Below are 254,476 nucleotides of genomic sequence, written 5' to 3' on the forward strand. Positions count from 1 at the left end.
AATTAGCAACACAAAAGCCTTAGTGAAATCTGGTGTCTTGAAGTGAGGAACATGGATCCTATAAGTCTATGCTAAAATTTACTCTTGAGCAATATTTGAAGCCAATCACCTAATCACTCTGTCTCTCAGCTTACTTCTCCAAATGACAGATTTGGATATTCCACTAGCTCTGATACACTAGTAGGCTCTCTGGATTCAAAGCACTAGGTAGTCATGTTGTTATAATAGCAAAAATACAGAAACCTGTTCAATTTTCTCATGAGATATGATTGCTAATTTGCTGATTGATGCCTTTGGAAATACATGCCTGAGCACCGTTAGCATGAAGCTCCCCTCCCTCATAATATATTGGCTAAGCACTGAAAACAGTGTGATAATCAGCTTCCTCAGTTTTTTAAGGAACTTGGACACAAGAAATAGAGAGGAATCCTTACAGTTATGCTACCATTGCAAGTCTGCCATTTAGATAATTGGCTTTGCCAGAAACTGCACTGAATGTTTTGTGAAAACAAACAGCAGGGAATCCAGAACAGTTCACAGGAAACAGAGTAACCAGGGCACTTAAAACCTTGTAGTGGCCCTCGTTAACTGGATGACGCAACTGCAGAAATCAACTGAAGACACTTATAAAGGGCATCAGATATGACAGAAAGGGAGCAATATTACTCTATATGGGACAGCCAGCACTTCAGAGATGACTGTCCAGCCAAGACAGCCACAGCCTCCTACCTGCAAGGATCTCCAAATGCAAAAATGCATGAAGGCTTGACTGGAAAAGTGACTGGTTTAAGAAGGGATAGTTTTAGCAAAAAGCTATCACAGTTGTCAGTCAATGCTTGCAGAGACCTGCACTCAGTGATCAGGGACAGCTCTCTGGGTGAAGCAGTTGCTGCATCAAGAAAGGTAGCAGTGGGAGGCTGCAGCCATGCAGCCCTCTCTGGACCTGTGCTGTGGAGATGGCCAGGCTGGGTTTCTGACATTCTGGGAAACCTAAACCTTGCTTAAATTAACAAAACAGCTACCCAAATTAGCTAGTACACAGAGCTGAGTCAACCTTACTCACTCAGTTTGTGTTTCAGTTAAATCCTTTTTCTTAAGGACTTGGCTAAAATGTAGAAATACTGCGCTTTCAGCTGTGACTCACTTTCTCCTACTGTATTTCTTTGCTATTTGTGCTACAGAACTTACCTGTTTGTGCAACATTCTATAACAGAATAGTCTTTAATGTCAGTAAAACATTTTTAAAAATACATAGAAAGGAAGATGGGGAAAAACATAAACCTTTGCTATATATAACAAACTGGAGATGCCAAGTAGTCATGAGGCAGACACTTTTTCCTCTCCACTGAACCCCTCTAACACAGGCTTCATTCTTCTACTTTTTAAATTTTATTTCAAATTTCAAGACATGAGACAGCAAAATCTAAGAAAGCCATAGATAAGGGAAATTGGACCCACATAAGATAAGGTTTCAGGATATTCAGCTCTTTTTATCTCACAGTAGGGAGTGTTTTTGTTTAGACTTTAAAACTCCTTTAGACCATAGTTAGGGAAATCTTAAAATGAGCTAAAGACACTTTACAAAAGGTTTTCAGTCTCAGAGAAAAGAAGTGCTTAGTATTTTTATAATTTCTCCTAGCAAAAAGATCCTCACCCAAGGCAGGAGAAACACTGAGAAGTACATACTGCCTGAGTAACACTCCTTAAAGCATTGTGCTTCCTGGAAGGCAAGAAATCCAGCTTGAGTGTAATGGTCTTGGTGAATAAAAGCCCAAAGCTCCTATTCACTTCAATGGAGTCAGAATTTCCCACAGGAGGCATCTCACCTTAATGCTTGTTTTTTACTCCTACCTCCAAAGCACCAACATTACAGTCCTTTCTGGTGTCTCCACCTTTGCAGGTTTAGGCCAAATAGTTTATAACTGGTCATATCTGTTCATAAACAGCTGATCAAATTGACAACACACCTTTTCTGTGTCATCTGTCCTCAAGGAAGTCATAGGTATTCCTGGCAAATGTGTGCATTTTGGGGTCTGTCTTATCAACCCACTTATCATCCACCCACTTTATACTTCCTACAAAATCAGCAGGAAAACTCAGAATGAAAACCATGCAGCAGAAAACATCATGTCTTGCAGTTCCCCTGAGCTGTGGGAAAAGATCCTTCTGAAGGTGATTTCTGGTTTACATGGCATAGACCTTTGAAGTACACTCAATCTGGAATCAATTCAGGAATTTACAGATATGGGTTATCAGACCTTGTTTATTCACAATGATGAGAGGAGTTTAATTAATACCACACATATTGGTCAATTCTTTGCTTTTAAACCTTACCTTTTGCCCATCAGCCAATCAATATGTATTTTAATCTTCTTCCCTTTTCAGACATGGTTTTAACATCTCACAGAACAGAGTAGCAGACTTTACAATCATTAATTGCTATTAACAGCTCTTTCATTTTCTGAACATCAGCAGTTTCTATAAAATCCACTTTCATTCATGTGTTATATTACCCATTCTTATTCACCACTTGTAGAAGTATTCTTCTTCAAAAATGCAGAGGTTCTATTAACCAGGATTGCAAAATAGTTCTTTTCCACAATTTACTTTATATTCTCAGATTTTCTTATTTATTTCTTATTTACGATTTACTTTATATGAAAATACAGTAAAAACTGAACTTCAGTTGTAGATACAATTCCATATATATCTACAAAACCTAAAATATGGATGAGGGAAATATAGTAATTTTCCCTGATACAAATACAATTAAGACGTTCATTTTGAGATTTAGTCTAACATTTTAACCTGAGTAGTTCTAGGAGACAATTAAGCCCATGAAAATTAAAACGTTTAAAGCTCTGTCAGTCATACCTACTAAAAAGCAGACATATTTTTGCTGATCTTTGGTCACATGCAGCACACAGTAGCAGTTGATATGGCTTCATATTTGTTTCCCTCTGTTAATCAACAAAATCCATAGCTACAGCCACTTTCACTGGCCTCTCATTTTAATTTTTTTCATGCAACTGAACTCAAACAGAACAGAAATGGGCCACAGGTGGGAGCAGAGTCAAGTGCCCCAGGAAGAGAATGGTAACTGCTGTCCAGTTGTGCAGTGATGGACTTAGAAAAGCCAAAACTCATCTGGAGTTGAATCTGGCAAGGGATGTGAAGGACAACAGGAAAGTATTCTACAACCATAAGAAAAGCAAAAGGAAAATGTGATCCCAGTGCTGAACGGAGCAGGGGAACTGGTGGCAGTTGACATAGAGAACGATGAGGTACTTGATACCTTCTTCGTCTCAGTCCTTGCCAATAAAATCTGCTGTTAGGAATTCTAGGCCACTGAGACCAGAGAGATTTGAAGCAAGGAAGACAGACTTAGTGAAGATGTACAGCACATAAGCACCTTATAGATAAGCTCAAAAGTGCTGAGGGAGCTCTGATGTCACTGTGAGGCCACTTTCAGTTGTCTTTGAATGGTCATGATGACCAGTCAAACAAGAGATTCCCAAGGACTGAAACAAAGAAATGCCACTACAAGGACAGAAAAAAAAATAAAAATAAAAAAATTTGAGAAAAGGTCCTTTAGCATCACCTCAGTCTCTAGGACAGCAATCTTCTCCTAGAAACTATTTCCAGGCCTTCTAGAATATGGCAACTAGCTTAGGACTACAGTCCAGATTTCAGTCTAAAGTCAACCCAAGTAGCTGTACATACCTCACATTCATGTCCTTAAGCTTCATATCTTCCTGAAGTCCTCAGAGTTTTCTATAGAAATTATAGTATCTAAATTGGATATGCATTAGACTGGTTTAATGGAAAAGATGACTAGTGCTTGTTCAAAGAAATAAGTTTGCATTTGACTAGCTCACATGGTGAACTGTAACTGCTCTGTGAACTTTCTAAGAGGTTCTTGTAGACTCAGACAGAGGTAGAAACCATTTCAGTTATTAAAAGAAACCAAGTCTTTTTGTGCAGCAGCAGAAAAGAGGAAACTCCTCCCTTTCGAATTATAAATCTTTATAGTGCAATTCTTTATGGCTAGGAAGAGAACTTCAGACACTTTTCAAATAACCCCAGCTGTTTAATCTGTACCCTTTTGGAAGTCAAGCTGTGTGTGTACGTGAGACAGGAACATTTTTGCTGAAATAGGAAGAATGATATGGTTCTCCTCAACCCACTGTAAAACTACCTGATTCTTACAGTGGAAGAAATGTACATTTCCTTTGCAGAGAATGGCATTATATGGCTTGTGAATCTTCATCCTTTTGTAATCTAGTTAGAACCTGTGATCACAGGGAAACACAGCAGGCAAATGGATACTACATCCATTAACAAAGATATTAAGTTTTACCTAAGTAGAAAAGCAACAGGGTCTAAGTTTAGCTTACAGAAAAATAAACCTGAGCCGTTCATACAAGATCCTCCTTATTACTTCCTTTCAAATTTACTATTAATCCAGAGTTAGTTCAATCAGGCTGTCTTCTGCTAGGTTTTAAGAAATTTTTTTGAAATTCTAGCAAATCAAATATCTCAATAGATACTGGATAGGTATCTACTAGACAGTAGATAACCAACATTCCTTGGTTTCTCTACCATTTCCTGTGCAGTGCTTAGCCACTCATAGAGTGACAAAAGTGCAACACAAACAAGTATTCCACAAATACTTAATGAAAATTTTTGATGTAGTTACAGTTGAAAAGGTGTTTCACACTGGAGGAAATTCGCATTTTCAATAAATTAAGATGCATTCACACGCTGCAGTGATGCCTTAAGTTTTAGCTTTCGTATTTCCCAGGTACATACACATGTACATGTAATACTTCACAGCTTAGTTGGACAAAACAATCCTTTCCCAGTCCTTTCCAACCAAGGACACCGTTGCAGCTTCCAGCTCAAGAAGTATAAACAACAGCAAATTGAGGAGAGCAACCTGTGAGGATGGGACTTCATAACCTGAAGCTATAACTGGACAATTAACCCAAATAGGTAAATGCACCAGAACTTACAAAAGTGTGAAAACTCGTGACCAGTCTTACATTTTTATCTTGCATCCATCTTGGGTAGTCTCAGCCAGGCTCTTGTACTGCCCAAGGTCTCCTTTGAAGGCTTTTAATAAACACCTATTATTCCTTTAAATCCATCCAGCCTCTGTTCCAGATTGCCTCTTTAGGCATCAGCAGGACATGAATACAGTAGACATAACAATGAACAGCTGTTGCAGATCAATAGCAATAGATAGATTTTTCATCTGAGAATGAAAACATTTTTTATGGTACTGGAGTAAAATTGGTAGAAATTTATTCTTAATGAGAATTTACAGTCAGACTCCTGGACAAAGGGATTCCATCTCAAAGGGTAAACCGGGAGGGTTTTTGTTTGTTTCTTTTTTGTTGGATTGTTGTCATTGTTGTTTGGGTTTTTTTGTTTATTGGTTTGTTTTGGTTTTACATGTTGCAGTTGATATGAAAGATACAGTTTTTTTCTCTTTTTCTTATAGAGACACACAGCAGCATTTGGTGTCCAAATCCTAATTTATTGATAAAATCACAGAAGCCTCTTCTTTAGAAATAATCAGACCCTGAACAAGCTTACAGATGTCCTCTGAACCTAATCAGAGATCCATCGGTTTTCTTTACTTTCTGATCCTTCACAATTAAAACTGCTTCTAGATATTCTCTCCTGTTATAAACAATTTTCCTAAATTACAGTGTCCATTAGGAAAATATTAAGATAATTCTTCTAATTGGTCAGTTTTACATACCTTCTTCTTGGAGCTTTTTGGCCAAAGCTCTGCTTTGGTAGTTAACCTATGATTATATTTGGCTCGTTCCTTTAAAAGGGGGTTTATTTACAATGCCAAACAATAAATTCATCACACTTTACTGCTAATTTTTGAGTTTCCCTTTTTTTCTTGATAACAATTTAACACATTATTGCTTGATTGAGGCTCAAGAGTTCACTAAGCAACAGCTGGTTCTATCTGACTGCTACAAGTGCTTCTGGGAAAAATTAGCTAAGGGCAAAGGCACACAATATGTGCACATACACTACAAACTGCTAAAAAATACATTAAGTAAAACATAGCATTAACATGTCAAAAAAGCCAACACCCAACTCAAATGTTCATATACAAATGCACAGCATGGATAATTAAGACTTTGAACATCAGGAAGTTTCCACAAGTCTCTTTATGGTTTTACACCTCTGTATTGTTCAGCATAGTTGTGAGTTTCTGAAAGCTAGAAAGATCTACTTTTTGCCCTTGAGACAGTGGTAGAGAGAATAAAGTCCCCACAGGTCAGTACTCTATAGGTCTTGCCTGCTGAACTATACAGCTCTTTGTAGTATACAACAGACTTAGTGCAGATCTTGGAAGAAGACATAGATCTGCAAATGTCACCAGTCATTCTGATGTGAAGCAGTTTATCTGCTTCCAGACACTTTCATAATACCTTAGACATGAGGAGAAAACGAAATATATTTAGCTAGCCTTAAATGAGCTTAAATGCTGCTACTAAAAAGCTGACTATTATGACTTTCCACAAAATCACTCTCTGTGATTGTTTGTATCACACAAGATTCAAAGACTTTGTTATTCCCTTAGGAGGCCAAGTGTGATGTACCAATGCCACCTAATAAGATAGTGTAAGGACCAGGAAGTTCCCCAAATGCATCAGAAGTTTCACACAATCTAGGTCCATTTGCAGTTGCAAGCTTCAACCAGGCTGGCTGATATCAACTTGGAAAATTACAATGGCTTGAAAAAAACATTTTAAAAGTCATATGTCATTTGCAAACTCATTTCCAAGGCAGAATTCTAATGACTTCCAGAAACCACCCTGCAGCCATGAGAAAAATCCTGTAAAGCTCAGAGTCCAAAAGTGTAACAAAATCCTACAGGACTAGACAAACAGCATGCAGACTTCTTCAGCCAAAATGAAGTATAAAGTAGGTGTCCATATGACAGCTGTTACTTTAGAATTCCATCATGCAAAAGCACAACACCAAATATATCCTACCCAGTGCACATACAAGTTCTTGGAAACTCAGTAGTGTTTGTTCCTTCCTGTATTCCTCTTCAAAATCTTTTGAGTCCACAATTTGCATTATTTTTTACATCTCAGTTGTGCAGGCAGCATCTATTCCCACTTGGGGGTTTTAAGCTGGCAAGAAGAGTTAACACAAAGAAATATTTAGAGAAATAACATGAACTTATTTTTTCCAAACTTAGACGAAGTCAAGATGAATAGCCATTGGTGTTTTCTAAGGCCAGATTACAAAAGCTGTCGGAGGTACTTCTATAACAAAACTCGAGTTTGTACTTTTCAAGGTGCAGTTACTAACTTGTGTGACACACACCCAACAGAAAAAAAAACTTCAGATTAATTTATTTGTCTAAATACTCAATAATTAAGTCTCACCAGTTCTCTCAAGAGGCACTCTGAAAACATGCAACAGAAGCAAGCCTAGTTCATGTTTCCTGTTAGTGTATAATGGATGTTGTCACCATTTGGACAGTACAGGATTCCTATGCCAGCAGAGGATGACTATTCTGTCTTGCACACTGGATTTTCCATAGCAGTATTATATGTCAGTGTATACTTTGCTGAAGAGAACTTTCTGTCAACAATCAGTGTTTCACTGGCATTAATGTGCAGTAAAAGACAACGAAGCATGACTCAATTAAACCGCCAAATACTGCATTTAAATAACATTAACCCCTGACATTTTAAAAGAACAGTGCAGGATTTTAGCTGCATGATTCTTGTTAAGGTCAGTGCTTTAATATATACAGCTTCCCACCCCAAATGTCTGACATAAATTTGTTTCAGTAAGCCAATTGAGAATGAAGCCTGAAACCAGGATTTATCTGCTACTGCAAACATTACAATCAGGACTTCTCCCATGCTATTGTTTGTGGGAACTAATTTTATTAACCTTCACATGGTGTTAAGGTAGGAAAGAATTCAATATTTAATTCACAATTCTCTTGCTTTTGTTTTGATAATTACCACGTGGACTGAGGTTTACAAATTATTTTCAAAAGCTTTTTAGTCAGCAAAAACCTCAAATGCTATATATGAATGTCACAGGATGGAGTGTAGCTTTGGGTTCCTCCCCATACGTGCCAGTAGAATCACATACATTAGAAGGACCTTGTGTATGAAGTTCTGATGGCAAGTCCACACACCATACACTGAAAGATACTAAAACTCTCACCTGATTCATACAAAAGTTGCCCCATTTATTTTGCTATGCATGTATGCCAGATTTTTAGGAGCATTTTTCCTGTAACATGTAGAAGGTACATGCCTTTCATATGTACTGCTCAAAAGTAGAGCATTTATGATGCTTCTTTCCACAACTTTTAGGACCAATCCATTAGTGTGGACTAAACTACTCAGATATCTACAGGTCAGCAGTTAGTGGGGCTGCTATGTGGGTTAGCTGTAATCACACAAAAAGTAATCTATTTTAACATAATTAGCATTGCTTTTATTTTTGAACAATTTCCCTGTTACCATCATGCAGTGGAAGATTTAAAAATTTGTTTACCAAGAAAAAGAAAGGACATTTATACAATAATGGTGACAATACTTGTGCTTAAAATCTAATCTTTAAATCTAACATTTTCTATTTTTTAATTACTGACTTTCATGGAATTAGTTGAAACTAAGTCCAACCACTTATGAAGCTTTAATTGGGCACAGTAGAGCCATGAGAAGGCAATCTGGTATTCAGTAATAATTATTAGTACTATTAGCTTATAAAGAGACAGGAAGCATGGTACATAAAGAACTGAAGAAAAATTATTCAGTGGATCTCCCTACCTCCTGCTGAGCATTCCTTGGAAACAATTTAGTTTTCAGACACTTCCTCATAATTTGCTTTATCCTTGTTCAATTTTATTCATCAGTCACTGGACACCAGAAATAGCAAAGATTCAGTTTCATATGCATTGCTGAATGGCTGGCTTGTAAAGCACTGAACTGCAATACATGAAATTATATAAATTGCCCAAAATTCCTACATGATGCTCCCTGTGACAGCGATGAGATCCATGTTAGCATGATAAAAAGCATGTCACCTTCCATCTCCCATTGAAGGACAATTTACAGATAGCTAATTGAAAGTCACATCTAAATCTGTAAAATTGAAGTCATAGTAGAATCAGAGTACCTGTAAGAAAATGTAATTTTTCCAGTTTAAACTTTGTACATGAAGATGTTTAAATAATTTATGCAAAAATCACTGTAGGTTCCACTGGTTTAGCTGAATACTCAGCAAAGAGGAAAGAAGACACTTAAACACTTTCTGAGTAAATACTGAGGTACATTTTTGGGCCATATGGAGAGTATGATGCAAAATGATTGTCCACAAATAATCAGATTACAAAGACCAAAGTGAAGTCAAGTTACTAAATCTAGTAATTTCATACTGGGAAAGATTAAAAGAAAGGAAAGGATGTCCTAATAGATTTCTTTGTTAGTTTGGATTTCAAGGCCAAGCAACAACAGAATGGAGAGAGAAATGCTGAGTAAGCTTGGTGTTCCATCACCAGCAGTAGGAGAGGTGCTTTTCACATATAGATTTCATCCAAACTCTGAAGCTGCCAGGGGCTTTTTGGGGTTTAGTCACTGGAGAATAATCAAAGAACTACAAAAAACATCAGGAGAAAAATGCTACTAAAGCAATTTTGTATATCAGAAGAGATTTTAAATATTTTTTAGGAGCTTAGTTATAGCACATGCAAATTTATCTAAAATTTAAAGTATTGGAAAACTTTTCAAGTACAGAATGACAGCAGAATGATCAGATTCTCTTGTAAGTGATCAAATGATCAGTCTGACCTAATTGACAAAGAGGTTATATAAAATATTGCCTTTCACTTAATCCAGGGCTTTAGCAGTGTATGGAAACCTTTTACAAAATAAAATGTCCCACTTGTTGAGTAAGGAATTATGGACTAGATACATGGACAGTAAGTCAGCTGTGAAACTGCCTGAACTGGTAAGCTCAAAGGATGGTGATCAATGGCACGAAGTCCACCTGCAGGCCAGTCACTGGTGGTATATCCCAGGGGTCAATACAGGGACCAATACAGACTCATAATATTGTTAATGGCCTGGATGATGGGATCCAGTGCAAAATCCGCAAATTTGCAGATACTAAGCTGGGAGACGTGATTGACAGATCAAAAGGATTTGCTGCCATCCAGAGAGACTGTCTTGACAGACTGGAGAAGGGCTGATAGGACCTTGATGAAATTCAAGGAAAGAGAAGAAAGGCTCCTCTGCCTGGGGAGAATTACCTCTGGCACCAGGACAGGATGGAGACCCAACACCAAGTGTCGGGGGAGAAGTTTGGCAGAAGAGTACCTGCAGGTTCTTTGTCTTCCTGTTTATCATGAGGCAGAAATGTACCCCAGCAGCAAAACAGGCCAACAGCCCCTTTGGGCTGCATCAGGAAGACAGCTGCCAGCAAGTCAAGGGAGGCAATCTTTCCCCTCTGTCCAGCATTGGTGACTCTGTATCTGGAGTAATGGCTCCAGTCCAGAGCTCCCTAGTACATGAGAGATATAGGAGCAAGTCCAGTGAAGGACCAAAAAGATAACTAATAAAATGACTAATAATCTCATATCATTATGAGCATAATCTTATAAGAGAAGAGGGTGAGAGAGCAGTAATTTTTTTAGCTTGTAGAAGAGAAGGCTCAGGGAGATCTTACCAAATCGTGTAAATACCTGTAAAGAAAAGAATATGGAGCCACACTATCTTCTGTGTGCTGCCTAGTGACAGGACAAAAAGCAATGCTCAGCAACCTGTTGTAGCTGACTGTATTCTAAGCAGCTGCAATAGATGATCTTCAGCTCCTTTGGTAAAAACTTGGTAAAGGCATTCAACATCTTTTACAATGGAGGATACTCCCATAAATGTCTACCCAACTTGACAGGCATTGAATTCTACTGAATCTGTAAACAGTGGTGGGATGGGAGCCAAAAAAACCCATCTGTACTACCAGTCTAGCAAGAGTTGCTTAAAGTATGTGGAGTGATAATACAGTCAGTGCAAAAATCAAAATCTTATATACATACATGTGACACAGGCACAAACACAACTTGTAGTAACAGCTATAAAACCTGCTGCAGTGAATAATGTATTACACAGTCTCTTTTCAGAGATGGGTTGCTTGATGGGTAAATAAATTAATATTAATTTTGAGACTGACCAGAAAGCAAATAATTTGTTGCACCACATTCAAAAACTATGGAGACTATTTTAACCCCACTGAATATGGTCTTCCTTCTAAGGAAACTAGCTGTTCTCCTGGTGGAGTGCTGAGATGAAGCTGAGATTATACAAGTGGAACTAGTTCTCTTCAAATTCCAGGCCCTAAAAATGAAAATCTTCAAAAGTAAGGATCAAGGTCTCAAGCTCTTTAATTTTCAAAGCAAGGCAGAGCAGATGGTATGAAACATGATTCTCTTTTGAGAGCTACTGTTACTGTACGTCTTGCCACATTCTGCACAAGCAAGACTTTTATTGTGTCCCCAAAAGATAGGGAAAAACATGCTTTGGTAAGCTACAAACTACATTTGTAAACTACTAAAAGGGGATCTTCTACATATTTGGAATGTATCTCAAATTTCCTTTTATCAAATGCAAGGAATAGCAACTCAGGAGTATAACACGAAAAATAATCCAATTTACTACTCTCAGCTTCTTTACAATGTAAGAAAGAGGAGATTTTGTTTACAAATGGGACATCTGGCAGCCAAATAAAAGATATTTCAAAATCCTTTCTAAGTGGATAGCTTTAAGAAAAATAGTATGTAATTCTGTAATTCACAGTTAGTCAGTATTTAAATAGAGTGAATGAGGTAGATGTTCTCCTTCAATGAAAACTTACAACCCAGTTCTTATGAGAAAAGATAGCTTGTTAGGTCATTCATATTAACTAAAGTCAGTTTGCCACTGTCATGGTCCCTGTGAAATCACATAAACCCATGCTTGGAGCTGTAACTGGAGGAGATACTCCTACTCTCAGTAAGATACGGATTTCAGAAAGAAATATTTTTTCTGTCTCTACATGCATAATACCACATAGACTGGCAATAATGGAAAAGGGACAAGTAATCTGCAAATCTTCCATCCGTTTGAGACCACATAGCAAAAAATAGGCACTTTCTTTCTCAACCTATAGAGTACAAGGAAAATATACTTTAAAAAGCGTTTAAATGCATCTATACACAGTAGAGAGGAAAATGATCAGTGAGATATATTCATTCATTTCATTCTTCTTATTAATATAATAGATCTTTGACATTCAATTTGGAAAAGCAGAATACAGTACTTTTGATGCCTTTAAGAACAGTCACTGTCATGAAAGAGTGGAGCCAGGACACTTGGAGGAAAATGAAAACTTCTTTCTTCGGTATTCAAAACTGAATACATAAAGAAAAGGAATGCCCTTCCTCTGTCAGCTGACTCTTACATGTAAGAGCTCTTCCGGATTTATTGTTTGGCATTTCATGGCTCTGTGTTATTATACACACATACAAGCACATAAAGGCTGTAAGCAATGGACTGCATAATAGAGAATACATGAAAATTCAAAACTACCTTAAAGGTCTTCCATTGAAAATTTAAAGGCATATTAGGAGTGGCTTGGTTTTGTTCAGCCTGGAGAACAGAAGACTGAGGGAAGACCTCACTGCAGTTTACAACTTCCTCAAGAGGGAAAGCGGAGGGGAAGGCACTGATGTCCTTCTCTGGTCACTTAACTGGTCACTTCTCTGTAGTGACCAGTTATAGAACACAAGAGAATGGCTTAAAGTTATGTCAGAGGAGGTTTAGGTTGGATATCAAGGAAAGGATTTTCACTCTGAGGGTGGTTGGGCACTGAAACAGGCTCCCTTGGGAAGCAGTCACAGCACCAGCTTAAGAGAGTTCAAGAAGTATTTGGACAGTGCTCTCAGGCACATGGTGTGATTCATGGGATTTTCCTGTGCAGGGCTAAGATTTGGACTTGATGATCATTGTGAGTCTCTTCCAACTCAGGATATTCTAGGATTCTAGAGTACCTGAAAACAAGGGTGGTTGGAAGATTTGTTCATTTTAAGTGCTACATCATTTATGCAAATACTCTTTTCCATCCAAAATGGAATTTCATTTATGAAGCTTTAAAATCAAATCCTACATTTGACATATTAGAAGAAATTACAAATTCCATAATGCATAATATTATTTTTCGAATGTAGCACTGGCCCATACTGAGAAACAATCTATTATATAGATTTTGCATTCAATTGTTTTGTCAAAAACTACACAGCACATCAAAAGTTAATAGCACTAGGGAGTTCTGTGATTAATATGAAAACAAATGGTATATTAAAAAATTTCTTTTGTTCTTCATTCACAATGATGAAAATGCTAGGATTTAACCTTTAAGGGTTAAAGAGTTTAATCAATGTCAATGTCTGATCTTCTGAAGGCGATAAAGAACAGTCTGTCTAGCGATACCCAACAGAACATCACTTTGTCAAGCCACAAAGCACCCAAAAGCTTGTCAAGTAAGTTACCAGAAACCTCTTTGTGGTTAGAACTCAGCTCCTTCCTGCTTGACCTATTATTTGATATTTGACCACTTGGTTGCAAGACACTTGCTCTTTCCAGCTGAAATGTCACTGGGGCATCTTGTCAGCTCCCCGACATCTCGGCCTGACATACAATTTTACTTTTGTGTGCTACAAGGCAGAAAATGCAGGGCAATGGCCTTGCTTTAAATTCTGTCAGCATCAAAGATGGGCGTCACTCTTGGGTCCTACCAACAACAACAAAAAAGGAGTCTATTTGAAGGTCAAAACAGCCATTACTTTTTAGTCTTTCAGTTTAAACTAAATACATTACCTGCAACGCTGGTTTGGGAACTGTCCTTATAAAGTATATAAACATATCATCAGAAATCCTCCCTCCACAATTGTTCTTCTTTCTTATGAAATGCAGACTTGATAAAAGGGTGAGTTTTCAGTGCCTGCAGGGACCAGATTCAGTGGTTAACTTAACTTGTTCAAATAGGCAAGTGGTATCATGTAGCTTTACAAGGAGCAACCTGACCTTCTCACATTGACCAGCAGTGACATTATTGTGCAGGAAGAGAAGCAGTCACATCATTTCTGTTTTGCACAACCTGCTTAAAGTTTGCAACTAAATGCTTGTCTTCAGTTGAGCTGACAAGAGAAAAGAGGGGGCTCAGTGAACCATGGCAGGGCTGCCATGAAATGACAGGAATCATTGGCATACATTTCAAATAGCTCTCTCAATCCTATTAAAGTATTGCAGTCCTGCTTTAAAATAGACAAGTATGAAACAACTTTGATAGATAGAGACTAAAATGGCTTATTGATTTTTTTTTTTAAGACTGAAGAAAATTACCCAAAATGTGTCATTCTTTAACATTTAAAAATATACTACATAAAAAATGAATAACTGCAATAAATAAAAGTTTAAAGAAATAACTGCTTCAGTATGCAAAACTGACAAGTGCAGAAATGTGAACATACAAATGCACATTTTCATAAAACCATAAAATTAATGTAAAAAAATACAAATATTGAACTACAATTCAAAGATAACAAAAAAATTACACTTTAATTGCATCATTTTACATTAATATAATTTTTTCCTTCTTGAAGATACTAAGAATTTGAAAATCCATTTTCCATTGTTCTTCTGGGATTGGATGTGACATCCAGGTTGAAGAAACAGATTGAAGACAGAGAACTGTCTCTGTTTTGCATAACACTGTAGGATGTGTCAGGTTCAGCTTGCAATGCCAAAAAGTCTGAGATAGAACTCTGGTCAGGCTGAATTTCTAGCTTGGAGCCACGCTGATGTTTGAATTACCTCTTGTTTCCTGGAACGATAAATAAGGAGTAAAAAAAGCAAAAAGAGAATCTACATTTACTGTTAAACTCCTTTCACAAAGGTATGTATATGAAGTATTTGCAAGTGCTTGCTTCTTCTTTTAAACACTTACTTTGATACTTGAGAACCAACAGTCATATTTAATTAGAAGAAACAAAGGATATTTTTTCGGTTATTCTGCCCATGGAAGTATTAGAAAAAAATAATCTTCTGTATTTGAAGTGCTACAATACTTACAGAGAACTTTTACCCCCTCTTCATTACCAGATTTCTTTTTTATCAAATAAACCAACTTTTTCCACAGTCTCCCTGTCACTGTTACTAAGAAATATATGCCATGCTAACCATGGAACGTATTTGCTAATTTTTAAATATACTTTATCATCACTTAAATCAAACACTTAATACTCTTCAAATGCTAGCCTGTAAGAAAATGGCCAGAAAATATATACTGAATGTACGTTGATGGGAACATGATTCATATTTCAATGAGTTTCAACATTCAGTCAAACAGATTTAAAGGTTAGACTAGTTAAAATTCAACATTAAAGAATTTCCAGCACCAAAACATCAGGCATCATAGTTTGAAAGATAATGGATAATATCAGTATATCAGTACTAATAATTCTCTAAAAAATGGCGAAGAAAGACATTCTGTATTCCCCTTAACAAATAAAAGAAAACTCAATGCCATGTTGCTCTTCTGCCCTTTACCAATACACTACATGGTGTGAAAATAACAAAAATTTCATCAGGTCTTGTAATACGTGAAAGCATCACATCCAAAGCATAATTATGGAATAGAAATTAACACACTGAATGACCATTATAGTATCTTTAGGGCTCAGAACACTCTCTCTTTGTGAGAGTGTAAATTTTAAGAAAGAGTATAAATGCATATATAAACATACACACATTGAGGCATAACCCGTATATACAGACACACAAACTCATATGTATCAGGAGAGAGGTGAAGGGTGTGTGCATATTCATATTTCAACAAATCCAGTCTCAATTATATGTATAAAGACACATTCATGAAAGATTCCCCTTTCCTCTGTTATCACTGCTGAAGAAAAATCAATTGTTGCCTCTAAGACCTACTTCAACAGTTCCCTTTGATATGGACTCTTTTGATTTCCTGATTCACCACAAGCTATATTGCAGCCACTGTAAACTACTAGGTTATGTTAGATCTTCATTAAGAACCCATACAGTATCAAATTTAGATGACTGTTTCAAGTACGTACTTAAAATGAGGTAGTGCCCTGAGTTTTTCTAAATTATAGGTCTGATGAGGATCAGATAACCAGCAGGACTTGCACGGAAGATTTGTAACACTCTAGTTTTTCAGTCCTTCTGGGCTCAACTCTCTACCAAATGAGAACCACTAAAAAGCCAATGCACAAATGTGATCTCAGTGCACCAGCAGATCTGAAATGAGATCTCAGTGAAGGCTAATACATCAATTAACAGCCTGTTCTTTGTATGCTTAGTACACAAAATTGTCTCTAAAATAAGAAACATTCATTAAAACCATTACAACAGTAATACACAAACAACTTGTGATGTTCTAAAAAACTTCCATGTGTAAAAAAATTAAATCAATAAGCTGCAAGCTACAAAAGTGTTTCACTCTGGATAACAAATATTCAGGAAAATTTAAACATATAGGTTTGTACTGCTTTCAACAGCTCAATTAATCAGCATACCACAATGAATGAAAAATCTCATCCTATGATTGCACTCACATATTACTCTTTTCCAAGTTGTAGTGAGGGTTTTTTTAGAAAAAATATGGCATCAAAATCCCAGTAAAGAGATAAGAAATCAGATTTCCTTTGAGAGTTGCAAAAAAATGTACGAAACTTAATGATTGGCAGCAAGTCAATAGACTATGTTACAGTAAAAGCTTCACTGTTGGGGGGGGAGGGGAGCTCTGGTTTACTTATCTAGAGCCTGTGCTGTAGTTCTTACACAGAAGACTACTCACTGAACAGAAGGGAAATCAGATTTAATAGCAATGTGATTGATGTAAAAAATATTTTTTGGCTCTTACTCCTAAGAACTGTTTTGATCCACTATCTTTATATACCCTCACGATGAATAAAAAAATAGTAGCCTATAGGTTGGAAGAAAAAATACTCAGAACTGTTATAATATTCATTTTCTGAACACATACCTTTACAGAGAAATTTCAAAGGCAGTTATAATTTCCCCAACAGACCTCTTTCATCATTATTGTATTTAGACACCTTTCTAAAACATGTTTTAAAATAGCAAACTCAAATGACTGTGCCAAAGCTGGATGGTGATAATCCATCATATAAATATGCATGTAGGTAATTTTTAAAAGAGGAATTATTTATCTGAAATAAAGTGTCTGTTCACGTAAATCTTCAGCACAGCACTTTTATTTACCCTGTAAGCCATACATGACTCCATCTGAACTGTTACACTTCACCAGGACACATACGTCTAGCAAAAATATGCTTTCAAAATATTCATGAAACATAGTAATTGGTCATATCCTGTGCACAGTTTTCAAAGTTTGATCATTTAGGTTTACAAAATATGTTTTCTCAAAAACAAAATATGAAAAGTTAATCTATATTATGGAATAATTGTTTTCTAAACCTTAGTTAAGCTATTTTTATTAGATGTGGAAAAGATTTCTAAACCAGCTCTTCTCTATGGTTGCTCTGTGACTAACCTAGAGTAAAATTTAGGATCTAGTTTGAAGGTTGTCTCATGATATATGAGCTGGTTTACCACAGTTAAAACTCATTTATAGTGGGTTGCTTTATTATGATAATATTGTGATGGAGTATTTTCATACCATCATTACTACACCCTTATGTTTTTATCACAATGTCAGTCTACTCAAAAGCATCATGTTGTGATCATTTTGCTTTTGTATATCCATATTTGTGAAAAAATGTGCACAGCTGAAGACTTGAAGACTATGCATGTCTTACGACATTGGTGCAGATAATTACATAAGGAAATAAACTGTTACAAGTATACTGTGTGTCTTCATTTGTAGTAGAAAAATCTATAGCTGAAGCTGCAAATTAGTCAGAACGGTTTCAGCCTTCAAAAATCTACACAAAGGCAATTTTACTGGACAATTTTCACAGCTTTTCAATTTCCCTCAGCTCTGTGTGTTACTACTACAACTTCTTTCACTTCTCAGGTTTCCCGCCATTAATTTTTGTCACTTAAAACTGCTTTCAAATACTCAATTTCAAAATACAGTAGCCCAAACTTCTGTTTCCTTCTGACATGTAACATGCTACCTTATTAAAAAAAAATATTATTAGAAAATCAGAAAAATAAATAGTGATAATACTTTTGTGCATTAAGGCTTCTATGCACACAATAACAACTGGCTTCAACTGAGGTAAAAATGCCATGAAATTGCTTAGAATCAAAAGAGACCAAGTAAGATAAAGGGCATGAAGTTTAATTCTGAATACAAGTTATGACAGTTCCCTACCTTTGTGATAATGTAGGTGTAAGAACAAGTGCAGTGTTACATCTCAATGTAAATGAAACAAAATTGTTGAATTACATGACCAAAATGGGATCTGTAATTTTCCAGAATACAGGACACTTAGGTGTGTGAGCATGCCTGTCAGTAAATAGAAATGCAGAGGGAGGAGTAAGCTGTAGTTTCTTCAGAATTCTAGTGACCCCTAAAATCCCTGGAAAGGTAGTAGCACAGTTTCTCAAGAGTAGGAAGAATTTTAAGTTAAGCACAGATGCAGAGAATGGTGGGGGAAAAGTGAGAAACAGTCAATATATTTCTCCACAATTGATTTCTGATACTCACTTCTCTCAGCCCAACTTCAGAACATGCAAATACACAGTAATACCAGTAGACAGCAAATCAAATGGCCAATAATATTCTCTTCAGCTTCTCCCACCTATGCTATCTTTCAGTTTATATCCTTTCACTGCTGCAATATCAATTCCAGTAAGTGTTAAAAAAATCCCAGTGTCTTCAATAACCATTTTGCAATACTTATGTGGAAACCCTATTTCCCTATAGAGAAAGATGTACACTGTCAGATGATTCTCAACCTCCTACTCAGACTCAGACTACTACTGGCCTTTTGCCAGAAAATGCCAAGGGACTTCCAGTATGCTGGTTTTTGTTAGGTTTTGTTGTTGTTGTTGTCGTTGGTTTGTTGGTTTTTTCTGCTAAAAGTAGCTCCAAGAGCAATTTCTTACTCTCAGTGAAATAATCAAATAAAATGCTACAAAATGGTATTTGAAATGTAAACTATGACTTCTGCATGGATGCCAGTGCAGTACAGTGCTAGTTACAAACTTTTTTAAAGCAGGAATTATATGACCAAAACTGGAAAGTTTGCTTCCTGTGTCAATGATGCAATTCTGTATGCTGAGGCAGTAGGACTAAATTGGTGCTCTGACAAAATATAAGAAAACGGTAACACTCTGTATAAATTTTAATTGTCAGCACTCCTGCCTGGATTGTGCAAACAATTTGCTATCAGAGAATAATTCAATGGGCTGCCAATTCATTCCATATTAAGTCAGAAAGGTAGACACACACAACACACTTTGGGTGTTGCTAGCCAACAATACTAATGGCTTTTTTCATTATCAAGAATTCCCTCTTCCACTTTCAGGAGTTTTTAAACAAATATGTGGCTGTAATTTTGGGAAATCACAATTTTTTCTTACTTTCCTAATGCTCTTGCATTTAATTCATTCCGTGAAATCACACTCTGGAGGCTCAATTAAAAGCAATTAAGAGAAAGATTTCATTATATATTGTATTTGCTTTCCTAAAAGAAAATCCTGTTTCATTCAAACGCACTTAAACCTGGTATGTTTAAAGAACACACAGGACTGGATGGATTATCACACCTGATGAACACTTCATCTTCAATGTTTTGTTGGCTTAAAAACAAGTTACTTGGTTCTGCATTGCTAATTTTGCTGCTTTCTAAAAGTTTTGGCCAAATTCCACACACTGTCTATGCCATAACACTTTGTTTCAGATGCTCTATTGGAATACACAGGGAAGTTTCCCTTTTCTAGGTCAAATTCTCTGCAGTGCACTGTTAATACCAAAATATTACACAAATAAAGCCTTGCTCTGTTTTTTATGGTGAAATGATTGGTCTGTTTTGATTTCAATCCAAGTTTCCAAATTCTTTAGTACTTAGTCCTTTTAGAACCTTTAGTACTTTAGGTCTTAGTACTTTTTGCCCATGATACCTACCACTGTCTTTCCACTTTCTCAAGAATGGAAGCAACTTCTGTTTATTTATTTATTTATTTATTTAGACTGGGTGACCAACCCAAATGACTATTGCTTTACTTTGTGCTGCACACTGCAAACAACATTGAAAGGTACAGTACACTTCCTATTATGGCACTACTCTATGTTTCACAGCAGTGTGTAAGATCATCTCTGCATGTAACTGATGCCTCTCCTGCTCCAAAGAAGGCTTTCCTGCTATGTGACTTTTCCCCCAGCTTCTCATTGCCTTAAATCAGTATGTCATTCATGGTTCCCCCTGGCTCTTGGTTTCTTTCTAGCAAGAAGGGGAGAAGAAGACAACAATCAGAAACTAAAAGACTCACAACACGATGTTAAGACACTACCAGCTCACAAAGTAGACCCCCCACTACTTAGCTTTTTCTTCTGGGAAAACAGTCCCTTTTCCACTCTTTAAAGTGTCATACTTCATATTCTCATGAGATATGTATTCAGCCATCATCCGAATTCCTATCCAGAGGACTGGCTGATGTAAGCCTTCAAAGTTTCATCTGAGTAGCATGTATACTGCTGCTCTAGCAGAAAAAGGAAAGAAGTATATTTACATACATTTTGCCAAACATTAGCATCTTCTGTCCAATCATTTGAATGCAGAAGTGTTAGGAGAAAACAGCTTAGAGTACAAGGGTTGACACATACAGTGTGAAATCTTAAGGTGCTTGAATGCAATGAGGGAGAAAGTGAGACAGAACCACGTTTCATCTCCCTAACTGTGCTACAGTCCACATGAACTTTGTGACAGGTCTCTGTCTCTCAGCCACACTTCACTAGCTTCTGCTGACATTCAGCTGTCAGACAGCAACCCTTTACCATGCCCCTAACATGCTCTACAGCTTCACCCAATTAACTCGCTTTCACTTGACATTGCAGCAAAAAGCTTCATAATAGGTGGTCAAGGTGCACAGTGTCTGCTTGCCCTCTAACTGCTCACGCACAGCAAAATGCTACCTTCCTTTTTGTCTGTTTGCGACGAACCGGCACAACTACAATTTAGGCATTCTGCTACAAAATGGAACAAGGACAGTGGACCTTTGCCAGCAGTGCATTTATTTATCTCTTATCAAAAACTATACCAGAGCTAATAATGAGAGCAATTTTGGCAAAAAGAGTAATTACACTAATTTGGTAAAATACTTCACTTTATACTTAATATACTGTAACACCAATTTAGTTTCAAGGGGAAAGAGGAGAAAATGTAATTTATTTGCAATATTAGCACTTAAAGACATAGAGAAGGAATGTCTGCAAACAATGAAAGTGTCTTTATGACTCAGCTTTCTTGCATTAAAAAATCTTTAGATATTCAGAAGATTTTTCTTATGTATTTCTGCCAAATACACAATACTTTTTAGGAATATTTTTAGAAATATGGATCTATGTAGCTAATAATCAAATGATCTATTAAAAATATGGAAATCAACATTTTAGGATTCACTTCATAGCTTATAGAAAAACAAGACCAACACATTCACTGTTGCTTTGCTGACAGATGCCATGAGAATACTTCAGTTTGCTCACTAGATCTCTCAAGTATATTTCTATATAAAAATATGGAGTAGGTCAGAAAAGTTCCTTAAAAAATCAATATGTATGTAATAAGTACTGATGATGCCCAAGTACTCTTTGCTGAAGAGGGTGGAAGAGTATGGATTGAGCACTGATGTCTGGACAGTGAAATTATGAAAGCCATAGTGCCATTATGGCATATATACCACAATTCTAACATGACAGGTCTAAAAAAACTATCCACTATCCCTTTAAGATTCTTGCTAAACTACAGCAAGCTCATATAGGTTATGTAATTTATTTCCTTTACAAGCATATCTGCATAGAAAAGTCCCTTGTAGTTCTCTAAAAATCTCTGAAAGGGCATTTTTTCCACACAAGAAATTTTATTTTCACGAAGCGAAGCAGACATCAAGACTGTAGAAAATAGAAGCTCGAGAGAAGTCCTAAACATGAAGTAAGGAAAACAAGAAAGGAAATACATTGATTAAGATGTAAAGCAGACTCCTCTTATGACAGAAGTTATAGGAAGAACATAGAAACAACTTGTCTTTATGAAAGGTGGTGAACGGCAGCAAATCATAAGGAATTGTAACTCACCTCTGGAAGTGGCTGCTAATGCAGAAGTGGATAGTTTTGCAGGAATGAAAAAATTATAATGAACACCTCACTCAGATTCCATGTAGGAAAATGGCATTACTCAGAATTAAAATGAAGTGTCAGGGACATGCATGGACTCATAGTGAATAATATTACTGTAGATGTTGTAAGTGAACAAATGTTATTTTGGTTCACTAGATACTGAGATTATAATCTGGTGTTGTTCGTAATCCTGAAATGACAACGAAAATGCTGATGTCCTGATCTGACATAGCCTTTACTATCCACTGTCAAGGAGTGGATCAAAATTCACTCATTGGAGACAAATGGAACTAGGACCATAAATTGGATACTGGATACAGACATGGTTTATGCAACCTATCTGCACCTATTTGAAAAACAGACTGATTGGAATCTCATATACAAAATACAAACACTTGGATTTTGAGTCAGAACACCTGACAGTTGCATTAGCCTACAGGCTAATCTGAATGTCAGTTAACCTAAATAACTGTATTAAACTGAGTAGTCTCTTTAAAGAAAGATCCTCTAGTGACAGAGCAAAGAACGACTAATTTATACTACATGTTTAGAAGTGAACCAGTGTTACTGCCAATTTAATTTTCTCAAAATGAAGGTTTATTATTAAAATCATCAAGGCATTAGGAGAACAAAGGGTTCCATCCTTTTAGCACTGGCCAATGCATGTAGATTTTCTGGATAGCCTACTACGGAAGTGTAGGCTTCTACCTTCTAGCCAAAATCCTGAAAAGGGCTTCATCCCATTCCACCATAAATCAGATTAGAGAAAGATTAACCAGAAAGAGGTATATTTAACTCCTTGTAGGTTTAGTATAGTTTTCTAAGTTTCGTTTGCTTACTCAAGACAAGTTGTTTAATGTTCATTGATTGCCATTAAAACTTAGCTGAAGCAACTTCAGGAGGGAATTACTCCTTCTCCAGTAGATTACATGCGATATCTGAAACAGAGTTCTAAAGGGCAATTTTTTAACAGTAATGGTAAGTCAGGGAGAACAGTTGGTTTTCTAGCAGTATTGCTTATGAAGTATCAGCTGATATCTGAATAGCCAAGGAAAAGTATTTCAGGCTCTTTCAGTTGATGGCTAATACATAGGTCTTCTGTAAATTCAAGATCCAAATTACATTAACTGGGCAAGGAGTCAAGCTTATCAATTATAAACAACTTGAGTGTGGGTGAGCTGGATTTACTGTCTCTGTTGGTTTTGGCCAAATCTATATATATAATTATATTTCAGACTGAAATTAAATAAAAAACATCTAATAATTACTTGAACAGAACTTTTAATACTTACTAGATTCCTGAGCATAGCCTTCAAGAATTCTTCTTAGCTGAGATACTAGATAATCTCTTTCTATGAGGTTGAATATGCAGTTCAAGTGAGTTCACTAAGCAAACAGAACCAATATTTCCTCCATACCAATCATATTTTATGTGAATAAAAACTTAAAATATGCTAATGAAATTTCAACCTTTCATATATATTTAAGCCAAATGTGTGTTCTGAAAGCAAAGTTAAAAAAAACCCCAAAAAACAAAAGAAACCTCAAACAAACAAAAACAGATACCACCACCCTATACAACAAACAAGCAAATAAAAACCACCCAAAACCCAGAAACCACCAACACATTCAACACTCCAAATTTCATCAGGTATGTAAAACTTTTAAAAGTCATGAAGAACATGGAAGAAGATTTAGGAAAGTGTTTTTCAGCTTTTTGGTTTGTAAAACCAGAAAGGTGTAATACAAGTTTAAAAAATTACGTTTTCTAAAACAACCCAACTCCAAAACAGGGATGTTTCAGTAATTTGTGCCTTGTACATTGCAGAATTATACCTTAAATTTCTTTACTTAGAGCTCCCATTGAGATTGAAGTCCTCTAAAACATCTCATATTTAAAGCACAGTAAACTTCAGCAAGTTATTAAATTAAACTCAAGATACTTAAAATAGGATGTTTTGACATATACAAATTAAAATTAAACTGCATGACTTGATGTGTCAGGGAACTTTGCAAAGCCCTAGTTAAGTTACAATGTTTAATGCACAGATTCCCAAAAGAATGCAATGGATTTAATAGACCTTGTGAAAAGGAACTTGATGTCACACAGGCTTTGAAAGACTAACAGGCCCCTGACCATAAACATATAAGCATCATACAAGATGATCCTTTTGTGATCAAAGGAGACCCTCAGTACCAAAAAAAAGCTGAAAAATTAGTGAATCGTTTCATTATTGTGGTTCTGGCCTTCAGAAACTACATGTCAAATCATCTGTGTCACCTAGATAGAATAAAAGTCTTTCAAATTACTGGTGAAGATACAAATTTAAGAGAGGCAAGTATTGCAATGTCACCTTTGTGACAACAATTACTGAGTCAGCTATCAGTTTATAGGCCAATTTCAGTTGAGACCCAGATCCAAAGGAGTGGTGTCAGAAATCAGTGTGGCTTTAAGAGCTCTATGGTGCCACTCCAAAAATAGGAATTCCTGTAGGAATTCAAGGAGCTACACCATCTGAAAAGGATGAAATAATGTCACTGTTTTCCTAATATCATCACATGTATCAGGGAAACTGCTGGTGATTAATCAAACTATCTGTGACCATATTTTTAGAAAATTTTATTACTCGCTGTTCATTTAAAAGGTATCCTCCTTTCCACCCAAATTCTTGTATAATAGGGAAGTGAAACTGCACTTTAAGATGCACATTTCTTTCTAAATCCCTTTCCTGAACTGAATTGATAAATAAACTTACGGAAACAAATGCCATTTGAATAATCAAGATCATTATCATAATAATATCTTTTTAGCTGACAATAAAGCTCTACCCTATGGAGTGCTCATTTCCTATTTTAAAAATTTGTTCAGTGATTAGTTTATTCAACAGGTCAAGGTTCTGGACAGAGTTCAATCTCTGGACAAAATAGGTCCTCACTATAATCAATTAGAAAAACTGTGCCTTTTCTACATGATATGGGTTTCACAGAACTAAATGAAATTTTTTTTTATACAACTTAGAAACAATAAATAAATAAATATAAACCTGATGGGTAAAAATTAAACAGTGTGTCTTAAATATGTAAGACCCAATAAAAAGGAAGACAAAGATGTAACTTCCTGTCTGTATTCCCTTAAATCATGCCAACATTACAGGAATAAAATTACGTGTTAAGAACAATATTATGCTTTGTCCATTAACTGAATTTTCTGTCTTTCTATCTCTGTCAGTCATACTCTCCAATATATTTCAGAGATTTGGTTTTTCTTCATTTCTCATATTAACTTTTATGCTTAAAGTAAAAAATGCAAGCCAATAGAAGTAGGCAAATATATTTATTTTTACAAAACATAGGCTACTCTATTGCAAATGTCACAATGTCACAGGAGTGCAAAGGTTTTTTTCGCAGTTGAAAAAGATGGGAACTTGCACTATTATGGAAGGCAAGGGGAAAGAGCATTAACAAGCCAGCAGGAAAACAATCTGATTTCATAAGTTCTAGAAAGGCACAAAATAGACTGTTGTAGTGTGCAGCTACTCTTTTTTACCACACTCACTATCTCACTTTGGCCTGAAGAGGATCCACCCTCCCCTGTGTGGACTAGTGAGGTTAGTTCTGACAGTAAAAATCTGCTGGGGGACCTAGGATAGAGACAATATTCAACCTTATACCCCATGACCTTCCCCCCAGTCTGTGCACCAGAAGCAGAAACTAAAAGGAGACAGAGCATCAGAGACAGTTGTCTCCTGTGGAGGGAAGGTTGACTGCTATCTGGCACCGAATGATCTACTGGTGGGGCCATGACTGCCTCTCTGCCATCCAGAGGGAAACACAAACCTCTTAACATGAGATTTTCCTTTACAAAAGCTAAAATGTGTGTGTGTGTGCATATATGTGTATTTTTTTGTTAAATTATTATTCTTCTTAGTGAATGCATGTAATATTAGTCATGCTACATTAAAAGTGCATGCTGCACATACCTGTGTTTCTGAGGCTAGCTGAGAAAGAGACAGGCTCCTGGCAACACTGCCCTAGGTCATACTCTAATCTTCTTTTTCCCCTGCGATCTAAGCTGTGAGCTAGTAGTATAAAGTAAACAAGAACAGCAAAAAGACAAAAACTGTCTTTCTATTATCTATTATCCCGATCAAGTGAACTGCAACCCACAGGGTGCATCTATACATCTTGCACTCTTTATCAGAGTTAATATCTGAAGATCAGCACTGAATTTTCTCCTTATAAACAGTGCTTTACATACTCAGCTTGAAACATAAAACCAAACAGGTGTGAAAACAAAAAAATAATTATTCACAACAGTATAACTTGTAGGATCTAAATTTAAAATGTCAAAAAAAACCCCAGGAAGATGACAGACTGGATTGCATGGATTCACTCACCATTTAAGCATCTATGCTAGACTCATTCAGGCACAGCTATGCTTTAATCCCCTCCAAAAATTTCTCAGCAAATTCAGAGTTTCAGAACAAACAGACATTCCCTTTATGTTTAACCCACAGTTTAGCAGGGAATAATAGAAGCTTCCTGGCTCTCTTTCTTGAAATAACTTCTTCAAAAGGGGGGAGGAAGCACCTTCTGGCCTGAGTAAAAGTCCTTGAGCCTGGAAAGAAGTGAATTTGTCTGCCTTTGTAGAGAATATTCCTTTTCTTCTATAAAGACAGTAAAATTGTATCCTTGGCTCTGTTCTTTTGTAAAAACTTTTTCCCAAGGTTAAATGTCCTGGTCTATAATATCCAGTTCTCGAAATAACAGCCTGTCTAGCACTCCCAATACTTTCATTTCTACTGCAGCATTAACAATATATGTAATAATATATGAATGCTTCTTTCAATTTGATGTCCTGGAAATATTCCTATGATAGGTGTGGGAAGAAGGCAAAAGAAACAGCAGTGTGTAGCCAACAGCAAGCAAATGTATGTGGCTGATGAATAAAACTCATTTTGCATTACCAATGAAATACATTTCAAAAGACTAGTGCAAAGGTGTCTAATAAGGAAAAAGCCATCACATGGTTGTCTCCTGACTTACATCTGCCCTTCACAGCAACTGGGGCATTTCTGAAACCTTCTTTTTCAGGAAACGCCACCTAGTATTTGCAAAGAAAACAGAAGATTAGCTCATTCCAGTATTTCTCCTTTGTAAACTAACAAAATAAAATGTAGGCATCCACTGCCTTGCTCTCCACTAATCTGCTGCAGGCAGAGAATGAATGCATGATGATTTTTTACAGGACAAACTTGAATCTGCACTTTAGACTTGCTTCCTTACTCAAATCATTAGTTTCTCGAAATCCATTTCCAATTAGTTGCTCCTGAAGGTACAATTGTTGCACTGGTCTGCATTTAGGGTAAGAGATGAATACAGCTTTAGCTTCCAAGTGTCTTGTTTTCAGTCCTGGGAACTGAGGATCCTTGTTTGTGAGCTGGTAGTTCCAGTACCTCACTAGAAACACATTTCTAATGCCATAGAAATGCAAACCATGAAGAAAAAAAGGGAAAGGAGATTACCTTCCTGAAAACACGACCCTCCTCTTTTTTCTGACTTAGCCAATGACTTGAAAGATTTGTTTTGTGCCTAACAGCGGAACAAACCTGCGGTCATTTAGGAACTTCATGGTTTCCATTAAACCACACAGCATGGACACTTGGAATTTCATAGCAACAGTGAAGTGAGAATGTAAATCTTACTTTTCCAAAGTACTGACCTCTGCTGAGAGTTAACACCCACACACATTCTCGCACATTCCTTAGCCAATTCATGTCATTAAGGAGAGCTGAAGAACAGACCAACAACAAAAAAACAAAACAAAACGAAGCAAAACAAAAAAAAATCCCACAAAACCCAAACAAACTCCACTTAAGCCTCTTTCTTAAGCACTTGAAAGTAAAATGCTACAAGTGGAAATGTAATGTTTAAATGCAGCACTCCTTCTGTCCATTTACACTGTTTACAGCATTAACCCTGCAACTGAAAAACTGAATTATTGGAAACCACCCAATTATCCAAACATTTACCTCTCTGCAGGTGTAAATACATGGGCCTAATAAGCCTTCCCACTGTGAAAGCAGTTACTTAAATTATATTAAAATATTAAAAACTATTTAATGAGCTTTTTTCCCCTAAAGTAAATTGAGTGTGTGCCTTAACCTGCTTCAGGCAAAGGAAGTTTCAAACATATTGGTTTTGAAACTAGCCATTATTTCCCATGTTGCAAAAATGGCAATTTTATTTCCCAACAGCAAATGAAACTGTCAGGAAAATTTAGATGCAATAAAATTGGGTGGCTAAACCAACATGCTGGATTTGGAATAAAACTGAATTAAAGGAATTAAAATTAAGCATTATGTCAGTCAAACTTTAGAAAAAACTATTTGAAATGGGGGAGGGGGATATGTTGGGGTACGGGGTTTTTGCAAAAGTTAGGTTTTGGACTTGGTGGGGTCCACCCATAACTACCCATTTTATGTCCATCAACTGTGTCACATTTGAAATTTGCGCAATGAAAAATATTTTGCATAAAATGTGTTGCTTCTGGCAACATTTCTGCCTAAATAAAAAGTTGTCAGGCAGTGTGTGACTTTAGTGGTACAGAGTTTTAAAATGGTGGCTTCAGTCCAAGGCTAGCTAATAACGGCTGACATGCACTGGAATCTTGAGGCCTAAATCAACATTGTTTTCACAGCTGTAATTAAGCCACCTAATCAGAAGCACATTTTGACGGGACAGTTTCTGGAAGCCAGACATTACAATTTCTTATGCCTGGAGCGCAGTGGCTCATGAGAGGTCCTCATTTAATTTCAGGTTTAAAAAAAAAAAAAAAGGCTGTAAAATGAAAAGAGTATAAAAAAAAGCAGTGTATGGCTGTTGAAATGAAGCAGGCCTATGTGTTCATGCCTTGACCAACCCTGCATCCCACCCTCCTTTGGCCCTCTGCCGAGTCCCCAGCTCTCAAGTGGCAGCTACACACAGTGAGATTAAGGGCTTCTGCCAAAGTCAACAGATGAGCTGGTCTGAACTGGCTCTCTGTGTGTTCTGATTGTAAATTGTGCTGGTGATGATTAGAGAACTCTAACACAGGATGTCAACTCTTAAAGCTGTCCAGAGAAAATATTTTTTCTTTTTTTTTTAGTTCAGGAAATTTTTTTAAACTTCTTTTGTGGCTTGGTACATAGTGTTGTGTCTATAACTTTCAGATGACTCAAACATGAATTCACACAAATCAAGCAACTATATTATTAAAAAAATACACTGTTACTTGCTCTCATTGGCACACTTCCCTCATTTAGGAATGTTTATATAGCAGTGCTGCTGCAGAATGCAACTCTCTGATTAGTACAATACAGCACTCTTGTGTTTCTTACACCTGCCAAATGGAAGACAGCCCCAAAATTCAGACTATCAACTATGTTTGTTGTATAATCATCAGTCTGAGATGTTGTCCTACCTGCTTCAACAGTATACTGTCTTGCTTTTTTCTTGAGCACAGCTACATTGGTAACTTTAACATAAACTTTCAACCCCAGAGGCCACTGTAAAACTATCAATATGAAGGCACCAGTCACTGGGGTCTGATTACATTTGGTTCTGCACTTTAATTACATATGGATTCTATTAACTGAAACTTTTGCCTTATAGGCAACATTTTAATCAAATTACTATAATTTTCAAATATGTTACAACAGTCTGACAAGTTTAAAGTTCACATACCTAAAATATTGAGTATAAAAAAAAATTTTGCATAGAAAAGGAAGCATTCTTAACAAAATAGCAAATGTTGTTGAAATGTTACCCTAAGTTGCAGAATGTGATTTATAATACAGGTTGTTGTTGTTGTTGTTGTTGTTGTTAGTAGTAGTAGTAGTAGAATTAGTATTACTCTAAACTCTGACATTTATATAGTTTGGTTACAACTATTATTTGTGTAAGCAATATCTCATGACCAAGTGATCATTTGCATTAGGATATGTGCATTCCTTGGCTACGCAGTAGCAAGTGATGCTCAATTTCTTAAAGACAGGAAAGAAATTCAAATATTTCAGTAAAAACGTAATTTCAGGGAGATATTACTGCTTGGTGGATTCAGTCTTACAGAGAGACATTAAACTTAGTAAATCTTTATTAATAGAGTTTCTATTTTCACTTGTCTGTTATTTCCACATTTTCACGTCTACTACTATCTCAATCCTTGGGAAATTTTCCTTGTGGGCCTGTCAGATTTTTCTTTATTTACTATCACTTCAGGAACATTCACATGTTCCACAGCAACTATATGATTACTGAGGTCCATATTTACTGAATTCTATCTTGTCACTAGAGGACATGAAGTATAGAGTGAGAAACTTAAGAGAAAGGTACAAGAGAAAAACACTCTCAGAACATCTGCGTCTTGTTTCGGGAAACCAAACCTTATTTTCACAAACAGTCATTGAAAAAGTTCTCAGAAGACTTTCCCTTGGGAACAAATCAGCCCCGAGAGCCTGAAATTCTCTCAGGTTCAGAAAATCATGTCCACACTGCCTAAGACTATTTCCAGGAAAACACATCAAGACAGAGAGTAACAATAAAAATAGCAAGTCTAATTACTTTGTGCAAGGCAACTTAAGAACTAGTATTCCAAATTTTCACAAAGGAAATTCAAATGTGCGTAAGACTACATGAGGTAGTGAAAAAGCCAAGCAGAGTCTGTTGGGTTTGCACAGCCTGGTTTTTGGTAGCAGGGGGGCCATGCAGGTGAATTATGTGAGAAGCTGCTGAAGCTTCCACCATGTCTGGCAGAGCCAATCTTTGATGGCTCTGAAGGTGGACATGCTGCTGACCAAAACTGGGCCAATGAGTGAGGCTGGTAATGCCTCTGTGGTAATGTACTTAAGAAGAAAATCAAAACAGAGTGGGATGCAGTTTTTTTCCTAGCCTAGAGAAGAGGAGGAGGTGAGAAGATGTGAGGGAAAACAACATGGAGACACCAAGGTTAGTGGAGAAGGAGGGGAGGAGATGTTCCAGGTGCCAGAGGCACAATTCCTATGCAGGCCATGCTGAGACCATGGTGAAGCAGCTGTGCCCTGCAGCCCTTTGGGGTCCTTGGGGATGCAGAGATCCACCCACAGCCCATGGGGGAGGTGCCCATGCCAGAGTGGGTGGAGGCCTGGAGGAGGCTGTGATCCAGTGGGAGACCCATGGAGAAAGAGGGCCCTGCTGCCAGGGTGGAGCAGCCTGTCCTTGGAGGGCTGCACCCCATGGAAGAGCAACCCACACCACAGCAGTTCTGGGAGGACTGTGTGTCTGTGGGAGGGACTCACATTGCAGCAGGTTTGATGGGTCTGATGCTCGTGAGATTGGAGCCACGTTGGAGAAGTTAATGGAGAACCTTCTCCCGTGGGAGGGACCCCACGGCCTCACAGGGGAAGGACTTCTCTCCCTGAGCAGTGGAAGATGTTGGGTGACAAACTGAACAAAACCCCCATGCCCTGTCTCCCTGTGCTGTCAGTGGGAATAAGGAAGGGGTAGGAGGAAGAAAATGTGTTTTTAAGGGCTTATTTTACTTGTCATTATCGTCTTGTGACTCTGTCAATAATAAATTCATGTTTTACCTTTAAGTTGAGCCTGTTCTGCCCTGGAAGTGTTTTCTCACAGTCTTTATCTCTATTCATGAAGCCTTCATTAAGTTTTTCTCTCCTCTGCTCAGCTGTGGTAGGGGAGGGTGAATGAGTGACTTTCATGAGTGCGTGGCATTGGGCCAGTGTCAAACCAAAACACAGAGTTTTCTTTCAAGAGTTACCTGCTTCTTGCAACACCTGGGAAGAATTCCTTCAGTTATATCAGAGATATGGCTCTGGCCCATGAAAGACACTCTCTGACACTTAATATGACACCAATAAAAGCCTTTCCCTTATGCAGCAAGAGAACAAGCAAATAGGTAGGATTTTTTCTTTCTAGTTCCATCTTCATAATCTAAATTTAGGACAATGCATCCCTGTTAGATGCAGGTCTTTGCCATAGAACACAGATTTAACTGGTGACAAGGAAACAAAGTATATGGGGGAAAAGACATGTAAAACCACTACCCTGATCAGCCTGGTTAAGTAGGAAAAAAAATGTCAGGGAAACAGTTAACTAATTGATTTAAATATTTCTTTTCTCTCTACCCCCTGTGAATGGGGCTCTTGTAGTTCTTGAGAACTGAGAACTACTCCTTTGAGTAGGGAGAAAAGTGTACATCTTGCTTAATGCAGTTTTTCAACTCAGAAGTATGAGACCATATGTCAATCACTAGGATCCCATGAACAAACACCTAATTTTCATTAAATATATGTTCATTGAAACATCATTCTACTTGCTTCTCTCCCCTCAACAAAACCCATAATTTCTGTATTTTGAATACTTTAAGTGATATCACGACATCTCCAGACAAAGGACAGACACAGACACAATTGTGGAGAAAAAGATATTACACAAAGTCACATAAACCAATGGGTGACTTGACTTCACCTCAGCTAGGAGAAGCATCAAAAGACAACAATTGTTTTCACACTTAGCGAATTCTGTTACATTTACAAACCTTTTTACTTCACCCCCCTCATCCATCCGAGACTCACTTTCTCCCCTTTTCAAATTAAATTGTCCTTTTGGGTTCCCCAATTTCCATTTCAACAGTACACACAAAGCTCTTCTGTCTTCATAATATTTAGAAATTACTGTATTTTCCTCTTCATTTTTTATTCACCTTTGATTCTGAGGTGAAAACAGAAAAAGGATTATCACCAGATCAGTGCACATACAGGTTCACAGAAGCACCTGACAAGAAGCACTTGTCATAACAAACAAAAGTGGCTTTTTTTGTTTGCCAGAACTGATACCAGATTATTTTACATTCTTAAACTTCTGACAGCAGTACTGACATTGTGTATAAAATCTTACGGCTAGAAGCTACAAGACGACTTTCTGAAAATATTTTATAATTAACTGAATTCTGTTCACTGTTCATCCTGTGTGTCCAGTTACACTGGAAAACAGTGTCACTGCATCCACACCCTGCAACACCGCACTTGCAGCAAAAACCCCTTGGACACCATGGGTTCACATACTTGCCATGTGACTAAATATGATGACACATTGCCCTGCAGCACCCACAAAGACACTGCTTATGACCATAGTACTGCACAATAGAGCACTTCTAAGCTCTCAGTTCAAGGTCTACTTATTACTGCAACTCTGAACAAATGAGCAAGTATAACAATAAACTAATGTATCTGAAGAAGAATAAAAATTAATAAAAGCAGCAGAATTTGGGACAGTCCAGTTCATCATGTTTGTATTACCGGATGTTGCTGAACAAGAAATAGGCAGCAAGGATTATTACAAAATGTTGATAGTTTCCTAATAGAAGTAAAAAAATAATATTACATTTTATAACTGTAGGAGAAATTTAAGAAGCAGTTGGTAAAGAATAAAAAAAAATAAAGAAGTTAAAAAAACCCCAAACCAGCCAACCAGGAACTCTCCCAACCTCTCAACTCTCACAACAGAAAAGAGGTAAGGAATAGAGAACAATAGGAAGGGGGGTGGAGGGGAAAGTGGGGGGAGCAGAAAGAAGGAAAGAAGAAGAAATTAAGACAGGTAGAAAACCTAAGTTGGTTTTCAGACATACTGAATTTTAAAGAGTTGCAAGAATTAAAAATGCGAAGGATCATTCTCTCCACAGAGTAAGAATCATCAGAGACAAGTATGACAGATAGATAGCTGGGCATTAATGAAGACTACAGAGACATTCTGCCACTGACTTCACTTCTCCCCACATAATTCTCTTCTCTATAAGCAGTGTTTCCAGTGTTCAGCTCATCTCTGTCCATCATAATCATATCCCTTCCTGCTCCTCTCTGTTGGCATTAGCATGACCATGTATAGCAATCTCAGAATCTAAACTCTATTGACTAGAAGGATAGTGCTTGGACTAGAAGTAGACTGGAGGATGGAGATGTCAATTCAGAATCTGAGATAAAAGATGAGGAGTTAGAATCACCAATTTTGCCTCATGGCATCAGTTTTGTTTTTACAATTATTAGCGAAACCCAAAGAAGCAAAAGAGAGAAGTGGGGTGAATAGAAAGAAAGGTTACATAGTTATGAACTTACAGTAGGAACAGGTCAATTAAGAAAGCAATACCATCTAAACATGGAAAAATACCACTACTGATGAATGGCTGAAATTTGCATGCAATGGGATGTTCGCAGAGCAGGATCGTTAAGAAACTAGCATAAAAGACATCAAGAACAGCCACAACACAGTGAGATAAAACCCAATTATATAAGATAAGAGTCCACACATGATACACAACTGGGAGACTTCAAAAATGTATTTCAGCATTGAGCAGTAGTTTTTGTTCAGGAAGCACAAATGTAAGTCATATGAAGGCCTCCAACTGATGTAGTACAGTGCCATTTTTATCACCTCCATGTAAAGTTTTGTCTGCAATGGCTATAAAATTGAAGACAGTGAATTAAAACTAACAAAGCTTGTCTAATTTCAGAACCAAATTGATTTTTATTCATTTAAAATAAGCAAAAAAAAAAACTGTTTTATTTTTTTTTTCCTAGAGAAAGCAATTTAGTCCAGAACTACTTTCTCAAAATCAAACCAGAACAGTAGCAACTAGAATGTTAAAATCTAAATAATGCTGCAAAGCTTGATACCTGAAGTTATTAAAATTCATGCTTAATACAACTTTTACACATATTAGGGAAAAAAATTAAAGAAAACCCAAGTACTACAAAATATATCTTAATCATTTTTTCATGGCAACTTGAGACTCTCATTCTGAATGTTTTCACGTTTACATTAAAATTTTAAAACACTTGATATTAATGCTTAGACCTAGGTTCAAATTAAACTGCATCTAAAGGAAGAACTACTGTTCTCCCCAAAGGGCTAAGAGACCCCTCCACAATGCAAACAGTATCATCTTTACATTGACACTGCACTCAGATACAAACTACTTTAAAAACACAGCATTTAATCACAAACATTGGAGGGCTGATTTTCACTGTAACGTATCAGGCCACTACATAGCCCTTAACAGACAGGACTAGCACAATCTTTGCTAAAAGCTCTCTCAATCCAAATGAAAGGAAACCTTTCTGCAAGTTTGGCAGACTTCCCAATCTTTAGTAAATATGTGGTCATCTTGATTTAAATAACAAAAACAATCATAACAGGCAAAGAAGCAGTCCAATTACATCGGGCACAGGCTCAACAGGACACACGTAAACCTAGCAGAAGACATCAAAAGAGTCTGGTTGGAGGAGGAAAAAAGCAATTTCAGTGAAATAATTTCATTTCTTAGAAAGGTTGTGTAATCACAAATAGAACAAAGTTTTCATTCAACAATTGTCATCTCAAGATGTTACAACTCAAATTCAACACTGATTAATATAGTTTATATTCACACTAATTTCCCATTGTGCTGTTAGAAGCAGAAGAAATCAATGTAATTCTGTTGGAAACAACCAAAGCCAAAGCCACAGTAACAGCCTTTGAATATATGCTTACTTGTGTGTTTATGTCATTTGCATTGTGATAGCTCTCTTCTTACAGATCTTCTGTTTCAAAAAGAAAGACAAACAGTACTCATTTTCTTTATGGTCATTTACTACACAAGACAAAAGAAAAGACAGCAGGAAGGGAAGAAGAACAACACCAACAGCAACCACCACCACCAATAAAACAAACTCCCAAGCTTTCTCTTTTATCCTCTGTGGAAAAGTAAGAAGAGACGGAAGAGAAATACCCTGCGCCTGTATGCAAGTTGCACATTCTACAAAGTCTCATTCTAGAGATACTTGGCTACATATTTATCAGAGTTTATGTGTCTGGCCTCTTGCCTGTGTGACACAAATAAATCTGCATTTAGTAATTCCCCTAGAGAGAGATCTCAAATCTGAAGACTCACCTTGTTACCCTTAAACAAATCCAAGTACCTTTGTGGGCAACAATATTTTTAGATCAGAAATTATTCCTGAAATTGAATTTTAACCTTGTAAGTTTAGTGAGAAATATTATTCATAACCACAATTGTCTAAAAATAATTCAGATCTCCTAAGAAACACTTTGTTTATGTGAAACTTAAAACATTCTGGTTTAACATACAACATCTCTAGATGTATAATTCTTCAGGTCTGAAGTTCAACTATTATTGTACTTGTAAAATGAAAAAAATCACAATGTATACTTTTCCAGCAGCAATGAACAGGTCCTTTTAGAAAATATGGTAGTAAAAACTAAACCCTGTCTTAACTTTTATCATTCCTTTTCTCTTCAGAAGAAGTTTCTGTTGATACTGTTTTTATTGCTCCATTATATTTATAGATAAATCTTGTATTTCCCTACAGAAACTATACGGCATGAAGGGAGATGCTGGGTAAGAAACCACATTCAAATGACAAAAATTATTTGAAAAGCAGACTTACCATCTGTAAGGTCACTTTCATGAAGACTAGCTGTATGGAACTTGGACTTTAGGGATGCAATGTGAAGCTGAAGAGATTCTGTTTCTCTCACTAATACTTCAACTCTGGAAACTGCAAGTTGGTAGACTTCCATGAAACTTTGAATCACAGGCTTTAAAAAGTAAAGTAAATCATCAGTGCCAGACAAGCTATACTTAAAATGCCAAGTAGCATACATCATTACAAAAGATCTAATTTTTATTCATTGGAAAAATCAAATAGAAGTTGTAAACCAGGCACTTAGTTTGTAAGTCAAGACTTAACCAAAGGTCTAACATAAGATTTTGTACTTCTTCAAAAATCTGAAATACTGATAGCATCGAGGAAAAGCAAATGACTGTGCACCCCAATTACAAAGTGAGCTGTTTACAAGCATGTAGTACTGCATTTAACAGCTGACACTTATTTAACTACAAAACTCAGTGCACATTCAGTTTATGTTTATAAAGAATCACTACACAATTTTAGGTGAATTTCCGTACTTTCAAGATGAGTCCTCCCACTTCATGATAAGAAAACTAATTTGTCAGAAACAAAAGAAATATGGTAAAGCTACAGATCTCTGGCAGTAAATAATCAGACTACAATATAGGTGGAAAATATAATTGTTTTCATGTATATAAGAATGCATGTAAGAATGTCCCAGTTGTGCAGTATCAATCAGACTGACAATAAAATTAGCAGCACAAGAGAACAAATGATTTGATATTAGTGGTAACTTCATATATATCCTAAACAGTCTAACATCTTTAAGATTATTGGTCTTCTTTACAATGGGTTAATGACATTTTATAAGTTACAGTTTTCCCATTTGAAACAAGCTGTAGCAAGTTGCAACCGTAAGAATATATTACAGATAATATGAAATTGGCATTCTGAATATGTCTGTAGAAGACCTATGAACTTAGTACCACAAACAGGCATTCACTAAGATTTTAACAGTTTTCCTTTCTTTGTCTTCAAATGCACTGCTACTTTTCAGAATAAAGGTAACATCACTGAAATCAATCAGGTTATTTTATTGTGAAGTACAGAAAACTGCCATGGCAAGCCAACACCAACATATTGTTTCTTATCAGAAAAAATATCCAAAATGTTTTAAATACTATGGTGCTAACCCAAATAGTATATTCACATAGCTCTGCAAGCCTGCCACTGTCAGGTCTAATCCTACTTTTAAATTTTTTTTTATTTCACATTCAACACAACTAAAATGCTGCATCTATTCAGAAACAATACCAATCAGGAACGGGAATATATCTCATACTCCACATAATACTGCCTGAGAGTCTTCAAATGGCAACAGCCCACATGTTAAAATTGAGACATATTGAAATAGGACTACTACCTGGGCCTGTGACCCATAAACAAGGATTATACAATTAAATAAAAAGCTGTGTCTCAAATCTCACAGAAAAAAATCCTCATGTGTTCATTTAACTTCACATGATATTTAAAGGTTTCACCAAACTAGAATTTAAAGAGACATTTCCTTAACTTCTTCCTTTTACCTCTGCTACTACAAAACTAGTGAAGACACTAGATCTACAGCTTTATCCTACACCTCCACAGGCACTCTTAAGTCCATGCAGTTATCTGAAAGAGAGTTTTCTAATTCCTTGCTGACTTACTCAGATATTTAATTTGTTCTCTCATTTAATGAATTTGAAAACTTTAAATCTAGGAGAAATTCATTTTCACACACAGCAATTTTTTAATAATAATTTAGATTTCTTTTTAGTCCAGAAGAAAGTAGTTCTGAATGTGAAAGGTGATATTTATGCACCCACACGTACACATTCCGTCTAGTAAATCCCAACTCTCTAGCAAAGAGTAACAGTTAGTTCAGGTCTCACTTGCTCAGGAACAGGTTAGGACAAACATTATTTTTGGGTCTTCCAGGGAGTGGCATGAGCATGAAGAATACTTATTCTAAATTACATCTGAGGAAAGGCAAATATATTGGGTTTTGAGATGTGCCACTGGAAGGCACAAATGATTTTAAGAAACTTTTGTCAGTCAGAGATTGAATGATGCATCTGTTTTCAACAATACAAAATTTCCACTTACTGGAAAGCCTGATACTTAATGAAACTACATAGAACCTGGCCACTTGCAAGTTATAATATCTGTCATCTAATTATTAAATGCATCAGTAAAGAAGTTCAGAACGTCAGTTTAGATCCCTGTTTGAACATTACAGATACAAATATATCTCCAGCTCTGGAAACTGTTCTGTGATCAAGAAAACCAGTTGACAGAATTTCCCAGAATGCAAATCTAGCTCTGCAGAAATTTTCACTCCAGCTTTCTTTTGTTTTAAAGCACACATAGCAGGAAGTTGTATATATAGTTTTTAAGTATATATAACAAAAAAATGTTTCAGCAACACTCATGATTATTTTTTATAACATAAAATTTGGCATTTATACACATCTGTATGGCAAGCACTTCTCGTTTTGAACGTGCTGGTAATAGTGTGACAATAAAACTGTGAGCAGACCATAAAACAATAAAAATTTGTATTCAGTTACACACAAAGTGTTTCAAGAATGCTCACCAGAAAATCACTTATGTTCAGAAAGGCAAGATGTAGTGATCCCCAAATCTTACAGGAATAAATATTACTGCAACTCATTTTGAAAGTCTAAAACATTTTTAGACAGATGAGTGTTGTAGGAAAGTTAGTGGGGAGCAGACTTAATCAAGGAGGTCACAGAAACAGTGGAGTTGAAGAATACTGATTTTAAACATTACTGGCTCTAGGTGTTCCTCCCTGCTTTTTCAAGGGGCTTGGACCAAAGGACCATCAGAGGTCCCTTCCAACCTCAACCAAATTCAGTGGTTATAAATTCATCCTGGGGATGGAACACAATGCAGTCGTTGAAATTTACCTAGGACTCTCAATTTTAAGAGCATAAATTGTAATTGCTCCTCATTATTCAAAAACAAAAAGAAGAAACAATCAGATGCTGAACTTTTTTTTAGAGCAATCTCTTTCTTTTCACTCCACACAATGCTTTAATGTATAGAGGATGTCACTATTATTTATGACATCAACATCCTACAACACATACTACTGATATGGTAGAAGCAAATGGTAGGAGTGCTTTTAATCCAAAAGCATCTGTGAGGAGACCCCTGTTCCAGCACTAAGACAAGACACAAGAAGCTTCATGAAAACTTCAGATGCATGAATTCCCAGATAACTTGCTACAAGTCACAAGATAAAACTATATTCAAACAGTTGGCTTGTAAAAAGGATGCTTTTAGGCTGAAGTTGTTGGACTAGGAAGAAAATGTGCAAGAGTACCGCAATTCTGTTTTCAAATAGAACTTTCAATGTACAGATTATTTTAAGCCTAAATATTTCTAACAATCTCTTTTTATTACAGCTTTTGACAATTTAAAACAGTATCCTTATCTAGAAATTCCCTAAGAGCACTTTAACAGTCTTTGAGTGCAAAATCAAAATATTTTAAATATCATGGTGTTACTCATGTCGTAAGAGAACTAGGCATTTTGAACTTTAGATCTTTATTCAATTATAAAAATGGCCTCTGACGATTTGGAGTGGAAGAAGGCTTTTATGACCTGTATGCATAAAAGTATTGGCTTTGGCTACAGGTCGGTGAAGATGAGAAACCAAAGTTGAGAGTAAAAATGAAATTAATTAAATTCATGTTGTTTATAAACCAAAAATTGTGAACATCAGTGCAAAAGAGCAACATTTAAGCCTTGCTTTCTTTCTCCATATTAATCTTTAAAAGCACTGAGAACACTTAAGCTTAGGACAGTTCTCCAGGGAACATGTAAACCCATTTTTGAATAACCAATCATTATCTAGTTCAGTACATAATTTATATAACCAGTAATTTTCAGGTGGATAGTGCTATACATGCTGTTAAACTGCATTTGCATGTATTTATTCCTGTAAATCTACAAGACTGAAAGACTTCAATCTGCTGGAGTACTTTAAATAAAGTGCAAAATGGCTAAAACTGACAAATTACATAACAATCAAGAAAGTGGAAACACAAAAAGAAAATCAATCTTTTAAAAAAATTAATTTATGAAATTCAAAGGTTATTCAAACCTCAGTGCTCATTGAAGTTATAGTAGAAACATACAAGAAATACACATATCAGCAATGCAAATTAGCAGAAAACCTCCCAACGAAGTGTTAATGCATTTATCATACATTATAAAAAAGGCCTTTTAAACTCCCACTTTAAACACTATACATATTGTCTCCTTTGTTCTTAGTGTTTGGCCATTGAGAACACAGTTTAAAAAAATTATTTGGATTATGAGTTACAAACTGTAGTGAATGAAAATTTCCATATGAAGTTTTACACTATTCTAAAGTTACAAATAAAATACCAAATTATTAAAAAACAGTTTGTTTATGTTTGTATCAATGCTATTACATTATCTCAGGACTTACTTGCCCTGCTGCTATCATAGGACTGCATTTCATGTTTGGAAGGAACAAACCTAAAGGAAGGAGACCTCATGGTGAAATGATGCTTAATAAAAGGTGCCAAAAAGACTAACAGCCTGACAACATAAGCATTGACTTTGTAACATCCGATGAAGCAGTCAGAGTAAGAACACCATCTACTTTATACAACATACTTTAAAAACCAAAGATGTACAGAAAAGTTGAAACTCATGTTTGACTGCTCGGTTCTTCCTTCAGGAATTCTTCAGCTAAACACAGTGCTAGCATGTAGCAAATTACCCCAGGACTACAATACAAAAAGATAAAAAAGAGCAAGAGAAGGAATAATGAATGAACTTCAGAAGAATGCAAGATTTAACACTGGCAAACTAAATTAGCAAACTGCTTACATGAGAATCTGAAAAGACTGAGAATTTCATTTATGGTACAGAGTTTGGCTGAAGTGGAATTCAGGCAAGAGCAGCTGGTGTGAAAGCAAAAGTCCATGGAATGAAGTTCCATATGCCTGTCATTACTGCCTTGCTTTCAACAGACATAAATAAGACTCATTAAAATGAGTCCAGAAAACAAAACATACATCAATTACTTTTTGTTTTCATAAACAAGATTTCAGGATAATTATTGTATCTTTAAAGAGCTATATTTGGAGAAGTAATTATTACAGTGATTTTCCCCCATACATCTTAGAACACTTGAAAACCCATCCTGGCTGCCTTGACCCACAGTCCAAAATGTCTAGTGGCATCAGTGAAGGATATAAATACAGCAGCTTCCCTGGCATGGGGGAAAAAACCTCAAGGGAAACAGTATTCAGCAAAATTGCACTTTTGCAGCTGTTTGGCACTTCTTTAATGATCTATTCTCCTTGTATCTCATTTCAACACTAAACTTTTTGTTCAGTTCCATTCAAGCATGGCATGCACAATTTAAAGGTGCCAAAAAGCAGGTCAGTTTTGTTACAACTTTTTTTTTCCCCCAACGAAAGCTGACTCGGTGCCACACACGGGGCCTAACTCTATCCCCTTCGCTTCAATAACAATTACTTTACCCTGTAGGTCTCAGCAGATAGCCCAAGGGAATGAAGCTCTAAATAAAAGGCTAGATTCTCTGCAAGAGGTAATGACATGACTTCCTACAAGAAAATTGAAAAGGGAGCATTGAAATTGACAGCGATGGAAAAGAAAGTGCTTCTTCTGGAAACCACAGTGGATGGGCGTAACAATTGCCATGAAAATTATTACAAAGTGTAAGACTTTTAGAAATTACCTCAATCTTTTAGAAACTGATAAATTAGGACAAATGTGTTTAGTTGGTATGACTAGGCAGAAAGCATCCTGAGAATTTTATAGCAAACGAGCTAGCTACCTGCAGCCGTGACTATTTAGAAATAACTCTGGACTATGCAACAAAATTGTCAATTAACAAAATTAAGTAAATACAGTTTTTTATAGTCCAGTGATGTTTATATACAAAGAAAGACCATTCTCACTGTCTATTGCACAAAGCCAAGCACAGTTGAATGCAAAACGTAAAGGAGAAACAATTCCTGTCCCAAAGAATGTGTAGCTTAAGCTAAAAATGGGGAAAATGTTACCAATGCATTGTATTCTTCCCATCCTCTTACATAGTCTTGATTCAAAGTAAATATTTAAGTTTGTGAGGAAGGGTTAGAATTTTTAAGTGGTTTTAGTGAGAAAGAAATGGAAATGTAAATAAGTTTCAGGCTGGTACCCTGTCTTCTTTCCAGTGTGTATCAGGGTTTTTTTTTCAGAGTATATTCTAGACAGTGATGAAAGAGAGCAGGATAGTCCCTGACACTGCTATAAAGACTACATTTAAGTGAGTTTGATGTGAAAATCTACCAAATGCAAGCATAATGCATTACCACAGATGAGAAGAACCAGACAGCAGCAGTCTTACTACAAAACATGATAGCATTCCATTACACATTCAGTCTTGAGGAGAAAGAAGAGACTAAAAATTATCATCAAAATTCAGTAGAAAAAGACAAGTGAAATACAAGTTGTCTGAATCTTGATGATATTGCCTTTGGTCTATTGAAGTGACATCTGGAACCAGGAAAAACGTATAACTGTTGAAGTATGGAATTCTGTTTTCCACAACCAAATATCTATTAGTAAAACAAATTTTAAAAAGCAGTATTTCTCATTTCCTCATTCCTTAAAATGACATACTATTCCTTATATCTAATATATGGATATCTTATATAAACAAAACAATTTTTATAGATCAATGTTACCTAAACACTAAGTCTGAATTGCCTAAAATCTATTGATTTACTATAGGTGAATGTGTAGGAGAACGATTTAAGGAGGGGAGATAAGCAGATATTAATCTATCAGATTACTAACTAGAAAAATCTAAAGTAGCTTCACATGGCTTGTGAGATAAATGTGAGATCTGAAAATCTCTTCTCTTTGAAATGCTGTCCACAAACTGCCCAACATAAGTAACTAATTTAACTATTTGCCAACATAGTAACTTACTGAAAATCAGAATATTATTTTTCATTGATTTAAAAAGTGCTCACTTAACTAAGACCAGTTTACATTACTTTTAGGAAAGAAATATGCTTTACTTGTGAAAAAAATACTGACTTAGTTTTAACCACTGTAGAAAAAGTCTGTCGCTGACTCCAAGAGAAAAATAATGATCACCCCACAAAATCTGGGCTCAGTATAGACATTTCCTTAAATATTTTGACTAGAGCTTGAAGTGGTATAGATTTTTCTCTTCCAGCCACAAGAAGCAGCTTTTTAATTGCATATTAAAACATTTTCAAACTGAAGTAAATATTTTTCATATGGATAGAAGGAGGAAATGTCCACTTTTTATTTTCCACGCAAAAAAGGGAGCATACTCTATGCTCTAGTTGCCATTTACTAGGAGAGATGAAGGTCTCTTCTGGCAGGTTTAGTTAATATGACAAATGCAATTGTGTGGCTCACGCATTAATACTCACTACTGAAACCTAATCCTGGTATCAGATTTTAGGTGAATACTTAAGTCTAAAGAGCCTAGGGGCTAGAAAATTGTGCAAAGTTTTGTGAAACACCTGCTTAATTTCTTCTGTTTTTCTTAAGAATGCTCATGGTAGCAATTCAATTCAATTCAACATAAGTATTTAATCTTACATAAAGAAATATTTTGTTGTTTTTCAAAGAAATTCTGAAGTATACCTGCTTGGTTGGATCACAAATTAATTTTTTCACTTTGGCTTCCAATTAATTACAGAAATTCATGATGCCAGTACAGGAAAAAGCAATAGTCAATTTCTCTAGAGAATGTAATTATCAAGAAAAGTTGAACTGCATTCCTCAAATTCATTGCTACACCCTTAATCTAATGTTAACTGTCACAAATAGGATGGACAGGTGTCTTCCCTTCATTCTGCCTAAACTCAGATGTTAATAAAATAACTAATTTATTCTACAAATTCTTAAACAACATTAAAAAAACCCCAACAACATGCAAATGATTAGATTTTTAATCAGACTTGCATTTATGCTATGAAAATGTTTTATTAGAAATTTCAGTGACAACAGCTTTTGTTCCAAAATATGAGGAGGAAATTTAAAGAACACAGTACACCCAATACCAAATCTCACAATGACCACATACATTAGCATCCCCCTTTCCAAACTAAATGTCTGACGGAAGTGGCATCGTCACTGAGCTTGACAATTTGCTATCCTTAAAGATTACTATAATATTAATATTTTTTTCACAGAGTTTGCTTTTAACCACCATAATCTGAGGAAGAACAAATAAAAAGATTCCTATCATCTCTGAATATTTAGTTCTACAAAAATGGATTTACAGCTGAAGAAAACTCTTGGTGGGAAAAAGCGATTGTGTTTGTCTTTTTGGCATTTGTCATATGAGATATTAGCTCAGATCAGAAAGGTATAAACACCAAACAACACAAGCTAAAAACTGGTGGATGAGTAAGACTCCCCTGTACTGAAGTCTGGCCTCTTCTGTGCAAGAGGTCAAGAAGCTAAGTGAGAGAGCTGTTCACTTGGAACAAAAGGTTGAAAAAGTTGTGTAATGCATCTGGTCCAGGTAGCTGGACAGGCAAGCTAGAGATTGAGATGCAATGTGAGCTCTGGGTGGGAGCCTGAGGCAAGAGGCTGTGAAGTGCCAAACTTCAGGATAACTAGGGGCATGAATATGGGTGACAGCAGCCAGGTGAATGGACACTGATAGACACATCAGGAGCTGGGAATTGCCTACCTTTTGGATCATAACTGAAAGGCCTAAATTAAGTTAGTCCATCCTAACTTAAAAAGAGAAAAGAGAGTAATATTTTTCAAACTACTTTTCATGTTAATTCATTACTATTTCTGTTATCCATTTTTCAGAGTTGGACCACAACTTGCAGTTAGGTAATTTTTGAGTAATTGTGCCTATGAATGTTGGTAACATAGAAATCATTTCAATAGCTTACAAACTCTAGAAACTACAGATGATTTCTACTGTTTTCACCTTCAATAGCTTACAAACTTTAGAAAGTATGGATGCTTTCTACTGTTTTCACCTTCTTGTAGTTCAGAAACAAGGAAAGCAACCTGAAAAGAAACTTCAGCTGGCATGTCCAAGAATGAAAGGTGATTATGACAGTCAGTGCCAAAATATGACTATATAAAGAAAGGTAAACTGGATATACTCATTAACATTTTAATAATAAATTAAAGAGTAGAAGCCATTTCCAAAAAAAACCTAAAAACAGTTTTTCAGAAAGCTCGTAGTTAAACTGCAGAAGACCTTTCCAGAAGCCATGTGAAAATGCTTACCTTTACATGGGTTCAAAGAACATAAGAAAATAAATGGGTGTTGAACATAAAAAATATTATTTTTTCTTCAGAAGATCTGTCAATTTAAATGGTGAAGGCTGGGAAAAATTCTGGAGACATTTTAGCATTGTTTCTTTTTCCCTGCCCAGTCTGTTTTTAAGCAGGAACAAACAGTTTACTGCTATTCTATGTGCCCTCTAGGCATTAGATGCTTATTCAGTCCCACAGTCTATTTCTCAAAGGAGTAAAATTTGCAGCAAGTCTCATGTGGAATAAGGCAGAAAAAATCAAGCATCTAGGATAGTGACCTTCACCAAGGTACAGGCAAACATAACATTTTGACATGTAGGAGAATCTCTGCTCAAAACCCAGTCCTGTGGTCTATGCAAGCATGTGTAAAAACTTAAGAATTTAAACTTCAACTTGTGATTTTTCACTTGTACAATATTAACCAAAAAACAAAAATATTTGAGATTGGAAAACTGCATGGAGAGAAAGTCTGGCACTATACACGGTGGCAATGGCAGGAGGCTTTGCTCTCTAATCTCTCCTTTTAGTTTTTGTCAATTAAGATGAGGCAGAAAGAGGGGGATACCACTAGGTGCTGGTACTGGAAAAGAACAATCTGCCTCTTAACAGAGAGAAATCAGAACTAAAATACAGTCTTCAGGCATTAAATGTACATTGTAAGTTTCCCCACACAGGTGGAAGAGATTATTCTTCCCTCCTGATCTTTAGTTTAGAACTGATCTTTTATCAAAAAAGATCCTGATGTTGCGAGGAAGCTCAAGTTCTATCAAAGTTCCAGGAGGATAAACAAATTTTTGTCATTCCATGGATATTATCTTCTTAAAAGCCACAGATCCAATCCTTTGCAGGTATACTTGCTAACATGCATGCTACGTACCCTTATTATTCAGGTTTATAGAATAGTTCCACATTCATCTTATTTCCATTAGTTAGAGCACTCTCCAGCTGTCTTCATTCTCTCCTCACCCCCTAATTTCTTACCATCTTTTTGCATTTAACAGGGGGAGATCAAAAATGAGAGAAGAGACCATAATGAACAATTGAATACTGCAATGGACAAGTATTGAGTGCCCTACTTAAAGCATATTAGTTCTGGGACACCTATAGCAAAGATTTTATGAATCCCAAGAATCTGTGCTTTGCACAGTCCAATATAATGTTGGAATCTGTGATCCTAGGATACTAGCAGCACATGTCACTAGACAAGCAATCAATTCAGTAAATGAAAAATCAAGACAACAGCTTCAAAACAGCTTACTATGATTCCTGTAAAATAACAATGTAAAAAAAAGAATTTGCAGGTAATAACATATGTGGATTTATAACCCAAAATTAATACAACCCTTTCCACCAAAAAAATTAAAAAAATAAAAATAATTGACAAAAGCCACTAACAACAAAACATCACCAAAAAATACCCCCAACAAAACCCCCAGCCAAAATTAATTAGCAACCAGTTGTTAGAATCTGGTAAAACAAAACAGTCTAACATTTAATCCTTTCAAAACTTTTCCTCTTCAGACTTCAGCAGTATAGCATTTGGGATGCTATCCCAGTCTACTTCTTCAATAAGTGTGGAAAAAAGAGAACAGCCTGTTTTTTATGCCTAGTTTTATATTCTGAAAGGTTTACTGTATTTTACTTAATCCTTAAGTTGCATATTCATTGCTATATTTTTGTCTAACTGCTGTCACTTGTATTGTCAAGCAGAAGGGCAAATCAGGGTCAATTTATATAAGCAGAATGAATCTGAAAAATCTTCATCAGTCTTTATTTCAAGGCATTATGCAAAGTAAACTTGACATTAAGAGAGCCGTAACTGACAGCAGATGATATCAATCAGCAAATCACTAAGCCATAATAAACTCACTCAAGTTGTAGATAACCCTTCTTCTTCTCCCAGGTCTTTAACTACAAGGCCCACCAAAATGCAGTATCTGGGAAGAAATATCTCCCACAATTCCATTACAAAAATCTTGTACTAATATGGTGCAATATTTGATATTTTTTTCTTACTCTGTAAGCAATTAATAAGGGTAACAAGGAGACATGTTTTATAAGAATGGACTACTAAGCAGTTAAGCAAAAAAAAATACCAAACAGAAGTTTCAGCATTTGAAGGAAGTTTTTTTTTTAATATAAGAAAATAGTCTGATTCTGTTTCTGCTTCTTAAACATTTGTGTAATAAAGTCTATTGCCTCATTAACTTCTATTGCTTAGGCTCACTTGCTCAGCATTTTTTTAGTTTTTGAAATTAAAAGAACCAGTACAAAAAATGTAAGACTCCAGACAATTCCAATCTTTCATGGTTTTCATGAATTTAATTTGTAACTCACACAATTACCAACAATTAAACATCTATGTTTCTTAATGGACTTGTCTGCGTAACAATGGCACACACTGCACACTCTCTAAAAAAATAGTCCCAAATTTACACAGCTGCTGTCTGTGAAAACTATTCCTGAAGATGCTGTGCACAGATAAACCCATGTAGTTCTGAAAGACATGATTTCTGAATTAAAAATAGCTGCCTAACAAGGTGCTGTGAGAACTATATCTGATATCTTCTGTGATTAAATGATGCTTTATTTTTCAATTACAGCTATTAGGAGTCTGCTCTTGACTGAGGCTTTGGATACATATTGAAATCACCATGACTCTAAAGTAATTTTTCTCATGGAAGGATAGTGAGTAGCAAACAGGAAAGATGCAGCAACCTGGTAGGCAGGTGGAAAAAAAAAAATCCCATGATTACAAGCAGAAGCAAAACTAAGTAAATAAACTTAGTGAATTAAGATAATATTTTACACAGTTCTTAAAGAACACTCTTGCATATTAGCACAGATAACTCCTAAGACATCACCCAAATGCAATAGATATAAATATATGAAAAAGTCTAAGGACAGATAGTTACATGACTGCTTGATAGGGCCAAAAACGAAAACTCCATTAAGAAAGGTTACTGAAAGGTTAAATGATTATATACTAACCTTGGCATTCAAGATAATCCAGATCATCAACATCTTAGCTGAAAAATTTTTATAAAACTGATACTGCTTACGAAAGGGGCCGGACAAGAGTCAGTAGTGTCACAGGGACAAAGAGAGCTTCAGTAATTGCTTAAGCGGTGATTACAGATACTGACTTTGATATTAATGGTCCATAAGGCCAAGACTTAGCATGGCTGGAGTGCAAACAGTGTCCCAGTTAACTACAACACCCTCTGAGAAGGTTCTTCATGTAATCTGTCCTAATTTAGTAGAATGAATAAAGCAAGTTGAGAAATAAAAAAGTGCAAGGGTTGCTGAAAAAGAGAGGGAAAGAGGCTAAAGATAAGGAGCAGAGAAATGAGGAAAGGAGAGAAGGCCTGTAGGGGATAGGGAAGAAAATACTGCTAACAAATGCTGTGAAGAGGCAAGGAAGCTGAGCAGTTAAGTGGTGGAAAGGAGAAGCAGTGTGAAATTCAAATTTGAGAAGGCAAATTTTCAACATCACTAGCATTTAAGAGATGTCTCATTTTTTAAAGTTTTAAATAGTATTATCCTAATATACATTAATCTTATGTTTTAAAGCAATTATATTGAATTACGCTAAAATACTTCTAAATATTTAGAAGCATGGTACAACGTATCTGGAGACATGACTCCAGATACCAGCTGAACACTTCCAAGAAGATTAAATTGGAGTTCTCCACTTTACATCTCTTCAATCTGGTTATTAAGACTTTACTTAGTTGTCAATCATTGCTTAAATCCTACACCAACTTTATATTTTTTAGATTAAAGTTCACAAAAGGTCAAGTATGCAAGAGGTGTTGCCCCTCTCTAATGCTTTTGAGACATTTACTTATTTACATGTATTTCAACTCAAAATGCAAGTGTAAAGTATCAGCAGTGTAATAAAGAATCACATTTCTCTTTAAACAGTGTATTTCAGACAGGCTTGTGGTCAGTCCAGAAGCACTACATTTTGACACTAAGTAAGAAAGCAGTCCTTTTGGAGAGCTACAGAAGAAATTAGTCCTTTTGGAGGTGGGAGGACAACCCAGCTGCTGTTGATGGCACCTGCTGAACTCCTGGATAATGAAGACCCAGTTTTACCTGACAAGAAACAGCAATCTGATTCCAAAGGAGGCAGCATTCTGGCCTCTATAATGCAATTGATAGCTCCTTCTCTGGTGAAACAGTGTAAGTAAAAATAAAACACTGCAAGAGTGTACATGATGCGTCTTTATATCTCCCTAAAAAACATTTCTTCTTTCTGAAATATTAAGAGAAAATTTATTTTTTTTTCTTTTATGAGCCATGTTTATAAAAGAAAAAACTTTAAAACACAAGTACAAGATTTAAAATTCTAGTAATACAGTTTTTAAGCAGCTGCTCTATGATTAATTCATCTCATTAAGTCCTCTTACCAGAACTGATTTATGTTTGAAAGACAAGCCCTATGCAGAGGATAAGATCTAATGACAGAATTATAATGTTACCTTTGAAATCCCTTGCTTCCTAAATTTGGTAAGAACTTTTTTATTGACAAGTGAACACAGAAATGAGAAAGTGTTTATTATTTTGAGAAAAATTATCAGCAGAATTATGCATATCTTTCACCATGTACCCTATCAAGCATAAATCTAAGATTAATAAACAAGTGAAAATAAATATAAATTAGGAAGCTCCTAAAACTACATTTATGTTTGTCCAATTAATTAGAAAAAGTGGACCTACAGCACAATTAGATAATGCATGACTAAATCATGCATGAATGCAAAAATGGTATGAATCTACTTCTTCGTAAATTTATGATTATATGCTAACACTGAAGATATGTCACTACTTGACTGTATTACTACTCAAACTTTAAGTCTTCATTTTATTACTGCACTTTTCATTTTAAATTTTCTCAAAACACCTAATAGGAACTGCAAAGAAGTACATATAAATCCCATGTGGACTTCCTAAACCTGCATGAAACAAATGCTGAAGATAGAGGGAGCAAGCTGGGCCAGGTGGAAGGGAAAGGCAGAGGGACAGAAAGCCTGATTCAGAGCAAGCAAGATAAGAGTAGCAAACAGGCACAGGAAGCAGGAGAAGGAGAGCCAGGCAGAGTAGCAGGCAGAGACTGAAGGAAAGCTCAGGAGTAGGTAGGGCAGAGAGAGCAGGCACGCAGGGAGAGGGAAAGCAAGGGCAATAGAGTGGGTACACGTGGTGCGTGTGCGCACAGCAGGAAGTGCACAGACAGGAGGGCACGTGTGCAGAGATGGACGGGCAGTAGACCATGAGAGCATGTGAGAGTGACAAAAACAAGGGAGGCAAGACTCAGTGAAAACTTACCATCTCAAACCCACCCAAAGGAGAGAATCACAAATCATTATTGTTGGAAAAGGCCTCCAAGACCATAAACCCTTGACCAAACACCACCACACCAACAAACTATAGCACTAAGTGCTACATCCAGCTGTTCCTTAAACGCTTCCAAGGATGATGACTCTACCATATTCCTGGTAAATCCATTTCAATGCTTTAGCACCTTCCTGATGCCCAACATGAAACTCCCCAGGCACAGTTTGAGCCTATGTCCTCTTGTCCTGTTGCCAGATGTCTGGAAGAAGAGACTTACTGATACCTGACTACAGCCTCCTTTCAGGTATCTGTAGAGAGCAATGAGATGCTATTGGAGGTTAGGATTTTTTGAGTTTTTTCTTTCTCTCAGGAAATTTTCTCCTATATGTTGCCTAAGAGATAGTAACGATGATACTTGGGAGACAGAGGATGTGGCTGGGAGGAGGAGGAGGGAGAAGGGTGCAGTTTGCTGCTGTCTCTTGGCTGAGGGGCTTTCTCTTGGCAAGAGCCGAGAAGCTGTGATTTTGGCTGGGGGTGAGGGGCTGGGCCCGTGCCCCGCTCTCTCTCCCGGGATCCGAGGGGACAGGAGTGGTTCTGGTGCCGGACTGTCAACTGAGGCCAGAGGATTCGCCTTACCATGGGTGAGCGTCTGCTCGCAAGAGCAGCTGTTGAACTGGGACCTTTCCAACACCCCACCTCACCGGGAATGGGACCCTGACCCCCGATCCCCCTGGAGGGAGACCGTCCCGGCTGCTTGCGGCAGCTGCCTGCGGCAGCCCGCCCGCCTCTGCCCAGCCCCGCTGTTTTCTGCCGCTGCTTTGGGGGTTTTGTTACATTTTAACCCGACACCCCGTGCCCGCTCGAGCTCCCGCGGCTCCTGGCACGGCTGGGGAGTCCTTGCTACCCTCCGTTGGCCACCCGGGTGTGGCCGCCTCCGCTGCTCCGGCCGGCTGCTCCGAGGCTGTGCCGCAGACCTTCCCGCCCTGCCGAGCGGCTCTGGGCCCTGCCGTCCCTGGCTGTGCGAAGGGACCCTGCCCACGGCCGTCCCTGGCTGTGCGAAGGGACCCTGCCCACGGCCGTCCGTGGCTGTGCGAAGGGACCCTGCCCACGGCCGCCCCTGGCTGTGCGAAGGGACCCTGCCCACGGCCGCCCCTGGCTGTGCGAAGGGACCCTGCCCACGGCCGCCCCTGGCTGTGCGAAGGGACCCTGCCCACGGCCGCCCCTGGCTGTGCGAAGGGACCCTGCCCACGGCCGTCCCTGGCTGTGCGAAGGGACCCTGCCCACGGCCGTCCCTGGCTGTGCGAAGGGACCCTGCCCACCGCCGTCCCTGGCTGTGCGAAGGGACCCTGCCCATGGCCGCCCCGGCCCGCCCGGCGGGAGCAGCAGCGCCCCTGCCGGCCGGGCCCGGAGCTGCAGTGAGGGGAGAGCGCCCGCGGCCCGGAGGCTGGGCCTGGCCTTGTGCTCGGCTTGGGCCAGCGCCACAGCTGTTGTTGCTTGTTTGTCTTGTTACACAGATATAGTAATAAAAAAATGTTATTCCTTTCCCCATAACTTTGCCTGAAAGCCCCGTAATTTCGAAGTCGTAATAATTTGGAGGGAAGTGGAACATTTTCCATTCCAAGGGAGGTTTCTGCCTTCCTTGGCAGACACCTAACCTTTAAACCAGGACAGCCTTCTTTTCCCCAAGCTAAACAACACCGGCTCCTTTAGCCACTCCTCACAGGACTTGTGCTCCAGAGCCTTCCTCAGCTCTGCTGCCTTTCTGTGGACATACTCCAGCCCCTCAATCTCCATTCAGTAGTGAGTGAGAGAGGGGCCCAGGATCGGACATGGCACTGGAGGCCTGGCCTCCATCAGTGCCGAGCACAGAGGGACAATCCCTGTCCTGGCCTTGCTGGCCACACCACTGCTGGTACAGGCCAGGATGCCATTCGCCTTCTTGGCCACCTGGGCACAGCTGGCTCATGTGAAGCCACTGTCAACCAGCACCCCCAGATCCTTTTCTGGTTCCTTTTCTGTGTTCAACTAATATCTGGAGTCATGTCTTCAGATAGCTTGGATCATGCCGATAAATATTTAGAAGTAATTTTATCATAAATCAAGTTTATTCCTTTAAAACATAACATATGTGTCTGAGGTACCTAAATTTTCAGGAAGAAGTTTCATACCAGTTTCTACCCTTTTATGTCTACCTCTCCAAACAGAAGAAACCTAAACTGATAATATACCAATGCTTAATTACTTATACATAAACATTTACATCTCATCAGATTTATTTATTTATTTATTTATTTATGGGCTTTATGAATTGTCTTTAGGTAAGAAGGCTCGGCATTAGTATCAATTACATATTTGATGTAAAAGTACTTGAGACAATTCAGAACTAGTTGAGTTGTCTTGAGACACTTAGAACTAGTGAATGCCCACTTTTTGTGCACTATAAAACTATTTCAGAAGAGAGTGTTAATGTTATTAAGTAACCTTATCCTCATTCTAAAGGTGTAACACAGCCGAACTCAGTATTTTATAAAGACCTGATGACCTTTACTAGTTAATTTAAATAGTCATCTGCCAGGCAAGACTACTAGAATTGGCAATACCATGTCATTTTAGCTGCCTTTACAACCCTGTATCCTGCATTCATATAAGGCTTCATATATGATTCCACTTTTTGTCTCCAATAGGAACATCATGGCATGGCCCGAATAGCACACCTTCAACGCTGTGTTCATTGCATTCCAGGGGTTTGAAAACAAGTACTATATAGTATATAGTATATAGTACTGAAGTACTATAATTTTTCACTTTCAGACTTAAGTAACTAGCAGCACAATTTTGTGACATAACATTCTTCACAGCAATTAAACATCAGGTTAGATTTTTTCAAGGCTATAGCTACCATATTTTAATCTTAGAGATTATTACGCCTTTTTCATTATTTATGCAACTGAAGTGACATTTTCGAACTACTATAGCAATTCTGCTGCAGTTCTAAGAATTTAACAAATGCCTACAAAATTAAGTAATACTTTCACTACTTGCATGGGGCTTTAGAAGATGCTTAGTGCAAGGATATGCTTGTTGAGTAACTTAACATTTCAACCTATAACATAACTTTGCAATTTAGGAGCCATTTCATAAAGTACAGGTTTTGGAGAAGATACACAGAATGGTGTGTCCAAATATTTAATTTCATTACCTAGAGGTCGAAACTAGAGGGTACAATTCTTTAAAAGATGCACACTACTTCCATATGATGAGGAAGTGCTACACTCAGACCAATTTTATAATAATTACTGGTCTCAGCCCCTACTACAAACTGCATGCATGAATAATAAAAATAGAACAGTGTCATCTTCTGTCAGTACTCAACAGTTCTGATAGCCAGTGCTTCATCCCTATCACACTGTCTAATTTAAGAGCTTAATTTTTCATGCAACTTTTAAAAATATACCATCAAATACCAATGAATTTAGACTTGGGAAAAAACTGCCAGTGTCCAAAACTTGCAGATAATAAGGTCTTTAACTGAGTCGTACTTATCACAGACTAACTATAGCAGTTCTAGAGAACATGCAGGCAAACAATCCCACTGACTTTAAAGAGAAGTGTCCGTAAAGTGATTACTCACAGTTTCCTCATTCAAGATTACAGGATTGCTCTTAATGTAGTTTTGCATGAAATTAACATCAATTAGCTGACTCCCAGCTATAAAAGGAACATTTTATAAGAAAATCTCTACAATGTGCTTAGAAAGTTATCAAAAAGCACTGTGTAACTAGAGATAGATAGAGTAATTAGAGATAGGGAGAGGAAGAGGGAGAGAAGGGGAAGGAAGAGAAACGACAGGGAAAAGCAGAATGGGAAGGAGGAAAGAACTTCAGTGATACAAACTGAACCACTGGAGCTGTTTGTGGACACAGAGAGTAACCAAGTGTAACTGAAGCTGGTAAACAAAAAGTAGGTTTACACCACTGCACTACCAGTGCAGCACATACCTTACTGTGGATTAGCTATAGTGCAAGTAAGTACTCTGTACAAATGTGAAATGTAACTTTTTATACTACTGTTTCTGTTCTTAGATGGAATAGGTTGGCTTGGAAATGCTTCTGCAATCACTGGAATCTTTTCAAAAAAGAATGGAAGCTGGGATGAAACGAAGAAGCAGAAGCAGGTATCACCAAACAGGCTCCCAAATTAGAAGTACTAGTATTTAAAAGCTGGTGATTTCTATGACAGCTTCTTAGAAAAAAGATGCACCTGTGGAGCTTTTCGTGCAGCTTTAAGAGTGATCATCACTGTATGGGGAAGCATTTGCAACATACCCTCTGCCAGAGACATACAGCTGTGCTTACTACAGTGCACAGGAATCTCACAGTTACCATAATTACTACTTTATTATGGAAACATATTAATAAACACATAATTTAAATATTTTTGATATTGAAAGACATGCATGTAAAAGGATAACAGTGAGAAATTTCCAGTTTGGAATCTGCCTTTCTTGAATGCTTGGTTTTGTGATGCTGTTCCTGCAATTGTATCCTGTGTGTAGAACTGAAAATCTACAATAAATTAAAAAAGGTTGCTACAGAAAAGTATACCTTTCATATCAGGCAATATTAGGCAATTTATATTAGGCAAATATTAGGCAATATTTGTGTTTCCTAATATCCTTGCACTTCACTTGACTACCTTTACTCTCTCTCTGATTCAGACAGAAGAGCACAGTGAAAGAAGTATGTACTCACTCTGCCTTTTTTTCTCTCATTGGGAAAATTAAATATTCTGCTTTTAACAAGAATGTATTCTGCACAGCTACAAAGACTCAGGCATAGTTTGTATAGAAGAAGACATAAATTTAGAAATAATAAGGAGGCATTGCACAGAATCCATTTTCAGAGCTGAAGATGTGTACATTTTCAGTTGTTTTCTCATCTTTTCCCCGGTTTCCTCCTAATATAACTAGTATTTTGAAACATGTAAGTATTTAAACCTACATAAACAAAATAGCTCCTATACTAAAATATTCCAAACAGCAGTTCCTTTTAAATTATGAGTGCTAAAGATTATTTTTAATTGTAAAACTGAAATATGAAAAAATATGATACTGATCAAGTAGCAGCATAAAAATCTTGTCTTTCTTTACACCCCATTTTAAATTTCTATTTGTCTTGCTTAAATTAAGCAGAGGAAAGGGGGGCAGGATAGAGTAATATTAATTTTCAAATATAGAATTAGTGGTTTTCTATGTAAGTTTCTTGTAAGTTATTTAATATTATAGTTTTAATTAATACCTAATTAAAAGTTTGCATCATCTCTGAAATACCACATCCAACAGTATATATGAAAATTATTTCTCTTTCAACTGTTGACTACAATAGTTTTGAAGCATTTTCTTCTTCACGCATTCAGAGCAGTCTAGCTTCTTGTTCTCAGTTGCAAAAAATGAAAACAAGAAACAGGATTATTTTAGACTCTAACCTGAAATGCTGCAGCCTCTGGCCTGCCCTTCAGCCCTTCCTCTGAAAAGGTCTCCAGGTGCAGTTTGGGTAGCTCCAGGGTGAAGTCATTCGTGGCTGCTGCAGTACACAGCAGCAAGGCCTGATCTCTGACCTAAAGGGAAGAAAACAGCATCAATGGTAATTCCCCTTCAGACACATTAACTGGGATGAACTGGGTCCCCTTGAGCCCACTGAGTGGACTTGCATTGATCGCTGGACCTGAAATCCATGAATAAATTTAGGACTAATTGATTTTTCGTTGCAAATAAATCTCTAATTCAGAGTGCTGGGAGAGAATGTTAAGAAGAAAAAGCATCTTCCCCTGGTCTGAAATGAGAAGAAAAAGACACTAAGGGCTCTGTAGCCCAGCTGGCATATACATTTCACAGATCTGTCGCCTGTAAAAACCTCATAAGAAAAGAAACAGTAATTGTACTTCCAACTGAAACAAACATGAGCTGTGAAATTAAAAAGTTCATGTGATCACATCAGTGAGAAGCTGGCATGTGAGTTCTGTCTACTCTGGTATAAGCCCTCCAGAATAAGGTTCATTTAGAAACAACTCAGTCAAAATTCAGAATAAATGAAAAATCCACAAATAAAGCAAAATTAACTAACCTGTAGCTTTCCAATAAGGGGGGGGGGGGGGGGGGGGGGGGGGGGAGGGGTAAGAACGGGAGGAAGAAAGAAATGCTTGCTTTTTGCGGACTCGGTGTAAGACTTAACGCACTGAGTGGTATTAACGGACTTGAGCGCGGTTTCCAGGGAGGGGGCAGGCCCGGGTTTGCACAAAGCGTGTCCGGCGGTGTCCGGGCCGTGTCCGGGCCGTGTCCGGCGGTGTCCGGGCCGTGTCCGGCGGTGTCCGGGCCGTGTCGGGCAGCCGCACGCGCTCAGCCCGAGCCGCCCCGCGACCCGCGCGCCGTTGGTGTCGCAGTGCCACCTGCCGGCCGCGCGCGGCAGCGCCGCCCGCGCTTTTGTCCTCGGGCACGGCGCGGCACAGCGGGAAGGCCGGAGCGCTCCGGGAAGCGCAGCGCTGCCCTGCCTATCGCAACGTGTCGTGCCTCCGTCTGCCGGCACGGACAGACAGCCCGTGGGACGTTCTTAACGCGCACCTTTCCACAGCCACACCGCCGCCTATGTTGCTGCACCGCACCGTGCCGCGCACCCATATTTCATTCTATTTAATACAAAATTTACAATGTCTGCCTCCAGGAGATCCCAGTAGTCAGATTATATTCTAATACAGATGGATAGACACACATACAAATATATATTAGTACAAACGAATAGATTAAATCCATTCATTTGGATTCTGTTGAGTAGCAAGAGTGAGTACTGCAAAAATAATTTACTGTTTTAATGACCTAATACACAGTCTAATACTAAGGCATATATTGAATATATACTCAAACATATACTGGATGTATTACAAATACATATAAATCAATAGATATACCATTTACTAAGTACTTTTTAATAAATGTCAGTTTTTTATTAGAGGCTGCCTTGCCCACAAGAATGCACTGAACATGAATTAAAACATAGATCTATTCATTTTAAATCCCAGATTATTTTTCTGTAACCACTTAAAAATTAGAGTCTTGTAAAATGTTGATTATGAGTGAACAGATTTCAAATAATAGTAGAGCCTTTGAAATCTGCTGTGATTGAAAGAAACATGGGAAAATCTACTGATACAAAGAAGAAGAGATTTTATTTTATTCGTTCCTCTGTTCTGTGGGAATAGGGAGCCCTACATTTCCCAAGTTGACCTAAAGAATTCCTGTCAATACCTGTGGCTGCCAAACATATGCACTATGATGCAATTTTTATAACAGGAAAGGTCCTCTACACATTTTTTGCACACATAGTGCACTAGGTTCAGGATATACAGTCCTATGGAACAAACATACTCTCTAGAGTGTTCTGTCAGCATGTGTAATTCTGGTCAGATGTTAACCTTGCTGAATATAACAAAATACATTGCTTTAAATACACACACGCACGCGCGCACACACGCACACACACACACTTGATTTACATTTTTATAGCTTATATATACACCAACTTTTCAGTGTCTTTGCTGCCAGTATGCACACAGATAAAAGAAAACATTAATGTGGATTAAGGTACTAAGAATTTATCAACATCAAACCACCAGTGTTTTGCCTTCTACCCTTCTGAACCGTAGTCAATAGATCTAAATATTTTACTGCACCCTGGCCAATTCATTGTTTGATGTTTAAAAACTCAAACAGAATCAAAGAAAATTTATTAAATTTCAGCCCCCAAATGAGATACTATTAGCTTTGAAAGTCAAGTTTAACTGCGATATTGATGATTCTCTTTTTTCTGTGACAAAATTCACGAGGGAAATCCCTATGTCAAAGTACAAAAGCAGATTGCTAATACTAGGGGGAAAAAAACAATGTATAAGCAATGTAGGTATAATATATACACAATACAGACAGTAGAAGTCCTTTTAACCCTATTAGTTTCAAACTCTCTATTTCGGTATTGGTGTCTGACACTCACTGAACAATAAAATATAAACCTTATTTTTTAAATGGCTGCATTGTGGTAAACAAATGCCATTAATACCACTGCATCTGAAAAGTATGTGTTAACTTCTTAAAGAGTGTGATTTTTGATATGACTATTCACAATTAAAAAAATAAATAAGCTTTTTTTTGTGTTTGTAAATACTTAGACTGCAGAGAGTACATCTCATTATCAGTATGCATACTGAGAAACTGAAAATTAAGATGGACTTTACCTTTGAAAAATACTCATGATGATTCAGGAAAAATTTTAAGTACAGAATACTGGATGTATGCTGTACAAATATCACTATATTGTTTCACTAGAAGTGAAAATATTCCAAGTTGCCTACCTATTCAAGGACTGGAAAGCTATAATAGCCATGCCTGCATGGAATCATGTTGGAGAGACCAGATCTGTATGAAATCTTAGTAAAGAACTAATTCAGTAACTTCTGTCTCTTGGCTTTTTGAGATCCAGAAACAAAACAACAGGAGTTGGGAAACTGTACTTATTTTCTCATTCTCTTATGCAAGAGAAACAATATGCACATACAAACTTGCATTACAGAACTACGAGGCAATGGTAAAATGGGTGATTTCATTTCCTTTTTAAAAGAGAGTTTTTTTGGAAGCTCAACAGACAGAAGAACCATCTTATGCAATTAAGCTTTAAAACACAATTTTCAGAGCTTTTTTGTATTTAATGACATTTTTTTTCCCTCTATATGAAATCTAAATTTTGTCTGAAAGGTCTCCTGAGGCTAGAGAGCTTTAGGTTCAAATCTAAAACACCTAATCATCTAATCAGGCTTATTGCAATGATCAAAAATGTCTAAAACCAGTTTCACTTCCCTATGCTCAAAAATTAATATAGAGAAGAATTATATAAATTTATATTTATCCAATGTTAGTGGTTTTGGCCATTTCTGATTTTGATAAACATAATTTTAGCTGAGACTGTGAAAAGTTACAAGAATGATTTTATACAGAGTAAACTGTCATGACAGCATGCTTCTAAATACGATCATTACATTTTTCTTTTAGTTTAGACATATATAAATACTATCTGAAAACAGATAGTATTTGCCTGAAAACAGGCAAAATCACAAATGGATCCACACTCTTCTACAATACTCATAGCATTTTAAAGTAAAGGAGAAGAGTGACTTATGACAGTGTTTAACTTTTTAATTAATTAGGAGAGCAACAAAGAAGACAACACTATAGCCACTCAATTTAAAATCAATAAAGTACTCATTAATTCAGATCAAAGCTGAAACTGAATAATAAACTGAAGTTACGTTATTGACTGAACCAAGGTCTAGAATTTGATGGGCTAATTCTGCATGTCCAAAAATGAACTTTAAAATTTTCTGCTGCTCAAGTTAATAATAGTTTTGTCTACAGTCCACTCCAGCTCTCACTTTGGTTTTTCTAAGCACAGTTTGATGTGGTATATCCAGTTATGCCAATAGAGGTATGGTACTAAACACTAGCAAGTTGTAAATGGTATTAGAATGTGCTCAGCCCTTCCTAATGACTTTTCCCAGTTGCTATTTGACTGCTACAACAAACCTGAGATTTTAATCTTTATTTTGTTCCTAATTAAATGCTTTCTTATGGTGAAAAAATATATGAAATTATTTATATATATAAACTTCACAATGTAAGCTATATGCAAGAACACTTTGTAAGTTCAAAGTTCACCAACCCTATACTTATTTTTGGGTCTATTTTTCTTTAATTTCCTACTCATTTTAAATAGCATATCACCTGCAATTTAAAGAACAGAACAAAATTTGATGAGAAATGAATTGAAAAGGGTGCTGTAATTTGTTTGTCTTTGAGATGACCATATTGCTTATATAACAGAAGCTGCAAAGACAGAAATCATTCTAAAAGAGCAAAATGGTTTCTACCACACTACTACGTGTTCTGCATGTGACATACAATAGACAAAAAATGAATTTAGAACTTTTTAAGGAGAAGAAAGCAGTTTGAACGTAAATCTTAGTCTTACCCACAGTCTTGCAAGTATGTGGCTGGTTTAGCTTCACAGTGTCAATACCTCCATGGCAGCATGTACACCGGGGGCCATATTACACAGATTAAGAATACACTCATCTACTGAACACAGTCCTTTGCCATGGGAAGCATTTTACCAGAAATAAGTTACATACTAGCTGCTTTAAGAAGGCAAGTCTTTGTTGTAGTGTTGTACAAATGATCATAGAACTAAGAATAATTAAAAAATTATATACATTGTTGGAGAGAATTAAACCTTCAAGAACACTTCCTATTTTTCTCATGTTTAGTATGAATTGTTAAAAGTTTTCTTACTCTTTATTAAAAATACATGTGAATATACAGGAAGGAAGTTGCACCAACAATAATAATACTGAATAGTTTTGATAGCAGTAGTTCTTCAAGTTGCTGATACCGATTCTTTTCCTCATTATACATTCATATACTTTGGGCTCTCTAGTGATCAACCTAAGTGTTATTCATTTAAGGGAATACAGACCCCAAATGATTTGCTGCAAGATTTGACACAAGAATATCCAAAGAAGTACATCCCACAGCACCCTGTTAGATCATAGTCGATTTGTTAATATTGGTTGCTCTTAACACCAGTCTGAGTCTGCTCTGAAAGTAAGGAAATTACTACAAAAAGTATATATTCATCTTAATGAATGAGGGCCTGTATAATTTAAGATACAGTATTTTCTATCAGGATGTTTCAACAATCAATGGTTTTAGCACTCCAGAAGTAAAGAGACTGCCTGTGACAAGACTGTATCTTAAACTCAAAGAACTTATAATCAACCACCTAAAAACTGGAGAATTATAGACACAATTGGAGAGAAAATGAGGTGACAAATGGTATTTGGAACCAAATTAGTCAATTGAGCTGCAAAAACACCCCACCAAAGCTTTCTTTTTTTTTTCCCCTGAGAGGGGTGAAAACCTAACTACACCAAATTACAATGTATTTTGCTTAAACAAGAATGTCATACAGGTGGGAAAGGGAAACAATTGGATGGGTATCTTTTATGTGGCCATCACAGTTAGGTTTGAGTAGTCATTAAAAGCCATCACATCATTGCACATTCATTCATCAAAAGAAGAAATACAAATTCCATGGTCTGACTTCTGTTGATAGTGGAGGTTGATAGTGGAGGCATTTTAGCATACCTTAGTGTAGGTGGCCATACATTATCACAATTAGTTATACCGAATATTTACCTCAATAGAATAACTACTGAAAATTTCTGTATTAGCAAACTGATTCAGTGACTATTCTTTCTGATTACTGACATACAAATCTGTATTTAATTACAAAACAAGCCATTTCACAGGTGGTTTCTAGGAAAGCATTAATTACTTTATAACAGTGTTTGTGTAAGGAGACATATCTCATAAAAGTGATGTTTTGGGTTTGATGTGCTTGGCTTTTTTTTTTGGCTTTTTTTTTCCCCCCTTCAAGACTAGTCAAGATAATGGGAATTAATTTTCAGAGCAGAGTACCATCCCAGATTTACCTATAAGATAAATTCAAGCTTTCTTACATTACTATGTACACTACATAGTTGAATAAGATACTACATGTTGAATAAGATATTCATTTGATCCAGAGTTGGTTTTTTTGCAAATGTTGACCACAGCAACTAAGCTTCTCTGAGCAGCAAGATGGGCACTAGAATACATCCCCTATGAAAAGATTTCAGTGACCTTGGGCTGAAAAGGAACCTGTGTCTGGAGAAAATAACAGTTAATTAATTTAATAATTCCACAATTATCCAATGACTTCTCCTTACTCAAGGCAAACTGTACTCAAGTATTCAGCCTTAAAAAAAACCTAAAAATTCAACAAAAACCCCACCTCAACCAACCAAAACAAGCAAACAATCCCCCACAAATAAAACCAAAAAATCATCCTAATACCAACAAGGAAAACCAAAAGATAAAGGCAAATGCATCCTGAAATTAGTTATTTAGATATGTCCAAACCGAAACAGTTAAGCACATGGATATGACATTCGGCAATGTCTTATCTTTACTTTGTGAAGGTTTTTAAATCCCTCTTGAGCTGGAGTACCATTTTTAGCTTGGCTAGGTCAGAATGACACTGAACAATATGAGTGATGACACACTAGACAGCTATATGGACAGAGTTGTCATCAGCAAGCCAGCTGTGCTAACACCTGTATGTCCTGCACAACTGATCTTTAGGAACACGGATCAAGAAAGTCAGATTGCTAGGAGGGGAAACAAAAGTCATTCATCAAACACTGAAATCAAGAAGCATTCATTTGAGATAGAAGAGGAGAAAAATAAGTATTTTGACTGCATTGGTTTTTTTCTTAACACAGAGAAATAATAGCTGATTTCCTAATGTAAACTTCCTACAGGAGGTATTTAGAATTTTAACAGCTGGGTTTTCTTTGTGATTTTTTTGCATGTACACATACTCACAGTTTCAACAGACTTGTCATAGGGCCAGTTGAGAACAACCCAGGACCACAGTGATGGACAGACTTTGAGCACACACACAAGTAGGCTTCACTCTTACTATTACTGTGTCTAACACACAGAAAAAACATCTTGGGAGTTTCATTAGGTTAGGAAAAAAAAATGAGATCACTAAAACAAGTGCTTTTAAATCATTACTGATATAACTAAATAATAGGATGGACTATAGATCCCAGTTAACTGAGAGAAATGTGGCAGATCAGTATACCTGAACGTGTCAGGTCATATCTACTGGAGTCTGACTGAGACAGCTAACGTAAGTCTCATAAGTGTTCTCTTCTTCCAGGACCTGATCAATTTGTGGTCTCCTTGCTGCAACTAACAATTATTGACACTTACACTGAGTGTTTTTACGGATGTAGTCACTTGCATATGGACTTAAACCTATAGTAAATTAATTCCTTGCAGGCCATAAAACTGTCATCATAAGGAAATGCATTTGATTGCTATGGACCACATTAGAAATAACAATCTACTGCTAAAACCTTACTAATTCTCAAGTATTCAATGGCCCCACTCATCTCCAACTGTATTATAAAACTGTATTATATGTGCTGCATTATAAAAACTGAAACCATTAAATTAGACAAAGAAAGGTAGTTCTGCCTTTGTGTATCCACAAATATATAGCTGGATGGATGATAGAGTGTTCATATTTTTATTTCAACCGATAGAATCATAGGACTAGATCTTATAAACAGACAGTTTAGGGGCACTTCAGAAGAGGCAACAGGGGTGGCAGCGAGGCAATGAAACACAGTAGTGGAAGGAATTCAAGGCATGTCTGCTGACAGGTCTGCATGGAAGTTGTTCTGCTAGCTAGCATATGAACCTTTCAATCAGCAGAAATTAAGTGCACTACAGAAGTGGACAAAGAGTAATTCTTCTGACCAAGTGCCAGAAGGAAAGGAGCATCCTGGGTAGCTGTTTTTATCCCTGACGTGTCTCCAAAGTGTAAGAATGTGTACAATGAGTAGGTTGCTGGTATTGGGAAAAATAAAGAGAACATTGTATTTTATTAACATGCTAAAACAGTCAAACTGTAAGCAGCAAGGACAGGCTGAAAACTATGATAGACTAAGCTTGTCAAGGTTTTGATAGTCAAGAGTACAAGGAGAAACAGTTTTTCTGTTGCTGTGAAAGTTGGCTCACTAGAATGAACTTCCCATGGTGGTGTGTAGCACAGGCTAAAGAGAGAAAAGGAATTCAGGCAGGCTGAAAAGGAGGCAGCTGTAGCAGTGTACCAGGTGTCGCCTCTGTGAGGACAGATGAGTGCATGACAAAGTTGGTTCCAGACACCTCTGGTTCCAGACCCACCACAGGTTATAGATAAGCCCCACAGCCCTGCTGGCAGCCCCTCTGTGAAAATGAATTTAGGAGTGAGAAAAACCCACCACACTGGGAGACAAGGAGGGAAGAAAAAGACTGAGTATCAAAGTCAGAGAAGAAGTGGGGCAGAAACACTTAAGGCACTGGATTAGGTATTTCCTTATAGCACAGAGGAATATGCTAGAACATATATCCACATCATATTCCATGAAGGATCCCATGCCAGAGCAGGTCCAGGAAATCCTTCAGGATAGTTCCCAAAGGAATGGGAGTCCATGAAGAGTCCACGCTGAAGCAGATATTCTTGAAAGATGGCAGCCCACATGGAGGGCCCACAGTGATGCAAGAAACAGCATGAGGAGGTGGGAGCAGCAGAGAGGAGTTGCTGTGGACTGACTGCAAACCCCTGTGCCTCATCGCATGAGCAGAGTGATCAAAAGTGAAGTTAAGATTAAAAGGCAGGTTATTGCTAATTTTTTAATTGTTTCTAACTCTTCAAATCAACTTAAAAAATAAACCAAAATAATTTTCCCAAGTTAGCTGCTTGACATGTGACAATAACTACTATACAATGTCTATCTAGATCTCAACACATGAGCTTTCTCATCCTGTTTTGTCCCCTTGTCCTCTTGAGGAGGACTGAGAGAGCATCTTGGTGGGCATCTGGCTGCTGGCCAAGGCTAACTTAAAAAAAGCACTCAAACTGAGTAGCAACACAAGGGGAAGGCTGAAGATTTTAGCAGAGATAGTGTAAAATTATTTCTTCCTCTGATGGGATTACAGGATCATAGAATATTCTGAGCTGGAAAGAACGCACAAAGGTCATGAAGTCTGCTCTTAAAAGACCAGCCCATACAGGGAATGAACCCACAACCTTGGAATTATTGCCATAACTACTAGATGGTTAACAACACATGTTAAAGAATCTAGTTATAGAAAATTTATAGATCTATTTATACAACCAGAATATTAAGAAATTAAAAAATTAATAATGGAATGCAGTTTACCAGCAAGCATAACAAGGGTTTATTTATAATAAAAATAACCTCAACTTTTTGAGGGGACAGTGTTTCAAGAAATAACTTACTTTTCATACATAAAAAAAGGACTGCCCAAACTGTCTTTAAAATAAGACATGTTCTTAAATTATTTTTTCTTTTTATTATTAGACTATTAAAGAAAATTCTTTATGTTTCAACTTCAAGTAGATGGAATTTCCTTTCCTCTTTCTTTCAGTAAAATTTAATTTATTTTTGTTATAATTTTGCTATTACCTTTTAGTAATCTTCAGTATTTTGAGAATAAAACTGAACCAAACCACAATCCTCTTGAGGTCTCTGTTTGTTCTTGGTGATACTCTGTTTTGATGTTTTAATTTGTTAAAACATCCACTTTGCATTTAGATATTTGTCCATAGTATATAGATGGTATAAGATGAAGAAAGATCTCTTATTTTATCAGGAACCTTTGTGGAAATAATTCATCTCCAGGAGTAGGATAAAGATAGCTAGTGTAACAAGACCCAGGGTAAAACAAAAAATAACCTTCTAAAGAACATCTTGTAAGTTATGAAGGACATGAAACTAGCTGCTAAAAATATTTTCTGTCTTAGCATATCCAGTGCTCAAGTTCTTTAACAGTTATGCTTCATAAATATTCATGAAGATTAAAAAGGTATCTCCGCAGTAGTCTTGAAAGAATCATTCTGGGCACAAGCATGCCCAAGCCCTTTTTGGCAAAGTCAAATGTATGATACTAGATGTCAGTCACAGTGAGGGGCAGAAAGGGGTGTGAATAATCTCTGGTCTAGTGGTATATTAGAAGCATGCACAAAAATTGTTTCCCTTGGCTCTGATTTCTCTTACTTTTGTTTGCTGAATGATACACCTTGGTATACCCAAAGGCAGATGATCTAGTGTGTACATTGCTGACTTCTGGAATTCTTGTAGGGACAGAATATGGAGAAGAATGAGGCCACTTTAATGGATCAGAGTATACTGTCTTATTCTGAGTCTAACTAAGATTACTAAGGATGTCTGTAAAATCCCTCTGAGATCTATAGGTAAAAATTTAGCATTATGCATTAATAATAGAGATCCTGAAGTGATGTAGTGGAATTTTGTGGACATTTGCTCATGAATACATCAACACAGAAATATCGAAACCTTAAATTTCAAACTACACTATGTAAAGCTGCAGTTAATAGGAGTACTTGTCCAATTTCAGTTGATTCTGAACTTTACCCATTTTCTTTTGATTTCTTTACTTAAAACAAAAGTAATTCCCAGAATTTCTAGTGGAGAAAAAACAGCTTGTGGCTCCTTTACTAGTATGTAATTCTTCATGTTCTGATTTTTTTACTGTATGGGAAACCTTTTCAGAACAACAGTGTAAACTTTATAGTTTACACATAAGCCATGTTTACTAATGCTAGTTACCAATTAGTTACCATTATGATGTAGGGTTTACATTTCAGATACTTCCCAAACAAAATCAATAATTTCCTTTTGTTCTTCTAGGAGAAATAGTATGTCAAATTTTGAATTATTTACAATCAGTTTTTTTAGTTCCTGCTGAAAGAAGCATCCTGACATTTCTAATTCTTATGTTTTCCTCATTCTTTAGGTTGACAAACCAGAAAGGATAAATTGTTTTGCTACTCATTAATGTTCTATGTGGGCCTAAAAGCTATGTACATCAAGAATTAAGAAGCAATATGGTAACTAAAATTTTCAAACAAAAGATGGCTGTTGCTCAATTAATTCACTGCATTGGGTTAATCAGTACTAAGCATGTGACCTTCTCTATAGCCTTTCCCCAAACACTTTAATCCTTGTGCATATAATGTCATTGCTTTTAAAACCAAAATATAACCTTGCAGTCCAAAACAATAAATTCTGAATGCCAAGGACATTACATGTATCTCTTGCGGCAAAAACACAACACTTTCTGCATGACATAAATTTTTAAGCTTTAAAGAAGCCAGTATGAAAAAGGTGAGGACAAAAAGCAAGACAGCCTCTACCAGCAGAGTTTGCTGCAACTAAAACACACAGTTTTAGGTTCTGTCACTTTCTTGAACATTAAAGGAAAGAGAAACTTGAAAAAAAGTATCTGAAAATTAAATTAGTTTTGGTGAACACAGAAACTAAAATGAAGAATAGATTCCCATGTTGCTGTGAATTCAAGATGTGGTAAGGGAAATTAACACTCCAAGGTAATAAAAACACTTATTTTGCTCTGTGTTTCTCTAGACTAAAGAACAGTTATAAAAAATCAACAACTAGAGCTACAGTTAAAAACAGTCCTTTTGACTAAATAATTAATATTAAAGCTTTGTTGGACTTTAAAATAATGTTATACCAGGGCAAAACTGTGCAAGTCAAAGAGACTACTTAAGGTTACTAAGCAATTTTAAAAAAATCCTAAAAATATCATGGAAGTTTCTGACTACAGGTTACAACTTACTGTCTTTTCCTTATGTTTTATCATGTATCAAATATTAAAGTAGCATTTGTGAGGTGCCCCAGCCCAGGGAGGCAGAGATTCAGTTTCAGATAAGCATTGTTAAAGTGAGAGGCATGGCTGTAAACTTGGCTGGTGTGAATTCTGAACTTCTGCTTTGGGAGCTGGGCCCTGTGAGCCCTGGAAGAGCTGACCCACCCCAGAGCCCTCGTGGGGTGTCAGCCCAGGAGTTCTGGTTGGATTTGAGCCCCTGGGGTTTCTCCCTTGCTGTGTTCCTAGTGGTCCCTGATCCTGAACTCCACCCTGGTTCTGTCCCTCAAAACCCATCACCCTGCCTCGGCTCAGGGCTCTCTGTCTCTGGATCTGAGTTTGTTCCTGTGCTGAATAAATGGTTTCATGAACAGAAGCCTGTCTCGTTTGTGTCCCATGCTGGTTCCTGGTAACTGTAGCTTCTCTGGAGGTGATCCTGCAGCTGTGGAACACAAGCATGCACAAAGCCATATGTTTTATGGCCACCATGCATATGACATCACCAAAAGACCTCTGACTTAATGGCACAGACTTAACTCCATAGAAATTGTCAGCTCTTTGGATGTTCAACAGTCTTCACTTGGTAACCAGAAATACTGCTTACAGTAATTAAGGGAAGGCAAGTGGATTTTATAGTAAGTTTTGTAGTAAGAAATAAGAAGTTCGTGTACTACAAAATTGTATTTTATTTCATTAAAAATGATTAGTATTTTTAGGATAAAAGAAGTTGAAGGTGGAAATAAACACTAAGAAATAAACACCTTAAAATTTCTACTCCTTCCCTCAGCAAAAGCAGTGGTAAAACTTTGATAAGTCTAGAAATACAAATCAGAGGAATCATTTTAAAATTCTTACCTTATGAAGAGTGTCTTCCACAGCTTTCATATGACTAATGATCAAGTCTACGTCTCTATTACAAGAGAAAAAAAAAGGTAGATCATAGAACTGAACTTCACCTGATTTAGAAATTAATTTTCTGCTTTTTAACTATCATGTCTTTTCAAATAATTGTTGATAATTCAAATTATTATGTTTTTGTCTCTCCTTTTTATATCCACAATGCAAACCTTAAAAAATAGTTCATGTACCACTATTGGGCATATTTCCATATGAAATTTGCCTCTATTGTAGTCTAATAGACTAGTAATTATCAGCATATTAATGAAAAACAGTTGTGTTCTTGGAGAGTTTTAGGTGTAAAAGGCATGTGGAATGGAATCTTCTAGCAGGAAGAGAATACATTCTCATACATTTCCAAAATAAGTCCAGCCAAGAATCATATCCTTACAAAAGGGAGTATTCTCTAATGACCTTTTGTAGATTAGGGCTTCAGTAAGAAAGACAGCTCTCATCAGCTATGCTGTCATGAAAAATCTTGGCCTCAATTCATGATTGATAGAAATAGAATTGAAGTTACTTAATACTGTATGACTAAGGAGAAAAGACAGCATGACCAGAAAAACACCACAGGAAGTCAAATGGATTCCATGGTAGAAAAGCTAATATACCTCAATATTCCAGGACTGTCTCTTATTTTGCCAGCTATGTGTATATTTTGTTTGAGCTTTCAGAATACCTAAACCAGAATCCAGAGAATCAGTATGATTTAGGCTGGAAAAGACCCATAAGATCACTGAGTCCAACCATTATCTTAGCACTGCCCAGCCCACCACTAAACCGTGGTTGTGTTCCCACGGGCCACATCTACACATCTTTTAAATACCTCCAGACTCTACAACCTCCCTGGGCAGCCTGTCCCAATGCTTGACAACTCTTTCAGGAGACAATCTTTTCCTAATATCCAATGCAAACCTCTCTTGGTATAACCTAAGGCCATTTCCTCTTGTCCTATTACTTGTTACTTGGGAGAACAGACCAAGCCCCACTTCACTACAACCTCCTTTCAGTTAGCTATAGAGAGCAATAAGGTCTTCCCTCGGCCTTTTTTTCTCCAGTCAAAATCATGGCATTCTTCCCCATGGAATGACGTCTGCCCTCATTTCTTGATTCATACTATCTCAACAGAAAATACAGGAATGTGGCCAGAAGAGTAGAATTGGCTTTTACATTCCTAATAAAGCCACATAGACTTCTTTTTTCAGGATCCCACCTTTCTTTGGATTAGATTGACAGGGTACTTGGTTGCTGGCTGGGTTTAAACCACAACACAGAGAAATTACCAGAAAGACTACTGTGTTTTTGTCAGGTTCACTGTTTCAGACACTTTTATTAATATTGCTTCTTACTCAGAAGAAAAGGGGAAAGAACTGCTAGCTACCACTACCAGAAAATCAAGGCAGAAAATCTCCTTCTCAGAAGAAGCTAGATATCTAGCTGTCTTTTACAGCTCTACAAAAATTTGGGAAAGAAGTTGAAAGACACCCATGCACTGTTTACAATCACTTAGGTCATGGAATGGAAATTAAAATTAGAGTTTCTGGGTAGGACCAGAGTCTATTTGCCTACTTTGCTTACATGTTCTAAAGGAAGAAAACAACACTTGCACTTTTATGAAGAATTGATAGAACCATGACTGGTTTGGAGTTTTCACATTTAAAAAACATTTTCTGAATATAAGAATGGCCATAGTGAATGATCCTTACTGGAGTGCATAAAATAGGTTGGGGCAGGGTGAAAATGAAAAGGCTTTTGAGAAAAAAATCCTTCTTTGGGTCGTAATCTGCTTTGATGCACTTATACCAAATAATGTTTGTCATTCTAATTAGCTTGTTAAACATATCACTGATAACTATACTAATTACATTATTTTGCTGGTACATAAGCCCCTTAAAGCTTCTAAGCTATTGTTCTTCAGATGTCAAATCTACCACAGGTATAATGAGAAATTTTAATTTTAAATTGAACTTTTTTTAAATCTTGGCCATGGACCAATATTATTCAAAGTGCATACTACTGTAGCAGTAATAGATAACAAAGTCTGAAAGGATTTATAATTTTATCTGACTATATAACTCTAAGAGGTTAGTAATAATCTCATTCAAGTCAATGGAACAGCTTTTGACTACCAATACTTTCAAAAATGGTCCCTGAACATTTCCTTCCACTCTTCAAGTTATAGTAAAAAAAGGCATGGGGCTTACATCAAATCTAAAACTCTCTGAAATCAGCAGAAATATCTATACTATTCCACAGATAAGTCTAGGTCCAAAATTGATTTCAGCCCCTTTAGAACAATCATTTCTTACACAAACAGAATGTGAAGGATCTACCAAAGAGATGTTGTCAAATCAGTAAGGTAATTGGCAGATAAAATGCTTATGCATTTTGGACCAAGTATTTGTAGCACTGTTATGGAATAACTACAGAAAACATAACATGTAGTATCTTGAACTAACAGTTTTCTTTTTCGAAGACTATCACTGAATTTCAAAGAGAGGCAGATGTACTTTTGTTTTCTAGCATTACATTAGCCAAGGCTAAAGCCCCGTGCATGAAAGTAAGAATTGATCTTTTGTCCGTTTTAAGTGATCTCCCCAAGGTCCCAGTGCTCACTTCGCTGCCACGCAGAGGGCACTCTCTGTTTCACGGATGCTCTCGCTCAGTCGACGCTTGTCCTGCTCCAGCTGGGTAAGAAGTCTATTTTGCTGACGCAGAAATCGATCTCTTCTTCTCAGCTCCACTGTTGCCTCAGAGAGACTCTGCAAGCAGACAGAAAGCAGAGTTACTTGTCAGCCCAAATAATTAACTTCAGTTTATGCCATAGGCTATTAAACAAAGTGGAAAACAGACTGACTGTGTAGTAGATTTGGACCAGTGCATACTAAGGTTTTATGAATCCTCAAGCAAAAACATTACCTCAAAAAAAAATTACGACTCAGAACCCCCCAGTTTTTAGTATATTGACTGTGTACAAATATATTTATAAAATAAAATTATTTTTTGATCAAGCATGGACATACACTATGCTATAATTACTATACTTACAAATACCAGATCTAAACATGAAGGAAATAATCAAGAGAACAGCTTTAAAGAACACAGAATATTCTCAAAACTTAATTTAAAATAAACATTAAAGAAAAGAATTCACAAAGAAAAGGAATAACCACAGAGGCATTTATTTAAATATTCTGCACTGTTCAGAAATTTCAGTAGAATGAATAATCTCATATTCTCTGTTAGTGCATCAAGTACAATCTATTTTATGGCGCTTTCACTATTTTAACATTAGTTTCCCAATATGCAAAATAGCACGTGTACTTTTAAAACATTTCTCTCTGGCTTAGAATTAACACAACATGCTTTAATCAATTCAGATTAATCCAACAGATGAAAAATAGCACACAGGACTAATTAATACAGAATCTGGCTGGTTGCTACTCCTTTCTGCTCAGATAAAACAATACATTTATAGGCTGGAGTATTAATAATTTGATTTCATAATTTTTTACATGTTACAGTTTACTTACAGCTGTTAATTGCCTTTTTAGAAAGAAATTATAATAGGTGGTTATAAACATTCTTTTACACATGGCATATTTCCTGATAGATTCTAAAATACAGTAGAGAAAGCTTCATAATTGCAACGCTGAGCTCTTGCACACCTGTTTTTCAAAATTTATGCATACATTTTCTGCTTAAATTCTAAGAATGCCCTGCATAATTTTTATTTGTACAAATGTGTACTTGTCCTGGATTGTGGAACACAGAGATGTACTATGCTGTAGATAAGTATGAAGAACAGTATATAGAAAATGCTGATAAAAATCTGGAGGGTGCTGAAGACTCAACTAATCTGAAGAAGTTTCAGACCTGCTTAAGGGTCAGAGGCACTTCAAAAAGCATTATGATAGATAAAATTTCTATAAAAGAGCAATCTACAGCATAGGCCTGCATAGGCCTGCAAAATAAACTGTGATCTGTGGACTGGCATAATCTTCTAATATTTCTAAAGAGAAAAGGCAACCAGTTACTTCAATGGTGGAGTATTTTGAAGGTACAGCACCATTACTTGAACTCTTGTTCAGGAATTTACAAAATCTAGGCTGAAATTAATCACAACTGTAAGAAAAAAAAATAAGTCTATTTAAGAAACTCTAAACCCAGAAATGTTAGTACTATTCTTGTTCAAATGACTGCAGGTTGAATAATTCTATTTTGACTCTTATGTTCTTATTTTAAATAAACAACTGCTATACTTTCCCTAAGAAAATATGAACACACAGATAGCATCCATCTTCTGCACAAGGATCTTTCAAAACCAGAAGTCTCTCTTTCAAAAATTCTACCCTAAAGCCACTGGCAGCTATCAAAGCCCTGTCTAAACAGAAGACTTTGTGAATTATCAGATTTTCAAAAATTTTATTTTTAATGTGGATTAGCATGGATAGAAGGATCCATCTCTAATTCAAAAACAAAGAACATTATCTTCTTCCAATTATTGTGCTTACTGTTTGCTTCCAACATTGAGGGAAGAGTTCTGAAAACCAAGTCAAGTAACGCCCCCCGCCCATATTCCCACCTTTGACAAACAGACTACACTTAAACACAGAACAAAGTCTCTGTTAGCAATGTTTGATCCAACCCAGTTTCCCATCTGATTGAAAAACCTGGTTTTAAGTAGTTTCTGCTAGTATTTTGATGCAAGAAATTTTTGATGTAGATGCTGTTAAATGGATTTTTTCCCCCAAGATACTAGCAGTCTGAAAGAGTAGAGAAAGACAGGATAATAGGAACATTATGCATATTTATTTCATTTTTATTATAGTTATCCATCTGCAGGGGTAGAAGAGTTGTTGGCTCCCACAAAAATCTTTAATTACTGACCACAAAGAGAGGAAAGACCCACCAGTCAAAATCTTCTGTCAGCTGCTAACTCATCTAGGTTGCTCATTGCAAGCACATGCTTATTAATGAGGCAATAGCAGGGCCTAACTTTTTTAAGGGGCATGCTCAGCAATCTACACTAGCTGGTGATGAAGCAATACATAAATGGTTAAATCAAGTATCTCACTGAAGAGCTGCTCTATTATGTTCAAAAAGAACCCCATTATTTACAGAAATCTCTAAAGGATTCAGTCTTTGTCTACTAGTAATATTGCAATATCTAAGCAAAATGGAAACTGATTTTAGCACTCCAAAGCAGTTTCAGCAATTATTTGAAGCTTCTAGCTACTGTGGGTTAAAGTCAAGCCTTGGCAATGTTCAAATACAGTGTGGTGTACTATAAAATAATGGCTGGTAAGCCTCTTTTTTTTTTTTTTTTCTTCTTCAGATTGATCTAATTAAAACCCTTGATAAACTTTATGGACTCTAATATTTCCAGCTGAGTGACTGAAACCAAGAGGGTGTGCCTCAAGGCAGCAAGGCAACAATGATAAGCAGCAGGTTAGCCACTAATTTCTCAGCTAGGGTAGATTGTGAAAGTGTGATGTTCTGATATCCAAGAAAGTGTTCAGGAGAGAATAGGATAAATCAAGTTTAATAACTCTGCTCCTAATTGTTCCCTCAATGCTCCACTCTAATTACTTGGAGAACTCTCCTGACTGTCACCTGATATTAAGTTGTTGGAGGCTGAGTGTGGAGCAGTGAGATAATCAATAAACATTTAGTGGGGAGAAGAATGAAGATCCCGTTAAGCAGTGGGAACCTGCAGCACCCAAAGCCCTTCTGCTCATGAGAAAACCTATGGGAGAGCCATAGTGATTGCAAAGCAATAATCCAAAGCACTGGTTTTAGGCTTTGAGGCCTTTAGGCAACAGTACATTTGAGAAAAAAAGGTTAACACGGTCACCCTAATTACAGCCCATTTTCACATTCTTCATATATAAGCAAAGACAAGCCAATTAGGTAGAAAGGAAGATAAGGGAAGTTTTATTTGTATACTAATTAAACCCCTGATGAAATTAAAGGAAAAACATACAGCTCTGTAATTGTGTCTGAGAAAGGTCACTTCAGGTTCAGTTATCAGAAAAGCACAGCCTTGAGATATTTCACTTAATCCACAATATAGCCCTTATTTTGCCCCCCAGGTCTTAGTATTTACAAAAATAAGAAAATTTCAAAACCTGATAATGCATTTATCTTGAAATGTTTTCTGTGGACAATTACAACCGTTAGAAAGTTGAGGCTAACTATGATAAGAGGAATGAAGGTTTTAAAAACCTAGTATGTTTGCACATAGTTCTGTGAAGATGCTGAGCTTTCACTTTCAAATACAAGTGATTCTGAAACAACTTAGAAGCTAAACTCCGCTTTATTAACATTCTATAAAATGCCAGTTATCTATCTTTCTCAGATTTTTAGGCATTTGGGTGCTAATTCAGACATCACTACGCTCCTTCCTCTCCAGTCCAAAATCTCATGTTTTCACGATTTTCGTTTTCATTATTTCATCAGTTGTTTTCAACAGAATCTTCAGAAGGAGTTTCCTTAAGAGGCATTTAGATTTAGACCTTTTTTCCCTCACAAATTAAGCATGAAAAGACATTTGTTGGAGAGAACAGCAAGCAACTGATAGCACAGAGGAAAAATCTCATTGGCTGTCTGTTGGTTTGGTCCTTCCACAAGCTTCCTTTAACAAGTTTAGGTTCTGCAGTGAGGAATCTTTTTATTCAAAACCAATTACAAAAAGAAATCCAAGTTTAATATTTTCATTCTTTAGAGGATAAAGAGGATGCTATTCAAAAGATAACAGATGGACAATCACTTTAGATGAACAATGACAGTCACAGTTTAAATTCATGCACAGCATATGTGACACATTTATACTAAGACTGTATTTTCCAAGATCAACTAAAGCTAGATCAAACTGCTTAGTAAATTAGATTTAAATTGCATAGACACAACACAGCAGTACAAAATATGCAAATACACTGCTGTATGTGTATAATGAACTAATTTGTGAAATTGAAGATTTTCTCTTTCAGATGAAGTTTTATATGTATATTCTTTATTTAGATGCAAAATATTGCATTTTAAAAATACATTCTGAAAACTGTCCTACACCCACAACTAATAAGATTTCACAATGCAAAAGAGTATAGAAACCAACATCCATTCCTTCCCCAGTTTAAACATATATCCCATTATCCTTGTTGGCAAACATGATCTCTGAGTGCTCCATCAGAAGTCTACAAGTAGCAGAGAAATCTGCAGTTTCAACTGGTTCAAATCCAACAGGTACAACAAGCTATATTAATATTTAATGTTTACCATATTTTTAGTGTGCACCACTGCAATGCAAACCAAGTACATCAGCTCAAACTGTACAGCTGAAATTCCACAGGATGTTTTTTGAAAAAAAATCTTTATTTATCAAAAAGAAATAAAAATTATGCTTCTTCTATCAAGACAGTGGATTAAAAATCTTAGGGTAAAAGGGTTCTGTGAAGAAAAAATTTGTAACTGAGACTTCTCATCAATACTTTAAAAAAATCAAACACACCTAAGAAGTACACTGAGACCTATGTCAAGAAATAAGATGGATTGACACTTCTCAAGTAGAAACTATCAAGACACTATTTCTGGATTCACTGTGTGTTTCACAATGTCTGCAGTAGTGTCTTAAAACAGTTTAAAATGAACTCCATGTGGCTGATCTGCTCTTGCAAAGGAGAACTGAGGCTGACCACCCATGACATCTCTTCAAAAATAAATTCTTTCCTATGCCCTTTAAATTTTGCTAGGAAAAAAATATATGAGTGCTCAAAAGGACACTTGAATGAGACGTATCTGCATTGCAGAAAAAAACAGTGATTTTTTTTTAACCTCTTTGCTATGGGACCTTCATCCTGACAACAGCAATCTTTTCATACGCTGGCATTGAGAGAAAGAACATACCGTATGACTTTTTCTCTGAAGTATATGATATAGCATGGAAGCAGTTAAGAATAGTTTATAGATCTCAGTGTATCTAACAAGTTGCAAAATGCTCTTCATGTCTTTGTTACAGCCTTGTGTAATGAGGTCACAGAGCATGAGTGGGTCTACTAAGCAAAACAAATATCAACCAGCACAATCATTTTAATAAAAAAACAAGAAAATACTGGTGAATCATAAGATACTTGTAGGCATATTTCCACATTTCTAACACAATGTCAAATACAATTGCTTGTGATTGTTTTATATGGAAAACCCTCATAATACTGGAGTACAAACTATGATTTATTCAAATCAATATCAAAAATGTCAAGCAAACATCTAAAGATTATTATGAGTTAAATGACAATACATGTAGCTCTAAAAACAGTTGTGATACATGGCTACAGTACAAGATCTAGAGCTCGCATATTAAGAAACATTTAAATGAAATTTTATTTGAGAGTCATTCAATAGATGGGGTAGGGAAAATGCACACACATTTTGCATGAGATTTTTCTTACAAAAGTCACTTGAAATTTGAGGCACTCATGTCATAAAAACAAATTATATTCATTACCTATGTATGTGAAACAGTTCATTTATTGACAGAAACATAGCCCTTAGACATCCAAGTAAGTTTAGGTACCTCAAACATCTCACCTGCAGTGATTCAGGCTGGATTACAGTGCCTCAAAGATTTACAGCTGCATTTAATATCTCTTTGCTATAGTGCAAACATTTCTCAATAGAAAATCTATCCTGATCAATATGAAAGGAATCTATTTTTCAACTGCATTAGCTCAAGATGTTTAGCAAAATATGACTGAATATGCTTTGTGAAGTCACTGAGTTATGTTTTAAAGCTATTGTGAATTAAAAGACTTTAAACACAGTAATTTAAACACTTTTAAATTAGCTTTTTCTGATTCATTTCACACAAAATCTCTTCCAGAGGACAGATCATATGCTCATTCAGCTTCAAAGTAAAACTAAACAAAACTTTTAAAGTAAAGTAATTACAAAATATAAACTGCCCACACATAGCCTAGATCGTCATGGACTGTTGAGGGAGACCCTTTTGAATAAGAAGATGCACTGGGTCTTTCAGATATACACTAATCCAAACAGAGAATAATTGAGGCCTACCTTTAAACTGTGTTTTGGAAAGTGATAAAGTACATTATAAAATATATGCACATTATAATTTAGAAATTTTAATCATGTTTTAAACTAAGTGAATTATGTTGGTATTACTGCAAAGAGGGATTATACCACTTAATAGAACAAATACAATTTTATAAAAATTCAGGCTTTATCACAATGAGTTTTAAGAATAATCCTTGAAGTGAGAATTTTTGGAATCACATGCATGGTGGAATGAGTACATGATCATTCACTCCTTATTCAATTTCTGACACACTACCTCAGGACTGATGCTTCTTTTTTCTCCTTAGAAACATAAATTTCTTTCCCACCACAACATTTAGCCCTTTGCAGTCACAGAGTAGAAAAGACACAGCCCTGCATATGTAGAAGATTTTCTGTGCTTTGGCAGTGTCATGCCTTTAAATCAGATACTTAAGAGACACCAAAAAAGGAGTAATCTTGGGGGCTTTCACTGTTACACTTTTTACCCTGGGAGACTCTCAGCCTTATAGCTGGTACAGTTCCAAGGTTTCAAAAAGATGGTTTACACTTGGATTCCCTTACAAAATATGACTTTTCATAACTGCCATGTACCTGTAAATGAGGCACTAATATTACAAGTGAAATCTGATGCTGTTCTGTAGCACTGTTTTCTGCAATACTATTAATTTTGCTACACATTATCTACTTGTGCACATTAGCACGCACTATGCAAGACAAAAACACAACTACCACTTAGACTTCATCTTCATTTTAAAAGTGATAATCTATCATATATACATACATAAAAATATTTAGTTCTGTATCTATGAGGACACAACATACTGCACCAATTTCTTGCACTTCATTTTAGCCTCAAACCATCTCTCTCTGATCATGTCCTACTGGTCTCAATGATCTTGCAATACCAGTGATATTTCTAAGCCCTGGAAGAGACTATTTTAAGTTCTCAAGAAATACTCTTCCATTAGATTTGTATAGAAATTTGCTCAGAATACTTCTGAATGGTAAAAGTCAGTTAAAACAATTCAGGAAACAAAAGAAAAAACAATAAAATCTTAACAATGACAACAATTTATTTACAAAGTAAATAACCACAATTTAATTTCCATTGTTTATTTAACAAGGAATACAATCTGAAGTTAAGGGGCATCTTACCACAGACAAAAGTCATCTGAGTCAGGGTAAATGACACAGCATTCTGCTTCAGAACTAAATTTGAGAAACAAATATTATGGTACCCTGTCTCTGTCTTCTCTCCAGACACCTGTTCAAAAAATGGGAGTACTAGGAGTCTTCAGAACAGTTTCAAGGAAATTTTTAAATAGAACTTCAGTTTCAGTTCTGACTACAAAAATATACTGTCCATAATCTCAATACATTGGTGACACCAGCGAAGTTTTTTTACTGCTGCAGGTTGTTCTGCAGCCCTTTATTGGAAGAGGCTGCTGCACAATTCCACCAGATAAAAGTGCATTAATATGAGCCGTCACATTGAGGAGTTAGGGCAATGCCAAGAATGTCAATTAGTGCCACACAAAGGTTTCATCTTTCTTCATAAAGAGTTTTTGATTTTCTTTAATTACTTAATTAGACATATCTCTTTTTTTTAGCATGACACTAACATTTATGTGGGCTTCACAAGATTTATCACTTTATAGAGTTTATATTCAGATACTGCATTCCCCTTCAGAAGAGTTCTGACCAAACCATACATGCAAGGTATGTGTGTTTTCACAGAGCCCCAAATGTTATTTAGTGCATGAATATTTTATTTGAATATCAGGCCAGCCACATCCTGCATGATGTACCTGCAGGGAGAAAACACACATACTTGATTATCCCTGTTACTTTCTAAACCTCAATAAAATAAGAAAGAATTGATAAATATGTAATTTTATATTAAAAGGTCTATTCTTCAACACAGGTCACCCTTATCCTTCCGTTCATTAAAAACTGAAGAGTAGTCACCTTAGCAGGAAAAAACAGATACAGTAAAACAAAATGTAACTTACATAAAAGGCAACTTTTAAATCATTCTATTGATAAAGCATCAAAGATATATTACATCCCAATATTCAGTAAGGAGATCAAAGTGCTATAAAGACATATTGATTTGATTCCTCACTTCCTTCTGGATATGCTTTGAGTCATACCAAGTACCAAACAAGAACACAAAGCTTAAACAAAGAGTAAGTTTCCCTGAAAATACATGATCCTGAAACAGGGTAGTTAAACAGTGACAGTGATAAATCACTGCAACTGTAAAACTGAATTATTATTTGTCTCTTTTGGTGTATTTCCTAACTCCAAGACAAAATTGTACCATGATGGTACAAAATTTGGAAAGTTATCTATTTCACTCACCTATGGAAATGACAGTTACAAATATGTCTATTACTAGGTGATACCACACAACCAATTATTTTAATAAATTATGATTAACTTTTTCTAAGAACACTTATTTCTTCATTCTCACACCTGAGAAATTTTCCTGTATAAAAATGAAGTAGTATTTATAAATGAAATATTGGGACTGCTATTTAGAATTGAGTATCTTAATATAGTAACTCTAAAATCACTCAATTTCTTATTGAAAAGTTGATAGACAAACAAAACAAAACACTAACAAAAGCCCCAAAATACAACAGCACTTAAGGTGCTTTCACTTTAACAAGAATGAACTGGAAACACTTTAAAGTCTTTTTAACTTAAAAGTAAATAAAAAATGTAACAACAAGAACCTCACTGGATTTTCTATAAATACATATTGTAAAAGACAACATGATAAATAATGCAGAATAAAATATAACTTCTGTTTTGAGTTTGCTTCCCTGCTATAATCTTGAAGAGCTTCCTTACTCTAATAGAGGACAGCGTAGGTACAGATTTTGGAAGCTTAAATTGGTATAAATTTTGAAAAACCTTCCCCTTGAAAATCATTGCATACTTAATGAAGTGTCAAATTAAATTAAAAGATCAAATTATATGAAGGATAGACCCGGCTGCTGTCATAGCATGCAGCCAAGGGAATACAGGTGCAAAGGAATGCATCTCTTGTTTTAGTCTTATGCCAGTTAGATAAGATACTTAATTATATTTCAACAGTTTAATTATATTTCAATAAATATTTGAAAGATTTTACTTCTGGTTTGACAAGAAGATATAAAGTTATTTACAGAACTAGCTGCGCACAAAGAGAAAGGGAGAACATGGGAAAACATGACTAAGGTGTACAGTTGAAAGTCCTACACATTAGTATCTATACTACCAGGAAAAATAGGGTATAGAACACCTTCTGTAAAAAATCACATGCTGTTTTAAAGATCTATTGATTCCCTCTGCACATCTCAAGGTAACACAATTACTTTGTAGTTGATCCAATAATATAACAAAGATCTCCCAGGCACTGGATTTACCAAGAAGCCTTTTAGTATTTTTGAGGGAAAACTGAAAGATAGTTGAAGGTCTTGAAATAACAGGGATAAATGTTATGTAAGTACATATGCTTAATAACCACATGCTGTAATTACACAATAATCCCATTTTTCTTCCAAATTACTTGTCAATAAATTTTCTCACTGCACTATAAATTCCAAGGTCATGGACAGAGGTATTTATTAGTATAATTACAATGCAGAAATAAAACCATTAAGCTTTTAGATCCTGATATTGTTCCATTTATTCTCTCCTTTCCCCAAGGGGGAGGCAAATAGTTCCTACAAATGGTATACCCAGAAAATATTGGAAGCTATTTTTAAAAGACTAAAAATGTGCTGGTTCATGCAATTACTTTGTTAAAGTTATCTTTTCTCTTTATCTAAACTTTGACAGAATGTTAGATCTATCTTCTTTTTAATACTATAGTGCAGCAAACAGACTCCGGATCAAAAGTATTCCCTGAAATAAGCAATGTTACTACACTATTAACAGTAGAGCACTCTGGATTTCACTGTGCACCAGTTGGCCATCTATTGGACCAAAAATCCCAAGGTCTCAGCCATCTGTCGAGATGTAACTTGCAGTCCAAATCTGTGGACTTTTGTTTCCACAATTTCATTATCCCTAGGCACCAGTCTGTCTGTCTTGGTTACTTGCCTTCTTCCACAAACCACCAGAAGGGCAGCTAAGCGCATGACTCATAAAGTGACTGTTGAAATGAGACTACTGAATCAGACTAGCTTGAACAAACTTATTCCATAATTTTTGGGAGAAGGGTAAACCTATTCTTACCTGGAACTTAACTCCTAGTCATAATTAGCTTTCAAAGATTAACTAAAGTGATATTACATAATCATGACTTATTTCCGTGTTCTATCTCAGTGTGTAAGTTACATACCAATTGATTGAATGGTGAGAGCATTTTCTCAGAGTTATCTTAAACTCCTCAGCAAGCTAAAAATAAAACATTATTTTTTTCTTACTTAGGGATTAAGCATTTTCATATTTATTAGATAAATAATGTTTACATCTGATTAGATTGAACGTAAATGTAATAAACTGCCAATTAATTTCATTCTTCTTCCAATGTAAAGTAGCAGTAATTTGGATATAATTTTATCATTTTCTTACTATACAAAGATAGTAAATAATATACCTAAATAATATTTTTAATACCAACAATAAAATACTGTAATATAATAATTTAGGAAAATAAAATGTACAGCTGGTGTAAAAACATGTTCAAATTCCAATGTAAAACCTTAACATTGCTCAAAAATTAACTATTACGTTCAATTTGTAAAACTAGACAAAAGAAGAAATGCAGAGAAATGAAACAGAAATACAACAATAATGATGGTATCCTTTCAAAATAAGAACTTCCAACTAAATTATGGTTGCATGACGTGTACTACAATATTTTTCATTGTTGCACTGACCTTCATATTAACACAAACATATAACGAGTTCATAATCACAAATTCTAACGTTATTCTTCCTCCAATTCTGGTCATGACTTAAACATTTTCCAGAAAGCTTGACTCAGAAAAGTTAAGGCAGACCTTAAACAACTTGGTTGATAGTTGCTCAGCTGCTTCATTGATGACTACAGCACAAAAACAAGTCTAAAAGCCATGTACTGACTTCAGTCTCTCCAGACTAATGCTAATACTGATGAATGTTCTAAGCACAGAACAAAGGAAATACACAGATTTAACAACCTGTCTAGGAACAAGTTCTTCACTCAGAGGGTTGTTGGGCACTAGAACAGCTCCCCAAGGTCACAGCAGCAGCCTGACAGAGCTCAAGAAATGTTCAGATAGTGCTCTCAGGCACATGGGATGACTCAAAGATGGTCCCATGCAGGGCCAGGAATTGGACTTTGATGATCATTGTGGGTCTTTCCCAATTCAACTCCAATTCAATTAATCTCACTCCCTGGACAAACCACAGAAAGGTGAAATTTCAAGTGAAGTTTAAGTGCAGAGATCTGAAATACAAATTCACTAATAATAACAGAATGCAGACTTTATCTAGGTTTTTCTTTTGCAAAAAAGAACTCTCAGGTCTAGCTCACACTATCTATGTGTCGTTCTATTATGTAAAGACAGCAGCTGCTAGAAGGAAGCTCCCTTCCAATAAACCTTAATTCCATATACAATGCATTGCAATCTACAAAAAAAAAGCACAAAGGATCAGCTTTATGAGAAGCTTCTAGTTAACCTAAATCTTTGAAGACTAAGAAGTTAGCAGTAGTGGAAGTTATGTAATAGAGCAGAATGAACAGTCCTACTTACTTTACAAACAGTGTTAACACAAATTGAAATACCTGACAAATCTCTTAAAACTGCAATTTATTGTACTAAAAATCACATTCCTCTTTCAACTAAGAACAGAGCAGATGACCATACTAATCCATTCTTACCTACTTTATAAGTTATTTAGGTGTTCAGAACCTAGACAGTATGGAAACTATAAAAAAAGAAAAAACAACAACCCCCCCCATCTAATTGAAGAATTATGAATTTTAGTTTCTAACTTCCTCAGAAGGGAGTTTGCTTCTCTTTAACATGCTAAACTTCATTAATAGAAATTCTATTCTCTGTTAAGTTAGATCCTAGCTGTAATCAGCTATACTGCTTTCTTTAAGGAACAGCCTTACATTTAATCGGGCAATGCACAGAAATGCAGTTTCTTGACAAAGAGACAAACAAGTTTTTAAAATCAACAGTATCCCTCAGTGCATCCAAATTCTAGCAATATTTTCAACTTAAGATGTCAGAGGAAAAAGATCTCAAACACTATTTCTGTTCTTACTGTTACTGCAATCTTTCTGAGAAGCATGAAAATCACTTGATCTTCCTCATGTAAATGAAGTCTTTTAACCTTTCTCCAAGTTAGAATACTGCAGCATTGTTAGAAGTAAGTGTAAAACCCACTCAACAAAGTATGTGCTGTGGTATTAGTAAAAGTGGTATTAGTAAAAGAAATTGTGTAAATATTTGAAATCATCTTTCAGAAAAAAATATACAACTGTAAATATATGAAGAGGAAAAGAAATGAAAAGAAGAAAAATGTGTTCACCTTCACCTCAAATTCACCTGAGAACTGAGAGCCTGCTGAGGGAGAACATCCACCTCTAAGAAACAGATAAATCCCAATCTTCATCTGAATCTAATGAATTCAGATATGTCTGTCTGGTGAGGGGTACTCTGGACAGAGAATATGTCTGTATGATTTGAATGATATAGGTATTGAAAATAAACACTCCAAATCTTCCCACCAGAAAACATCTTTATGTGAGTGTTATTAAAGCATTTGGATGAGATTTTTTTTCTCATTTATTCTGTCATAAATTAATGGCAGCTTCACTAAACTCAGCAGATTAAACAAACCCAAAATTTAGGGTACCTTCTTCTAAAAGAAGTATTGTTTTGTTGAGGCATTTTGGTATCAAGTAATATGATTTAACATCTATTGCACTGGAGCTATTAATTAACTATCTATAGAATTTATTCCATAAATAGAACCTTAAAAATATGCTATTTTTATTACATGCACTAACATACCTAAAAGGAAGTAAATATATAGACTGTACATATCAATAGGAAACAAAAACACTTTACTTGATTAGACCAGCCAGTATCAGGACTTAAAAATACATCTGTTATTGTCACCTGTTTATCATTTGTGTAAAAGTTTCTCTTCAAAGAATGAGGAATCAGAGCAAATGATTCACCTCATCTAATAAAAAGAAGTGGTGTTAAAGAGTAGCTTAGTTCCAGCTGACCTTGAACGTAATTGGCTACTTTGGATGTCTCTATGGTATATGCCACTAAGAAGATAAAAATATACAGGATTAAAATCTGAACTGATAAAGCTAAGAAATTAAGTATTACTCCTTTAATAAGCCTACTTTATGAAAGTACATGAATACTAAAATATCTCCTTACTGATTGCTGTTGAACTGTGAATAAGTTTAAAAATAAGCTATCAAAAATGGAAGTATCTAATATTTTAATTTTCTTCTTCTTACCTGTTTAAAAATTATGAATAAAGAATTCAAAGCATGTCTATTTTTTTCACTCCATTTTTCACTCTATTCTATCTGACCTTACTTGTATGTCACCACACTCACCAAATTTTTATATACACTTAAGTCTATGCAAGTAATATTATTTTGTACCTTAAGATGAAAATGGAGTAATTTTTTTTCTATTTTATTTTTTACAGTACAACAGTAAAATTTCTTTTCTTTTTTTCTGTCTTACTTAAGTGCTTAAAAACCTATGCAGTTGTAAGAACACTGTTTTACAAGGGCAAAGTTGATTACTACAAAGCTGAGATTGTTTCACTGTACTGCAAAATGAGAGCTACAAAAAGCTCCACAAAAACAAATTTTTTAAGTCACAAAACCTAATTAAGCTAAAGAAAAAAGGTCTGTCAATTAAGATGCCAAGGCAAAGGCAGAGACCATTTCTTACTGTTGTGAATAAAGGTATGAACAAGATTGGGATGGTTAACTGTGGGAGAGAAAGAGACTTTTACTTGAATTTTAAATACCAAAACATATAGAGCTCAAAATTTAAGAAGCACTTTTACTCCATGGTATCAAAGCATTATATTAGACTGCCACTTGAATTTCAAAAGTACTTATTTAACACAGGTTTAGAACTGCAAACACAATGATAAAAAGTGAAAGGTGAAATGATGATTTAGGATGCATGCATTGTAAAATTGCATCTACATGGCTAAAAAAATGAAGCACCACTACATCATTAACATGTCCTGACATGTTACCACAATTGTTCTTGTCTCCTTTTTTGACACATATACAAATTTTGATATATATACAAATACATGCTCTTACAACCAAAAAGCAATTTTGTGCTATCTTTTGTAGCAAATTTCATGAAAAAATTAAGAGATATCAATTAATATTCAAAGCTGAGGGACAGTACACAGCAACAAGCCTACAACTTAAATTTGTTTAAAAACTCCTCAGTGAGAAGGACTGAATTACAAGGTAAGAAACCAAATCAGTGTACCTGTAAGTAGTAAACGTCAGCCCTAAGGTTTAATTTGCCAATGTTCTTTGCCTTCATCATATCACCTACATTATTACATTGCACTGTATCTTTAAAGCTTTTAGTAATAAGCATTTTACACTAAATGAAGCTGTTACAGTACCAAACAACTGTTAAAGGACTGTAGAATTAGGATGCATTTTGGGATTACGACTGTCTCAAAAAAAATGGTATGTAGCCTTCAATTAATAAAAACAAGAACCTGTGAAATGTAATTCAGTATCCAGTGATCTGTGTAACATATTTGTTTAAAAGCTCCTCCTATATATTAACTGCCTACAATTGACCTTTTTCTTAATTGTCTCTAAATAAATGAAAAAGTCTGTTTTAGGCAAAGTAAAACATGGTGAAAAAACATGTATTATATGTATAAAAAGTAGACATAAATGAAGATTTCAAATAGGATTTGTCTTCTAGTCCTTCCATTCTTTTTATTCCTAATAGCTATTTAAAAATCTTGAATCAAGCATTTCTCAAAGAAATCAAACGCAAGACTAACAGCTTGTATATACATGGCAGTTATATCAGAAAGAAAATAGCAATAGAATTAACAAGCAACCTGAAAACACAACAAAGTTTATTCTTCCATTTAAATGAGACACTCAAAACTAGGGAATTGTGAGGGAGAAAAAAAAAAAACCACAAAAACCAACAAGTAAATTGGAAACATCAGTGTTTTTCACCGTTAGTGAGGTAAGGAATTTTTAGTAAATAATACCACTAGTGAAAACCTTCCTTAATAAATTTAACAACATTCTTCAGCATCCTCCACTATACATCACTTCAAATCTCCACTTTGCTGCAGTTCATCCTCCTTGACATCCACTTTCATTGTTATATTTTCAATATTTCTGACATTTCTACTGGTTTTGTAGCTTGGATCATTTTGGTTTTCCTCCTGCTTGGCACTTTTTCACTCAGAATTACAAGTGCTTCTATTTCTCAAAATACTAGTGAAGCAGTCTCTTTTGCTCAGTTGTCAATTCACAGAAAAATACTGGAAGATGGAAAGACAGTAGTAGGGCTGAAGAGCAGACACAAGCAGCAAAGCTTTCTTTAAACAGAAAATAAATAAAAGCTGCAGAGCTCAGGTCACCACCCATTACTGGCTTGCCATCACAACCTTTTCTCTCTTCCCATGTTAGATATACATCTGGTTTTAAACCTCTAATACTATCTGTGTTCCTTTGTTTATTATCAGAGATTCTAATAACATCATCTTTTCCCTCATTACTTGGTATGTCTACAGAAAATTCTAAATTCTGATGAAAAAGGATTTCTCTCTATTGTCACCTCACACATTCCAAACTGACAAATGTATTCTCCACCCTAATATTATATTCAGGGAACAGACAATTCAGGTTTTAAAATATTATTGTGACCTCTATCAAAAATCAAAGTATCCCTGTACGTTTTCATTTATTTTTTCATATAAATTGCAGCTAGATCTGCTGTCACCTGTGTCCCCTATAAATTTCTGACACTTCACATATATTAGTGTACATCACCCAGTTCCAAGAGCAGAAAAGTGATGTTATACCTTGAAGAATCTTGACAGTGTTTCTGAGTACCCTAAAATTTCAATGGGCTATGTAGTGTGTGTGTGTGCATTTACGTTTTATTTGCACAAAAACGATGATATTTGGCTTATTCACCAAAAAATAAAGGTGCCTAATTTAGAGCAATAATCTTCTTACCTTTACAGATTCACTTAAGACGTGGGTTTTATCTGCTTCTTCACTGGATTGCAATTCTAGTTTATTATTTAACTCCTGTAGTTGTTGTGCTTGTTCATTCAAAAGCAATTGTGCCTGATGCTCCCGATGTAATGCATTATTTAATTCTTGACATACACCTTCAAACCTCTCAAGGGTGATTAATTTCTAGTAAGAGAAATAAATTGTGTTTGGTTATGTAACTATACTTACCTGCTTACATACTTACCAAGTTCCACTTGCAAACACATTGAATTCTAAAACAAAAGCATGCCAAAGGTTATTATTTATTTAGGATTTTTAATTCAAAGACAGACCACCAAGCAATAAAATGGTCAGACAACTTTATTCACTATATTTTTTCAAAATAGCATTCAGCCTACTTTAAATAGTATGCACTTGCTATTCTATTCAAATTAACACCCTAGACTGCAAAGAAACAATATTTAGAAGGAAATATGCAGATCAATGTCCCACATTTTCGTGTGTACCTTGTTAACCCTTGTAAATGTCTTCCTGAACTCTTTCTCCCTTTCCAAAATTGTTCCAGAAAGACAAAATAGTTCTTCAAGTAAACTCTTTGTCTTCATTTGAAAGGCAATCTAAACTGTGGTAATTTGTGACAATGTTTCAGAACTGTAAGCAATAAAACCCAATATGAGCAATACCAAAAATAAGCAGATATAATTTTGTCTGAGTAAAAAACCCCCAATATTTTACCAGGAAAAAGAATGGATTTGACACCGTCTGTTAAATAGTCTCTGCCTGGTGTCTTGATTCGGACAATCAAGTCCCAAACGGGGCAATCAAGCGTCTTGAGTGGGACACACTGACAAGTCTACCAACTCGGCTTCAGTACCACTGTTGGTCACAGCTATAGAAAACACTGCTTTTTCTGGGCCACAACTGTTTTGGTTTACTGTGTACCCGTTGAGCACATATGTGTAAGATTTCTTAACTATTCACTATCTCAAATACTTCAAACATATATTCAATTCTGACTGCAACAAGAAATAAACATGGTAGGAAAGGTGCTTAGTGAACCTCCAGCATGCTAAGCAAGACAAGTTTCTTCCCCTCCAAGGATGGCAGGTGCAGTTCTGTACATATGACAGGGGTCTGAGAACCCATCGAATGGCACCAACCCCTCAAACACCATGTCCATTAGTCACAATACTGTGGTTTCACACAGTTAAGGAACCTTTTTGTTTTGTCTTTTTGCTTCTGTTGGACAATGTTATTTACAGGTTAGCGAATGCAGAGTGTTTAAGTAAATTGATCAGTGACAGCTAGGCATCAGAGGAATTTGGTGCATATATACTAGCAGGCATGTAGAAGAGGGCCTTTTTTCCCCTTCCATAAACTTAGTCCTTCATGGGAACAGCTGCACTAAAATTTGCATTGACTAGTTCAGGGCATCAAAGATACAGTAAAATGTCTATCATAATATTCAACAATATCCACAGAGTTCATACCTCTTGAAGTTCTCATGGACGTACTTATTCAATGCCCTCATGGCAGCTGACTTTGCTGAAGTGAAATCTATAAATGCTTTTTGGGTATATAAATCACATCAATATTTTCAACATACAGAAGAAAACCTGGTTGCTGAAGACCAAACATGTAATTTATAACACCTCATTCTACAAATCAGAAACTCTTGTGGAAGGGAAGCCTTTCTAAACACATCTGAATTCTAGTTTAGTGACATTTACAACACAAATATTTCATAAAATTATTTTATTATTAGAATGATTTTATACTTATTTTTCAAAAGAGCACACAAAAACACATCTTATAAGCAGTCACCTCTAAATCAAATATACTTACTTGCTTATGCATATTTAATTGCTCTTGAAGGCTCTGGGCTTTGTCTGCTTCTTTTTTCATCTCACTGAAATTCGATTTGAATTCTGCAAGCTGTAGGCGCAGTGAGCGGCGTTCCACTTCTGCTGTATGAAGTCTTTGTGTAAATTCAAATATTTGCTTCTGCAAGGATTCTATGTTCTTCTAGTAATAATAAATAACAAATTTATCTGCTTTAACATGAACTATTTAAACAATAAAAGAGTCACATGTAATACCCAAGCAAATTAGAAAAAGTTCTCATTTTGTCCATCATCTCTAAGACACAGGAGTGCAAAAAAGTGAACCTGTTTCATCTACTCCTGAGGGTAACTGAAAATTATGTTTTCAACGAAGTACCATTTTAGATAAAGCCCACAATAAAAGACCAATTACTTCAGAAGGTTTCTCCTTTCCCTCTGATTATAGGGTAGAAGGCTATTTTTACTGAAAGATAGAACACAAAGCAGGAGAAAACAGAATAAAAGCAAAACAACAAAAACCAAACAAATAAACAACTCTCCCCCCCACCCCCAAAAAAAAGCACAGCAAAAAAGTCAACCCCATAACATTTAGTTGAAGCCAAAAGCAAGTTAGCTCTTACAAAGCAAATACAACTTTGACAGAAATTTTAAAAAACCCTTTTTCTTGGATACATCAAATCTCTTAAAATTCTTTGACATAAAAGGAAAAATATATTCATGCTTCTGGGTGTTAGGAATTCAACTTCTGATGTCTACATAGTTGATTTCAATGCAACAATCTTATAAACTGAAACAAAACTAATGGTACTATCAAGAGAGCTTCACCCTAACACTTGGGCCATGAACCTACTGCTTACATGAACTAGGACTATAATTATGCATACCAGACTGGATACTCTGTCACACAATCCAGCTTCCAGGGCCTGGGTATTTATTTTATTAAGTCCACGAGCCAGGCTCTGTACCAAGGAGTCTTCCTCCAGGTAGGCAATGTACTTGCTGCGGTCTAATGGAACCATCTCCATTACAACATTTAGTTTGTCCATAAGTTTTGAAAATGAATTCCTGGCTGCACTTAAAAGTAACTTTCCAGAAAGCCAGGACTTTGTACCTTTAGAAAATACAAAAAACAAAGACAAACAAAATCCCCAAATGAACAATCAAACAAAAAACCCTCCACAACAACAACAACAAAACCCAAACCAAAACACAGAAATGAAACATCAAGTAGGTTATTAGTTTCAGTTTCTTTCAGTGAAAAAGCCCAGAGCATATATGATCTCTTAAGATACTCAATAGAAACTTTCCATTAAAGACTGGAAGTCTGAGTTCAAAGGAATATCTCAGAGAGTGACTTTAAGATGAATTGTGTATTTGGCAATGAAAATTCTACTCCTATCAACTTATGAATGGGAAGGTAGGATAAGATTCTAAAGAATAGTAGTTGTTTGTCAAAGACCACTTGTTAACAAGTAACACGCCTACTATTGTTATTATGTTCTCCAATACCATACTTTCTAAAGACTTTCTTCAGTGTTCTAATTTTGTAATTCAGAAAACATGCAAGACAGATGCCAGCAAATGGAAGTCAGGCCAAGTCAGAAGTGATAGCACATCACATATTACACTTTATTGTAATATTTACAATGCAAATTTCTGAGAGTTTCCTGATTTCTCAACCCTTTTCTCTACAGATGTCTAAATCATTTGCTGTTCAAAATTAGTGAGGCTCGGTACCTTAATGCCACACTATTTATATTCTGAGACAAGAGAATATAATTTACCTTATTCCAAGGCAATTAAAATTTTACAGCTACAATTACGTATTTCCCCACAGGATTTTGGTAATCATCCTTCTCATATAATGGACTTAAGGCCCCAGCACACCCAACATGTCCTGCTTACTGCTAGATTCGTCAGGTCTGTAATTAATAATTGTGTTTAATGTTGATAAATAAAATTGTCAGTGCTCCTTCCACTAATTGGTATTCCAGATAACAGTTAATAGGTTTATTTATGCCTTAATAAAAGTCTTGTAATTTAGTTTTCCCTCTGCTAGGCAGGTCTTAATCTGTCATTACTTGTCTTATGATACCATCAGTGTAAGATGACAAGCATGGAAGAGCTTATTTACATTCAGTAGTACAGCAGACCTCCTGTTGCTGCAGTGAACTAAAATATTTACTTAAGAGTATAAACAGAAAAAAATAACTCCGGCTTAAGTTAAAGAATTTCTGTTTGTAGACTGTGAAGGAAAAAGCCAAAGGTACAAGGCAAACAGAACATTATTATTGATACATTTTTATTACAATTTTCATTGTAAAGATCATTTACATGTGAGCTTGAGATTTACCTGTAAGCAATAACAAAAAAAGCACATGATAAAATCAAATATTTTCTTTTCAAAGCCCTTTTCCTGCCTGGTTTTGAAATAGCACTACTACAGCGATTCCAGTGCTTAAATGGAGTATCATTTTTGAGTACATGTTCTCCACAACCTCAGCAACTAGTAGCCTTTTCTTCATGACCAAAATAGCATCTTTTAAGTTAAAAATCTTATGAGGCATTTTTATCTTACACATCAACTAACTAAACATCCTTTTCAATAAAAAAAATATTCTTTTCATACCCAGAAAAAACTTCTGTTTCAATGCTCTGTCTGCTTTGCAAAGGATCCTTTCTTTTCCTTTGCTGGTTCACTATTACAGATCACATTAAAGAAAAATCTACCTTTACCAAATTAACTCTTATCACAGATTATCCTGTCATACCTGTCTTTCAGCTCCAAAGACTGTCTCTTTTCTCCAGTCAGAATTCATTTGCTAGTTAAATGTTTAGTTAAATTAATCTAAAATTAAAACTACAATGTTTTTATGGCCTTCCATGTAAGATGGCAAAACCATCTCAAAAACTGTCTTTTGGCACGATTTTTGTTATATATCAAATAAAGGAGACTCTCAAAGAGCTACTGTTCCTTCACTTTTCCCAGTATTTCCACTTGCTATCTCAGCTTATGAGATTGTCTGCCTGTCAAAAAACAGTGTTTCTCCATATGTGCTGTACCTAGCATGGCAGCCCCTATCCCTATAATCCCATATTTAACTGTATCAAAAGTAAATTTAAAATAATAGTTCAGGCAATTGTGTTTTCAAATAGTCATTCCACTTCACAACAAGCACTTCACTTAACCAGTAAAGCTCAGCATCCACAACCTTAGGTATTTTCTTGGGGTAGGGATAAATAGTCATGTATTCCATTGTTTTTATGAAGAATAACTTTGAATAAAAAGACAGAAATATTTTGAAGTAAGTTACTGATTGCTTTGAAAGATGAAAACATAAATCAATTCCACAAGGAACTGTATCTATAATAACTGAGAGGAGAACAGACTGTTTAAGTATATATATCTTAAGTACCTGCCATGAAGGATGGAAGAATCATAATAAAAGCATTAAATGATGTACATTTTAATGTGCCTAAAGAATTATTATCACAAATACAGGTACATTACAAAGAACAATCAAGTCTTACATTAAGCAAATGAAAAAAAAAAGTATCAAATATTACTTCACTGAAAGATGACAAAACAATTCTTGTTTATTCACTTTTGGTGAAATTGAACACCAAGTCAGCAGGATTAACTTTGTACTATGCAAGACTAAAATGTTCATGTAAAACTTCAAAAGCTTTGTATATTTAACAGTTGGAGATATTTGTATTGAAAATATTAGCCATTACCATCTCTGGTTTATCAGTACAGTACAGATTTTGTTCCAACAAACCTAAAATATAACCGTACAAAAAAAAAAACAAAGCAAACAAAAAAACTCCAACATTGTAATGAACTTGCATTGAAACTCAATCAAACTGAAGCAAAGAGATCATTCCAAGACATGCTGGAATGAGACCCAAACTAACTAACACTATGAAGTGAAATGATCATCAATTTTTGTCAAAACAAAACCACTTATCTAAAAGATCAAGAAAGGGGCCTCGAATCAGAGCGTACAAACCCAAAAGTTTCAGTGTCATCTGAGTGAACTGCATTTGGCTTTCTTCAGCTGCCTCAAATGGTTCCTCAGAACCTAGCCACCTTTAAATGTAATTTCTAAGACACTGAATCATTCCATCTTAATGATCCAGACAGCCCCTTCTTGTACTATTCTTGCCTGTGACATGTAGTCTAATCCGGAACTGCCATTATTTAAGGATATGAAAAGATTGCCTATTTACAATTTTTTAAGAAATTCAACATCATTGAAGTTGGTTTCAAGATTTAAGTCCTATTTAAAATGTTACGTATAGAATATAATGTAATTTTCTAAGTGTGGAAGCTTTCAAACATATTCCTTCAGAGCCTAATTACTTCAATACTTCTGGAAATTTCATATCAAACTTTAAATTATTTATTATTTTTTGAACCAAAGATTCTTAGGAGACTTGATCTCATGAGCAACAGAATTCCAAGTAATATATGAGCAGTTAGGCCTTGAGATTCTGTGGAAATTACTTCAAATAGAGGTAAGATATGAAAGAATCACCAAATTGACTGTGGCCGTAACATTCCCAGCATGGTTCTTCCTAATTCTCAAAATCAAGCCTGTGTTGAGTGCAGAGGTATCTAGCAGAGACCAGCAGAATTTTCAATACTTCAAACTGGCAAAATATCATGACATTTAGGGTATTCTAACCAGTCATTCAGCACATCCATGCTGCTGCTGCATTTCTCTCAGTTCTGCAATTTGCTGTTCCTACACAATACTCTGTACACAGGAACACTTGCAGTATAAACCCTGTAAATAATCCAAAATCCAGTTCAAACTTTGCTTTGTAAGGATGTAAATTTAAGTTACTGAAAACAGAATGACCAAAGAAGAGAGCTTCTGAAATTGAATCAAAACACTTTTGTTTCAATGTCTTCTGGTATCAGTTTACAAATTAAGCTTCTGGGAAATGAATCATCTTATCCCTGTCCTGCTACTTCCATTTATTCCTATAAATTATCCCTGCTTAAACAGCCTTTATTCTTGACAGAAGTGTTGATATTTCAAAATTAAAAGTTACCAGAGAACTAAGGATGATAGCCATGCAGATGAACCAAGAAAATCTTACATTAGTTCTCACCGCAAATAAATTAAGGATAATAGTTAACAGCTGGGCATCATGAGGTGACATTTCCAGAGGATGACACTACAATTTTTCATAGGCATAGCAGAATTCTATGCAAGCACAGACCGAGAAAATTAGGAAACCTAGACACAAACCTAATTAAGCATAAACTTAGAGAAGGAACACTGTAGAGACATAAAATAAGGACTGTTATACATTGTGTAAACTGAGAGCATTTTATTCTCTCTCAAAAACTGTAAGAAAGCAAACACACGAAAATATTATATGTGAAATTAAATTGTTTTCCAGATTTGGAACTACTAAATTCATATCATATAAAACACAGTAGGAAATTATTTCCTTTCAGTCAGGGGCTGTAATGTCCCAAGCTGAAGATGCGCCAGTTTCAGAGCCTGCACTTAAGAAATACACAAATCAAATAAAAACAAAATGACATAGATTTTATCTATGGAAAAATATTAGGTTGAGCTTCAGGAAAACACTTCTTGACTATTAGACCAGTGGAACAGGCTAACTAGGAACCTTCTAAGAGTTACTTCGTTGGAAGCTTTTAAAAATGAGCTAGCCAAATATTTATGTGGTGTTGATTATTTTTAATATCTCACAATCAAACAGCCTAAGCAGTATATATGCTTTCTAAAAGCACTCTCCGGCCTTCTCTTCCCATGACTCTATATACCAAAAGGATAAAGTAACATACCACCATCTAAAAAAATTCAACCTGTTCCATCAATACAGCTCTCAGGAGACTTGATCCAGAATAGTTTAGATAAATCCTAAAAATGGAGATGATGTAACCATCCTGATTATTTTTTTAATCTTCAGATACAAGAATATACTTTTTAAATTACCTGTTTTGTTAACAACATCCTGCAATTCAGTGACTGAGCTGATTATTGCAGCAAGGAGGTTGGAACTAGCAAACCAATTGAGTGCTTCCACACAGTAGAGCTCTTCCTCTTCACAACCTGTGGAATAGAATTGTAGCTACCAATAAAACTGAATAACTTAGATGAGGCACACAATTTCTCTTTCAGAAGTTGACTAAAGCTAGTCAGACACAGACTATTTTCAGGACAATGTAGACTGTAGTAAATATGCTTCCACAAGTACTAAACCAGAAAAATAGATGAAACTTCTAGTTTGGAAAGCATTTTTGATACCATTTTTCCTTGTAGATGGATGCATGAGCTGGTTTGGTAACAGAAAGGGAAATGAAGACTACATAACCTCTAAAGGAAATGCAGAAATCCTACAATAATATTTTATTTATTTTTATTATATAAATTTATTTAATTTTTATTTATACCTGAATCAGTAAGAAACTTCTTTGTATTTTCAGTAGGAAATAAGTAATACATATTATTGATAAAAGAATTTTCAAAAAATATATTACTGGCAAATAATGTAGGAACATTTCAAGAAATTTATCACATAGTGCAGATGCAGTAGCACCTAGATCTGAAATCTACAATGCAAATATTGAGGATATCAAACAATGGGAGCTCATGTATGTATTTGCAACTTTATGTGCATTTCTAAACAGACTAAGCATTTCCTTTCACAGGAAATTACATTTATCAAGTTAACTAAAAATTACAAATTCAGAAATTATATTTGTTGAAGTGTCATTAAACTTGTATTTACACTCTATTGTAAATAATATTACTAGATGTTATTCACCAACCATGTCATTTGACACATTTATCAAAGAAGAAAAAAAATCAGCTTACTTGACAGATTATGTTTGCCTTTGGATTCTCCTACACAAACTGGAATTCCAATGCCTTCCTTTAAGCCATTTTTCCAGGTGAAGAGAGAACTAGAAGACTGTGCTAAAACTTTAAGTCTGTTGGCTGCCAAAACTGCAATCACAGCTCTTCGGAATACATAAATCAGGCCTTGGGATTTTCTTTTCTTTAGTTTTGCTTCATCTTGATTGTTTTCCTTATCATCAGAAAGAGCATGAACTAGAGTCCTAATCTTCCGGTTCACTAACTCATAAATGTTCACCTGATGCTGGAGAAGGTCTCTTTGGAAACACATAGCACACAGTCGGCCATATAGAGGATACAGGGCACCTGCCAATAGTGCACAGGCTGCCAGGAGAGAGGAATGCTCCTTCTGAAACTCTGTTAACATCTTTTTCACAGAAATGCTTTCAAGAGCCAATTTCTCTTGACTTTTTTCAAGGATATAAATTTTTTTCTTATTTTTCTCTGCTGCTTTTTGGTATTCCTGGGATAAGAGGGAAAAAAACAAACCAAAAACAACCAAACAAAACCAGAAGAAATATTAACAATGAGTCTTTTAACTTGACAAAATCATTTTTACCTAGATAAAAGAAAACACTTTTTTTTCTTCACATTCAAGTAACATACTAAAGGAATAAATATTACTAGTAATGATGATGAAAGTATCTCTCCTAATAAACAGTTAAACAAAAATATATGAAAACAAACAGTAAAGTTTGTACAGTCTTCAGTTACAAATGGATTCCTGGTTCCTGATGATATTCCTTAGTACTCCAATAGCCTGCACCTGGTTGTCCACAATGCAGTTTTATGAGTTGACTAAACAGTAAGCAATTACATGCTCCAATTTCAGAAAGAACATTGTTCTACAAAGCAGAAATAAAGTTAGAATAAAGGAGAGGAAATAAATAAAGTTAGAATAAAGGAGAGGAAAAAAATAAGGAATGCTCTGGAACATAAACGTAGACAGATTGGCAGCAGCTGGAAAAGGGGAAGTAAAGGTGATCTCTTAATTACTTTGTAATCAACCCCCTACTTATATATTCACAGATTAATTAGGTCTCATACAGGACTGAGTTTTCAAAAGAACAGTGTAATACAGATGTTTTTATTTTGCCTAGTGCCATTGTAGACTTTTTTAAGTTGCAGAACATTGTTTTTACTCTAAATGCCTTGAAATAGGGAAAGAGGGAGATTTAAAATAGCAAACCAGTATAGAGTAATGAAGATGGTAACAAGTCAGGAAATGCCAGGACTACAGTTAGAGGATGCAGACTGCATTACTGGAATCAAGACACAATGCTGGGTGCTCTAAGTCACCTCAGAGACTAAAACTGTGTTCTTGAAGCATTAGAGCCTACTGTGATTGAAACAGGGACTACGTTTAAACAGGCTCCACTGGTATAGGGAGATAATAAATTTTAGGCACTTCTCACAAAGAATGTACCAGCTCAAGTTAAATGCTAATGCTTCAGCTACCATACATGCTGACAAAAAGGCAAACATGGATGGAATTACAAGCCCATATGATGAAGAAAACTGAGGATTGTGCTAAGTTTCTCTTAGAACTCTTAGAGCTATAGACAATTTTGTTAAACATGGAGTGACATTAATCCTTCTAGCAGTGGTCTAAAAAAAAGCAAAATTCATCCATATTCTCCTGTATTCTCTTTGGTATAGGTGCCAAACAAGTAGTGAGCAGGGCATCCTAATTTCTTTTCCCTTCTCCATTGTGCAAGTATAAAAGGGAAAAAAATATACACAGCTATCCCTAGAATGAAAATATGAGATCCCACGCCTCTATAGAGATGTACCCTAGTCAGATCAAAATGTCTTTGACTAAATAAATATTTTATAATTTCTTTGGAAGGGAAATAATTTGTAATGCTATTAAAATACTTCAAGTGATACAAAAATAGAGTAGGCCACTAAAAGATTTAATTTCAAAATGCAATTTACAGTCCACATATGTCACTTTACTATGCTGAAATAAAGTATGAACATGGACAATACTTTCAGTGCTACTGCATTATTTACGGTGTTTGATTTTTATAGATAAAAACCCTGATAGCATGACTGGAAGGAACTGAAAAGGTAAGCCAAATTTAGAAAACAACCTATGGTTTCTAGCCATCACAGGTCAAAGGCCAATATCTAAGTAAACAAACTGTGATCCCTATAGGGTTGTTGGACAGCAATACCAACATTCAGTGCTCTTGCTAATTGAAGCGCTTTTTTATGCTTTTTGTGATAGGGTAATATGCAAAAGTAAATAAGAAAAACCCTCTGACTGCAGAAACGTAAGTTTTGCAAGACAATAGATCTTTCTTTTACTGGCTAATAATTGCTTTCTCCATGTCAGACACTGTTTCTAGAGTTTTCTTTAAAACTTAAAAGCACAGTTCCTGAAAGAGACACGGACTTTTCTTCCTAAACATTGGCAAGCTGGTTTCCTTTGGTGTTTGAGCTTTGAGAGGCACCTTACTGGGTTGCAGAGCTTCATGAATTCCAAGTAATCTTAACAAAAAACCAGGCACTACTAGCAGAACTATTTTATCCTACTTCTTACTACACCCTTACCCTTTATTCTGGCACGGAAACAGGACTGAAAACTAGAAATATAATGACACAGAGACTTTAAATTTTTTTCTTTTGGAGTTCTGAGCATAGATGGCAGTAGAAGGAATAGAGCCCACCCCCACATGTACTAAAGCTGCCCCCAGGAAGGATGAGCAAGCAGAAATGTGATTAACAGAGAGGGCAAATAGGGCATGAGCCATGTGCCATGAGCCAGGGCACCATGCCACTGTTTGCACAGGCAGGGCAAACTGAGGCCCTGCCAACTCAAGCACTTAGCTCAGTTGGTGATCTTCACTCAGTGATAGAGCTCAGGTGTGGTGTTTGTTTAGACGAAAGTTACTTCCTCTGTGCACACCAGAAAGGATGGGGTAACCCAGATGGAGTGCCCATGAAACCTTGCAAAAGTCGAGGTCAGGCTGCAGGGAATGACAGAGCCTGGCACTGCTCTCAGTGCAGCAGAGACAAGAGCTGTGTGAGTTGTGATCAGGCAGATGACTTACAAAGCCTAATGCTGGAGCCTAGAGACAAAGTAGAAAGACTAAGAAGTATTAGGGAGTCTGAGGAAGAGACTGAGTGGTGGAGCCACATTCTACTACACCTCAGACAAATGCACCTACTGTCCACTTCACATGAAACAATGGATTCCCCACCCTCTCACCACCAAGCAGCAGGGGACCTTAGAGACCCATGAGTGGAAACAGGTTTCTCCTTGCAGGGGGTAGGTGAGTCCCCTCCCAAACTGCTTCAAATTCCTAGGTGCCCTTATACAACAGGTGTGGAGCCCTGGAATCTCAGAATCAGGGAAATGAGAATGTGGATGAAAGTCCATCTAGGCTGGACCAATTGTCTAGGACAGGGCAGCCTACCTCCTACATCAATTTAAAAAAAAAAGAATGGTAGTAATAATTGGTGACTCCCATTTTAGATAAATGGAGAGCCCAATATGCTGACCAGAATTAACCTATACAGAAGTATGTTGCCTCAATGCAGCCCAGATAAGAGACATCACCAAGAAACTTCCCAGTGGTACAGCCAACTGATCACTACCCCTTACCTGTTTAACAGGGGGGTAGCAGCGAAATCCCAATAAAAAGTCTGTGAGTTATCAAGAGGGATCTCAGGACCTTGGGATAACTGGTCAAGGGATCTGAAGCACAAGTTGTGTTCTCTTCTGTCCATCCAGCTGCAGGGAGTGATGGGGAAAAACCCAGGAATATCCCACAGAGGTAAACATTGCTTCAAGAGTGGTGCTACCATTAAAATTTGTGGGGGTTTGATCATGGGTCAGTTTATATGACACTGAGTCTGCTGACAACAAGTGAGATCCTCCTGTCTCAAAGAGGGAAAAGGATCTTAGAAGGGTTCACTGAAAGAGCTTTAAATTAGATTTAAGGAGGGACAGGGACAGGGACAGGCTTGACAGAGAAAAGGTGTGGGAAGGGGAGAACTACAGTGACCAGCCAAGAAGCAAAAGGAGGCTTTGCCTCCCACAAAGAGGGAATGCCTCCAGATTGTATAAGCATTCAAAGACATAATCAGAAGACAGATTATGCACCTCCCCTGGGATTTTGACACAATCAAATACTTCCATGAAGTGCATGTACACCTATGCACACAGAATGGGGAACAAACAGGAGGAACTAGGGATCTTGTGTGCAGTCAAAGGACTCTGACCTTTGGAATTAAAGATGTGGTGCAAGAGCTCACATGACTGGAATGCTGTAATAAAGGAAATGCTATTTAGGAGAGGCAGACCAAGAAGGCAAGGTGGTGGAGTTACTCTCTTGAGGAAACACCTGGAATGTATAGATCTCTGTGTTGGGGTAGATGATGAGTGAGTCAAGAGCTTATGGGTCAGGATAAAAAAGGCAGATCAGTAGGGATAACATTTGTGGTGTTTGCTACAGACCATCTGAGGAGCAGGAGAAAGTGGATGACATTTTCTACAGGCAGCATAAAGCAGCCTCAGAGTCACAGGCACTGGTTCTTGTGGGGGATTTTTACTACCGTGACACCTGCTGCAGAACCAGCACCATGAAACACAAACAGCCTAGAAGGTTCTTGAAAAGCAGTCATGACAACTTCCTGTCACAGGTAGTGGTGGATCTCACAAGGAATATTGTGCTGCTTGACCTCATCCTAACAGGGAAGGCCTTGTTGGAGATGTGAAGTTTGGGCTTCAGCAGCAGGGGAGGAGGAAGCAGGGCAGCACTACAGACTTCAGGAGAGCTAACTTTAGTCTCTTTGGGGATCTTCTTGGAAGAATCCCACAGGAAGAGCCACTGCAGAGAAGGGTGCAAGACAGTTGGTTGATATTCAAGGATAAGTTCCTCCAAGCTCAAAAGCAATACATCCCGATGCACAAGAAGTCAGCCAAAGCGGGTAACAGAATTGCATGATCAAATGAAGAACTGTCACTACCCAGGCAGGAAATACATAGGAGATGGAAACAGGGTCAGGCCACTTGGAATGAAGATAGAGAGGTTCATTTCATTTCCTTTTTCAGAGGAAGTAGAAATGAGACAAGAAAGGTCAAGGTGTATCTGGAATTAAATGTGGCCAAGCATGTCAAGGACAACATCCTGCCCCTCTACTCAGCCTTAGTGAGGCTACATCTAGAGTGCTTTTTCTATTCTGGGCTCCTGATTACAAGAGGGACATGGAGGTCCTGGCACAGGTCCAGTAGAGGGTGACAAAGGGGCTGAAATGTCTTTCTTACAATAGAATGAGGGAGCTGGGCCTGTTAAGCCTTAATTAGAAATGACTGAGAGGGGATCTCATATATATATTGTCTCCCAGAACATCCTTGCAGGTAAGCTCAGGAAATGTGCGTTAGTTGAATGGACCCTGACAATTGCAGAGCTTAGTGGGTTGTGATCAGTAGACTAGAATCCAGCTAGAGGCCTGTAAGTCAGTGGTGCTCCCAAGGGTACAATCTCACTGAATTTGTTATCAATGACCTGGAGGAGGGGACCAAATGCACCCTTGGCAGGTTTGCTGGTGACACTAAACTGGGGGCAGTGGCTGATCCACTCTGCTGCCATTCCCTGGGACCTTGATCTGCTGGAGGGTTGGGCAGAGAGAAACCTAATGAGGCTCAACAAGGGCAAGTGTCAGGTCCTGCTCCTGGGGAGGAACAGCCCCAAGTGCCAGCACAGGCTGGGGCTGACCTCCTGCAGAGCAGCTCTGGGGAGAAGGACCTGGGACTCCTGGTGGATCACAAGTTGTCCATGAGCCATCAGTGCCCCTGTGGCCAGGAGGGCCAGTGGTATCCTGGGCTGCAGAGTGTGGCCAGCAGGTCAAGGGAGGTGACTCTCCCCATCTACTCAGCCCCAGTGAGGCCACACCTGGAGTGCTGTGTCCAGTTCCGGGCTCCTCAGCACAAGAGAGACAAGGAGCTGCTGGAGAGGGTCCAGTGGAGAGCCACAGGGATGGTCAGGGGTCTGGAGCTTCTCTCTTGTGAGGAGAGACTCTGGGAGCTGGGCCTGTTTGGTCTGGGGAAGAGTGAGAGGGGATCTCATCAATGCATAGAAACATCCCAAAGGTGGGTTTCAGGAGGATGGTGCCAGACTCTTTTTGGTGGTGCCCAACACTGATGTTGGATGAGGAGCAACGGCCAAAACTAAAGGACAAGAAGTTCTACCTCAACCTGAGGAAAAACTTCCTTACACTGAGGGTAGCACAGTACTGGAACAGGCTACCCAGGGAGATCATGGAGTCTCCCTCTCAAAAACCTCCTAGATGCATTCCTGTGTAACCTGCGCTAGGTGACTTTGCCTTGGTAGGGGGTTGGACTAGATGATCTCCAAAGGTCCCTTCCAAACCTAACAATTTGGTGATTCTGTGATTCTCATCAGTTTCTACATCTAAAGGAAGGCTGTGAGTGGATGGATTCAGGTTCTGCTCAGTGGTGCCAAGCAATACAAGAGCCACTGGGCACAAACTGACACACAGGAACTTCCATCTCACCAAGAAGATGAACTTCTTTTCCGTGCTGTGACCAAGCACCGGCACAGATTGCCCAAAGAGGTTGTAGTCTCCCTTAGTGGGGATATTTAAAACAATCTGGACAGAATTCTGTGCAATGTGCTCTAGGACAATCCCCTTGATTAGAGGAGTTGGACCAGATGACCTACGGTGGTCCCTTCCACCCCAACCCATTCTGTGACTCTGTGGGGCAGTGATCCCTGCAGTTAAGCTGTTTTATTTTTCCAAATATATACCTATAGACAACATCAGCAGTCCTTTTCTCCCTTTGCTGTGTTTTAAGTACATGGGCCAGACATGCCTACCAAAGACACCTGGTAGGTCAGGACCAGTACAGTTACACACACTTCTCTTCTTCCCTTTGCACCCTTTGCAGTGACTTTTCATATAATTGCAATATATCCCATCTTTTATCTAAGGTAAAAGGCCTCCAACTAAAAAAAAACCCAAAAAACCCAACACATTTTTTTTTCCCCAGGGGCCCTTTTCCTTTACCTATTCAGCAAACCTTTTATTTTTCTGTTAAAATTGACATTTTTATTTTTCCCTTACAATATATTTTTGCATATTGGAACAAAACCCTTCTATTTTGAGTAGCTGCCATGAGAAATGGGGACAGATTAATAAATGTCGATAGAATAAACAAACAACAACTGGTAGTTAAAATTCAGAGGACATTTCCTATGAGACTATAAATAATAAATAATTTGTGAGAGGCTAAGGAACAGGCATAGTTACATTTTCAAAATGGCACACTATCAAATCAAGTGAACTAGACTCCTGCTTCAAAAGGCAAAGAAAAAGGATATGCATTTTAAGCTCCATTGACTCTCCAAACATGGAGACCATTGACAAAGAGTGGTATCTACAGAGTGCCTTGTTTATTGCTGATCTGTGATAAGGCTACTCTGGGAATTTCTGACCTATAGAAATACAGTAAAACGGCTTTGTGATTACACCATCCATCTGACCTACAGTACCAGCTGTGAAGTAGTACCTATTAACATTCATGGATCCTATTTTGGAACCAGAGACCCTGAACAGTACTGGCTGGGGACAGAAGCAGTAGCAGGTGTCACAGCCACAAAAACCTCCAGATTTTGCAGCATTTTAATTATAAGGAGACCATTCTGAAAAGCCCTAGCTCTCTACTGCAGTTCTAATAAACCAAAGCAATAATTTTCAAGATACATTACTTATACTGCTGTGCAGTTAGAGCTCTCTGTTAACTCTTGAGAGTGTGAATTGACACTCTGTGGTTTGCTTTCATACACAATTTGAACAACTAAAGAAGTCTCAACACAGGACCTCTGAGGAGTAAATACCTAGAAGTAGTCATGGAACACTGGTTGAAGTTGAAGTTACAAATAAAGGAAGCATCCTATGATGTACCATTAGATTGGTCCAGGACAGAAAAAAAAGATAATCTTCTCTTTCCAGAATGGAACTAAACCCTACAAGGGGTTATTTCACTGAAGCACTTGCAATTAACACTCAGATTTTTGGATGGAAAATGTAGCAAATTGCTACAGTTCCCTTGTAGTGCTAGGATAAGTGTCCTAGAGTGAGGAGACACACAGCTGTACAATGAAATACTGGCAAATTATATTCTATTTGCATTGATTATATGTTTCCTATAAAATTTAATGAATAAAGATTACTAAATAATTAAATTAAAATATTGCATTCTGCATTTTTATGTAATCACTGGCAGTCAGTAAATCTTAAAGATCCTTTGAACACATTTTGTAAACTGTGGCACATTTTTCCTTGTTTCTTTTGGAAATAAGGCTATGATATTAGTCTGTCTGCACACCTCCAATCAAAAAAGCACTGATCTTTTGAGATGAATATGGCTAACTGGCTCAAAATGCAATAGGAAAAATACAGTTAAGCCAGGAAAAATGGGCAGTAAGGACTAGGATAGCTCGAACAGTAGACATTTATGGACCCTAACCCTATGGATGCAAGGAAAGGAAAGACTTAATTTGGTATTTACAAATTGAAAGTCAGTCACAAATTAGAAGTCGAGAAGAAATTAGACTGTCTTCTTGACAGTTTGACACTGAATGGTAACAAAGACAAACTGGAACATGAGATGGAAAAGAAATTGTTGAGTCATCTAAGTATATACAAACATTGCACTACCTAGATTACAAAACTACCAGCTTGCACTCCAACATTACATAACCTGTGTTAGAAAACATGCCCAGGTGTTTCTAAGGGAAAATATTTCCCTTTTAATGATTTAGTAGTCCTGTACAGCAAGCTGATAGATCAAGTTTTTTCCAAAAGGCATGCCTAATATGCACTCCTCAAAAAAGAGACACATTTTCAGTACATGCTTTACATGCTGTCTATACAAGTCAGCTGTAGAAACTGGAAGGTTCAGTACCATCCCAAAGAATTGTGCAGTACTTCAGAGCACCTATTTTTCACAAAACACTTATAGAGTTTTTAAAGACATGACCCATTATCCATAGGAGGAAGAAATCTAAATTGTGTAACTCCACTTTTTTTTTATGAAGTTAGTGTCATTTTTAAAATTAAAATTAAGCTTCCTCATTCCACCATTCTTTTTGTTGGTAAATGAAAGCCATAAACTGAAACTACCCAACCTTGAGGAAATTTAATATAAATCTGCATGCTACTTGTTCCACTCATAGTGATGTTTTTAGCCTTGTCAATATCCAATGTGAAATGTAAATATCAAGCAAAAAAATCTAAAAAATTATAACTCAACCCTAAGAACTCACTATAAATTGCTCTGTAAAAAGGATACTTCATAAATGTATTTTTCAGCACACAAAGACTTCCAAGACTAGAATCTGAGTCAAATATAGCATTCCTCAGATGAAGTAAGTCACAGGTGGCAGTCACAAGTAACAAGGCATACCTTATTTCCTCAATTTTGCAACACTTTTAATTGCAACACCTGTAAATGACTGTGATTGAAAAGATGGTCAATGGTGACTATAGAATAATAATGAACATTTTAAATTGTAAATAACTTGTCTAACAACCAGTGCCAACAGTTTTACACTTTTGACCCTCTGCTCACTATATCATCTGTGTAACAGCTTCCTCTAATATTGTTGAAATCTACCACTAATTGGTTTTTAGAGTTAGAACGTATATACCTAAATTTATACCCAGATGACACCATATTACTGTAACTCTACACAGTCTCTGCAAAGCGTAACACTGAAAAAAATCAGTGTTGCCCTATATGATTCTTAAATAAAGAAAATTTAATCTTACAGTCTTAACATTCTCAAAAAAAAGCAAAAAACAAAACCAAAAAAACCACCAGCAACTGTAAGCCAAATTAGGCAATTCATTTCTAGAATGTTTTAACAAAGACATTTATTTCTTTTTATTAATGAAGTTAATACTAGCATAGAGTTTGCAGGGTTTTTTTTTATTATTTTAAACAATCTTAAACTGGTTAGGGGTTTAAACTACTGAAATAGTCCATTAAATATTTACCAGGAAAAAAAAACAGAAGTTCATAGCACCATACCTGTGCCCTTGCATGAACTTCCCCAAGGAGATCTGAGTACTGCTGTTCCAGATACTTTTTTTCATTCTGCCAACAGCATGCCTCTGCTTTCATCTGTTCAGCCATTTTGTTAAAAGCATCTTCCTGGCTCTGCTGAAGCTCCTTCATAGTATTGGACTTGTTTCTACAAACATATTCCAGGTGAGATATCTGTGTGACAAGCATTTAAAAACAAATTCTTTTACTTTTCTAAACACCTTTTTACTTTACTGTACATATCAGTTTAACCACAGACAATCCCAGCATAAAATCTCAACTGACTTCTTCAATATATTCATTAAATGTAAGTAAAAGCCTTCCACGACAGATTATTTACTTGAGCTGTGCAACAAAATGAACAAAAAATTGGATTCAGTTTTGCTATTTTTGTACCATGTTGTTGATATTTGTTGCTTTCTTTGTTGAAAACCTGTACACTGCTCTTTTTTTTTCACACAAGTGCTTAAAACTTGTCTTGCTGAAGTACCAATCTGAGTATCCTAGTTCCTTAAAAGTTCACAAGAATTGCACACAATATAAAAGAACAGTCCTTAATTTAATTTTTGTTTTATTGGAAAACAAAAACATTCCAGATACAATTAAACATAGGAAGAATTTCAGGACATTTTAGCATACAGAAGTTGTTTTCAACAAGCACAAATGATTCACTCTGTGGGATAACTTTGGAGAAAAATTTTGTTCACAACGAAGTGGGTACAATGCAAGTTACATACCGTCAAAATCCCTGAAAAGCTGGTAAGTACATGAAAAGAGCTGTACAGACCTCACACTCAATATATGACACAACATCCCCAAACATTGCCAATAACGTTCACTCCCTTCTCTTCCACCCCCTTTCCTCTTTTACTTTGAAAGTAAAATAGAAAAGTACACGAAATGTTCATAATCCAGATTTTATCCTACCCCATTAGTAAGGGGGCAGGTCCAACTGACTGCTGGAGTATTTTTTAAATGATGGGCAGTTAGAACAATTCAGTGTAACCAGCCCTGCACCTTGCTCAGGCCAGAAGAGTGGTCACTCCTGGAGATGAGAAATGTCGAAAAATTTTCCCTTACTATGTCTCAAAAAATATCAGCACAGACAAGTTCTGGAGTTGCTATCTTAGAACTGATTTGATCAATGGAGCCAGAAAATGAACTGAAATCCTAAAGACTGTCATATGTTAGTCTTAGGAGTCAGTTTATTAAAAAGGAGGTCTTTTCTTTCCTAAAAATGCAGGGATTTCTGGAGAGAAAGGCCACATACTTACATCCTGAAAATTACAGCTCCTCCCTATAGCAAATATTGATATGTTTCATATAAATGAACATTTTCTATTAGTGTTTCTGAATATAATTCTATAATCCATGAGTTACAATTAAATATAAAAAATACACTGTCATTCTTTCAAACAGTACATCTGAATAATAAACATATAATTTAAAGACGATATTCCTTGAGTAAGTGCATTTTGTTTCAGTTTTATGGTAAAATAAAGACTTGCTTTATTAGTGTAAATGACTAAGTTCTTTGAATTGCTTCATCAGTAAGATTAATTTATTTTCTTTTAATTAGGTCCCTGTGGCTAATATTGGCTAGTACTATTAGCATGTCCTGCACTGAAAGTGGAGCTTAGAGACTTCATACAGACTTCAGTCACATTTACATGCCCACAGCAATGGCATCAAACTGAGTTGTAGACAAGCCATAATTAATGGTATTGAATTATTAACGTCCAAATTCTTTTTGAAATAAGATGAATGTCAGTCCTTCTTAATGATACTGCGATGTGGACAAATGTCACTGAATTTAATAGAGGTAGCTGGTGCCTAAGGACACTTACCTTCTCATTAGCCCTGTTGAGGTCTGAGATCAGGGCATCAACATTCTCCTGCAAGACTACACAAAGCTCAGGCCAAGAGAATCTATCTAGCATGCCTTCCTCTTGTTTTATAAGCACACAGCCTGCTATCAAATGCTGGTATAAGCTATGAAGGAAGGTTAGTTTCTCCTGAAACAAAAGGAAACATTACTTGTTGTATCTGAACTGTGTTACAATTGAAAGACATGCATCACATGGGCAGTAATATGAACTACATGCAATTGAAAAATTTCAATTTTTCACACAGTTCATTCTCAAACCTTTTTCAAAATTCCACAACAGCTAACAGTTACAGTCATACATATTGAAGTGAATGTAACAAAACAGGTTTTACAAAATGTCTATTCAGACATAATAGATAAATAACTTATATAAATACAGAACAGTCCTGCTTTCATCACAACCACTACCTGATACAGACAAAAAATTCCATGTTATTAGTACATGCAATTTATTTATTTATGGTAAAATTTTCAGTTATATTCAAACTGTACCCACTTGCAACAACTGCAGAGCTTGCAGAAAATTCTCTGATTGGCTTGGCAGTGCAACACACCATTTATACAACTATCACTTTAAAGTCTTTTTTAAATTGTTTTTTTATGGATTATATATGAGACTAAATGGCCAGCCAACATAGGCTTATAGCTTCATCAGTTAAATTCCACAAGCCACACCTCATTCATTTACACTGATTTTAGTCAGTAATATATTGATGCAAATTATAAATAGACTTTAGCAACAATAGCATGCCATAGAAATTCCATCCTTAGTGCTTATAGTACATATATTCAATTTAGCAACTTTGATTATGACAACAATAGGAAGCTGTACCTCAAAAATCACAAGAAAAAAGTCTGTAAACTATTGCAAAGGTTCCCATTGTTTTCCAGGGGCCTTGGTTAAGGTATTATATTAAGAAATTATAGATGGGAAACTAGGGTTTTTCTGAATCCTTTCAATTACACTTAGGTGCATTTTCTCACAATTATTTCATGGTATTTTATGTAATTAAAAATAAACTGTAGTTTAGTTTAGTTTAACTTTGCTTCTAACAGATCTACAAATTCCCCAAGGAAAATCCAGTGTGCCACCATCATTACATTTTTTGTTTGAGCTGTGATAAAACTGGGATAACTATCCATTTGGCACAAGAAACAGGATTCCAGGACCCCAAATCAATTCACACATGTTGAATGCAACCACAGGGTTGTAGACATGCTGACTTTACAATATAGCCAGACTTCTAGTTTCCTCCACTTTAATCATTATCTGATGTGTCTAACAATTCCAGCTGCTTCATGTGGACCCCATTTAAATACCAGACTGTAAAAGAGGTGGAAAGAATGTTTCCTTTTTACTCAGTTGGCATCCATGTCCAAATTTGTGGAAGTAATGAGCTCAATATGCACAACAACTACAAGTATATCATTGCCATTGCTAGTACAGAACCGCTTCATTGGGCAGAAAAAGCAACAAAATTAACATCTGTTAATACATATAAAGAGAGAAAATGTTTCTGAAATAAGACAGTGTGGGCCCATTCCCACATACAGCACATCACAATTAGCTAACAGATAAAGTAAGAATTTCTAGGTTTTGTGGCATGTATGCAAAACTACCTCAATTCCATATTTGCTATCTATCAATTGCCATGTAGATCAGTAATTAATACATGATAATGACAGTATTACACGTTTCAACTGCAAAACATTTCTGTTAACTTTTAATTTGAAAGAAAGAAATAATTGTTCGTCAGGCATAGCTTTTTAAATAAACTCTGTTTTTCAAAAATTCAAAATACTGGAATGATTAAGCTATTAGTTCTGATACAGAAGAAAGTAGAACCAATATGTCCTGAGATCCTGTAGATATTAAACACATATTTCAAAATACATATCTTAAAATCATATTTTAGGGATAAATCTGTTAAGACTAAGAGTAACCATCTGATGTATGTAAATGTATAAAGCTGAGATTAAATAAAGACTCTTTGACAGTCATCTTGTCTCTAGTAATACCTCCATATCCTTCTGGTAAGCCCCGGTAAGCTTCTGGATTTCATTTTCAGATTCTGTGGCACGTACTTGCTCTTTCTCCCAGCATTGCTGTACATCCTGTAGTTGCATTTTTAAAGTTTCTATTAAAGTCTCTCTGTCTGCACACTTAGCACGCAGATGGTTTAACTCTTTATTGGCATCAGCCATGATATCCTGAGCTTCCTGTAAAACGGAAGAATGTAACAGAAAGGCTGGTATAAATTTTACTCTATAAAATGCTACCTTAGTCTAGTGTTCATCACCTGAGGAAAGAAATAGTCATATAACCACATGTATTCACAAGACTCGAGGCTAGGTGGACTTAATTTTTCCTTCAGGAACAGAATTTCAAATTGACAATAGGCTTCTTCCACAGCTTGCAGCTAGACAGCTTTGGAAATCCACCTCTGATAAAGGCTCCATGATGCAGTGATCTTAACAGTCCCCTCTACCCCCACAAATGAGGTGCAGAACACAGGGACACATCCTCTACAGAGTGCAAACCTCTCAGAGCAATTGAAAAGGTACATTATTTTTTTGAGTGAATCCCTGATCTGTTGGAGCTGAATCTGCAAGCAACATAGCGGCTGTTTCCAATTGTATTATTTACATGCAAGATAAAAAAAAGTGAGGACTCACTTTGGAGCATGGGAAGTAAGTAATAATCAGAAATGGTCATAAATACCATTATGTTACCAGCACCAAATCTTACCAGGTAAACAAAGAACTTAATACACTAAAGAACTTAATACATTTTGAGCCAAAATATTGTCCAGTTACACTGGATGTCCAGCACTACTGAAGTTTGCAAAAGGTCAAACTGAAACTATTGCTTATTTTTCATAAAATCATACAAAAGATGCTACCAAAATCATCAGAAAATGACAAGTTTTATTCTTCTAAATAAAAATATTAAAATATTAATTTTAAATTTCTAATATAAATGTTTTCAGTTTGGATCTAGATTTTGATCATCTATACAATATTATTACCAAAAATTTATAGAGATTGAAAACCAGCATATTACATAAAAAGCAGTACCCTGTTTGTGTAGGAAGCTCAGTTTGTGTGTGAAAAATACAAGTATCTCTTGCAAAGGGTTGCCAAATTTAGGTGAGTTAAAAAGGGGCTGTAACAGAAGACCTAAATCTTCTGAACATAAATTAGTAAAGAAAGTTCATAACAGGTGACAACACATCATGTGTAAGTATCCATTAATGTGAAGATTCAATGAATGCTACAGAAAAACACTGCATAAAAGATAAAGCAGCATATCCTCTGCAAAAGAATCTGAAAAACGCTGGCTTTACAGACATTCTATTTTTGCAGTAATACAATATACTGCTAGTTGGGACAGTAAGTTAAAATACAACCTCAGGACTTACTCACTCCCTCAGCTATTGATTTAACCAGACAGGACATTACAAAACTGGTGTCAGCCAAAAACAGAAAAAATAAATATTGTTCCAAAACGAAAGGAAAGAGCTCTCAAGTGTTTTTATCTCAGGTAACTTTAAATCCAAGAAATTTTAGGCCACACGTTTGACAGCTGTTAAAGACAACTCGATGCATTACATGCATTGACCTTTCTGATAAACACAAACAAAAAAATTAAGCAAAGAATGGACATCTTTTACAAAATATACCTTCATAGGCACAGTGGTAATTGATTTCTCTTTCCCTTTTCTTGAGAGAAACAGTTAAACAAAAAAGATTACTGATACCGATTTCAATAAAACAATACTTACCAAATTTATAAAAGTATTTTAATTATTTCAGAAGTGAAATCACTGAAATTATGCACTTAGTGGTAACCAGAATAAAGCAGCATGGTTTCACACAAACTTGCAAGGTAAACTAGTTTGCTCAGAATACAGTGATATAGAGACTTTGATAAGAAAAAAATATACTTTTAATCCAGAAAGATACCTTTTGCAGAACATTCAAATTTTATGCTAAATTCATTAAACCATACCTTAAGGTCTTGTCTTAAAGCACGCATTTTCTCCTCAGATACATTAAGTTCTTTTGTCATCTTTTTACACAAAGCCTTTGTTTTCTCAAGCTGTGAAAGATATGACAAACAGGCATTTTATAGAAAGGCTGCAATGACCTATTCAATATAATATAGAGGAAGAATTTTGTATATGAAAGTAAAAAACCAACATGTATTTCAAGTCCTTGGAAAGCTTTTATACTCCATACAATCTAAATAATATGCCATTACAAAAACACTAAATAACTCTTTCATAATGATTTAAAATAAAGACTAGTGGCAGAATCCCAAACTGAGCCCACTCTTACCTATCCTATTAACTCTCAAAATATCTGACAAAAACACAAATTCTGAAATGTGCTTGAAAGCATTCAGTAAATTCAGGTAATGATCCGGGGAGTGGTTTGAGAAAACAAGTTTTCAAGTCAGCGGCCATTTGCAGAAATTATCCAGCTAGAAGCATGATTCTTTTCTGAGCACTGGATAGTACTCACATACAGTAAAAAGCAGCAGTGTTCCAAAGAGGCATAGTGACTACTGTAGGGTTAAAAGTAACCATCTCAGAGTTTGCTTAATGTGTGCTGAGGTACCATCACTTTCCACTCTCAAAAAGTATAACAACATATCAAAATAATCTGTATCTTTGTTTATATGATGATAACACTAATGCCTGACATTTAAGGAGCAACTCAGAAATAGAACGCTTCATTTACAAAATTTATTAATTACTTTTAAAATTTTTTATTTTTGTATTTTGATGTCAGGAAATCTGGCAAAACACTTAGAAATAATTATAGTAAATTAAAGAATGCTACTAAATATTTCCAATCTTTTTATTGGTTTACTAGTATTTTCCATCTCCTGAAACATATTCTGGCATCTGCACTATACAGAAAGTCAGAAGCTAGTTATCTACAAAACCCCAAACACTTCTACACCTTTCCGTCACACAAACTAACTAGATCTTTTAACTTAATGTTTAATACAGTAAGTTAAAGATGACACATTACAAGTTTACCAGCATATTTCATATATACATACAGATGTACACATACATTAATAAATTCATCAATATGTAGGATCTTGTTGAAAATCTTTTATAAAGAGAGCCACTAAAATTTGCTCACAATTGTATTGCTTACTAAAAACCGTTCCTTACTGTGTATTAAAACATCCTATTGTATGTATTGCACAGTGCCCTTCACAGTCCCCTTGTGCATTACTGTATTATTAAAAAGTTTTATTATTAAACATATCTCACACATAAAAAGCCAAAAGCAGCATTCTCTGTGGGGGCGGGGGTAATCAAGAAGGACAGAGCACTGCCCTTTCTGTGCACCACGAAGGTGCTCAGTGATCTCTGGCTCCATATGACAACTTCAGGGTCAGTCACACACAGTCCTACTGGGAAGTCTTGTGGCAGGTCATCTGTTGGTCCTGCTCTGCTTGCGATTTATTTTCCTTGACAGTTCATTCTTCTTTCTGTCAGAACACTCTCTTTGCTTTCTTAGAAGCCACCCCCTTGGTCTCCCCACTGCTGTCTCTGGCACAGTTTCACAACAAAGCACATCACTAAGCCAAAGCCTGCTGAGTCGACTTTTCAACTGTGCTGCCTATCACGTGATGCTCCTCCTCCCAAATAACAATTCGCTGTGGGTAATATGTTCCTAGTTACTCTTCAGCTTCCAGACTTGGGTCTCAGAAGAGTTTCATAATGACTATACACATCAATTCTCTTATCTCGCTGGGAAAGATTTAACAGTGCTTGCTGTTTAAAAAGTATAATTGTTTCCATGGTCACTTATTTTTGTGCCCCTTGAACAAACTCAAAGGTCTTGTGGGAGAGGTCCTGTGTTCTTTTCACAATAACAGGGGCAAAGCTGATATACTTTTCTTTTATTATTTTTTAATTTTTTTAATGTGTTGAGTGACTAGCTAGACTACACATTTGTCAAAACAAAAGACAAAACTTAGAAATTAAATAGAGTGCTGGCACCTTTACAATCATCTTACAATCTTGCCTTTCTGTATTTGCCAATTTTATTCAAAAACTAATCACAAGTTTGCACAAAAATTTCAGTGGTGCAGTTAACTTCTTTCTACAGCCTTTAAAGACACAAATTAATAAAACATTTGCACCCAAGAGGAGTAATTTAGTCAGACTAGCAAAACACACAACAAAATAAATGCAAAACTCTAACTTCTCGGTCAGTGATATAAAAGGACAGTAGGACTGCATGGAAAACATCTGATTTTTTCAAGGGTAAGTTTCCCAAAATTGAAATAATTCAATTATTTGGTTAGATAAAGAGAGTATTCTAACAGTCCTATTTTAATTGAAATTACAGTAAAATAGCTCCCAAAGAGAATCCATTGAAAACACACTCTCCTCAGAAAATTATACAGTTTTATAAGTACAGGGGAGCCTGACCATTTACATAACTGAGAGCAGTGACTATGAGGCTCAACCATTATGTATTTCGGAACATTGCAGTATATGCAGCCACCCTCTGAGATCATTATCTTTTAATTAAAATCCTATATATGAACAGCTTGTTACCCTAAATATTTTTGGGAAAAAAAACCAAAAAGATTGAACAAGAAAACCAAATTAATCTAGAAAGACAAAAAATTGTCCCCACAAATGTGAAGCTTCACTGCAGGGCAAGCTTAGACAAATAGTAGTGACAGAGATTTTTTCTTTGGGCATACTTGAAGCTGTCAACTCAACATTCCCACTCTTCTGCTATTTTTTACAAGCTAAGTTTATGTACTGCTGCAGGCCAAATGCAATACATATAGAGCCAAACATTGCAAGTGTTACCTCATTAGACGTATCTTCCAGCTTGTTCTGGTAAGCTGTCAAGGTACACCTCAAAGTCTCAACGACAGAGCAGCTCAGAGGTTTATCTTTGTCCTCACAAGTGCCTGAAGGAAAACACAGAACAAAAATTAAGCCTTAAAGCCACAGAGAGAAAACTACTCACCCTGGATGCAAGGTATTAGAATTATTTAGGGCTTCAGTAACTATACAGAACACAGAAGAGCAGCCTTGTTTGCCATGAGAGATACAGCTGTATAGCCATGCTTTCACAGCAAATATAGCTGAAAGACACTTGTATAAAAGCTTTAATACTAGGTGCAGAACTGCAAATTCTGGATTACATTTATACCTAATGCTTTTGGTATGCAGTCTCACATATTATTTCTCTTGTGGTCAAGCATGTCATTCAGTCAGACAAGCCAACTTTGAAACCACACAATTATATACTTTGAAAAACATGTTGTCTGAAAGTTAAGAATGTTACACTTTTCCTGACATTATTTTGCTGTTGTGACTAAGCATGTATATGGTAATGAAGTACTTCATTTACCTAAAGCCTTACTGAGCCAAAGATCACATGATTATGTTATGCTTGGAGAAGACTTAAAAACATTTTAAATTATCTTGAATTTTATTCTAAAGGAAATTACTAAAAAAATATTATCTGTCTGCAGAGTCCTACATAATACTTCAATTATAAATCTGATATATCCATTATATACATTCTAAACTTATTTATTAAACCTTTAGATTGAGACTTCTGATCTTCTTGCCCTAATTAGGGACATATGAACAAGTCTGACCATTCCAAAGTGCATAGAACAATGTGCCAAGAAAGCAAAATAACACTGTATTGATTGAGAGGTCACAAGATGTCAGTTGATATTCAGTTTCCAAGAACATACTTTTCTTTTTTTCCTGGTGTTACACCACAATACTAGGTTATTGACAGATCATCCTTCTCAGCATTACTTATATTCCTAAGAAGCATTTATCACTTTGTAGCAAATTACAGTATCAACTTTTCAACAAGTTTTAACATGTTCTATGAGAAAAATTATCTTTACCAACTCTTAACAGCAGCCTTATTTTGCAAAGGTGAAAGTATCAGTGGCATTTTAAATCCAGGAAGGCTAAATCATCATAACTACCATCACAACTAAACAATGATACAGGTGTTTATCGCCAGTGTCTTTAAGCAATTTTCACAGAGTGACTCATAAAGTCAAATCAAATACTAAATTCTAAGCCTTTTCTTTAGCTCCCCATAGAACTTTATCAGCTAGAGGAGATGCACTTACATACTTGCAGGGTACTTTCTAAAGAATTCCATAATTAGTGTCATCTAATAAGCACAAGATTCTACTAAGGCATTGTAAATATAAATAAATTATAAAATTACTGTTAAAAATATGTCATCATGATAAAAACTATGACATTTCTCCTGTAGGCTTCACAAAAAGCATCATCAGAACTCAGTGGAAAACCTACTTAAGTGCACAAGTCAGAATGTATTGCCAACTACCATTCAGAAAATTCTTTCTGAAGAATTAGTTAGCCTCTTCTTTCCCAACTTTTGATAGTACCAGAAAGTATAAAGTGCTATTCAGTTTGGACTAGGTTTTACAGTCAAAGTCCCAGCTAGTCAAAGCAAGACATATTTGCAAGACTGCTTTCAGTAATAGGAGCAAGATCTGTTCTACAGCACGCACACCCCAGTGACAGACCCCTGCTCTGTCCTACCAGCCACGCCACCTACTTAGCAGAGTTTCTAAAAGTCTATAGAGTCAAGGAAAAGCAAAACTTTATCAATGGCAGTTAATGACACTTCAGAGCCCTGTGAATCCTACATATACCCAAGCAACTTTATACTTAAAACCAATCTAAGAAGAATTCATAAAACCTGATCTTTTTTGAGAAGTTATAATTTCATATTGAATAAAGTGACTGCAATTTTTATCACATAACCACAGCTATAGCTATGCACAGAGCTCCAGCCCAGTCTTCTCAATTACAAGACCAGCCTCTCACTACTACCCACTATAGGAACATTCTGCACTGAACTTGTTGCACAAGAAAAATAAACACTATTTTTTTACACATTCTTGTAGCTCAAGTGAAGTGGTAACACACAAGTCTCACTCAGTTTAAAACAATATCTATTAAGTCAATCCAAGAGTCATCTTCCATGCCATAGGTTTTGTCCAGCTGTCTAAATATTGTATTTTCATATTTTAAGTCCCAACCTGCAATGCTGTTTTAATATCATGTTTGCGCAAATTAGAATTTAGTCAGTAGACTTTCTATGCTATCATTCATTGCCTTGGCTGTAACCCTATTTCTAGGCAGCTCAATCTGCCAATAGAAATACCAGATTCAGCCTACCTGCATTAGCTGAGAACAAACCTGAGGCTTAAATGCTGCCCAAATGTTGTCTGCCTCCATACAACTGTGCAGGAGACACACAACACAATCCAAATGCACTCTCTTGTGGCAGAAGCACCATGTCAGCAATGAGATAAAAAACCCAACCCAGTACTTGAAGTGTACGCCCAGTATTGTGTAAGAGTTTGAGGGAAGATTTAGGGGAAAATGCCAAGTTCCATGTGAGTCTTACGGAAGTACACAAGTGAATAAACTCTTAAACCTGCTGTTTCAGACTTTCTCCTAGCTGTACTGGGCCAGGGCAGGAAAGAGTTAATTTTCTTAATAGCAGATCTTATGGTGCTATGTTTTAGATTTTTGACCAAAATAATACTGGTGTCCTGTTTTAAATGGTGGTGCTAACTCAAAGCAGATAACACTCTGAGAACTTATTTTTATCTTAGCACTCATTTCACCTTCTACATAGATTATTACAACCACAATTACTTTTTTCTTGAAGACAAAGATCCCTAAGAACATACCCAGTTGCTGAATAACTGAAAAATGGGATAAACTGAAAAGATACAAAATGAATTCATGCAAATGGACCAGTGCTCTGGAAAATTTGCTAAGGTCACTGGAAAAAGAGAAGACATGGATTTATGCTATGGATTTATTTTGATATGCATAAAGAAAAAAAAAAGTTTTCTAAAACTATTTGGGTTTTCATCTGTACTGGGTTTGCATGGGCTGGTTTTTGATAGCGGGGGGGAGGGGTGGAGAGGGGCAGGCTTCTGTGAGAAGCTGCTGGAACCCTCCACCATGTGTGGCAGAGCCAGTCCCTGGTGGCTCCCAAGATGGATATGCCACTGGCCAAGGCTGGGCCAATTAGAAACGGTGGTAATGATTCTGTGATAACAGGTTTAGGAATAAATCAAAACAAATGTTGTGGGCAGTTTTAATTGTCACTACAGAGAAGCAGGAATGAGAACAAGCGAGAGGGACAACTCAGCAGACACCATGTGGAGAAGAAAGGACAGGAGGTGCTCCAGGCACCAGAGCCGAGATTCCCCTGTAGCCCGTGGTGAGACTATGGTGAAGCAGCTGTGCTCCTTGCAGCTCATGCAGGGTCACAGGGATCCCCCTGCAGCCCATAGAGGAGCCTCACACTGGAGCAGACGGATGTCTGAGAGAATGCTGTGACCCTGTGGAAGGCCAGTGGAGAAAGGGCCCCTGCTGCCAGGCTGGAGCATCCTGTCCTTGGAGAACTGCACCCCATGGATGAGTGACCCCGGCTGAAGCAGTTTTGGGAGCACTGCTGCCTGTGGGATGGACTCGCATTGCAGCAGTTTGCAGGGAGCTGCTGCACATCAGATAGAGCCACATTGGAGAAGTCCATGGAGAACTGTCTCCTGTGGGAGGGACCCCACGGTGCAGCAGGGGAGTGACTTCTCTCCCCGAGCAGTGGGAGAAGGCTCAGGTGATGAACTGACCACAATCCCCATTCCCTGTCTCCTTGTGACACTGGGGTAGGAGGTAGAGCAGGCGAGGAGGGAGGGGTGGTGGGAAGGTGTTTTTTCAAGGGTTTGTTTTACTTCTCTTTATCCTGCTCTGATTTGTTAGCAGAAAGTTCACTTCATATCTGTAAACTGAGCCTGTTTCACCTATGATGGCATTTGATGAGTGAACTCTCCAGAACCTAACCCCAACCCATAAAACCTTCATTAAATTTTCTCTCCTCTGTCCAGCTGCATGAGTTAGCAGCTTTCATAGGTGCCTAGCATTAGCCCACCATCAACCCATGACATAATCTTAAAAATACAGTATTATCTTTACTGTATAGCTTAATAATCACAGACTAATCACTGCTTGAATTAAGGGGCTGGATCTTTAGTGTTTGATCTTTAATATTGACAGATTTTTAAGTACATCTCTCAACCCCTTGAGTTCAGTGCTGACCACAAGAACAAGAAAGACTTCCCCATCAGCTGTGGCACATGTAGACCCTCATCTAGTAATTAGACTACAAAGTCTTATTTAAGACTTTTACTTTTATTGGCATCTAGGCAAATATAGTAATAATAATTTGTTTACAAATTTAAATAAATACTATTAGATACAAAAATTTTTTATGTACACCAGAGTAGTAATAACACAAAAGCATTAAAAATTAGGTTTCAAACTTAAAAGCATAGCAAATATGTAGAACAAATGTCTTAGTCAATGTCTATTTTAATATTAAAAGACTGTAATTGACTGTAAAGACTCAGTCAATCCACTGCAAAACTAAATTCTACTATCTGCCTCAAGAGCCTCTTCAGAAATACTAAAGCTTGAAAAAAAAGAGATCTATTTAAATTAATTTAAAAGTTTACCTCTAACAAAGGAAATTAATATTGAAGGTACCATTATTGAATTTCTAATATTATAGAAGCAAGTCAAAGCTGCTCTCAGCAAGGTTTACCATGCAAAAGACAATTTGGAAACTGCACTTTGGCAGCAGCTTCCAGCTTCCCCCAGAGTTACTTAAGTCCTTCTGAGCATGTGGAACTTTGCAAAATTGTGGAAAATACACGGTCTTAAAGAGCTTTTCAACCATAAATCTATGGGTATTATCATGATAATTACATTTATAATTACAGAATAAAACTGATACCGGTTCTGGAACAAAAAAGCATATAGCCTATGCAAGGAAATCAATGCAACACAGAATCCAAGCTCGCCTTTTAAGGACAAGGGAAATCCCAAGAAGTTGTTTCTTTGTTGGAATTTAACAGCACCAGGCCCTAAAAAAAATAATTTTGTGAATATACAAAAAAATGTATCTTCATTTAAAAGTATTTTTAACAGCCCATTTATGCATATTGTTGCTAAAAAGTGCAAAAACATATCATGATATTTATAAAATAAACCCATTTGCTCTGTAAGCCACATTTTACTTGTTTTTTTCCAGCTTACTTTCACTGTAAATTGGAATCACTTTGTGTCTAGAATGTAATTTTTCTAACAGGAATTACAGTTTAAAATGAAGGTTTTAAAAAGTGTTCAATTTCCAGCTTTAAAAAAAGTCATTAGCTTGATGTTAAAGTTCAGCTTGTTTATGTTAGCCGTTGTTTCAAATGTCTAACCAGGCAGAAGTTTATTAAGTCTAATAAAATAATTATACACAAAGGCAGGTAACGCAAAAAAAAAGCAGAGTGACACCGACTTACAATTAATTTTAATGAAAACAGAGAAATATTTGTTCTGCATCAGATTAAACGAATGCAACATAGCCCTGGTCCACAATCAACTGTAAAAAGTATTGTGTTGCATCATGTGTCCTACACAACCTTTTTGAATATATGACCTTTAAGTTGCTGAAGGTTGCCTCAGAATTTGGCTCAGTTCAGGCAAAACATCTGTTCCCTTTGCAGGTATACTGTAAGGACTTTTTTCTCAGCTGGATTTAGAGCACAGCAAGTGAGCCCTTTTCTGACCGATCATATACACCCCAGCATTTGTAAATCAAGCTCTGGGCTGACAACAGCAGGTCCACAATCCGTCACCCTTTCTCAGCTAGCAAGGCCATTTGACTGCTGTGAGAACTGCTCTTATCATGTCATCAAATCAAAGCATGTTGAGAAGAGGGAATGCAAGAGGCATCTGCAGAATTCCCACAATGTAGTGACTTTGGAACATTGACAGATGCATCTGTCATTTTATACTTTCAACTAACCTGCTGTCCGCTGGCCTGACATAGCAAAGCTGTCCAAGAGTAACTCCAGCTCTCTCATGTTGTTTTCATACGTCTCTGTTAGGAAGACCTGGTGTTTCTTGGCCTTTATTTGACAGGAAGAAGGAGACAAGACAAGAGGGGGCGGGGAAAGAACACATTAAAATAAGTAAACAGAAGAAATACACATCACAATGATATACTTGTTCCTCTTTAAATTTAAATTTCTGCTATATTTCTTTTTATGTCTTTTCTCAAGCCAAGAGACCTAACATGACATAACAAATAAAAACCCTGTAACACAAAACTAAGGGATTTCAAACGCAAAACAAAAGATAATTGTACAAAAAAGTCTTCATCATCGTCTGCTTTAGAAGTATCTTAATGGACATAAAATTCTGTCTATCTATGCAAGCAGTGAAATCTATTGTTATGCCCCACAAGGGCATCCAGAAAGACACCAAACTACTGGCAGACAGGCTAGAAATCCATGATTTGGCACTCAGTCAAATCCCACACCTATTCTCATTGCAAACCTGCCGACTTCAATTGTTAATATGTTCCATGATAGATAGGGATTTCTTCAACACCAAGAACTAATCCTTTTGCATGGAACATAAAGCTACAGAGTTCTTAGCCCCTATCACTATATTTTCTTAAAGAAAGCTGTTCACTAAATGCAGCCTATTGTTCAAATCAAGACACCAAATTTTTCAAGGCCAGAAAAGTTCTACAGAAGATTTTTTAAATCACTATAATAGGAAGACTATACCAAATCATGCCTTCACTTTATACCTGATAACATCCAGTTATCAAAGACATGCATCCATAATTCCAGACAAGACCAAGCTCCTTTTGGGTATATGTAGTTTTGACTTCTCAAGAAAACGTGATTCTAGCTGCTGACTGACAAAAGGTAATATACCTCAGCAATTTAGAAAACCTAAACCCAGCAAAAGTAAATAAAAACCAACCACCAACCACCATCCCAACTCAAGAGGAAACTAGATTTAAATAACTTCACAATTTTCTTATGAGAAAGGTTGTGGCCAAAGACATCTCATGACTTTTAACTGCTCAATTTACTTCCATTCTAAATTGCAACACATATTTGCATCATTTCCATTTCTACTTGGTAATGGAAAGTTAACCTTTTTTACTGAGCAAAATTCTACTGTTTTCTATCACATCTAGAAACTGTTGCTTTAGTTATGCTTCACTGCATGTCAAAGAACCCAGGCAATTTCTTATGTGTGGGAAACATCCTCCCCAGGAAAACTGCTACATACTGGTAGCATATAACTGTCAGGATAAAAAAAACAAGAAATGCATTTAATTCTCTGCAGTCTTCTTCACTATTCAGTTTAAATATTTTATAAATTTGCTTTACTCTTTCAATTTTAATTATATGTACTGTATATCAACTAATATATTATTCATATGTGTATTTCAGTGTTAGGTCCCCTGTAGCATTTACACGCTTTTTCTTGTGTGAGAGCTTGTACTACACTTCATAAAGAATTTCCAAATCACTTCTATATATTGAAAAATAACGAAGGTTTAATTCCTACTCCATAAAACTATCTATATAAATAAAACTTGTAAATGTCAAGATCCAGTAAAAAATATTTTATGGGATGCAAGCACATTAAAGTAATTTGTTCTCGTGTACTGACATAATCTCAAAAATCTCACATATTAAAAATAGGAAAATATAACAATACGAAAACATCACAATAAAATAAATACTCTTTTTACATAAAATAATGCAGCACAAAGAAGGTGAAAATAAATTTCTCGGAAAAACGTTTTCCTATGGAAAAGTTAAATGTAAGAATTTTTTTCAATCTTCTCATCCAATTTTTCCCATTTTGTTTAGTGAATTTACCATAATTTAGTCAGTGTGTTCCAGTTTATTTAGCCTTCACCACTTCTCTGTATTTTATTTGCTAACTGCATCTACACTTCCCAAGTAAATTTTAGCATCTTTTTCAACAGCAGTAAAGATCAAAAGGAAATTACTTAGACTAGCCAGTCTCTCTACACTTGAACAGCAAAATATTTAGTATCTTTCCTTTCTAACTTCAATTTTCAATCACTGTCCCCATTATCAGAAATTGAAGGAAAAAACCTCTGTAAATTACACTGTTAGAAATCCAGGCACATCCAAAAGGATCTAATATTAATCTGATTTCTTATGTCTCACTGACTGTTATCTAACAAGAATGTATACAGTCATAAAATCATGAATTTAAGCTGACAGGATATGTGGAGGTCATCTGGTTCCACTCCCCACTCAGAGCGGTATAGTTGAAGTCAGGTTAGGCAGCTCTGAAATTGTTTGGTCAAGTTTTGAGTATACTCAAAGATGACATTTCAACAAACCCTCCAGGCAACCTGTTCCAATATCTCACAATCTACATTGTGAAGTTTTTCGTTTTCCCCTTACTGGTAATTACAACTTTCCTGTTTTCTCTCATACTTCTAATGCACAGATCTAAGGAGAGTGTGGCTCCATCTTCTCCACAAGCACCCACTTGGTAGTTTACAGCTATTACAGCTCCTTAGTTTTCGTCAGTCTGCACAAACACAGGGAGTATGCAAAATGCTTTACTTTGAAAAGGAAAATGGAGTGCACGAGTATAGAGTCAAACACAACCAATTGCAGCTGACAGATTCAGCTGTTCCAGGAGATGCAATTACAATCCTTCTCAACAACTCCATCCATCAATATGTTTTGCCATTCCTGTATTACTACTGGAGAAGTACAGGTGTAATTGTTTCCTAGATTATTTCGAAAGGGAAATCAGATGACAAAATTGCTAAAGCCTTTACATAAACAGAGTTTGCTTCACAGACCACGTTACTACATACAGGTGAAAGAGTATTTGTAAAGTAAGTCTTCTGCTGACTTTGCTTGAATTCCTGTAGACCAGAATGGACCATTCTTGACCTAGACTGTGGTCCTTGAAAACAGCCTTGAAAATCAAAGGCAATGTCTTTGATTTGCAGAATGATGGATATGCAGGGAACTCCTAACTAAATTCAAGTATTAATAGAAAGCATAAATAAGGTTGTTCAGACATAGTAAACTTGGAAAAATATAGATATATTGTTAAAGCCTAGAAGGATATGTTTAGGAATGCCAAAATCCACCTAAAGTTGGATCTGGCACGGGATGTGAAGAGCAACAGAAAAAGATTTCTGAAGTACACCACCTGCAAAAGAAGGACTAGGCAAAATGCGGGCCCATTGCTAATGCAGCAGTGATCCTGTAACCAGGAGAGAGAAAAAGCCTTCTCTTTGCTTTTTTCACCTCTGTCTTCACTGGAAGAACCTGCCCTTGGGAATTCCAGGTCCCTGAGATCAGTGAAATTTCCATGAACACTCGAGAACTTAAAATTCTCAAAATAAACTAGAAATATTTCTCATACTCCCCAAAGACAATTCCCTTCTTCACAATATATTCCAAACTGAACGCTAAAAACCTAGTAATATGGGAGAAAAGTCATACTTTCTGAACCCAGAACATACGTTGAATTTTAGTATACAAAACGCTTCCTTGAAACAAACTTCATATCCTTAAAAAAGGCTCATATTATCATAAAACAATTATTGAGGACAAAATCTTTTTAGTAAAAAATTAACTTGGCAACATATTTATTTAATCACCAATTTCAAAACGCAATTAAACTTTTAAAGAAATTAAAGAGGAACCAAACATTTTTCATTAAAAGTACTGCAGATACCAATGAGGAGAAAATATTTTCCCAAATACTTTCTATCCTTATCTGTAAGGATAACTTGAACTTTTGGGAAAACCGACTGCTTATAAAATTCTTCTACTCACTGTCAGACTTCTGTTAATCTTCCAGAAGGGTATTTTTATCTATCTGGAAAAGTTCCTGCTACCTTGGTTGTAGACATATTTCCTTTAACTACCATTATTTGATTTTTGTTTCTGTTCCCATAAAGAAATTACGTCCCATTGTTTTTCCAGCATGTTGCAAAAGCCATGGATGACTAAAATAAATGTAAACTCTATACACAGTTCCAGGACAGCCCACAGAATCTGATGCTGCAAATGCGTATTTGTATCTCAAGTTCAGTAACTTTTAAAAAATAAGCATGTGGGCAGGACTTTGAGGCCTTACCTTAACAAAACCACTGCCATAGTAGGCAAGGAGTTGGGGTCCTGCTGTACAATGAACTGCCTTAACTCCTGAGGAACCTTCTATACTTTAATATTTAAAGTTACAAGGAGTTCCTGGAGGGGTTCTCTTGCACATGGACTAATTCACCCACTTTGTCTGCAGGTCTAATTCCAACTGCTGATGGCAGAGTTAGAGCCAAATCCAGAATTATCCAATAGCCACCAAGGAGCAGTATGCTCAGATACTCTTTGAAAAGTGCTTATGTAAAAATTCTTTATAAAAGTATCAGAATGTTTACCCGGCATGATCTTAGGGGCAGCAAATCAAAGCATTTACAGAAATACAAAAGACTGCTCCACAGTTCACAAAACACAGGTTTTACTCAAATGATTCTCTGTAAAGCAGAAAAGTGGCACAATGGTAATTATAAAAAACAAAACAAAACTGTCACTGACAAACTCTCTCCTTGGGCTACTATTTATTTTTGCTCAAGTTATCAAATTATTGACTACTTCTTTTATTTTCTTGTATTAGCTAGAATATTCAAAAATCTATAGAAGAGCGTGGCCACATGTAAATTAAATACAGTATCTCAAGAAATTTAGTATCTCGGTCTCACAAATTAATCAAAATGCTGAAGTTTTACTGAAACAATTCTTGTCCCATAAAAAGAGATTTGTAACAGCTTTTGGTGGGAGAGAACGTTATGATTCTCTCTGGGTTTTGGGGTTTATTTTTTTTTCCAAGTCAGAGAAAATTTTTTGAGAACTGCAGCTTTAAATTTTAGATGCCTGTCCACCAACACCAGGACATCACAGCTTGAGCGACCTCTGCACTTCCATAATAAATTACAGAATTGGTTTGTTTGCAGATCATTGAAGCATATGCTTCAGACCAACTAGTCTTCTTACATTAGGACAATAATTGAAGTAACATCTGGGAAGAAACACTCTCCCCCTATATTAAGGCAAGAAAAAAAACAAACAAGGTAAAACAAAACTTAACAATCATTAGCACAAAATTAATGAAGAGTGTATATCTGAAAAGGGAATTTTTTTTTTCTAACTGAAATAAACTGTCCACATTAACTTGCCTAGATGATATTTACATCTTTGCCATTGTGTACCAGTTTCTGCTCCATAGAATCTGCAGAACAGAATCATAATCCTCTGGGTACTTCATTGTCTGTTCAGACAATACCTAGGCAACTTCTGTTAAAGAACAATGCTTAGTGTGTACGTCCTGGAACTAGATTCTCAAGCATTTCTGTTCTGACATTCGGTGTACTACAAGGCTCTTATGGACAGCTGAGATGCAAACAGAGCATGACTTCAGGCATGGCTGTAAGAGAAAGATTTACATGGGGAAAAAGACAAGCTGTGTGCAGACTATTACACAACTTATATACAAATTATCTTATATACAAATTATGCTAGTTCTGACAGAATCTATAAAAAGGGGTGGAAATGTATACACATGTCTTCCAAACTAAAGGAATTTATACTAAGATACAATATTTTAATTATTTCACTTTCCTAATATGCATTCTGGTGAACTGACAAGTTTTCCAAATTTCAATTTGCATTTTTCATAAAATAAAGGTTTAACATCTCCTGCTTGTCCCATTCTAAGATCATCCACTACCAGGTACTAGAAATGTAAATATCCTGAGTAACTTAAAACTCCTAAAGATACCTCTTTACTCTTTCCATGGGGCAGGAATACAGCTGGGGCTGTTTTAATTTAAACCAAGTGTTAAATCACAATGGCCATTCTTCTAAATGCCTATCCTTGAAACTAAAAATTTCTAGAAACCCTAGCTAGAAATAATGACAAGCTTGAGACCAATTTCCTCAAGTAAACATAATGTAAATATTGAGAGCTTTTTCATGCTGAGCATTCATAAGCAATTTTGTTTGATAGTAACAGATCCTATCACACTTGATCCATGCAAATTTCTGGCAAACTTCTGCCACATGCTGATATTTAAAATTACAAGCAGAATGTACTTTACTGTACATTCAACTGATCCATTAAGGAAAAAAAATTACTTTTTCATATAAAGTTTCAAAATAATGTACTTTGTGTATCTTACAAATATTTTACAAAAATTTTACAAACAAAAACATTAATTCGTATGTTAGCAGTACTGTGAGAAACTAACTTAAGATTATCAGACTGAAGTGGAAAAGATGTATTCAGGATGCCTAATAATAGATGTACAAAATGTAAGAAAGTAATTAACAGATGAAGAAAGCAAGAGGTGGAAATAAAGGGAAGAGAATGCACTGACAATTTCACACAATTTTAATATAAGTAAGGTGAAGCCTAATAACAGTATATTGAATGTAATTTATACTTAGTTTCTGCTATAGCCTTCTGCTTTTTTATTTTGGGAGGAAAATAACAAAAAAGCTGTCTATACTGAGTAAACAAGACCACACATAGGCACTCCTGCTTCCCAATCAAATACAAAAGTCTTCAGGAAAAATACAAAGCCATCCAAGGTGATAAAAATCTAATCCCACAGGGGACCACTAATACAACTCTTCAGAAAATGAGTATTTTTATTACCTGTTCAAGACAGTCTTGTGGTTTGAAATCATTCCAGTAAAACAATTAAAACAACCTGCTATATGAATAAGACAGTTCTTTCAAGAGGGGCAATCTATTTACTTTTACTTTCAGTAACACAACATTCATTTTGAGTACACCATTTAATACCATTGTCATTACCAAAAAACATTAAGTGTGAATAGAATTTTGTCCTGCATTCTTGTCAGGTATGACATACATTTTACTACAGAATTTTTTTTTATATTGTTTTTCTGCCTGAGAAAATTATTTTTTTAGGTTGACTAAGGCAGAAAGTGTCTTCTAATACTTTAGTGCTTGCATTGAAGAAGCTGTGGCCTTCCAAGGGAAAAATGTTTTTTTAATTTTATTTTTCTTCAATTTATTAATTACCAATCTACCTGGGAAGCTGATAACACTAGGACAATGTATGGAATAATTCCATGAGCTGAAGAGTAGACACCAAAAAATCTCAAGACTCTCTGAGGCAGATCTCTGCTCATATATACTGAATAGCACAATGCCTGCCAGTAGCAGGGAAGATATCATGGTAATCTCCTACACTTGTAAGTCCAAGAAAAATCAAGAACAGAAATTTACAAACTTAGAAAAAAAAAAAAGGCTAAGTATAGAAATACTGTAAATGCTACTATACAATGAAGAGAGATATGGTTTTCTAGATCAGAGAATCATAAAATAGCTTGGTTTGGAAAAAACCTTCAAGATCGTCTAGTTCTAATGCTAGACCAGGTTGCTCAGAGCCCCATCCAACCCAGCCATGAACTCTTCCAAGAACAGGGCATCCACAACTTCTCTCTTATGAAAACTACATGTTTAAGTGCCTCACAACTCTAACAATAAAGAACTTTTTCCTAATATCTGATAAAAAGCTTCTTTCAGTTTGGAGCCATTCCCCTTGTCCTGTTATGACATGCCCCTCTGAAAAGTTTCTATCCATCTTTCTTGCAAGCTCTTTTCAGGTACTGGCAGGTCACAGTTAGGCCACCCCAAAGCCTTCTCTTCTCCAGACTGCTTCATAGCAGAGCTGCTCCATCCCTGTGATTACTTGGTGGCCTCCTCTGGACATGCTCCAACATGTCTGCCCTGTGCTGGGACCCCAGAGCTGATTCAGCACTGCAGTGGGGTCTCAGCAGAGCAGAGCAGAGTGGCAGAATCCCCTCCCTGGCCCTACTGCCAACACTGCTCTGAATGCAGCCCAGGACACGTTTGGCTTGCTTTCTTTCAGCAGAGTCACATCCAACTTCTCACCCAGAAGCCCTCCAAGTCCTTCTGGGCCGGGCTGCTCTCTATCTGTTCATCTCCCAGCCTGTGCTGGTATCAGGGGTTGCCCTGACCCAGGTGCAGCACCTTGCACTTGGTCTTGGTAAATAGCATGAGATTCTCATGGGTGCACTTCTACAGCTTGTCCAGGTCCCCCTAGATGTCATCCTGTCCTTCAGGTGTGTCAACTGCAACACTCAGCCTGGTGTCATCAATAAATTTGCCGAGGGTGCACTCCCATCCCTTCATCTATGCCACTAATGAAGATATCCTAAGCTTTTTGCCTTGACCCTCCTTTTCTTAAAGAGGATGGCAAAACTGATATTCAAAGTTGAGGTTTGTAGAAATATTGGGAAGGCATCAACTGGTCATATAAAAGGAAAAATATTTCAGAAAATAATAGTGTAAAATAAATCAAATATGACAAATGCACACCAAACAAAAACAACCCAATCAACAAAAAAGTTTGTCATCTTCAAAGAATACATTTTCAAACAATTTTTGCAGTCACATGCTCGCACTAAAAACATTATGTGAAACAGAAATAAGCAAGGCTACAATGGTAACTAATCAAGCCTGAGACAAAAATAGCTTTGATAGGAAGATAGAACATTCTTCACACAAAATCATAATCCTTATCTACAAATTGCCTTCATCATCAGGAATGTAAAGGCTGGTTACTCTTGACTCACAGCCATAGTTTTGAAATAATTATTTTCTGCAAATAACTCCTCAATTAAACACTTGGTGTATCACTTAAAATACATTTTGGAATTAGCTTCTCCAGTATCTTACCTATATTTACTCCTGTTTGACAAAACAAAGTAATACATATAAAAATCAATGTAACTGATTAATTGATTAATTAATTAATCAATTGATTAATTGATTAATGCATGAGTAATGCAAAGTCAGATTTATTTCACAGCTCAGGACATCAAATGCAGATTATGTTCAGAATATGTTTAAAAAAATCTAAACAATAAGTGCCATAGGCTTTTTGTCTTACCATTTCAAGTTCACTCTGTAAGTCTCTGCAGCCTTTTTCAGCACTCCCTAGTCTTGCAGAGAGGTCTATAATTACCTTCTTCTTTTCCTCAATCACTTCTTTCATTTGATTGTTTGAGGAGAAACATTCTCTTTCTAATCTGGAAAGTTTCAACATTAGAACATTTTAATCAAAAATACTTATGTCAAGAATTCTACATATTTTTAAAAGACAATCTGGGTATCACATCATGTTAGCACATCATATGACTTATGAAGATGCTTGTCTAATTATTTTTTAAGTGAAGAAACATCTATTCCTTCTAAGAAAAACTTTTCAGTTATGGTTATGTTCTTCTCCATTACCAAGGCTTGTGTTAGACTTCCAGTCATAAATTAGTGTGATCATTTGGATATTATCCAGATTACATGTTTAAACAGAAGTCATTGTATTTTAATTAACACATTAGTTCTCTTCAGAAAGACATCATATCTTGCATGATCAACACTGATTTCAAGTACAAAGCTTTCTCCTTGAGTTTCCACGCATCTGACTATATTCTTACCCTGATTCTGGCCAGAACAGGGTTAATTTTTGCAGTACCCAGGAGTGGGCATGGCTAGGACCTGGTAAGTATTCTATACCACCTCATATCATTTTCTGGGGACACAGGAAGGGCTCTCTTGTGGATAGCATGGCAGAGGGACTGGGTATGATTTGGGGTCTCCACAGCATTCAATCTCAGGTGAATCAATTAGGTTTTTTATCTTGTACACACTGTCACTAGTATTGTTGCTGTTACAGTCCATTGTCTTATTTCATCATTGTGTCCAGTAAAGTGTCCTTATCTCAGCCCATGATCTTTACTTTTTTCACTCCAATTCTCTTCTCCAGCTCCTCACAGAAGGAGGAAGAAGAGGAGAAGGGAATAAACAAGTAGCATATGGTTTGGTGTGTTTTTGTAGTAACACTAATTGGGAAATACCATTCTTAAACCATGACAACTCTACTCAGAAAGGCATGGTTTCAATAGCAGACAATTCAAAATTTCAAATGGCTCTTGTACTACATCAGTTCTCCTGGTATTCAAGAGAACAAATACACCGAAAGTCTGGCATGGATTAAAAGGTGGGTCATGAGAAAACTACAAAGCCAAATAACAGCAAATAGAAGACACAGACAGGGACAGGAAGTCTAGGAAAAATTTTGAAGGACTGCCTAAGTATATAGAGATGGAAAAGGAGGTGCCTCAGGAAAGGCACCTAGAATGAACATTCACAAAAGATGACAAAGATGAGAAGGTATTTTACCACTGTTATGGTAGGAAAGTAAACATGAACAGACTTCTACACAAAACAGCTATTTTATCAACAGCAGAGAGAGAAGAACAATATACTTCCTGCCTTTTTATCCTCCAACTTTCCTGAAAAGGTCTACTCCCAAACCTCTGTGGTCAGTAAAAGGACACAAAAAGGAGAACAACTGCCAGCAATTGTTCCAGTGAGGACTGAGAACAATTGATAGCAATTGAGTCCAAGAACTTTGGAAAACTCAACCCATAGAACTGAGGAGGTCAGCTCACCTACACTCAAAGGTTCTGATAAAGCTGGCCAATGTTCAAAGTGACACTTATCATCATCATGATGAAAGGTCACAAAAATCAGGAGAAGCCCTGCAAATGAAGAAAGGCAAATGTCACACTTATATTTGGCAAAGGTCAAAAGGAGAAGCCAAGGAACTATAAGGCACTGGAAGGTTATGATGGAAATCCTTCTAGAAAATTTTCCTGGCTTGTGAAAGAGACAAAGGAGATTGGGAACACGCAGGGAGGATTTACCAAAGCTTAATCAAATCTGACCAACCCAGTTATGTTCCATGATAAAATGATCAGGGCTGTGGACAAAAGGAATCAAATATAACCTAATTTTAGCAAGGATTTTACCACTTTCTCACACAGTATTTTTATAGTTGTTACAACTTAAGTCTACATATGTGAATTATAACATTGGTAAAAGTGGCTTGATAGTAAAGCACAGATGGTAGTAGCTGGAATGGCCGTAATACTATAGAGGTCGGTATAAGATCTGTTTTACAACTTCATCCATCATGTGGAATAAGCCAAGAGTGCAGTCCCACAATACCTGCAGTGAACAGTAAACTGGGTGTGGGTAGATCATGGCACAATACAATTGATACACTCAACAAAAGAGCGGCCATTCTCTAGTAATGGAGAAAGAACCTTCTGAGATTCAACAATGTCATGTGCAAAGACCTGAATTTAGGAAGCAAGACCACCCTAAAATGATGTGGCTCGTAACTGGCTGGATAGAAGTCATGCTCAAAAGGAACCTGGTAACCATGACACACAGCCACAAATCAGCAGCGTGCATATGAGCAGAGACAGCTAACAGTGTCCTGGGATGTATTTACTAGCAGCATAGCCAGATCAAGGAAGGTGATTAATCACCTTCTATTTGGCAGTAATTGCAATACATCTAGAATAATGATCACTTTTAACTACATGCATCCTTCACAACATAGAAGAAAGAAGGATGGCCTAAGGGAAAGATCACCACCATGGTCAGCAGCAGAAACACATATAAGAACTGAGGAAACTTGGTACGTTCAAGCTGGACAAGCGATAACTCCACAGTATGTAATGGGCCTCCCAGTATCTAAAAGGAGGTTATCAAGGAAATGCAGTTGATCACAGCAGTGTTTGTCTACAAGACAAGTACTGAATCCAAAGAGGTTCAGACAAGGATTTTCCAACTTTATGGAACAGGTTCCGAGAGGTTGTGCCATCTCCACTCTTCACATTTTCAAGATCTAGCTGGAAGAAACCCTGAAGAGCCTGATGTCAAAACTTACATTGGTTTGAGCAGCAGGTTGGACTATAGATCTCCTGCAATTCCTTTCAACCTGAACTATTCTTTGATGCAGCTCTCAGCAGTAGAAACATCCAGGTGTCATTCATCTCTTTGTTTCTTCTCCTAGCACTCTTGTCTCCCTAGAACTGAAAGTAGTGCAAAGGGCTCAAAGTTCTTCGAATTTTGAAGCTTTTGAATCAATATTGACACTTTCTGACTTTAATTCATCTGTTAAAGATTAATGTTTCTTTTTAGCTGAAGGACTACTTCAGCAGTCCTCCAAATACCTATGTGCTTCTGCATCATCCTGGCTGATTTTTTGCTGTAGCTGCAGATGTTTACTTCCTATTCTTCAAAACCTGCCAGTTTCAGTCCCCCAAAGTAGCTTCTACTCTCACAACTTTTGGAAACACAGCAAAAGCTGTTCCAAATTATTCTATGTCATGTTCTCACTCTTTAAGAAAAGTAAGTTCACACAGAGACCCAAATCCCATGATGCTTCTAATTTACATAGTGCTACTGGGTTCAGAGCTAATTAATAAATTATGCAACCCAGAAAAGCCTGTTAGCTTGGTTTTGGTTATTACAACTATATTTTTTCTAAGAAAATAAAAAATTATGCCACCCAGAAAAGCCTGTTTGCTTGGTTTCAGTTATTATAATTAAGTTTTTTTCTGAGAAAACATATGCTTACAGCATTATATAGCTTTCAACTTTGGTGTTATTTACCTACACCAAGTCCAGCCAAAGAGGCATACAAGTGTTCTAGCACAACAAATGAAAGTCTCTAAGACTTTCCTTTGGCAAAGGCTTAAAGACAAACTCATTCAAGTCCTCTAGAAAAAGAGAAAATGTTTGGATGCCAAACTATGTCTTAAAAGAAAAAGCCAAGATCCTGACATTGTCTGAAGTCCAAGGACCAGACCCTTCAAAGGTAAGTAGATCAAAGGCTGTTGTATTCTCTCAGAAGGTGTCTGGTGAAAGCAATCACTGATATTCACCAATGTTACTGACACTTGTATGCTTCAAAGAACAGAAAGGGCACGGGAAACAGATGAAGTAGTACCTGCCCACCCCATGTAATTACCTCAAGGGAGCTGAGTAGATTGATGCCCACCTCAGAAAATGCTTGACCTTTGCTACTTATGCTAATAGAGATCTGGAAATTTAGGTGTCTGGACTAACAAACTTGTGAGGATACGCTGTTCATCTTTCTTCAACATCTCCTAACAAAACCACCAACTGTTTTAACTATGTTTTAACTCTCTTAACTTTCATGGAAAGGTTTGCATTCTCTGAAATCACAGAAAATAATTTGCTTTCAAAAAACTCAGCTGGCAGAAGCTGCTAGAAGTAATTGCCTGAATGAACACATGATTGCAAGCAGTGAAAAGCACTGTTTGGATATTAGACAATATTTATTCTCATATTCAATTAACACAGAGAACAGATGCCTCAAGCAGGCATAAATTGTTTTATCCAAAAAAAAACCTCTAGGATAGGACAAATTGCCTTCCTGAAAAAGAAACGCTGAACATAACTGGCCTGTTTAGAGCAAAAAGTGAAGGCTTTTTAAGGTTTATCTTGCATTTTAGTAACACAAGTATTTACTTCTCTGCAAGCACTACTATTAAAATTCCTAAGGCATATAGTACCGTATCTGTAAAAATTGTATTTCATACTCTCAATTACAAAAAATATATTTATTCAGGTATTTCTTGCAGTAATTCCAAATAAAAAAATATACTCTCTAAAAAAACCTCTTACTTTTATTTTTTTGATGATAACACTTTCAAAGATGTAACTTTTGTGAATCAAAAATATCCTAGACACAAACCCCTCCAATTCTCAAAGAAATATCTTCAAATATCTAGATAAAAGATCCTCACAAGGAACAAAACATTATTGAATGCACAGTGCAATTCAACATCTAACCATTATTGTTACGTTGGTCCAAATAATCTAATAGAGAAAAATACCTTTAAGAGTTTCTCAGAGACTTAACTGGAAAGCTACCACTTATAGATGGTTCATGTTTTTTAACCAGATTTACTAATCTAAAAATTTAAAAACAGGTCTTGTGGTAAAACTCGTAAAATTCTAATGGTTTGGGAAATACCTCAACTGCTGTTTAAGTTACATCAAAAATGCTGCTAATTAGCTAATATTTTATTATAATCTACTGGGCCCAAGAACACATTCATAATAACAGCTCCCTGACTGATTACAAAAAGCCATGTAATGACAACCGTGTTGAGAAGACAAGATAGTTTTTTCTAGACTGAAAACTACAATGGCTTAACAAGCATTAGTCAAAAAAACCTTCCAAACTAAAAAGCCCCATCTTTCACTGAGGATGATTAATTTCTCTGGTCTAATATCAATACAAAGATGAACTCTGGAATATCAGGTCTTGAAACAAGTGAAAAAATGGTTCAAGAACAAACACTAGTTTGAAGAACACTAGTTCAAGAAAACTTTTGTAAAATTAATTTTTCCATATTTTCTGGACCACTGAAATATGGGAACCTACCAGAGGGAAAAGAAAAAACCCGCTACACAAAATTAAAAACTAAGAAAACCAAACCAAGATTAAAAAAACCCCACAGTCCATATGCTCTTTAAGAATAAAAAAGTTACATACAAAAAAAACCTCAGTACAAAGTAGCCTGTTGTGCAAAACTACTTATCAACAAACCAATCCTCAAAAAAAGGCTGATTTGCAAACAAAGCAGCTTTTTTAAAACAAAACAATAAAAACTGAATAAAATGTCAAATCAATGGTGTAGGCCTTCTCCAGCTCAAGGAAAGACAAACAACTTAGTATCAATCTAGTGTCTTGTATTTAGTGACAAAGAACCAACCCATGTTCACAGCAAAAACAACCAGGCAGGATAAGATTACAGTGTAATTAACTGACGCTGTTTTAAAACTGTAGAGCATCTTGAAATACAGTTACTCAGTTTCACAGCTGTGAAGACTGCAGTCTTTCTGAAGAGCCATTTTAGATTATTATCATAATGTATTTCACAAATATTTATCATAAAGGTTATATTATTTTCTTTGAGAATAAAGTTTTCATTTTTTAATATGACTCTAGCTTACCTAAACGTTCATCAGGCCTCTTTTGACCTCTATTTTAACAAAGAGCTCTAAGAAGTTTATAACACAGCACAAATTTCAACTATATTACTAAAAACATTTCTGTAAGCATGAATATAGGAAGACTTAGGCCACAAAATTCCTTTTTTGTAGGGAAACCAGTTTCTTTTTTCCCCTCTACTGCTTGTATGAGCAAGTCACAAATACTTTAATGTACAGACCCCCATAATCCCAGACTGAGAGATGGAAACTGTCTTTTCCAACCTATTCTACTACCTTCAGTCTTTCCTCACAATCACACTGTGCCACCCACTTTATGCCTTCTTAACCCTCCTCTTTCCCTAAATTTTATGAACTACTATACTTCATTTCACTCACTCCTCAGTTCTCTGTCTTCCAACACCATTCCTCTTCTTGATATTTTCTCACCCCAATATAAACTTCATTCAGCCAAGGAAGAAGACTCAGCACAGTATATTCTATATATGCCCAGGGAATATAGCAAAACCTTTCTTCCAAAAAACATTTGTTACTACAGACACAGTAGATTGTGCTGAGCAGGAAAGGAATCCCTGGTAATTTCATCTGCTCTCTTACACTTCATCCCTTCTTCTATTTTCATTAGCTAGTTAACACTTTCCACAATCATTCAAAAGCTGAAAATGAAGATTCACCACTATAAATGATACTCAACAGGAGTCTTAAAGATTGCTCTAGCTCACTGAAGTGAAAAATAATACTTTCATAATAATATACATGTATACAGAAGAAAAAAAATCTGTTCTAATCCTGCCATGTGGGCTTTCCTACACTCCTCCCAAACACACAGGAGACAGGATCCTGCCATAACTATCATTTCCAACATTTTTGCTTTGGCAAATAATCAGTAACAGACCAGTTATTTTCTTTGCCCACCCATATGGTTACTGATATGGAACCATTATTAATGGAACACCAGGTTCTGAGCTTCAGGTTGGTTTGGGAAATGGCATCAGATTTAGTTGTTTTATACTGATTGAGAACTATATAAATGTAAACTATAAGTGGTAATCAAGCTGCCCACTGCCATTTTACAACGAATTTAAAGGGAAACTTACACATTGAGTTTTTCCAGGTTCTCTTGGGCATTGTGTTTTTCTCTCTCATATGCATCTTCTAACCCTTTGAACTCTTTCTTGATCATTTCTAAATCTGAAAGAGCTTCTTCTCGTCTGTCCTTTTCCACATGCACAGCTTCTTCAAGTTCACGAATTCTTAACTACACCAAGTGATTAAAAAAGCAATTAAAGCAAGCTAGGAAACACTAACATGATCTTTAGTGCTGTTCTATGGTCTGTTCTGCTTTACAGTACAGTATATTCTATTAATTCAGTATAAAAGCATATACTCATGTAAAAACATTGAACACATGTAAAAGTATAGCAATACCAGAGACAAAAAGATATGATGATGAAAAGTACCTTCTGTCCTCATTTGGAAGCATCTGAACATTTTCAGTTCTTATTAATACTGAAGTTTCCCATGGAAATTCTAGTTTTAAAATAGACTCATGAAGTGTGGGATTAACAATAAAGGCTACACTTTGCCTCAGAACAAAGCCCACTTCTAGCTTCTTCATATATATGAACAAGGAAAAAGACTTTATCAATTATTCACCCATAACACCCAAGTCTCTAAGTTTAAGGAATGTTATCATCTCAGTTCCTTTGTATGTTGCAGAAATAGGAAATTAAGCAAACTAAATCTTTTCTACTAGTTTAACTATCACTTGTAAAATTTAAATGCCTGTACATATTGAAGATCATGAAATTAAGAGAATAACTGACTGAAGAATGGCAATGCTTATTTTTGTTACTCAGATAATAGGAAAAAAAAGATTCCAAATTTGTAAATTTGTTAACTAATATGATATTACTAAGCGATTACCATTTTGTTTTTTCAACCTTTTTTTTTAATAAACCATAATTATTTTACTGAGCCAAACAATGGGTGGTACCGTTTAAGAATACAAAAATTTAATGCTCAAGTATATATAGTAGATTTAGTCATATAATCAATCTTTACTGGTAATTGCAAGTATCATAATTTTGGAGCTGAAATGTACTCTGAGAAACTGTGTTTGAAACTACAGTTTCAGGGTTCATTATGCTCTCACTCCTAAACAAGTTGAATATATGCACTGTATCTTCAAACTGCTCTAAGCAGCCATTCAGAAGATACAGCTCAGGATATTTAAACAGCAGTATAGTGTTTAACTGTTGTGAAACATTTCCTTTTCCCTCACTGTTTAAATGCTAGTGGGAATTCTCAAACTTACAAACATGACATCTTATTTTATTATTTAGTCTAATAACTTTATAGTTCTATGAAAAGCAGATACTCTTCTGTCCTTTTATGTATTTGTTTTTATGATTTTGACGCTTGTTGTAATAAATCTCTTTAGGTTTTTCATTGGAGCAAGTGTTCTTCATATTTTTTGGAGCATTGTACCTTCCTAACTTCCTCAACTGTTTTACTGTAAACTTGTATGAAATATTAAACAAAATACCTGGACAGATTACCTGGATGATCTCCGAAGTTAAATTGGATGCTACATGTGCTGCTCTCTCTGCTTCAATGTTATCTTCCAGTTTCTTTGTTCTCGCTGCAGCTGCCTAAAAGTGCATTTTGAGGATATTTAAGTTCAGAGAGATGATGACACCATGTGTTTTCAACTCATTAAGTATATTGGGACTCCATAAACCAATGTGATATATCTGAACTACTTTGGAACTGTGACAACTCATACAAAGAAACACATAACACATTACAACATTTTTTACATATATAGATGATTAAAATAAATTAATTTTATTTAATTAATTAATTAAATTTGATTAAATTACTATTTTCTATTTAGTTAAGTAAACTGATGTAGTATCATGTTATTACTGCATTTTTTATAATCAGCCAGGGTCAGAAAGCAAATAAACCTACTTAAATATTCTTCCTATTGCCCCACTCTTTGCTCACTTGAGGTAACACAACTATACTCTGCATTTTCAGAAATACATTAAGGTATCAATAGAGCATCTACAGTTTCATAAATGAAAAATGATTCACAGAGAAGATTCTTTGAAAATTTATCTTCTTAACATACTTATTGTTAAAAAATCACAAATACTGCCACTGTGCTTTCATATTGCTAAGATTATTCTCATAATTAAGAATGTCTTCAAAAAGGGTAAGAAGGATCCAGGGAACTACTGGACAGTCAGGCCTCACCTCAATCCTTGAAAAAGTGATGGAGTGCCTCCTTCTGGACACCATCTCTATCAACACGGAGAACAAGAAAGTCATCTGAGAAGTCAGTATGGATTCAGCAAAGGGAAATCATGCTCAGACAATATGATTGCCTTCTATTATGGGACAACTACCTGGATGGATGAGGGAAAAGCAGTGGGTACTGTCTACCTGGACTTCAGCAAGGCTTCTGACACTGCCTCCTACAACAACCTCATAGGCAAACTGAGGCAGTGTGGCCTGGATGAAGAGACAGTGAGCTGGACTCAGAAGTGTCTGAATGGGAGATCTCATTGTGACCAGAGGTTGGTGAGCGCCAGATTCAACAGTGGGGCTGGTATTGTTTAATTTCTCCATCAGTGACCTGGATGAAGGGGAGGTGCCTCCTCAGCAAGTTCATTGATGGCACAGAGCTGGGAGCAGTGGCCAATGCCCCAGGGCCGTGCAGCCCTTCAGAAGGGCCTGGGCAGGGTGGGGAGATGGGCAGAGAAGAACTGTCTGAAATTCAACAAAGGCAAACGCAGGGTCCTGCACTTGGGGAGGAACAACCCCAGGTACCAGCACAGGCTGGGGGCTGATCTGCTGGAAAGCAGCTCTGAGGAGAAGGACCTGGGGGTCCTGGTGACAGCAAGCTGTCCATGAGCCAGCAGTGTGTCCTGGTGGCCAAGAAGGTCCATGGTGTCCTGGCATGCATTGGGAAGAGCATTGTCAGCAGGCTGGGGGAGGTGATCCTGCTCCTCTACTCAGCCCTGGTGAGGCACATCTGGAGTGCTGTGGCCAGTTCTGGGCTCCTCAGGACCAGAGAGGCACAGAGCTGCTGGAGCTGGTCCAGCAGAAGGCTAGAAGGATGATTAGGGGACTAAGGAACATCTCTCCTGGGAGGAAAGTCAGACAGCTGGGCCTGCTCAGCCTCAAGCAGAGATGGCTGAGAGGAGACCTCATCAATGGCTGTGAGTATCTGAAGGGAGGGTGTCAGTGGATGGATCCAGGCTCAGTTGTGCCAAGTGATGACAAGTTGTGACAAAAAGCAATGGGCACAAACTGACACACAGGAAGCTCCACCTGAAAATGAGGAAGAGATCCCTTACTGTGCAGTGACTGAGCACTGGAACAGATTGAACAGAGAGGGTCTCACTCACTGGGGATATTCAAGAACTGTCTGGACACAATCCTGTGCCATGTGCTCTGGGATGACCCTGCCTGAGCAGGGAGGTTGGACCAGATGAACCCTGTGGTCCCTTCCAACCTTACCCACTCTGTGACTCTGTGTAAAATAGCTTCATTAAGACACTTTAATAGTGTCTAGGTATTATTTCCTCTAAACATCAGCTCCTAATCCCCTTCGCCATTAATAGAGAACTAGTCCTGCTTCAGTTTCGAAGGACTCCTTAGCATCCTCCCACAGATGAACACCTGTGAATAGGATAGTTTTACTCAAAAATACTGCCAGCCTATTAAAAGCCAATAAAAAATACAAGTGATGTGGATTTCAATTATTTTTAAAAACACTTAAAAAATCTGCCTGAAAATAATAATTTTTTTCACAGAAGACAAAGGAAACAGTAAGGAAGGTGTGTATTACAACATTCAGAGTGGAAAATGCAGTTTGAAAAAAATAAATGAATGAAGAAATTTAAACTTCACTGAGAATATTTCACTGCATACCCTGAAGAGCAAAAACACTGTTCCATCTTTGGCTGGCTTGTTTAAGTGTCTATTCTTACAGCAAATACTGAAATAAAAAAAGAAAAGAGTCAAGTTTTCTAGCACAACGTACTAATTCACAAGTTCTGTACTGAATTTGACTTCTAAGTCTTATTTTATTTCCTGAGCACCTAACTTCATCTCAGTCTCATTCCTGTTGGAGTCTGAGGCACCGAGTGTGCCCATGTCTCTGATGCCTAGCTCTGATCCAAGAAAACACTAAATTTCATATAACACCATGAAAACAACTGTTAAATAGAAAACCTAAAAGTGTAAGTGTGTAGCTTAGTGAGTTTTCTTAAGTTACTGGGTGAAAAAGTTAGAGTTTAAGCTAGTTTAGAAAACAGAAGACAAGATGGAGGGTTTAAGGTGTTGCCTCTTTTCCTTCTTATTTCTTCTTCATCTTCTTCTAGAGGTTTTTAGGTGATTGGGTAGAGAATGCCGCAGTGCAGCATAAAGGTGTTGGGTCATTGGGTCACTAAGAAAAATAATTTACGTTTCTGTAGTTAATTGGGTGAGAATAAGTATAAAGATAAAGAAAGATAAAGAAAGATAAAGATAAAAAAGCTGCATAGTTCGAGGCCATTTTGTGCCCTTCAAGCCAACTTGAGCCAGGCGATGGTGAGTAGAACTTGAGCAGAAAGTCTGGGGAAGACCTGCCAAGTCTTGATATATATTAATAAACACAAGAAACAAAACAGCATTTAGAGTATCATTCCTGAAACAGAACTGAGATAAGGGAATCTCCCCTTTGAGGGAATATCCCAAGGGGCTCAGCCCTGAGGAGACCAGTATCACCAGCAACAATTCCAGCTGAAACCAGAGATGCAAAACACCATCAAAATGGTTACCTTATCCTCTCAAATGGACACCTCTAAAATTATAAGATTTTTTCAGTCTCAAGATGAAAAGTAAAAATTGAAATGACAAATAATAGCATGAACAATGGTATCTCCAAGAATTAAAATCCAGAACAACAAGATTCTCCCAAACAGAACATACAAGAATCAGTTCTTGGTATAGCTCTTTACAAGAAAAGGCTATCTTCTTTAGCTAGCATGGACACTAAATACAAGGAGAAGCTATGTGATCCAAAGGAAACACAAATTCCTGGAAATACAGAAACCTTAGTTCTAAGAAAATCCTGGGACAGTAAGTAAAGAAGGCAGGAGCCGGCTGACATCCATAAAAAGTGCCAGTATATCACCCTTTTGATGTCTGAAGCAGGAGCAATTCCATTTAAAAAGTAACATTTTGGTTACTGTTTAAAATGTAACATCTTTAGTAACATCTAACAAGTAGATGTTGCCTTTGCTTGCAATGCCAGAAGTCACTGAAAAATTAACTTGCAGAAGCAGCATGCCTGTAAAGAAAAAGCACTGGCAAAAAATTTCAGACACAGACATCTCTGATGAACTCTGGAATACAAGAAACAGCTCCTTTTTACAAACAGGACAGTGTATCTAGCCTACTGGAAAGGAATTATGATCTTCAAAACCAAAGAAGAGCCAGATGTACCTGACAGATACCCAATGTAAAGCATTCAAAGAGATTCAAAGTATACACAGAAAAACTGTATTAGAAACTAGAAATCAAACTCTGACATGTAAGTATCATCTTACAGATCATATCCGTATATAAAGGCATGAAAAAATTGACTTTCTCAAAACTGGTGTTTCTTCCTAAAGTTAAACACATCAATGCCCTGGTCTTACTTTTGAAATGCCTCTTCTAGAGTTTGATTTTTTAAAGCTTTTCCTCAGAAGCTCGTTACAATTTTGATTTTTACAATCTTGTTTCAAATAGTTCACTGTAACTCCAAAAAACAAAGAACCATGGAAAGAAATATCTTTTCATTCAAGATAAGTCACTGTCAGAGATCTGACAGAACTACCACTAACTTGTTATATTATTAGAAGCCAAAGATGAAGAGTAAACTGTGTTCTTTCCAAAAGTCTCAGAAGATTACTCAGGCAAACCTTAATCTTATTTTACCAGTCTATATACTATACCCAGAAGACTGGATGTTTAAAAGAGCTTTCAAAAAAACTACAGATGTGAATTGGGTAAGTCATGTAGATGCTGACTGTGGAGCACTGAATATTCTTTTTCCTCTGCTCAATGAATACCTTGTTAAAGCTTATGATTCACCATACCTCCAGCAAATTTAAACCAAGACAAATGCCAGCAAATCACTGAGAAATTAGTCTGAAAAAAAACCCAAACTTCATGAAAGACATCAAACCAGACACTACCACTTAAGCATGGCTAATCAATACAGAGTTATTAATAGGAAGAAATTCAGATTTGATCAGATTGCTCTAAGGGAAAGAATCTCATTATTTCAGTCTATCAAACTGTACATCAGACATAGAACTTGCACCTGTATTCAACACTGAGTCTGAAGACTCAGTTGGAAAGAACACAGCTGCAACAAAATGCCATATAGAAAATCTATTCTATTTTGCTGATAAAGGTTCAAACAGGCTCTACTGATACCTATATGCACTTCCCTTCACAGTAAGAAGCTGCATACTCCACTAGTGAGAACAATCTATTACACATTCCATGAATGGAAGAAAAATGTCAGGGATGAGTCTAACCTGTAAAACCGTGGTAAAAGTTCCAAAAAGAGAAACAGGAAGGAGTTTTGTTTTCCTGTCTGACAAACAGAAAGACACTGGCATCAGAAACATGTTAGACAAGCAAACCTCTCTGAATCAAATTAAAGGTGAGAATCAGTATCCTTACTGAATCATGTGCCTGAAAATTTTACATAATGCCTTTCTGCTGTGTGAAAACCATCTAGAGTAAGCTTGCAGACCACAGATATCCAGATCATAGGCTTGTATCTGGGAATCAGAAGGGAATACAAAACTGGTTTAACATGGAAAGCTTCCTGTCAGATCCAAATCCATCTCAAAGATGGACCAAAAAGCGAGTTCTCCACTGATTATAAAGCATTTGCTCATCCAACATAAAAAATATTGGTTATTCAAAAAGATTCAGTCACTTGTTACTTTCATGTGCACCTAACAAGACACATGAAAGCAGACATCTTAATAGACATAGCAGACACAAACTCATGGAATTTCTGAAGTTTCCTTAGATATTCAAGGTGATCGACTTCAGCCTTAATTTAAAGAACAAATGTTGCTGGGATCAGTTTCCATGATAGCACAGAGAGAATTTTGACTTCTGAGAAACAGTAAATAAAAGTGACTAAGAAAAATTCAATGCCAGCATTTAGACTTGTGGGCAAACAGGCTTTATGTTTACTCTCTTAGGACTCAGTCACTTTTCTCAAGGTAACATTGGATATCAATTCTGACGTGGAGACATTTTCTGCATGCTTACAGTTTGCAATACTATTTTCCAAACTGTCCTTTGTGGCTTTCACTTTTTTGCCCTTCATACTTGTTTGAAGTACTGCAATATTTGTGAGCACTGGTGTATTCCAAACTAAAAGCCTTAATTTAGTATCCTACATGACACACTGTGCAATACCATGTTTCCTGTTTGACATTTACATTTACAAAAACAACCCCTTTATCAGATAAGCACGCAATGGGGGGGGGGGGGGGGGGAGAGAAATACACATTTGCAACACTTACTAAGCTTAGATACTTAATGGAAATATTTTCTCTCTTTTCTGCTTCTATTTAAACCACTTCTGCAACATGTTTCATTTTTCAGGATACTTACACTTATCAAAGGCTTAGGTCCAACCACTATCTGAAATGGTTAGCCAAGAGAGTTTTAAGTGAAAAGGATACACATGTACCTCATATCTGGATCACCATTCAACCATTCTGTTTGTGCATTTCCATATTCAGACTCAGATATTTTTCCTACTTAAAAGCATTTCCCTATGGCTCAAAGCTCAAACCAGGGGGTCTAAACACTTCTATGGGAGATGTACTGACCACTTCCACCTAGTGTTAGAAATGCTGCTACCTCTTGATCGTGGTAAGGTGGAGCCATCTCCTGTCCAGAAAATAAACAACCTTTCGTAACTATAAAGTTACTTAAATACAACAACAATTCTTAACCACTGAAGTAAATGTTCCTTCCGCCTGACAGTGTGGCTAACCCTCACTTATTAAGTACATATTTCCTGTACTGAAAGTCTAGAGAAACATGTGTCACTGACAGAATAGCCACGCTTGACTTGCATGACACTGGATAAATTATTACAGTGGCATGGGAGCTACAAGATAAGCCATATGCTTGACTTAAGGTTAAAGAAAGGGTAAAAACAACTAACTAGGACTGCTAAGCTGATATAGCTTGGCTGCCTTTGGATAAAGTCCAAGTCCATTCCAATCTGCTACTGGGCTGCAGCTGGAGAAGCCGCCTGAGCTGCACTCCCTTTCTAAAGTCCCTTGTGGGGAAAAGATGTCTCTTTTGGTTTTCATGCTCAGTAGATAGTAAAGACCTTTACATGAACTGACACTGTTACTCTATACAAGCACATAGACATGACTCATGTGACTTATTGCTAACTCCTCGTGAGGGCTACATAAAACACTATTGAAAGAACTTTGGTCTGAGGGACTTTTTTTTTTGAAGACTGACCAGTCTTCAAACAGAACTTCAATAAATCATGACACAGGGCTCTATGAAGAGGAAGTTCCTCTCTGAGATGAAGTCCATTAGCATAGAGGCATAAAATAGTTTGTGTGCAAAAGAACAGTAAACATCACCTTCCACTAAGATATCTTGCTCAAAGCCCCATCCAACCTGGCCTTGAACCCTGCCAGGGATGGGGTACTTACCACTTCCACAGGCAACTAGCTCCAGTACCTCACCACCCTCAAAGTAGGGAAATTCTTCATAACATCTAATCTAAATCTACTCTCAGTTTAAAGCCATTCCCCTTTGTTCTATAACTACATGACCTTGTAGAAAGTCTTTTTTCCAGCTTTTTTGTAGGCTCCTTTTGCCACTGGAATGCTACTGTAAGGTGTCCCCAAAGCTTTCTCCAGGCTGAACAGTTCCAACTCTCTCAGTTGGTCATTACTGGACAGGTGCAGTACTCCCAGTCCCTTTATCACCTTTGTGGCTCTGGGCTGAGAGCACACACTGCTGGGTCATGTCCAGCTTCTCATCCCCATCAGCACTCTCCAGGTCTTTCCCCATAGGGCTCTCACTCCATATTCTCTGCCCAGCCTGCATTGGTGCTTGGAATTTCCCTGGGGCAGTAGGACACTGTTACTTGGCCTTGCTGAATTTCAAGAGATTTGCACACACCCACCTCTCAAGCTTGTCAGGGTCCCCCTGAATGACATTCTGGCCCTCCAGTGCGTCAACTGCCCCACACAACTCCATGTTGTCAGCCAACTTGTGCGTGCATTTGATGCCACTCCCTATGTCACTGACAGGTGCTAAAAAGCACTGGTCCCAGTATCAATCCCTGGTTGATGACTGCTCTCCATTTGGATATCAAGCAATCAACCATAACTGTTTGAGGGCAACCATCCAGCCAACTCCTTATTATCAAGTGTTGCAGTCATCAAATCCATGTCTCTCCATTTCAGAGACAAGGATGTTGTACAGGACACTCAAATCCTTTGCAGAAGTCATTATGTCAGTGAGCTTGTCACTCAAGAAATGTAACTTCGAAGCCACCAGAGAGTTCCCATTACTAAGCAACCTGCAGCACATAGAATCCTCTAAGTATGTGGTACTATATATTTTTATCTAAAGTATACCTCTTTAGATATATATACATATATACATATATACACACGTAAGTATATTACATACTACTAAGCATGTAGTAACTAATATATGACAGTCACAGCAGCTAGAATTCCTGGATGACAGCTATGCATTGTGGAGACTCTAGAAAGCAGAAGATTAAGCTGTCAAGAAGTGTGTAGTCATAGACAAACAGTTTAACAGTCAACAGACTGAGGAATATCCTTCCTTGCACTACTTGGAGCTTTTGCAAGTCTTTCTGATGAGAACCAACAGTGCAATCCAGAAAGAGAAAAAGAACAAACCAAACCAAACAAACAAAAAACCCCCAAAAAAACAACAATAAAAAAACCAACAAAAAACACCACGCAAATGTGTTTGCAGATTTGGGAGGGGTTAGTTTTGGTTTTGGCTGCAATCTAAATGTCATGTTTCACTAACTTAGAAAGAGTGAGAAATTAGCCCACAGCCTTCAAGTGTTGCACAAACATATACCTCATATAAATATAGATATTAACCATTCCTCAAGTCCCCTTTGCATCACAGCAGCCTTACCAAGCTAATACAAACATACCTGTTTAGCACCGCATGTCAATATACATAATGGAGGAAACAGAAGTAGAAAAGGCAATGGGAAAGCTAAAGGAATAGTCTTCAAATAGAAACTAGAGGTCTCAGAAATATGGCAATATACTCATTCTCAGAAATTGAACAGACCAAGTTATAGAGCATTTTTCAGGCCTCATAAGACTTAAAAAATTTGAGAGACCTTGAGCTTCAGCTTACTAAGATTTGGCAGCCTCAGACACATTAAAAAAATAACAGAAAATCATTACATTTATAGGAACAAGGCAAAGAGTTTGAAATTTATAAACTAATAATATTGTTTCTTGTAGTAAAGTCCACATTCTCATTGCAAAACCACCTTCCCACCCACTTTTTGGCTGGATGTATCACAAGAAACATTATTTTTACGTAAGTTTTCTTGTCTTTTTCCAGTATTCCCCAAGAATCCTCATGAGCAATTGAACTAAAGGCTAAAATAAAAGACTGGTTCTGGAAAATTGATTATCATAAATAGTATTATCATCTTGATGAGTTCAATAGCAATAGATCAATATTTTTTTTGGCTACTGATTCTCAGGCTAAAGAGGCAGAATGATATCTGAGGTTCTCAATCTCAATTTTTCTGGCACAAGTGTGTTTCATACTTCAGAAGCACTCCAAATCTATGCAACATACTGTTATCACTGCAAATTGGAAAGCTAGCAAATTAGACAGTGCAACAGCTATCTTTCAACTGAAAAGTTCACAGAAACTTACCATTATTCTTTCTCTCAGTTTCTAACTTTGGAAACTAGAGATTTCCTCTTTTCAACCACAATCAAAGTAATTACTCAAAGATAAAACCAGACTAATGTTTGAAGAAAAAAGGTAAGTAAAAAAACTCCAAAATGGGGGGCAGAAAGGTTTTTTGTACATTCCTTTCTTTGTAACAGTCTTTGGATATAATCCTTCAAACAAGTGTCATTGTACTAAAGTAAAAAAAATTAAATTTAACATTTCCTCCCATTACCAAAACCCAAGTATTTTCCCATGGATTTCTCCCTTATGTCTAGCAGAGGCTAGCAAAAGAACAGATTTGTGAACTCCAGAAAATGTTCAACTTCATTGCTTTTCGAGAACTAGCATATGATAAAATATTTTAAGATTGGGGTTTAAGTAGAATTACACTACTCCTCACACAGTCACTTAAGAAGTTTCTTAAGTTCATCAAGAACTCAACTACACATTTATTAACCAAATGATCATTAACATGAAGCATGGAAATTAAAGATATGTATCCTTTATCTACCAGCTTCAACCCATAAGCTAAAAAATGTATAAAGAGAGTAAAAAGAAATAAGATCTACTTCATGAAAAAAACTAGATCATTCTGTCTGAGGTATACTACTCTAATGCTTTTATATCTTGACAGAAATTCAGCTTGGATACTGATACCATAAAGCACTTAGTGGATGAAGAAAGTTATGGATGTTATAGATCTTGTCTTTAACAAAAGCTTTTAAACTATTTCCCACAACATACTCCTGGAGAAAGTTGCTGCTTATGGTGTGAACGGGTACACTGTTTGCTAGATGGCCAGGCCCCGAGAGTGGTGGGAATGGAGGTACATCCAGCTGGCACCCGTGAGGTTCCCCAGGGCTCAGTATTGGGGCCAGTCTTGTTTACTATCTTTAATGGTAACGGGGATGAGAGGATTAAATGCATCTGCATTTGCAGATGACACCATGCTGGGCCGAAGTGTTGATCTGCTGAAGGAAGGCTCTGCAGAGGGAGCTGAAATATCTGGAGAGATGGGCCAAGACCAATGCCATGACATTCAACAAGGCCCAGTGCTGGGTCCTGCACTTTGACCACAGAAGCCCCAGGAAGTGTCACAGTCTGGGGGCAGAGTGACTGAAAAGTGAAAAGAACCTGGGGGTGCTGGTGACAGTGACTGAATATGAACAGCTGTGCTCAGGTGGCCAAGAAGGCCAATGGCACACCAGTAATGGTGTGGCCAGCAGGAGCAGAGCAGGGGCTGTCCCCCTGTACCTGGCACTGGTGAGGCCACACCTCCAATCCTGTGTCCAGTTCTGGGGCTCTCAATTCAGAAAGAACGTCGAGGTGCTGGAGCATGTCCAGAGCAGGTCAGCAAAACCGGTGAAGGGTCTGGAACACATGGCAAGTGAAGTGAAGACTCTTCACTCCTATGAAGAGTGGTTGAGGGATCTGGGAGTCTTTAGCCTGAAGAAAAGGAGGCTCAGGGGTGACCTTATTACTCTCTACTCTCTTTCTAGCTTGAAAAGAGGTTGTAGCCAGCTCAGGGTGAGTCTCTTTCTGCAGGTAGCAAGTGACGGAATGAGAGGAAATGGCCTCAACTTGTACCAGTGAAAGTTTAGATCAGATATGAGGAAAAAATTCCTCATGGAAAGGGTTGCAAAGCATAGGAGGAGGCTGCCCAGGGATGTGGTAGAATCACCATCTACAAGGTTATTGTAGGCCCTGTCAGATAATTACACACATACAATTTACTTTTAAGATGGTAGAGTGAGATGCAAGCAGCCAACAGGATATGAAGACTAACCTAGTTTGGTTTTTTTGATTCAAAGACCTGTGCTAATTTTCTTTAACTTTCAAATGCAAATGTTTTCATCACATACTTTTCCTTAATCACTGCTTAAATAGCTATCCTTATCAATAAGTACCATGAGACTCATTTTTTCTGTAAACTGAGTATGTTTTCTTCCATTATTAAAATATTCAGAAAGTTAAAATAATGAAGTAACATAAATTTAGAAGCAAAACCAATATTTTTTCTGATTGTGGTCAGTAGGTGGCGTTTCCCTGGTAAGACCATCATTAGGGTGTAGCAACTGTACATTTTCAATGAATTGCATTCTTTCTTTTCAATTACAGATGGTGGGTATATTTAATCAAAATATTCAAAAATATAAATTATTTGCTGCCTTGCTCTTCCTCCTTTCAGCTCATGACTTCTCTGCTAGTATACAAAAACTATGAAGTCACAAGAAGAGTTCTTATTCAAGTGCTGGGAAGCAAAACTTGGTGTTATTTTAAAAGGGCTATTGGAGCTTCACAGTATGCAACACTTCCCAACTGAAGGCAATTCCACCTAGGCCAGTAAGTGCAGCTCAAAATACATGACAATGGATTTCCTGTAGAATTCTTTGAGGGCACAAATGTCTACCTTGTTGGTCAATAAGTCAGTGTTTTTAGTTGATGAGCTTTGATTTTCCCTGTAGGAATTTTCTTTTGTGCTTCATCCTTAATGCAGGACTCTACCTACCTAAAAATCAAGGCTTAAAACATTCATTTTGCCTTTAAGAGAAAAACAACAGGAAAAAAACACAGCTGAAAGCTATGTCACTTGTTCCTTTAAGGTTATACAACATTTAAGAAGTGGCAGTTCTTCTAAATTCACTGCAGAAAATATTTAAAGATGCCTTTGGTAGTAAGCATATGTTGGGATAAAGAACTGTCCACTCACTATGCTTTTCTGCAATGACAAATATTCAAGAAAGTCTTGGTCCAGACTGTAAAAACAGATAACATAACTACTACGAAGCCTACCAGTGGACAAATAAAATATTGAAACTTAGGAGGAAACTAGTTGTTTAGTGTAAAGAGCATACTTACAAGATATTATTCTCAAAGACTAGAGACTTCTCAGCCATAGATGTCACTCAACAGAGAGGAAAACCAAACCTTCAGTAACTAACTCGAGACAGTAGGAAGCTGTTGTAAGACCATTGTGATCTTCCAACATTCTACTCCCTCACCTAGCACAACATTGGGCAATTTCTGCACCTCCAGCAGATTCTCCACCAGAAATCAAATAATCCAGAAATATAAGAAGATAGACAAATTAAACCTTTGGAGTTCCTAAAGTAAAGTTAGCGTTATTGTCACGCTTACATAAACCTCCTCCTATCTGCTATTTAAAGACAAGTCTCAAGCCAGGCAGACAATAAAAGTGGCATTCACCTGTTCAGCCTTTTAGGCAAAATAGATGTTCAATATTTTGTTCATCAAGTACACAGAATTCCAGCCCAACTGGAAGGTTACATCACTGAAAAATTAAATTGTTCAGTGTCAGTGCTTGTTGAGACTAATGGCAACAGTAAAAAAGCCTTACTTCAAGTTCCTTTTTAAGTTTCTTCTCTCGTTCAGTGCTGCCTTTAAGCTCATTGGCCTGAGATCTCAGCATCTCATTACAGCCACTGTGTTCCACCTCCACATCTCTCAATTTCTTGCGTGTATTTTGCAGTTCATTATTCAGCTCCTAGAAAAAAAATAAGGCATTAAGAGTTACTTTTGCTAAGATAAAGTAGAGTGATCAAAAGAGGAAAGACTGCATCAGAATAGGTTATTAAAATCTAATACATCAGCACATGTCAACCATTTACCCAGCAACAGACATGTTCTTCATTCACTACCAGATAACATGTGTTGGCTCACAACTCACTACAAACACAACCTTCTGCAGTAATACTAAAGTCAGAGCCAATTCTCCACAGGAAATCTTTCTCCAAAGTGGTACAAGGCTGCTCCGCCAATTTGTTCTCTCTCAGAACTCAATGTCAATGGTGGAGAAGGAAACAAAGTTAAGTGCATTTGATGAAATGATACATAGACAGAAGTTTTACTTTGTTATTATTTTTACTGTTAGAACTTCAAAACAAATAATCAGACATTTGTTGAAAATTACTCCCATAGATTAAATATGCATAATTTCTACTATTCTGAAGACTTCTCTGTCTAGAAACTGAATTTAAAAATTAGCTATATGAACTATTAAGTTCTTGGAAAGATATAATAACTAAGCTGTTCTCCACCAAAATTTCTGCCTTTGAAAGCTGAACCAAGCTACAGGTTGGTGTAATTGCTAATACTATTGGACTCAGCAGCTCTGTGGAGTCACTACTACAAAATCCTCATTCATGCCACACCAGACACAGAGCAAAGTAGCCAAATAATGAGCCCCCAGTAGCCTAGTTCATATTTAAGCTGGAGATTCCAGAAGAAATCAAAAAAGAATAGCTTTGGTCTAGTGGACAGGAGTAAGGTTTTCCATAATTAGCATCAGAAACAAGTTACAAATCCAGTGACTTAGCTGGAGGACCTTTGGAGAGCCAATTACGTTTTGCGCAAAACACAGAAAGATTACTTTTAAGTCCTCCTGTTCATTTATTCCTATCGTTTATCGTGGCAAGAGACATTTTGTGAAAATAAACCTGGTCTACAAATTGTGCTATTACTCTTATATCACATAATCTTGTTCCTGAAGATTACTAATCATATGGCATCTGCAGAGCAGTGAGGAGAAGGAAAAGAAAATGAATTATTCATAAAGAATGATTCCTCAGAAGATTGAAATTTGACAGAAACGTGTTTATACATGAAGATCAAAGAAATATGAGTCTTCTCAAAAGTTTAAAACAAATTTTAGAAGTTCTTCATGACTGAAGGTAGAAAGTCTTGGCCACTTAAACATGACACTAGGAGATTCATGACTCCCTTATTAACACCTAGTGCCACTCCATTATTACCAACTAGTAACTGAAAAAAATAATTAATTTTCTCTTTTTTCATGTGGAGGCACTATGGCACTATTTTTTGGCATTCTCTGAAAAGGGAACAAGGAGCATGCCTGTGAAACAAGTGATTTAAAAAATAGGAAACTCAGTAAATCAAAATATTGCAAAAACAGTCTACCTGGATATGGATTAAATTTAAAGTAATTCTCTAACTTTGACTGTAATACCAAGAAAATTAAGATGTTTCTTCCCACCAGCATGCAAAAAAAAATTACTTTTACTCAAATTTACAACTACTCTCATCTTCTCCATATTGGAAAGATATAGAAATATTTCTCTTCAGATTTAGCTTCCATGTATTAACAGCAGTGAACTGTGAGAAGTGCATATGAAGTAAGTAATACACCGTTTCCTGGAAAAATACTACATCAAGACTTCAAAATATTTTATGCTGGAAATGTAGTTAACACTAGCAGACAAAAACTGACATGAATAATACATCAAGCTTGTTAAACAGGTCAGCATGACTTCAGAATCTTGAAGTCTCTGAACTTTTCAGACATGGTATGACTATGTCAGATTGTTCCAACAGTTACCTGCCCTTGGAAGGTCAGAAAGAAACATACTTCACCATGCTAAAAAAGAAAGCACCTCTATATATACATGCGTATTAGCATGTCATATACACACGCACTATACATATTTGCTTATCAAAAACATGGCTGGTTGGTTGGTTTAAAGTGTGTATAAACAACACCTTTTCACAAATAGTCTATGGAAAAACTGAGTGCTTCTGTGAAGGAATACTATATTCTGACTCACCACAAGATGATGCTATTGCACTTACTATTGAACTCTTAACGTCTTTTACTGTGTACCAAACGCTATGCTAAGCACACTCAACATAGCACAATACAAACCGTTCTCTGTTAGAAAGCAGAAAGGATTACTTTTACTCCATATCACAGAGATAGTTTAGTAGATTCATGACTTTATTTCTATGCCTACCTTAGCATTTTCATAGCTAAATTCAGATTTGCAGTTCACAAAGGGCAGGTTTGGAACTCAGGATTTGCCATACATGCTTAGAATCTTGCTTCTACTTACATATTATGACCACTTTATTTAGCTTCCATTTCATAACTCAAAATAACTACAAATTATTTAAAATGAGACTGTAAATACACAACACAAAAGACTGAAATGCATAAGTTTTAGTTTACAAACTTAGACCCATCTGATATTTATCTGCCAAGTTAAATCAGTTGGGCTTTCAAACAACTAAGATACTCAAGTCCAGATTCAAGATTTATGTATATTTTTTATTTCCCAGAATTTTATAACTTTATGTAACTATAACTAGGATAATGGCCAAGGGAACACTACAAAAACAAAGCAGAAAAACTAAACTATTTTCAATTGAAGAAATTTGAAAATTTTACTATTCAAAGCACACTGGTAGTTGACACCTAGTAGTGAATCACATTTACTTTATCAACAAACAATTATGTAGCTTTAGTACATTCCTCCAACCAAACCAGTGCTTCTACAAATCACCCTCCCCTTCCAAATGAACATATATTGACAAAGAACACAATGACCCAAGCAATCCACTGTTCCTTTTGATATGAGGATAAACATCACTTCTAAGAGCATAGTATACTTAAAACATCATTCTTTTACACAGTATTAAACACACTGAATAAACACTTCTAAACACTACATACAAGAGATAACAAGTCCATTCCAAATCCTCCCCAACTTAACTCTGTCTACTGGTAGCCAGAACACATAGCCAAAACACCACTTTTAGCTTGCTTTACCTGGCAACTTAATAAGAAAACTGTGTCTAAGAGTAAGTTTCCTCAATGCCTAAGCCTAACCTTATTTTTTTAAGCATTGACTTTGAGAAAATTTAAATCAGTGGGATCTTATTCCATCATCAGGTCTCTTTGTCATTAAGATAAACAACACACAACTACTTTTGCAGTCCATGCACAGAAACACTACTTACCCACACACTACCTGGTTTCTAGTACAAGTCATTACTGCACCACTCCTTCCAGATCTTGCCTTCAAACAGCTCAAGAGTCAGTACATAGTACTTCTGAAATATATGTAATTAAAGGAGTGTCTCTGCCCCGTTTTGTTTTGCAAACTGCTTCTACAGGTGCCATACAGAATCTGACCAACAGCACCATACATAGTACAACAGGTAGGTTTGCTGTCAGAATTTGGCTGTCAAGCTGCCAGGTAAGTTTAGTGTCATTTGGGAAGACTGTCCCAGGCTTGGAGCTGACTGGGTTGGAAAAAAGTAACCAGAAAATTTTCTACTGCTTGACCAATGTCCATCCCAACTGAGACAAGTCCGTCATGTCTTAGAAGGGACTACAAAAGAAGAATATATATTAACACGCTAATCTGACAGCAGCAATCTGCTTTCTCCATACATCATGCAGTGCAAATGTCTATCAGCCTTATGAATACACTTTTTTTTATTAACTACAGCTCAATACATTCTGGTTTTGCATCAGTGTTTCTTACACAGCTAAGATACAACATAGGTAACTTGTCATTTAAAAAGACAAAAGTATCACTGAAGTACAGTGGTGTAATTGTGTCTCTCTGGAGCAGGCAAAAGGTAACTTATGTTCACTCAGCACTTCTACACCATAATGCTACATGATTTCTTCTAAACATATTTTAGTTTTGATTAGCTTGGCTGTCTAAAAAAGGTGCAAAAACAAGTTTGTACTTCTATTATTTTTTACATGTTTAACACCCAAAGGATATATAAATATCAGGAAAAATCAGGAAAAATGATGAAATTAATTACTAAAGAACCAAACCCCACACTCTAAAGCAGATTATAAGGCCATCTCTTAATATTAGGTGTTTTTTATCTAACCAAATGGCAGAATTCCTAGCAATGCTTACTTTTCAAATGTGGTAAGGAGTGAGTAACATACAATGCACAGCTGGAAATCCCATCATCACTGTTCAGGTCCCCTGAAAGTATGTGGTCTTCATATTATACAAACTATTTTCATATTCACACGCTATTGGATGTCAGACTGGGGGAAGTAACAAGGAAATTGAATCAGAAGGTGGTTAGGTGTCCCTGATTTTACTAACTCAGTATTGCATGACAGTGCAAATGGACTGTGCACTGGTTAACTTCATTTAGGCATTTGCCATCAAAACCAGCCATAATTCATTTCATCAAAGCAAGAAACACAGTGGCAAGCTAGGTGTAACTTAATAAGGCTATGTTCTTCAGAAATACTCTGCAGCATTTAGATACTTTGGGGATTTTTTTCTAAATCAGAAAAACCTCAACCCACTACACACTTCACACCAAAAAATTATGGTTCCAGCCATTATCTCACGCAACTTTACAACTATTAACACACCATACCAGTAAAATCATTTCTACTTCGTTTCTTTCCTTAAGAAGGAATACATATTCATCGTTATAAATTCTGCTGATATCATCCTTCGCCCTTGTCAGTCTTTGCTGTTCTTCTTCCCACTTCTGTTGAGCATTATGAAATGTTTTCTCAGTCTCTGCCACTTTCTGCTGAAGGTTTTCATTGAATACTATTGTTTAAAGAAAAAGAGAAAGAAAAAAGGTAGAAGTAGCACGGAAAATTTACCAAGAAAAAAAAAAAAGCCAAACACATAATGATCATCAGTTCTTCTGTTTATTTTAATATCCTGTGAAACACTGCAACATTAACTCCAGCACTGGAGAGCACCATCTTCACTAAGAAGACTCTACCAAATTTTGTGATAGCTCCTATCATATCTTTCCCACAAGAACATAGGAATGTATGAGCGATTTTTAAAAATTAAAAGACTTTTTTTCTCTTGGAAAAGAATAAAAACCTGAGATAACTCTTTGTGGGTCAGTTCCAAATCACCATATTCTGTGATTCTGTGAAATAATTTCTGTATAGAACGGAGGACTTATTTTCAGATTGCTACATTTTGCCAGTTTACTTCTAAATGTCATTTTTTATATGGGTATTAGTCTGTATCAATTACATTTGAGCTCAGTTTAAATAACATTGAAGATAATTGAAGAGGCATCTCTTCCATAAAAGAAACTGTAGATAAACCTAAGGCAGGTTAGGTTACCATGCAAAGATTTAGCTTTTCCAAGGAAATTTAACTGCTCCTCAAGAGATTTAAATCTTCAGCCAACAAATGACCTGAGATGGGAAACATTGTATACACTTTTCTGTGAAAGCTTAAATGCCATGGAAGCCTTCATAACATGTAAGCAGCTTTATAGGAAAAAATATTTTACAATGGCTTTCCATTTTACTGAACACAACTAGCTGCATTGGCACTTAAGTCATCACCTCTTTGTAACAGGATTTTATTTCAAATCCATCCCAATTTTCTGGCATTTTGTCCTAGTCAGAAAATAATTAAATGAAGAGAACACATTAAGATGACACAGAGAATCAGTGGACACAATGACAGGAAAGGACTGTCAGATGGAAGAAAATCATCCCTGAATAAGAACAGCAGAAAAAAATCTGGAGAAAACACTGAAGGGTACAAGGCACAAATGAAGAGTTCTGTCTCAGGAGATATGCTGGGGTCATATCAACGCACCATGTGAGGTGAGAAATGCTCCAAGGGGCAAAGGAAAAGAATCAGGAGATTATTAATTGCTAAAAAATTAAGCAGCAAAATAATTTGGTTTCTTTGGCACTTGTCACAGACATAAAAAGTTTGAGAAATTTCAGGCAACGGAATTCATTGTCAATTGACAGACTACTAATTATTGACTATGGTATTGAAAGAAACTAACTCTTATGTGCATTTAAGACATCCCTTGCTTCTGTAAAGACTCCTATTCCTTTTTGCTCTCCAGCTCCCTCACCACACGTTAGTCCATTCAGGAAAGTGACAGGCATCCCAGCAGACTGGGTTCTCTGTGCTGTGGTTCCATCAGCATCAACTCCTCTTGAGTCCTGCCTCTTGGTATCTGCATGGCATGACTCTTACACTGGCAAGGAAACTAGCACACATGGAAAGAAACGTAACTTTACTCTAGGTGAGAAACTATCAAATCAAATCTTCCATTTGTAATCACAGAGAAATTTCCAAAGGGGGAAAAAATGCCTTCTTCCAGATTGCAATCCATAAGATGTGTCATTTTTCATGTGTTTGCAACCCTTTAGATTTTTGATTATTCATGTGTTCTCCAAAGGAGTGAAAGTTCAGCTTTCAAAATATCTTAAAAATACTTGTTACTTTAAGTACTTGCAAGACCCAGACTCCATTTTGGTTCTTGGAAGGTTAAAATATTCATGAAGTACTCCAAACTCTTCATTGAATATCAATGGCTCATCAAAATCATAGATACATCTTCTGTACTAGATTAAATAGATATACTAGTTTAGGCAATTAAAAATGCACCTCACTTCCTTGTAAGTATGAAAAATCTCTCTGAGGAATATAAAGGACGTAAGTTTCTGAATACAAAAGTAATAGGAAATAAAAAGATAAAAACCTTCCTTTCCACCTACTACTACCACAACACACATTATAAAAAAAGAAACAAACACAATGAGAAGAAAATAAACCAGACATGAACAATGAAAAGCTTGAAACATTTGAAAAGATGAAAGAAAACAGACGTATGATGAGAACTTCTAGAAAAAAGCTGCTGGAAATAGAGCAAACAAATGAGCAGAAATTAATTTTTGCTAGTCTTTTTTCTTCTTTTTTTTTTTTTTTCCCCTCTGAAATGGAAAAGAACTACTGGACACAGAGATAAACTGGATGTGAAGATGGCCACCATGATTACAATTCTATACACAGACAGGAAGAAATAACAGAAGGTGATGGACAAGAGGAAAGAAGGGTTGGAAGATTAGCCACTTAGTTCCAACCCACACATGAAACAGTAAGAGCTCTCAAAAGTAAATGGATAAGAGATGGGAACATAAGACAGATTAAAAAAAACCAGCAGTAACTAGAAAATTTAATTAAGTCCCTGCTTCCGACTTACCTTAGTGACATGAAAGAGACCTAGCCTTTATTCCATCTTTACTCTTTTGAAACCTACCTTGCAGTTCCGCAAGTTTGTTCCTTGCATCGCTTAGTTCTTCTTCTGCAGTACACATTTTCAGATGGGCACCTTTTCTGGCAACCGCCAACTCATACTCCAGACCTTGTCGAACAGCCTCTCCTCTCTCAATTTCTGACCGTAATTTGATTATCTGTTTTTCATAGTTGGATACCTAGAAATTAAATTTCACAAAACTGCTAATAATGTTCTCTTGAAAAAGTGCAACACATTACAGAAATACATCTACAGAATATTTTTAGAAGGTACTTGGAATCCCATTCCAATTCACAACTGCCTTCTTATTCCACTTGAATTTGAAATCCAATCTTGCAACTGCATGTCTATGCACATTTCAATACTTCATTGGTTGTTGCAAACCGATCCTTTTCCTAGATGAATTTCACGTACCTTCCAACACACCCCTCAATTTTTCAAAAAATACACTACCTTAAAAAAATTAGCCATATGTTACTGCCATCTTCCTGCACCTCAAATGAAAAAATGCCACAAGAGAAACATTATATTCTGGACAATTTTCTGGTAACATTCAGAAAAACAGTCATACTGGGATACTAGATTATCAGACACCTAGTAACTCACAAATATACATACAAGCACAAAATTCAGTCCAATAATGCTCAATAATCAATCAGATGCCATTAATGCTAACACACAACAAAAAAAGACTAGAAAACACTTCCAAAAGGAATCTTATACAGGCTGAGAATCAATATTTGCTGTCAAAAACTGGATTCAGAAAATCAAGTTCAAGATATTTCAACACAAGAAGGTGGAAAGTAAAATACATATTCCTTCAAAACATCCATAAAGTAGCAATATTCTTGTTAATGAGAACTTCACACATGGGAAATCACCCACATTACAAGGGATTTCCTCTATGATGTTGTAGCAAACTAGTGTTGAAATGAAGTAGCATTAAGAATATACTGAATTAATCTTTTCTTTAATTTGAATATCAGTTTCCCCACTAACAAACACAGGAAAAGGTTGGTACTAAGTTGTAATCAGTTTCAGTATATTGCTGCTAGGCACACTTCCCACATTTGCTAATGCTAATCTGGTTTAAACTACGCTGCTGAAGAACTATTAATACTACTATAGGTAGCATTCTGCTCTACACAGTCTGCCAGGAGCAGTTGATGTGGGTGCTCATTCATCTGGTTTTATTATTTATTATATTTATTATTTTATAATTTTATTATTGCTAAATACAGCCAATAAATCAAGTTTGTTGTCCCATGATATATTTATTTATCTTAATAATATATATTAATAAATATATTAATAATAATATATTTATTATCTGGGTATGTACCCAAATTGAGATGCCTGCTTCTCCCACAATGACTTGCTCTTGTGCTTCAGTTACATTTTTATTTTACAACTGGCTTGTCAACTGTGGTGTGATTGCAAAAAATGGATACATGGAACTATCTGGATTAAAAACAAAAAAACAAACCATCTCTTACATTGAGCTTGGGGTGCATAAGATTCTTATGCATTTTGCTGTTGAGAAGTGCTTGAGTTACCTATGCACCTTTAACTATTAACAGTGACAGCAGAGGTGGTAACAGTATCTATGAACAGGTATGAGAGGTCCCTAGAGTGACACGTTTCTTGGTATTTTCCAGCTTCTGACTATGATTTTGACCCACCATGTGAGAGTATTGAAATATGACATTCCAAGAGTAAAATAAGGCAAATGGAAAACAAGTCCTTACTTCTTGATTATGTTGAATAGTTAAGTCCAAATTTTCTTTTTTAGCTTGAAGAAGTTTCCATCTCAGACATAAAACAGCATCCAATTCTGATTCATTGCTCTTCTGTAGTAACTCACATTCCTCATTATGTAAGCTGCAAAATATTGATGTTTCAAAAAAACATAAGCATTCCTTTCAAGTTTTAATGCTTTTTTATTTCAATTATCAGATTGTGGGTCCAAAGCTCAATACATTCTCTTAAGTAAAACTACACCAACTGTAACTCATTATGCAAAACTATGAGAGATGTAGAAGGAGTAACTCAATCGGATATGAACTTTGAATTTCCCTTGGTTGATTTAAGCATGTTTTTAATTATTTTTCATTATTTTTATTAATACCATAAACTTCCAGGATGCTTAAAAACATCATTCCAATACCGTATACTAAAATGACTAACAAGTTTCTTTTGTCTCATCAGTAAGGCTCATTTTTTAACATGGACTGCTGTCTCAAAAACATCACTGTCACAAATGCATAAATGTGGAAAAAAATAATAAATCTCACCCACACTTTGTTTTTAAAAATATATGCATCTAAATTACATATAAACAGTTGATGACAAATAAAATACAAACTAAAGATCTAGTCCTTTAAAATACTCTGTTATTTCCATTATTTCTTCAGCCTAAAGAAAATCTACTTGGCAGGTAACAGGAGTTGCCTCTGAGCATCACTAGTAATACCAAAATAATCAAAACAAGCTTTTATGTAGGGAGTGAAAAGTTAGTATAAAAATACTTATTAAATTAACTAGTTGAATAATCTTACAATCAAGTATTATAACTTTAAAGTAGACAACTCAAAGGATTTCAGGAGCTGAAACTCAGTGTTCACATTATTTGATATAAGTTGCTTTTCAAATTAATAGAACTGTGTATGAATGGCTGTAATAATCAGTTGCTCCACACAAAAGTGAACAGGGCAACTAAATATGAACTAAATTGTAAAAAGAAACATGGTTAAATTAAACAAAAAATTGGCATCATTTCATGCAGAGCTGAAAGTACTAAAAGAGCTTACCTTGGTCTACATTAAGTCTTAAGTATCAATTACAGAAAAAAAACCCACAGAAAATTACAGAAAAAATTAATACATTTTACAGAAAAAAATAACAAATTCCTTTATACTGGGTTTCTCTAAATAAAAAAAAAAATGTCACTTTACTCCTAGATTTATGTACAGGCACCATTAGCATGTTTCACAACTAAAACCTTCACCTGATGATATGTTTTCTCACACAAGCTGACTAATACATACGTCATCAACAACGGGAACAGTATTCTAGATTAAATGTAGCCTTTAAAGACATTAATAACAAAAAATGATGAAATTTCAGGTTTTTAGCTACAGCCTAAAAATATTTTGTAATTTAATAAATTCTGTCAAATCTTCCTTTAAAAACAGATGACTTCATCTGTGTGATCTGAATAATTGTATGTCATCAGTAATTGTTCCACAGGGTGCCATGTACTTAATACATTTTCTGTTTCTTTTTTTTAACGTAAGAGATAAGGACCATTAAAACCCACATGTATTAACAAGTAAACCACTGGCACATTACTAGATTTCCATGTATCATAGTTCTTACTAAGATATCCATACCCAGAGGAACCAACACTGTCCCAAAGGGCAAACAATCAGTACCCAGGTAAGTAAAACCACATATCATTATTTTAAGCAACCCTTAGCTAATGCAATAAGAAAATATGGTGGTAAGTTATAAAGGAAATAAAAAGAATCTGAACAGCGAGAGTGAAGCCTTTTCACTTGTCCTAAAGTCATGAGCCACCCTCAGTCAGGTGATAAAAAGGGGTTACCTTTCTAAGGATCCTTAGGTGCATAATTTGCCAGGTGAAAAACTTTGAAGATGTGGACATAGCATAACACCCATACAATTTTTAATAATGTTTAGCAAATTAGCATATCAGACAAAAATCCCCAATTACATACATAAGTAGTAAGGTAGTTTCCTCCCAATTCAACCTTCCTTGAATTCCCCCCTTTTAGATAGGAACTAAACTTTGTTTATGAAAATGTGTCTCAGAGAGCTAGTTTCAACCTTGGTGTGTCCAAAATCTAATCCTGGACCCCAAGGTTGCAGACATTAGGGAATGTATTTCGTCTTTCTGTCTAACAGAGTACGTAAAATGCTAGCTACAAATACTGTGATAGGCTACACAGCTACAAATATATGTGTAAAGAATATAGGAAATATAAAAGAAAAAAAAAGGCAAAAATAAATTTTGTTTCACGAGCACCTGTAAACTGCATAATAATAAGAATACGAATAAGAATAATAATAATCACTGAATTTTGCTATTTCTATACAAACAGCAGGTTTTTACAGTCAGATTTTAAACAGTGACAAATAGCTCTCACAGTTAAGATAAACAGAATGAATTAAAGTTGACTTTAATTGTGCCAAAGATCAAACATGTATCAGGTTAAACAAAATAAGAGCCATGTGCAAGACTTACAACCGACCTTTCCCCTCCACAGCCATTGCAGAAAGCCCTTCTGGAACCCCATGACATTGCTCCCAAATGGAGACAGAAACTACCTCAGTCATGTCTCCTATGCCCATATGAGAATTCTTGCACATAAGATGGCCAGTAAGCACGCATGCAATGATGAAGTGACTGCTACCAAAAATTCAATAAAATAAATAACTCCTTAAAAGCAATGTAGCATTAAGAAGCAGTCATTCTTTTTTCAGCCAGACATACAAGGCAGTAGCTCCTCCTACAGTCTTGCATGTTGAGTATAGGAAAGTTCCTGTTTACATACTGTATTTTACATGCATGGTCATTGATTGTCCCAGAATAAAAATACACATTATAATCGTTTCCCCACTATCATTTAAGTATTTTCCCTCTCCTTTATACATGTATTCTTCCGTCCTGGGAGTCCCTCTGGTAGTCCATAGTGGTCAGGGACCCCAGTGTTAGAGCTGACATAGTCAAGCTGTCAGGGCACTGGGGCTGGTGAATTTCCAGTTCTTCTTACACAATGGGCATTGTGCAGTTCCACAGGACAATGGTTTTAGGAGAACAAGCATTGTGTTAGCTCACCAGGTGTAGGCAATTAATCATCTGGTAACATGACAACATCAATGGACAAAGGAAGGGCTACAGATGGCATGTATCTGGGCTTCTGTAAAGCCTTTGACAACACCCTTCTCTCTAAATTGGAGAGATGGATTTGATGAGTGGACTCATTACTGGTGGATATGAGAACAGTTGGACAGTAATATCCACAGGATAGTGATTAATCGCTCAGAGTCCCAAAGGACATCAGTGACAAGTGGTGTTCCCCAGCATCCATACTGGGACCAGTACTATTTAGTATCTTCATTAATGACACAAAGGGATCTACTACTTTCTTAACTGGTTTTCAGATGACACCAAGCTGAGTGGTGCAGTTGACACACCTGAAGGATGGGATGCCATCCAGGGGGATCTGAACAAGCTCAGGAAGTGGGCCCAATGGGAATCTCAGGTGGCATACCAAGACCCAGTACAAGGCACTGCACCTGGGTCAGGGCAAGCCCCAGTACCAGCACAGGCTGGGGATGGACAGATCAGAATAGCCTGACCCAGAAGTTCTTGGGGGTGCTGGTGGAGGAGAGGCTGGACATGACCCAGCCATGGGCACTCCCAGCCCAGAGAGCCAAACGTGTCCTGGGCTGCATCCAGAGCAGCGTGGGCAGCAGGGCCAGGGAGGGGATTCTGCCCCTCTGCTCTGCTCTGCTGAGACCCCACTGCAGTGCTGAATCAGCTCTGGGGTCCCAGCACAGGAAGGACATGGAACTGTTGGAGCAGAGGATGCCCAAGAAATTGATTTGCAGGATAGAGCACTTCTCCTGAGGTAAACTGGTGAAAGGCTGAGGGAAATGGGTTTGTTCAGCCTGGAAAAGTGAATGCTCCAGAGTGAGCTAATTGTGGCCTTCCAGTACCTGACAGGAGCCTACAAGAGAGATGGAGAGAGACTATTTACAAGAGCAGGAAGTGACAGGACAAGAGAGAAAGGCTGTAAATAAAAAGAGAGTAGATTTAGATTAGATATTAGAAAAATCCTTTACTGTGAGTGTGGTGAGGCACTGAAACAGATTGCCCAGACAAGCTATGGTTGTTACATTCCTTGCAGTTGGCTCAAGGCCAAGGTGAATGTGGCTCTGAGCAATCTCATCCAGTGAAAGGTGACCCTGTCCAGAGCAGAGGGCTGGACTTCAATGATCTTTGAGGTCTGTTCCAACCCTGACCATTCCATAACTCTAAGATCTAGTAACTGTATTGACATGGCATAGCTTGCATATATCACACTGTATCTGGTTCTTTTTCAGCCCGAGTTACATAATTTCAGGGATCTAGAAAATAAACCACAAAAATCAAGAACTATATTACTGGACTTAAAAATACAGAAATGAAACTTACCTTCTAGCTTCTGTAACGGTGCAGCTGACTGGAGAGGATGAACTCATGATGGCCAATAGGCAGCTTTTTAAGCTGCATAAACTATAAACTCTGGAGAATGAATCGTTGACTATATATACATTTACTTAGCAAGCCTCCAAGATGATTCTCCAATATCATAAAAACATTAAAATCTGTAACAGAGACGTGCTTTTGTTTATTTGGCAACATAGTGAAATAATAGTTTGTTAATACTCACAAGCAATTAGAAAACAGTGTTACTACTATGTCATGTGAACAATTACCAACTATAATTTTACAGTTTTAGACAACTATGAGAATTGTACTTCAAGTCCTTTAAGCTTAAATACTGTAGATTAACATATACATATATAGTAACATAGTAGAATATCCCCTGCCAAGGTTTACAGAATATCAGTAAAAAATATTTTGTTTACATACATTGATCCTCTGTCTTGTAAGAATTTTACAAACTCCATTTCTGTTAAATTCTATTGAAATACATATACCATGATTGCTGGTAAGTTTGTTGTCTGGTAACAGCCTTTAACACAGCAAGTCTTCCAAGTGTTTTACAAACCTGGAATTTTCTATTTGAATATATTTTTATTGTTTATTGTAATAGGACTATACAGGAGGAACACTAAATTGAACTATAACTCCTCTCACCTTTAGAATGAAGCATTAACTTAGTGTTACAATAAAAAAGAAATCAATATAGACAGCATATTTATAATGCAGACCTTAAAAAAATCCATTGTTTACATCAAGTTGCACAGCAAACTCTTTAATGCCCTCTTTTCATTAATTAAAGCAAGGTAACATGAAACATAAGCTGTATTCAACAGTCAATATTAATGAGCCATAAAGGTTTGTTTTCGAACATGATAGCAGATGGACATCCATATTAAAGGCCAAAACAGGAAACTTGCCTGGACTCCACTTTGCCATCCCTCATTTGCAGCCACATGTTCACAGAATCATAGAATAAGCTGAGTTGGAAGGCATCCATTAGAATTATCAAGTCCCAATCCTGGCCCTGCAAAGGACACCCCAAGAGTCACTATGTGCCTGAGAGCATTGTCCAAATGCTTCTGGAACTCTGTCGGGCTGTGCTGACACCAGTTCCCTGGGAGTCTGTTCCAGGGCCCAACCACCCTCTGGGTGAAGAAACATTTCTGAATATCCAACCTAAACCTCCCCTGACACAATTTCAGACCATTCCCCCAACTCCTGTCAGTGGTCACCAGAGAAAAAGGATCAGTGCCTGCCCCTTCACTTCACCTTATGAGGAAGTTGTAGCTGTAATGAGGGTCCCCTAAATCTCCTGTAGGCTGAACAGACCAAATGACTTCAGCCATTCCTCATAAGGCTTTCACTAACCTTGTGGCTCTCTTTTCAATGCTAAAACTCTAATGTATTTTTTATATTGTGGTGTCCAATGGCAGCAGTTGGTATAATATATTAATATAAACTGATTTTACTCATTCCAGTTGCTACACTAGAAATACAGAGAAGAAAAAAATGCATTTCTGCTTCAGTCTATAATTTTAACAGAAAATAAAACAAAAAACAATTATTTCTAAAAACTTTGAGTTTTTGGTTTGGGGTTTTCTCTTTGTTTTGCTTTTACAGAAAAGCAGTATATTCATATAGAATAGCTAGATGGAGCCTTTGTGATTTTTAACATCTATGTATTTGAATTCACCATAGTGCATATGTTCATAAGACTCAAAACACAGTAATTGCCATGCAACAGTCACTCACACTCCTAAAGAAAACAACATAGCTTTCTTTCCATCTCAGATGAGAAAACAGTTGAAAACCACATTTTCAGTGTATAGACCATGGTATAATTTCTAGGCACATATTAAGTTCCATTAAATTATTGGCGACTTGCACACTGAAAGCTTTAACTTTACGTGAGAGAAGAAAATCTTGATAAAGTACTTGTAATACTGTACTCAATAAAGATTAATTGCTTTGATATAAAAGAAAATTAGGTATCCTGGTATAGAAAACTATACCTCTATCAATTGTGCCAAATTTTCACATTAAAACATAGCTCTGAAAACTAAGAAACTAGTTTTTCATACTACCCTTTTCTTAATATTGATTGCCAAAAAAATATATTTGGCTTTATACCAAAATCTGAACAGTAGGAAAAAAAAAATGGTGCAACTAAATGCAGCAGAAAAAAAAAATCTATCTCAAAACATAAGCAAAATCTCCTCTGATACATCCACACCACCTAGAAGTTTTAGAATCTTCTGAAATTACTTCTAAGTCTTTTAATAACCTTGGGAGGGGGAAGGGAAACGGAATATCTAATGACTGTTTTGTGGGAATGCTAATGATTTTGAATATACATTTCTCTGCTAAGATGCACATACATAGTTCACTAGAACACATATGTATACACTCCAAAAGCATGCTATTTCAGTTAGGGGAAAAAAAAAATACTGGGCATGGAGTGGCTCGTAAGAGCTCCACAATCAAACAAATCAAACAAAGTAGTTAAGTTTTTGCTTGAGGAGGTAATACATTCGATGGATGTTACCTACAAAACTTGTGTCATATTCTCCCCACGAAGTTCTGAATGTGCTTAACTAACTTTATGAAGGCCATTGATTTAGACTGGATGTGGAGAAGGAATTTTTTACTGTGAGTGTGCTGAGGCACTGGAACAGGCTGCTCAGAGAAACTGTGGATGCCCCACCCCTGACAGTGTTCAAGACCAGGCTGGATGGAACTCTGAGCAACCTGGTATGGCGGGAGGTGACCCTGCCCACGGTAAAGGAATGCAACTGGAGGATCTCTAAAGTCCCCTCCAGCAAACTAAATCTAACCAAGATGCGCTAATTTAAAACACGCAAAGCCAGGCGGAACTACCACACCTGTGCTGCAACCTATAAAAGTTCACCAGTTTCGGCTGAACGAACCACTAGCTTTTCACTAACGCAGGCTGAAAAATTTTAAGCAAGCAGAAAACCAAAGTAGCAGCATCCCTTCGCTCCGCTGGCGCCGGAGCGGCGCTGCCTGAGCGCACGCTGTGTCGGCGGCTTCGGCGCTTTACCTGGCAGGAAGGGCTGAGGGAACAAGGTCAGAACAGAGCTCCAGCAGCAGCACCCCGAGGCCGCTCCGGGCAGCCGGGAAGCGCCGGGAAGCGCCGCGCCGTTTCCAGGTGCCGCCAGCAGGGACGCGGCCGGCGCGGAGCGCCTTCCCAACGGCAACTTCCGGCCGCGGCGCAACGTCATCAGAGGGCGGCGCGGCGGCGCGCGCAGCCCCGCGCACAGCGCCCGCACCGCCAGCCCCGGGCCCGTCCTGGGCCTTCTCACCTCCGAAAATATGAAATGCGTGAGGAAAATTAAAATGACCGATTGACATGAGCGCCAGATTGAGATGTGCATGTCCTCGGATTCGGGGCAGCACATTCTTCAGTGAGCTTGTCAAGAGAAGCAAACTGAATGTTAATCTTGATTCTGAGGGGGAAAAAATATATTTTGGGAGACCGTGAGACAAAAATCACAGCAGGGTGGATGAGGGAGACTGGTTACAAGGTTACCACTGCGCAAAGGGAAAGGTTCTTTGAAACATCTCAACTGAGAGATTTCAAGACCCAGATGTAAACACATGATGTCAAACAACAGCATAAGAGAGTGAGCGAATAAAATCAACCCCACCATACCCTAGAAAAGTGGACAATAGCAGTAACATGTCAGTGGTATATCCTTCAAGGTAAAAAAATGAAGTTTTAATGAAAGGAAAAAACTCTGTAATATTTTCACCCTCTGAGATAAAGTCTCCAAAGTTAATTTAGAGTTTCTGACTTGATTTCTATAATTGGCTTTTCCTGATACTGGGTTTTTCTGTTTCTCTATCATGCAATTATTTTAAATGTCTTGTGCAAAATCAAATAAGTTCTTTGCCCAGGTTCACGAAAATAGATCTCATTAATTTCTCTTAATAACAGCATGGTTGGGGTTTTTTGGATCAAAAATGCAGAGTGAAGGGGATGTCCTCTGCTGTTCTCTGATGAGTAGTCAAAAATTAACATGAAAAATGGCCTCAGCAAATTGAAATATATAAATTATGTGATAATATGAAAGGAAACAGAGACTTAGCATCATATTTTAATTATGTGATGGGCTTTGGCAGTATAAAAACTTAGAAATTATTAACTAGTAATATTAGCTTATCAGCCCAAAATGTTCCACACACACTTTTTTACATTGATAAACAAAAATTACTCTAACAACATTAGTGCTGCTGCATGCATGTAGTTAAACAAACACCTTTCCTTCCTCCCACACTGAAAAATATGCCGCATATACAGAACCAGAGAACATTATTTAGGCTGGAAAAGACATCTAAGATCATTGAGTCCTACCATTAGCCCAGCACTGCCAAGGCCACTACTAAACCATGTCCCTAAATGCTGCATCTCTATGTCTTTTAAATACCTCCAGGGATGGGGACTTTCACCCCAAATGATCATTCATTTTTACATAGGAAGAAAGTTTTATATCTATCTTAATATACTGATGATTTTCTATTTTTCTATGAGAAAATTGATGTCAGGGATATGAACTTTGCTACCTCCAAGGAAATAAAAAAAATTTTACTTAAGCCATCAGAAAATTGTAGTCTGATATTGCTTGACACAGATGGTGTGAAATTCTACAGATAAAGTTTATAAAGCAACATTTTTAATTTGAGGAGGAGAGAGCCTAGAACAAATCACAACCTGTTCTGCGGCAACTGCAGTGGGTGTTTTGGCCCAGACTCGAGTTTCAGTATCAAAACTGAAAGGGTTAAGATGATTCTTCTCACAAGGACTTACCTTTATGTTCAAGTAGCACAGAGGGCAGCCAGCAGAAAACTGACCTGTAAAACTTGTGCGTCAGACCACACATCAAGGATGAAAACTTGAGCACAAAATGGCTAGGTCTGCTTCGGTAAGAGAGTGTAAGGAGTAATTTTTTCTGCCCCACTTACAACTTTCTTTTGGATTGGGCACCCATTGTACAGCACAGACATACTATGACTTGCAGGTGGTGCTGTGTGGGGCCATCACACAGGACTAAAGTCACAGAGAGCGGACAGGCCAGCTAGTTTTTGATGCAGATTTAGAATTATATACAACAGGACAGGCAGACCATCAGAAGGAAGGAAGGAAGGTTGTGTGTTTATATCTGGTTTTGAGGTTTATATCTGTTTCTGAGGTCTCCACTTTGAAGAAAGGTATTTGTGGGGAGGCTGGCAGTGGCTGACGAACTCATTAAGGAGATCAGCTGATAGAAACAGGAGGGAAAGGCACAGTGGCTTGAAATGCTAGGCGAAGAGGAAGCTTAATGCGGATTGATAAACCAGGAGAGAACAGATACGAAGAGGACAAGGAGAGTAACATAGTCTAAATTAGTAACAATCCTAGAAAACAAAACCAATCGACCAAACCACAGAAAACCTCGACCAAACCCAGAAGTTTAGGGCGATAAGTAGCAGGTAAGGACTCTGTTATAGACTTAAGAAAATAAATCGGCCTTGGGTTGTTGCATGCTGGGGGAAGTCAAGCCATCAAGCAAGTGGATGGGGAGTACCCGGCGAACACGGGCAGCTTCGGGGCCGGCAGCAGACAGGGATGAGAAGCCCGGCAAGGGGACGGCCTTCTACCAGGGCTCGTGAGGCGTGAGACACACAAAGGGCCCCGCGGGGACAGTGGCACTCGCCCACTTTGCGAAGGAGGCTGGTGCTCGTTAACCACGCCAGCCGATCAGTGGCTGCGCACGGCCCATCCGCCCGCGCGCGCGGCTGCCTCGGCTCCGCTCGGCTCCGCTCGGCTCGGCTCCGCTCGGCTCGGCTCGGCTCGGCTCCCGCCGCGGCCGAGGGTGGTCCCACAGCCGCGCTGCCGCCGCGGCTCCTCCTCCTCCTCTTCCTCCTCCTCTTTTCTTCCTCCCTGTCCTCCTCCGCTCCCACCCGCGGCGCCGCGGCCGCTCCGCCCCCACAGGGGGAGGAACGAACCACTTTTCCGACTGCGGGGAGAGCGAACGAGGCTTTTCCCATTCCTTTCACCAACTCTGCTTCAGTCCGGCGGGCTCTTTCATCTCGTGGCTGCCCGCATTCCCCCAGGTGTGGAGGCGGGAGCCAAGCCGTCTGTCTGACGGCGGGGCGCTGGCCGAGTCCCCGCCGGCGCTCCGGAGCTCCCTGGCCGTCCCGGTGCGGTGTGCCGGGTGGTAGCGGCGCTCTGGCGGGAGGAGGCAGCGCGGCCGTGTTTCCCGCGGCGGGCGGCGGGCCGGGCGCCAGCGCGATTGGTAGTGGGGTGCTGCACCAACGCTGGTGAAGCGGCGGGCGGGCGGGTTGGGGAGAGACAGAGAGCGGAAGGGGGGGTCAGGGGGAAGAGGGAAAGAGAGAGCGAGAGAAAAAGGGATGGAGGGATGGATGGAGGAGAGCAGGACGGCCGGGCGGAGTTTCTTTTCCGCGCGCCCCCTCCCTTCCCCCTCTTGCCCCCCTGCAGCGCTCTCGCGCCATCGTGCCCGCGTGCGTGAGGGGGCGAGTGGCCGGTCGGGGGCGGGGGAGATCGGGACAAGGTGGCGAGTGGCTCTCCTGGCCGGGGGCGGCCTGGCCCTGCCCGCGGGCGGGGGCTGAAGCTGCGGAGTGCCCAGGGGGTCTGTTTGCAGGGGTGAAAGGCGGGCACGGCACAGCGTGCCCCAGCCAGGAGCCACCCGCCCTTGCTGACGTGCCTTCTTGTGTTGCCCTTCTCTGCGCTCCCCCGCCCCGATGTGTTTATCCCGGCAGCGAGTGGCAGGCACCTCGTGTGGCTGACAGTGCCTCCGTGGTTGCTGGAGGCGCAGAGCTTTTCCTTCTTTCGGCCCGGCTCTCCTGGCGACAGCAGGGCTTCTCGTCGGTAAGAAAACATGAGCCGAGATTTCAAACCCGGAGACTTGATCTTCGCCAAGATGAAAGGTTACCCCCATTGGCCGGCTAGGGTAAGGCTTCCCCTCCTCCCCCTGCCTCGTTCTCTGCGGGGTGCGCTCACACACCTGTGCTGAGCAGCGCCTTCAGCTTCGCCTCTGGTGAGGGAGGACATGGCTGGGCTCCCGGGTGTAGAAGCGGCTTTGCAGTCACATTGCAGATCCGTAACAACTAGCCCTCTCAAGTAGTCATTAGTTGTGCTAATTTGTGTAACGCGGCTTTACGGAATGAAGACTGCTGCATTGATGGCATGACACTGGAGCTTGTGCAGGCCCCTGGAGCTGTACAAAAATTATGTCCCCTGTCATATCAGTTATCAAATGACTGCTCTTTGCAAAAGGAAAACAGTAATTTATGGCAAGGTTACTCTTAAGTGGGCTATGTCTACTGTGCTTTCTGTTAAATAGGCTAAGTGTATATGGTGACTTGTCCAGTTGTTTTTTGTGTTCTCTGTGCTACCGTGGAAAAGTCATGCCAAGTTCTGAGACTGCTGTAGGTCATTTGTTGGATGAGGGAATGGAGGTTTAAAAGTATTTAGCTAAGATGCTGATTTAGGAATTTGGTTTCTTTTAAAGTTTATTATCCTTTTGGTAGAAATTCACATTTGGGCTTCCACAACTTACGAGGTTAGTATAAGGGCAGGAAGTCTTGCTGTTGCTTTTCCTTTAGGACGGGCAAGATGTGAATGAAAGTGTATTGTGCCTTTTACGTGTAACACATTGCAATTTCTGCTTTTAAAAGAAGTGATCATATGAAAAGAATCTCTGTAAACTGAAAATAATGTAATTTTCTATTGTTGCTAATACTGGTTTTGATTCTGCTATATTTTTTTGACATACTGTTAGAAAGAGATCTCAGTTCCTGCTTTACTTCTCTGTAGCTTTTTTTATTCCCATTTTAATGCTTAATTTTTACCTATTTCCCCCTAAACCCTGTTACTTGATTTGAAATATAATAGGCTGTGTTTTTCTTAGGTGGATGAAGTTCCTGATGGAGCAGTAAAACCTCCTATGAATAAAATGCCTATTTTCTTTTTTGGCACCCATGAGACGTAAGTCCTTTACATTTCAGGGTTTCGGTTTTTTCATTTTGAAATGCTGTGATACAAAGTTACGTTCACTGAATGTAGTGTATTTCAAGCTATTGTATTTATTAGCATGTCTTCCTAATCTTAATCCTAATTCCTGATCTCTTTTGTCAAGACATGCTTCTCTAACATTTACTTAAACTGTTCAAGTGAATGGTAGACCATAACCATAACATGTACACTTTGTTCATCAGAAAAAAAAAAACTTGTGCCCACATTGATGTGGCTGATTGTTTTTTCTTTTTTTACTGTAATGAATTTAATTATAACTCCGTATATCCTCAAAATTCTCAATGCTGTATTCACAAAGAAAGTGAAATAGACAGGTAATCAAGTGCTGGGGTTGTTTTTATTGCTTGCTTTTTTGTTTTTTTTCTGACAGGGTTTTGGGTTGTGGGTGGTGTTATGTCTATGGGACCTGGAGAGAGACAAGGAAGTGCAGTTAGCTTCATATCTATCAAAATACTGACCTTTGGGTACTTAGAGCAGTGTTTTGAAGTCATACAGTATTTGCTTTGAGAGGCTGTATGTCTTCCACTGATGAAATTAATAGAAAATATTCTGTTCTGGGGCTTATGTAGTTCTGTGTTTTTGAAAATTACTGTTTGCTTTTCAGCATGACTGGTTGGGTTAGTATAGATTTAAGGCATCATCAATCCAGTGCTCCATTTGTTGTTTGAGTTGTGAAAAGAAACCCAAGCAATTTAAACCTGTATTGGTATGCTTTTAATTCTTACGTTTTTCTTAATGAAATGGTAGATTGAAGTTGTGTGAGGAAGTTGTCCATTTCTCAACATTTTGTGGAAGGATCTTTCGTTTTATCATTTTATTATATGCACTGGAATTGCTTTAATCTGCTACTTTATATCTGCCTTTTAGTAAGCTGTGCTCAGATAAGATACATTGTCCTGTTGAGTTAAAGAGTAAGCATCCCCTCCTGTTGGCATTACTTGCTATTACTTTTCTTAAAAAGCAACTTCTGTGATGAAAAAGATGCCTATATGCTTGGCCCGTGTATTTTTTTTACCTAATCTCATCTTTCAATAAATTTTTCAATGGCTAAATTTTTTTAGTTTGGTTGGAGTTTTTGTGTGTGCGTAATTTAGCGGGTAATGAAGAGTATGTGCAATTTGATTCCAGGTTGCGAGATTTGTCTTGTCCATTGTTTTAATTGTCATTTTAAATGTGTTTGGTTTCCTTTTTTTCTTAAATTTTTTACACAACTGAACTTTGGCAACCGCAATGCAATTCTGCTTTGTTTCTGCTGTTGGTGAAGTATACATAATTGTGGATTGTACTGGGGTTTTGTGCAGTTGTAAATAAGTTTGGGAATGCAGGTTGAATGTAAGGGAGACAAAAATAACTCCTCATATCAAGCTTTAAAAATACTGGTGCAACTCTTGAGAAGTTTTATATCCTACTTCAGATTTAGTTTAGGGCTCTTAAGAGATGTTTGGGTTTGAAAGGTTTGGTAACTGGGGGCTTTTTTCTAGTTTGCATGACTGATTTGAAATGTTTGTTCCTCACTCTGGTGTAGTTACAAAATAAAGTTTTGCTGGGATCTGTTTTTTGTTAGGCTTTAGGTCCCAGGTTACTAGAATACTAGAGAAGCTTCTTGTGTCTGTTTCACACATGTTGCAATGTACAGGGTGTTCCATGACCCAGCTGTCTCCTGGTGTTTGTTAAGCATGGTGCTTATCTTAACATCTGTAGAGTGATAATCGTTGAAACTTTTATAATTCTTGGTCTCACTCCTTTACAGCACATACCTGTAAATTACAATAGGAAGGAACTGATCAGGTGACAAAGGAGACTGATGTTCCATAGCATGTAATTTTGTTTAGGTTTTTAGCTGTAAATAGTGACTTCAGTGATGCACCAGGAATTATGTAGAATTAATAATTTCTTGTACTTTTTAAATGGGAATTAAAATAAATTTGGTAAACTTGTTCTGTGGTATGCTTCTCACAGTTAAGACTTACACATTGTATGAAGTTAGACACTCTACCTTCAGCATTTTAGTAGGCTGTGTGTGTGCAGTCTATTTTACTGTAAGTGTTGGCAACTTTGAAAACCCACATAATCAGTTTATTCTGCTAAAACGTCCTGTATAAAGCATGACAGGATTTTAGACTGCATAGATGGTTACAGCAGGAAAAAGGAGCCATGGGGGAAAAGGAAAGCAAAATTGTCTTTGGAATAATTCTTATTTGACTTTTAGAAATAATAATAATTTGGTTTATGAAGTTACTGTAAATAAGTATTAACCTTTACTTTGCAGGATTTTGTTTACTCTTAAGTGTTTTTTTTTAAAAAAACCAACTTATTGTGTTGGAAGAGCAATAAAATGAATACTGTTTTAATAAACACTTTATTTGGATATGTTGTGGCAGCAGATCATATCAGTACAAGTTTTGTTTGGTCACAGATGAACAGGTCACACTGAACTTTAGTTTCTGGACTTTCTGTATTAGGGTAATCTCCTTTTATTCAGTTTTTCTTGTTCCTTTTTATTTATTGGTACACAAAGATTGCAGCAGCCTAGTAAGCCTCATAACCTTTTCAGAGTAGCAGTTCGCAGTTGTTTTTCATTGCCTGACAATATGGGCAAAGGCTTAGAGACTGGAAGAAATGCTTGCTTTCCGAAAATAGGGAAGAAGAGAATCAATTTTTTCCCTGTTTTGGTCTCTCCCAGTTGCTCTGTATCCCTCCCCATCTTTTTGGTCTGGGTGAATAAGCTTTGCAGGTGCATGCTTCCCACACTGGCTGAATCCTCTCTTGACTGTCTCTTGACAAGAGGTGGGTGATTAGTAGTCCGAGCTGACAATTGTGTACTTTGTGCACATAGATGAGTATTTACTGCTGGAGTAGATAATGCTTAAGTTTTCAATGAGATTCTATGGCTTTTCTTTTTTCTCTCCTCCTTTTAGTGGGGTGTATGTCTGAAGTAGCTGTTGTGTTATTTTTTTAAGCATAGTGAAGGAAATAGTGGAGGTTGGAAATATCTGTTTAACTTTACTATGAGCTGTTACTTCAGAAAGCAAGTATCAAGCAACTTTTCAAATAGTTGGATGTAATATAATTGCAATAACACAAAGTCTAGGTATGGGTTGAAACTGAGAAGGTACCACCAAATTGTACATTTTTCTGTTAGCAGCAGGTAGATTGGTACAGTGAAATCCTAACTTCAAAAGGCCATGAACCTGAAGCAGAAATGGAGTAGTCTTTGATGCTCTTCAGCATAAACCATAATATTGCTTCTCAATAACATGGTACCTCATTTTCCCAAGTCTGAACTTGGAGGTGCTAGTAGTGAATACTGTGACTTTGACATATGAGAAAAGATAATAGGTAAAAGCTTTAGTTTGACAGCTTACAGTAGGAATAAGAGTGGTTTTGGTTTGTCTGGAAAAGATACACAGGCAGCATCAAGACTGTTCCAAGAGTCTTAAAATAAAATAATTGTCATGTTTACTTCATCAAGAAAATAACTGGGGGAGAAGCTTAAAATAAGAAAGTCTTTATTGTTTAAATTTCATAAATCAAGTTGTGAGGTCCTATTGTCAGATCCTGAAAAAAATCTGAATTAATGCAGAATTAATTACATTCTTACACAGCATTCTTAAAAATATGTGGGCAGTCAGTATATTCAGGTGATGCTTTTTCACATTCAACCCAAAATATTCAAGGATGCTTTATTCTTAACATTTAAGCATGTTTTTCTTCCTCAAGGAAGCAATTGCTCTATTTGTTTGTGAGTTTTTAATTTATCTGGTTCACAGTAGCTGGTTGACTTGTTACCTGCAATCTTAAGGTGCAGTGCTGAGCATTTCTTGCCCAGATATGCAATGCTCTGGGAAGGAGGGAAGTTTCTGTGTGTGGTGGTAGTAATGGAAACCTTGGGCTTGCAGGCCAAAATTCAGAAAACTAAGGATTCTAGTAGAACAGTTATTACAATACAAATGAATTTAATATTTAATAGTATTTGGTGCTTGCTTCTTTGAAAAGACTAATTAAAATGTGAATTTTGTTCTTCCTTTCCTTAAGGGCATTTCTGGGGCCAAAGGACATATTCCCTTACTCAGAAAATAAAGATAAATATGGCAAACCAAATAAAAGAAAGGGTTTTAATGAAGGCTTGTGGGAAATTGACAATAATCCCAAAGTGAAATTCTCTCATCAGCAGGTAAGCTATGCAGACTCCACAAATCTTTGTTTCTTTGGGGGAGGAGGGGAAATGTTTTCCTGACACATGGTAATGATTCATTGTTCCTGTTTAACGGCAGGTTAGACAAAATTTCATATATTTAAAAAATTTTAAATACTGCTTATAATTGGTGTCTAACATTGATAGAATAAGGAGAGATGAGGGTTGTTTAACTGGAGATAGATACATACTTACAACTATGTATGTCCCTAAAATGCCTTTGTAACTGTGCTACTGTGCTTGAAAAGTGGTGGGTTTTTTGGTGTCTCAAGTAACTGCCCCAAAACCAAACATGCATGTCCACAAGTATCCTTGTAAGATTTCAGTACATGCTCTCTTAGTATGCAGTATTTTCATTCTAGCAGTTGGAAACAATGTGATGTTTGCCTTTTAGCCCTTGTCATATAACTTGATTCAAGTTTTGTCCATCAGTAGTTCCTTGTTTCTTGCCCTTTTTGTAAGACCTGTAAGCTTAAACCAGAGCTATGCAATGCTACCCATAAAAGGACCCAAATTTAATACAAAGAGAAGTTCTCTTGCTCATTTTGTCTTTGCTTGCTCAGGACATAGTGTAAACTTCTAGTTTTGCTATGTACAGTGAATGTATACAGGCCTTGGTTACATTGGGTCTTCTAGGCAATGCTGCAATAATAAAAAAAAATGCTTTCTGTTTTTTTGGCTGTTTTTGCACAACGTGCTGGATTACCATTTCAGGAGTAATTAATTCCTGCTTCCTAAGATATCCCATGTTACTATGTTTCTGGTTTGAAGGAGAACGTGAATCAAGATTTAAAGAGTTTCTGAAGTATTGATAGAAACTGTATTTCAGGTGTACAGTTTCTTCTTTGGGATATGGAAAGATGCTAATCCCCACATCACAGTGGAAGGACTGTAGTAATAAGAGGCAGATACTTTCTGGTACTGTAAGATACAAATTGATACACCTTTTCACTGTCCTTAATGTGGCACTTGAAAAGAGATGCTCTGTGGATGCTGTGAGTCATTCTAACTCATTGTAACATAAAATGTGGGTATAAATAATCAACAGTAAAAACTTTGTCTAATACTTTGTTTCACTCCAGAAATCAGTCAGTTCAGTTAACCAGTGCTTTCAGTAGCATCTGAAACATTCCTAGATACATCTCCAGTTGGGAAAAGAAACAAAACATGTTGCCAAGAGATAGATGCACCCTGTTTTCTTAGTATAACAGCTTTTCTCCATTCCTATGCTTCAGCTGCACTTTCTACACAGCCCTTCTTGCTCAGGTTCTGTCTAGAGACATTGGGTTGTTCTTTGCAGTTTTTTCCCTATTTCTTTACTGAAAAGAAAGAAAAAGTTTTTTTCCAAGGTCATATTTAAGTCCTGTTCTTCTATGTGAGCAGTACAACTACTGGAAGAAGAAATTCTTCTTAGTAGGGATGTTTTAATTGGAGTCCTGCATATAGTTCTGGGCTACTCAATACAATTTGAGGAATAAGAAGGTACTGGACAAAGAGACTCGTGAAAGACCATGAATGTGATGGACTGGAGCATTTCTGGTGTGAGGAGATGCTCAGACAATTGTGACTGCTCAGCTCTGGTGAACTTACGTGGGTTCTCCTCAATCTATGCAAATATGTGAAGCAAGGCTACAAAGGGACTTGGTCGAACAAGTTAGGGTTTTTTTAGGGGTTTACAGTGACATGACCAGAGAGCACAGACTGAAATATGGGAGGTTCTCTCTGAATATGAGGAAGCTTTTTTTTTTTTTTCTTCTCTCTCTGACTGCTTCCTCACTGAGCACTGCTACAAGTTGCTCAGTGAGGTTGTGAAGTTGCCATTCGTGGAGATACCTACAAGTCATCTAGACATGGTCCTGGTCAGCCAGCTGTGGGTTTCCCTGCTTGACCAAAGGTTGGATCAGTTTGAAATACAGAAAGAATGAAATTAAGCAGTAGATTCATGCAAATTTGCTTCTGAATTTTTCCTTGAACTGTAGAAAGCTTTCCTTTTGATAATCTTTTCCTTGTACTCTGTGCTAGGCATTATTAAAAGCAAGTTTTACTTGGAGCAAATCAAACCCTTTAGCCAGCTTTTGTTTTTACTTTTGGGTAGTCCTTGTTGGTGCTAATAGAGTATATCTATAAAAGGCTTTATTTAACAGCTAAGGCTTTTTTGAGGAGTACGACTTCTGGATATTTTAGTCAGGGAAGGAATGGATGTTTAAGTGTGTAATGTCTCAATTTCCCTTGGGATAGAGTTAGTTTTCTTCTTAGTAGCTGGTGCATTGCTATGTTTCGCATTTAGTATGAGAATCTTGCTGATAACACTGTTTCAGTTTTTACTAAGTAGTGTTTTCCTTAGTTTAGAGTAAACGCTATTTAGCAGCAACTAAAAAACCTGTGAGTTTTGAACATAATTCTCATACTGAATCAAAAACACCACTGTACCAGCTATGAAGAATTACCTCTATCTCAGCTGAACCTGGGACTACTAGAAATTTTATGGGGAAGCTGGTATTTATGGTTATTTATTATGGTTTTAAGGGTAGCAGAGTGCTTGAATGTCACAGTAGAGATGGACAAGGCACCTTCATCCAATGAACAGCTCTAATTTATTGTTCACAGTGTATATATGGTTTCTAAAAGCATCATGTTTAATTAGTTAGTAATTGTTTGCTACTCAGTTCATTGGTTAGTGGTTGCTCGCTAAAGATTTTCTTTTTTGAAGATATTTACATTCTTGTCTTGTGGGTACAAGTGGGTACAAGTCCCTTTGCACAGAGGTGCAAATTGGTTCCCACAGGAACGGCTAATGCGCAGGCCTGAGCCATAATTTTACAAGGCTTTTCTTTTGTAAGGTTTTACCTATATGCTACACTTGATACCAGTTTCTGAAGCTCCACCATCTTTGCCAAAAAGGGTTATGGTATAGGCAACAGAACATTCAATTTGGTGCACTTTAGTCAGTTGATACATGCTTTTTGTTACTAGTTCTGGTAACAAGAAACAAGAACAAAAAAAGGTAGTTGGAGAAAAATGCTTCCTTCAGCTGCCTCTGCTCTAGCTTCATTGGTCCCCAGTGTCCTCTCTACACATTTCATTGTGTCCCCGGGGTAAGACACTGGTGGTATGGGAGACTGTCAGGTGTGAAGTGGTTACTTTGTTTTTGCTGTTCCTTGTTTCTTACTCGGCAGGTGCATTGTGGCCTCCTCCATGGCCTGCAGCCCTACCCAGACATGCACCTTCAGTCTCCCCTCTGCCAGTGCTTGGTATTCAGGGAGCTTCCATGTCTGACCATCCAGGAGCCACTATGACTGTCACATTCACCACCACCCTGAGCTGGGGCTGATGCCCTCCCCAGCAGACAGCTCCAGTGGTCCCATCGGGTGCCCTGCTGGCTCCCTGCACACATCACACTCACACAGTCAGACAAGGTTTCCTTTCTGGCCGGACTCTGAGTTTTGTTTACCAGTCTCAGACAACTGGGTCCATAAAATAATTTAATCATGATGCAACCACAGAATAGCATCTTGAGCAGGGTATTTCCCGGGAGGGACCCTGGACAAAGGAAGCCCTGGATATTTGTACCCTCACAGGCAGAGCTTGGAAACTGTTGGGTCTTCCAGTTGAGTCTTTGGCTCCTGATGTCTGTGAGTGTCCACTGACCTGGCTGGCCTGCTATGCCCTTTATATGGCAGAGTACAAGATCTCTTGCCTCTGGCTCCTGCTGTTCACAGCACAGTCCACAATGACATGAGCTACTTTCAATAAATGTACTCTCATCTTGAAGCAACTCCTCTGGGCTGAAGTTTGGCTTGGGCAATGGCTTACGTGTCTCCTCTTTCAGTGTCCCTCCTTGACTCTGGCATCTCTTTTGCCTCAGAACCCCATGTCCCCCGTGCAGGCATATTGTTCTGTGCATAATTGTCCTTCCATCCCCTCTCCCCCTTCTCCCATTGCTACTTGACTGAAGGCACCATCTGTTTGCAGGTGAGATGGGATGCTGAAGTGAGTCAGTTCACCCCTTGCCAGCCACCTCCCCAGGACCAATTGTGATTGGCTTAGGGCAGTGATGGACTTGGTTCCACCCCTGTCACCAGCACCTGCCAACAAGCATGAGGGATGAGTGTAGGCAGTGAGGGATCTTGAAAGTGATGGCAAGTCGTTGCTTATGAAAACCGATATATAAAAATGAAATATTTTAAAGTGGAATAATGGATTATGGTCTGCTAATAGGTGCATAGGTGAATGGACACATTTCTTCAGCTGCGGTCTTGGTTGTGAATGTATCTTAAGATATTCGTTGATCTCTTTGTTTTATCTACATAGAACTCTTTGGTTTTAAAGATTCTTAGAGCTCAGCTACACACTTAAAAACACATTTAGCAGGGAAGACATTTCAGGAGTCAGAGCTTAAAAATTCAAGATGAGTAGGAAGTTTTGTGTTTGGGCATGAAGCATGTATGGGCAGAGGGAAGTGGGTGATCACGTGAAGGTTTAGGCAAAATTGAGCTTTTAATCTGGATACAAGATGATATTAAAGGGGCAGACTTGTCAGTGCTTAGTATAGAGACATTCACTTGAAATTTTTTTCCTCTTTTTTCGTCCTTTTACTGGGTTTATGTCCCAGTCTGGGAGTGTGCCCTAAGTTGTCTACCACCCTAACATGGAGGTGGGGAAATTCAAATACACCACAGTGAGATTAAGTGACAAAAGAGGTTAAATGATGGTAAACAGTAATACACCTTTATTCACATGTCAAAAAACTGAGCAAGAAAGAAAATAGAAAAGTAGGGAAAAGTGAAGAATTACAAAAAGTGAGAAAGGTAGCCACCACCAGGAATCTGCAGCATCCTGTGAAGATCCTTCTTTCCTCTGTTGGTGGGTAGAGCTCTGTTGGGACTTCTCATCCACTGATTTCTGTCTTGGCTGAGCGATGCTTTGTGGCATTGACTAAGCAGTTTCACTGCAGCGTGGGGGCCATGACAATGGCACGCACATCGAAGTTCATGGCATTCCCAGGATTCACCCTTGTCCTTGGTGGTGATGCTGCCGTAGATGGTCATGGCCCGCTTGCCACACCACATCTTCAGCTGCAGAGCATCCGGCACCTGGATGTCGCGGTTCGCACTGTTGGCAGTCTAGGCTCGAGAAGCTGCAATCTGCTTCTGCTCTGTAAATGCCACTATTCCTTCTGATGGACCCAAGCAGTGGCAAAATGGGTTGTTTGCTAGCACTTCTCCACTGCATTTTTTGTCTTAGTAAGGCCTTCTGAGAGCTGTGTTTTCTGTTTCATTGCCAGAACTGGAATGTTCCAAGAGCAGTATTGATACTTTGCAGATATTGCTTGTAACTGCTAGTAAGGGAGTTGGAGGGCATAAAGGAGATTGTAGGTTGGGCTTCAACACAAGCCTACTACTTCAGTGGAGTTAAAAAGGAGGCAGGGGAGTTCTGCCAGTAAGGGGGAGAAACCGATACACAATGTAATGGAAGAAAAAGAGTAATTTAGGCTTTATCTCCTCTGTTACTAGGTTTTAACTTTTAATTCATTAATTATCTTACTGTAATCCTTTTTCTGCTTATCTTTGAGGAACAAGTAGTTGAATCACTCAGGATTGGTAAGAATGTACTTGTTTCTAGTAGCATCAGATGTCATATTTGACCTAAAACTTTTTTTTTTTATTTCTTATCTTTCAGATATGTTATGTTTTATTATGTATAAGAAGAGACTTACATTGCAGTATGATGTGCAAATGATTTGTTTACAGCATTAGAGTTTGAAGGTTCAATAAGTAAACTGCAAATTAAATTGAAAACAGTGGAAATTAATGAAATTACATGTATTTAATATTCTTGTCCTTCTAGTAAGGAGTTCTTGACATAACACTTTCTTCAGTAATGTATGTGGGAGAATAAACTTATGGTGAGGAGGGGATTTAGATCTCATTTTTGATTTTTTTTTAATTGAAGCCGCATCCAGCCATTAACACTCCTATCAGTGAAGCTGTTGAAGAAAGCAGTCAGGAGCCTGCTGAGGGGAGTGAAGAAAAAGCAGGAGCTAAAAGAAAAAAGTCTTCTGTCCCAAAAGTAAGTGATTGAATTTCTGCTTTGTTCTGCCAGAAACATTTTCAAGTTAAAACTGTATTGCCAAGTCTTTACTTAAGTACTTTAAGCTAACAATTTTTTAATGTTGTAACTTGCCTTTGCTTCTTTTCAGATATATTTACAGTAATACTTTTGTCCTTCTGTTTTTCTTTTACAGTGCTCTATATGTTTTTACCAGTCTGTATTTCTATATCATAATACACTTAAACTAAATTCATACGTACTTCCTAGGCAGGAGAAGTTGGAAATTATAATTATCATCAAGAATTAGGTTAACTTTTCCCTTTCTGTTTTTGAAGATTTTTTAATATTATAGACAGCTATGAGTCACTTTAAATTGTTATAATTTATATTGAAATGCAGAGATAGGGTCTGTCATGGGTGAAAGGGTACTTAAGTGTGTTTGCCAGAAAAGATTTATAAGAATCAGCTAGAATTAGACCATACTCTTAATAAACTACTTAGGATATAGAGAATCTCATAGCTGCATCAATTCAACTTTTAAGCCAGAAATCAGTATGCAGTAGTTTATACAGAGTTTAGATTCTTTGTTTTGTAAATGTGTGCATATCTAAGAAACCTTCCAAAACAAATTTAATTTTAGTCTGAAACACCTTTGTTTCAATTTTCTGGTGCAGTGCATAGTTTATACTGTAAGAGGTGAAGCTTCCTAGCTTACTGTACATTTAATGATTCAGTAGTATACCACTTCAAACTTTTCTCTATTCTTTAATAGATTAATTTGTTCAAATAGGGAAATTTCTCATATGGATAGGGACAGATACTGTGTGTTGTCAGCTCTTCTCAGTGTTTTAAGAATAAAATTCTAGAATTACAAAAATTGTCCCATGCAGGTGGGTTTCACATTTATGGTATATAATTTATTTGTAGCTCATTTCTGGAAATTACTACTCAACAGGATGCACAGTGCCCTTAAATTAAATGTCAGTCTGTTTTGAGTAGACTTGCCTTTATTCTTGACCTCTGTTTCCATTTGGATTATTTGTCAAGATTTAATGTAGTTTTTCTGTAGGTGTTGCTGTTCTGTAGGCTGTTCTTCAGTATACTGATTCACAATTGCAACTAAAGAATTTGAGGTGTGTGAATAGTGTCCAGTAGCTTGGTTATTCAAGAGTAAAAAAGTCCTTTGATTGGAGGGAAAAAAAAAAATTAGTCTACTGACTGTATGCTGATAGATGATGTTGAGAATGGTTTTGGTGAGTTGGAGCCTGAAGAATTACTGACAGATTATTTCTGCTAACTTCTTACTGCCTAGAGTTCCTTATTTTAGTACTTGCAAATGTGGAATGTGAGGGTGATTTAGGTTCTGGTTGCTATACCTTAGAAGTGCTTTGAAAAACATGACTTCCTGATTGTGTTAGCAAACCAGTGGTGCTCTTCCCTCTGCGTGCTTCCTATGAAAGTATTTGTTCTTAGTCTTTGCTACTGTGAGGGGGAAACTTCTTTTAAACTGGCCTTATTGATTAATCAGGTTGCTTCACTCTGAGTTTATGCCTCAAGCAGCATTTGCTAGTAGGGATGACTTAAGCTTCATGTTTCTCATCAAAAGTGGTTTTAGGCTGTTCAATGCTGCCACAGTGTAAGAGAAACAGGAAGACATAGAGCCATTTAAACATAAAGATGTGATGGAAGATCCTGACTGTGTCCTTTTTTATAGATTTACCTAATTATCATCTTAAGGCAAAATACAGAGCAAATTTCTTTTTTTATACTAACGTAGCTATAACATTCCATTAACCAGTCCTTGTACTCTGGTTTCTTTTGGTTTTAGTGAACCAATAACTCTTCTGTCATAAAATAGTATTCTGTAAAAACACTCAGTGATTTTTTGTATCTTCATGTAATTAGAAATACTGTGTGATAGTTGCATTGTTCAGTGTTAAAATTTTAAAAGTTAACTGCTTAAAAATGGCATTTTAAAACAGGTTCTTGAAGGTGGGACAAACCAATAGTATTCAAATTGAGAGGACTGATAATCTTAAAGACATGCAGATATATAGGCTGCAATGAAATGTTGATTGTTTTGAAGTAAATAATTACAAACTCTTAATATTTCAAGTTCTAACTGCTTTTCCAAAACCGAAACCAGTATTTTAAAGATTTGAAAAAACCAACAGAACAAGAGAAAGGGCATATATTACAATCTCATGCATGATAAAACAGCTTACTTGTGGTTTGTTTACTATTTGGTCTGGTTTCAGCTAGGATAGATAGGGCTGGTTTTCTTCTTCATAGCTGGCTCAGCGCTGTGTTTTGGATTTAGTATGAGAAAAATGTTGGTAACACACTGATGTTTTAGCTTTTGCCAAGTAGTCTTGGAAAAGTCTTGGGGAAGTCCTAAAACAAGGACTTTTCCATTTCCCATGCTCTGTCAGTGAGCAGGTGCACAAGAACATGTGAGGAAGCACAGCTGTGGTAGGTATCCTTAACTGTCTGAAGGGTTATTCACACAGAATCACTGAATGGGTCAGGCTGGAAGGAAACTAGTCTTAACTTGCCTTTCTGCTCAAGCAGAGTCATCCCAGAGGACATTGAACAAGGTTGTATTTAGATTGTTCTTGAATATCTCCAGGGAGGGAGACTCTACAACCTATCTGAGCAATCTTTTGCAGTGCTTGGTCATTTCACAGTCTTCCTCGTGTTGAGGTGGAACTTTAGTGCATCAGTTTGTGCCTGTTGCCTTTTGTGCTGTTGCTTGGCACCAACAAGCAGAGCCTGGATCCATTCTCTTGCCACCCACTCTCCAGACATGTCTACACATTGATGAGGTCCCCTCTCTGTCATCTCTTTCTGAGGCTGAACAAGCCCAGCTCCCTTGGCCTTTCCTTAAAAGAAGTAGTCCAGTACATTTAGGCTTTTAATGGGTACCTAAGAAATGAGTGTACATACAGATTTAAACTACTTAAAGTGATGAGCAGCCTGATGGTAATTAGCATGTTCTCTTTTTACTATAAAATACTTTCTAATACATTTTTTTATTATCTGTTGACTTGCTTTGCAGTTGTCCCCTAAAGGCGATAATAACTTACCTACAGAAGCTGAAACAGAAGAAAAGGAGATGGATACTTCAAAGGAAGATGATCTACCTTCTGACAAAAACAGCAAAGAAGTACATGAGAGTTTTTTTTATGTGTAACAGAGAGCATTGTAATATTATGTTTATTGGTATAAATCTATTACTGAGTACTAAGTACAGTTATTACTACTGTGGCAGTTTCAGAAGCTGTTTAATTATGTAAAATTTTCTTTGTGTTCACTCATATTTATATCTCTCACTGAAGTTCCTAGAAACTGAAATTTTCCTCAGAGGGGAAACTTCTAACCTGTTTTGTCAATAAGATCAATTAAAACAGTTGGAAGACTGTGTATTTTATCACTTACCACTTACTGTATTGCAATTGTACTTCTTTTAAAGACTAGATAAAGAGTCCAGACAGACTAAAACATCACTACATAGCATCTTTATTTAGAACAGAATGTTATTTAGTGCTTAACTTGTTTTTTATCTCTCAGGAAAAACTCCTAAGTATCAGATAATCACAGAATCATAGAATGGTTTGGGTTGGAATAGACCTTAAAAATTACCTAGTTCCAATCCCCCCTTGCTGGAAGGTATACCTTTTCCTAGGCCAGGTTACTCAAAGCCCCATTCAGCCGTCCCTTGAACACTACCAGGGATGGGGCAGACACAACCCCTGTGGGCAACTTGTTCCAGTGCCTCGCCACCCTCACAGTAAGGAATTTCTCCCTAATGTCTAATATTTTTAGATTTTATTAATTTAAAAGCATGCAGTGTCTTCTTGTAAATTTCAAGATTCTTGTCTAAATTGTGTGCCAGAGGCTTCAGTAGTGTAAAAAAATTAGAATAAATGAAATGCATCTTTGTTTTATTAAGATTCTTAGGAATACTTTTAATCTTCACAGGATGTGGTGAAAACAAATGATGCTTCTATTCCTAAAGTTGCTAGAAGAGGAAGAAAAAGGAAGGTAACAACATGTCTAATTACTTCATGTTACTGGAATTTTTTGGATGTGATAATACTGGATGTTATTTCCTTTAATGTCAGATTATGCATAAATTTATGTGTTTGACACTCTACTCCCCCATTTCAAGTGCCTGAAATTTTGGCAGGAACAAAAGTTTTCCAGAGTGTTTTACAAGTCTTAATTATTTTTTAACTTGATGTGGAATAGAGAGTCCCTATTTTCCCCAGACATCTCATTACAAATAAGAAAAAAATAAGACAGAAATTGTTGCTAAACTACTAATAAAATAACCTGCATTGAAGCTCTGAAAAATTTCTTTTAACACCTTCATCATATTGAACTAACACCTGAAATACTCCCCTTTTCACAAATTTGTGATTTTTGTGGTCTCTACAACCTGGAAGAATAGAGAGTTACTTGGAAAGATACAGTTCAAACTACTTGCTCAGCATACACTAGCCTTAATGTTCATGTGGTCACTCAGCAAGCCAGATCAGGGCTCTGACCCAACTGAAAACTAGAAATAAGTAGGGGAGATTGTAAATTTGTGTTTGAGACTTAACCTTCCAAAGTTACAGCTGACAGCAGGGATGGGGGATGAGTATGAAGTATTTGAAGTATTTGACTTTAGTATGTGTGTCACAGAAAAGTAGCATGCTGTATCTGTATTCTTGTCCTTTATTCTGGTCACTAAAGTTCTTGACTGTTTTTTCCTTTTGGCATTGGAGAGGGTGAAATTAGTGGTACTTAAATATAACCTGTTAATAAGTTCAGAGACCTTTTGTGTGTACAAGCAATCACATAATAACATATATCCAGAAGCTGAAAGGTGTTTGTTTGAGAAAGTAATTGAAATAATTTGAGATACTGTCTCCATGTGTTTTTTCACTGGTGAAATTAATTTTTTAAACTAGTCTGAAAAACAACCTGAAGCTGAGGAAGCAGCAGCAGGGGCAGCAACAACTACTGGGCCAGCGTCTCCAAAAGTAAGCCCCAAAAGAGGAAGACCATCAGGTAACTTCAGAAGAACGATTTAATTTTTTTCACCACAGAAATATTGCAGTAGAATTAGTTAGGGAGTCATCACCTTCCCCAGAAGGACTATAGGGTATTTTCCATGCTAAAGGCAGATTTTGCTAATAGATTGTAGGGAGAAAACATCTCAAATTGATGAGTTTAAGACATGAATGGATTTAAATTGTTTAGTATTAATGTTTAGTCTTCTGAATTAAGGACTGGTTGGTTTGGGGTACAAGTATCAATTTTTGCAGAATACTGCTTATGTGTATATATATCTGGTAGGAGTTCTTTGGTAGGTTTGCTGCATAAAGGTTTATATTCTTTAAAGGTCTATAAAATACTTTGATAGAGTTAGAAGATCCATAAAACACAGAGATGAGAACTGGGGGAACAAGGAGCCTGTAGGTGGAGTTCAGAGGACAAGAAAAAATAAGAGCTGAAGAGACATGCTCAAAAAGATGTTTAAGATAGTCTGTCTTTTTATTTGGTAGACAAATAAAAAGAAAATATAATTGATTTTTTTGGAATGTTTTGTTAGAACTATTTGGTGATAATTCTGTAGTGCCTGTTTCTTTCAAATTAGCGATGATCTATTGTCAGTCACTTTAATGGTAAGCTTACAAATATTTTTGATTGCTAATTACTGCTTTGGAAGACAGTTCTTGCAGCATTTAAGTAAATTGTATGAGCACCTAGTCAGTGAGACAAATAATTTACAGTCGTCTGTATTTGCTGACAATAAAAAAACCAGTTTAACCACAATTAAATAGACTTAAATAACTTTTGCCATGGAAGCTGTGAAGAAATTAAGTATTAATTAATTCCCCTCTGCCATTTCATTACATGCAGTAAGTATGCATTTTTAATGTTTGTGGTTTTGTCTTTACAATTTTTGCTGGTTTTCACTAATTTCAGTCAGTAAGAGCAGAAAAGGATCTGTAAGAGATGCTTTGGCCTCTTATATAAAAAACCTTTTTGGAAAATATGCTATGCAGCCTTTTCTGTTGTTGATAGGATGCTTAAAAATGCTCAGTGCTAAGACCAACAAGTGTCTAAACACTGAATATTAGGTTTCCTGACAATATACTCGTCATGGTACTGGACAAGCATTTTCAGTACGTAAGTGCCAAGAAGGCAGGCTGTTTGTCTTACTCCTAACAGTATGGTGAGTCTGAGGAAATGAAGAGGTTTGGTCTGTACTGTAGTGTGGCGGTAGAACTTCCTGACAGTGGTTTGTTAGCCTGAAGAGTGATGGAAATCCCAACATATGAGTAAAATTAGTGGACAGCAAACTGTATAAATGTAGGCATTAGTGACTGTTTTTCATTCTCTAATGTCAGGTTTCTCATTATCTAATTTCAGACTCATCTTAGTTGTGCAACATGTGAAACAAATTGCAACTGCAGAGATTGCAAAAAGCACAAGAGTCAGCAAAAAAAATTGCCAATACTTCAACTTTGCAAAGAGATCTTGATTAAGTTTGGTATTCAATTAACTTGAATCCTGTACAGTAACAAAGTTAGGGTGTATATTTTGATGTAACCATGCCTTATGTCTGTTGAGTAAGTATCTTGACACATAGACAAAGATGGTGGCTGTGGACTAACCTGCTATTTCTGAATAAACACTAGCTTCTGAAGTGAAAGTTCCAAAACCAAGAGGGAGACCCAAGTTGGTGAAACCATCGTGTCTTTCAGAGGGTGACTTGTGAGTTTTTTCTTAATATAAATATTCTTCATTGCTGTGTTGCTCCTTATGTTAAGACTTGAAAATTATTACTCCTGACAGTTTTTTTCCACTTTAGTGTTCAGTGTAAGTGACTATTTGTATAGACTCTTTTATAATACAGAGTAATTCAAGGAAGGATATTTCTGAAACATGAGAGAGAACATCTTAATCTTCTGAACTTGTTTAATCTGTACAAAATTCCTTATATGATTGTATGCTGCATGAAGAAGAAAGATATTTTTGAAGGGAAAATACAGTATCACACAAAAATAAAATAGTGTTTTCCTTTTTGTACATTTTTGTTTCAGAAATCTCTTCAGATGAAATTGCAACGCTGTTAGTTACCTGAATTTTGGTTTTGTCATCTTCTTACATTCTAATGTTCTTCTTTCAAGTCTAGTGCTTCTAGTAACTCATGGAAAAGTTGAACATAGGTTTAGTTTTCTATAAACTGGCACATGCACAGTTTTGGAATAGGAACAACTTAAATAAGTATACTTTATAAACCTAGTTTACAGTGTATGAATTCTTGAGTCCCACAGACCCATCTGTGTCTCGGGAGTCCACTGAGAACTTCTTGGGTTAGGATTTATGCACTTCTGTTAATGTTACCTTCAGTTGGCCCTCCATACTGATATTTATTTGCTGAGCTTTTTTCCTCCCACAGGTAAAAAATTTTAGAGAAAGAATATTTTTTGAAGAGTCATTAAGTGAATTAACTTCATAATTTTACTATTCTGTGCTTAAAAAGACACAGCTTCCTAAGTTAGAATGTAGTTCTTTTAAGTCACTGTAGATAATGGATGTGATGACTAAATACTCTTTTTGTTTTAGTGTTAATGAGGAAGAGAAGGGAAAGAAAAAAGGACCAGAAGAAAAGCCCAAAAAGCAAGGGAAAAAGGATGAGGAAAGTCAGAAGGAAGAGGAGAAATCAAAGAAGGAATTTGATAAAAAGGAAGGAAAGAAGGAAGCTGAACCAAAAAGGAAAAATGTTGCAAAAGTGGGTTCTGCATCAGCTTCTGATTCTGAAGATGAAGGAGAAGAACAAGAAGGTGACAAGGTATAATTTTGCTTTCCTGATAAATTTATGATAGAGGAAAGCAGTATCACTGGAGATCTTTCTTCAAGTTAATGCCAGATCTTGATGGTGGTAGGAGTCTGGCGTGGCTATTGTATGGATATATAGAATAAAAGTTTCAGAACTACAGTTTTCTCTAATAATTATTTCAGGAACTTCTAGAATTTTCTAAAAAAAACATATTTTCTAAGACACCTTTTTAACAAAGGATTTAAATGTCAAGAAGCTTATGGGCCTTTTTTTAACCTATGTTATTTGGAAGACAGGTGTTGTTTTCCTTGGCTTTATCTGGAGAACATGTGGCTTGAAATGACATTTTTGAAAGGTACAAAACTGTCTCTAGCCAACAGTATATAATGTCTTCATTTTTATGGTGCTCAGTATTGAAAAGAAAACAAGGAGAAAAGACTAATGAAATTGTGTTTAGCTTCAGGGAAAAGCTGGTATTTTTGGGTTGCTTCATGGAGTAAAGTTGTTTCATGGAGTAAAGATACTTCGTTTCATCTGTTTACAGAATCAATGATTGAATAATGTTACTTTTCTCTTTCCAATCATAAAATGCCAAATGAAAACAGAAGAAAAAAGGGGGAAGAAACTTTCCTGCAGCTCACAGAAGAAACACTGTAAGAAGCCAACATGAGAGAGAAGTAACAGATAGAAAGCGCAAGCAAGAGGAGCAGGCAGAATCTGAATCGTGAGTATATTTTAATATATGATGCCCGCAAGCTGTAGAAATATGTTGAACCTAATAGGAGGTGAAACTTCTGAAAAGCTTCCAAACTGGTTTGCACTGTGTTCTACTGTTCTCTCCTGCTGCCTATTTTGGTTTTCTATCTTAACTTCTTTTTCCTGGGAGGGTGAAAAGCTCCTTGAACCAAAATGTTCTGTTGTGGGAGAATAGGAAGAATGGAACATAGAAATTCAGTGATGTCAGTCTTTCAGTGATGTAGAATCTCTAGCAGAGGACATCTGGTGTTTTCTTTTTAGAACTAATTTAAGAATATCCATGTAAAGGGGGATCAGTCTGAAAAACTGTTCAGGACAGCCATGTATTTTTCTTAAAATTTTTAGATCAAATTGGTAGGACCTGGTAGATCCTATTAATCCATGGTTATGGATTTTTGATGAGATATGGAATGCATAGGTTTTCAGGAAAGCATTTCCTTTTTCACATATAGGTAAAACTTTACAAAAGAAAGGCCTTGTAAAATCATGGTTCAGGCCTTGTTACTTCGGCTAAGTATAGCTAGCAGCTAGTCTGGTAAGTTCCCATGCAAAAACATCTTGAGAATGAAAAGTTTGTTAACATAATGAACTATTGTTGGAGAGAAAAATAAGTGCACCTGTAGAAACAAGTGATCTGTTCCATGAGAATCAGTAGAAAAAGTACGTAAACATTGTTAGAGAGAAGTTTTTATTGACCTGTACACTCACCATTTCCAACCAGTGAACTGAGTTCCTAACCAGTTGGAATTAAACATGGTGCCTTCTGATAACTATATAAGCTGTGCGCAGTAAAGATTGGGCTATGATGGAAGGAGAAACAGGTGCCATTGTCCGTCTCTACTGTGATATTCCTTCTCTGTCTGACTGTTGGAGCACATGCTGTCAGATAGGACAAGGAAAAAAATAATCTAGTACTGCAAAGCTGGTTGACTGATACCAAGAACAAACTGCATTTAGAAGATTACTTGAATCTAACATAAGAATAGATAGAAGATCCCACCAGGAATTTATAGAGTAGATCAGTAAGAAGAAACCTGACTCATTTGCTTTTCTGCAAATGAATGAAGAAGCTGCACCACAAGAGCTTGATGTTATCGTCCCCACCATTGGTGGGACGGAAGAAGAAAGGGAGAGAACAAGGTAGAAATTTGGATGAAAGGAAGAGAATAAAGGTCCCCTTTACTTGTAACAAAAAAATCCTTTCTTTTTCACATCCACTAACAAAAATGTAGTTTGTGTGGGTATTTCTTTTCTTGTGGTCCATCCCTTTTTCCTCTTCTTCATATCAGTCCTCTGGAGACCTAACATAAATACTCCACCTAATTGTGGCAAACCTAAGCATTTCCAGTTTTGGAGATATTAAATTGCCTTAACATCTTAGCAGCTTTGATTTGATTTTGGGAATCAAACTGTCATATACTGATTTACTTCTAACAACCAAATTTCCACTTCTAAATTGCTGTCATATTTAATGCATTGGAGGGTAGACAGAGTTTAATTCTGTGAGATAAAGGAGAAGTAGTGAATGCATAATGAATTTAATTACAGTTGATGACTAATACCACAAAACTCAATATTGATAAAAAGTAAAACTAAGTATAAGCTGGATCTGTGTTTTGATTATTTTGCTTATCAGCATAATTTTCATTTTCTGGTAGCTACTTTATTAGTATTTATTTAGGTAAGGTGCTTTATGCACACCATTCTGTACATATAAAAAGTTTATCTGTAATGTTGAGATTGTGCTGCCAGTTGAAGCAGACAAGTTTCCTGTTCTTTATGAAAGAAACATGGAAGATGGTAAGACATGCATGCCTACATGTTTTAGGTATGCATATTAGTATGACAGGAAGAAAATAGTCACATATGCTGAAATATGCAAATTGTAAAAGTAGCCTTTTAAATCCCTCAAACAAAACTTGTAACTTGGATTGTTAAACAGAAGTTCATGATCTTCTCTGCATCATGAGCTCAAAAGCTTATTTCAAAGATTTGTCTTCATCCTGTAACTGAAATGGAGACAATTTTTTTTGTTGTTTTTCTTGAGTCTCAGCTTCATTTTCAGTGATACAAATGGGGAAAGATCAAGGAGGTTTCACTGCACTTTTAATAAATTTCTTTTTCTGTATTACAGCTTCCTTTAAGAACTTTTGAATTATTACTGATACATTTATGGTCAGTTTTAATATATATATACTGATAGAATTAATTATTTGAGAAAATAGTCATATAGGAACTTTTTATGATTAACTGATCTCTCCATAAATTCCCTGTGGTAGTGGTAATTTCACTTATTTTGTCATGATAATTAAAAAAATTTCTTAAGTTAGTTCCATATAATGCCATTTTACCAGTTAATATGTTGTGTTAATATGCAACAAAATCCAAAATACAGTTTGGATATTACAAGTTTTCAAAATCCTTTAATTTGCAGCTTCTAGAAAACATGGCTCTGTGTATGGACGATTATTTATTAGCAGTATCTTAGCTAATTAATTTATCTTAAATTGTTTGTCCTTGAAAATCAGGGTTTGGCTCTTTGTGGTTTTTGCATGCTAATGTTGTAGTGAGATAGTACCTCAAAATATTGCATCTCATCCAAAAACTGGGGGGAAAAAAGCAGGCTTTACAACATTGTAAAAACATTTCTACATTTTTGATAGGCAGAACAAAGAAGAAGGCAAGAAAACAGAAGTTAAGAAGATTGAGAAGAAGAGAGGTTAGTTGAAAGAATCTAAACAGTACTTTTTGGTTGTTTTATATTTTGAGCAGAATTTATTCCTGGATAAGTTAATGTACTGCTGAGGGTGGTTGTGTGGTCTCAGTGTGAGATGTCTGATCCATGATTCTTTTCAGGTTTATGAAACAGTGCATTTTTGCCCTGTTCTTTCTGCAGTACAGTAGAACAGGTCTTTGCTGTTCTGACTTCACTGTCATTTGAGCTTTTAAACCTCAATCTCTTGTTTGTGAGCATGAGAAAAAAGATTTTATTCTTTGATATAAATCAGTTATTCCCATCATTTTTTCCTTTGTATCTTCTCATAACACAATACTCTGAGGGACCTCTTGAAACTATCTAGATACTACCTCTCACAAAGTAGGAGGCTTAGATTCAGATTACTATGGTCTTGCCTGCTAACCTATGCTTGCAGACTGACCTTCATAGGGACAAGCAATTCCTTTTTCAGTATTCCCATCTTTGAGGTCAATCCAAACCACTGTCTGTAATCTGTAATTTGTAGTATAGTACAGATCCAGTGTCATGGACTCCATCCAACCCAACGTTGCAGCAAGAGGGCAGATAAAAACCCATCCAAGATAGATTAGACTTAAAGGAAATTGTTTGCTTGCATTATTGTTCAAAATACGTACCAAATCCAAGCAGGCATTCATCATGTGAATTAGGGAATGCCATCATGTCCATTCATCTTTCACACTTCTGAAGCATGTGTACTGGGAACATTTTATTTGGATGGATTTGGACTGTAACTTGAATCATGACCAGTTTACTGAAAACAAACTGAAAACAAACCATCAATTTCCAGGTGTCCCGTCATGGAAGGTCTTCCAGCTTTGTAACTCTTAATATTTATTATAACTTTTTGTTCAGCTGGCCTACAATTAGAGGGCAACAGCTGTGTTTTGGAATAGAAAATTTTTTCCAGTTGTAACTCCTAAGGAGAAAATTGTGTGGGTTGCCAATAATGTTTAGTTTTAAAAAGCTGTGTACTTTTTTTCTGATTGTATTTATGTGTGCACCTGCATATAGGATGCCTGCCTGCTTTCTTCAGCATTCTGTATGAGGTTCATACTTGTGGAATCATTTCTGCAAAAGCAAACCTGATGGTATTAACAAATGTTCATGACTGTTATTTTAATCTTCAGAAACTTCAGTGGATTCTAGGCTTCAAAGGATACATGCAGAAATAAAGAATTCCCTGAAAATTGATAATCTTGTAAGTATATATTTTTTAAACTGACTCGTGTTTCAAATTCCAGTAGGAAATACTTGGCATGTGTTCTTGTTTTGAATTAATACTCTGAAAATGAAAGGAATTTTTTCCATATAAAAGATAACTTCTGCTTAAATGTGGTTACTGTGGGCAGTAAAAGATAGTGTCAGCAAATGAAATCTGTTTTGTTTGAATATGCTACATAAAAAATTATTTACCAGAAACATTCAGATAGAATTACGTCAAATAGAACATCTGGTGCCAGATCAGCTTGCTGAGCCACATAGAAACACCAGGACACTGGATGCAGTACCAGGATGCAAGTGATTAGGGCTCCAGTTCACTGACTCCATTCACTGACAAGGGAAATCTGCTGCTTGTCAGGGGTTTGGATTTGGAATGTTACTGATAGATGTTTGAGGCTTTCTGGTCTTACGACCATTTGTTTGCTGCTGCAGGTTTTCAGGTTGGACACTAGTGATACAGTTAGGGGACACTTGGACAGTATCAAACATGACTATGTAACTGAGGGTAATTGTAAAGACACGGGGACCACCCAGAAGGTGATCCCTTTATCGAGGAAAAGTCTCGCAAAGGAGTGGATCATTGTGCTAGGAGATGGCAGGATCCAACTAAAAGTAGTGTTGCCAAGGGGCTGACCAGCCTGGTTAAAGAGCATCAAACTAGGAATGGTAGCAGAGGGGCAAATGGTGGAGCAGGATGGCAATCAGATGTAAACAGACGTCAGCAGGGTGATATAGAGTGACCTTGTAATCAACAGAATTTCTTTGCAGAACAGGTCTGAAGTAGCATGACCACAAGCATCAGCACTCTGAATGAGGAACTGCTGGCAGCCCAGCATAATAAGGAAAACTCTCATAACCTTTGTGGACCATCAGCACAACTGTGTTTCTCTTAGGGATGGCTGTACACTAATACATGTAGTGTGAGGAGCAACCATGGGGAACAGGACATCTCTCTGCACTAGCAGGGCTGTGGTTTCATTGGTATCAGAGATTCGGGTAGAAGTGAGGTGAGCCTTGCCTTTTATTTTTACAGGCTCTTTAGGAAAGATGGGTGCTGGGAAGACAAGATGAAGGATAACTTTGTGAGAAACCAGTTGAAATGTGTGGAGCTTTGCACTGGGACAGCTGATAAGCCAGCTGGGAGCTTATGGATCAGGATTAATGGGCAAACCAAAATGAGTGACATCCTGAGACTGTCTACTACAGATCACCTGATCAAGGAGAAGTAGAGAATTAAGTGATCTTGAAGACAGTGGGTAGACACCTTTGATTCTAACTGGAAGCTTAAAACAACCTAGTATTTGCTGAAGGGACATGTGGATAACACAGCAATGCAGGAAGCTTCTGGAGTTCGGTAATTGCCTAACACAGGTGATGAAGGAGCTGATAAGGCAAGACACTCTGTTAGACCTGATCCTCCAGACATCAAAGATCTGGTCAGGCATATGAATGTCAGGGGCAACCTTGACTGCAGTGACTGTGATAATGAAGTTCAGGGAGAAGGGAGCAGGATGAAAAGGATCACAGCCCTGGACTTAGGAGAGCAGACTTTGACCTCTACAGGGATCTGCTTGGAAGCATGTCTTGAGAGGCCATGCTAGAGGGAAGAGAGGACAAGGAGATCTGCCTCACTTTTAGGGATTACCTCCTTCTTAATGTTTATTCGTCTTAAAGTCTAGGAAAATGTGGGCCTGCTGCTGTATGGGATAGGCGAATAGGCAGTCTAGTGAAAAAGAAGATGGCTAAGGTAACCAATGTCATCTTGACCTCAGTTTGCCTTTACAATTCTGTTCAGGAATCCTAGGCCCCTGAGACCATGGGAAGATTAAAACAAGAAAATGTTGTTGCTCAGAGGACAAAGATCAAATCAGAGAAGTTAGACGGAGACCCAATACAGAATAAGCAGGAAAGTACTGGAGGAGCTGGATGGTGTCATTGTCCATCCACTCAATTTTGTTTTTGAAAAGTCATGGTGATGAGGGGCTGGTTCCTGAGGACTGGAAGAAAGCAAGTGTCACACTTATCTTGCAGAAGGAGGCTCTAGATTACTACTATATGCCATTCAGTCTCACACTGATCCCTTGAAATGTGATGGGACAAATCCTTGTGGAAATTGTTTCCAGTGATATGAAGTACAGTAAGAGCTATGAGAGTTGTCAGCATGGGTTAATGAAGATGAAATTATGTTTGATAAATATGATGTCTTTTTGTGAGATGACTAGCTTGGTGGATGAAAGAGTGTATATTGTTTCTATTAAGATTTAAAATGCACTTGACACTGTCTCTCAGGACAGCTTCCAAGACAAGTTTATGAAGTCTGAACTAAAGAGGCGGATAGAAAAGTAGACTGAAAACTGGCTGAACAGCAGGCCACAAAGCACTAATCAGTGTCAGAGTCCAGCTACAGGCCAGTCACTACTAGTAGTCAATACTATTATAACATGTCATTGAAGACTGGGATGATGATACAAACCACACCTACAGCAAGTTTGCAGATGATGCAAGACTGAAATCATCAAAGGTTTGATGGGAGTGTTGCCATCCAGAGAGACTTGAACAGGCTGGAGAAATGGGCCAACAGGAACAGTACAGTTCCAGTACAGCACCTGTGGAGCAATAACCCTGTGCCTCCAGCATGGGATGGGGACTGAGTGGCTGAATAGCAGCTTTTCAGAAAATGCCCTGGCAGATTTTGGTGGACACTGAGCTTAGCATGAGTCACCAATACACTTATGAGGCTAAAGTGACCAGCAGCTTTCTGGGCTGCATTAGAGAAAGAGTTGCCGGAACATGGAAGGAATGTGGTGGTTGCCCTCTACTTGGCACTGATGAGACACTGAACTGTATTTTGGTCTGCCTAGAACAATAGAGGTATGGACCTACTGTAGGGTGCCTGGTAAAAGTTCACAAAGATGGATTAAAGGCTTGAAGCACGTGTTGGAAAAGGAGGCCAAGAGAGCTGGGAGTGTTCAGTCTGGAGAAAATACAAAGATAAGAAAATAAACATGAGTGAAGAATTATGACAGCATGAGGAACAGCAAGCCATTCCAGCTAGGGAAACACAGTTGTTCTGGGTGTTGGAGGCAAGGTTCTGGTAGTGGTGGGAGAGGGGAGGCTGCTTTGTGCTGGACTTACTTACTCAGCTCCAGCCTGATGCAGTGGAGGAACCACTAAAGGCATGGCTGAATGGTGGTACATCTGTGAAAACTTAAAAAGAAGGCAAAGCATACTGGGGCATAGGGAGTGTATAAGGACAGTTCTCTGTAGTAACTACAGTGCACTTAAGGTGCTTTCTTGCCTTCTCAGTGGTTAATCACTTGTGAAAAACTATGCATTGTAAAGCCTGACTGTGGTGAACAGCTTTGAGCATAGAAGTACTAGAATCATGAAAGCAGAATAAAGCTTGCTTTATGTATGTTGAAAGCATAAAATTCTTGTTAAATATTACAGCTTAGTCAAATATAATCTTTTTATGGGAGTAGCTACAGGACAACTGGGTGTTAAATTTTTGTTGGCAAGTTTGACTATATTAATCGTTCTAAAATTAAGTACATAATCAAATTAAGGATATTATAGGAAGGTGTCACTGAACACAGAAGTTAGATTAGTATGACTAATTAAAGATTACTAATATGTAAGTTTTCAGACTAATTTCTTGTTGCTATACAGGATGTGAACAGGTGTATTGAGGCTCTTGATGAGCTTGCATCCCTTCAAGTCACAATGCAACAAGCTCAGAAACATACAGAGATGATCTTAACTCTCAAGAAGGTAAAATTTTCAATGTTAGTTCAAGTGTATGTGTTCTTAAATTTCTACCAGCTATGTTTACTATTGGAGTACTCTGTCCAGTCTGGATCCCTACAGATCAAAAATGATGCAGACAGATTGGAAAAGGCCCAGAGGGAGGGCCATCAAGGAGATCAAAGGGTTGGAGAACCTGCCCTATAACCAAAGACTAAAGGGTTTATTTCCTTTCTTCCTGGAACAGTCATCACATTATTCCAGCAATTTAAAGAGTTGCTGCAAAGAGAGGGTTGAGGCTTTTGTCTTCATCAGAAGACATATGGGGAAGATGAGGGGCAATGAGTACAAGTTGCACTGGGAAAGGTTTTATTTTGATACTAAAAAAATTATTTTTTTTACAGTAAGAACAGTTGTTTTACTGTAACAGTCTCCTCAGGGATGTGGTGGAGTTCCATAACTAGAGGTTTTCAATATGTGTTGGGATCAAGGGTGCTTGATAATGTGATCCAGGCTCCCTTTCCCATGAAGAGTAGGACTGGGAGATCTTTTGAGGTCCCTCCCAGCCTAGCAGTTCTGTGGTTCTGTGACACTTCAAGTGCAAAAGTCCATGATCTCACTGTAGGTTAAATGAAGAATTTAAGCTAGTGGGTGATGAAATTACACAGATATTTAAGGACCTAAGTGGAGCCTGTTTTATTGCTTTGATTTCAGATACGGAAATTTAAAATTAGCCAAGTTATCATGGAGAAATCTACAATGCTATATAACAAGTTCAAGACCATGTTTCTGGTTGGGGAAGGAGATTCTGTTCTTTCCCAAGTACTAAATAAATCACTTGCTGAGCAAAAGCAGCATGAAGAAGCTAATAAAACCAAAGAACAGGGGAAGAAAGGAGCAAACAAAAAAACTGAAAAGGAAAAAGACCAAACAGGTAAGTCACTGTGGCTTTATTTTCTTGTCACATAAAAGACTTAGTCTCCATTAATTTTTGAGCCAGCTTCAAAATATCTTTGATGTAGGAGTTTCACCAGTCTGTGAAAGCCTTTTCATATATTAAGTTCTCAAGGACAGTACTGCTGCAAATAACTCTCAAATTCAATGTAACATTTACCATGGCTGTTTTATCTCAATTGGCTAAAGGCTTTTGCAAAAAATAAGTCCTACAATGTTATAGAATTTTAAAAAACAGCAAAACATTAAATGTGAGGTAGAATGACATACTACCATTGTTGCACTTTAACCCAAGCCAGCAGCAAAGCCCTTCACAGCCACTCACTCACTCCTCCACCAGTAGGATCAGGGAGAGAATTGTAAAAGGAAGAAAACTTATGGGTTGAAATTAAGACAGTTAATGGGGAAAGCAAAAGCTGCACACTTAAAAGCAAACCAAGGAGTTAATTCAGTGCTTCCCATGGCAGGAGAGTGTTCAGCCATCCCCAGGAGAGCAGAGCCCCAGTCAAATGTAATAGAAAAACAAACACTATCACTTAAATATATTCTCATCCACACTCAAATTTATTCCCATCCTTCTCCCCTACTTCACATATTCACTGTGATGCCATATGGTCTGTAATGTCCCTTTGGTCAGTTTGGGTCACCTGTCTCAGCTGTGTCACCTCCCATGCAACTCCTCAACTTCTTCCCCTGTGTGAGAACATGAAAAGGCCTTGGCTGTGTGTAAACCCTACTCAGAAGTTACAAAAACATCTCTGTATTGTCAGCTTTGCATTAGCACAAATCTAGAACAGCCCCATATTCACCACCATGAAGAAAATTAACTCCACCCCAGCTGAAACCAACACAATCTTCTATTCCTCCAGGAGCTTTTGGTACCTAAGCTTCTGCCGCTGAGGGAGAACTTGAAACTACTTAGTTGCCTTCATTAGCTTCTTTGTATATCATGCATGCTCTACCATGTGTAGCAACTTTCAACCACTTCTGTGTTACTTCCCTGATACAACTTCAGTTGTTCAGTGTAACAGTAAGGAAATAATCATTTATAGCAGAAGAATGTATTTATGCTTTTAACAGTACACTTCCACATCAATCACGAACGCTTGTATAGCAGAATATCAAAAGCTTTCCAGAGTAAGCATGTTCAGTAATAACTTTAAATAAGGACTAAAATAGATACATTTTTAAATGGAGGAACAAATGGGACAGACACACTGGAAAGCTATGTTGCAATGTAGGAGTTCTACCCATCTATTCAAATTTTTACATCCTTGATGTCCACAAGCACCTCACAGAAACTACATTTACTTTGAAATTGAATTCTGGGAGTAGAACTGTTTTTTTTCAGAAAACTATTTAGAAGTTACACCACCCAGATCAAGACTAAACAAATTACTGTAACTGAGGTGCCAAGGACTCAACACAACTATAGTAGGAATGTCACTATACTTGCAATTGCTAAGAAAGCAGGGATGATTTTAAAATCCAACCATTTTCTGGTGAGAGAATGTATGATGCAGTAGAGGTTCCATACAGATCCTTCTCTAAATGAGTGATCAGCCCAACTAATACTTCAACAAAGGAGCTACACGGAGAGACTTCCTGGGCATAGTCTGATAAGATAAGGTTAACACAGCTTCAGCAGAACACAGTGAAATATCATGTTGTAGCCCAGTCACGTGGAAAATGGGAAAAAGTTCTATCAGAGTAGAGGGATATTTTATGGAAGTAGTTTTTTCTTTTATTTGCTGTAAAAAAATCTAATCTTTACATGCATTCTTTTGCCCTTTTAAAAACTGAACTGCTGAACCCTATCTTCACAATGATGATACAGAATGATGCTGTAATTAATGATATTTAATGTACAGCAGATTATCTACTATCCAATGTACGGATTATCTGCTCTGTAACAAGGAAATATAGCATTTACTGTTTTATCAAATACCTGCTGTGGCCTTTGAGTTGAGAACCAATTTTGATAAAGTATATACAGATAAATTGTAAAAATTCGGATGAGTAACATTTTTTGTTTTTTCTTACTGTAACTCAGTAGTTTAATAAGAGGAGTTCCTTTATAAATCTGCAGCTTCAAGTGAAATGGACCATTAGTTCAGAGAGTGACATTCCTCAACAATCCATACAAACTCACTTGCTCATAATACCACAGCAAGTCAGTCACAGTTGTCATCATAGAAATTCTAAAAGATGTTAAATATTTCTGCATTGACTTCACTAAATACACCTTCAGCCAGTGCTGATTTCCTGTTTGAAAAATCCATGCTATCATTACACACTTGTATTTATATTACATGTATTTTGATTATACATAATTTGTTGGAAATTAATGAAATGAAATGAATTATGAAATTATGAAATTAATGAAATGAAATATGATGGCATTATTAATTTCTACAATCAAAGCAACAAGAATCCCCAAAAATCACCTGACCTGGTTAGAATGGTAAAAAGAATTTACAGTGAAGAATTCTCTCACTGCTCAGAATACAAACAAGCATTATGGCCTATGATCTGTAGCCTAGCAAGCACGGGAAGAACTTGAACTTGCATGAAAAATAACTGTACAATTCCCATTGCTAAAACCATGGGATGAGGACATTACATGAAATGTTCAGAAGCTGAAGCCATACCAGTTAGTGTCTTCTTTATTATTTCAGCTGCCTGAGTATCAAGGTGAGGGGAAAATATTTATAATGTTTTATCTGATTATGGTAATTATTTGGGGCTGTTATAATACAGTTTCATTTACTGCAAGTACCACTTTTCTGCTCTTTCATTCTAAAGGTTCAAAGATTCTGAATGGAGGGTCAGAAGCCCAGGACACCAACCAGTCACAACACAATGGAGAAAATGCTGAAGAAAAGAAGGATAGGCATGAAGTTGTCAGTAAGAAAAAGTGAGTTAATCACCTTATTGAGCTGAGGATCTGTTCTGCTCTAGCTTAATCATGTAAAATGGAACAGCAGAAGACTGAAGTTACTTAATCATGTTTAGGTACTATTTTCCTCACAGAGTTTGCTCTCATCTTTAAAGAGTAACAGTGTGCAAATCTTCAGTTTAAGTTGTGAATGAATATTTTAAATGTTATTTCACTTGCTGATACGGTGGAGAGTTGAGAAACAATTACAGGATGTTGTGCTATTGGAGAGAATCAGCATGTGGTGGACCAAAGCAAAGTAAAAGCTTTTTCCCCATGTCTTAGGGTATTAAGTTGGAAGCAAAGGAAGGCTGAGCCAAGTCTTACAGAAACTAATGAGATTTATTATTTTTTTTTGTGAATTCATGTATTGTCATTAGTAGACAAGCCACTTTAAACAATCTTCTACAGTTTGGGTATAAAATCTCTCAAATGCAGGTAAACTGCAGGCTAGGACTAAAACCTTTGAAATTCCGGAAGTCTGAATGCTCTACAGAGGTGCATGCACTTACCATTTAAAACACAAAGCCATAAGAATGCTTGAATTTGTCTGGTTTCAGTGAAAAATATGTTTTGTAAACAGAAACAAAAAGCAATGAATCACTTACAGAAAAAGAAACACTTAATAGAATTTAGTAACAAATACAGAAAAGGCCCAGAATTATCCTAGAGTTGAATTGTTGAAGTACAATGTACTTTGTACAATGTACAAGTACTTTGTTTTCTCCAGGCACTCTGCACCTTGCAGAGATTTTTTTTGTTCAGCAGTGTGTATTGGATCAAGCTCCTTTCATCACTATCTTCATTAACATCAGGAGAAACTGCAACTGCCTGGCATTCTTTTGCTCATTGCCAAGTTAAAATTACACAAAAGAGTGGAGTATTGACTAATATTTACAGGTAAACATAAACACAACAAAACAAAAACAACAACAGCAAAAAAACCCAAACAACCCTTAAGATTAAAATTTATCTTGTATTTACTGTGAGGCAGCCTCAGAAGTAGTGAAGTGGATTTGGGAGTTTTCAGCCAATTAGGCTGAATAGTCATTTGGTCTGAACAAGCAGCATGCTACAGGAATGTAGCCGAGTTACAAGCGTAGGTTCTCATATAGGTTATATTCTAGCCCTCTGCTTAAACAGATTAAATAAACATTTCTGTCAAGTGTATGTGGTGTTTGCTGTTGCTTTGACCTCTATACTCCAATGATCTTTGACTTTGATAAGGAAAGAAACCCACTTTACAGAAAAATCTTCTTGAACGCAGGGTCTGTGAACTTACTGTTAGCAAACAGCAACAAACCAGATTTTTAAATAAACCCTTTGCAAATAGAGTGCATGTTGAGAAATGCATCCACGTGTCTGAATTCAAGCTCTAGACTTTGTATGACTCTCCATCATACAAACTTCTTTCATTCAGTATTTTTTGTACATTTTTATTTGCAATATTTGGTTTCTTAGAAGTGAGAAACAAGTAAACAAAATAAATAATGTCCAAAACACCTCTGTGGCTCACTTTAAGCAAAGAGCTGGTAAGGCCCCTAAATCACAGGACTGTATTCAGTTCTGAACATTTCTCCCTCTACTAGAGGAAGACATGTCTGTACCTTTCTGAAGGTAATTCGGGAATTTTGGAAAAAGTTCTGTAACTTAAATTTTCTGATCTGATAGGCACATAGAAACATTTTTCATGGTGTTTTTGATAAAAATACATAGTGCTTCATGAGGTTACCTCAGTGTTTGGGATACAGTGAGTTTCAATGGCAGGAGGTAAGGCATGTGAAGCTAGAGCACTTTTCCACCTAAACTGACATAGAGTACAGATACAGACTAACTGTTGTTGGAGCTCTGAATGACTGCCCATCACAGCCCATCACATACATCAATAGTGATGCCCCTCACTGCCAGCTTAGCTTCAGATTTGAGGGCATTGGGGTAACCTAACAGCTGGCATCGCTAATAGCCTCAGTTCTCTAGACTTCACGTGCTGCTGAGTGTTCATCAGCATCACTTGCTCCAGACTGTACAATCACCTGGAATAAGTCTTGCTTGCTGCTTTTGTATGTGGTCAATAACATTGCTTTTTTTTGTTTCCTAGGACATGTGGTGAAGACAGAGAGCTTGAAAAGCCAGCAGATGATTCTGCCTTTGAAAACAAATGACATCACTAGAGTCTTGTTGTTTGGGTTTTTTTAATTACAAATTAAAGAGGATTGTTAAGTTTTGCATTTGAAATCTATAGACTGCTGAAATTCTAAATAATTTTATAAGCATAGTATTTTGAAGTTAAATTTTGTGGAATAAAAGCCCCTTTAATCTTGGTTTAAAAGTATTTAAACACTTTTGCCAATAGTTATATCCAGTATTAACAGGTAACACATTTCAGAAGACGAAATTCCCAGTTAGAAAATGCTTACATGTTACAGGACTTAGAGTTGTAGTCTATTTTTAACCTACTACTGTATGTTTGTCTAGTTAATAGCAGGAAAAAGTGTAAATACTTATAACTCCAGTTGCTTCATTTGTATAAAATTTCCTCTCTTCCTATGATACTGACCTCTGTTTGTGCAGCTTTTCAACTCTTGTTGGGGATGTCTTTTCACTGTGTTTTGTAGGAGTTGAAAGCGGCATTTTTCTAGCTGTTATAATGCTAATGTATGAGTATATGTCACTTTGTTTTTTTTAAATAAGTTTAGTTCTGTTCTTGCAAAACGCGTTGTGCCAATTTACTGCAATGTGACTTTTATGGTTTGCTTTTGGTATAGTAAGTATACTGAAACGAAGTGTGGTGTTCTCACAGAACCTGTTGATGCAGAATGGTTGGAAAACACTGTCGTGAATGATATATGGAATTAAAGAATTTTGAACTGACTAAGTCATCTTTGTATAGACAGAACCATTCATAGGAAAAACCTGAGTCTGGTTTTAGTACTGTTTTGATTTTACTGCTTTGGCATTAACTTGGGGACCTCTAACTAGAATTTTAACAGAAGCCTGGTACAGTGTTTTAATTCCTGGAGGCATGAAAGGGAATAGAACAGGCACAAACCTCTCTGAAGAGTGTTTCTTGAAACACAGACTCACTCAAAGTATTATAACAACTTTTGTGTGGTATTTGAAAGAGGACAGCCAGGTTAGAAATTAGGATTTTAAGACTCTAAGACTACACATCAAACAATGCTGAGTTGAAGGGGTCCCACAAGGATCATCAAAGTCCCAATCCTGGCCCTGCACAGGACACCCCAAGAGACTCACCATGTGCCTGAGAAACTGTCCAAACGCTTCTTGAGCTCTGTCAGGCTGGTGCTGTCACCACTGCCCTGGGGAGCTGTTCCAGTGCCCAGCTCTCTGGGTGAAGAGTCTTTACTGAATATCCAACCTAAACCTCCCCTGACACAACTTCAGGCCTTTTCCCCAGGACCTGTCACTGGTCACAGAGATCTGTGCCTGCCCCTCCTCTTCCCCTCATGAGTAAGTTGTAGACTGATGAAGTCTCATTTCAGTCTCCTCCAAGCTGAACAGTTCAAGTGGGCTCAGCTGCCACTCATACAGCTTCCCCTTAAGGCTCTTCACCATCCTCATTGCTCTCCTTTGGATAATCTTAACAGCTTCATGTCTTTCTTATATTGAGATGCCCAAACCAGCCCCCAGCACTCGAGGTGGGGCTGCCCCAGCTCAGAGCAGAGCAGGACAATCCCCTCCCTTGCCCCGCTGGTGATGCTGTGCCTGATGCCCCCCAGGACAGGGTTGTCCCTCCTGGCTGCCAGGGCACTGCTGGCATGTTCATGTTCAGCTTTCCACTGACCAGGACCCTCAGGTCCCTTTCCCTGACACAGCTTCCCAGCATCTCATTTCCCAGTCTGTCCATACATCCAGGGTTTCTTTATTGAACTTCATATGGTTGGTGATTGTCCAGCCTTCCCACTTTATGACAGTCTCTGCCAGACCTCTCTGCTCTTTTGAGGGAGTCAACAGCTGCTCCATTGGCAAACTTACTATTCCTTCAAGTTCTGCATCTACGTTGTTAATAAAGAAGATGAAGAGCACAGAGCCAGGAATGGAGCCCTGTGGAACCCCAGCAGTGACAGGTCACCAGTCTGCTGTCACCTCATTCACTGAAACCCCCCATGCCCAACCCCACTTGCTCACCCATTCCCGGAGGCATTCGCTGCATTGTGCATAGGACACTTTTTTCCAGGAGGATACCGTGAAAGACAGTATTGAAAGCTTTACTGAAATCCAAAAAGATTATGTGTTCTTTCTCCCCTTGAATAACCAGGTATTACCTTGTCATAAAAGGAAATTAGGTTGACAAGCAGGACCCTCCTGTCATGAAGCTGTGCTGGTTCTGACTGAAACCTGCATTGTCCTTCAGGTGTTTTCAAGAACTCACAGAATAACCTGCTCCATCATTTTACCAGTCAGTGAAATTATGACAGGTCTGTAGTTTTCAGGGTCATCCTTCTTGCCCTTCTTGAAAACTGGGACAATGTTAGAGGCAGATTTCAGTTGACTGGGACCTCTCCAAATTTCCAAAACCATTCAAAAATCATTGAGAGACCTTGCAGTGACATTAGACAGCTCTTTTGAGTACTCTTGGATGAATCCCATCAAACCCCAAACATTTTAAAACAGACCCAGCAGATCCTGGTCTGCAGGTCCACTGAGAGCTGATCATTCTCACGGTCCTGGTCCTCCAGCTCAGGACACTGGGACCCATACCCCATAACCCATGCTCAAGAGAGGCAAAGAAAGCATTAACATCTCTGACTTGTCTATGTCCCTGTTGGTGAGGTGACCATCCTCATCCTGTAGATGAGGGGCAATGTCTTTTCTGCACTGCCTTTTGCTTTTGATATATTTAAACGCTTCAACCCCAGGTGAGCTTTGACCACAAATGTTCTCCCTACAGTGGGGAGCATCGTCTCCATATTCCTCCCCTGGCCTTGCTTCACCAAGCACACTCATGTTCTGCCTGGACTGAAAAAGAACATCCCTACCCAGCTAACCTGGCCTCCTGCTTTTCCAGGTTGGCTTCTGACATTTTGAGGTTGCCTGCTCCAGTGTTTGAATAGCTTTCAGATCTTGAAGACAATACCTGAAGTTAAATCTGAGAGTTCCATCGCCATGGCAGCTCCAGTATGAAACTGTCTTTGGCAGATGGCCACAATGACTGGCCTCCAGAGACTGTGACTTTTGGCAGTCTCTAGCACTTCATGACATGATGTTAAGGGGAATAACTGACATGGCTGTACAGCTTGACCATCAGATAAGGAGCAGTCTCATTTAGCTTACAAACAGAGGTTAGTTATTAAATGCTGGATTTTGTGGATTTCCACATTCCAGCTAGCCATAAGACGTACTTAGTGAAACATCTTATTGAATACATCTTATAAGATGTATTTATTGAAACCTCAAGGAACTCAACTTCCACTTTTACCCTTGAAAGATTTTCTCTGAAGATGTTACTGGAAATCCTCACATAGAGCATTTCTCAATTTTGACCATTTCTCAATTTTGACCATCTCTTTTTATCAAACCTTATACAAAAAAAAAGAAAAAGGAAAAAAAAAAGGCACTGTATATTTGACAAGGATACTGAATTGCCAGATACACCTAGTTTTCACACAAGTATTGGTAAGCTAACTCATCTGTCACAACTGTTTCAGAGATAATAGGTCACCCTGACACTGCTTCAAACCGCTAATTGAAATTGGATGCGGAGATGAAGGTCCTGATTGTGTGATGCAATCATTCTGTCCGTACAGCTGCTTGGGCTTTTGCTGCCTAAATTTACTGCCTAAATTTACTGCCAAATCAGAAATAACCTAAATTCACAAAGTCTGGTAAGACTGCAGAAAGGGTCATCTCACCTTGAAAGATGCCTATGTGGCCCTAAACTGTGTCTCTTGAAAGATACAAGCATAAGAGCTGAGACTGACTGGGGAGTCACTTAAAGTCTTACAAGGTATAAGACTGATTCTTTCTCAAGAAAGAAAATACAGCTATGTACAAAATTTAAAGCAGAGTTAACTTTAATAATAGCATCCCTACTTCAAGAATGAAGTTTTCTACAGCTTAAAGTATTGTGCAGCCCTGTTGAGTTGCTCATCATTCAAGTACACAGGGGACTCCTGTGGTAATGTTGCAAGTGCCTGGATAGCACTGGGAAGTGCTATAGCACTGTCTATATCAATCATGTTTTACTAACAGTAAAATCCGAGGGACTTCTCCTCTTCCTCAATACAAGAAAGAGAGTTTTATGTCACCTTGTCAGCAAGGCAAAAACTTTCTTTAGGGAGAGAATCTGCAGTACATTTGGGAAGTTTGAAATAACTTGTAAAGGATCATACTGCATAATCACTGAGTGTTTAATAAAAAAACATCAAATCCAAAAGCTAACCACAGATTCAGGTTAATGTTTTTGAGATTCAACTAGCAACCCAGAGACACGGGATCATTAAGAAGATCATTTTTCTCATTTTTTGTCATAAAATATGCCTGCTTTGTCATTTTCATCATGAAGACACTCATAGCATTTAATAAGTTGCTAAAACAAATATCCAGCTGTAGAGATTTAGCTACAAATGGGCCCATTTTGCAATGCTGGATTTCACTAAGAGGACTCATTCAGAAAGACTTACCAAATCAAGACCAGACCCAGTTGTCCCATCACAGCTTCTGGGATCTTTAAAACCTATGACTTAGTGTAACCTTTTTGTTCCATCAGTTAAGTTTAATTTTATCAGTTAAGATGAATCACTGAATATGAAATAGGACCACATCATATAAACAGCAAGCTTCTAATATGATTCTTCTCTGTGCTGTAATTAAGCATTGAATGCTCTCAACTCCTACACCCAGACTGCGACTAGCTTCTCTCGGCCCTACTGGAAGCATGGGACTGGCCCACTAAAATTTCTTTATCTGCTGGGACACCAATTTTTAAATATATTTGACCTTAACTTTTAATTAAGAAGATAAATGGGTTGTGTGAGAGACAGCATATTTGAGGCAAATCAATTTAATGAAAGAGTCAAGTCACATTTTGCCTTTTCTCTACATCTAAAGAAAAAAATGCCCCTCCCCCCCCCCCCCCAAAAAAAAAACCTACTGATTGCTGCTTTAGAACTCGAGCTAGCTCTCTGTATGATACCCAATCCAATACTGAAGAGGATTGGGAAGCCTGTATATTTATGGCAGACAGCTGAAGGAGGAGGAGATAGGGGAAAAATAAGGAGTAGCGACTTGGAGGAGGCACATACTGAAGTTGCAAAAGTTGCAACCAGAGCTGCATAATGAAGGACATTTAAAGCAGCTGCTGCAGCACCACAAAGCAGCCCAGCCCCAGCAGCTGGACTTTCACAGTTGTGATGGGCAGAGCACTCCCTTTTCTGCAGATTCCTGAAGGTTAAGAGAACTATCACCACCTGCTTTTACAAGTGGTTGGTTCATTAAAATACACAGGCCAACAGCTGGCTGGTTTACAAGACAGGAAAAAAAAATTTTATTGTTCCTAAAAAACAAATGGATTTATATTAGTATTTAAATATGACTTTATACACCATCAGAAAGCAGTAAGATAAGGGAATGATTAGTGGAGTCTTGCAAGTGCTTCAGATACCTTTGTTTCAAGACATCTAAGATAATCAAGTCAGCACTGGCAGATCTGCAGCTACAGGACCTGAACAGGATTCAGTTTGTCACTTTTCTGTATCGGAATTGTCAGAACAGGCTGTATTCCCCCAACCAGAACTAGCTGAAGTTTCCAAAAGAAAAGCAGATAGCACTAACTTTCCTAAACAACAAAGATCTCTGCTAACATCCTCTTAATTCCAGAAGACTTTAATAAAAAAGAATATCCTGTCTTGACAGATTTTCAGTTTAAAAAGAGATTAGGAACTACAAATTTGCCACATTTTAATAAAAAAAGCCCCATTACTTACAGTAACAGAACGATACTAAAAAAAAGGGCACAATGAACACTGCATACACTGTAAACAGTTGACAAAATTATTTAAAAGGCAAGATACAATTCAGTAGTGAATAATGGTGAAACGTAGTTTCCTCTTTATTGAATCAGTCCTCAGAGTCAGAAACCAGGGACAGCAGAAGCCTTCAGATGTGGGCTTTCATTTGCAGGAAAGACTGAAGAGTTCCAGCATTCTGAGCTTCTCTCTCAGAAAGCGTTCTCCTCCTTACAAATTCAGTACCATCCACCCTTGTTCAAATATGGCACTTGCCTAAGATTTCAAGGTAAGATAAATACAAATCATGTTCTCATGCTCAAATGTTTACAGAACCTTGGATACACAGAGCTTCTCAAAATCATAGTTTCTTTCACCAGGCACTCTCAAACATCCACATTTTACAGTCCATAGCATCCAAACTACTGTATGCTTGCATGTTGCAAAAGTGTACTATATTTTTCCATGCCAACCTATCTATAAAATCATACTTACTCAGAAAAACACACGAGATAGACTTCAAGTGCAAAGGACTCCTTCCAGCTCACAGGAGATGATTACAAGCCTAACTTAAGATCCCACAGTATGCTCAAACCTCAAGCTTTCCAGAGGTTTTAACAGCCAGAGCAACAGATTCAACAATGTCATTCACTGAATTAATCCTGGCACAAGTCAGTTTCAGTTGAAAATCCCAGGATCAACGTAAGGATATGCAAGAAACTCCCCCAGTTTATTGCCTTCTGCATCGTAATGGAGCATCCGAAAACAGACATCACAGAAGAAACAAGGATCCTCTGGTGCCAGACTGTCTCTGTTGGTTACCCACCTGCAGGTTACAAAACACAAGTGTTTTTTTTACCAGTGCAACACACTCATGGCAAACATCTTAACATTTTACTCAGGACTGGGGATGGCAGCAACAAACATCAGTAGTAATTTTATATACACAAGGTACTACCTATATTGCATATTTCCCATCTCACACATACAGCTCATTTTCAAACTCCACACTCCTTCCGTGTCAATCCCAGCAGCTACAGCAGCACTTCCTGAGAAACTCCTCAAACCTCTGTAGCTGGTACAGTGCATAAAAACAATAATAGGAATCGTCTGTCCACCCTGTGGCCATCTAAGTCATAAAAGATAAATATTTTTTTCCCCTTAATGCAAGAAACTATGAAATGGAGCAGACATGTACTGACCCAAGTTCCTCTGAGTAATCAAAACCATTTAGGAGTATAAAAGCAGGACTCAAATGATGCAGACAGGACAAGGTGAGGATTGCAGCACACTCCAGCATGCACTGAAGTTAACATGAACACAACAAGTACAAAAAGGGCCTGCCATGTCACTGAGTAATTAATTTATGATCGCACTCAAGAGGCCACAACAGCTGAAGGCCTCCCTTGATTACAGATGCTATCTGCACAGATTACAACACACTGGACAGCCAGCCAAAGCAGCTCTGCTGTCTATGGTTTAGCATGCCCCCACTTAAGCTTAGTGCTTAATCCTGGTTTTAATTTAATGCATTTACATCACCTCTGGTAATGCCCTCCCCATCCCATCTTTCCCCCATATTGACCCTTTGGCTCCACCTCCCCTTATGGCCAAATGTTTCAGAGATTATAGGTCCTTGTGAAGGCATCCTCAGGGCTCTGCTAGGAGCACTAGGATGGACTCCCATCTCAAGGGGAATTGGCTCTTTGCCTGATTCCAGAGAAGTCTAAGGCCAAACAAGCAAGACAACAAAGACACAGTTGCTTGTGTCAAACAGAGGCTGAGAGCATAAGCTGTCCTGAGGGGAAAAAAACCAGGCAACCAGTGTTTCTGCAAATAAATCATGCAGATCTATAAAATCAGAGAGCCTAGCCTAGTTTTTAGAGAATTTTCTACTGTTTATTGGGAGTCTGTCTTGTATCTAAATTAACATCACTGAAGTGAATAAAGAGCACCAAATTAATATTTTAGAAAATTCTCCTTTAAATGCAGAAAATCACAAAGAGTTACTTCAAGAATAGCTGCAGAGCACACAGTTTTCAGGCAGAGCTTAGGATTTTCCTGTGGGGAAAGTTAAATGCCTTTTAAAAAGCTCCAGATTTTTTTATATTAGAGTTGGACAGATCTATACCCGTGTAGATGCTAGATTAAACAAATGTGCTCTATGAATTCTGGTAAATGAATTTGAAACACATATCCTGCAAAGGAGGAAAATGCAGCATTTTCCCCCCAAAAGCAGGATTTTCGAAAGTAATTGATAAGATAGCCAAGCTCTTGCAAAAGAACATGAGCCAAATAATTAATCTCTTACTTATTTAGTTCTTTTGAAACTCCTGAATCAATTCCAAATGAACACTACCTTCAGGAAGCCTTTTCCTGGTTAGAGAGAGGTCAACTGCTTGAAGAGCGAAGATTATTAGCATTATGAAAAATATACAGAGCTTTGATTTTTACTATTGTTTTTGGAGTTAGTAGCAGCACCTAGAAAGACTTAACTAAGATGACAATAGCATCAAGAATGTAGCATACCTTGCTGTATACATGTTGCACACAAAGCATTTTCTGGTACATAACCAATGCTTCTTGATCAGCAAGGGATATAAAGTCCTATCCAGACAGTCATCATGATGAACAAGCCTTGAGGGAAATAAATAAATATAACACATACAATAAAGATATTGCCATATTGAAATTTATCTGAACATAAACATGGACATTGAAAATAAGGTATAATTTAAAGTCTCATGCAAACTATGACTAGACTTCTGCTTAACATTTCTTAACACAGATTAAGATCTGGATATAGACTGTTAGTTGCACCATATGTGGATTTTATGGTCACAAGTAAATTCAGCTTGTGCAGTAACCCAGAAATCTTCAGACCATCTCCTTTCTGTGGTCTTTTTAAAGGTTTTATCTCCTATACAGACTAACAAACTTTTGTCAGGTGAATGCTCAGATCATCCATGTGCAACATCTATGCTTTTATCTGGGTTATGTTCCCTTTGGAAAGCACCATGTATTATCAATACATTGATACATCAGGCTCCTGGGAACAGAAAATGACCTGTCACCCACTACAAGACAACCACAGGAGTGGTCTCGCTTTTTTGCAATGAGCAAAATCTACACCATAGTTCTATGGTTGATGTGGCTGCCACCTCACAGTACTATCACCCTCTCTGTCTCTTCCTGGCCTATCCACCTCAACCCACTATTTCCACTCCTCTATTCTCTTTTCAGCTCCTGCTCCTTAGCTTCAAGTTCAAACTAACAGTCCAGTTGAGTCTAGTCACAGCCTACAACATTCTGCTCTCTGGTATTCCAGAATCAGTATGTAAATCTGTCACACATTGGCAAAAACAAAAACAAAAAGCAAGGAAGATTACTCTCCTTCCTTCAGATACTGCCATGTATATGAAAGAAAAATTTAAGCTCTGCAGAAGGCAGCAGAATAATTTTAAAACAAGTAAGTCAGTCTAACAAACATTCAGCATTTAATATCTGAAGTTTGTCCAGAGAAGGCTTACTTTCATTTGCCTAAGGACTCTCTTATTCTTATAAAGAATAGTAACTTACCTTATATCTGTGATTATAATGATGTGTTCACAGTTCCCTTGGTGGCAGTAAAGGTATGGAAAGCCAATTTTGAGGTATAAATCATTAAAAACATAATCCTCCATCTTAACAGACCGAAGATTCTCATAGCCTCTGTCATGAGATTCTGACCACTCTATAATTGTCCTGAAAATAGAAAGGCCATCAGCACAGCAAAGCTATGAACTGTGAATGCAGAGAAAAAGATGCCCTGGGGACATGCAAAGCTCTTCACTGCGACATGGTTAAATGATGGAAATTAAAACAGTTCAAAACATTTGGTAATAATTTAAGGTGAGATACAGCACTATTACAACACTGTAGAACTGTTCACTGTTATTGTGGAACATCTGCCTGTCATTCCTCACCAGGCAGCTTGCTGAGGAGTTTTAGTCAGTGTATGCTCCTGATGGCACCCATCCAGGTCAGAGTGTTCGCAGCACAATACTTCTTAACTACTCCAATAATTCAAGTTACTAGCAGGTCATTTTGTCCCCTTGGTCAATGACTTCATTTCAAAGAATTAAAAAGCTTTTTTTTTTTAGTTTTGTTTTTTTAAGGAGAAATACAAAGCTGACAGGTGCAGTTACATTTCCAAAATTTAGCACTGGAAGGGCGCTGGCCACTGTAAATTTCTTTTTGGCTTTTCAGCACACTCCTACACACAAGGCATCTAACTCTGCAAGCTGTGTATCCTATGACAAGCCCATCTGTGAAGAACATTGTTGTTGACAGACACAAGAAGTAAAATATTAATTTCCCTGAATCACATCAAAGTCTGGCAGAACAACAGGGTCCAATGGGGTCAGCTCTTCCATACCAGCCATTTTAAACATTTTGCTCTCCTAAATCTCACTAGTGTATCAGCAAGACCATACTTCCTTAAAATATCAGATTTCCTTTCTGATCAGTCATACAGACCCCATGTTGACTTTACCATGAAGACACTCAAGACTGAGCAGAACAACCACTGCCACACAGCTGAGCCTGTTGTCTTTCTGACCCATTTTCTACCTCACAGGCAAGTCTTTTGGTTGCCATCACAAGCAGGGAAGATACTTAAAAACCCAGTACAAAATGGCACCTGTCACTCTACACAGAAATCCCATCTCAACAGAGCAAAAAAGGATTTGCAGGTTAAATGGGTTAATGGGTTCATACTCCTTTCAAAAGGGAAGTGAATGGAAGGAAGAAGTAGAGCAAGTAAAGTTAAACTTCTCTGTAAAAACCAATTAATCATGGAAAAACAGTAGGAAAAGTCCATTCCAGCTTAATACCCTAGATATTCCAGTATCTGTCACACCACAAGTCATAAACAAAATAAAACAAATTTTATGTTCCTTAAGGTTTTCCAAATACTGTACCTGCTCAGATCTCTGCACTCTGGGTATCTTTTATCATTATAGAAGATGCCTTCAAAATAGAAGAAGGCAGATTTGTAGAGATCCTGAGAGACAGAGAGAGAGGTCTCCATCAGTGATATGAAAGAATAAATACCTTAAAAAAGAACATGCCAAAAATCCAAGCATTTTAGGTATCTAAAGTATATTAAGAGACCTCATTCTATAGGTGTCAAAGAAAAGCTCTGCTTTGATTGTAGATGCTGATGTGACAGCTAGGCTCATATCATATGACTGCAAACTACGCAGCTACTGTGCTGATATTGTTCTCAAGGCATTACAGGTTACTTTAATGCTCTTCTCTTATTTCTGTCCCCATCATAGCAGTTACGGACTTCTACAAAAACACAAAACACAGGCATCACTGCACAAATTCCGTAATTTCAAGGCACTGACTTTAAAAAAGAGTAATATTTTTAAAAATTAGCAAGATGCAGTGTGTTTACTTTGGATGGCTACCAGACACCTGTCCAGCTGCTCTCTCACTCCTCTTTCTTAACAGCATTGGGCAAACAAAGTAACACAGGCAAGCTCATGGGCTCAGATAAAGGCAATTTAATGATAAAAATCAAAGGCTGCATGCAGAAGCAAAGTAAAAAAAAAAAAGGAGACTTATTCTCTTTTTCCCATCAGCAGATGATGGCCAGGCAGTGGAATAAGCTGCTCAGGGAACTGATGAAATCACCATCCCTGGGAATGTGGTAAAGGTGTATGAATGTGGCACTTGGAGATAAGGTTCAGAGAACATAGTGATGGGAAGTTAATGTTTAGCTCAGCTTGTGGAGCTCAGTTGGCATCTGGTGACTCTTGCACTGCGGGTATGAGTGCCATAAATTGTTAATTTTCTTTGACGGAAGAGAATGTTACAAATGGACTGTCTACATGTGATAAGCTTTGTAATTAAGGAATAATTTTGAAGGATGATAGATTTTCTTGTGAGACCCTAGAAGTGAGGTGATTGGACCTTCCAGAATTGCCTGTCACCTTTTATACAGATGTGACCAGGAAGTGCTATCATGTGTAGCTGTGCATATGTGAGCATGCGTGCAGGGGACAAGGCTTCAATTATTCTGTCATTTCAGTAAGAAGCACTTTGTGCTCCGATCAAATGCACAGAGTTAACTTGGTATGGAGTTAACTTGCTTCACAGCAGCCCCTGTGCATGCTCTGCATTTTTGACAAGGGGGAGTTGATAATACACCAGTGTTTTGGCTACTGCTGAGCAGTGCTTGCACAGCTTCAAGGCTGTCTCTCCAAGTCTCCCCAAGACCAGTGGGCTGGGGCTGGGTGAGAGGCTGAGAGGAAATGTAGCTGGTACAACTGACGCAAACAGACCCAAAAAGAACATCCCACATCATATGGTGCTGTGCTCAGCAGCGGGAGAGAAAGAGGAAGGGGCGATTCACAGTGAAAGCATTTGTCTTCCAAAGCAGCTACCATGCATGCTGAGGCCTCAGGAAATCATTGGAATAGAATCATAGAATTATTAAGGTTGTAAAAAACTTTTAAGATCATAAAGTACAACCATTAACCTAGCACTGCCATGTTCACCACTAAACTATGTCCCAGGTGCCACATCCACACATTTTTGAACACTTTAATAGCTGATGACGCCACAACTTCCCTGGGTAGCTTGTTCCAATGTCTGATCATCCTAGCCGTGAAGAAATATTTCCTAATATCCAATCTAAACCTTCTTTGGTGCAATTGGAGGCTGTTTCCTCTAATCCTGTTTCTTGTTACCCAGGAGAACTAGCCCCATACCTGGCTATACTTGCCTCACCCTCTTTTCAGATAGCTGTAGAGAGTGATAATGTCTCTCTTGAGCCTCCTTTTCTCCCCTGGCCACTCTTCAAGGACTCAATATAGATTTTCCCTATTTATTCTAAATGAGAAAACCATGGACAACCAGGCACTCTCCATCACCAGACCAGTCTGGGGATGCTCATTTGTGACCAGAGGTCTCTTTGAGCTATTAACTCTAGGCTGTCAAAACACAGGTAAAGAAGACACTGGGACCAAAGACAGGACTTCTCAGATGACCTGCATGAAGACACAGTGGTAGGAATGTGTTTTGCATTCAGACTCTTTGATTCACTTCTGCCTGTTACCTCTGATCAGCCTGGTGGCTGATACACCAGATGATCCTGTTGCCAGCCAAAGGAATCTTAACAGCCCAGAGTAATGGGCCAACAAGAACTTGTTGAGGTTAAGCAAGAATTGCAAGGTTTTGCCCCTGGGGATAAACAAGCTGGTGCTCCACTGTATGCTGAGGGCCATTCAGCTGGACAGCAGCTAGGCAAAAAGAACCTAGGGATCCCGGCAGATCCCAAATTGAACATGAGGCAACAACATGTCCTTGCAGCAAAGACAGCAGATGGAGCTGATGGGATCCTGCACTGCATTAGATAAAATACCACCAGCAGGTTAAGGGAGGTGATCCTTCAGTACTCCACAGAACTAGGGAGGCCACACCTAAATCCTGTCTTCAGTTCTTGGATGCTCAGTATAAGAGAGACATGGACATATTGGAGAAAGAATACCACAAGGGCCATGATGATGAAGGGACTGCAGCATCTCTCCTAAAATGAGTGGCTGAGAGAGCTGTGAGTTAGAACCCTGAAGAGAAAGCTCAGGTAGGGGAATCTTACTAACATACACAATACTTCTAAGGAGGGTGCAAGGAGGATGGAGCCAGCCTCATTTTGAGTGAGAGGTTCAGGGTCAATAAGCACAAACTGAAACATATGCAGTTCCCCTGAACCTCAAGAAACACTTCTTTACTGACACAGGTGACTGAACACTGACACAGATTGTGCAGGGAGATTGTGTAACATCCATTCTTGGAGATATGCAAAAAATGTCTGGACATGGTCATGGACAGCCAGCTGTAGGTGGCCTTGCTTGAGCAGAGGGAGTAGACCAGATGACCTCCACAAGTCTCTTTCAACCTCAACCATTCTGTGATATGACATATATTACATGTCATACAATGTATGATAGAAGTGATTCAATTTCAGTTTTTTCAACTAGATGACTTGTTTTGTTCTTATGCAGAAAACATGTAGCAACTTTGGAAGAGAAGAATAATCTTCATCCCTACGTTTGATCAGGATCCAGTTGCAAATAACAAAGTACAGTGGGATGGTCTATCTTATCATTATTAGTGGGATTAAGCTATTACCTCTGGTGTTTCAGCGCAAAATAAAATCAGTCCACAGGAATACATCAATACAAAACTCACTGCTTGTGTAGAAACTTCCTAGCAGTAGCAATAATGATGTTTTTCTCAATATTGCACAAAACAGATCATCTTGGTAATGCCACTATGAGGTATTTACTTGCAGTGCAACAAACAGGCAGAACCAATGGAGCTGAATTTAGTGCTGAAGACAAAACAACGAGACAAAACTCTGCCTCCCTCTCTGTTTTCAAGACTCCTACACATGTAGAGGGTTCCACACAGGAAGTTTTACCTTGCTGATGTGCTCTGGTGCTTGATCTGGCTGACTGCTGAACTCACCACCTATCTGGAGGTCACTGACGCAGGAAATCGAGTCTCTCAACTCAGTGAGCTTCTGGCTGCCCAATACAAGGACTGTTTGGTAGGGTTTGTGATCCTTATGCTACAAAGAGCACAGCATACAAACTTCAGATAAATTATAACTTGTCAGCATCAGCACTGCTCTTCATTTGACAGCTTAAGGTCATTACTGGCAGCATCTGGCTTATCACTTCTCTGAAGAGCATCTTGCCACGGCCTCTCTTATGACTGACACTTAATAGTTTTGTTCAGAAACTCAAAAGTTACATTCTCCATCAGAAAGTGCAGAAAAGACAGAAAGTCAGAGCTCACTTATACCAAATCCAGAAAGAGTACCTTAATTTTCATGTATTTGAGCTTTCTGTAAAATAAATTAACAACTGAATAATTATTGTATGAGTTTTGTTATGTAAACCATTAACTGAATGAAAGCTAGATGCTGCAAGAGCCTTATGAAATTACCAGCGTTGAAGAGTTTATAAAGTCTTCACTAGACTCACTGATTTTAGCAGCTTGGGAGAGCACCTGAATAGGAAAGACTCAGAATCCAACCCAGAGAATTTCATACCAACCTTCTGAAATATAACAGGATAAAAGATGTTCAGGGTTAAAAGTAGTTCTCCCTCCTCAACTAGATCTGTTGGATTGTCTGGCCTCTTTCCAGTCGCAAGTGACTCCTGGAAAAACATACAAACACACACACGCACATATATATATGTAAAATAAACCCTGCATGACAGTCTGAGAAATGCTAACTCATTTTTGACTTCATGTAACCTTCTGAATTGAAAACGGACTACTTCCTTCAAGGTAGAAAGGTGAGAAACTTCTCCAATTATTGATTTCAAGCATGCTCCTTCATTTCTCAGCTTTGTTACAAGACAGCTGGCTGCTCCTTCGCTATTGACAGGCCCCACATAAAGGAATTAGAGGCTGCTGTCATTCTGCCTTCATGGAACCCAGCTGCTACCAACTTTCACCACTTAAGGCTTTGAAATGCTCTTTGAATGCTTTCATATAAGAAAGGGGATTGCAACCCTTAACTTGGGAACCACTAACCTAGAAAATATACACAAAATGAAATATAGGAAAATTACAGTCAGTGCAACACTTCCTCTTATTATGGAAGCTAGACATAGCTGGAGGCCAGAATTTCTCCAAAATCCAAGCCCAAAACCCAGCACTGCCCTTGCCACAGGACTGTGTTTTATAAAATAAGTATATGTATTCCTACATTTCCATCCTGCTTTGTATTTAAGACACAGCCCAGCAGTGAGAATGAGGGAGAATACTTTTCTGTGGCAGTTTCCTCCCTTTCCAACAAATCAAGAGAGAATACTGCCTGCACAAACACCTCCCACCAGCATGGAGTATTCATCAGATTCAGTAACGGGAACTTGTATTCCTGTGAGACTCAGATATATTTGTGTTCTCTGCCTTGCATCAGCCTTCTTCATGTGACACATTCCTTGAGCAGTTTCTTACTGCTCTCCTCCTGTATGAAGGCGTCATGGTCCCAACCACAGCTCTGACACAGCTTGCTCAAAGAATGCAATGAATGACCATGTGCTCATTCTTCAGAGACAGCAGTAAGACACCATTCATTGAATCCCTTTATGAAAGTTTCTGTTGCTAGTATTTTCTCAGATAATCCCCAGGCTAAGAGTCCAGCAGAGTAGTTGCATCATGTTTACAAAATGTGCCTAGGTCTCTGAACAGCTGAAACATGATAACTCAGGACAGACCAGGAAACCTCAAGCGGAAAAACAAGTCTAGTAGTCACATGAGGTTCTTTCCTCACTACACTTCTGTTCCTAATTTTTACAGCAGTTCACGGCTTGTTCAAGCCATGTACTCCAGCACCTCAGTGTCCCTGAAAGAGTTCAAAGAATGTGTATATGTGGTGCTTAGGGACACAGTTTAGTGGTGGATCTGGCAGTGTTACAGTAATGGTTGGGGTCAACAATCCTAAAGGTCTTTTAACCTTAATGATTCTATGAACATTTATGAATTGAGGTTTTGTTGTTTAATACTTCAATGTTGTCAAGAAATCATTAAAAAAATGTATTAAGCATAGTTAAAAAATTCCAGTAAGACTTACTGGAGGGGCTGATGACTACACTCTTGGTTCCTGGCAGTTCAGAATGGCTGAAAAACTTGGGTTACGAAGCTCAGAATTAGGAATTTACCACCACTGTGCTGCTACTGTCCCTTCTTTCAGCCCTACTGAAACTAGCTAATAATTATTCATGCACTGAAGCTTAGTTTCCAACACTGGACTCCAGGAGCAAAGCCATCACACATTTTGTCTAGCTCTATGTCTAGCTGTAAGTTCACGGCACTTAAAAAAAGCAGTCATCTAGTGGTAACGAGCTGGAGTTGCTTCTTAAATACATCCAGTATTCACAAAAAGAGCAGACTTCCTGTCCTATCTTTTTATAAAATGTCTTTATCCTTAATTACTACTTACAAATTTGTATCTGCAAACATTTACAGCGTACATTTCATAGTGGTGAATAAAAAGCAACCAGAAGTTGGATTTTGGATGTCTTGACTACCTCTAAGATGACAGGCAACTTACCATCTCATAGGTAAGAGTTTCCTGTCTGCAAGCCCGATCCACAATAATTGTTTCTTCTCTCCTTTCTAAGGCCTTCTTTCTAATTCTGAAGGGTAGGAACACAATACAAAATTTCATTCAACAATTTCCATGTAGAATTTCAAGAATTTCATACTTTTAAATGACACAAACTACTACAAAGCAGTTTTCAAAGAACAGGATTCCTGTCTGTCTTAATGGGACAGACTGACTTAAAATACTCATCTCCTGACTCTCATAAAACCTGATAGGGCACAGGCCAGCTTGTGCACTTCAGCTGGTGTTTTTTCCCCCCCTTAACTGCAAATGACAGATTGTTTGTGAGTAATTTTACACTCAAAATAAAAAATAGAAAAATGTTGTCTGAAGAGGATGTCCTAAGACAAAACACTTTGTGACCTTCGAGGAAGCTATTTCAACAATTCTTTCCACTTCAAAAAAAACTGAACTCATGTTCAAGCAAAACACAAGTTAAAAAACAACACATAAATATTCTTTCTCAGCCCCATATCATAGACACTTTAGAAAAATCCGAAAACAAACCTTCATTATCATTTCCAGAAGAAAGAGTATCAAAAGTAGAATACTGACTAAAATACATTTAACCACTGCATGAGCACCTAATCCTTAACATCCAGGACAAGTTTACTTATCCTCTAGACCCTCTCAAGGATCTTCAGTAACAATCAGGCTTAACACTGATCACAGTCTAAACACATTGCTTTACATTAATGATATGTAGTACAGCAAAGGCCTGAACTGGCCAAGTTTGCCAGTTGATAGAAACCTTACATATATTGGTTAACCTCTGACATGCACCAGCAGTATCAGTGAATTCCATGAACAAAACAAAATTCAACAAAACAGAGTGGGTTCATATAAAGAGGTTATCTGGTTACAGCATCAATACTTACAGTCTGGCTGTTACAGTATGACTGTGTTACTTAGAGGTATGAGACAGGTTTCTTTGGAGGAACCTCACACACATGATTATCAGACAGCCCCTGCACATGCCAAATTTAGGCATTACTTCAGAAGCACCTAGGTCCAGAAATCCTTTTCCAATAAGAAAGATGGCATATTCTGTATATCTTAATAAAAATTCCTAAGCAACATTCAAGCAGAAGACTCATACCAATGGCCCCCTCATAAGCTGGTGTTTCTGCCCTTATGGTATTTTTGCATGGTGCTCCAGAAAGCATTGCCTATGAAGGGAATAAGCAGCCAGCCATACTTCCATGCTGATTTTCCACCCCACCCCAAATAAGAGTACCATGAGAGCACTCTAATGGCATACCGAAGAGTGAGCAGACTGCTATCTTCAGGAATAACATCTGGGTCCTCTTCCTTTTCAGAAGACATTAACATATCAATGCTAGAACAATAAACAAATAACAGATAGAATCACAAAGACATAGAACAGTTTGGTTAGAAGGGACCTTACAAGATCATCTAGCTCCATTCCCCCCAGAAGCATTGGCATGGACACTTTTCACTGGACCAGGTTGCTCAGGGGCACATCCAACCTTCTCTAACTTCCAGGGATGGAACATCCACAAATTCTCTGGGCAACCTGTTCCAGTGCCTCACCACTCTACAAAGTAAACAATTTCTTCTTGATATTTAATCTAAATCTAGAGCTGTCCTCTTTGGACAAAGCAGTGATTTCTCACAGTATGTGTAGAAGTACGAGAGGCAGGAACCCGGTTTCATACCTGGTTCCATTTATGAATTCCCATTTCAGGTTGTGCACTGCAGCACACCAGAATCAGAGGAATCATCATATGCACATCCCTTCCTCTGTAGTCCTTCCCAGAAGCATTTTGCATTAATCACAATAGAATTTTATCCAGCTTAAAGATAGTCTGAGGAAAAAAACATATTTAAAACAGAGAACTGCTTTGAATGAGACTTGGCTGCTTTTGTCTCTTCTCTTTTGCAGTCTAAAAGGCAGGGCTTACTCCAGTGTCTAAGTCCACCTGCAGTTTGAATCCCAGCAAACTCTTGCACAAACCCATCTCTTTATCGGACAAAACTACAACTGGTGAAGTTCAGGAAAACGTTTTGGACCATACTATTTATCCTCAATAACATTAATGATTCCATTATATTATTTCATTCCCTATGTCGACAATAATATCACTGCAGTAATGAATAACCCTTTGGAGTGGAACTGCATAGGAGTACAAAGTAATTGAGAAACAGAAGTCTGGAATCAACTGTTATAAGCTGACAATAAGCAAAAGTCAGAGAAAAAATTTTGATTGTGGACAGATGGCTTTCTTCTGATGAGCCAATAAAGTCACTCTGTATTGACAGTAATATGAATTTACTATTGTTTAGTTATTTTCCGTTCAGCAACAAAGTTTTAAACTTTCTGTTTCAGAGTTTTCACCTCAAACAGAAAATATTTTTTTTAAGTTACTGAGAAAATGGGATTTTTTCAGAAACACCATTTTAAAAGGAACTTTACAGTAATGAGCCACAACCTCCTGGAAACAGAATGAACCTTGTGCTTAGATTCCCACTTGAGGAAGTGGAGGCAGAGACAACCAAGTGAATCCTGTGTCAAATGTAGACTGAAACACAGCTGAGAAATAGTAATTTAACTAACAGAAAGATGGAGAACAGCACTTTGGAGAATACAGTTCAACCATTAACCTTTTGGATACGGTTGTTCTCCACGTGGCATAGAGCTGTGTTACAAGCAGTCTGCATAATAAAGTAAAGGATATCCCCTGACAGATAAATCAACTCACAACTGACCCTTTCTGTAAAACTGACAACGTGACCAAATTATTTATCCAAAGTGTTCAGCACATGGATAAGTGATCCCATTCACCACAGAGACCAAGTCACTAGATTAAGTACCATTTTGAGGAAATGACTACATATTCATGACCACAGGTATTATTTGCAGGATCTGAAAATGTCTACTACCTACCATTGTGAAGTTTCACTTGCATCAAAAGTGACAGTTTCCCATATCACTTCTGTGCCAGAACCCACCAATAATATGTCAGATCTTACCAACAATACTTGTGCTTTTCTTTCTTCCTATAGCCCTAGGTGGGATTTCTGACTGTGCTATCCACACCATGACCATTAATTGCCTGCTTCAGGGAAAAAACTAATATCCCCAGAAAACCTGCTACAAGCAGACACTATGTAAAATCATTGTCATTAAAACTGCTTCTTCTTTTTCCTTGTAAGGACTGAAAGGTATCTAGTGTAAAGAGATACTGACATTGAACCCCTGACAAGTTCCACGGAAGCTTGCATGCACTGGTACAGTCACTTCTCACTTCTGAAAAGTCAGAAACCATCAATTTCTAAAGGTAAGCAGAGCACCTTTTTTAGTATTAAAACTCATTCTAATAATTAATTACATGTGTTTTTGTATCACATATACTGAAGTCTTGAAAGGCTTTGCTGTGTGGCCTTACACACAGGCCATGCTGGAGCTCCCACTGTGTAACTCCACTGCTGCCTGTGGAACCACATAAGCAATGCTTGGTCCATGGTCCTGAGGAAATCAAGCTTTACAAACACGAAGTATATGCTGACCCTCCAGAAATGAAGGCTAAGTCAATGTCAGACACTTAAGACACAGAAGCGCATGCAAGACAGAGTTTGCGCTAGGAACACCCTCACTCCTGACTGCCACAAGACTGGGATCCTGCTGTGTCCCCACAGAGACTGTTCCTGCATGCACAACAAATTCATTCAGTTGCACAGTTGCAACAGAGAGGAAAACACTGGCCATGCTGTTTAATTGAAACCAAGGTGAAGTACAGGACACTAATGAGGAACAATAGTTGAAAGTTTGAAAAAAGCCACATGCAAAGCGTTATCTGAATTTATGTCCCCCATGGAGATATTTTAAGGTGACCAGAAACAAAAATGCAAAAGAAACTCTCTGGAAATGTAGACTTGGAAACAGACTACCAATGAAGCACTTAATCACTGTGACTTTACCTTTCCCAGAATATTCTAGCAGCACAATGAGTTTCCTCTTTTAGAAATTCAAAGATACTTTAGCATTTGGCCTGATACTTTATAATAAGCAGATACAATGTCCATATTACTCTTTATATTGCACATATTTTAAAGGTACTACTTTCATCACCTTTGAGACACTAATACCACGAGACGCTAAATACTAATACGTTAAGACGTTAATGCTAGCTTAATGCAGCTTTATAACACATCCCAGGAGATATTTACAACTACCCCTTCCAATAAAACTAGAAGGTGAATTAGGGCTGAAGTTGAATAAGGTACCTGCAAGCCTCACCTCTCCTGACCTACCTAAAATCCACAGTGATTTGAGGCTTAGCCTGCCCTACGCATGCACACAATAAATGACACGGAAGACAAAACAGAATAACATAACTTAGCATCTCCAACATTCAACAACTTCAGTCACTCCAGCACCAATTATGAATAATACTTGTTTGCTCACAGACTCCTGAGGCACTTGAACAAAACCTAGAATTTTTCTCTTTTGACACCTTGGTAAAGAGAATTACTTACGGAATCTTCCAGATAAAGACACAATTTTACACCTGTTTATGCTCTGATGAAAACACAAGCAATCCCTATAATGATTATCAGCATACAACTTGATATAACTTGGAACAGGCAAGGCATTCTTACTGAGTCAAATGCAAGTGGGTGAAGACACCAATTTTTTCCTGCATTCTGTTTGTAGGAATCTATTACAGGAAGAAAATACAGTAAAATAATAATAATAAAACAAAAACAAACAAGCATAGCAACAACAAAAAATGAACCAACAAATAAAAAAATCGCAACAAAACAAAACAAAACAAAAACCCCCAAAATACCGAAAAAAACCCCCAAAAACCAAATCAAACAAACCCTAAAGCAGCCAAACAAAAAAAATCCCACAATAACCACATTGCACTGGGGTGCCCAAAGAGTTATTAAAATAAAATAATTTGAACATGATACATTTGAATGTATTGTATTTCAAGGAAATTTTATTTCAATGTATTCAGTTCAATAACATTTCTCCTCACCAGAAAACTCTACATTGTCAGGAATACTTAAAGGTTACTGTGTCACTACTCTAAAAAAATTTAATGACAGCTACTGAAAAACTTCATCCTGAATCCATGAAAGATTCTTTTAATCTAACACTATTTTAAAAATAGATGTAGGAGTGTCCACATCTTCCTATCTTTCTTCTGCCCAAAGAAAACCTTCTTAATTTGTGAGAAGCTTCCTCAGTTTAGAGTCACAAAAATCTGTGTTTATTTCCATTATGCGTTCATTTCGGCACTAGTAAAGTTATATTTACACCAGTAATACACGTGATCTCAGGATATTATAAAACAGATCTTGGTGTACCCCACTGTTCTCATCTCTGCTCAAGGGAGGAATAGGAGCAGCTCAGAGAAGGTGAGTAGAAGTGATCAGAGGTACCAGCTGGAGGTTGGTCAATGTTAAGGAGAGATTCAAGAGGCTAGTGCTCCTTAATTTAAAAGCAAAAGCACATGGAGATTACGGATTGGGATTCCAGCCTGAAGAGGGGAAAGGTCACACCAGGATGTGCAGGTTTAGCTTCATTCTCCTGCCAAGCCAACAAAAGTCTGCCAGATGATCAGTTTTCTCCCTGTCATAGATCACCAGTCTTTTTCCTCTTTCCTAAACAACCACTGCTGACAGTACACTCAGCCTCAAACAGACAGCACTGCTCTGTAACACCAGCAAATGCAGACAGCAAGTGCAATACAGCAGGTGTAAACTGAAGAAAGCAGAACAGAAGAAAAAAGCAGAAGGAATGTGGAGAAAAATAAAGAAACAACAGGAAAAGGTCCTTGGAATTCAAATGAAAACAGCAACACACAGGATCAGGCAATAGAGTTGCCAGAGAATAAGGAGCACAGGAGAAATCAGGGACCATCTACACTGGAAGAGCTTACAGAGTAATTGCCATAGTTTCTGCCACACCACAATACAGAATACATTTTTTTTTAAACCAACATCATCGCCTATTTTTACTAAGTGTAATAATGGTAAAAATTTATGCTAGTCACCAGAACTGTGACAGCTGAAGCACAAAACTATACAGATAGAATCAGAACTCTGGCATGTTTTCCTTACTGATGGACTACAGATAAATTACCAACTGTGATGCTTTCTACAGGAATTACCGCCTGAAATCAGACCTTTCAACAGGTGAAGAACAATTCTTACTATCCATGTGACCAGAAAGCCTTCCAGCCATAGCATGTTAGATGATGCTGCTGGTTCAGCACCCACAAAGCACTTAAATGGCTCTGACTTCACCACTACCCGGAGAAAAACAAGTCAGTGGAAGCTAAGGACCAAGAGACACTCAACAGGTATTGTCAGCTACCTGAACTACTCTAAATGATTTTAAGGGATTCAGACTAAAAGAGTGGAAATAGTATTAGGAAGAAATGCTGTGACAGTGTTGAGGCACTGGAACAGGCTGCCCAGAGAAACTGTGGAAGCCCATCCCTAGAAGTGTTCAAGGCCAGGCTGGATGGGGCTTTGAGCTTTGAGCAACCTGGTCTAGTGAAAGGTGTAGCTGTCCATGGCAGAGTGATTGGAACAGGATGATCTTTAAAGTCCCTTCCAACCCAAACCATTCTGTGATTTTATGATTCTTTGTTAATACAAACAGATGCCTGGCTTATTTCTTCATATAAGGTATATGTTTCATTGTGCAACTGGGGCCTCCTAAAACCATGAAGATGTGCAGGTACCTTTAAGTACTTAACCAGTACCAGGTTGCTAAAAGTCTACCAATGTAACTTTAAGCATCAAACTGTTCAAATTCACGTGTGTAATGAAGTTTCCCCTACTGGAGCACTATTCTCCAGAAAAATTGTTTGTCTTTCTGTGTATCTGGCCTCCAGAGATGTTGGTGACCTTCATAAGGAACTTTACTACAGGATAACGAGTATTCAGTACAAATGAAAAAGGGGCAACTTTAGATTTGGTATTGGGAAGAAATTCTTTACTGTGAGTGTGGTGAGGCACCGGAACAGGTTGTCCAGAGAAGCTGTGGATGCTAGAACTCTGGCAGTGTGCAAGGCCAGACTGGATGGAGCTCTAAGCTATCTGGTCTAGTGAAATGTGTCCCTGGACATGGCATGGGGCTATATGCCTTTAAGGTCCATTCCAACCCCCTGACAGTCTTTGACTCTGTAATTACCCGGGAACTAGAAACAAACGTTTCACAGGCCCGGAAGAAGCTGCTCTGAAGTGGTTTTGCCCGAGCACCTTCCGCCTCTCTTGAAGAAGCACCGCGGCATCCGGCGACAGCACCAGCCACCTCCCCCGCACCAGCGCCGAGCGAGACCACCGGCATCTCCCTCGCACCGGAGCCGCAAATCCCGGCCTGGAGACAGCCGGGCTTCCCCACCTGCAGACGGCGCGCAGGTCGGCCGCCGTGCCCGGTACGCAGCCCAGCGCCGCCGCCACGTCCGCGTCCGCCTCCTCCGCCGCCTCCTCCTCCAGCGAGAGGTCGGGCGGCCCCAGCAGCCGCCGCCAGCCGAGGCCCAGGGCGCCCACGCGGAAGGCGCGCGTGTACACCTCCGCCGATTCGTAGTCGGGCGCCGCGGCCGCCTCCGCCATGGCCGCCGCCATGGTCACTAGGGCCGGCCCTCAGCCCAGCCCTCAGCCCAACCCCGGGGCCCGCCCTCGGCCCGCCCTCGGCCCGGCTCTCAGCCCGGTCCCGGGGCCCGCCCTCAGCCCCGCCCTCAGCCCGGCCCTCAGCCCGGCCCTCAGCACGGCCCTCAGCTCCCAGTCCGGCCCTGCCACACGCGTCACGGGCCGCGAGTGTTGCTGCTGCCGCGCCACCGCGAATGTGACTGCGGAGCTTGTCCTGCCAGAAGGGAAACGTCCGCCAGAGAGCAAACAATTCCCAAAAAAACCAAAACCAACCAAACAAACAGAAAAAAAACCCTAAAGGAAAAAAGCAAAAAAAATCCCCACCCCCTCTCCCCTCCAAAATTTCTCAGTTTATAAAAAAAACGCACCGCGTCAGTGGTTCTAGAGCGTTACAAACACTTTCACACAGAATCACAGAATCCGTGAGATCATTTGGTCCAGCCTATAATAGAACCTTGTCATCTAGACCGCCAAAACTTAAGTGCCACAACCAGTCTGCTTAAACACCTCCAGGGACAGTGACTCCACCACCTCCCTGGACAGCCCATTCCTATGCACAATCAGCCTTTCTGTGAAGAATTTCTTTCTAATGTCCAGCTAGACCTCCTCTGGCACAGCTTAAGACTGTCCTCTCATTCTGCCACTTGTTATCTGGGGAAAAATGTCAATTCCCACCTGGCTGTAAGCTCCTTTAGTATCCTTATGATCCTCTCAAAGTGAAAACCTAATACATTGGTACAATTAACAAGGCTAATAAGATATATTACCTTTTACCTGACTAACACTGCTCATACCAATACTTATAAAGTATATGTATATGCCAACCATCTGGGAATTCCCCACTGAAGTATTGTGACAACGCTGACATGGGCACAACCTGTTAAGGAAGATGACAGAAGTAACTCTGGATTGCCCTAACTGATATGAATACCGATTGAACCACAGCCTTTGCACTTGCTTCAAGACAAAATATTAATGAAATCAGAGAATCAAAGTATGGTTTGAGTTCAACCAGGAACCTTAAAGATCATCTAGTTACAACCCTTATTGCTGTCAACAAGGATACCTTCTAGTAGAACAGGTTGCTCAAAACCTTGTCCAGCCTGGTCTTGGACAGTGCCAGGGATAGGGCACCCACGAATTTTCTGGACATCCCGCTCCAGTGCCTAGCCCTCACAGTAAAGAATTTGATCCTAGCCTTCTTGAAATTTAAAACCATTGCCTTTTGTCTTGTCACTATCTGCCTTTATAAAAACCCTTTTGCCTTTTCATGAGACCCCTTGAGATGCTGGAAGACCATAGTGAAGTCTCCCTAAAGCCTTCTCCATGCTGAACAACTCCAGCTACCCCACCTATTCTTCATATTTCTCTAACTAGGAAAATAATGCTGGGAAAAGTGGCATGTTATCAGACGGTGTTGAAGCAAGGGGTGATGATAAGACCTGAAAAAGTTCATGAAAGGAGACTGGATTTTTGCATGCTGTATGGAATGGGCAGAATGCCAAGAGAAGGTTATAAGATTTGCCTGCTAGTTTCATTAAGTAAAGTAATAAAGAGGGAGTTAATGTAAGAAAGCCCAGCCAGAGCATATTTTGCTTTGCTTAGCAATAACAACGTGGCCTAAAGCCCTTATACCTCCCCCAGTTATATTAAGACTTGCACTGCATTTCAATGCTGAATTCTTTTATTAGCTCTCATTAACCTCTGCCTCTTAATTACAGTTATTATTCCTCATTATGAAAGTTTTGCTAAGCTTCATTTTTCCTGTAAGTGTAGATGGTCTGTTTCCTTCCTCAGTTACGCCCTCTGCTTTCTTCATCCATCACCTTTGTGCTTCATAAGATTCCTGAGCTCTAGAAGAGGCTCTTATTAAGGGTTGATGCCCTAACTTCCTGTTGGATCCTCCCTGAAACCTGTGAGCTGTTCCATAAGGAATCTCATTCCAATTTCCAAGGCCATGCCTGCCTTGTCATGTGTTTGTTGTTATTGCCTATGCTCTGTTTATTTTATGAACATACCTTTTCCCTTTGTGCACTTGCAACATTACCTGAAATTTGAAAACACCCCATCACTTACCAGATGTAGCCATATCTAGGGTGGAAGTTACAGGGCTGTACTGATCTAAGCACAGTGTTGACATAAACAGGTGAGAGGAATTTCAGCCAAGAGTTGCAGGATTAAACTCTACTCTTCCAGAAATCTATAAGGGATTTTTGATGTTCATAGAAAGGAAATAAGATACCTGTTTCAAAAACCTTCCTTAGAAAACCAAACACTGTGGAAATCAGTGAGCAGGGTTTGGTTTTTTGGTTTTTTTTTTGTAAGACCATGTGAAAATGACATCACAGAATTCCCCAGCACAAGGGCGGGGGAACCAACCACACTTGTCACAGCCAACCACAGCACTGTCACAGAAGGGAGCAAGCTTTGGAAGGAGCTAGAGGCTGCTGTGCTGTAATTATTCATGCTTTTTGGCATAATACCATGGCCATTTCAGTTAGATATATGAACTTCCCTCTCTGCCTCTCTTCCTTTTCCTCATGGTGGGTTTGATTTTGGAGTTCTGTATTCATTAAAAAAATCCAAACCCGTAAAGTGCACAGACCTCAATCAGGAAAACTGAATAAAAAGCTCAAGGAACAACTAAGTTGAAAATACCAAAGCCAGTAATTTTTAACCATGAATGGATAATACGTTTTCTGTTTTGTTTCCAAACTTCAATACTAAGCAATACTTATAAAGCCACTCCACTCAATCCAAATCCTCTTAAGAACAAAGAGAGCTGTTTATTTTTATAGCTTGGAATTAATCTGTCGTGTATATACTAGGCATAAGGCACATGGGCATTTCAAGCTTTCCAAGAATAATAATTCAATAATAAAGCAATGAAGGATGTATGAACAACTCAAGGAATATAAACAGGTATTAGACTGAAATCTTTAATAAGCACTGAAATCCAAAGAACATTGAAAGTACACTGAGTTAGAGAAGTGAAGATAGTACAAAAGACAGCTGGAAAATAAACTAATAAAAGTACTGTACTTGCAAGAGGAATCAAGAAAAATTGTAACTTATGTGCTCCTAAAGTAATCAGGTAGCTTGTATTTTGTAGTACTGTAGTATCCTCTGAGCTTGAAAGACTAATTTTCAGAGCTTTCAAGTTCACAATTACATCTACAGTCAGTAAACACTGTAGATATATAACAACTTTGAAAAGCCAGTCCTAAATGGTCCAGTGAATCTAAGGTAAAGACTAAACCCCTGAGTTCTAGACTAGTCTTTTAACACAAGAAATACCCACCATTCCTTTCTTGATTCACACAACTCCAGAAGCGCATAAATATTTGTAAAGCTAATCACATTCAGTGGCAGTATTGAGTAGTACTTCTCTAAGCCTCTGTTAGAGGCTTAATGTAATGACATGAGAATGCTTATTAAATGGTAGTTTTGTGGCTTAACCATAAATCGAATTTTATGCTAGTTTCAGCCCTGTCTCACATCACTGAATTTACTGAGCTTCCACTCCAATCCAGAAAAATCACAATGATCACCACCTAAGCTCCAGCAGGAGTATCATGACTAACAAACTTAGTGTTTGTAGGTAGTCCAAAAATACCTTTGGCAAACTGGTGTTGAACGTTATTTTTATTCAGTGTTTTAGAATTAGCTTCATCCTTGTTCGTTACACCAAGACTGAACTCTATGTTACCATTGTATCTTGGCAGACAAGGAACACTGTCACTGTTTTTAGAGCGCTGACTGTGTCAGCACAGCAATTACAGAACTATGCAGAGGGCTATAATTTTGGGAGATGAGCTTTCAGCAGTTGTCAGTTTTTTCTTTGTCATGTACTCTACTTCTGGCCTTTGTTCTGAGGATGCCACTGACTTCTGGACAGCAGCACCCAGAGAACTGATCAAACCCATTTGAAAGCACTCCCCAAAACTTTCTGAGCAAGGATTTTTTAATTTAGCCTATGCTAGGCTGTGGTGTTTATAGTATAATCTCACACAGGTTTGCATCAGGACAGCTGTTCCCACCACGGGCAGGAACAAAAGGGAAGGCCTAGAAACATCTGTCCTGTCACTGCTTCCAAAATTCCCATGACAATGAAGAGTGGTCTATGGGTGCAGCAATCTTTGCATCAAAGACTCTCAAAGTCAGCCACTAGCATCCTCTACTGTTACATCTGCACAAGGTTCCTAAATGTAGCTATGGTTGGGAAAAAACATATCTTACGTTACTTTATAATAAATACAACAGAATATTAATGCATGGCAACATATCATTATGGCTCTACATGGATCTTTGTTTAAACATAAAAAACTGCAGCCAATTTGAAAGCTGTGTAACTAAAATATAATTCTGTCCAAAGACAGATGCTTAACTCACTTTTGGTTCAGATGATTTTTGCATCTCTTCTTGAAAGTGAGAGCACTTGCTAAAGGGTAGCATCTTGTTTTGCCAGAGTATATAGTATGGCTATAGTATGTATATAATATATCACTCAAGGTAAACAGAAACAACTAAAAAAACCCAAACCAAATGAAAACAAAATAGGAAGGAACATATGTGATGGGAAATTTCTGAATTTTGTAATGTCTGAATATTGCTCTTACATAACTTAATTGAGAATCAGATAAGTACAGGATGCTTTCATCTCATGAATGTTGAATAGTCAGAATGATTTTCCTCAAGAGTTTTCATCTATCTCTAATGCTTGTTCTTGCCTGCCATTAAAACAGATGAAAGTTGAAGAAGAAAGGCTTAAGAGAAAGATGATAACAGGGATGCATATAATTCAAACCAGATCAAAGAGTGGTTTAGTTTTTAGATGTTGCTGAACCACATCATTCTGACAGCTGAATTTGGGTACATTATTGGAATAAACAATGAAGTCAGCCAATAGGGACAGATAAATTAAAAATTGTAAGATGTAGGATATGTTACGTACTTAATCCACCTTGGTGGGATCTCTTTTCAAGATTCACACTAGTCTTTATAATATATATTTTTCTTCCAGGAAATTTCTGCCATAATTTTTCCAGCATCAAAAGTTTAGGTCTTCTTCCCAGAAAATTTGATCTATATCTCAATGACAGCCAACAAGACTTCACTTTTTAAGGTGAAACTACACATTTATGGCATAAGAATATTTTCTGAGTCTAGCTAAGTCACATATCTAACAAAGGACTAATAAAATGTTTACTAGTACATTTTACATACCATTTACCTAAGAAATAGTACAGAAAAAGTGCAGATTTGCAAGGATAGGTTCCACTACAACAAAATTACTTAGCCTTTTTCCAGTGTCAACTACCAGTGTGCTTGCACAAGACCTAAGGAACTATAAACTTCTTCCAGGCACTTTTTCCCTTCTAGTTGAAGAATTTCCTAGTCAAAGTATAAAGAGATTTTATGGGACATCAAGCAGGACTACAGCTGAGCTTCTGCAAGATGTCTTACTGGATCCATCTTCTCCCTTTGACTGAAGACTCAGTAACAATCTTTAATTTGCAAATCTTTCATTTGCATAATTGTAACTGTCCCCTCCAATTTTGAACTTTACTTTGAAAGAAGCCTTCTGACACAAATCTATAATTCATTACCGGAGTGTTTAATTTCTGATTTAGAGGTGTTTATTTTCAGATTCGGAGGAGTGATTGCAGAAACACTCAATACTTTGCTGGGAAAAAGAGGTGTATCTTTCAAAGAAAAGCAAGACACATTTGATATCAGTGTAAATTTCATTGTCTTGGAAGTACAGAAGACTTTAGTTATCTAAAAAAATACCCTGGTTTGAACTGTTATAGTTTAGTCACAAAACCTAAAAAAATGAACTAATTTCAACTAATCTGCCTTGAAATTTTAGCTGCCTAGAAATTTAGTAGATAATATCCTTCTATCTTTGACTTCAGAAAGGTATTTCAATGCACCAGCTAGGTAATTTCTATGGTTGCTTTATGCTATAGTCACCAGATATGAATCTGTACACATAGTTTAAAAAAATGAATGCAATAAAAGGAAATAAATGGTTCTGAACAGAGACTGACTTGAAGTAATTCCAAATGACTGTTTGGAATGTTTGCAGCCTTTTTAAGTAAGAAGAGGGTGAACTAACAGATATATTCTCTCCAGTCCAAAAGCATTGTAACACCACCTCTTTTGTGGTTAAGGTGTCCACTCAAAGAGATGGACATAGTCTACAGACTATATTATAGTTATTGTTTTTCTGACTTTCAAATCTAAATATAGAACTCTCTGTTGGTCTTTAGAATATTTTCCTCATCTGACTTGGGAACAAACTATTATTTCTTCTTTTTTTATTTTTTTCATAATCAACTTTTTTCCCACCAAGACCCTTAGTCATGTCCAAGGACACCATTTTGGCCTGTACGCAGAACAAATAGAGAAAAGAGGACAGGACTATAGTGCATGTTTATTGAGTAGACAGCTGTGACACTGTGTTCTGCCCACAGTACCAGCAGTCATGTCCTACTGAAGAGTTCCTCCATATTCCAACCCTATTCAAGCATGATGATGATTGTTCTTGACGGCACCTGAGGGTCTTGTCCCCATCTTACCCTTTGTACCATCTCCATAGATTACCCCTAGCAAAATTTTTTGTGCAGTTTAAAGGGCTTTCTATTACACCAAGTGATGATACAACCTCCTTGCTGAAAATTGGCTGTTGCCATTTCTTGAGAATAGTAGTAATGAATGTTCAGTTTTGCCAGGATGAGTGCCAGAGTCTGTCTATGTACATTTGTTCTCCTCCCACCAAGAGTCAGTGAACAGAGTACATTCTGCACAGTGTTTTGGTCACAAGCATCTGCATCTGGCATAAATTGTGTGTAAATTTTTCATTTTGCTTTGCAGGGGACCACTTTTGTTTCTTGCTTTGTGCCTGATGCTCTTATAGTGAAGTTGTCTTGAAGTGAATCAATGCTGTGGTTTTTTTTCTTGTGTGTCAACCATTGAGGCATCCTGAGCAGGGAGAGATAAAGTAACATACCATTGTTTAGGTAACAAAGCTGACTGGAGGAAGGTAAGGGCATCTTTTGTGTATAGTTATAATTTTTGCTTAGTAAACTCCACTGAAGCTGTCAGGCTCTCTGGTTAGGTCAGTGAGAGGCTTCCTAGCTATCAACATGAAGGCAAGCCAGTTTGCCTTTACAAAGATATATTGCCTTGGGTCCTGAAGGGACATCCAGAGAAAGGTATTTTGGGCCTCTTAGGCTGTTTCTTATGCTGCACTACTCATGGTGCTTGTCCCTTATGTCCCTCTATTAAGGAATATTAAGGTATATTAATCCTTATATCCAGACCAGCAAATCTGATTTGTCTTGAGTAGCTGAATAGATGTAATGGAGTGTTTCACTCTATATAGCATCCAAAACTATAAATAGAGACAAGTTACCAATAAGCAGTGCTGTCCACAAGAAAACTGCTTTCTGTATCATTAGTAAACAGTGTATAAAATCAGAAGGCTTGGGGAAAAATCATCTTCTGAAAAGTCAGGGCAAACATGGATTGTAATGCTAGCAATAGCCAAATAACATTCTACAGTATACTGGCTGGCACAAAAAGTAACCCTAAAATTGTAAGGTTTTTGTAAAAACTTTTTGATTGAAGGTGGCTCCTGCAAAGAGTGAAATGTTCATGGGGTGAAGAGAACAAAAATCTCCATCATAGCATGTTCTGCTGAGAGCTTATGACTTCTGATCCTGATTATTAACAACTGTCCTGTAAGTAAGTCTTTTCAGTGTTTTAGTATCCAGACAATCACAGGCAGAAAAATCTCAGCTATGGATGGTGATTCCAAATGGATCTATATTCCTGAAAGTTTCAGTGTCATTGCATGGAACTGAAAGGATGTGTTTTTTCATGGTGACTGTTTTTTGGGGTTTTTTTTAGGGTTTTTTTCCCCTTTCTTCATAAATTGGTCAAAAAAAAGTCCTCACTGAGTGATTTTTTACACCTTGTGGTTAAAGAATGCACTGACTTGGGCTGGGGTAGAGTTAATGTTCTTCACAGTGGCTAGTATGGAGCTGTGTTTTGGATTTTTGCCGGAAACAACGTTGAGATGTTTTTGTTAATACTGAGACCCAGGGCCTTTTCCCCTTTTCATACTCTCCTGCTGGTGAGAAGATTGGGGATGCCTGGGAAGTTGGGAAGAAACACAGCCAGGACAGCTGGCCAAGTGGATATTCCTGACCATATTGTATCGTGCCCAGTATATAAAATGGTGCGAGGACATTTGGTGTGGTGGTGTTTATATCCCCAGGTAACCAATATGCACGACAGAGCCCTGCTTTCCTGAGGTTGACTGAGCATGGAAGTAGTGAATGAATTTCTTGTTTTGCTTTGTTTGCACATGCAGCTTTTGCTTTACCGATTAAATTGTTTTTATCTCAACCCATGAGTTTTCTAGCTTTTACCATTCTGATTCTTCTCCCTACCCTGCTGGTGGGGTGTCTCCCTAAGAATCAGGCCTTTTGATATTGTTATCATAATTTCTAGCCACTTTCCCAGGAAAGTAAATATAAACATAGATGTTTATACATTCCATTAAAGATATCCCTTTTGATAGATGTCTCTCATGGCCAGTGTGGTTTGGAAGGTAGTAACCTGACTATCCAATCCCTAGCTGTTGTCAAAAATCTATAAATATTGAAATGACAGAATAAAAATTCTTCTTCTTTCATCATACTTCGAGCTATGTCTGTGTGAATCATTTTGTGTCCGACAGTGACCGTGGGGGAATGAGCAAGAGGCTTTGTGGTGCTTATTTACCAGCTGGGGTTAAACCACAAGCATAACAGTGAGTTCTGAAGCACTTTGTGATTTTGTCCTGCTTGCAATATGTTTTGTTTCATCCGTGGCTTTCTCTAGAATTCTGTGTTAAATCCGTCATGCCAACCATCCTCTTCATGTCTTGCTGTGGTTAAAGTTACTAGAGAGATTGTCTCACTTCTTCTTATGGTATGACATGAAAGCAACATCCCACTTGATTATTTAAAATATCAGCTGTGTGAGGCAAATAGACTGTTCATGCTGCCAAGTAAATTAATTTGCCCCTCTAGAGTAGTACAAAAGCAAAGCTTGATGTCCTCTGTAAAAAAAGACATGGTAACCTCCTTCAACACAGGCTTCCCACTCCATTGCCAACAAAATAATTTCCAATCTACTAAATAAAGCCCAGCTGTTAGTGACATGACTGGCAATAATCACACACATTTTTCATCATGCAGGCATAATTCAGGGAGGTACACTGAAATCAGAAACTGGAAGCTATTCCTCTAAACAAATTTATTGAATGCCAGTGATGATAATTATTAGTGATTAGTCACTGATTGCAAATGTGTTCTAGATTTAGACATTCTAAAATAGGGACAGCATGGCAGTTTTTCACATGGATATGAAGGTTACATTTTTTATTTTAACTTCTAACAATGACTCTTTTCTAGGAAAAAAGTACTCAGTAGCTGAAATCTGGACTGCCTAAGTTTAATACTGTTTTATATTTACTTCAAAAGCACATAGTATTTCAAGTTGAAAAAAAAATTGAACTCTAGGAAGCAGAGGAGGAAGTGTTGCCTAAAGCCTGTTAAAATAAAGAATGTCAGATGAAAAATAAAATCATCTTTCTAGCAGAAGATATTTAGACTAGGTCAAAGGAAAAATGGAAGTTGTTATAATTGATTTTTACCCTGGAAGCTATGCTGCATGACATTTTTGGAAGAAATCAGATCTTTTGTGAGACCAGATGGCACAGCTGGAACCTGAAATGGCAGTCCATGTGAACCATTTGAAAACTGATTTTAATTCCTGTGGGTTTTGTTGCTGTTGTTGTTGCATTCTTTTCATCTGGAACATGGTGCTCATCTTACTGTGTGATCAGAGCAGCACTATTGTAAACTAAAGGGAGAAAAGAGAAAAGCATGAGAAGGAGGAATGCAGTTTCAATCACTGTTAGGCCTCAAGGGAAGCCTAATTAGGCAAAGAATTGAAGGAGGGCATTATCTGTGCCCCTCTTTTCACTGATAATGCAGGTAAGCTTTGTAGACATTACAGCAAAATTTGAACATTAAATAGTGTGTTGAAAAGTTGCTTCAGTTTCTTCTTACCAATGGTAATTTGGAGACTTATGTAATGCTTCAAATAGTAAGATTTTCTACAACTAATAAGAATTAATAGCTATCTCTTATTGTTGAGCTAATAAATCTGCATCCTGTTAAATGGACAATTTCAACTGATTGAATTCTTTGAGAGTTACTGTACATAACTAGATAGAACTAGAATCTCTGAGATAAGCAGTATGAAGAGGAGCATGGTTACATATGATTTGTGACCTCAAAGAATGACTCTGATTTGGTCCTCAAAATACTCTTCTCCCTGGCTGCATTTGTACTGCCACTTCTGTGGCTCCCACGATGTCTGCTGCCCACATTCCCTGCGGCAGTGTGCCCTCTGGACAGCAGCTGCCTGTGCCTGGCTCTCTGTCATACAAGACTTCTTGACTGATGGTGCTCTCCACATCTTCCTCTGAGCAATGGACCAATACAGAAATGTGAGGGAAAGGAATAAATAAACCACCACTGTTTGGTCAACTGCTTCCCTGCACTTTCCTGTGTTTTCCATTATGGAAAAAATAACTTCACGCTGCACAAACCTCACATGATGGCATCTTTTTGTAGCCAGTACAAGTAAATTAATTGGTGCCATTTAGCTGTTGTAGGTGTTTATGGTATCCCCATACCAGAAACATAAACTTAAAACCACACATTTTAAGTTAATTTAAACATAGGTTCAAGTATTACTGCTGCTCTCTAGGAGACATTTGGTTATTATTAGCTAGTAAGGCTGCAACTGTGGTTTGACTGACCCAGGGAAAAACTGTCAGTAGAACAAGAGTCTCTGTGGTCTCTTCACCTCCCACAGCTCCCAGTGAGAGGAATATGTAGTTATAAACTGAGACTAATCTGGAGATAAGCCCATTGACCTTTGGAGGTTGTGCTATCTGTACACTGACCTATTATTGGCAGGTAGTGTATATATATTCTGGGTAATTATATGGTCTTATGTGGTTATGCAAATACCTGTGACAGTATCACAGTTACAGGTAATGACACCCTGCTTATGCAAGTTAGTCTTGTTATTCCATGTTACAGTACTGTGTCAGGAAAGCCTGGGCAGCCAGCATAAGGTCATCCAGTCAGTATGTATCTGGACAGGCAGTAGAACTAGTTACTCGAGCTCCATACTAGTCCCTGTCTTCTGTCTTGTCCTTTCTATCCATCTGCCTTTTAATGTGGCTGCATCCCAGTGCTCTACCTTGTCTTCCATTGTGGATTACCTTGCATACTGGCTCAAGCAGGCATAAAGTCTTGTGGATACTTGAGACATGACATTGCATTTCCTGTTCCATAGGAATATCCCCATTCTATTTATAAGAAAATTTCAGAACCTAAGTCTGCAGGCTTTATTTGCAATCAGTAAAGAAAACATGATCAGACACATCATTCTTAAGCTTCAACTTGCTGGATCTATAATTTATTTTAATTCAAAACTGTCTAATCAAAAAGATTTTATTTTTAGGACTACAAATATATGCCCTTCTGCTGAGTAATCATTGCTTCAGTGGGGAATAGAAAGCCTGCAAATATATGCTTGGCTTCTCAGCATGACCTAGTGTGGTTCACAGCCATCTGTGTTTACAGTAAGACATCGCCCACATGCATTAGTCTGTAAACAGTAGCAAACCCCAAAGTTTTTATTTTTTTCTCTTTCAATCTCCATATATACTCTCCTCTTCAGTGTGTCTCCATATAGGTATAAGTGTCTGCAAAAATACATTTGTTTGAGGCCTAAGCAATCTAACGTTTCTGAGCTAGTACTTCAAAGATGCCTTTACAATATTAATAAATCAAAGAATTGCTAGATGGTTGTTGTTAGTACTAGGGGAGCATTTATTAGCTGCCTAAAACCCTACCTGGTCCTTTAGCAGTGGTTGTATATTCTATATTCAACATAGAAGTCAGTGGATATTCAAGACCCAGTTAAAAAGCCAATGAGAAAATCTCGCGAGTTTCCCAAGGGTGTGAGGGGTGTTTGGGACACCTCCATTTGGCATTCGGGAACTATTTCTCCGTGTCAGCTGATTTCAGACTGTCAGCAAACTGTCTTTCAAATCAGTGCTGGTGCCACGAACAGCCACAAAATTTATTTTTCAGCTCTGTTATGTTTCTGCTAGCCTACATATATATTTGTGAATATGATTATGCAAAAATCATATTTAAAACCCAAGATTTCCCATGGATGTCATTGGCAAAGAATGGAAGTCAGATCAAGTTAGGACTCACTATTTTTTACAAGGCGTTAGGAGCACACACACATTTCAGGTATTATGCAGGAACATATTTGTGGAACATGTAAAGCACAGCTATTCTTACAATTTTATGACCTCCAGGACAAGGAAATACTCTTGGGCTTTACCTGTTCATAAAAGACACATTGCCCACATCTAACAAAAGTAAATTGACTCAACAGGGTAGGAGGTTCCATGATAGTTGAAAAGATGAAGAAATACCACCATATTCTTACATAATAGAATTAATGGCTATCTGCAGCTCATGAAACAGTCTTGGGATTGTCCTGCATTCCTGTTCACTGCACAACCACTCCCACTGCCAGAGGGTGAATTGCTGCAGCCATGGAAGAAAACAAGGCATTTGGTGAGAGGAGATCTGAAAGAAAAAACATCCCTGTGACAAGTGTTTGTAAATGCATGTTATGCATGGTGGTATGGGGAGCAACTCACTGATCGCTGTCAGCCAACTTTTTCCTTTTTTTATAAAGTCTTTTTTGACCTTCAGGCATTGACTGATCTGATTTGAAAAGTCAAAGTTTTGGACAGCAAAGTATAGTCTGTTGCCTCCTTGCCACATGCTTCATTTTTTACTTCCTTGAACTGATAAGAATAATGTGACTGCTCTGCTTAAAGCTTAACTATTTCTTGTCCCCCAAGTGTATTAAGAATATTCTTTACTAAGAATAATTATTCTTAATAAAGCTTTAAGAATATAATGAAATAAGAATATAATGAAATATGAGAAATTACCTTAAATGCTTGGTTAAATAAAGCAAACATGTCATAAATCTTGGACAGATACGAGGGCATGTGATAGACAGACAGACAGGATAGACACATGCCTGTCAGCCAGGTCTCAGTGCCTGGCAAGGTTATGGAGGACATCATCTTAAGAGAGATCACATGGAACATACAGGGCAACCAAGGGATCAGACAAAGCCAGAATGGGTTTAGGAAAGGCAGGTCTTGCCTTACCAACCTGTTCTCCTTTTACGACCAGCTGACCTGCCTGGTGGATGAGGGGAAGGCTCTTCCTGCCAGGACTTCAGCAAGGCCTTCACCATCTCCCACAGCAGCCTCCTGTAAAAGCTGGCAGCCCATGGCTGGACAGGTTCACCCTTCCCTGGGTTCAGAACTGGCTGGAGGGCAGGACCAGAGTGTGGTGAATGGTGCTGCACCCAGCTGGGGGCTGCTCACTAGTGGTGTCCCCCAGGGATCTGTGTTGGGCCCAGTCCTGTTTAGTATCTTTATTGATGATCTGGATGAGGGGATCGAGTCTACTATTAGCAAATTTGCAAGTGACACCAAGCTGGGCAGAAGTGTTGATCTGATATAGGGTGGGAAGACTCTGCAGAGGGAGCTGGAATGTGTGGAGATATGGGCCAAGACCAATGCCATGACATTCAACAAGGTCCAGCGCTGTGGCACTTTGGCCACAGCAGCCCCAGGAAGTGCCACAGTCTGGGGGCAGAGTGACTGAAAAGTAGCCCAGCAGAAAAGGACCAGGGGTACTGGTGACAGTGACTGTACCAATGGCATCCTGGCCTGTACCAGCAATGGTGTGGCCAGCAGGAGCAGAGCAGGGGCTGTCCCCCTGTACCTGGCATTAGTGAGGCCACTCCTCCAATCCTGTGTCCAGTTCTGGGGCTCTCAATTCAGAAAGAACGTCAAGGTGCTGGAGAGAAAGTCAGCAAGGCTGGTGAAGGGTTCTGGAGCTCAAGTCCTGTGAGGAGCAGCTGAGGGAGCTGGGGTTCTTTAACCTAGAGGAGACTTGAGGGTGACCTTATCACTCTCTACAACTTTCTGGAAGGAGGGTGTAGCCAGGTGAGGGCTAGTCTCTTCTCACAGGCAACCAGCAATTAATTTTGAAAGCTTTTTTAGCTTATCAATGCAGAAACTAGAAACATGCAAAATACTATCTGGTCTATTAATGCGTTGCATTCTGCTGCAACCAGAAAACCAGATTTTTCTGTCCTCTTATAAAATCTCCTTGTTCAATAAAAGTAGTTTTGTGTATTTGAATGGAAACTGTAAATACTATGAAAAGTCTGACCTGTCTCTTTATCAGTATGAGCCTTAATTTTCTTACCAAAAAACTGTTCTCTGCATAATTGATAGGAATACAAATCACATTGTCTCCCAAAGGATCTCATATCCTGCTGCAAGAACATAATATATTTCTTTTGGTCAGAATACCTCTGTGCCCGGCCAATTTATTGCTCAGATGAAATCTTCTCCTCTTATCTGTCTGTAAACCAAACTTGAAACACTGAGAAAACATTCCCTTTAGAGCTTGTATACAGCCTATTAATCCCTGACTACATGCTCTTCAACATTGGATATTTTGCTGATGTGTGAACAGAAAATTTTCTTTAGGTTATATGTGGCCAGTAAACAAAATACTCATTTGGGAAATATCCACCTTTATTTGATGTTTTGACATCTCCTGGACTTGTGGAACACAAGCTGAGGACATTAATCAAGCATAATTTGAATTTATCATCATTGCAGAAAGAAGCATCCATATGAATTTCACCCATCCAAGAGAATTGCTAATGGTTTTAATGGTTTTTCAAATCAAAGTAAATGCATACTCATAATACACTGATTTCCCTATCAGGGTCTGCACATGGCCTCTAGTCAGCATATGACTAAACAAATTATTTTCTCAAAGAGCATTGATAGAGCTTTCTACAAGATGTATTAGCTCTTTTGTCTCAGAAACCCAAAATTAGCTACAAAAAGACTTGAAATTCACCAAATGCTTGCTTTTCTGCATAGTCCTTCACAAGTCCACTTATCCCTAGATCCCTTTGTGAAGTATTTATATTCATTTTTCAGTTCTTTCAGATAGTCTGCCAAATCATTGGACAAGTGAGCTCCCACAAAGTACTGTGTTAACATTTTGATACAGAATGCATACTTTCAACCCTAATGGAAGAAGAGTGAAAAAGTGCTACACACCAGAGTGGCATGGAAACATATTAGCTTGGGCACAGCATCATCCTAACATGCCTACTGGGCTCTTGATTAGAGCCAGATCAGATACAACTAATGTAAAATGTGGACAAGGCAGGCTTGGATTCATCTGTAAGTCTATCCATACTCTAAATCTATTAATAAATTCTAACTAATAAACTAAAGTAAACTAAAGTAAATTAAAAAGTAAAAAAATAAATAAAAACATTTTGAAGAAACTTGTTACACAAGTCTTGCATTTTTAGGACTTCTAAAATAACAAGGGGTTTGAATGAGCTGATTGAATCATGGATGCAGTTAAAATTCAAAGTAAACTTAAGAAACACAGTCCTTGAAACCTATAGCACTTGTATTCAAGTTACTAATGGATACTGTTCACTCTAATAAACATTAGTAACTCATTTTATTCTTAATATGTGTCTCTCCATTGGCTAATGTAGAATTTTGAAGCCAGAGCAATGAGTTCTTACTAATATAGAAGCCAAGTGCTATGATGTACAGAACAAGGTTTATGTTCTCAGATGAGACACCTTAGGCTTTTCTCAGCTAAATGTATGCTGTATATATTTGGCTGTAAAACACAGAGACAGTTCCTGGCCAAACAGCAGCAAAATCTCTTCACTGAAGAGGGACCAGGCCTAGCATTACTGTAGGAGCTTCTGAATATGGCAGCCTACATGACAAGATGAAGGAATCCTGTCTGTTTTGTAGATCTATGTTTTTTAGAAAAAGCATCTATAACATGGATAATGGATAATCCAACAATTAACAAGAGTTAAAATATGTAAGAATATGTAAATAAATCAATCAATAAATGTATTTTCCAACAGTGTGAAGGGAAGGCCTTTGAATACAATTTAGCAACATGCTCTCCGAGAATCCTTTTTCTTTGTAGGAAGAAGAACATTGATTTGTATATGTGGCATTTTCGATTTTGTCTCAGTGATTTTATTTTGGTGGGGGGAAGGAAGGGGTTGCTTTCAGGCATTTTCATTCCCTGATGACTTGGACACATAGCAACCATCTGTTCAGCTGGTTCAATCCCGAACATGTTGTCTTCAGAGCAATGAAAGAACAACAAAATGAATAGACAAAAGATGTGACATATTTTCTGGCAAGCACATATTTGAAAACTTTTGTTATTAAGGCAAAGAACATTTCTGTAAGGTGCAGTTACAGCTTTTTCTGTTGCTTTTCAAATAGTACAGTATGTGAAGAAAAAACACATGGAAGAGGCTCCGCTACATAAGTAATATAATTTCGAAGATGTCATAGTCTCCAGTAATTGCAGGATTTACATGAAAGCTGCTCCATTTCTTGAATAAAAGTATCAAATGACAAAACACACTTTGGATTGTTAATAGGACCAAAGGTTTCAAAGGGAAAAAAGAGCCAATTAAAAATTAACCTTAGTGCAGCAGTGCAGGCACTTCCTTAAAGGTTTATTTAACAAGACATTCTGCAGGAAGACGTGTTCTGTCATTGACAATAAGGCATTCAAGCATCAAGCATCATGGATGGGATGGGAGGGGAGGGGACTCGAGGGGACTCGAGGAGACTCAAGGGGATTCGAGGAGACTCGAGGAGAGGAGATACCACATATCAAGATAAATAATTTCCATCAGCTGTAGGAGAGGAAAGGGTTAATCATCTGGCCTGATGTAAGGAGTTATAGGGGAGGCCTCTTAATCCCCTGCTAGAAAATGCTTTTGGTTGGATAAATGAGCAGAAGATGAGATAAACAGAAAAGAAAATATACAAAAACTTAGAAAAACAAAGGGAACATCTCGTTTTTGTTTTGGGTGGGGGGAAAGGAAATGTGCTGGAATGTGCTGGAATGGAACAGAATGAAATAGAATGGAATGTCAGGGAGTGGAGTGGAACAGGATAAGAATGTTGAGAAGACAAAATGTTGACCAGTAAAGTTAGGAGGCATGTAGGTGACAGAATGCCTACGTGAAATGTAGTGAAATGCCAGGTAGATCTTTGGCTTAGTTGTCTAAAACAGAGAGACTTTTAAGCCTTTTAAAAAATGATAATGCTTTGGCATATCATTATATATTTGGCATGTTTTAGGGTTTTTGTTTGTTTGTTTGTTTTTTGTTTCTTGGTAGGTTCTGCATGATCATCTTACTGGTTTCCTCATGTATCATCCTGTTGAGTCTGACCTAGTACTCTGAGGTTTTGCATGGATGTCTGTACTTACATGGTGTAATAGCTGTTACTAAAGTGTGTGTCTAGTGCAACCTTCTCTAACCTTGAACTTGGCTGTACATTCTGAAGAGGGTGAATCCAGTGCTCTGTGACTTATACAGTCATGAAAAGCTGTGCATTGGCTGTGAATAAATCCAATTTGAATGGTGTCAGCCTAAGAACAGCTTGACTCCCAGAGCAGGAGAAATGTACACAAATGTTGGGGGGTATTTTTTGTTTCTAGGGCTAGAAAGTTTAGGTAGTCTTTCTTAGTGGCATCTTTCATGGTTCTCCCCTAGGAAGCTTATAAGGACATACAGAAAAATAATCCAAATGTAGTCTGTAAGTTAGAGATGGCACTTGTAGAAATGTTGTTAGAAACTATTTTGCAAACAATGTCTGTGTAGATACATTGCTAAAATAACTAGAGGCTGCCTGAAATCTGTATGAGTTAATTGCATTATGCTTTCACCGAGGATCACTTATACAACCTGGCTTAGGTATACAGAAACAAGTCACATGGTAACCAAGATAAACCTCTGTACCATGGCCAAAGTTCATTGCTGTCCTTACCCTGGCTTTGTGAAAGAGGCAGGGCTTCCCTAAACAGGGGAAACTTTCTCATGTATCTTGTTCAAGATCCTGTTTGCGCTGAAATGCCTGATCATTCTCTCCCTATCTCAGGGGTTTGTATGTCTTTCCACCTCTGCAATATTTGCTTCATGCTAGTATGTTAAGTGAAGACAAATATGTCTGTTTGACAAAAAGAGGCTTTATTTCAAGATGGCCACCACTTTTAAATATGGAAACAAGATCTGAGCGTTAAAAACTATCTGGCTCTCTAAAAGAATGCCTAGCAGAGTGTGAAAGTTTAAGTATTCAAATAAAATTTCTGCACATACTGAAATTCTACACATTGTGAAAGAAATAACGCCTAGGTTCTCCACTTTCAAATAAAATTTTTGAGAGGTCTTACAAACAGGATTTAGATGAAGCAGCTTACTGTGGGTAGAACACTTCCACTCCTAAGTGTAACAACTCAGTACTTTAAGCTTTACTTGATGCTATAGTCTGCAGAACATGAATACTCTAGGCTGTAGTACTAGGCCTTCATGCATGCCAGGTGTTTTGGAAAGCCAACTTTCTTTCACGTCTCTCATAAAAATTATGTGTTGATTCAGTTCCTTAGTTCAGCCCTTTTGGGGTTTTCTTGGGGCCCAAGGCCAGACCATATGTTTTGAGTGTACTGACTTGCCTTACTCTAGTTTAATTTGTTTACTCTAGTTTAATTGTTGCATTTCTTAGCTAGGTGGGCTGCTTTGTGTCTTGCTACATCCTCCTTTCAGCTGGATGTAGGAAAATGGGTGCTGGGACTGAGAGTCAATATTCCTTCCAGAGTCTAGAGTAAAGCCTGAGATGACTTGTTGCAGGCTTGGGTAATGTGTGTGTGTATATGTGCAGGAATCTTAGAATCTACGTTAGCCTCCTCACTACATATATGCATCAATGCACTCTCATGTGTTTTAATTCTAAAGGGATTACTGCTGTTGCTATAGAAATGGCTGAAATACTGTTTGTGTCTGGACTAGCTCAGCTTGTGGAAAGAAATAATATTTTCATACTTGTTCCCGTCAAGAGGTGTTGCTTCACCTCAACTGGCAAAATAAGTGCTGGTTAAAAAAACCCTAACTGCCTAGAGGTTATGCCATGGCAGTTATAATCCAAAGGTAATACACAATCAGCAGTTTTTTGCTCTTGGCTGATACATCTTGCTTTTCTTATTTGTTTTTTTTTTATTAAATAGTATATCTGACAAGTTGCTTTAAATATATATGCCTATGGTTTGCTTATCTAAATTTTTTTTGCCAGCTTCTAACTCAGTGCAGCAGCAAGAATTTTCAATCTCTTGATCTTGAAAGGTGTTCCTCAAATATGGTGATTCTGACTGCCTCAAAAAAAAATATTTCACAAGGTATTTTTGTGAGTAGTCACATACAGTTTGTACTGCTCAGAGTACTGATTGTTCTAATAGGTAGTTTATGAAACAATACTTCTGGAACTAGGTGGGAGTTGGTTTCTGACCTGCTCACTTGCCCTAGCTCCATCAGGGAACCTGCTAAATGTTTAATGAGTGTTATTTACAGCTCTGATGTTTGTTTGAGTCTAAGAGAGAGTAACCCTACTGGAAAGTAGCTGTACGACTGCTAGGGCAATTTCCTAGGCTTCTGTTACAGAGAGGCTATTCTCAAAGATTATTTTCTAGTCCTCGAGAAAACTGTATCAGTTTTATATATTTTTAATTTTAAATTTATATATTTAAATATATTTATACTGAGGTGGATTTTATTATTCTATATTATTTAATCATGAGAAGCAGAATAGACTCTTCATCCTTGTAAAATCTGTATTTAATTGATGAGACTCAAAAAAAATAAAAAAAGTACTTCTTTTTTCAAATCGTGCCATGAATTCTTTAATGACGTAAATTCACAGTGAATAGCTATACTGTGAAAGGATACACTAGAAGAGTTATCAAGTGTCCAAATAATGTTAACACACAGAAGCAGGCAAGTGATGGTTATGAAAATGAAGAAAACGTAGGCAGGCTTCTTCTGTGTGGGAATTCTATCCAGCTGTACCTGACAGAGGAGAACAGACTCTCAAGGTCTTGCCTCCTCTGTCAGATCACAGCAAAATCCTTTCAACACATTCGCTGGAATGTTCCCTGAATGCTCTTTGAAAGATTAGTAATCAGCTCATAATCTTCCTAATTCTTGCTGCAAGACACCTACAGTCAAATGGATAGAAACTAGAGCTGGCTGAGAACTGCTGCAGGCTTCTCAGAGGATTAAGACTTATTACTTCTTGCTCACATTCCTTCAGAAGTGGTGGGTTTGGTTTTATTTTTTTAAAAATGGAAAACCGTAAGAGGAATTTACAAGGATTTTCTTTAATGCTTACATTTCAAGTGAGAAGAGGAGGAATTATTAAACTTAAAGCCAACTGGGGTGTGGCTTTGAGATGTCCTTTTTGACTATTACAATGACTTTAGCAAAAGCAAGCGCTGTGGAAGTTTGTGAAAGACTAAGCAAAACTCAGTTCTGGCTCTGCCATTCCCAGGACTTGTAGTCAGGCTTCAATAGCAATTTTCATACCTTAGCTACCTCAGTCAGACACTATTTGATGTAGTCATCCCTTCCACAATTATTTTAGTACTTGTTCTGATTGGAGAAAGGCCATTGAAATATACAGCCCTAAATCTGACCATGAGTATAAGCTCATGAACTAAAGAACTTGGTGGGGAAGAAAGAATACAATAATATAAATGAAACCTACCAAGAGCTAGTTTTGACAAAATGGTGATGAACTAGTCCTTGATCTGAGCTTGCTGAGTACATTAGCTGAACCTCTGACTCATGGAGCTATGTCTTCCACATGAAGAATAACCACCCATGACATAACACACACATGAAAGGGATATCCCCAGCCTAACTTTAGAAGTGTTGGTGCTATAGTCCATTAAGAGTTTCTACCAGAACTTAAGTGATTGTACTCAGTTTTTATTCTCTGCTGGTAGCACATAACTGCTTAGATGTGTGGCTTCTACAGAATGGCATAACTAGTTCTCATCCAGACTTTACGTATTAGTTATCCTATATATTTACCATATACCCCACAGTATCCTATTAAATAATAATAGTGGTTAAAAACTGAGTCAGAAATGGAGGTAGTATGCTGCTCTAAGCTAAAGGATACCTCAAAGGGATTGTCTTTGGAGTAGAAAACCAGAAAGAATAATGTCTTTAAAAGAGAATGATAACTTGCAGAATAATCTTGTGAACAGCATAAAAAAGGGTTTCAGGTGGAGCTGACATGTGGGCAGACATGACTGTGCTGTGAGTCAAATACAAAGCATGTATGAGCCTGTCTGCTGCTTTTGCATGACTGGTATATTTAATGTGCTTCAGTTCAATCCTGGAAAAATATTAATATCACTGGAGTATCTTCCTACAAGTTGCCAGTGATGAAGCTCATTCAAGTGCATGAGTATGGGAGAACAGTGTGTTTGTGGTACCCTAACTGAATTTTGCAGGAAAGATGAACATATTTATGCTAGGTTCCCCTTCCCTTTTTTACTTAGCTGAGCTGGGTAAAAATAGCAGACGTAGCAAAGCAGTCTACGTAAGATTAGTAGGGACACTTCAGTTGTTAGTCTACATTGAAAGTCCCTACATCTGCCTCTTCTTAGAGTTAAGACTGCATTCCCAAACCTTGCAAAAAGTTCTTAAACTTTATGTGCCTCCTGGTTAGCCGAACCTGTTCAATTCTTTCTCTCTTAATCTCTCTCTGGTTCTAATGAGATATCAAAACTATGTATTTTTTAACAAGGGCTGTGACAGAGAACTAACCAGTAGGAAGTGGGTATCATGCTACCTGCCTTTTAGTTGGCATTTGCCTCAGCAGGCAGAATACAGAAAAGTGGAAACAGGTAGATTTTGAGCATCACCATACTGTGACCTATGGAAAGGACAAGGTGAGGTGGGAGACTCTAATAGTTCTCATAGAGCTGGCGGCTTTGTGAACTTTCTTTGTAAGTGACAGCTAGCATGGTGATGAAACCGTTCGTCCCCAGAGCCTGGCCTCTGGGAGCTGAAGGACTCTATGTGCAAGTTTCTCCCGGACATCAGATACTGAATACCTGTAGCTGACTGACAACATGGGAGTGGC

At 37.6% G+C, this 254,476-nt stretch overlaps 3 protein-coding genes across 36 annotated transcripts; 1 reads left to right on the top strand and 2 right to left on the bottom strand.

Moving 5' to 3' along the window:
- Positions 1-14,633: 14,633 nt before the first annotated feature.
- CCDC171 (coiled-coil domain containing 171) lies at positions 14,634-172,772 on the bottom strand. Of its 30 annotated transcripts, none has more exons than XR_015281019.1 (28): positions 169,974-170,179; positions 167,830-167,936; positions 166,898-167,070; positions 162,423-162,555; positions 160,678-160,852; positions 158,008-158,189; positions 153,188-153,334; positions 140,358-140,450; positions 138,894-139,054; positions 131,846-131,984; positions 122,831-122,933; positions 116,749-116,852; positions 113,904-113,993; positions 111,911-112,111; positions 109,851-110,018; positions 107,989-108,177; positions 97,878-98,382; positions 96,996-97,112; positions 91,899-92,125; positions 91,016-91,195; positions 89,168-89,353; positions 72,487-72,632; positions 69,829-69,883; positions 57,054-57,185; positions 36,879-36,989; positions 27,448-27,505; positions 26,382-26,480; positions 14,634-14,925 (listed from the first exon to the last, which is right to left on the bottom strand). XR_015281019.1 is itself a non-coding variant. In XM_086869233.1 (27 exons), the coding sequence occupies exons 3-26, from the start codon at positions 166,942-166,944 to the stop codon at positions 27,492-27,494; spliced, it is 3,642 nt and encodes a 1,213-aa protein (XP_086725359.1). In that variant the 5' UTR covers positions 166,945-167,070; positions 167,830-167,936; positions 169,974-170,179; the 3' UTR covers positions 14,634-14,925; positions 27,448-27,491. The 30 variants fall into 30 exon arrangements, 15 of the variants coding, with proteins under 15 accessions (XP_086725359.1, XP_086725356.1, XP_086725355.1 ...); XR_015281016.1 differs by having other exon boundaries at positions 36,879-37,029; XR_015281015.1 differs by lacking the exons at positions 14,634-14,925; positions 26,382-26,480 and adding exons at positions 35,962-36,011; positions 36,362-36,427 and having other exon boundaries at positions 27,444-27,505; positions 36,879-37,029; positions 91,016-91,192.
- On the top strand, positions 170,153-208,296 carry PSIP1 (PC4 and SRSF1 interacting protein 1). Of its 5 annotated transcripts, none has more exons than XM_086869253.1 (17): positions 170,153-172,402; positions 173,693-173,883; positions 174,844-174,920; positions 179,004-179,142; positions 185,116-185,232; positions 188,273-188,380; positions 189,196-189,258; positions 190,173-190,272; positions 191,910-191,985; positions 192,841-193,066; positions 193,660-193,778; positions 196,474-196,529; positions 197,696-197,766; positions 201,459-201,560; positions 202,248-202,467; positions 205,293-205,404; positions 207,524-208,296. In XM_086869253.1, the coding sequence occupies exons 2-17, from the start codon at positions 173,812-173,814 to the stop codon at positions 207,585-207,587; spliced, it is 1,722 nt and encodes a 573-aa protein (XP_086725379.1). In that variant the 5' UTR covers positions 170,153-172,402; positions 173,693-173,811; the 3' UTR covers positions 207,588-208,296. The 5 variants fall into 5 exon arrangements, with proteins under 5 accessions (XP_086725379.1, XP_086725376.1, XP_086725375.1 ...); XM_086869250.1 differs by lacking the exon at positions 170,153-172,402 and adding an exon at positions 172,660-173,026; XM_086869249.1 differs by lacking the exon at positions 170,153-172,402 and adding an exon at positions 172,699-173,208.
- A 4,612-nt stretch (positions 208,297-212,908) lies between these two features.
- On the bottom strand, positions 212,909-232,353 carry SNAPC3 (small nuclear RNA activating complex polypeptide 3). Its single transcript, XM_023943681.2, has 9 exons — positions 231,956-232,353; positions 225,830-225,907; positions 224,515-224,599; positions 222,506-222,610; positions 221,866-222,015; positions 218,354-218,436; positions 216,972-217,136; positions 215,922-216,029; positions 212,909-214,218 (listed from the first exon to the last, which is right to left on the bottom strand). The coding sequence occupies exons 1-9, from the start codon at positions 232,177-232,179 to the stop codon at positions 214,071-214,073; spliced, it is 1,146 nt and encodes a 381-aa protein (XP_023799449.2). The 5' UTR covers positions 232,180-232,353; the 3' UTR covers positions 212,909-214,070.
- Between the last annotated feature and the right edge of the window lie 22,123 nt (positions 232,354-254,476).

This window comes from Cyanistes caeruleus, chromosome Z, assembly GCF_971803275.1.
Source record: "Cyanistes caeruleus chromosome Z, bCyaCae1.hap1.1, whole genome shotgun sequence".
In the NCBI taxonomy this organism is placed as follows: domain Eukaryota; kingdom Metazoa; phylum Chordata; class Aves; order Passeriformes; family Paridae; genus Cyanistes; species Cyanistes caeruleus.

What these genes read in the sequence shown, in the direction of transcription:
- PSIP1 (XM_086869253.1), top strand. Translation starts at nt 173,812, where the DNA reads ATGAGCCGAGATTTCAAACCCGGAGACTTGATCTTCGCCAAGATGAAA. An exon ending in CAAAAGAGGAAGACCATCAG is followed by an intron (nt 190,273 to 191,909) that starts GTAACTTCAGAA and finishes AATAAACACTAG; the next exon opens with CTTCTGAAGTGAAAGTTCCA. An exon ending in AAGAACAAGAAGGTGACAAG is followed by an intron (nt 193,067 to 193,659) that starts GTATAATTTTGC and finishes AAATGAAAACAG; the next exon opens with AAGAAAAAAGGGGGAAGAAA.
- SNAPC3 (XM_023943681.2), bottom strand. Translation starts at nt 232,179, where the DNA reads ATGGCGGCGGCCATGGCGGAGGCGGCCGCGGCGCCCGACTACGAATCG. An exon ending in AGCAGTCTGCTCACTCTTCG is followed by an intron (nt 224,600 to 225,829) that starts GTATGCCATTAG and finishes CCTACCCTTCAG; the next exon opens with AATTAGAAAGAAGGCCTTAG. An exon ending in ATTATAATCACAGATATAAG is followed by an intron (nt 216,030 to 216,971) that starts GTAAGTTACTAT and finishes ATTTCCCTCAAG; the next exon opens with GCTTGTTCATCATGATGACT.
- CCDC171 (XM_086869229.1), bottom strand. Translation starts at nt 166,944, where the DNA reads ATGAGTTCATCCTCTCCAGTCAGCTGCACCGTTACAGAAGCTAGAAG. An exon ending in AGGCAAACATAATCTGTCAA is followed by an intron (nt 97,113 to 97,877) that starts GTAAGCTGATTT and finishes TCTATTCCACAG; the next exon opens with GTTGTGAAGAGGAAGAGCTC. An exon ending in AATTAAATATGCATAAGCAA is followed by an intron (nt 89,354 to 91,015) that starts GTAAGTATATTT and finishes TTCTCTTACTAG; the next exon opens with AAATTAATCACCCTTGAGAG.